Source organism: Asterias amurensis, chromosome 2 (genome assembly GCF_032118995.1).
Source record: "Asterias amurensis chromosome 2, ASM3211899v1".
NCBI lineage: Eukaryota > Metazoa > Echinodermata > Asteroidea > Forcipulatida > Asteriidae > Asterias > Asterias amurensis.
In genome coordinates, this window is record NC_092649.1 from 11,726,323 (window position 1) to 12,014,680 (window position 288,358).

The 288,358-nt window shown below is 37.5% G+C and overlaps 8 protein-coding genes across 12 annotated transcripts in view; 2 read left to right on the forward strand and 6 right to left on the reverse strand.

Annotated features, from left to right (window-relative positions):
• Window positions 1-1,434: 1,434 nt before the first annotated feature.
• Window positions 1,435-111,428, reverse strand: LOC139934047 (dynein axonemal heavy chain 3-like). Its single transcript, XM_071928329.1, has 83 exons — window positions 111,270-111,428; window positions 100,309-100,401; window positions 95,011-95,182; window positions 93,438-93,576; window positions 87,767-88,110; window positions 86,108-86,270; window positions 85,243-85,384; window positions 84,165-84,400; window positions 83,399-83,594; window positions 82,725-82,928; window positions 81,046-81,299; window positions 79,620-79,824; window positions 79,013-79,216; window positions 78,333-78,463; window positions 77,471-77,666; window positions 76,691-76,885; window positions 75,898-76,089; window positions 75,074-75,202; window positions 74,413-74,613; window positions 73,584-73,723; window positions 72,250-72,408; window positions 71,571-71,799; window positions 70,788-70,940; window positions 70,142-70,280; window positions 69,341-69,539; window positions 67,532-67,760; window positions 66,672-66,842; window positions 65,661-65,798; window positions 65,364-65,507; window positions 64,785-64,949; window positions 64,180-64,314; window positions 62,960-63,178; window positions 62,231-62,331; window positions 61,273-61,387; window positions 60,321-60,454; window positions 59,159-59,173; window positions 56,683-56,847; window positions 55,222-55,423; window positions 50,184-50,422; window positions 49,566-49,715; window positions 48,821-49,040; window positions 47,902-48,165; window positions 47,088-47,179; window positions 45,332-45,370; window positions 43,068-43,149; window positions 42,117-42,255; window positions 41,169-41,359; window positions 40,353-40,448; window positions 39,707-39,898; window positions 39,239-39,372; window positions 38,020-38,182; window positions 37,018-37,200; window positions 36,127-36,285; window positions 35,276-35,347; window positions 33,986-34,186; window positions 32,857-33,012; window positions 32,235-32,330; window positions 31,623-31,727; window positions 30,814-30,947; window positions 30,027-30,198; window positions 29,336-29,422; window positions 28,725-28,841; window positions 27,342-27,665; window positions 26,735-26,839; window positions 25,577-25,627; window positions 24,003-24,163; window positions 22,461-22,632; window positions 21,467-21,592; window positions 20,895-21,072; window positions 19,018-19,827; window positions 16,073-16,149; window positions 14,956-15,249; window positions 14,019-14,156; window positions 13,118-13,378; window positions 11,785-11,877; window positions 8,673-8,732; window positions 7,305-7,403; window positions 6,638-6,820; window positions 5,821-5,913; window positions 4,727-4,900; window positions 4,206-4,316; window positions 3,793-3,853; window positions 1,435-3,252 (listed from the first exon to the last, which is right to left on the reverse strand). Exons 1-83 carry the CDS (start codon window positions 111,282-111,284, stop codon window positions 3,107-3,109), a joined length of 13,563 nt encoding a protein of 4,520 aa, XP_071784430.1. The 5' UTR covers window positions 111,285-111,428; the 3' UTR covers window positions 1,435-3,106.
• Window positions 111,429-113,550: 2,122 nt separating this feature from the next.
• LOC139953097 (uncharacterized) lies at window positions 113,551-122,657 on the forward strand. 3 transcript variants are annotated; one of them, XM_071952525.1, is made up of 7 exons: window positions 113,588-113,710; window positions 114,238-114,431; window positions 116,288-116,383; window positions 116,721-116,805; window positions 117,246-117,581; window positions 118,382-118,570; window positions 118,665-118,783. In XM_071952525.1, exons 2-7 carry the CDS (start codon window positions 114,342-114,344, stop codon window positions 118,670-118,672), a joined length of 804 nt encoding a protein of 267 aa, XP_071808626.1. In that variant the 5' UTR covers window positions 113,588-113,710; window positions 114,238-114,341; the 3' UTR covers window positions 118,673-118,783. The 3 variants fall into 3 exon arrangements, with proteins under 3 accessions (XP_071808618.1, XP_071808626.1, XP_071808611.1); XM_071952517.1 differs by having other exon boundaries at window positions 113,551-113,617; window positions 118,382-122,657; XM_071952510.1 differs by having other exon boundaries at window positions 118,382-122,657.
• A 14-nt stretch (window positions 122,658-122,671) lies between these two features.
• Window positions 122,672-142,230, reverse strand: LOC139953088 (uncharacterized). The gene is made up of 15 exons (XM_071952499.1): window positions 142,116-142,230; window positions 140,228-140,292; window positions 139,164-139,189; window positions 138,368-138,746; window positions 137,644-138,051; window positions 136,389-136,534; window positions 135,605-135,745; window positions 134,620-134,686; window positions 133,984-134,278; window positions 133,098-133,185; window positions 131,640-131,801; window positions 130,192-130,336; window positions 128,550-128,834; window positions 127,145-127,992; window positions 122,672-126,439 (listed from the first exon to the last, which is right to left on the reverse strand). Exons 1-15 carry the CDS (start codon window positions 142,124-142,126, stop codon window positions 126,296-126,298), a joined length of 3,210 nt encoding a protein of 1,069 aa, XP_071808600.1. The 5' UTR covers window positions 142,127-142,230; the 3' UTR covers window positions 122,672-126,295.
• Window positions 142,231-145,519: 3,289 nt separating this feature from the next.
• LOC139954305 (protein Wnt-16-like) lies at window positions 145,520-165,175 on the reverse strand. Its single transcript, XM_071954046.1, has 4 exons — window positions 164,931-165,175; window positions 162,014-162,306; window positions 158,294-158,565; window positions 145,520-146,877 (listed from the first exon to the last, which is right to left on the reverse strand). The coding sequence occupies exons 1-4, from the start codon at window positions 165,029-165,031 to the stop codon at window positions 146,410-146,412; spliced, it is 1,134 nt and encodes a 377-aa protein (XP_071810147.1). The 5' UTR covers window positions 165,032-165,175; the 3' UTR covers window positions 145,520-146,409.
• Window positions 165,176-174,915: 9,740 nt separating this feature from the next.
• LOC139933948 (acid-sensing ion channel 1C-like) lies at window positions 174,916-201,146 on the reverse strand. 2 transcript variants are annotated; one of them, XM_071928194.1, is made up of 8 exons: window positions 200,471-201,146; window positions 190,229-190,395; window positions 187,003-187,132; window positions 186,060-186,250; window positions 184,789-184,999; window positions 178,947-179,106; window positions 178,232-178,323; window positions 174,916-176,736 (listed from the first exon to the last, which is right to left on the reverse strand). In XM_071928194.1, the coding sequence occupies exons 1-8, from the start codon at window positions 200,787-200,789 to the stop codon at window positions 176,492-176,494; spliced, it is 1,515 nt and encodes a 504-aa protein (XP_071784295.1). In that variant the 5' UTR covers window positions 200,790-201,146; the 3' UTR covers window positions 174,916-176,491. The 2 variants fall into 2 exon arrangements, with proteins under 2 accessions (XP_071784295.1, XP_071784296.1); XM_071928195.1 differs by lacking the exon at window positions 200,471-201,146 and adding an exon at window positions 197,126-197,515.
• Window positions 201,147-203,428: 2,282 nt separating this feature from the next.
• On the reverse strand, window positions 203,429-217,687 carry LOC139933918 (protein mono-ADP-ribosyltransferase PARP3-like). The gene is made up of 12 exons (XM_071928151.1): window positions 217,467-217,687; window positions 216,294-216,509; window positions 214,945-215,070; window positions 214,148-214,336; window positions 212,874-213,012; window positions 211,529-211,752; window positions 210,156-210,212; window positions 209,763-209,864; window positions 209,249-209,335; window positions 207,530-207,707; window positions 205,983-206,129; window positions 203,429-205,039 (listed from the first exon to the last, which is right to left on the reverse strand). Exons 2-12 carry the CDS (start codon window positions 216,495-216,497, stop codon window positions 204,867-204,869), a joined length of 1,626 nt encoding a protein of 541 aa, XP_071784252.1. The 5' UTR covers window positions 216,498-216,509; window positions 217,467-217,687; the 3' UTR covers window positions 203,429-204,866.
• A 1,911-nt stretch (window positions 217,688-219,598) lies between these two features.
• LOC139954488 (uncharacterized) lies at window positions 219,599-245,888 on the forward strand. The gene is made up of 7 exons (XM_071954304.1): window positions 219,599-220,271; window positions 222,071-222,191; window positions 232,551-232,699; window positions 233,137-233,202; window positions 238,958-239,077; window positions 240,069-240,201; window positions 240,767-245,888. Exons 1-7 carry the CDS (start codon window positions 220,017-220,019, stop codon window positions 241,798-241,800), a joined length of 1,878 nt encoding a protein of 625 aa, XP_071810405.1. The 5' UTR covers window positions 219,599-220,016; the 3' UTR covers window positions 241,801-245,888.
• Window positions 245,889-247,739: 1,851 nt separating this feature from the next.
• The window catches only part of LOC139951366 (plexin-A2-like), a 96,056-nt gene continuing 55,437 nt past the window's right edge, over window positions 247,740-288,358 (reverse strand). Inside the window, exons 11-33 of one of the 2 annotated variants that reach the window (XM_071950236.1) lie at window positions 287,018-287,111; window positions 281,717-281,889; window positions 279,343-279,491; window positions 276,614-276,740; window positions 276,110-276,246; window positions 275,154-275,315; window positions 274,051-274,144; window positions 271,095-271,418; window positions 270,466-270,624; window positions 269,415-269,634; window positions 268,692-268,828; window positions 267,784-268,049; window positions 266,284-266,352; window positions 263,443-263,656; window positions 262,900-263,056; window positions 261,276-261,376; window positions 260,808-260,883; window positions 259,912-260,099; window positions 258,796-258,968; window positions 256,851-257,063; window positions 255,636-255,789; window positions 254,910-255,003; window positions 247,740-254,602 (exon numbers count right to left, since the gene is read on the reverse strand). In XM_071950236.1, coding sequence (XP_071806337.1) covers window positions 254,917-255,003; window positions 255,636-255,789; window positions 256,851-257,063; window positions 258,796-258,968; window positions 259,912-260,099; window positions 260,808-260,883; window positions 261,276-261,376; window positions 262,900-263,056; window positions 263,443-263,656; window positions 266,284-266,352; window positions 267,784-268,049; window positions 268,692-268,828; window positions 269,415-269,634; window positions 270,466-270,624; window positions 271,095-271,418; window positions 274,051-274,144; window positions 275,154-275,315; window positions 276,110-276,246; window positions 276,614-276,740; window positions 279,343-279,491; window positions 281,717-281,889; window positions 287,018-287,111 — 3,474 coding nt within the window. In that variant the 3' untranslated portion in view covers window positions 247,740-254,602; window positions 254,910-254,916. The remainder of the gene's footprint in view (window positions 254,603-254,909; window positions 255,004-255,635; window positions 255,790-256,850; window positions 257,064-258,795; window positions 258,969-259,911; window positions 260,100-260,807; window positions 260,884-261,275; window positions 261,377-262,899; window positions 263,057-263,442; window positions 263,657-266,283; window positions 266,353-267,783; window positions 268,050-268,691; window positions 268,829-269,414; window positions 269,635-270,465; window positions 270,625-271,094; window positions 271,419-274,050; window positions 274,145-275,153; window positions 275,316-276,109; window positions 276,247-276,613; window positions 276,741-279,342; window positions 279,492-281,716; window positions 281,890-287,017; window positions 287,112-288,358) is intronic. The other variant, XM_071950244.1, reaches the window with a different exon arrangement.

Genomic DNA, 288,358 nt, shown 5'->3' on the forward strand with positions numbered 1-288,358 from the left:
TAGGGCAAAATTTGACAAGTACAGAAGGCCTTTAGTTCTTTAGGGCAAAATTTGATAAGTACACAAGGCTAGAGACCTGTTCACTCTCATTACAATCTATGGCTGGTTTCCCGTTGTAAAGGTAGTGACCAGCTAAACTCTTATGCAATATGCATTGCAATCTGTGGCTGGTTTCCCATTGTATAGGTAGAGACCAGCTAAACTCTTATGCACTATGTATTGCACTCTTTGGCTTGTTTCTCGCTTTGAATTTGTTGCTTTTTTGTGCAAAGTGTAATAAGTACACAAGGCTATAGCCTTGTTGCATTTTACGGCAAAATTTGTAGCTTTTTAGTTCAACAGGTGATATGTACACAAAGCAGTTTTATCAAATTTAAAAAAAAAATCAGTTGAAAAACAGGAAAATTGAATATAAGTGCATCTATAATAAGTTGAGCGGACTTGGGTTAAATTCAGTGCTGATGGACGGAAGAGTTATTTTATTGCAGTGTAAAAAGAATATCCATACAACAAAAAGACAAAAGTATTTAAACATATCATTACATCAAGTACTGGTGCTTATTTCAAAGAGCTGTTTTAGCACAATAAAATGATGCTTACTACAAAACATTACCAGCCAAAATACATAACATGTCACATCTGTTCTTTCTGACTGGTATTTTGCAAATTTTTGGGTAAGCAACATATTCTGCTTAAGTATCACTCTGAAATTGGGCACAGGTGCTCATTTCATACAGCTGCTAAAGCAGAGCAAGCTTTACCATTATACCTTTACTATTTTAAAAGTGGTACACCCAGTCATTTTTAATAACATAACTTGCAAAATTCTATAGCATTTGTAATGGCAAATAGCAGTTCATGGTTTGCCATCATCGATGCCCATAAATGCATTGGAATGGTATGCCCGTCTCTACATCTTAGCTTACGTGTTGCTTAGATTTCTTGTTTCTGATATTCTTTTGATGCAAGCAAGGGTAGTATTTTTTCTGATTGGCGCAAGTTTGGTGAATAACATACAGCATGTGACATGCTGTCAACCAATATTTAACAGAATCTTTGCAAGACGTTGCATTTTTTTCAGAACAGGAAAAAATTGCCTACTCATCACAACCCCAAAAAACCATGAAGGGGAACAAATAGTCATGACTCTCGACCTTACTGCATACGCAGTAAGGTCGAGCTTACGGCCTTACTGCATACGCAGCCGATTTCACGAAACCTGACGCAACTGGGAAATCCACTTTGTGAAATCCGCTGAAGGTTAGTACAAGATTTAAAGCAAGGAAAATTCAAATCACAAAGTGATGTAAATTGTTGGTGACTGGTTACCTGCTAGTTTTCAATAAGCAACAATTTTTCTGCTGACCAGCTTTACGAAAATGTACCTTGGCCACGATTAACAGGAACAAAAACTGTCCGACAAATTATGAAAAATTCATCTTCAACTTTTCTCAATCATTATTTAACATCTTCAAAAATACAAACAAAAATAAAGATTTTAGGTTTTTAAAAGTTCAAACCAGGCAATTTGAAACAACCTTTTGAACTCTCCAAAATTTACAGTAAATAGATGTCTTCAGTACAAAAGTAGAATTCAATCTTTGAAATAAATTATAACAGTATTCTCCATACATTAAGACAAGAAAACCCAAAATATGTACATTTTCATCATGATCATTATAAATTAACTAATAATCTCATCAATAAATAACCATTTTTGATTCATAATCATATATTTACATTTTGTAGAAAATCTTTGGACGGATTTACACTATCAATAAAAAACTATTTCTTACTCAAGAATCTTGACTTTGGTCTAACATCTATATTCATACAATCTTTATGGGAAACAGGACTGGAATAGTCGACCGTGTGGAACAAAAATTAAGAATTAAAACCAAAGAATTACATACAAAAACATTTTTACACTTGAAAGACAGACATTAAGTGCAATACTAGTGAGTTGCATGAGGAATCGTGATGGGTAGTGTGTGTATCATTGTGCTCGTTTCAAGTAGCCACTATGGTCGACGGAGTGAGTGAGTGCAGAATACAAAATATTATGGTTTCAACCTTTTAAGGAATTTCCACCACTTTTTCCTAAATACATGACTTCTAAATACCCTGTGTGCTTCGCTAAATATCAACAACTCTGACAAAATATCAGAGTCAAGGTCAGCCATTTAAAGAATAAAAACCTTTCTTGGAAACTGAAACCAAAATTTCTTTTCCAATTTTAGTTAATGATTTTAAATTGGCAAAAACAGAAAAGGAAAATAAAAAAGTGAAATAAAAATCTGAAGAATTGAAGTTGATTAGAGTAAAACTGATCGAAGCGTTGGGCTATACATGACCGACTCTTTTCAGAACCACCTCAGCTCACAACGAGAGAGAATTTAAGTGGAGCTGCTGCAAACTGTAGTTCAAAGATTGATTTCCTACACGATATGGTTTAAAATACTACTTAACAATCCCACAACTTTACAAGGCGACAATGGTCCCATGTCTCGTTCCATCACTTGCTGTAGCCAAGATGTGTGCAACTCAAATTAACCTCATCTCTGTATGAGGATTTTTTTTCTAAAAAGTTTGACTCTGAGCTATGCTCTGAAGAATCATATCATAATGAAAATACTTCCCAAGAAGGACACCTTTCAGAGGTACCATTAGTCCGTTGGTCTTTTACAGTTGGTTTAGTTGGGAAGAATTTGGTAACTTTTATGACAAGATGGTACAAAAGTTAACAGTGCTGGTGTTTGAATGAGAACTTCCCACCTTGTTCAGTCGTCCAGCTGACACAGCATAACGACCCCATGGTTGACCCAGTGATTCTCTGGCTGGTTAGACCATGCCTCCATGGTCAGACAGTAGATCAACAGAGATGGTTGAATGATGTTCAGTCGTCCAGCTGACACAGCATAGCGACCCCATGGTTGACCCAGTGATTCTCTGGCTGTTCAGACAGTAGATCCACAAAGAAATCAAGATGGTTGAATGATGTTCAGTCGTCCAGCTGACACAGCATAGCGACCCCACGGTTGACCCAGTGATTCTCTGGCTGTTCAGACAGTAGATCCACAAAGAAAACAAGTCGGTTGAATGAAGTTCAGTCGTCCAGCTGACATAGCATAGCGACCCCACGGTTGACCCAGTGATTCTCTGGCCGGTCAGACAGTAGATCCACGAAGAAAACAAAGTTGGTTGAATGGCCGGTGGTTGACAGTGTGCCTCTCCGTGCGCTGGTCTTGTAGACTGTTGTGGAAAACAAGAGAAAGTGAGCATAAAACTACTGGTAACTCACTTTGTGAGCATCGGCTTCTTTGTAGTGACATTCGACTCGAGAACTTATAACAAAAGGAACATCAGGTCCATGATTGCTATCACAAATAAAAAAACAAAGGGGTCACCGATGTTCGGACAATAGTGGGACAAACATGGGTCTTACAGATTGGAGGTCATTACACACTAGAGTACATGTACATTGTACGTACATCTATACACATTAAAATCGGGACCTATAACAAAAGAGGACAATATAACAAGTTATAAACAAAAGAGGGAAATAGGAGGTTGCAGGCATAACCAAGCTTGGGTGAGGGTCTGTATTTGTACCAGCCATTACAAGATTATCTCTTTAAAAAAATGCATAAAAAAAAACCTATAAAAACAAAATCATAAAAAACCCATAACTATTGGTTGAATTTCTACTATTAACAATCGGAAGGAAAAAGAAAGTAGTTTATTCAAACTTGTACCATCCCAACCAAGTTCAGAAATGGGAGAATATTTTACCTGGGCATGAATAGGTACTCTTCAGTTCAAATGAGGATCTCTCTCCAGGTTTAATCCAAATCTAATGTTGAAGTCAAGGATCAAGACAGCATTGACAAACAGAGACATCCTTAAAGACAAAATAAACTGAAACACTACAAGGCATTAATTACTCCCCAGTTACATTGTTTGCCATCAAATTGAGCCACTGACGCACCACAAAATCCCACCCAAGTTTTTCTCCACTGGCTTTAACTGTATTTAACCCCAAACTATTGCACCCACAATAATGCAGATATGTTCACTTTACCTGTTTACATTACGCTGGTGAAAGTAGTTGTGGTAGTCACTGAGTTTTTACAAAATAACATTAAACTTTAACACTTTCTATTTGCAATAAGACTGAAGTCACACATAAAAAAGTAAAAGGATACAACTGGTAACGTATCATAAAGGAGTTTAGGGAGCGATTCAGCTAAACAGTTCCCCAATCGATCCCATCTGGCGCCCTCTATGAACAAACCCTTCACATAGATACCGTCATCCTGTCAAAAGAAAAGAGATAGGCAAGTTACATTAGAAGCCTTTTACATGGTCTTGAGCTCCGGGCTCGTTTGATGATGGAAACACTGTAACAAATGAGCACGGCTTCAAAATTCATGATTGGCCCACAGCTTAGAAGACAGAATCAGGGCTTATTTGTGAGGTTTCTTTCACCTCTGTGGACCCGATTTGAATCCCGTCTCGGATTAGAGACTTGTATGTGGATCAGGTTTTCAGGCCCTACCTGATTGGATAGGTTTTTCCAATTTAGGGTTTTCCTCCCACTATCTAAAACTGAACATTTCTTCTCTTTTCTGTTCACCCTGTTGCTAGCGCAAACTATACTGTTAAAACAAATTCTTAGAAAATAAAGTAATTTGGATAACTGAACGTTGACTAACAACCCACTTACTGGTTTACAAGGCATGGATGTTTCCTGCTCCATGACTTGAAACTGGAAGCCCAGCTGGTCTATAGGGATCTTGTACTTCCTAGCATAGTTCTGCATACTTCCCGTCAAGAAGGACTGAGTGAAGTAGAAGCCAGACATCCAGAATACTGTAGGCATCCCTGTCTGAATCCAATCCTAGGAATCAAACAAAGTCAGAAGTCAGTCAAAACTGTGGAGGCAAAAACTTTTGCATTCGTGTTCGTGAAAAGTACAATATCGTTTTCTTGGAAGAGCACATTCATTCCCACCCTCTGAAAGGCAGTTGACACTTTTGGTAATTTCTCAAAATAATTGTTAACATAAAACCTTACTTGGGAACAAGTAATGGAGAGCTGTTGATAGTATAAAACATTGTGAGAAACGGCTCTCTCTGAAGTAGCGTAGTTTTCGAGAAAGAAGTAATTTTCCACTAATTTGCTTTTGAGGCCTCGGAAGTAGATTTTGAGGTCTCAAAATCAAGCATCTGAAAGCACACAACTTCGTGTGACAAGGGTGTTTTTTCTTTCATTATTATCTCACAACTTTGACGACCAATTAGCTCAAATTTTCACAGGTTTGTTATTTTATCTTGAGGTACACCAAGTGAGAAGCAGTTGGTATTTGACAATTACAAATAGTGGCCAGTGTATTTAACACAAATGCAAAGACTTCAGTGTTTGTTTTAGGGAAAGTATGTTGCTCTTTTGAAAAGTACATTCATTCACACCCCATAAGTTTGAATGCAAAGACATTTGTGCTTGTTTTAGGAAAATTACTTTTGTGCTTGTTTTAGGAAAATTACATCATCATATTTTGGAAAAGCATATTCATTTCTACTCTCTAAACTCTACAGAATATTGTAAGCAGGGGCAAAGACATAATTTATTTTATTTCATTTGTTTATTAATTTATAAATATATTAAAATTTTCCGGGAACCCAATTTAAATGTATCAAACTGTCGAATATGAATAGGGAATTTTGTTTGCTCTTCAAATGGTATTTTTCCGAGGGAATTATTTTTCTTGAGGATTGATACCATTGTGAACTTTGTCAACTATTTGTATGGAACCCTTACCTTAAAGAACTGCAGTCTTGCCATCAGGTCTGTGATGTAGCTTCCAAGAGGCTTGAGGGAAGGGTAGGACTTGGCAGCCCACATTGCTGGAACCTACACAAGCAAGAAATTACCAATCATATCAGAAGCAATAGTCAGGGCGTTGACATTTCATTCACAAAAAACTTTCAGTTATGTTGTTATTGTCATCATCTTTAACAAATTTGGTAATCAAACTGCAAAATCTTTTTAGAAGGATTTGGGTACTTTTTGTAACACAAAATACAATGTCCACAGACTTACATTAAACCTACACCGTTTGAAGATAATGATAGTAGAAAGCGCACCTTAAAATATTAAATAATGAGGTGAGCTGAGGTGCTGTAGTTATTGAGAAATGAGTAAAACAATGTCATGAAAATACGTTTTTACATGCTAAAATAATTTTTGCCTAATGATCACTGAGACGAAAATTGTTTTCATGACATAGTTTTACTAATTTTCAAAAACAAAAGCACCTCAGCAAGTAATATTTTAAGGTAAGCTTTTTACTATTATTATCTTCGAACTGTGTAAGCTTAGTGTAAATCTGTGGACATTATTTTTTTGTCCTACAAAAAGTACCCAGACCCCTTAAATGTTACATGCCAAGTAAAAAAAAAAAAAAAATTAAAAAATAATCTGTTAAGCCATCTTGGATGAACAATTATAGTTTTTCATTGATTCCTCTTGTGAACTACTTCACTACATTTAACATGCTACTCAGTCTTTAATCAACCCACAAATATACCACCCTTTTCCAACAATGGTTCATCCCATTCTCTAAAGCGGATCTCACCTTGCCCACCATCATACTACTGAAGACGTCTTCTAGATCACTAGACATGACTACAAGTCCTTTCAGTGCTCTCCTGATATCGAGTAGACTACTGCGGATGACGATGATCAGTCTGCCGAAGCGAATCAGCTCCTGCACTAATACAGTGTTCATCGATTCCTCATAGCGTACTGGGTATTTAGCCTGGTGTTAAAAGACATAGTACACTATTAGTATTTTTTTTTTAATATTTAAAATTGAGTGAAACATTTTTTATCTGAAACATCAATGATTATGACCAAACATTTTCATTTGAGGGGGGGGGGGGAGGGGGGCAAAGACATAATCTCATTTGGGTATTTGGAGAGGTGAGATGAAGGGGTTTCGAGTGTGGGGTCAGGGGGGGGGGCTTCTAAATGGGGAGTTGCTCCCCCTTCCCGCACCTCCCCCATTACATTACTGCATTTGTGTAAATATTCGTTACAATCCAGAAAAGACATCTTTACAGGACATTTTCTTATCAAGTTGAAAAAAGTTCAAGACAAAGATTCTTATTAAAAGGTTCAAACAAGCCAATCGGCATAAGACAAGGATAAATTGTTGAGAAAAAATCTCTGAAGATCCCTGAAGATGATTGTATTATAATTTTTGGCAGTCACAGAGAAGGCATGGGAAATGAGTGTTGTACCTTGACTTCATCTAAGCTGAAATTAGGAGGAATCTTGGAGAGAATGTCCGATGCTAGATCTTCAATAATCTGCTGGGAAGTTCGACCCGCTCCAGATGCCTTTACAAAAAAAAAAAAATTAATGACAGTTAAAATAAACATACAAAAAAGAATTTCATATGCATGAAAAGCCTAAAATCTTCTATTCAAATCAACTTCAAGAAAAAGCCACACTATTAACGCGTTTTCTGAAAAAAAAAAAAAACACTCCAACCAGAAACCGCTCTGCCTGATGGCAATCTTTTCAATTTGAAGCATAATTTAAGTATGAATAATCAACATCTTTAGTTATTATGTAATTCCGGAAAGAGGAAAACAAATCGAAATTGTAATAGCTAATATTTTTCTCTTTGACAACTCGATGCATACTGGCATAGCCTAACAGTCGTCCAGCTTGTACAATACCATTATCATTCAAGTCAGTAAGAAATCAAATGTACAGCACAGCATTACTTTGAACCTATAATAGCAATGACGTTGAACATGGACTTGAGCAAATTTGCCGAGTGCAGAATAAATTTGCTTCATAGCAGCCAGTTGTTAAAGACAGTGGACACTATTGGTAATTGTCAAAGATTAATCTTCACACTTGGTGTATCTCAACATATGCAAAGTATAACAAACCTGTGAAAATTTGAGCTCAATCGGTCGTTGAAGTTGCGAGGTAATAATGAAAGAAAAAACACCCTTGTCACACGAAGTTGTGTGCGTTCAGATGCTTGATTTCGAGACCTCAAGTTCTAAACTTGAGGTCTCGAAATCAAATTCGTGGAAAATTACTTCTTTCTCGAAAACTAAGTCACTTCAGAGGGAGCCGTTTCTCACAATGTTTTATACCATCAACCTCTCTCCATTACTCGTTACCAATTAAGGTTTTATGATGATAATGTTTTTGAGTAATTATCAATAGTGTCCACTGCCTTTAAAATGTGATGACATTCATTGAGAATAACCCCCACCTAGCTAAAAACCCCTTTCACACCATATTGATTTCCAGGAAAACTCTCTACTTTTTCTTTTTTCTTTTAATTTTTGTCTTCAACCTTGGCAAAGTCCGGAGTAAACAAAAAGGGAAATTTCTACCTTCACTTGGGAAAAGAGTTATGTATAACCCTGGTGTACAACTTGTTCAGTTTTGCTAATGAAAACTGCATTTTAAATATTTTAAAAACACACATGGGGTTGTGGTGGAGTTAATAATCCCCAGGAATTACCATGGGTTTTATTTTCTGGGATACAGTGTGAGAAGAGCTTTAACTAGTAACATAACAATAAAAACAGTGGTTGTATTCTCTATAACCCATCCACTGTAGTACAAACCCTGAATACCTGTTCCTTGTGTTGATTTTTAAGTACTCTCTCAATCAGATTACCACTGTCGTTTGGAGTCTAGCGGCCCACGGCAAAATGCAGTCACACAAGCACACAGAAACAGGGTGATACAAACACACACAGCATGTGAAGCAATAAAAGCATAGTGTGAATATAAAAACAAAAACCATCAGTTAGTTTGATCCACCCCAACAGAGAGAATACAGTCATGCTTATTGATAAATCTGGATCATTTTAAATTGTTAACTTGGCAGTTTGTAAGTGAAGTTAACACAGCTTTAACTACTGTTACGCAGTACCCTTGAAGAGCCATTAAAACAGTTATGTAAAAAAGAACAGTGTTATAAATCCACCAGAGGTACATACAGTATATGTTCCTTAAAACTACATAACCTAGAGGACGTTGTAAGGGCAGGCAATTTATTGTAGCCATTATTTTAGAGCATATGACATTTGTCCATCGTGCATGGTGCGTAGTTCACAATGTGTAAAATTGTAAGTCCACGCCAAGGAACACACATAATTCCATGTGTCAATATTGCGTACTGTCTTACCCATAGAAATGATGTGCGCAGCTTGGCATGTATTTTAATTTTAAACGATTACGCACAACCCATTACATAACTGATGGACCCAAGGTTTTCCAGTCTTATAAACTTTAACTTGTTCATTGACTTGATGCATGGTGCACAGAGGCTATACCTTATGAACAAAGTTTGCTGAACATTTTAGCAAATTCTTGTGAATAAAGGTGATAAAAAAAGTGCGTGTCATAAACATATTGTAAAAAAGAAGCAGCGAGATTTTGGCAGTGAGTTCACAATGGTATTATATAAAGTTATGTAATTGATTTGCAAGGAATGGCTGCTGCCAGTGCCAGATCAGCAAGTTTTTTTGCAAAGCTGTCAATAACAACTTTGTGAAAGGGCTCCCTGTGAAGCAGAAAAAGGTTTTATGAATTTACGCCCTTGGAGTTCGTGTGCCAAAAAAGCCACAGTAGACTTTAAATCAAGTCAGTAATGAAGGCTTTCCCTATAACTGCATCCTTTGTTGGTCATACTTTGGGATATCAATTCTTTAAAATGTAAAATCAACATATAAAATCATGCAAATTAGATTTAAAATCATGCAAGGAATCAATTACAAGGGCCTAAATTAGAGAGGACAGACTTTGGAGCTAGTTTAGACAAAATGAAAAGGGAAACTGGTGCAGGGAAAAGGCAATTTCAGTGGGTAATAAAAACGTAAGTGCTGAAGAAATTTGGTTCACCGATACACAATCACTGATGTCCAAGCTCTAAAATTTGTTAAGCCGGTTCATACTGCTAATGCGAATCACATTATTATGTCACGAATTCGCAATAAATAATTTGCAAAATTTGAGATGTGCTCAACTCCTTTCTGCAAAACATTCAGAGTGAAAACAGAGCTGTGACGTTAAAAATCGCTTAAAAATCGCATTTGCATTTGCAATTGCATTTGCAAGTATGAACCAGGCTTTATTGACAAATTACATGCACAGCCTACTGTATTATAAGAAAGATAGAGAGAGGAATGGCTAATGTTTTTTTCATGAAAATTTCTTTTAAAATCCAAAGAGGAAAATAGGAAATACTTGATGAGTTTGTAGTACTGAGTGTTATTTTTTCTGCTTTAAAAGCTTTTGGAAGAGCGATGACATGATAAGGGAATAAAAGGGTAGCGACGAGTTCTTAAACACGGACGTTTAAGAACGAGTCACTACTCTTTTATTACCATTCATAAATGCCCTTTTGTTAAAAAACGTTAAAAGAATACAATTATAGACACTTTGACAATCTAAAATTCAAAGTTTGAAATATTTTTTCAAAAACTTTTGAAGAATCTGTTGATGTGCATGGTTGTGTGTATGTGCACGCGCTTTCAAATAGATTACGCGCTGTTACTAATAGCTATGATAATCCACGTGATAATCTTGCGCGCCCGACACGCGGAAGTGAGCCGGTTATAAACAGCTCCAGCTGGTCATTATCAACCGTTTAAACACCCCACATGACGCGCTCTCCCCCAATAGGAGTAGAGAAGCTGTCTGGGGTATTTATGAATGTTATTTTAGTCAACTGGAATTATGTTTTACCCAGTTTTCATTATAAAAACTTGTTTAAGACCCCAAGGAAAGAATATGTTTAAAGGCAAAGTAAACAGGCATTCACAGCAAACATGAGACAATACTTAACGCACTACCTCAGCAGTCTGTACATCACAGGTTTCCATGGCAACAGAGTTGAGCAAACAATTATGACCATCACAATGCGATATGGGAGTGAATGCAATAAAAATGAGGAGAAAAACAGTTGCACATAAAAAACATTTCAACAACCTTGCATCTGCTTTGTACATACTCAAACAATCTTGACATATTTAAATGGTGGTTGACATGAAAATCCCTTACAATGTAAATGCATTACTACCGCACACCGTGAAATGCCCTGTTAATTTCCCAATGGGTTAAATTTTAATGAATTATCATGAAGCTAACTTTGCAATGAACAGCTAGACAATTTCATTCTGCAGAAATCTCCAGACTCTTTGCAGTTTTGTTCTCAATTTGTTCCTGTGCCGGGTAGTCAGGAGCTTGTTTTGGCAACAAAAGTTACTGTATCGGACAGTACAATTAGAAACTTTGCATGATGGTTATATAATTTAGGTGAGGTTTGCGGGTTACACCATTCTGAAAAGAACCAGTGGTTGATTACTCATCTTTGATCAGTTTACTCTGATCGTCTTTCTCCTGATAAAGCATATCTATTAAACCATTGATTTTTGGAGCCGGCAAAGTGCAGTGTCGGAGGCATTCGTGGGAGAGTGCTCGTGGGGGCCAGCTGTGCTCCATGCCACACGAGCATGCGGTGAAGACACAGTCTGTTATTAAAGTATGACCGAGGAGGCTGGCAGCGCTCTGGCCCGGCTGCCTGTGGAGCCTGGCATGAGGCCCTGACTTGGTGGAAAGCCTGTCTTTTCAGAACAAGCACTACTCAAAAGAGATTTATACGTGGTGCTACCACAAACCTCACCTACATGTACGGGACAGAACAAACTCAAAATACATGTTTGGAGCGAATGTTTTTACCTGTCTTGGAAGAGTAAGTAGGATACCTTCAAACAGCTGTTGGGTCTCTTTTTGATCTTTACTGATATCAGCGTTCTCATGAAGTCCAAACACCTGTACAAGGATGGTAATACATACAATCAAAACATACAGAGTTACTCAGTGTTTTATAATATAATAATAATACAATAAGCTGGCACGTTTTCCATACCAAAAAAAAAAAACACTGTCAAAGAAACATGGTGGTCCTTCAGCAGATCCTTGAATGATTCAAGAAAGTTTTCTTTTGTTTTGTTTGTTTAGCAAATACAAGTCTCTTGTGGAAGTGGTTTTTATCACAAATTGGACATAAAGGTGAAAAGGATCTTGTTATTGACAATTATTTGGGTATAGTAGTGTTAAACAAAGACTTCACAACAAATGACAACAAATGATCGATACTTGTAATAGTAGTTATTTCTTTGGGAAAAGTCTTGGAAAACAGATTGATGTGTATTGAACAACAATAGAAATTAAGAGCAAAAGGGTAGATAAAAAAAAATGGCCATTAGCAGAAGACAAAATTAACAGAAAAAAAGGTAAAAACTTGTTTTGCTCTTTTTACCACACTTGTGTTTCTGTTGAACTTACCCAATTCAAAACTTTAATGTGACTTGATTGTTTAATTTTTTTAAACCCATTTGAGAAATTGTTTCCCTCAGTAAAAAGTGCTTACAGCTGTTAAATGGGGTAGACTAAAAGTGGCTTATAAGTCAACACATAACAGTGTTATGACAAAGTGAGTATGTTAATTGGTTTGAGGATGTTAAAATTATGACAAAACCTGATAAAATAACTTTGAAAATGTGTTTCAGTAAAAATACAATGATAGGTGAATGGGGGGAGTATAGACCTTCACCATGCCTAGACCATCAGCCAGTAGCAATAATGAATACTCTCATTGTACCAGACTGTTTTTTTTCCTCCAGGCCTCGGTTTGATCACATTGATTTAAACGGAAGGAATTCAAGATGGCTCCCACCATGATAAAAGTATCTACTACAAACTATGTCAGGCATGCAACTGCCCGTTGAAAAAAAAAGAGGAAAATTTACAAAGGCACAAGGCAAGTGCGGAGCGAGGCAGCCGAAACGCCACGGGATATGATACCCACAAAGGTAGCCTAGAAAATGTTGAGGTTTATTATGCTCTTAGGTGTATTTTTAGCATGTACTAGGCTTATTTTACATGATTGTAGTTGTACACTGTTAATGCCAGGCATGTATTAGGCTAAATAAAATACTTTTTCACGTTAAAAAAAAAACAAAAACGCGGAATTCCGCGGAAACGGAAGAGTTTCATGCCTGCTATGTACCTCTGGATGTGGCAAGAGAGGCAGACTTCTGATATACTCAATGTAGCTTTGAGATGGACCTGACACCGGACATCGATAATTCCCGCTCTCAGAAAAGCTGTAATTCTCCATCTTGAGTATACTCTCATTATAGAAGTTACTCAAGAGACTCATGAGGAGACGGCGATCTCGCTCGTCAGTGACTCGTCCTCCGTAGTTACACTGTCCAGTCAGGTATGAAATGGCCTCTAGAGGGACATCCTCATAATCATTCAGGAACATCTATCACAGTAAAAATGAAGATTTATTTAGAAAAGTTTCAGCAATTAAACAGGATTTGGAATGAAACAGAAAGGATGCTGTGTCATACTGAAACTTTTCTTGCATGAAAAAAAAACATGAATCTTTTTGTCAGGAGTAATTTTTCGGGTAACAAATCAAGTGAGAAATTGGCAGTCAGGTACTGCATTTTCCCCCCATAAATTTGTAAAAAATTTAAGCAAATATAGTGAAAAATAAAAAACAATAAAGCATCAACGAGTGGTATAAAAACATATTTATCTAAGAACACCAGTAAAATCTCAACACAACAATTTTTGTATGCCCCAAAAGGTGACAATGTACTAAATTGTAAATAATAACAAACACTTCATAAGATGGAAAAGCATGCCTTACAGCAATGATAAACTTCTGTCAGACCTTGACCGAGGCAAAAACAAACGGTGGACAAGACTAAATAATAGCCTAGTACCACACGATATCTATCATTAACTCTAAATTGGCGGCTACAGCTACGGCTACGGCTGTTGCTAAGGGTGCTGCTAAGGACATCCTATACTTCAACACATGGTGATGCAGCAATCTAGCCATAGCCGTAGCAGAAGCCGCCAATTCAGACACAGGCTAAGTATTGTTTTCTTACTTGCTGTTGTCGAACGCTTATCCTGAGATCTGACTCGTTGAACTCATAAGAGATGTTCCATCCTAGAGCACCGAACTGCCTCCTTTCTTGAACCAAGGCATGGAAGAAACATAAGCTGAATAACAACTTCCTCCATAGCTGTGAAAAGAAATGGAAAGTTAAACAATACAAATATGAATATGGAGAGGATGTATAAACAACTGTTACAATTATGAATATGGAAGATATGAATATGATCAACTGCTACATTATAACTATAAAGCCTCACTCAATGACACTAAAGGTACTTGAACATTCAGTATTTTCCTGTGAGGTATTATTGAGCTTGAAGTATGAGACCAATTCATAAGGTGCTGTGGCACAATATACATGTAATGCCAATCAATTGCTACAATTGTATTGTGAATACGGGAAATATAAATACCTGCTAAAATTATGAATCTGAAAGATAGGAGTACTCAACTGCTATATTTATGAGCATGCTATTATTAATATGTATGAGTTATAATAGATGTTAAATTTGCATCAGGGATAAAGAATATTAATTTTGGTTTTTACCCATATACACCGATGTGTGTTAGCACTGTATACTCAGTACTTTCCCGAGTCCTGTGAAAAAATATCACAGGCATGTTACTCGGGTGGGATTCGAACCCACGACCCTTGCAATTCTAGAGCAGTGTCTTACCAACTAGACTACCGAGGTTGCCCGGTAGCTAGAGGCAGTTCGAATCCTATGTTTTGGCAGCGGGTACCGCAACGATATAATAGATGTTAAATTTGCATCGGGATAAAGAATATTAATTTGTATTTTAATATGTATGAGGGTTTTTTTCCCGAGGGTATGTGGGGGGACACACAAAAATATATTATGAACATTATTCAAGAACAAATATATTTGCAAATAAATAGATGAATATTCATATTTTTAACTCACCTCTGGTTTGTTGCATCCATCAAAGAACTCTGGATCAGATATAGGATCATTTAGATAGGATCTAAGGAGATTAGCCCTTAATCCCTTGGGTGGTTCATTGGTCATCTTAATCCCATTCTGTAAGATGGAGACTGGGAAGGAAGGTGATGGGTAACTGGTAAGCCAGAGTCTGAACGTAGGCTTGGTCTTCTCTGGATCAGTGATGAGCTCCTCACAGATCTTCTCTAGCGTTGGAAGCCATGAAGTAGCGAGGTGGCAGTTCTGGAGGACGACCCATGTTCCATTTTCTGCGGCCTGCATGTTGGGAAGAAATGTACAATCAGGTTAATTTCTTATAGACAGAAATAGTTTTGGTTGCACTCTAAGAATTGTTCAAAATTATTCCCAATGTAAATGGAATCATACTCTGTCACTGATAAGAGCTAAAGTTTTACAGTCCCTTATGCTAAGACCGTATCTTAGAGAAATCAACTCATAATGCCATAGCAAAAATGTTCTGAATAGCATTTACGCCATAGGCGAGTTTAAAACACAGTGATACAATTTTTTGCCATTGAGCACTTTTGTGAGAAATACAAGGTTTTTCCGAAATTGAGAAACATTTTCTTTGCACTGACATGAACAGCTGTGGTGACCACAGTCAGGAAGACATCCAACTTACAGCACCCTTAATAAAGTCAAAGAAAGAAGGACCTCTCATTGGCTGCTAGTTGTGAGTGCCACGTACCCACCTGTAATAGTACCATTGTTTCACCTCAGTGAAAGTGCATATCAAAGAGAACTGCATGTATTTAAGTAATTTTCCATCAACAAAGAATTGTTACCTGGAACTTTTGACAGCCCAGAGTACAGTTTTCTAATATCACATTGGGAAAAAAATAACATTGTTCCCTACCCAAATAAAATAAATACTTCTGAAAACATTACATGTACATTAGTTTCAAAAGTGACTGATTTCTTGAAGTAAGTTTCCAAGTTAACATTGGAAGAACAACTGTGATCAAAACATACCCTTACAACTTACAGACAACAAGAATATTGTAATGTTTGTCTTTGGCCCTTTTCAGCCAAAGTACCGTCACTGCAATAAAAGAAGAGAAAATATTTCCAGACCTACCTTGTTAATCATCTTGGTAGCAATGGGTCCTTGACCCTGACCTAGTGAGATTGTCTGTAGTCCTGAACCGCCCATTCCTGAAAGAAAATCCAATATTATTAAAGGTGTTAGAGAAAGGACATTAAATACATAATTTATTTGTCCTCATTCCTTGGATACTTTAAGAGTAAGTTTTTTTTTCTTGTGTGGGCAAATAAGTAAAAGGACAGTAAAATAAATTTGCAAAAATGGTTAGGTTTTGATGTTTAAAAGGTATTCCTTTCCGGAGCTGCAGCTGACAAAAAAAACCTCTCAAAATTTGCCAATGATTTTAAATACTTGAACTGGGTAGTTTCAGTCAGGTTTTGTTTATCATTGTATCATAACGACCGATGAGACTGTTTAATCATCCCTTAATGGTCTTGTACTTAAAAACCTGGGTCGAATTTCATGGCACTCCTCAAAATTACTTAGACGGCGACCCATAAAGCACACTACTCCATGGGCAGTAGCTGCAGAGAGCCATCAAATGCAGTTCCATGAAATCCGGCCCTGTTTTTAACTGAATAATTTGAATCTTGCAAATAAAAATCAAAATGAGTGAATTGTTGACAGAGGTTAAGTGCTTTGGTTATAAGAACAGGTAAAAAAAAAAAAAGTACAGCATAGGTTTTGTGATGAGTATACTTACTCCAATCCTCTGCTCTTGAGAGAAATATATCATCAAAACCTTTCTCAGACATTAGACTATCTACTTGATCAGCAGAAAACAAATTTGTACGCTAGCTGTTTGATAATTTTGAGATATTAAAAGGTTGGTGATACCAATACTGTACAAAATTGTTGTTAAATAACAAAACATTCGTTGAAGCACACGGCAAGCATGTTACAAGACTTGTGCTCAATTACTCCAATAAACAAATGTTAGTGGAAAAGCATTTAGCAGAAATGGCAGAGGGCAATACATCACACAAGGCACTGTTTACACCATAGAAAAAAACCCAATTTCTGTATGGTATATGCAAATAAAATATAGCAAAATAAATTTAAGTACCTGTCGGCCAATGAACAAAAACTGATAAAACAGTACTTGCATTTAAACACAAATTACTGCATTTTTAAAGACCTCGCACAAATGATATCACACCCAACTGAGCCCAATTTCATGCTTACCAGAAGCTTACTTAGGAAATCAAGAAGAATCCACGCTTAACATAAGTGTAGTTCACAGGTTAGCAAGGATTTGTGCTTGTGCTCAAGCATACTTTGGGTTAATACAAAGCAACCTTCACCTACACAGCTTGTGTAGAAACTTGGAGCTAAACCCCAATCATAAAATGGTGACAATATCAAAGCACAGAATTCCAGAGTTTGGAGATCCATGAAATAAGGCCATTGTGCCCCAATTTGAGTACATGGTCATCCAGGCAATACAATACCTTATTTGACACTCAAAATGGTGGCTGGGGTGGCTACACTGCAAGAGGTCAATACTTGAGATGTGATATGATGCAGTGTGAACAAATATAACAAGCAAATTTGTTAAAGAAATGTAGCAGATGTTAGTTTATAAGCTATGTAATATTTAGCATACTTTTAAACATGTTAGCCACTTTTGAGCGGTTAAGAAACAACATCACCAATAGCAAAACCAAGCACTATCCCATCGAAAATAAAAAAGCAAGAACAGTACTTTGGCAACAACAAGTCTCAAACCAAGCAGAGAAATCAAAAGAAATAATCAAATGTAGACTCGATCTGCAACTGTGTTAATTAAAGGAACATTACAGAATTGGTAAGAAAGAAAAATCGTGAAGATCACAGATTTACATAAAACTTACACGGTCTAATGATGATGATAGTAGAAAACATCCCTTAAAATATTTCTGTCTGAAATTTCATATTTGATGGGAAATAAATAATTTAATTTTGCGTTTGGAGTTTATCACTCAGTGAGCGTTTTATTCATTTTTGTTTTGGCATTGACGCAATGACAATTCTTTATCAGTTTTTCACTATTCTCTCGTGACCCAGATGGCCGATCAATCCCGAATTGCTACAGGTTTGTCAGTTTATGTATATGGTGGATTACATAAAGTGCTTACACTGCCGCAACTTTTTTGCTAGCAAAACCAATTCTGTAATGTTCCTTTAAATTTGTTAGCATGACCCTTTTCCAAAAACTTAAGAAAAGAAAAGCAAAGAAACTAAAGGACGGAAAGGAAGCTCTAACATACGTTTGGCTTTTTCTCAAAAATAAAAAACACTTATGTTTAGTAGCACTTTAGATTTCATTCAAAACTATGGGTTGAAAATTCAACCGAAATAGAACCGTTTCATAATCCAGGGTGTCCACACCATAGCAATGAGATTAGGCAAATGCTGTGTGACTTAAAACAATGTAACGACTTCAATATACAGGATATCTAATCAATTTTTTGACATTTTTTTCTCAAGGGCTAACAAATTATCAGAAGAGTAGGAAATTGATATAGAGCTTTCAAATCACACCTTATTTGGCCAATAAGGTGCATATTTGTCAACGTAGATTGTTTAAGACATCACATGACATTGTCATCTCGGCTTGTGTTTTAAATGTCTTCACTTGTAGTATTATTATTTATTTATTAAGAACTGCCTGATTTTGGTGTGGGGTAACACAAATCATCACTGCAAAATGAAGCGTTCAATGCTCAAAGACAAATCCAGGATGTTTAAGCAGGGTAGGGATTGGGAGATTTGTTACGGCCAGGCAGGACATGTTAAATGGAAAGGCACTTGCCAATACACAAGCATAGTCTCAGCTACACAAACTTGATTAAAGGAACATTTTTGGGGGCGAAACATTTAACGCGCATTTGTTGTGAGTGATTAATATTGCCGAAAGCATGATCCCATGTTATAAGCATAAAGTGTCAACATCGAACAATTAAAACAACAGCTTGCAATGAAACAGAACGACATACGACTGATTCGACTGATGGTTCTGGCCAGGCGAGGGCGGTATAATTTGGATGTCTTCTTCTCCCTGACGTCTTCTTCTACTGCATGGTTTCGGGCAGTCGCAGCTTTCCCTTTCGCATTTCCAAAAGATGTCTTAACAGCTTCTTGAAGTTTCTCTAACGTTACCTCCACCTGAGAGGCGACATCTTTGGTGTGATTCTCAACTTTCTGCTCTGTACTTCCTTCACAATCCAGCACAGCTTCTTGAAGCTGTTCCGTCGTTTCTTCAGGACTCACATCCTGAGATGCACCATCTTTGAGGACTGGATGAAGAGGTGTCTGCTGAAGAGACAAGGGTGTTTGTGGATCCTCTTTCTGTAAATGTGAATTCCTTGAAGGTGGGTCTTGAAAAGGTTCACTGCTTCGAGGCTGATTATCACCCCCAGCATTAGGTGCAGCTGCACCATCCAACGATTCTTTTAATGTATCATCTTTAGGAGGATTGGCAGAAGAATCAACTGCTCCAATCGTCAGAAGCATCTCATTTTCCAACATGGTTTCTTTCTCTGCAGTACTGGTTTGACTATCTACATGTAGGATGTCTTTCTCAATCTCCAGAGTGCTTTGTGTCTCAGTGACTATGAGAGGACTGTTCTGCAGAGTCTGCACTGCCTCGGTCATTTCATCCACTTCCGGCGTTGCCGTTCTCATTAAATCTGAGGATGAAGACGACATCCGATGCTCGCGTCTCAATGCGCTACTTCTGCTTCCCTTACGACTGAAGCCAGGATTAATACAGCCTAATGATTCTTGTCTGGTTTGCTTCAGAAAACCTGGAAAGTTTCAGTGTGGTGGTGATGACAAAGAAGGGGTGTAACAGCGAGAAAAATCACACAGAGAGAAAATAAAATAGGGGTGAAAAATTGCAAACTATTTCAAGAAAGGTATCTTGTCTTCAATCATGCACTGAAGAGAGAGAAAAATCGAAGCTTATTCAAAGTTTGGAAAATATAAGCAAACCTAAAGAGAGTCTCAAAGAAATGACATGCAACACTTCAATATGATTTAAGTTTTCCATGGATAAAGTGTATCTTAAAGGCAGTGGACACTATTGGTAATTACTCAAAATAATTATTAGCATAAAACCTTACTTGGTGACGAGTAATGGGGAGAGGTTGATGGTATAAAACATTGTGAGAAACGGCTCCCTCTGAAGTGCCATAGTTTTTGAGAAAGAAGTAATTTTCCACTAATTTGATTTTGAGACCTAAAATTTAGAACTTGAGGTCTCGAAATCAACCATCTAAACGCACACAATTTTGTGTAACAAGGGTGTTTTTTCTATCAGAATTATCTCGTAAGTTCAATGACCGATTGAGCTCAAATTTTCACAGGTTTGTTATTTTATGCATATGTTGAGATACAGCAACTGTGAAGGCTAGTCTTTGACAATTACCAATAGTGTCCACTGCCTTTAAGATACCGAGATTTTATAAATTTTCAAGGAATAAGCAACTATTTACTAAGTTAAAAGCAATATGTAGTTCCCGACTTCTTTTGTTCAAATGTGGTAAATAGGAAATCACAATCAAAGAGTTAAGCTTCTCAAAGCAGACACACGCCAAAGTTGCTGCGACAAGCAAATGTTTGAAAAGCAATGCGAAGGAATGTCTTCAAACTGAAATTATCACACTGAGTTTGGAGAGAAAAAAAAAACTAAATATATTTATATATACAATTTTTTTTTTAACAAACACATCACACTCAATCAAAACAATCATTCATCAGTTATATATATGACATAAGGCAACACTTCAATCTCAATAAAACCAAACCCAAAGCCCATTTTTTTTATAAATGTGATCAAAGAAATGATGTGACACATGTCTTTAGATTATACCTTTTTCAACGGCAAACTTCATCAGGCCAGCCATGGGGTCAGCACCCGGGGACAACACAAATATAAGGGGTGTAGAATGGCTAGAGTCTTGATATGACCTTGTGAGGTCAAAGGTTGGTGGTTCAATGTAGGCGTGACCCATGCGCTTCACAATGAAGTTACTGACCGCTGGGACGACCTGTGAATTTCAGAAATGTCCGATATTGAAAGTTTTGAAGAAAGTAATGAAAGACAGAGCGAGGCGTCCCTAAGCACATATAATATAACAGACCAAGTGTGTTTGTTTTTAAAAAACAGGTCGTCGACCATAATAAAATATTTTGTACAGAGAAGGTGGCTGGTACTTTGCTAATTGTAATATTTCTCTTAAAAAGAAAAAAAGGTTTTTATATTTTTCTCTATTTTTTTATTAAGAATGTTTTTCGAAGCTTAATGTCTTGTTGTTGCTGTTGTTAATGTTGTTGTATTTTGTTTTGTTGTTGTTCGTTTGGTTGTTTCGGTTTTTACAAATATTTTGTAAAATATTAATATAGAGGATGTTCTTTCAATTAGTAATTCATGTCAATATTCACCTTATCAGGTCTGATAATTCTCAGTATAATCAGTTTCTGGATGTCATTTAAGGTTATTTCCCATGGCTCTGGAATCACATCAGTGTGTGGGGAATGTGAATCATACAATACTTTCCAGTCAGTAATCTGCAAAGGGGAGAAAAGAAAACCATTATAAACATTGGTTCAAGAAAGCTAAATCTCATCAAGATCAAAGTGAAAATGTGTACACCTTTGAGAGAAGTCTTTGCAACGGTAGAATTAAGCATCATATTTTAAACTCTTTACTGTGTATTAATAAGAAAAATTCTTGTTTTCCTTTCTCTCTAAAAATAATTTAATTTTTTTTTTTTTTTCAATACAAAAGGGTCTGCCACTGAGTTGAAATAAAACAGACAATCTACAAATTGTATCTTTGTGATGTCCATTGAGCATTATTTTAGGCGGACCTTTGGCCAGTACATGATTACGTAGTTATTATTATTTGTTGTGTTGAATGTATTAAGAAACAAATTGTATGATACCATTGGTCAAAGTTACACATGGGAACAACAAATTTATTTCCCTTATAAGTTTTCATGATATAACCATTATGAATTGTGTTGCCAAGTACATATTCTCTGCTTTTAAATTAAAGAAAAACCAAGAACAATTTGCTATTGGTTCATGATTCTTTGCTATATTGTATGTTTTTATTTTAGGTATCCATATCCCTTCCCCCATGGTAAATATAGTACGGGCCGTTTTGGTAAGCATGAGCTTGTCAAAAAACAGCCAGACAGACAAGAAAACAAGACAACCAGGCAGACAGACAAACAGACAAAAGGACAGATGAACATAAGTCATGACACAACGAATTTGTAATAAAAGCGACAAGATGGCAGAACAGTTTAAGCTGAAAATAAATAAGACAAGTATTGAAGAGATGGATGTGGTTCAATTACACAGGATGGGAAGCTAGGTAACATAATGGGAGATAATGTCACGTTTGAAAGCAGACTATGTTTAAACTCACATTACTCCTGAAGTTCAACATGAAGTCATCAAAGGCAGGGAGGGTGGACACTCTGACAATCTCCGCCCATGATTTATCAGGGAGCCAATCAGGGGCTGGGTTGGGGAATGGATTCTCTAAGGCCACGCCCCCTGTCAGGAGGAACCGCCACTCATTGTCGTCGATCTCTCCTCTAAAAAACAACAACGAAAGAATTTGTAGAATTGTCATTTAAGCCTTTTGTGAATCAACTTAAAGCATTTTCACAGAAATAAATTAGTAGGGCGCTATATAAATGTAATATTATTATTATTATTAATTTTTATTAGACTGCTTAATATGGTAATCTTTAAACAAAAAACAGCACTATTTTAGGAAAACTTTTCTTGTGTCCCTCCAAAACATCTAAATAGAAAATCTTACTTGGTAGTGACAAAAAGAACTTTGTTTCTTGAAACAAGGTTTTTTTTTTTTTTCAAGAATACCAATTTTATTTATAATAATAATATAATATTCTTGAGGGACATTTCTAAAATAATGAAGGATACAGTGTACATGATGTGTTATATTCTTTTTGTGATTCTGCATCCTCAAAAGCAGTTAGGAATGGTCCTTGCATGGTAAAATGCGTCCGACTTATTACTTTTACTGAGGCACTCTCTACATCTTGTAGAAATCGACGGCAAAGTAATATACCTTCAGAAAGATGCTTGAATCATCCTAAAACAATATTTGCCTAAATGGCAAAAACAAAAATCAGATATAAAAGAAAATGCACAGGAGGGCTAAATGACACGCAGCATTTGGCCCCATTGCGAATTGAGAAAGCAAATATTGCATAACAATTGGAAAACAGCACCTAACAGATAGTTTGTATCATGTAATTCGCTTTACGTTCGTTTTTGCATAAAACAGACTTACCTATTCAAAATGTTTGTTGAAAAAAAACTAATTACTTTGGGGGTTTGTGTTACACACTGTTTACGGTTAAAGACCAATTACATACCAGCTTTATACCTGGAACGTGTAGCCGTGCAAGTACCATAAAAATGTAAAACAATTTTGACCGAGTCACAGTCGTTGTCAGTGCGCAAAAAAAAACTTTCAAGAAAACTGCATTTAATTTTTTTTGTTCACAGTTACACCTTTGCCTAGGGTGTATCCTTAAAGGGACACGTTGCCTTGAATCGATCGAGTTGGTTCATAAAAAGCTTTTGAAACCGTTTGGTATGAAATCGAAATGGTTAGAAAGATGTTTTAAAAGTAAAATATAATGATCCACACAAACATGCTTCAAAATTGCGTGGTTTTACTTTTACTTTGCGAACTAACACGGTCGGCCATTTATGGAGTCAAAAACTTAATTCCAAGAAATGGCGTGACATGTTAGTTCACGACGTATAAGAAAAACCGTGCAAGTTTGAGGCATTTTTGTGTGGATCGTTATAATTTACTTTTAAAACATTTTTCTGACCATAAAACAAACTGTTTCAAAGGCTTTTATTAGACCAAGTCGCCCGATCCAAGGCAACGTGTCCCTTTAAGTCTACCAGACATTCTTACCTGCCCTTAGCCAGCCCAATGCATAGAATGAAGGAGAAGAGTAGTTTATCTTTCTCAAAGAGAGATCGGCAGACATTCTGATAGATGCTGTATGTGAAGTGGTTATTCAGACTGTTGATTCGCTCATTCAGATCACTGGAGGCTGGACTGGAATTTATGGACTGTAAGATGAATGAAAAAAACAAACAGTTTAAAGGCACTGGACACTGTTGGTAATTACTCAAAATAATTGTTACCATACAAACTTACTTGGTAACAAGCAATGGAGAGCTGTTGATAGTATAAAACATTGTGAGAAACGGCTCCCTCTGAAGTAACAGAGTTTTTGAGAAAGAAGCAATTTTCCACTAAAATATTTGAATTTGATTTACAGACCTCAGAATTTTGAGGTCCCGAAATCAAGCATCTGAAAGCACACAAGTTTGAGCGACAAGGGTGTTTTTTCTTTCATTATTATCTCGCAACTTTGATGACCAATTGAGTTCAAATTTTCACAGGTTTGTTATTTTGTGCATATGTTGAGATACACCAAGTGAGAAGACTCGTCTTTGACAATTACCAGAGGTGCGCAGTGTCTTTAAATAAGGGATCTGCACAGTATAAAATTATACCACAAAGCTATTGACTGCATAATGTTTTGGAATCCTCCTGGGCAGAGACATGTTTATGACGTATGGATGATGGAAAATGTTTCAGTGAGTGTTCTTCTCATTTTAAAGGTGCTAGTTTCAAACAATGCATTTGAATTTGGGTAGTTTCTGTTTTACACTTTTAGTTATTATTTGATGCACATCAACTGTATGAGCATTCAAATTCGCATCATTTTGATTAAAAAAAACTGATAATGAATGCACTGCTTGCTCTTAATGCATTACGCCGATTGTTGTAAAACAGCTTTCCAAAATTTCAAACTTTCCTAAGGTTCGTACAAAAATGGATGTGACACATTGCTTCAAGATGTTTAGCCAAGTGATTATGTGCAGGTCCTTGGTTAGTATAATAACTATTTGTGCATTCACCATTTGCGTCATGTTCCCTGTATACACAAACAATAATGAATACTGATTCTCAATATACCAAAATGGAGCCAGTCTATTTTGCCCTGACAGCCTTGGTTTGGTTACATTGTGCTCCAGTCTTTAGGCTATTTGGTTGATGCATTGATAAATATAAATATATTAGAATGAAGACATTAAAACAAAAACTGTGGATAAGTAGGTGGGTATTTGTGTTAGTCAATAAGTGGGAACTTACAATTTTAAAGCATAAAACTATTTAAACAATTGCTTAGTGTTTTCAAAGAATGCTTAAAAGTGAAAGTTAATTCCAAACGAACATTTTTGTGGACATGATTAGTTGATGTTGATGTCAAAGTTTCCTAAAACGAATAGGTAAAATTTCCATTTCAACCAATGCCAAATGTGCTGTGTGCATGTTACATAAGACACACTACCTGTGGACAAAACACCATGTACATAGATGTGTCCGATGCCAAAGGTCAGTAACGGTGGGTGTGGGGGTGGGGAGGAGGGGGGGGGGGGTGTATGTGCTGATCTGGTGAACTTTTAACTTACAGGTATTTGTTGCAACATTTCCGGAGACATTGTCCTAGTGACATGGACAGACTACATGGGTATGACGAAAGTTAAACATCATTCAAATAGGTAAAAATACAACATAAAAGGTTTTAATGTGGTAAAATACATGGCAGCAAAGTGAATATAAAAAAAAATCATAAACTTTCATTCTGTATTTTTCCTTCCAATACGGGCATTATATTTTATAATAATATCATAGCAAACTTATGTTATAGAAAGAGTCATTTTCTACGAGGGCTCCATCATAAGCAAGTAATGAAAGTCTGTGCCTTCAATCAACATGATTTTTTTAAATTTGCAATAAGACCAATTCCTTAGCAGCAGAGAAGGTTCTGTCTCCAGCACAGTGAGTTTAAGTATTGTTTGAAGCTTTGCGTGGTATGGAGAAATAAGAAGGAACTGTAAATAAAAGTAAACTGGCGGGTACAACCATGTGTAAATCTCTTATGAGTGAGTGTTGGCTCTGAAAAAAGCCAGTTTGGTCTTGACGTTTCGTACAGTATACACTGCTCGTCTTCAGGAGAAAAAAGACGATCAGAGATTTACACATGGTTGTAATCGCAAGTTTACTATTTATTTCTAGTTCCTTCTTACAGTGAGTTTACTTTTTATAAGAATAAACAACTAGCTCACCAAAATTGGAATTTAAGAACAAAAATTTGTAACTGAAGTCAACATTTATTTGATATGTACTACTCTTCTCAATTTATAACGTATAAAAAGTATTGCATAGATAAGCAACAGAGGATGGAGGGAAAATAGTTAATCTATGTAGACCATAGAAATAGAACCCAGAGAACGCCGAGCTCGGCCACCCTCTGTGTCGTCTGTGGACGCTGCGTTTTGATACCGCGCAATACGCGCGTATGGCAAAATTATCATCGCGTGACACGCGCGTATGGCAAAATGGCAAGATGTCAGCGCACAAAGACCTTTTCTAGTGTTTCCATTGGTCAATGAGGATGTCATTGTGTTGCAAAATTGTATGGCAAAATATTTTGTCCATAGCGTAACAAAAATGGTGTATGTGCGTCCATAAAAATGGTCTCACAACGAAACCGCACGCACAATGAGACACTCAGCGTTCTCCGGGCTCTGTTTCTAAGATGTAGACCAAACTAAAGAGATCCTTACCTGTAAATAAAGGTTGATAAACCAAGCTAGTGAGTACTGATACATTGGCTCAATGCTAGCAAGATCCGATATCGTGAAGAACAGAATGGAAGAATGCTTAGCAACCTACGGCCAAAGAGACAAATCAATATATTGAAATAACAATCTAAGAACTTTTTAGATGATTTTTATTAAAAGTTATGGTCGCTTTTGCACTAAACAAGTTTCCCAGGAAGTTCCCAGAAAAATTTGGTTGACCTTTCCACACTTGAATTACTAAAACGCCTGGGAATAAGTTTCACCTTTTAACCCCAGCAGAGTCTTTTTCAAAGGCAAACAAATAAAATAACAAACTAAAACCGTTCTTACAAATTTAAAAACTGTAACTACTTAGTCTAGTCCTTTAATTGTATGGGTCGTGTGTGAGTGCTGACTATGTGTGGAACGTTTTTCAAGTGTTGGAGAGTTTATTGTCATGTTCTTTAAATGCATAATGACCATTAACATGAATTTCTTTCCATTCATTCTTTGTTTTGAGACATTTTCACATTTTAAAGATTAATCTTCAGAGAGCGTACACTTCCAGACTTTCGTACAAACTGCCCAGAAAACCCCCTCCCTCACTCACCGGCTTGTACCCGTCCCTCGTCTCATCAATTTCCTTCTCCGTCCTGCTAGCAATCTCCTGCTTCTCAGATATCTCCTTAGACAAGACCTTACTGGAGGACAAGATCTCGATGGCCGTTTCATCTTCTAAGATGTTCCCCTCGGAGGATGACAGCACCTCTAGGATCTTATCCTCAATCTCCTTGAGTTGACGGCGGTTATGAGCGCCCTCTATGATCAGCTGGTTCTTCTTCTCCTCTAGTTGGGGCTTCTCCTTGGCAGCGACGAGGCCAAGGAGTTGGTCTTCAAGACCTAGGGGAGTTATCATGAAGTTGAGGAGGGTGACCTGTGAAAGAGCAATTCAGTATTCAGATGATAAATAAAGTCACACCTCTTTTTGGCACATTGCGTAATTCAGATTAAAATTAGCTCAATTCATTGCAAATTTAACAAATAAAAGTTAAGTACACAATCTCCTACAAATTCACTTTCTAAACTGTTCAAATACTTGTTCAATGTAACACCTGAAAGCAAAGTTGTAAATTAGATACTTTATTCCTCTTTTTTTTTGGGGGGGGGGGGTGAAAAAATTTAAATTTTGTCCCGGTGTAGATGGGACTTAGAAAACCATGTATGATTCCAGGTGATAATTACAGACAAAAAACTGCTTTTCTACTTTTGAAAATGCATGTAGCAAAATTTATTTGCTCAAATCAAATAAATGAACACACAAATAAATAAATCAAAAGATGTTCATTTTTTCAGTTACTGTCCTTTACGTTCGTCTAATACTTAACATTTTCTTGAATGTACTCATTTGCTTTTTGTCATGTTTTAGTGTTTTTGTTTGATATGTAATATCATATTTGTTCACTGTCCTTTTAATTAGCTTCTTGTATCCTCATCGTATGTAATATATTGATCTATCAGTATCTATAAAAGATGTTTGCTCTTTGTTATCACTGGAGATGAACAAACAGACTCTAAGAGCCCCACTCTAATATATATGGAAAGGAATTGCACCCATTTTTGTTTGATATATGGGCCCTCCTTTGTACATCCAACAAAACAAATGCACGTTTTTGCACCACTTTTTTAAAATTATTTGTGTGTAAAGTTTTCTTGACTTTTCTAGCAGTTGGCTGTAGGATGGGGGGGGGGGGGGGGCCTCAACAGAATTAAACAAGGGGTAACTGGAGTTAACTAGAGGTTGAATCCAAGTCAACCCTGGAAAACACCAACAAATAACGATGGCTGTTCAGACCTAAGAAAAAAAAAAAGCAGGATTAATGCGGGAACAAACCTCAAACATTATTGAGGCTAAATTTTGCATAGCTCTGTATTCTATATCAGTAGTATAACAAAGTGAGTTCGACCATGGTGTACATATCACACCAGTACTTACCTTAACAGAGACTTCTGGCAGATAATGAGGGTTACGTTTCCTTGTGGTGATGTAGAACTTGAAGTCTTTACTAAACTCAATCACATTATCACCAAGGCGCAGGTAGTCAAGGCCATTCTAAATCAAGAAGTATCACACAAACACACACTTTATAAGTCTGCATGATAAATGTGTTAATAGTTTGCAGAAATGTTTATTGTTGAGAGCTGAATTAATTCCTGAAAATGTAAAATTTATGAAGAACACATCTAACAACAAATATTATTGCGGCCATGGAATGTTAATCTGATGAGATTTAATAATAGATGCTTACAAATAAGATTTAAATTATGGCCAGGAAATGGACCCTGATATCTAAGACACCACTGTAGTATTTAAGCGAAAGTGAAAAGGGTATAATTTCTTCCTTATGTGGTTTTGACAATTTTCAGGAATTTGTTTTCCTCCTCCATCTAAAACTTCACTCCACTCTCTTTACTTTTTGTCCACTCCTGAAAAAAACAATGCAATAAACTTTTACAAATCCATTTGCTTTATTACTAAAAAAAAACTTTAAAAAAACGATCTACTTTCACAGTTGAGGAATGAAGAAGAAGTTATTTGTACCATACCTGTTTGAAGGTTTGCCTGAGAAGTAGAGGTTCTAGTATAGGGTCTAATTCCTCTCCTACATTCTCCAGAAGACATGGCTGACCAAACTACATGTGGAAGAAGATCCAGACAAGAAAATGAGAGCACATACAAATACAAAATGTAAACACCCTTTTTAAGACAGTATAAAAACTCTTTTTTCTATAAAAAAAGCTTGTAATCATAATTTGTTTTGTATTTTTAATCACGAGAGCCAAGGCAATTTTGGTTGTATACTTTGCAGCCATTTGACACTTTCTGAACAGAACAAAAATTAAAAGTTCACAGATTTACAAATAACTTACAGGGTTTACAGAGGGTAATGGTGAAAGACTTCCCTTGAAATATTATTCCATGAAATGCTTTACTTTTTGAGAAAACATTAAAACTATTATCAATTCTCGATTTCGAGAATAACAGATTTATTTTAAACACATGTCATGCAGGGCGAATTGTGGGGAAACAAGGGTGGGTTTTCCCAATATTTTCTCCCGACTCCGATGACCAATTGAGCCTAATTTTTCACAGGTTTGTTATTTGATATATAAGTTGTGATATACGAAGTGTGGGCCTTTGGACAATACTGTTTACTGTTGTGCGATTGCTTTTAAAAACAACAATAAACCATAGCAAAAAAAAGAAGAAAGAAACAAGAAGTAAATGTTTTCCAACCTGAATGCAGTTCTCCAGAGAGCGGCAGTAGTTGGGGTCAGAGAGTTTGATGACCTGTAGCTTGTTGGGTTTCTCCATATTCTTGACCCACTTGTTGGCCTGACCCTGAGGGTCAATCATGAGTGGCCAGCGGTTGGCATTGGTCACTATTAGAGCATTGTCTGTAGAAAAACTGCAAACAGAATACAAATAAAATTGGAGATTTTGGTACATCACTATGAAGTGAAGCATCTTGAACTGAGCTTCTTTTTTCAATGTGGGTCGTGAATGAGAGTTTGTAATGGGGAGCAAGTGAGACCGAGCGTTCAAGCACACTGGGCTCAAGCTCTGGTGTTTCTGATCAGCAGAATGTGGGTTTGAATCCCGGTTTTGACACTTGTGTCCTTAAGTAAGACACTTCACCATTATTGCTTTGTCTTTCAGATGGGACTTACAGTCGTTACTTCGATGTGTTGTGTAATGCACGTTTAAAAAAATCCAGTAACACTTGCATGGGGTTAATATTAGCACTGAAAGAAAATGTGTCGATGTACTCAACAAACAACTCAACTACATGTATTAACCCCCTTTTTCTCAGTTTTGTTTTGCTAAGAGAAGGTGTTTCTGTGTTTCTGGCTGTGGCTGCTAAATGCGCCGTAGCACCTTCTCAACCCTTACAAGGTGTTGGATAAATGGCTCACATTCTTCAAAAACCTGTCTGGAAATAATGAATGAAAATTGAGAATATTAATGAAAAGTGGTATATAAAAACTATTTACTATTATTTTTGATATTACAATTGACTTACTTATCGACTGGTAAGCCAGCTAGTTGCCAATCCCTTATCTTGACAGGATCACCAAGGGTGGCTGAGAGTGAGAACACATCCGACACAGGTATGTCTTTCTCTTTACACAGTCTATACCAGTCCTTCAGACATTCCTAATGGAAGGAAAATAAATAATAATCTGAATAAAATCATCTCTAGATGAAGACACAATAGTCAAAATGTTGAGAACAGCAAAAACGATCTTTTCAAAGCCAACACCTCTACTTCTAAAAGAGAAATATTACAAGTTGTGTAAAAACAAAATACTCAGTAAAATGTTTTAAAATTGTGTCTGCTCTGCTTTCATCTATGTCATCTCTTTCCAATTGACTGCTCTTGTTATTGTTTCATTTATCCTTCAACAAAGACTGCTATGCCCATACTAAATTTTGCATTTATACCTTAGTTTCTTTTTTGTCGGTAAGCAGTTTGCAACAGCTAATTCTTATATCTTTAATTTATAAATAACATCTATATTTAAAAGGTTGTAAAGAAAAGAGATCTAATTTTTTTTTAACGGAAGATTTTCTTATAACTATGTAGTTTTGTCTCAAATTTAAGTACATCAACAAATTCCAAAGGAAATAGGCAGAATGTCTTTTTGTTGTTTAACTCCAAGATAACAGTGTCCACCGAGTGTATGTACAAACATGAGCGTGTCTGCACATTTAAATCAAGGATTTGAACAAAAGGAGTATCAGCACTTTGACTGACTCAGGACATACTTGGTTCTATTTTTAAAACTTGGTTGATGGACAATGTGTAAGGAGGGGGAGGGATGAACTTACCTGTCTAAATGATAGAGTGAATATCCCAAGGTAAGCCACTACTCCCGCTGATATCAGCACATCACCAACGATGTTAGTAAAGGTTTCACCAAGTTCCTGAGCTAGCTGCACAATCAAAACACAATAATCAAATAAATAACCATTTTCATAGAACCATTAAATTGCTGAATTTATGATGAACCCAACAAGTTGACAGCAAACTTATTATAAAATTCCCATTGTGATGAAACAGTTGTTCTGTGAGACTTTCATTGCAAGTCAGAGAGTATGAGTTAATGTACACTTCAACGTCATGTTTCTTTTAGTTTTTTATATATCCTGGTTCATAATAAATGCAATTTGCCGAAGAAAGCAAGGCAAATTTCGTGCATCACAATGATACAAAGGCACGTACTCAGTACTTTTAAAACAATTTAGCAGGTAGTTACTAAAAACATAAATGAGAACCAAAGTACTTGTTTTTCTCAATTCACTGAAAACCAAACACATTCTAACTAATGCAAATTTTAACAACAAAAACAAAATGTTGGCGAAGTGTCTGGGTCCTAAACCACTTTGTAATGGAGGATTGTATCACACAAGTTTGCTGAAGCGTTATTATATCTACATCACCTGCATCCATCTGTCTTTCTCTCCTCCCAAACCAGAGATGAGTTTCTCAGCTCGGATCAACTTCAATCTCGTCATCTCAATGTTATCTTCAAGTTGCTGATCAAAGAAATATCACAAGAAAACACATCTTAAATACATCTGAGCGCAGAATCTTTCCCAGGCAGAAACGGGGCCCAAACTCATAGAGATGTTTAAGCAGAAAAAGTAGCTTAGCACACAACAACATTTACACTTACCAGAATGAGGTACATGTATCAGCCAACTATCATGAAACTGTTAAGCAATATTTTCTAAGCAGCTCTAAGACATTGGGCCCAGGTTACATGCCACTTCTCAGCATGATGAGATTCCAAGCTAATTGGTTTGTTTTAGGATGGACCTCAACAGTTTGTGAAAGTTTTTTGAGGCGGCACAGAGAACACAACTTTTTTGTAAGGACTCCCCAATGAAACAAGATCCAGCACACTGTGCCTTGATCATAAAGGCCATGTCACAAAGAGCAAAGCTTTACAGGCAGCCAACTTAACAGCATGCAAATTGTACAACAAGTATTTCTCCCAAAGCTAACATGTAATCGTTTTCTTTCTGGGAATTGCCTGACAACTTTCCAAATCCTACCAACCTTCTTCTCCTTATTCCTCTTCTCCAATTTGTCGTTGAGTCCCTGTAACTTATCAGTGTATTCCTTCAAGACGGCTCGCTTCTCGTTCAGTTTCAACATCTGCTCACCTAGCTTGGATTCAGCTTCCTTCAGACGAGATTTCTTGGGGGCTACAATCTGAAAAGAAGGGAATATTTTGCACTTTTAATATTTTGTTGTTGTTGCACTTTTTACATTTATATCATAGTTTCTGTTGGTAGGTAAGACAGACATTTTTAACTTTGACTAAGTAACTCATGAAGTTTGCCTTGGTTTTTGCTAGCAACTGACTTCAAGGATAATCAGGGAATAGTGGTTGAAACAAACAATCAATCAATCAAACAATCAATCAATAGTTTATTGCACCAGAGGATGCAAACCACAGAAGAAGGAACAGAAGAGAGAAGCAGTGAGACTGGTAGAATTTGTAACTTGAGTTGGGAGTTTATTCCATAGCTGAGAGGAAGAGACACTTTTTATAACAGGGAACAAATTTTCACACACAGGGAAATTTTCAAATTTGTTCTTCAGGAAATTTTCTGCAGAATCAGAAAGAGTTGGCAGCTCTAGGCTTAACGCCGAGTAAAAAAAGAAACATGTTTAGCGTCCAGGTTTCTCAAAAAAAGGAAGGAGGAGGGGCTTTAAAAACAAAAATGTTTTTGTTTCAAGATGGCCACCCTTCTTTTTAAAATGTCAAATAACCATTGTTTTATCTACTGCTCAAGCACACAATACATAAATGAAACATTGGAAAAGACATTCAGACAGGACATTCAGATTGTAATCCTTTTTTCATAAAAAAACCAAAAAATAAACAAAAAACAATTAAAAAAGTGTGCATATAATTTTTTTTTTAAAAGGAGGCGGTCTCTAAAAAGGAAGCAGGCGGGGACGCTAAACATATCCCTGATTATTGAAAAAATAGGGAGACCGCCAATATAGGGCTAGATAGCTCAGTTGGTAGAGCACAGGCACGTTATTCCAGAGGTCGTTGGTTCAAATTCAGCTCTAGCTCTGTTCAAACTCAACTCATTCAAAATATACCCAGTCAGTTTCCCTTGTGGTTTGTCATTGAATGATGTTCTCTCTGTTAACCAATAGGAAATATTACCTTTGCGATTCTATCATACACCTCGATGGCTCTAACCCAGCTACACAGTCCCTCACAGGCCGAGGAAACCTTGCGGATAGTCGTAGGATCAAAGTCAGGATTAGGAATGTAGTTATCTCGGATCTTCTTCATCAGCTGGGCTGGAATGTTATCCTTGTCATACTCCTTGAGAGATTCCAAGAACTTTAAGTCTCCAAGCATCTGATATGGAATGCAACAAAAATTAAATCAAGATTTAAAGTTCTGATTTTTTAAGATATATAAATCCTTGAAAGATTTAGGGCTTGAGAATACATATGTTTGTGAGTTTTTCACACATGTGCTTTCACATTCCCCCAGAAAGGTTTATTGGTGAATATCACAAACCTCACTAGATTTATTAAAATGTTTTTTGTTTGCTTTTATTAATGGATTGGAGGATGTTCTATTTTAGTTGAGGTATTGCCAGGTGAGTTATTAATTTATACTTGGTTTGCAGTAACACCATGTGTGTATCTACCGTGTAGATTTGGCTCTTGAGAGAACATGTCTTGCTTTATATTCTACTGCTGCGGAAATTTGAGAGACTTCTCTGTTCTGAAAAGAACTGTCCTGCTTATTAACAACTACCTAGGCGGAAGGTAGGAAGTCGGCGAGGACTACTTCTTTCACTTGGTGGATCGAGGTTGACTTCTCAAAAAAAATATATAAAAGGCATTTTGTTAAGTGGTTCAAAATAGATGTTCGAGGTCCTTGAAACTGGGAAGTAACTAGGCAGGTTTGGGAGAATAATTTTTTAGTTTTCGGAAAACAAAAAAAAGAAAATAATGCATTACTTTGCAACTAGTATCTCTGATTTTAGAAAAGTTCACAGGAAGTAGTTGAACTTGTTTATCTCACAAATATATTATAACCAGTAGCCTCAAGATCAGTTTTAAAATATACATATTTCATTTCTGGTTGATTATTATCACATTAAAAATGTCAACAGGTGGATTCAACGAAAACAGTGTTTAAATTTTTTTTTTTTTTTATAGAATATTCAAAATGTTACAAACAACAAATTACAATAAACACAAGAGCCCAATGGCAATAAGCAATACACAGCAAATTTAAAAAAAGTTAAGTGAAGATAAACTGGGAGTATTCATGATGGTCATTGCTACAAGGCATTACCAGGTCCCACATTAGCATAATGTATGGCTGATTTTGTATCGGAAGCTCTCGGAAGGTATGTATAGAAGGAAAACAAAATGTAAATCAATGCTCCATGCAAATGCAGTCAAATAATTGTTTAATCTAAAACATTACCTTTTTGGCGGCAGGCCAGTATTCCTCAACGATTTTCCCTTGGTCATTTGTCTTCTTATCAGGTTTAATATTCTAAGAGAAATAAAAAAAAATACAATGTTATGGCACGGATGAAATGATGTGTAAACTAATTTCTTTAAAAAAAAAAAAAAAAAAGCGTCCGGATACATAATTTCATTCATTGTCAACAAGAAATTGGATTAGTTTTGATTAGTTGGTAGAGCCCCTGTACGTTAATCCTGAGGTTACAAATTCAAATCCCACTCATTTCCATTTTTATATGTTCAACCCCAAATGAATGATTAAGTTCGCATCAATACTGTCAAAAATGCTGCAATGTACATGTAAGTTACCCTGTCATGTGCAAGCACAACATACCAGACAGAATTGCTTCTTACAAAATTGTGACCACTGAATTTGAGGTTGGTCGTACAATGTGTTTTAACTATTCCACAAAACAATTATATTTGATTTCCCTTTTTATGAAAAAATATATTAGTATTTGTAGATTCTGAAGGTACATGTAGACCGTGTTCAAGTTGGCAGCTATGGCTACAGCTAAGACTATTTTTATGTGTGTTTATAAGGACTTCATATACTTCAACGCATGATGACGCATCAATCTAGCCATAGCAGTAGCTGTAGCTGCCAATTAAGCGCAACAGGCCTTTTTCAAACCTCAGGCTCCTAATTTTGGAACTACTGTGTGCAAAATACATGCTTCTCCAATGTACATGTACAACCCTGAAGGCCGGTTCATACTCGCTGGGTTTCCACAGTGTACGCAGCGCGCGGAGCCTAAGCCAGAGACAAAGCCCAAGCCAAGGTTTGAGAAAGGTCTAAGATCGTACCTTCATAATACAGATGGCCTCCATGACGAGCTTGACTCCTTGGGGTGGATTCTGCATGGTCCTCATAATAGATATATCCTGTTGCTTCAATGTATCCAGAGCTTTGATGGCTGCATTCAGCGCAGGCATCGCAATCTCAAGATTCTTCTCACAGTCAGCCTGGCAAACATCAAATTGCAGGAGAAAAACAGAAAAGCTTGAGCAAAGATTTGTCAATATAAAGCAGGCATGATATTTAGTTCTTTGAAAAAAAGTAGGAACATTTTATTGTGAAGGGATGACCTACATGTACATTAATAGATTTTCTGAGCTATTAAATCACAATTTTTCTCATACTTTCAAGGACAAAAAAATTGGAAATCTGACTAAAGTAGGAAGAATATCATGCCTGATAAAAACAGAGTACAAAATTGGTAATTAATATCATAATAAATGTAGTTGTTGCAGTCGCCACTGACATGCCATCACAAGCTTCTGCACTGCGCTGATATGACCTGGGGACAATTTCACAAAGGTACATACATGTACATGTATTGCTAACTTAGGACTAGTCCTATGACTCTTTAGGAGTTATTATAAACTTAAGGTTACAATCCCGGCTCCCAGCCAAAAAGCTTGGGCCACCCATTCCTAACGTTACATAAAACCATTCCCTGTACACTTCCCACTGATAACAATTGTTCTCTCCCCCGTCCCCCCCCCTCAATGTTTACTGGAACGCAGAAGACCGTGTGCAATCAGAACCAACATTGAAAGGGGGGCAGGGGGGCCCAACAGTATATGGCCGGGATCGTAATCCTCAGGACGAGTTATTCGTCCTAATGACAAATAACTAGACCTAACTGGAGATAAGACTAGTCTTAACTCTTTATGAAATCCACCCCTGATTACCTTAATAGCCTTAGCCTCCTCTGCAGCCGCATTAGAAATGGCTTCATCAACAGCGACTACTTTCCTCTTCTCATCCACCTCTGAGGTTTCCTTCTTGATGATCTCAATCAGTTCTTGAGTCTCTTTACGAGTCTGAATCAGCTGAGGCTGAAGGGCTGTCAACTCCTCTTGCATCACAGAGATCTGTTAGTGTCATAACAACAGAGAACCGTCCAATAATTTATGTTTAATTCTTGCCTAAGCCTTTAGGTATAATAATTTGCAGTTCATATATAGTGCTTTATCACACCTGGCAAAGGGGATGGGTTGGGTTGGATAAAATTGTGTTAACTTTGCAACTTAGCATTGAATATTAAAAAAACATACAAAAATCTACTTTTATAAGTAATGCACGCCCGAAAGATTTTGTCATTTGTTGGCAAAGTGAGGCCTCAAAGTGAAGGGTAATTTCAAATGCATGTTACAGCTCTACTATTGCACCCTAACCCCAACTTTCACCTGGACCACTTCAACTAATCTTAGATTAGCCAAAGATTGTCCTTAACACAATCAAGGTGTCAATAAAACCGATGGAATGACAAGGCAGCCTTCTCACTTCTACCTGAACCTAGCACCCAGTGCAATATTTGACCCTAACCACTCTATGGGACGTAAAGCCGTTGGTCCCGTGTGTTGTGTAACGCGCTATAAAAGAACCCAGAGCATTTTTTGAAAAGAAAAGGGGTACGCCCCGGTGTTCCTGGCTGTGGCTGCTATATGCGCCGTAGCACCTTGTAAACCCTTATATACATGTAATGTGCTAAATAATTGGGTCTCAGAATCCATCACTGCAATAACCTATCTTTCTGTAAGTTTGTATATATACTCAGCGCCTTGAGTACCTTGTTTGGTAGATACGTGCACTATATAAGACTTTGATGATATTATTATTATTATTATTATTATTATTATTATTATTATTATTATTATTATTATTATTATTATTATTATTATTATACTGACCTGAGAGGAAGCGAAGTCTAGTTTCTCCAGTCCCACTACGTAGCGATTCCTCAGAGTCATTATCTCCATGCGTTTTCTATTCAACAGATTCTTAAAGGTCTTAATCAGTTCTAGGTAGGAGGTGGGAGTCACATAGTTTCTTCTCCTCAGTGCTGAGAAGAACCTGAGAGACAAAGAGAGAAGATGGTACCGCATTAAGAAAAGGTAAATCAATGGTTTTTGGATGAGAACAATACAGTTCCCTTACAATGTATTTCAGTTTTTAATAGACAGCAGGTTATAGAAGAGTTTGCGGTAACACCATGTAATGACTATCTCTAAATGAGTTGGGGTGGTTCAGAAAAGAACCGTTGGTTTAAACTCTTCTATATCTTATTTCCACCATGCAAAGTTCCAAATCCTACTTAGACAGCAGGTTGTTCTTTATATTGGGCTTATTTCTATTGTTGCAGGAACAGTATTTTTAGGGATATAGAAATGTTTTTTTCTAGACCCGAATGTATTTCAAATTGATATATTTCTCTGGAGGATGGGTCTCAGGTATTTTCTTTATTATCGAGTATTGAAATTGAAACGAATCTTTCTTGAAATTTTATAAATGTGATAATGACCAATCCTGTGGTTTGTCTTTAAAGGATTTGGGTACCTTTTCAAAATGTCCATAGATTTACGTTAAACTTACAGGGTTTGAAGATAATGATAGTGGAAAGCTTCCCTTCAAATATTACTTGTTGAGGTGCTGTAGTTTTTGAGAAATGAGTAAAACAATGTCATGAAAATCAATTGTAAATGATTAAAAAAATTTTCGTCTCATGAGTCGAAAACTATTTTCATGACATTGTTTTACTCATTTCCCAAAAACTACAGCACCTCAGCACGTAATATTTTCAGGGAAGCTTTCTACTATCATTATCTTCAAACTGTGTAAGTTTAGTGTAAATCTGTGGACATTGTGTTTTTTGTCCTACAAAAGTTACATAGACCCTTTAAAGGGAAGGGAAAACAATGAGTCAACAGTCTGTTCTGGTTTGTTTATTTTTGTACGGCAGTAAACAATGAAACGAGTATTGTAGTGCAGCATAAAGCACTACATGGGCTAAGACAGAAACAGTGTTATGTACTTTGACGAATCAGGTGGATATGGCATATTCATATCGCAAGCATTCCATCATGGAAACAATAACATTTGGAAAACACTAGGATATTCGAATGTACTTACAGATCGGACATAGCTCTGACGCTTTCATGGAAGTGTTTGCACATGACCACCGTCTCCGCTCGTACCTGGTCTGACATCTCAATGTCATCCAGGAACTTGTGAGCAACCATCTCTAGGGCATCTTCAGGCCACGCCTAGCAATAAAAGATCCAAAGACATTAAAACATTACATTATCCTCTTCTATTACATCCCCTTGGGAGTCAAATTGTTGTGCAATCATGGTGTTTCTTGTGCATCATTTGTATCTGTCTGTTGTAAGTTTATAATATTTGTGGTGATTTTCAAACTTGTGCGAGCAATGTAATTTCTTCTATATTGGAGAGTATCATGTTGCACGCAGTTTTCTTATCAGTGAACAGCTAAATAAATCATGGAAAATTCCACTTATATTATTTTTTCTGACCCCAAGAAGGATGGATAAACAAAAGTATAAATGTTTTAAAATCTCATGTTACAGTGACATTTACCTTAAACCAGTCGATTGTACAGCAGTTAATGAGTGATGGGAACATACGGATGCGATTCCTGAATGCGTCACCAATGGGACTGAAGGCAAGGACCATGTGAAGGTTACGCCGAACCCTCCCAACAAACTTATTGTACATGTTGAGTGGAGTCATCTCAACCTTGGCGTTCTCTGAGATGGCAAGCTGTTGCATCTGGAAGATAATGGAATGGGATCATATAATTTTACCTGGTCCCAATGCCATAAAGCCTTGCTAAGCACAGAAAAAAACCTTACTTAGCAGATATAGGTCATCAGCTGACATTCCATTTAAGTTGTTGCTACTGGTGCCCCACTGAATTATAATAGCTGGATTTATTTGATGCCAAATTACCAAAGGATGCAAAGCACTTAAGCAAGAAAGAGAAAGACTAATGTTATGGGGACAACCAACTACAAGTTGGGGAACAAAGAAATTTACCAAGCAATATTTTCAGCAAAAAAGCTTTACGGAAACATCTCATAAGAGTAAAACTATGTGAACCTAAGGATAGCTCATGAAATGAGCCAGAGGTGCATAAACTTAAAAAGTTAACAGCTCATCTAAAATTTTGCAGCATCAAAACCCTTTAAAGAACAAAAACGCTTCAGAATTGTTGAAAATTTACCTTCTCAATGATTTCGAGTCTGTCTTCATTCTCAAAGAGGTTTGGAATGTCTCCGGTATTTAGAATCATGTTGATGTCTTCAAGGAAAGATTCATCCTGGAAAAGAAGATACAAAAATCCACATACAAAAGTGAGTTGTCTGTGTCAATTGGGATCACAGATAATTAGACAAACATAGGCTAACGCACATTAACTTTTGGTCATGCATGTACTACACTGAAGGGTTGTAAATGTTATATTTGAGCAGTATACTCTTTGGGCTAAAAGGTCCAATTAAGTTTTGTGATGCATCCCTTTCCAAGTAGATAAATTGGAGTCTCTAATCTTGTGTTTAAATGGTGTAAAATGTCAATGTATAAGATACTCATTGAACAAGATCTCATTGGACAGCCTAAACATAAAGGTCTGTAAATTCCATAAAGGAATTTGTGTGCCAGTCAAAAGGTCAAATTAGATATCATCAAAATTCCAGAATGAAGTGAAAATTCTTTGCAGAAAAAAACTTTATAATTTTAAAAGTGACGCTTTCTACAGTTTTTGGATTTTGACAAATGTTTCATTTGAAGGGTTTCAAACATAGTGGCATTTTAACGTAAAGTTAAAAGTTTTAACATTTTGTCATTATTTTCATTAGGACTCTATCAATTGGAAAATGAGTGAATCACAAAACTGAACTTGACCTTGGATCCCCTCTTTAAATAATATCTAGTGATGCGAATAAAAATGTAAGACCTGAGGTGGGTTTCCCCTTCAAAGTTTTTTATTATAGTTGTACTAAAACATTTATAAGTATATCTGTTACGGATTGAAGCGTACTTTAATCTGATGGTCCCCAAACAAGAAGACGACTGAAGCTCCTTCATCCCCAGCTTTCCTTAGCAATCTCCTCAGGTCATCCTTCCAGTCAGCTACTGTGTAATTCTTGGTAATTTCAATAGAGAAGAGATCATAGACAGCAATGAAGGCTGCTAGCCTGGCTGCACTCTGACGTCCACTACCTCCAATGCCTAGAAAAAATAAGAGGATATATCCTTGTCATAAAGACTACTGAAATAAATACAAAAACACCCTATTTCGAGAAGAAGCCTTATGCTTATACTTGAAACTTTGTACGGTGGGAATAGATAGTAAAGATAAACTCAAAAAATCTTTAACAAAAGCAACTATGCAGGGTGCCTAACTCAAAGACACAAGTGTCAAGACTGACCAGACCAGGATTCAAACCCACATTCTGTTAATTACAGAACAGGGCCCAATTTCATGGCTCTGCTTACCGCCGAATTCTGTGCTTACCAACACGATTCCCCGCTTACGTGCAAGTGCCGAATTTTTGCGCTAGCCTTGTAAGCGTAGAATGCCTAGTAACGTGGAGTACGCACGCGCAGAAGCCAAAATTCGCCGCTAACCCGTGAAATAGGCTTGCTGTAAGCACTGAATTCCCTGCTTCCGGAAGCGCCGATTCTGTGTTTACGGTAAGCAGAGCCATGAAATTGGGCCCTGGTGTCCACCACCTGCTACTGGTACTGTTAATGGTATGAACTTCAAAAATCAGTCAGCTTTAAAAAATAAAACAAATTTTTCCCCCCTTTTTAATGATTACTTGCAACTCTCTTATAGGAACAAACAGGCGATCCGAGTGATTTTTTTCTTCTTCTGCATGATAAGCAAACTTTATTGCCCTTCCTTTTATGCTGAACATAACTAGCTCAATGAAGTTTAATAAAGGTCTACAATAACTAACCGACTAGCTTTACAATAACTTACCCACTAGAAGCGCATGACCATTAGGTTGCTTGAGGACACGGCTGATTCTAGAGATGTGTTCAATGGCAAACTGGAACATGACTAGAGCCATGGGTGCCTTGCTCATCAGGTTGTACTCCTCTAAATACTTCTCTATGGACTGAGGAAGGAAACAAAGAAAATTATTGAAGAAATTTTTTTTTAAATAGCTGCATACATGAATGGGGTTTCAGGTATGATATTTGCAGATTTTTAGTTCTAGTACGAAGGCTGATCTACATGTAGGCTTTAATAAACTTTTAAGGCTATGTAATCACTACCTTTTTTTATTTTTCTCAAGGGCAACAAAGTCTGAAATCAGAAAGTGTGTGTATATGGAATACTATGCATGGGATTTATGAATACACAGAAGCTTCTTCCACCATGCAAAAATCTAACCGTGAGAAAAGAAAATACAAGTATTAAAGCCTATCAGTACAGGATTGCAAACAGGAGACAGAAAAATCTACTGCAATTCATGGCTGAAGTTCAATTTTATTCACTTGTCATGCCATTTCACTATTTCTGAGAGTTGTAAGGGGTCTCACAAACGCCTGTAGTTGAGCTACGAGTACCTGTGCATTTTATCGCAAGGTCATTTTTATATTTCTATTTAGTCGTCATCTTTTGTAGATGTACATGCATTATGTACCCCTGTATTGCGGTTTCCTATTTCATATTTTCATCCGCTAAATTTTTAACGCATCTTTCTCGTCTTGTTATGCCTTGTATGTCAGTTTTGTGCTGCCAGTTGGTTTTTTAATAAAAAAAGAAAGGAATGAAATGAATGAACGAATGAACAAACGAACGAACGAACGAACGAACGAACGAACGAACGAACGAACGAACGAACGAACGAACGAACGAACGAATGAACGAACGAACGAACAAATTAATTACATATTTAATTAATTAAGGCATAATTCTTCTTACCTCCCTCAGTGCTTCCATGTCTCTAATCTCATCGTATAATCTCTCCTCTTCACTTGATGTCAGATAATCACCAAAGAACAGGCTGAGAGGTTTAATAATTAAATATATAAAAAAGTAATAAGGGAATCTCAGAAGAATCACCGAGTACAGTGAAAATTACAACTTACAAATCAGACTAAGATATTTCAGAACAAGAACTCTTTTGGTTGAATTTTTTCTTTCTTGGTGTATTTGATTTGATTTGATTTGATTGTATAATAAAATAGCACTTGCAGCAAAAGCTAATTGTAAATTGTGGTAAAATTACAAAGAGTTTAGTGTAAAATTTGTACCAACCTTTTTACAAATTAAAACAGAAAATGTAAAGTTTGGTTTCGTTTAGTACAACCTTCATAGAAAATGTAATTTAATCAAATTTTAAAATGTTAAATATCCTCAAAAGGAATGAAAGTACTGCAGAAATTGAAAGTCGATCGTCTGACACATAATAGCAATAATCATACATGTAAGTGCAATTATATAGTGCTTTATACTGGTGTTTTTAAGCTTTTAAACTAGTCTCTAAGAGAGATTTTCAAACGCCACTTTATCGAAGAAGCCTTCCTGTGAAAAATAAATGTTAAACTCAACAAAAAATTAAATCAAAATAGGTAAAATCACTCCATAAAGGGAGACAAACCATTAAGTGCAAAACAAAAAAGGTTAGTTTTTAAATAAACAGTGCACAATCTGTGTTAGTAAGAAATAGTCTTAAGGAAAATTGAGCGTTTTTTTGAGAAACAAAAGTGCAAAAAGGGATAAAATATGGTGAATTTTAGTGCAAAAATAATTGATGGAGTGTAATGTTACAAAATTAAAAATCTTGAAAGTGTCTAATGGCCTCCTTGGTCTAGAAATATAACTTCCAGGATGTTACATTTTCAATGAATTGTAAAATCTCACTATAGTAGGCAAACTATTTAGAGGTTTGGACACAATTTGGCTAAGTAAATTCTCAACATGTTGGATGTTTGATGTGAAAGGCAAACATGTATCTTTGATAAAAGGCAAAACATTTCTGATATCACTGGCCTGTTTAAAAAAAATGCAAATGACCGTTTTCCAAGTTGAATTCAGTTGAAAAAACAAAAATTCAAACAGAAGAGAGATTGTGAAATGTCCATCTTACATCAAGTTATTAATGAGAGAAAAAAGAAACAAAATGCAGACAGTGCAGATGTAGCGTTTCTGATGTTGTTATTTGGTGATATTACTCAACCCAGTGCTTGCAAATGAAGGAAAATAAATCGTTGTTTTATATTTATTTGTGTACTAATTATTTGCATATAACTCATTTGATGAAACTCATAGAAGTACTTAGAATAGAAGTATATACTTTGTAATAATAAGTTTGAAGATTTAAGTGCACATTAGTCACTGCAAGAGTTAGGACAGTTAATACAAGATAGTGAGTGGCATGGTCATATTATGGAGATAGAAATACAGAGTTGATTTCTGACAGGCACCTTGCATAATTTGTCCAGAGCTCAAACAGCACCGTCAGGTCATAGGAACACCTATCATCACCTGAGTGATGTGCATGTTGCATACAAACAATGGCATCGTATTTGTCATTACGCGTCGCAAATACCAAATACCATAAAATTTGCCATTGCCATTTGCCCTTATTTGTACTTCCCATTATGCAAGGGGTCTGTGGAGACCCAGTCTGCTCAGTGCAACAAATAAAACTCTTGGTCTTAAATTGTTGAAAATCAGATTTACCATGAGCAAAGACTGTCATCCCATTTTTCTATTTTGAAAATTTTAATATTTACCATTGTCTATTATCACCAAATTTTTACTGCCGAATTTCTCCGAAAACAAGAAACTTCAGAGGAGTTTTATGAAGTGAAGTTTTGAAAATGACTGAGAATTACTGTCTTGGTTCGTGGGGTGGGGGGGGAGAAAGAGGGTGTGGGTAGGTAGTGCTGCATAGCAGAACAAGACTGCAAGAAGGGGTTAGTGTAGTCATATAAAATAAAAGACAATATTGTCAGATAGGTATTATCAGGAGGATGGTTAGGTAGTGAGGCTGGGAGAACCAGTCGATGCTGTTAGCAGGGGTTAGTGTAGTGTGGTCCACATAGAATCATTATAAGCCAACACTCTCCCAACTAGGGTATACTGATAGCCAGATCAGGGTATCAATGACCCCCGATTGGGAGACTCTTGGGTAACAATGACACCATCCTGTATTAGTGTGCAAGGCGTTAATAAGCTACCTTCTCATGTCCTCAGAGCGTAACTCCTTAGATTCGCCGCTACTCAATGAAAAACAGACAAACAAACAAAATGTAGGAATCAAAAAGTCAGGGGGGTGTTCCAGGAGCAGGTATGATTGAAGCATCAAAATGCGGATTAATTTTAATAGGACGTACATTGCTAGAACATTTATTTGTGATTGATAACATGCTACTGCTTTTGTTGAAGTCTACAACTAATGAAGATTTTAGGGTAAGATTTCTAAAGTAGTGGTTATTTTTTTCGGTGATGCATTTCTTACACTACTTTATTAGTGGGGCAGATAGGTGATTATTTAGGGGAGTTGTGTCTTTGATGAAACAAGCATGGAATTTGACACAGAGTCAGAGTATGTCATGAGAAATATGTTTGGCTATAGGTCCAATGCAGATATAAATTTTGAAAAATATAGTTAGTACGTACAATTTTTTAAATTGTCTAAATGGCTGCCATTGCTTGTTATTCTAACCATATTTTTTTCAAAGGACAATTTTCCAAGGCCCTATAACCAAATATCTTTCTCATGATATGAACTGACTGTGTGCCAAACTCAATGCTTGTGATATCGAATGCATAATCCCATCAATCATCAACCTACTGAACTATTAATGGATTATTAATTATTGACTACTGATATGGGACATTAACTGGTTAATTCGGAGGTGGCTGCTTCAAATCCCTCTCTAGTAAAATTTTCTATGTTCAACTCCAAATCACTTAAAATATACCCAATCAGTTTTCCTTGTGGTTTATTATTTGAAATGGGACATTAACTGCTTACATTACTGAACAACTACAGCCCGGTTCATACTTCCTGTGAATGGGAATGGGAAGCAAATGTTGACGTCAACAATTTGCAACAAATAATTTGCAGCAGTTCAACACTGCTCAACTCACTTGCGAATATTGCTGTGAAAGGAGGGTTGTGACATCAAATTCGGATTCACCAGGTAGAACAAGGCTTACAGGAACACGTTGCCTTCGATCGGTCGAGTTGGTCTTTGAAAAGTGCCATGTAACCGTTTGTTATAAAATCGGTATGGTTAGAAAGATGATGTACAAGTAGAATACAATGATCTACACAAATATGCCTCGAAATTGCGTGGTTTTCGTTTTACCCTGTCGACAAACACGGTCGGCCATTTATGGGGGTCAAAAATTTGACTCCCATAAATGGCCGGCCGTGTTAGTTCGCGACGTAAAATGAAAACCGTGCAATTTTGAGTGATATTTGTGTGGATCATTATATTCTACTTTTAAAACACCTTTCTATCCATATGCATATCATAACGAACGGTTTCAAACGCTTTTCATAAACCAACTCGTCCGATCCAAGGCAACATGTTCCTTTAAGTCCTATCATACACTGTACATACAAATGAAGTTTGCATGACAATTTAAGCTTCACTGATAGTTAATCAATTCTAATTAATGCCAGGCCACCAATAAAGCAATCCAAAAGCAAATGAGGGTTGTCATTTTATGAGGCAATGCGTTTTGTAAACACAGCAGCATTTTGCATGATAGAGTAATTTGAATAAAGGCTTATAAACAATTGTAAATAATCGCATAACTTTCACGTGAAGTACATGTAAGAACCAATCTTTAAGCCTCATTTGGCTGTAGACGAATTGACAAATGTCACAACAGCAAACTTGCAAGGTTAATAGCTGCTTGGAAGCATTTATCCTTGATAGGCGACAAATGAATTGCTCTTTTGAACAGTAAGTTTCTTACCTTCTGATGTTAGCGTCTGTGACATGCTTCCCAGTGTAGAGATGGTTGAATATCGTATTCATCTTTTCCTTGAATTGCCCTTGAACAACATTCTAAAAAAAAATCAATCAAATTATTCAGATAACTGAGTTATTTAATACATTATACAACATTACAGGTTGATGAGTAGTAAATGAGTTGTCAGTTTACCACATCAGACTCAGTTGAATGTGATTAATTGGCAGTTTAGTGACTTCAAGCCACTAGACGGTGTCCTCGTTGAGGTCTCTGAGTCCTTGCTCCCCTTTTGATGTTATGAAGCCAGGGCAGTAACGAATGATAGTTTGTTGGTTGCCACACTGACACAAATTTGAACTACATGTCGCTCCGATGTTATGGAGAAGAACAACAAAATATGGCCCCAGCCAGTTCTAAGGAATACAGATAAGGCAGTTCAGATATTTGGTTCTTTGAAAACAATATTAATTGTGTTGTGTACAAGGGCTTGCCTACATGTATTTATGGTATGGACCCCTTGCACCCACGTCACACGCGGCGACTGTGCCACCACTTTGGTGGGCACATAGGTTTTGTTTAAGTGTAAACGCTGCGTCACGCACAGTGACATTGCCTACCAGTATGGCACATCCAAGATTATATTGATGATGACGTCAGGTGAATTGGGTCAATAGGCTTGAATTGATTTTTCAGGCTATTTAATCACAGTTTTTCTGAATTATCTCAGGGCAAAAAAAATCAGAAAACAGACTCAAGTAGGAGGATTACATGTATCATGCTCTATAAGGGATCAAGAGAAATCTATGACAGTCCCCACCTTGATAATCTTAAAGAACTTCTCTCGATCCTCATCATCCACCAGTCTGTCATAGAAGACTCGATACACCTCATGGACCCACAGTCTGATCAGCTTATTCTCTGCCTCCTTGCTCTCTGGCATGGACTTGGGTTTCAACAGGAGGATGCCCTGGACCACGCGGGCAAAGTCTCGCAGGTTGAAGACGTAGTGAGACTTGGACGGGGTCGGTAGGAAGTTGGAGATGGATTGGGTATAGACGTCTGTAGTTGCACATACCATCATCTAAAACGGGATGAGGAACAGCATGCGATGGTTGTGTTGATTAAGAAGTTTGGTAATTTTGAAATGATGGACTTTGTTCATGTACATTAAAGTAGACCATGCAAGTCTTGCCTGTTTTTGAACATTTTAGGAAACATTTTAGGTTCATATCGTAGGCTCAGTGCTACAAGGTCATAAGTATCAAAAGGTTGTTACATGAAATGCATACACTTGAAAGAAGAAATAAAAATCCACAAAGAAATGTTTCAAATAAAAAGTCAACGCTTCCTTACAGTACTTGGGAGACTGCTGTAGATCAATAAACTCCATTTACCATGAGTATGCAAAACCAATTTGATCAAGTAACAAAAGAACAAACTAACGACCTTATAGTTCTGAGCCGGAGGTATCTTCATTACTTATTAATAGCATAATAACAAATTTACACAGTTAAACAGGTCCAATATTGCAATGCTGGAATATGCAAGAAACTTGCGCAGTTTATACAGAGTGCTACATTAGTTTCATGATCCCCTTGTTCTCAAGAAATCTCTTAGATCAAACTGACCAACTCATTCAAAGATGAAGCCCATTGTCTTGTGGACTCAAGCCCAGTATGGATCAAAGCACGCAAGCAACTAAATAAAAAAACACAGATTTGCCGATGAGTGCGTACCCTTGAGAACCTCTTGAGGCTGGTCTGGAATCCCTGGTCAAAATGCCAATCCATGATGGGACTGAAGATGCTGTTCATTGTCTTCTCGTCAAAGGAATCCAGAGTGATGATATTGAAGTGACGTAGGAACCGTGGGGTGATGGTGTTCCTGCCACCCCCAGGTGGACCCATGGCTGAGACCATCAGTAAGTCCACCAGACGTAGTACACTTGTGTCCTTCCTACAATTCATGATCAAAACAGTTTTTGTATTATAAGACTGAAGGCAGTGTACACTAACAATGCACAAAATTAAACTTAAAATTTGACATGGTATTCTGGTCAGCATAATTTGGGTGTGCTTAGCTACTTGTTGTGCTTAAGCAGCTCTATTCTGTTAAGGCTTCAAGAAAGACTGATTGGGTCAAAATGTCAGGCCATTAACTATTTTTTGCTTTTATACCACAGGTCCTTTTGGTTGGTAAGTTGTTTGAAACAGCTAATTTTATTTCTCATATTTTGTTGTGCTTATTAAGCAAATGCAATTTTGTTGTGCTTTGCTACTTTTTGTGCTAGCAGCACTCTGAAATTTGGTTGTGCTTAACTACTTTAGTGTGCTTATAAAAAGCAGCTTTATGAAATAAGGCCCTGCTTGAAGTTTGACTGAAAGTGTGCATTTTCAAATTTACTTACTGAGCCCAAGTCGAAACCTAAGTCAAAACTAGGGTTTAAAAATGGATCCTATGATAATTGCTGTGTCAACTCACCTGTCGAACCAGTACCCATGATCAATCCACTGTCTGAGTAGCTCTACAGGAGGTTGGGCACCATACTTCTCCTTAGCAGGCATGTTGAGGTCATCAACAAATACAATCAACTTCTTGCCGATTGCTGGACCATAAACCCCTTTCCTCCTCCTAGTAAAAGAAGTTGTTTTCATATAATAACCAACAAAAGAAACTGACTAGGTAAATTTTAAATCATTTGGGGTTGAACAAAGGAAAGATTACTAGAGCAAGATTTGAACAAACGACCTTTGTATTAATGGCCGGCACTCTACCAACTGAGCCACATGTATGTTGGCAGTCTGGCAACTTACTACTTTTTGCAATGTAGTTGTTGCTATAAGTATTTGTTTTGTGATGTTAATGTTTCCAGTTGCCAATGAAACACAATTATCTGTATTTTTAATACAGACCTCATTAAGAAACCAGTATTCATTCATGTTTAACTTTCTATACTTAATCCCATGTTTCCATGATTGATGAAAGTAAAGTAATCTTTGAGAAATGTTTATGCATTACGTTCTGCCATATTGACCATTGAATAGATTCCCACTTTCTCCAATCCCTGACAACATAATAACAAGCAAACAAAACTCTCACCTATCAAGTTTGGCCATAATGATATCTTGCGTCTGATTGGCCGAAGTCTGAGCGGAGAAGTTAATATTATTTGGGATGTAGTGTCCCTTCGCCAGCTCCAAGAGGAATGCATTGGTGATGGCCGACTTGCCCGTGCCTGTCGGTCCCACGAACAATAGAGGGCGCTCTTGGGAAACAAACTTGCGTAGGAAGTACAGTTGCCGTTCCGTCTCGACTGTTCTTATTATTAGCTCGTTAATCTAGAAAGTAAAATAGTCGGTCACAAACATTTTGCATCAAAGTTTTGTTTGGTATCTACAAAGAATGATTTGCAATATAATTAAAATCTATGAAACTAAAATTTTAAAAAGTTATTGAAATGTTGGAGTTAATGTTATTGATTAAGTTAATATAAGCTTGCCCAAATTCATGCAAACCCCAAAAGCATGCGCACAGACCCAATGTAAATAACATGCATGATGATGGACGACTTTCTGTTATAGATAGTTCCCAAATAACGCCATCTTTACGCGCAACTTTGTTTTGGGCTAACTTTTCTACGCAGCTAAGTGGTTCATTGAGCAATCACACACAGAATTTGATAAAACTCTCTCGTCTTGCGAGCGCTATTGACACAAAACATCAATTTTTGATTTGCCCGTATAGATGGCCAATTTTACACCATGTGATGACACCATAGGTAGAAACATCATGTGGGAACTATCTATAGGCACGTGAAACAGAAGTGCCAAAAGTATTCCTATTGGAGAAGTTAGTTCACCATGAAGAGATATGACACCCCTCTCTAATTGAACATCATTTAAAGTTCCAAACACACTATGATTGATAGAGAAGATGTGAACAAGAGCATGAAATAAAGGTTGGCCTAATTGTGAGTGTAATTGAAAAGCAAACCATACTACTATTCATTCAGAGATCTGACCTAAATAGTTGCAATAGTTGAGTACAGTTTAAAGACATTGGACACTATCGGTAATTGTCAAAGACCAGTCTTGGTGTATCTCAACATATGCACAAAATAACAAATCTATGAAAATTTGAGCTTAATTGGTCGTCGAGAGTTGCGAGATAATAACGAAAGAAAAAACATCATTGTCACACGAAGTTGTGTGATTTCAGATGCTTGATTTCGAGACCTCAAATTCTAAACTTGAGGTCTCGAAATCAAATTCGTGGAAAATTACTTCTTTCTCGAAAACTACGTCACTTCAGTGGGAGCAGTTCCTCACAATGTTTTAGACTATCAACCTCTCCCCATTACTCATTACCAAGTAAGGTTTTTTGCTAATAATTATTTTGAGTAATTACCAAAAGTGTCCACTGCCTTTAAGTTCCTCTATGGTCCAAGTGAGGCAGATCCTTAGCAATACATTGTTGATGCATTAAAAACAGTTAATAATCACCTTCATGCAAAATATTAACGTTAGCAAATTTTTGTGCTTTACTAATTACAAACACTTTGAGAAAACGTCCAGATGCATGTGCAAGTTGACACTGCATTTTCATTTTTCATTGTTGTGTCATTCACCTGCTAACAAGAGACACCAGCAAAGTAGCCTGCCTTTTGATTCGTCAACTAGTCAGCAATGGTAAGAACTATTTTGTACTTCCTGTATGATTTCCGTTTCATAGCACTGCTTACCGTAAGCACATGAAAAGAAGTGCTAACCTTCCGGTGCTTAATGTATGAATGCAAGATCATGGTGACATGCAAGCTGGCCCCCTAATTTTCTTGCTAACCTGTGACAGTGAAGATAGCTTACCCTTAAGCAAATATTTTCAGCTAAAGTTAGCACAAACAGTTACTTTCTGTTCAGCAGCGCTATGAAATTGGCCTCTAGTGTTATGTGTTTAGAAAAATAACCACTCTAAACAAACTACTGGAAAAGAATGTAAGACATGATAACCTTTAATGAGTGAATAATAGGCCCAGGCATGCAACTGTCAACATAAGAGGAAAGTGCCAGGCACACCAAGGCTTTAATTTTTTTTCTTCAATTTTCAAACGCACTGATGAGAAACCAAAATGATAAAATCAACTGAAAAATTGCATGCCTGCAATCCAGGTGACTAATAAATAAAATCTTTACAGAACCATATTTGAAAAAGAATTGTTTTTAAGGTTTATTTTCATTCAATAACAATCATTTTGAGGTTTGAAATGTAAACCTAATGGTGTTTGAAAAGTCTGTTTTGTCATTTTTTAATAAGTATTTTTTGTTGCCATCCGGTATCCCCTAAATTTTGCTTGGAGTTATTCAGCATTCATGCAAAGTACTTGGAAGGTCACAGTATGGTATCTGATGGTAGCCCATGAAAATGTAACCCCATAACCAAACAGAACAACGGGTGCCTGTCTATGATTGCTGCCTTACCATAACCTTGAAGTCATTATCATTCTGGTAGGTGATGATTAGTGGCGTAGAGGGCAGACGTTAAATCAAACAAATCCAAGTCAGAAGCATGCAGCAAGCAAACACAAAATTGAGCAAATCAAAGACATGATGAAATTGATGATTGCGATATGGTAAAGTAGAGGGGCTGTTTCTTAAAATCCACAGAAAGGGAAAGCAAAATACTTCAGAAAAGCTTTTTTTTAAACTAAGCTGAAACCTATATAGGATTTGAGGCATTGCATGGTGAGGTATCAATGTATATTTGGTTTGCGGTAACACCATGTGTGTATCTACTTGCCAGGTAGAGTTTGTTCTTAGAGAACTACAGCTGAGTAGATGTTTGGGTGTTCGGGAGACTTCTGTTCTGAAAAGAACTGTCCTGCTTTTTAACTATTACCCGGATGGATGGTATAGAAAATAGGCTGGGACTACTACTTTAGCTTATAGGATCGTGATTAACTGAACTACCGCGGAGTCAGTTCTTAAATTGGTCTGAAATGTTTCGACTAGCTTGCTTTAGCTGAAACCTCATCAAAAAAGAGGTGATTGAACAAACCAGGAAAATAATTGGTCATTATATCATATACTTCTGTTGTTCTTTCCTTTGTCCCCAAGTTCTTTGCAGAACACGAGAATTCTCTGAGACCAATTGTTCATATTGTGTTTCACACACACTAGGTAATTTCACACAATTCAGATCCAAAATGGCAATTATTTGTGGGCACCTTGAGCTGAACACATTGATCTTTTTTAAATTGGTAATCTTTGGTAAGACAATTCTTAAAACATAGAAGATGTGCTCAAAGACTTGCATTTTGTTTCAACTAGCTCAATGCATTCCCTATAATTACCAGTCTGTGTCAAGTGGAAACGGTTTATTTAGTGGTAGACTCATTTTAAGAAATTCAAAACTTGGAAAAAAACTTGCATAAGCCAAATTCATACTTCCTGTGAATAAGAAGTGAATTTGACGCCACAAATTCACAACTAACAACTCACAAGAGTTGGGATGTGCTCTGATTGTGCCCAACATTAACGGAGAAAACAGAGCTGTGACACACGGTTCAGTGCCGTGTTGAAATGTTGCAGTGTGAAAAGGTTTCACCAGTTAACACATGTCGGACCCGTGTTCAACACAGAGATTTTTCGTAGTGTAACAAGGCTCATAGTCATATACTCTTGACTTTGGTTATTAGAGCTCTTAAAATGTCAGAGATAACGATCATAACATTCCCTTCGCATGAAGCGCTCTCAGGAAGTATAAACTGGGCTTTGATGTTGTGTATAAAACAAAGCTCATGGTTTTTCATTGCGTGTAATGCATTTGATCAGTTAGGTGCAATATAGTGATTCAAACAAAAGTTACGAATGAGTGATTGTGCAATTACCTTACAGTGCTGTTAATAATAGGTGCAGACACACACAGCATACATACATCCATCAGTGCAGTAGAGGGGGTTGGGATGGTGGTGGGTGATGGGTGCAAAAGCATGATCAGTGCAAACACATAAAGCATGTCAAAATAGTGCGAACAAATAAATAACTTTTAACATACAGGAGATGGGCCACCTGGTGTGAACACCAACATTATTTGTAAAGAAAACCTCTACTTCCCAATAATTGAAGAATAAACTCTAAAAATTTCTCTAAAATTGCAAACTAAGTTTTTTCTTTTAAGCCAATTTAATAACAAGATAATATATTTTGGCAAAAAACACCAAAAACATCTTACAGCCTTCAAGAAGGAATCAGCTCGGGTCGAAACGTCAGGCTGTTCACTAATTTCTTTTGCATTTTTAAACCATAGATCCTTTTGGTTGGCAGTTTGCAAAAGCTAATCTAATTTCTTTTAATAATATATGCAATCTCTCATCTGGATCTCACACCAAAAAAAACTCCCAAGAGTCTGAATTTCTTCCTCCATGAATAAATAAATCAAGATGAAAAAATGCATTTGGCAATGTAAGCTGAATGATTTAAGCAGCAGCATGATAGAAAAAAATCCAAAAAACCTCGGCCCATTTATTTTAAGACACCATGCAAAGGTTAAGCACACATTAACCACCACAGCAAACACATGCTCCGTAAAATTAGCAAAGTTAAAAATAAATTGCATTGAAATAAGCAAGGAGTGATTTATAAGGAGGTACATGTCAAATCTTACAGCTAGTCCTAGGGGTCAGTATTGGGTTATACTTTCAGCTTAACTTTGGTTCTCACTGCTTTACAGTTTGTGTCCAGACATTGGTGCTTGACATGGGGCATGATGTAACCCTCCTTATGTGACTTCATCGTGTGCTTGAAATCTAAGGAATTCTTCAGAGGATTTTTTACTTGAATGTTTTTTTGTTTGTTTTTGTTTTTAGCAAGGAGGGGGGTTTACTTCTGAACAAGAGGAAAATAGTGTCGTAAAATATGAGAACAATGGAGGAGAACACCTTTGCCCCATATAGGGCATGTCATATACCCAGAGGGTAGGTACCCAGACTAAACTAGTTGTAAAAGGTCTCCTTAAAAACATTAGTAAAAGAAATAAAACTGAATCAAACTATAATTGAATGGCCATTATACTTTGTTTCGGAGAAAAGGCTTCTTTTTTTGTAACAGTGAGAAGAATTTGCTAATTCCGTTTCCTATCCTACCTTAGCCTTAGCCCCGATGTCAGTTGATGTTACCATGGTTTCCCATCGATGCCAAGATCCGTATCTCTTCCTGATGTAGACATACTCATACACAGAGCCTCGCTTTGGGATCAGGAGGTTACGAGCAAACTTCAGGTCCTTTGGTCGTGGGTGCTTGCCGCTGGTGTCCATGTCGCATAGCTGCTTGAAAAACTCACTGAAACTGTTGGTGGGAGGAGAGTTGTATAATGCAAGTGAGTATCATGGGAGTGGGAATACACCACTTCAATTCAATTCAATTCAATTCAATTCAATTCAATTCAATTCAATTCAATTGATCAACATTTATTTCCACCAAGGATAGTTACTTTAGAAAAAAACCCGAAATAATAAACTAATAATATCTGGAGGCATTACACAGGAAGCCACAGCTTATAAACGGAATGCCTTAAACACAAACAATTAATATATATTTAAATGCAATAGCCACCATCTTTGATATCAATCAGAGGAAACATGTTTGTACGCACTGCGCATCATGACACTCAGCCAACGATAGCTCTTCAATGATCACAGTGAGGAGACTGTCTTGGGCTTGTAATGCCATTGTACATGTGGTCTATAAAAAGTCCATGGAAAGTGCAACCAAGGGGTTCCTTGATGGGGTAACGCTTTTCTATCTGTGCTTTATCAACCAATTGAAAAAAGGGTTGAATTTCATAATGCCTGTTTGCACACAAACTTGCTAAGCAAGTTTCCCTATGTGAAATGGCATCGTGTGAACACAGTGTGATCTCAGTGTGTTTTCTATCGGACCAACTATGTTCAAATCACACATATTTCACACAGTTTTCATAGTGTGGGAGTGGTCACAATGTGAAATGGTCACCGTGTGAACACAGGGTGATCTCAGTGTTTTTTCTGTGTGGACCAACTATGTTCAAATCACACACATTTCACACAGTTTTCATAGTGTGGGAGTGGTCACAATGTGAAATGGTCACCGTGTGAACACAGTGTGATCTCAGTGTGTTTTCTGTGTGGACCAACTATATTCAAATGACACATATTTCACACATTTTTCATATTCCTGGAGTAGTCACTATGTGTGTTTTCTATGAAAACTGTGTGAATGATGTGTGATTTGAACATAGTTGGTCCACACAGATAACACACTGAGATCAGACTCTGTTCACACGGTGACCAATTCACATTGTGACCACTCCAGAACTCAACTCACTAAACCTGACTAAGAGAGCCGAGTGCATTTTTCTCCAGCAAAGCCAGGGCTCAAATTTATAAAGATGCTTAGCAGAAATACTTTGCTAAGCCAAAAATAAGTTTGGCACCAGCCACCATAATGCAAACTCAATTTAATTTTGGCTGTTAGCCTGTTTCTGCTAAGAAATAATATTCTGTGCCTAGACAGTTTTTGTGCTTAGAGGATTTATGAAATTGGGCCCAGGTTTTGTTTGTACTCACTTTTCCCTTGAGGAGTAGTCTACGGTGGCCCCTACAGACCACACTAATGAGAAGAGAAAGTGAGAGACCAGCATGTTGGTTCTCTCTTCCTGAACCTTCTGCTCCGTCAGGGACTGGTTTCCTGTTTCACCATCCTCCTCATCATCTTCACTACTGGAATCATCACTGTCAACAAAATCAAATCAAATCAATCAAAATCAATAGATACAGCTAGTACTTTACAAAGACCTTTACCATGAAGATCCCATCTGTATGATTCCCTGAACACACTTTAACAATGATAACTATTTTTCTCATGCCATGCACAAGAAACAGACTACTTTCCTTTCAGCCTCGGTTTGGTTAACACTTGATTTCAATAGAAGAAAACTGAGATGTCTGCACCATGTTAAAGGGCTGAGGTTTAAATTGATTCTATTTTTATATATCTGTAATTTACTAGAAACTATGGGTAAATGTAAATTTAGAAACTCAATGGTGTTTATATGTACCACAAAATGCCATGCTGCAATACCGAAAAAAAATGAATCCGTTTTAAACCATCAAAGCATTTGGAATGTAGTAATGATGCTGTAATCTAATGTTGTGGTACAAAACATTGGCGCATGGAGGATGTGCTTTTTGACATCACAACAAAACCACATTTTTTATGTTGTTTCAAAAAAATTAAAAGATACATAGAAAACACAATTGATTTGAGACTAAAATATAACTAGATGGCAGCTCAGAAAAGTATCATGCAGAGGTAGGAAGAAGAAGATGTACATCATATTTGTTTTTGCCGAATTGAGGGTTAAAAAAATTGCTTTAAATATTAGATAGCTACTTTTTTGCAGTTGTGGAAGTTACAAACTTTCATTTGGGACAATGAACAAAAAATGTCTCAACGATTAGTGAAACTTTAAGTTGAAAGATACAACTGATGAGTTACTGATGGGACCTGACACTACATGTATCTCTCTTGTTGTTTATAAGCCGTCATGTACAAACAACTTCCCAAGTATTTTGTGTGTGGCATATGTTACTTTTTGTCTGTTAATAATTGGGTGATGCAACTTTAAAAGCATAAATATGTTTTCTAATGTGGACTGGTACATGTAAACTTGTTTTAAGCTTAACAAAAACCACACGTAAAAGCAGCACAACCACAAAAAGATAACCATGGCCACTTAATGAACAGCAAATACAACATGAGATTTTGTTCATGCTTCACAGCAAAAAACAAATTCTTTATTTTTGAATACTTGTTTTTGTTAAATGATATTTTTGGGACAATTTGTATTTTTTTCTTGAAGATATAGTGCAGACTAACAGTGCTGTGACCACAAACAAGAAAAAGAGTTATATAAATTCTTACCGTTATGGTGGTTGTTATTTTGTTAGTTTGATGACAAAAGGAATAAGAAATTAGAAAAGATTACAGAGTTCATTTTGAAATTCTTTCCCCCCTAAAAGACACTTAAATTACGCAGAGTGCAGTTCTAGTTAGCATAATTTTGTTGTGCTTGCTACTTTCTATTAAAACAGCTCTATTGTAATTTAATTTGTAAACCCAGTACAATCTGGGAAATTTCTCTTAAAGCAATGTTACTATACATTTAATACCCTTAGTGATTTTCTGTTTCTTGAATGGTACCTTCAGCAAATCAACCCAATAGAAGTTATGTTTTCTTGTACAAATATGAAAATGAAATGATATGAAAAAGAAATGGAAGTTGATTCAACATACTATGAATTACACTCGTTATCTCTTCCCTTCTTTCAAACAAACAAATAAATTCTTGTAATAAAGTGTAAGAATTTGCCATCTGTCTTTTTGAGTATTTGTGATTCTGAAAGGAACTGATGGACTGAACGTTTTTGGGTACAATACTCTGTCCATGGGTCTTTTGTCTAAGAACAGAATATACTTTCCATAACATAGAGTCCATTGGTTCCCTTTCAAACCATACATCCTACAAAAATGAACTATATTGTGTCATCTGAAACTCCTAAATAATTCTCCGTCCAACATGAAACTTTCAAGACCAATTGAATAAAATTTATTGTGTGCCTTTTTTTTCCCTGCTGCTTCTCTTCTTTTGCCTTTTATAGTTTGAATGTCTACACAGTGTTATTATAATTAACTTGCCTGCTGACTTGAAACATTAGCTTTAAGGCCGAGTCACACTGCAGCGATAACAAAAACGTCAACGTTCACAACGCATAGAGAGCGCATTCTATTGGTTGAATGAGCGTGTGCGTATAGAGCAATTCAACCAATAGAATGCTATCTCTATGCATCGTGAGATCGTTATCGTTTTCGTTATCACTGCAGTGTGACTCAGCCTTTACTCTCTTACTCTGCATTCTGCTAGGCCTTGCAGATTATGCAGTACATGTTTTCATTAATATTGTTACAGGAAATGTGAATGTTCAGAATAGATAAAAATATAAAGTTAGTGCTTCAATATAAAACAAAAACAGCATCACTTACCTGTCCCTTATGGCCCTGTAATAAGAGTTGCCGTGGAGATCACAACCCGAAAGCAAAAGTGCAACCCAATATGCAGAGCAAAAAGTGCCACAAGAAGTACGGGTTAGTTTCAGTGCGTTTTTAAAGTATTGCGAGTTAATCTCAAAACCATTTCAGTGCTTGTTAATAAATCCACCATACACTGCATCAACAAATAACAATGCAACGTACATGTAAGTGTATCGTTAAATAGATCGCGCACTCTTGCACATATACAAGCCTTGGGCCTCATTAAAGTGCATGATTTTGTATCCTTTTCATGTTAAAGCTTCTTACACGGGAACCAAAGTTTTCCAGAAAGTTTTGACAGCACATGAGATTTACAGCCTGTGACCATCATTGACAGGTTACTTGTATACATAAAGTGCAGTGAAAATCAGAATCTTTGCCTTCTTAGAAGACAAAGATTTTTTCCATAAAACATAGCCTTGTCCGTCATTGAACTAGCTTTTAAGTTGTGTGAAAAAAGTTGTATAGTGAACAGTGCTTAAAGGCAGTGGACACTACTGGTAATTACTCAAAATAGTTTTTAACATAAAAACTCACTTGGTAACGAGTAATTGAGAGCTGTTGACAGTATAAACCATTGAGAGAACTGGCTCCCTCTGAAGTAACAAAGTTTTCGAGAAAGTAGTAATTTTCCACGAATTTGATTTCAAGACCTCAGAATTGGATTTTGAGGTCTCAAAATCAAGCATCTGAAAGCACACAACAACGTGTGACAAGGGTGTTTTTTCTTTCATTATTATCTCGCACTTTGACGACCAATTGAGCTCAAATTTTCACAGGTGTGTTATTTTATGCATATGTTGAGAAACACAAAGTGATCGAGAAGACTGGTCTTTGACAATTACCAATAGTGTCCAGTGTCTTTAAGGAAAAAACTTGAAAAAAAACACCATAACATTCAATTCAGACTTCAATTCTTTTTTCAAAGTGTCCTTTTTAAACTGGTAGGCTCGAGAAAAACACTGCTGGAGTCGAACATCAGGCCAGAATTGTTTTTTTCTCCTTTTTGGTTAGTAAGCAGTTTTTAACAGCTTATTCTACTTTCTTTTTTCAAACTGATACATTTTGGGTTTTTTCTTTTGTGACATGAAACAGAATTGTGGAATTGACTTACTTGACCTCATCCAGGAGGCATGAGAAGAGCTTAAGCATTGACATAGTCATGTGCATGTCAGAGACAGGGACTAACTGACGACACTGTTTGGTCACATGACCCAGACAAGCTGGTAACAACCAATCGAACAACAACTGAAGATAAAAGGAAAACATAATTATAATTTAGCAGCTTGACGTCTGGTAGTATGGCTAGTTATTTGTCATGCAAAAAAAGACACAAAGTTAGATTTGTAGGATCACTTACTGTCTTAAAGGCAGTGGACACTATTGGTGATTACTCAAAATAATTATTATCATAAAACCTTTCTTGATTACAAGTAATGGAGAGAGGTTGATGGTATAAAACATTGTGAGTTTCAAGAAAGAAGTAATTTTCGGTGGACTTGATTTCGAGACCTCAGATTTAGAATGTGAGGTCAGTCATGAAATCAAGCATTTGAAAGCACACAGCTTCGTGTGAAAAGGTGTTTTTTCCTTTCATTATTATCTCGCAAGTTCGACGACCAATTGAGCTTAAATTTTCAAAGGTTTGTTATTTTATGAATATGTTGAGATACACTAAGTGAGAAGACCAGTCTTTGAAAATAACCAATAGTGTCCAGGGTCATTGAGCTGTGTCGCATGGGGCAATTTACAGGCAACCAGTTCAAGGCAATCTCCAAAAAGAATGGCATTGACACTTTCATCTTACCGTAACTGTCTAGGGGTACAGTAAGATATGTCAATAAAATGTATGTTGTACTACCCAAGTGTTTCCTTTTGCATTGAGGAATCCCTTAATTTACTAAAACATGTCTCTCAAAAAGTTCATTTTAAGTTATTTATAATTTCACTGGTAGTTGTCATTTTTCGTCAGACTCATTCAGTACTGAATATGATAACAATTTTAAACATGACAAAAAAACACAATCAACTATTTGTCTTTATTTCTTCTTTAGATTTTTACTCACCCCTATCATTTCTTTTTGTGGTTTGGTCACAAAGTCTGGTAACTGGTGCTCCATCCATGATGTCACAAGAGGTCTCCAGCCCAGCTGTATTGGCTCCATGTAGATCATGCCACATCTGATATTTTAATATTATATAAATTTAAAGACAATTAATATTTTGAAACGCTAAAGGTAGAATCTGTAGAAAGTATTTTTCTGATTGGACTCTGATGAGATATGCGTAGGTTTGATCATATAAAAATGAAGAATCCACAGAGGCGAGAGTCATTTCTGACAAAAAGGGTCTAAAACTGGGATACAAATGTTATACATGTAATGTATATGAAATGATGGCATTTCCACCTTTTGGTAACCCACTGGAGTTGTTATGCTGAATATTCAACTCAATTCAATTTAAATCAAGAATCCATTTATTTCCACACTCTCACAAAAGAATAACAACAGTTACATGGACTAGGGAGTAAAGCAAAATATATCCTTAGGTAAGAGTAAACATAAATAAATAAATGGAGTACTGGGCCATTTTGGTAAGCATGAGGTTGTAAAAGACAGCCAGACAGACAAGAAAACAAGACAACCAGACAGAAAGACAAACAGACAAAAGGACAGATGAACATAATAATGGACTTCATGGTGATTTTGGGAACAGTATCCTGTTTAGCTAGAGTTGAGATCAAAGAGCATGGATTCTTTATGTCTGATCGCTTACAATAGAGCTGGAGTGGATTTCACAAAGATGGTCCTAACTTACGACTAGTCATAGGAATTTTTAGGAGTTATTAAAAACTTAAGGCTAGTCCGTAGTTAGGATGAGTAACTCGTCCTTACTTGAGATAAGACTAGTCTTAACTCTTAGAGAAATCTATTCCTGGTGATACTTGTGTACAGGTGATATCCTAAATTGACCTTATTATGATAGATATGACCTTTGCAAATGGTCATACCCTAACACACTTACCTGCTGACAGTGGCCGGTGATGCCTGCTCCAGATCTCTGGGTTCAAAGATCATATTTTGTTTGTTGCTCATCTGAATAATCTCACCACTCATCAGGCAAAGCTGAGAGAAGAAAAAGAGTGACATACAAATCATTGTCATCTTCAAGACTTCTTAATGGATACTTTGAGATAAGTGACTATTATGAGTAAATTTGCGATTGTTTGTGTAGTGATAAGCATGAATATGTTTTCAAGAACTAAACTTGGTAAGTCTACTGCCAACTTATGCCATAGAAATACTCTTGTTGATGACCATATTGTGTTATAATTGAGCAAGTGTTGGGTCATTAATAAAAGGCCTTCTTCATGGTAAATTTGTTTGGGTTGATCCATTTAAATTGTTGTAAACATTGGGGGAAGGATAGACCCGTCCATTATCTATAAAAAACAATAAAAAATTCAACAGGAATTTATGAGAATTTCTTTGTACTACCTAACATTGACTAAAAGATATGTCCAACACCAGAATTTGGCTGGTGAAAGTGCAGCACTTTTTAACAGTTTTCATGAAATTGGTTCCAGACCACCTAATCACTACCAATTAACTATAGATACCGTAGTTTATTTTTTGGCATGAAAAGCAGAGGAAGATTCCCAAACATCCAAATTTTGATGGCACTGTAACCCTTTAAATTGTACTTAATTTTTTTATAATTCTGCCATCCATATTTGAGGCACAGTTAACTCACCTTTTTGTTATCGTCCAGTACTGTGTTCATATTCTCAATCCACACTGCGTCCACAGGACCGTCAAAAACACACCATTTACGATCATCGCTGGTGCTCGCTGCCTGCTCACGGAATATATTGGCTAGAACACCATCTGACCACTCATGTGAGATGGGGTCAAAGCGGCCGTACAACTGACCCATGGTGATGGCCTTGGGGTTCAGGATCTGGTAGGTGACCTGAGACACAACAAAGTTACAACAAAATACAACAAAAATTACAACAAAATACAACCAAAATTACAACAAAATACACATTAGAATTCCAAAGGTTCTCTGTTCGAATCGCACCCGAATAATATGCCTGTGATTTGTTTTCACAGAGCTTGGGATAGTACTTCGAGTACATGTATACCGTGCTAACACACATCGGTGTACAAATTTCCAAACTATTCCATCACAAATTAGCACTGAAGGACACCTCTTCTCAAATAATACCTGAAGAAAACGAAACAGCAAAACTATAATAATGATAGAGTATCTTTTTAAACACAAAACGCTTTCACTATTACACCCCTTTTTCAATGGGCCTCAAGCATTTCTTAATCTACATGTATCTCTACTCCTTTGGAGTATGCAGCACTGGTAGCAACATGTGCAAGTGGGCTGTTAATTATTTATGTAATGAATCTCTACCCTTGCAGGTACCCAGTCACTCCTGGCTAATAAGAAGCAAATGTAGCTAAATAACTTGCCGAAAGACACAGGGGTCGATTTCACAGAGCAATAAGATCAATCTTAAGACAAATTGTCAGTATTACCATAGTGATTTGTATTGTGACATCACACTTTACTAAGCAACTACGATTAATTTGCAGTTATGATCAATCTTGGCTCTTTGTGAAACTGACCCCAGGTATCATGGCAGGGATTCAAACCCACATTCTAATAGCTCAGCTATCAGAACTTGTGGGTTGGGTGGGTGGAGTGGTATCTTACCCCGCCTTCTACCTCTACGACCACACCGTGACTCCATGGGTTTTCCCTGGAATAATTCTCAGGGGTTTCCCTCCCACATCTAAAAGTAAAACTTCCTTCCTTGTCTTCTTCGACTAGGTTCTTGGCTAGTACAGTGACTAAGTTCACTTTTCTGAGAGTCCTTGGCTTCACAACCAGAATAAATGAAGTGAAATGAGTCATACATGACTCAACTAGACTGGTCGACCCAGACTTCAACCCACCTTGTGTTCTTCCATCTGTTTCTTGGTATGAAGCTCTCCCAATGATTCTGCTAATACTTTAAAGGCACTGGTCTTTCCACCGATGGCATCACCCACAATCATCAAACCATGGCGTACAAGGATCATCTCATAGATCTGCAAAGAGGAAATTGAACATTTGGGAATAACACCTGTGGAACGAAGAAGGGATGCAGTGCCTTACACTGACCTGAAGTTTTGGTCGAATTTATGGCAATGCTTACTTCATTTGTATACACTTTTGTTTTCTTAGACATAGTTTGTTTACCTTTTAATGACTTGTAGCTGTTTTGCCAGTGTAAAGAGTAATACAATAATTAAAAAATATAGAAATAAAATTAAAAACAAAATTGCGCTAAAACTGTGAGTGAAGAGTGATAACCATATACATTGAAGTACACAGTAAGCATATAATTTGTTCATGTTTTACTAAGCAGAAACGGGTTCTCTGGTCTTGCAGAGTATCTCTTATCCAATAACATTTTTAGCTTCATGCTGTCTTCTTGATTTTATTTCACACACAAAATGTTAGGCCTACTGAGTTAACGAAATTGTAATTTTTGTCAATTACATGTTGCTGGAATTACCTGTATGATCTTTTCAATAAACCACGGCACACATTGGAGTTTGTTCTTGAGAATTGTATCTCTCAATGTCTTTTCTAGGACACCGTAGTCTGGTCTGGGCATCTCTAGACCGGGGAACAGATCTGAGATGATGCCTTCAAAGAGTGGAATATCATGCGACAGAAACTACAAAGGAAAAAAAATCAAATTGACAAATTTAGCATAAAATATAGATTTTGATTCTCATTCTTTCAAAGTAAAAAAAAAAATTACAATAAACATTTTGAATTATTAACGGTCAACTGTCAATCTGAAATCATAAATCATACTTCATGCGAAAGTGAATATGAAGTAAATTACATGATGCATCTTGTACGCTCAGTTTTCCGTTTGTGATTCAGGGAAATTCGCTTCACTTTCTCATCATGCGTGAACCAGGTTCAACTTTCAAAATCTCTCAACCCCAAAAAAATATTTAAATGGTTATAAATTACAACAACAAAAATTGATGGTCATGGACTCCACTCCAATTCTGGTAAGCATACAAACCATGAACAACCTTTGTATATAGGTTTTAATTAAGACTATGCATTCATCTACCTTGGGTAAGTTGACATCCTTGATTGAGCGGAGTACCAGTATGTCTTCTGCAGTCTCTGGATGTTTGAGCTTTAGGTTACCAGCTGCTGTTAGTACAGACTTAACTGCTCTCATTCCGTAGTCATAGTGATGTTGTGATGACAACTGTAAAACAAATTAACAATACACTATTGTATTAGAATTTAAGTAACATTTTACTTTTCTTCTCCAAATGAGAGACTGTGTTGGGGGAAAAAAGAGATAATTGTGTTGAAACCAATATTTGGATTATCTCAAAAATTGCTGTTTTTATCTAACCTGTTCAGAGCAGAGTTTGTAGACAGCAACAATCTTGGTAGATAGAGACCTTGCATCTACAAATCCCATGGAGTACAAGCTGATCTCAGCAATTAAAGCATAGTCTGGTACCATCATGGCAACAGTCCGGAATAAGACCTGTCCAAAAAAAAATGAAAAGTTTAAAACAAATCTAGATGAGTACACTGAGCAAATGTTAAAATCTCATGCACATTGGATCAGAAATTTAAGCGGACTCCATCATCAGGGAGTGTCCTCTCCACCAACAATGTTGATGTTCACACACAGGATTAGCTGCTCAAAAAAAAAAGGCTCCAGGTCTAAGTCTATTCCCCCATTTTGTAGCACACGAAAGAAGAAACGTCAGTTTTAGTTACCGGAGAAATCAGGTAGGGTCTGAACCTAATCAACAGGCAAGGCATTGGTCTGAAGTGAGGAATGAAACCAGCAAGCAGACCTGGTCAACACACCAATGTTTGTATGAGAGAGATTGGTTATTGCAAAGCTTGGTGTTTATATCCCCTGGTGGGAGTATGTCGAGTCCCCTTGATGGCAAATATCATCTAAACATCCTATAAGCTTAAGTACATGTAGTAGTCCCATTCAACTGCCTATACCTTTCGCTCAGGTAGTAGTTAAAAAGCAGGGACAGTTCTAGAACTGAGAAGTCTCCCGAACATCTGATAAATCTACTACGCGGAAGTAGAATAAAGTAAGACAGTTCTCTAAAGAACAACCTCTACCCGGCAAGTAAATACACACATGGTGTTACCGCAAACCAATTATATATTTAATGAATAGGGTAGGTGGCCTTAGCTTTTGATCCAAACCGGACCTTCTACAGAGGCATAAAACAAGTACAAACAAATACAAATCCAGAAAGAGAGGGGAAAGGGATTAAGGGAAGGATTCAGAAAGAAGCGGGAAAAAAACAAATATATACTGATACATCACCATGCAAAGCATCAAATCCTATATCATCTAAACAAACGGAAATCTTGACACACTAACCTTGAGATTATCAGGTAGTTCAGCCCTCCCTGCATAACCCGGGTTCATGGTGATAAACATCGTACATGAAGGATCTAAAGATATCTCTGTTCCTTCAAATACAAACGCCTGGACTTGCTCCGCTACGGCTCTCTGTATACTCTGGATCTGTTGAGCTACGACTGACAGCACCTGAAGGGAAACAAGTCAAAGAATTTAATTCTCTGGATTACTTGACACTTCCAGTTGTCAAAAATTTGAAAATTGGACCAATATTGTCTTTGTATTAGTATTTTTTAGGTTATGGTAAAGGGTACATATGCTTTAACTGAGTAGAAAAATGCTCTTAACCTAAAATAACATTGAAAGTTGCTTAGTACTTTTTCAGCATTTTTGTTTGTCAATTTGTAGAGTTCATTGTCTTGTTTGTGATCGATAGCTTGTCTGTCAATAAGGAATAAAAGTCAAGATTCACCCTCATCTAAATGTTGTCCAATAATCTATTGATCATACACCTGTCACAACTGCAGTTATCATCAAAACTGTCAGCTGGCCCCTTGCAGATATGGAGTGCACCTTTTCAAATTAACTCATTTCTACCATGTCCGCCCTTTTTTGGTGTCAATTTCTTTGAGTACATCTTGACACCCAAAATGAAGGAAAGGGCATGTGTAATACACTGCGATATGTACAAGGGGTCAAATAAATTTTATTTTAATGTTACAGTGCACTGCAGTAAATGATGCAACATATGATCAAGTTTACAAAATAATGCAGTGAGTGTGTTTTCTTAATTATATTGTTAAGACAAGATTAACTCCCAACTTCCTTGAAGCGTGCATCATTCAGATTCACATGGAGCATGTAAACAAATCTCTTACCTCCAACTCAATCCTGTTGAACTCATCAAAACACGCCCAAGCTCCAGATGATGCCAAACCCTTGAAGAACTTCCCCATAGCCTTGTAGTCCAGACCATCGGAGCAGTTAAAGACTACACACTGTTTAGCAACAGCCTTAGCCAGGTCCTTACAGGTCTCTGTCTTGCCGGTACCAGCTGGACCTTCTGGGGCTCCACCGAGGTTCAACAGCAGCGCACCTGTCAGGGTTCTGGGTAGGATAAAAATGGAGATAGAAACTATATTAGAAACTAAGTTAGATACTATATTAGATATTATTTATATTATTATGGAATGTCGTGGCCGAGCGGTCTAGTTCACCAGCAGCAGAGAGTGGGTTTGATACCTGGTCATGACACTTGTGCCCTTGAGCAAGGCACTTCACCATATAAAATTGGGTAGTGCAATCTGCTCTACCAGCCAGGCTTCTAGTGGATGATACCCAAGCCTCCATCCTTACGGACTGTAAAGGAGTGACCCTGTTTCAGCCCAAGGAGTAGGAGGCAACGTGCTCCTGGTGGCTGTTGATTTGGATCGATAGCCCAAATCAGTTCAGTGTAGCCCTAGCATTGAAATAGATTTATTTATTTTATTTATTTATTTTTTTATTTTATTTTAAATCTTTAGACATACACAATAGTTACAAGTTGTACAGGGGCTGTCAAGGTTAAAACAAAAGTATAAAAACTGTCATCAAAAGATGTGTAAAACCAGACCCCTGCCAACGATAAAAATATAATTATACAATATAAAAAGGTGATTGCTCATGATTGATCATGCTTGATCATGTGGTCTCAGCTCGATGATCATGTGGTCTCAGCTCAATATAGCCCCCCTACGATAACAACCATCATTCAGCATTACTGCATCAACCTTACCTATAGCATCTATCAGTCAACGGGGTGATGACCAGCCTGCTAGTGTTACCCAGATACTCATAGCCATAGGGTACCGTCGTAGTGATCATCCGAACAGTCACATTCTGACGATCACATTCATCCCCCTGCACCCCCCACAATCAAACCACCATTCAGCATTACTGCATCAACCTTACCTATAGCATCTATCAGTCAACAGGGTGATGACCAGCCTGCTAGTGTTACCCAGATACTCATAACCATAGGGTACCGTCGTAGTGATCATCCTGACTATCACATTCTGACGATCACATTCATCCCCCTGCACGCCCCCCCCCCCCCACAATCTAACCACCATTCAGCATTGCTGCATCAACCTTACCTATAGCATCTATCAGTCAACGGGGTGATGACCAGCCTGCTAGTGTTACCCAGATACTCATAGCCATAGGGTACCGTCGTAGTGATCATCCTGACAATCACATTCTGATGATCACATTCATCCTCCTGGCCCCTACCCCCAAGAATCACAACCATCGTTCATAACAACAATTACTGCATCAACCTTACCTATAGCATCTATCAGTCAACGGGGTGATGACCAGCCTGCTAGTGTTACCCAGATACTCATAGCCATAGGGTACCGTCGTAGTGATCATCCTGACTATCACATTCTGATGATCACATTCATCCTCCTGGCCCCTACCCCCAAGAATCACAACCATCGTTCATAACAACAATTACTGCATCAACCTTACCTATAGCATCTATCAGTCAACGGGGTGATGACCAGCCTGCTAGTGTTACCCAGATACTCATAACCATAGGGTACCGTCGTAGTGATCATCCTGACTATCACATTCTGATGATCACATTTATCCTCCTGCACCCCCCACAATCTAACCACCATTCAGCATTGCTGCATCAACCTTACCTATAGCATCTATCAGTCAACGGGGTGATGACCAGCCTGCTAGTGTTACCCAGATACTCATAGCCATAGGGTACCGTCGTAGTGATCATCCTGACTATCACATTCTTCTCTTCGTAGTAATACCTCAGCTGACTGATCCAAGAGAAACTCACAGGATCGGTGATGAGCTGGTTGCAAAGATTAGCGACAACATCACGAGCTGTGAGGCAAGTTATAAAATTACAATGAATGCTTCACATGGGTTTCAAATGAAAGTATTTGCAAAACTAGCAAAAAGTATTGGAAAGTCTTCAAATGTATTAGAAAGTATAAGAGAGTTGAGAGAATGTTGAAGAGTTTGAGAGAATATTAATGTATAAGAACTTTTTGAAAGTGTCAGAACATGTCAGAAAGTATTAGAAAAAACTCAGAAAACATTTAACAGTGTCAGAAAGATTCAGAGAGTATTATAAAGTGTTCAAGAGTTTTCAGGGGTTTTAAAAAACTACTAGAAAGTGCTTCTTTTCACACTTTACTTCCAAAATATAAGACATTGAATACCTCAGAAACCAAGTTTCAGTGCAAAGCTTTGTTTACACTTTTACAACATATAATAAGTATTTGGGATTTTTTTTTTTTAAAGATGGAAATATTTTAACGACCAATCAAAGATTCCTGAAAAATTACTTTCAGGCAAGGGCAACAAATATTTTTACCTTAACTATGGGGCAGACTTTTTTGCTCACAATACGATCTGGTCTTAGCAGTTTTGTGATACAAAAAGTACCCAAACCCTTTTAACAGTAAAGTTGATTATCTTACCATGTACATCAATCACAATGAGCGCCCCCAACGTGATGCGAGCCATCTTGGTGAGCTTCCCTCGCACCAGCTCAACTATCTCTTCAATCTGTTTATTGCACTTGTCTAGATACACTTCTAATCCATTCTCCTCTATTGCCTAATATGAAAGAAAAGAAGAAAAAACATTTTTAGCCAAATATAGACAATTTTTAATTCTGCATTTGGTAAGGCAAATAACCAAGACCAACTGACTACAGTTATTGATAAAGTTCCAAATTGTAAAAACATTTGTTTTGTACATGGAAAGCATAACATCGTGAAACTAAAGTGGTACTATTTCAGTTGTGTGTAATGTCATTTACACCAAGTAGAACCAAGAAAATTAAAGGAAAATGTAGTATTGCAACAAATTGACTTGCAGATTTATTTTGTAGAATATAATGCAGACTTTGAAATACAGGGCAGCAGACAAACTTTGTAAATTTACATTCTTTGCTTAGTCCTAAGCTTGATCAGATTTCCAAGAACAATAGGTTTACCTGGTAAAGTCTGCTACCAACTTGACATTATCTTGCTTACTTACAATGATATTTGTTTTGATTAGTTACAAAAACACAGAGATAAATTCAGAGTTGTAGATACTTTTTGGTGATTTATATTTTACCTTGGTGACTTCTGACGTCCAGTAGATGGTGCTAGCAGCAATGACCACCTGGCCAGGCCAGTTCAACACCCAGGTCTTACGTGGGGTTTCGGGGTATGCAGCTACGGCTTTGCCAGTAACCTCTTGAAGACTACGCCTCATGATATCTTCAACCTGGATGGAAGATATGAGAGGAAATCTAATCTGAAACAATCCTTCTACAGAGCCTTGATGGTTAAAATAAAATTCTGTGCTTTTACAACTTGACATTCTTGTCAGAAACTTTACTAGTATTTTTTCTGAGATTTTAACTAAGTGTGTCAGGGCTGAGCGGTCTAGGGCGGTGGAATCAAATTCTGTAACTTACAGAATGTGGGTTCGAATCCTGGCCTTATCAGACAAAACACTTGAGCAAGGCACTGTTTTATAATTGCTTCTCTAAAACCAGGAGTATACATGGCTACCCTTGAGAGCTGGGGAGTTACCTCAAAAGCACTGGACTGGCATCTTGTCAAGTGGAAATAGAAACACATTCTCAGTAGTATATTTCCAATAATGAGCAACAGGTGGATCTGTCAAACTTTACTGTTTACCACTCCATCATCACTTACTTACTTACTTACTTACATTAGCTGCGTAAGACTGGGTGTCCCTTGGCCTCCTTTAAGAACCGTCCCCATTCATCCATCATCACACACCCAAATATTATTAGGTAATGTTGTTGAGAAATCAAGTCGTAGGGTGTTTGAAGTTATGAAGTCAACTTTTCACAGATCCAAACAACCTTCTTACTAAGGTCCTTACCTGAATGAGCCATTTCTCCACTAGTCCATGAGCATCAGCCGGTATGATCCTAGAGCAGAGGTCAACAACTTCCTTCTCAGCTGACTCCATGGCCGTGATCTCCTTACGCTCTGTGAACGACAGCTTGGCAATACCCTCAAAGCATTTCTTGAGGTGAGGCTGGACTCGTAGAGGGTCCTTGGTCTCGGAGAGGATCTCCAAGAGCTCATCATTAGAGAGGAAGAAGAATCTAGGATGGACAAATTTATTTTGAAAATAGGAATTTAATCTATGCTTGGTAGAGTAGGATGAACATTTTTATTTAAGTACACCATGTAATATTTCTCTTGAGAAGAGGTGGTGGCTGTGAAAAAAGCTGCTTGGTTAATGAGGTTTATCGCAAAATGCAAAATATCAAGACAGTGCACTGTTGAACCCACACAAAGTATGAGTCATGCTTGACAACATACACCGCATAGCAAACTGCCCCATCTGCCTACCCACAACGCATTGCAGTTCTGAATCACGATAATCCTTAAATGTGTTTTGACTAGTGCACTTATGTTGTCAACAGAGGATGGGGTTACACAATAAACCCAACAAAAACATTCCACTAACAACTCAATTGCTGGTCCCCCTAGACTACAGCTTCAGTGTATTTCTTTCTCAAATCCAGACAGTTTTCCCTTGAGTTCCTTACCTTGGGAAGAAGAGTCTCTTCTTCTCCAGATAGTCATTCAGACCTCGCTGTATGGTGTCTAAGTGACCCTCTGACTTCTGTAGGTTTTCTAGCATGTTAAGTTGAGATGTGACAACCAATGCTCTTGTGTTGATTACGGCTGTTTGCATGATATCTTGCCTAAAAAGAAGTAAAATACAATTTTCACAAATTTACATATTTGTTGTCATATTTGCTAGTGCTGGAAATAAGTTGGAGCACATTAAAGACTAGACTAAGCAGACATTAATAAACTCTTCTCTATTTTTCTTCTTTTCTTTCTCTCTCTTGAGTAGAATTATAAAAATCTGTTTGATTCAAATCATCTACAAAATGCAACTTACAGTGATACAAAAACAGCAAAACAAAATTAAGTTTCATTTAAAAAAATTCTTCAGGTATGCTGTTGACGTGTTTAAAAAAAATGTTCACTTCTTTTACAAATATTTTATGTAACATTTTTGCCTTTTTGTAGTGATTATTGTATTTTTTTAATATTTGTATTTAGCTGACAAATTAACAAATGAAATGACTGTAATAAATGAACGGTGCATGTTAAGTCCTCTACCTTCTGATCGAAACGCAATTAGAATATTTTTAAAATTTTTTTATTGTCCGTATTATAAATACACAGAAATTTAGTTTCCATTGGCATATAGACCAACCCGACTAAACAAAATTGGTAGCGGCCTCTATCACCGCGCACCACTGCTGCGGTGTACATGTGCCTAGTTTTGTGCACAAAGACATGAGGAAATCATGTTCATTTTCACTTTTTATGGAAATTAAATGTTTTCCTCAACAACTTACACAATTTCCTTGCCAGGACATCATGATATAGTAATGTAGATCACTGACCACAAATTTTTGCAACTATATAGGAACCGATCATCTTGAAAATGGTGCTTTTTTTAGGTGAGTTAGGGGGAAAAGACGTGGAAACTGCATAATATTCGACATCGGCAGAGCATTTTGTCAGAATTTCAGTGTTTTACTCTGTGCTTAATTAAACAAAATTATCAAGAATGTTGTAAATCGTAATATCATGCTACCATGTCAAAGAAATCGCATAGATTGTCGAGGAAGATATTAAATTTCCATAAAAAGTGGAAAGGGAAACGATATGCTCGTGTCTTTGTGCACAAAATTAAGCACAAGTTCACCGCAGCAGTGGCGCGCGGCGCCCATGGCGGCGCCCAGGACTTGCACACCTGGATTTGTCTATACAAGAATAGTCAATACAGAGGCACAACACTTTTGACCCATATATATTCATTGTTAACATCATTTGGGAAGAGTTATATATTGAGACTCACCAGTTCTCATCAACTTCAGTGAACATAGCTCCTTCTACAGGTATTTGACGACGGATGTCTGCTGATCCAAAGATTGGCTCAAGGTACAGCCACGCTGCTTGGACTTTCAACCAGGAGTCTAAGATATCACTCATACGATGCTGCGAAATACAAAATAAAATCATTCTGTAAGGGTAATTGTGCATCAGACATTACACCCAAAATCTGAAATCTGCTTGAATAATAAATTAGAAGTTAAATGCCTCAAATTTAGATGCTAGTTAGATAACTCAGGTATAACTGAAATGAAGGGTCCAAAGCGTGACACGGTTTGCCCTATTAAGTTTTTCAGTGACTGGTCAACAGGACCAGTTAGCTTGTCATTTCACTGGTCGGTCAGCTTTTTCACTAGTCTGAATTTTTAAAAATAGGGATGCTTTCAACACTGAACTATTGCCAGGCAGAGCACTTGGTGAGAATTCTTTGGTCCTTTGGCCTTTCAACTGCGTTTGGCAAGCGGACAAGTGTTGAGGGAGAGCGTGCATGACGGAAGATGAAAGAAGATAAGGTGCTTAAAGAAGTGTGACACATTTGTTGGATTTAAATTTGTTGGATTTAAACTATTGATCACTGATCGATTTCAAGATGTACAAGGATGACAAGACTATGCAAGCTCAAGGCTTTCTAGAACAATTTTATCATTTACAAATTTGCTGACTGGTACTTACTGACAGGAGAAAAAAACAATTTAAAATCCTACAGGAAATCGTTTATACAGAAACTAACACAGCAAATAAGGAGAGACAGTCCAGAGCAAACTTCAAAACCATCAAAATTCCTAATAACTCACCAATCTAGCTTCCCAGAGTTTGACCTCTTTCTCAAAGGGAGCGATGAACGGTGACCCTCTCATGGTAGCCGTCTTAACGATGTGATCCTCCAGAAGGACTTGAACATCTTCAGGGGATGACAAGATGCTCAGACCGGTGTCTTTATACTGAGTGAAGTTAAAATGCACCGTCTCCCAATCCTCCTTCATCTTTGACAATGCCTGAAAAAATGACAACATGAACTTTTTTAGATTTTGGGTCTGATTTGAATGTAAGCTGTCTTGATGAAGAGTGGAAATGGTAAAAACCATTACATCTACCACAACAGGCAGGGCCCGATTTCATGCTTACTGCCGAATTCTACGCTCATGATGATCATTCTCTGCTTAGTAAGCAAACTAGCCCAGAAATTCTGCGCGCTACATGTAGCTGTGTATGCCTAGTATTGTGAAAAATGCACGCGCGGAAGCAAAAATTCACTGCTAACCCGTGAAATACACATTTTCATTTACCCTTTTCAACTCATGCGATGTTCACCCAGCATCTAGAAATATTCACATGTGTACACTTAGTGTACATTGTCTTGAATATTCCATTTTACGTGGCGTCCCATGTATCCTTTATGTCCATCACAGTGTACTAAAATGTCTATTTCTGTAGTTGTTATAAAATGTATTCTACCTTTTCCAGAGCAAACTCTTTGCTGGCCTGTGAGCTGATTTCCCCAAGATCTTCCAGGTACTTCTCTAGACCCATCTGCAGCATCTCTAGTAATGGTGTCTCATTGGTAGGCTGCATGTTGAAACCGACCTGTGAACCAAGAAGGAGAAAACAAAAAGCCCTTGAGAAAAAAAAATTGTTTGTTTTCTTTTTCAAAATAGAAAGAAAGCTGTATAAATAGTTTTTGTTGATTTACATATCCAACGTCACAACTAGTGTCAATAACAAGGAGACAAGTTTTAGATGTGAATGAAAACCCCAACGGAGGAAAAACCCACACATCAAGAACCACATTGTGGGGAGCATGCTTAACAAAGAAAAATGTTTGAGAGTTTTTTTTCATTGTGTTAAAGTCCCCACAGCTACAGAAGGTCTAAAAAAAAAAAAAAATAAAAATCGAAAATCAGACTAAAGTAGGAAGAATATTATACCTGTATACTCCAACAGGCCAGTTCAACACATGGTGACATGGAAATCTAGCTATAGCCAGGGCCCAACTTCATAGAGCTGCTTAAGCACAAAATTTTGCTTAAGCAAAAAGTTCATTGCTTAGTAAAATCAGATTAGCGGCCAAGACTCCACTCAATTGTTATGCCAAGTAAACAACAGCTAAATACTAGTCATAAGCAATGTATATGGCATGACATTTTGGCCAGTAACATGTGTAAAATAAGCGAGCTATTTTTGTGCCTAAGCAAATTTTTTGCTTAAGCAGCTCTATGAAATTGGCCCCAGAGCTCTAGCCACCAGTTTAGAAAAGGCCTTTCAATCATTCTAACTCTCACCTTTTCACTCATCATATCCCAGTGTCGTTTCTTGATACCAGGATTGCACAATGCTCCAATCAGAGGCATATTGAGTTTGAACTTCTCTAGCTTAGCCTTGATGGTAACTGAAGCACGCATTGGACCCATCATATCGGAGCTGCCAGCAAAGGTCTTGGTTAACTTGTAACTCGTCTTCCATAGAGATTGAACCTTAAGAAAGAGATAATTGGAACAAAATGTTTAAATTTCTTTATTTAAATGGCAGCATTTTAAATTATAATACTTCTCAGAACAAATTGTGCCAGAATTAATTTTTTTGATTTAAATTCAGTCGGTTATATTTTTCTTGACCAGAAAGTTGTTGTTTGACTGCTAACCTGAACAATTTTAGTTTGTTTTCAATATTTGTATAATTTAAGGAAAACTTGATCACCTTTTAAGTGAGAGATAATTAAGTTCCATCCTATTATTTTCAATAAATGTACAATTTTATCAAATCAGGAGTTCTTGTTTTAACATAAACAATGACAAATATTTTATAATGTTGTCAGGAATACTTGTGCACATTTGTCTGCGGCAATTGACACAAACAGCAGTTTAGGAGGTCTATAAATGCTGAATATATGACTTTGACAGGCCTAGTATTAAAGATTTCATGCCCCAAAAAGAAGCAATCCTCTGGAGAATTAAAAAAAACTGGTATGTACTTCATAATCACTATAAAGCTTTCAGACTTAAAATTATACAAATAATTCTGATTATTGTCAATCTTTTCAAAGCAAAGCCAAGAGATTTAAATTTGACCATTTACCTCTTCCTCCACCTTCTCAGCATCTACATCAAGCAGTGGGCCATTCATCCATTTATCATACTGATGATGGAACTGAACTGCAACCGACCATAGCTTATCAAACGGCTCCTTGGTATCCCGTATCTCCTCTAGGATAGAGTATGGGGTAATCTCACCGGTGTCCAACAGATTCTCTTCATAGTTGATGGATGCTTTCTGTGTGGGACAGGGGCAACAACAAAATAAAAATAAGCATAGTTTCCAGGTACTATCATAAGACATTTTATAAAAAATAGTACAAAAAATAACAGTGGCTTCTTAGTACTTAAATCCAATTAGCTCAGCTCTCATGGAAGTATACAGCCTGTGCTGCTAAATTTGTAGTGCACCAAGCTACATGTAAATCAATCACAAGAACCATCTCAGGCCTCATGTGTACCCACCTACTCCTGGGTGAAGAGAAACAACTATTGATAAGTTTCTTGCTCAACTTTGACAGTATTTCAGCAAATACGTCTCAGGACGTTTGGTAACAGTGTTAATTGTCAATGAAATTAGTTTACTATGTTTTCTATGCACTTATTGATAACAAACAGTTTTTTTTTATAAAACAAATCCTGTACTATGTCTTTGAAAATGGTTACATCACAGTTAATTTTCTTGATTTTTTTTAAACCCTGAGATAAAATGAGTTAATATGACTAAAATGTCAGCTTGACTTTACTGGATAATAACTAAACTTATTTGACAGCTAGGGGATAAAAGATGCGGAAGATGAAATAAATCCGACCATCAACTGACCTCTTTATAGAATTCTTCCAAGACTCTCTGGATATCTTTGAGTTTGAGGAGGTAATCTTGAGCCTCAGACATCCGATCCTTGGTCTTGAAGCCTTTGACCATCTCCAAGACCTCGTTGAGGCGAAGCTGAAACTTACGCTGTCTGTCAGAGAGCTTGGAAACTGCGATGTCATGCTCCTTCTGAAGTTTTGTCTCACTGAAAGAGCAAGTCAGATGTTTTTTGGTATACATGTAGATATAAAATGTAGAGACTCGACAATTTACTTTAGCCTTAACCTCAAAGGGATGATAAAATATTGCATTAAAAACAAAGTTGTTCAATTTCAATGTGAAACAGGATGGTGATACTTCTCTGCACAAAACAGTTTTCCCAAACTTGCTCAAGTGCTGTGACAGGACTGCTAACTAGAAACGCCCAGAGCCCAAGTCAGGTGCTCTTAATCGCTTAGCCACGGCAATCCATATTTCTCTTCAACCATGTAATTTTCAATACTATTCGTTAAATGATGAATTATTTTTCACTATGCCACATTTCAGATTCCTGTTGTCAATGCAATGTGACTAACAATGCAATTTCTTACAATAAGTCCAGGTAATGGATGTGTATTTTTTCCCCTTTAATTTTCTTCGTCCTATTTAAAAATGGGTGGTTTTTTTTAAGTTTATGTGTGCTTAAATCTAGTATTTTTTTTATAAATGTGCAATGTTTTTCTGTGTACATTTTTAATCTTAAGTGCACTTCTGTAGATTGTTATTAGTTGGGATCTATGGGAAATCAGTGAGTTGTTCTTACTGAATGGATTTCCCAGGATAAACAAGAAATAAATAAATAAATAACTATCAGAAAGAGGATAAAACTGACCTGTTCCTTATAATTGGTACAATCCTATCACTCCATGTGAATGTAGTATCATTTAGCATGAGGTCATCTTTAGGCAGAGTGGCATAGTCCATTAAGAAAAGTAGGTTACTTGCTGCAATCTCAAGCTTGGCCTGAAAGAGAATTGTTAGGCTAGTACATCACTAAATACCATGGATAAAAAAAGAACCTCAAAAGTACAAAAGTTCACTTGATGTTTTACTTTAAGTTTTGAATTTGCATGAGGAGTTCTCAAATGGATAGAAATCCATTGCAGAGTCGAGGCAAGCTGAGGGTGAACTGTCAGATTTGTTCTGAACTTTTAAAGGTCTTAAATGTTTTAAAGGAAACATATTTGTTATTTGGCCGCGCGATAAAGGCCCTCGCCTTTGGCCCTCGCCTATCACACTGCCACGACCCTATCACACTGCCACGACCCTGCCGGTTTTAAACGGCCATTTAAGAACTTGTCGCTACCCTTTTATTCCCTTAATTTAAAAACTTGCAGGGTTGCAGCCATGCTTTAAAGGACCTCACCATCAGCTTGATCCTTTATCACACAGCTACATGTATCACCCTGTTGGTTTTAAAAGGCCATTTATGACCCTGTTACTACTCTTTTATTCCGATATTTAAAAACTTGCAGGGTTGCAGCAATGCGTTAAAGGATCCTCTCTACCCACCTTCAGATGAAGCAACTCCCCTACCCTCAGCCCATCAGTGTAGTCTTGTAGAGCTACCAGCTGATCCGTTGACTGAGACTGTGAAGTTATCTTCCTGACGATGCCGTCGTACTGACTGCAGATCTCACGGTTAAATTTTCGACTCATCGAGAGGATCTTGTTGATCATAATATTGGCTAGGTCTTCAGCTCGAGCAATCAACCACTGAGAATAAACAAAACCATAAGATTATGGAGGTGGGTTTTTTTTGTTGCAAAAAAAGCATCTTTATGATTGCCTTATGTTTTGATAATAAAAATTGGCAGATAATTCTTCATAGGCCTTAAGCATTCAAGAAACCATCTTTAACTCCTTTAGGAGTATGCAGAACCGAAAACTTTTTGTAGTACTTTGTCCTTTCCTGCCTCCCATTGATGTTTGTCCATAGCTTAAGATACAGAAGCATGTTTTGCATCACCCAAGCCTTAATATTGTATAATATTCTACTTAAGGTATCGGTAATGATGTCATTCAAGTTTTCAAAAACATTTGCATATTTTCTTTTCTAAGGAAAGTGTTGCACTTGAATTGAAATTAATTTGAATTGATTTGATAATTCCTTGCTTACACTATTTATGTTGTTACAATCCAGCACAAATACATGCATGGGTACGTAGACAGGTAGCGAGGCTACTTCTCTGGCCATGGCTTTGATGTTCTCAATCTCTCGGACATAGTCTCGGAGATGTTGCTCTTTACTGACAAACTTCTCAACTTTGACGTCAGAGGCGTTAGTCAGGAGGTAGGAGTAGGGTTCGTAAACTGACTTGTATCTAAGGAGAGGATTCAAGAAGATGAAATAGGAGTGGAGTATGATGAAGGAAAATGAGGGTTGCGATAAAAAAAAAAACTAGATCATAAAATTAAGCCTTTTCCTATCAACATTCCCGCCTAATTAAAATTAGCTTATTTGGCAGAGTTTGATTTTTTTTTCAAATGGAGAATTCTAGACTTTCTATAACTTAATTTCTAATGTTGGTCAACGTTATACACAAATGTAACATATGCAACAAGAAATAGTGGTGTCAAAAAGAAAGAAAAAGAGTTATACCAATGGTCCAGCGTGACTTGATAATTCACATTATAATTTATATTATCTCCTCAACTCGGCGTCTAAATTCTCTAGAGTTTCCACCACATCTAAAGCTGAAACTTCTTCATTGTCTTCTCTCCATTGGGTTCTTGGCTAGTATAGTGATTAGGTTTACCTCTCTGAGAGTGCTTGGCGCCACAACCAAAATCAATAGTAATAATAATTATAATAATAATAATAATAATAATAATAATAATAATAATAAAAATAATAAAAATAACGGGAACAATAAGAATAAGAATAAGAATAAGAATAAGAATAAGAATAAGAATAAGAATAAGAATAAGAATAAGAATAAGAATAAGAATAAGAATAAGAATAAGAATAAGAATAAGAATAAGAATAAGAATAAGAATAAGAATAAGAATAAGAATAAGAATAAGAATAAGAATAAGAATAAGAATAAGAATAAGAATAAGAATAAGAATAAGAATAAGAATAAGAATAAGAATAAGAATAAGAATAAGAATAAGAATAAGAATAAGAATAAGAATAAGAATAAGAATAAGAATAAGAATAAGAATAAGAATAAGAATAAGAATAAGAATAAGAATAAGAATAAGAATAAGAATAAGAATAAGAATAAGAATAAGAATAAGAATAAGAATAAGAATAAGAATAAGAATAAGAATAAGAATAAGAATAAGAATAAGAATAAGAATAAGAATAAGAATAAGAATAAGAATAAGAATAAGAATAAGAATAAGAATAAGAATAAGAATAAGAATAAGAATAAGAATAAGAATAAGAATAAGAATAAGAATAAGAATAAGAATAAGAATAACAATAATAATAATAACAATAATAATAATAATAATAATAATAATAATAATGTTTATTTATTAAGCGCTTAATACAGGGTTTTTAAGCGCTGAAAGAATAAATTAAATCTTCATCTCACCTATTCGGTCCGTGGCTATTACTCATCACCACTCTAGCAATCCTCTCCTTAGCCGTCTCAACCAGCTCCTCCTGCTCCTGGACTGAACTGATCTTCTTCCCGATCAGGTCATCCACCTTCTCAAAGAGGCAGGTCTCGACACAAGGCAATCCCTGCGAGCTTCGGACCATGATGTAGACGGCCTCGTGGAAGAGTTTGATGGTCATGTCAAAGGACGGGGTGAATTTGCAGGATATTTGCTCCATGAGTGGACCCTGTGGGAAATTCATTCATCTCGTTCATTCGTTAAAGGTTTATTAAAAATCACATAGCATCCAGAGGCTGAATTGAGTGATACAGTGAAACATTCCACATACAATGTAAAAACTTTAAAACCAAAACAATTTGTAAAAAAGATACATTCAATAAATTACAATAGATGAATTCCAGACTGATTTTGAAAGCAGTTCCTGATCAAGTTTAGTTTTGATCCCAAAATATATATAACAGCTCTCAAATGCTAAAAGTTTGACGGCAAACATTGAATCACTAAACATTACCTAGTCAGTTTCCCTTGTGGTTTATTATTTGTTACCTGAAGTAAAAAGTTGCACCCCCTTAAAGTGATCCCTTGGCTGTCGCTTCTAAGGTTGTATCGTAATTTAGGTACAATCCCTGGCTACACGGCAGTTAACAGTTGAATGGCTTCTGATCGGCACCCCCAAACAAAGGTATTGACAAAATAGGGAGACTGCCATCATAGGGCTAGATAGCTCAGTTGGCAGAGTGTCGACACGTTAATCCAGAGGGGGCTGGTTCAGATCCCGCTCTAGAAATAGTACGAACATTTTATCGAGTACAAGGGGGGTGACCTATATGTACACATGGTGTAGGCTTTTATGGAAATTTCATAAAAAACAATCTGAAATCAGACTAAAGTAGAAGAATATCACGCAGGATAATGACAGCATTGAAGTAAATGTAAACAACTGATTATTCTTTTATATATAACACCCAAGCAGATCATTGCCATTTGATTGGAGGATTGTCCGTCACGTGATAGCAAATAAAAGTACCATTGCACGCTGAGTCACTCACCGTGCTTTTTCGTTCCATCCGAAAAGTACCATTGCACGCTACTTTTCGGATGGAACGAAAAGGCTGAGTAAAAACATCACTGCGTGCACGTGTCTTGGTAACGCAGCAGTGTTACTGCGAGGCGTATTAGTAAAATTACTAGCATTCGGCTTCTACAATTAAAAATTGTAAGCCTACGCTTTTGTTTGTTTTGAAAGTTGTATCTTTCAATCAAAATGACAAAGATCTACTTGGATGTTATATAAAACAAATAATGAATGTTTTTCATTCGTGCAATGGTGCGAATATGTTCATTCGTTGAAAGCTGGAATGTTGAATAGAACCTTCCATCTTTCAACTCATGAACATATTCGCACCATTGCACTCATAAACATTCATTATGTGTATATTACTAATCTTCCTACAAAAAATAGTAAATGGCCCTGTTTGGAACCTAGCATTAAGCCTTCGAGAAAGACTCTGCTAGCATTGATGAAACATCAGGCTATTCACTATTTTCTTTGCATTTATACCTTAGGGCCTTTTGGTTAGTAAGAGGATTGCAACAGCTAATTCTATTTTACTTTACTAATCTCCTGTGAATAGAATCTTCTAGACTTTACCATGAAGATGGTGAACGGCTGAGGCAGTACGGGTAACCTCAGCGATGATGTAACGTACTCTCCTTCATAGTTATTGCCATCGCTGTACATCTCCAGCCATTCACACAGATCAAGAATAGACTTCTTGACTCCATCTCGGAGACAGTTAGACATGAGGGTTGCCACTGAGGAGAAGAAGTGATCCATGTGCTTCATCCTGGTATCCTGAAAAAAGAAAAGAACTGAGATAAAAAAACCTTTCAAAAATCTGTTACTTATTGTATGGACTACTTTATCTATCAAGGACCCATTATATCCTACAATCCTACAATTTATTTTGCCCATAATGGTTTGCCAGACACAATGTATAGATAAAGGGCTAAACAAAATAGGTTGGATTGCCCTCACTTCTGCGGAACATTTGCAGCGAAAACAGAGCTTTGACGACAAATTCACTTTGCAAGAAGCATTCAAAGGTAGTATTAACCAGGCTTTAGTACATGACACTAATACTGATTTAACCTACAATCACATTTACAAATCCTCCTCTTTGAGAACTTTGATGATTATAAATTACCTCGGGAAAAAAAAAATGTCTTCTTGCGTGTTTCTCTCATTGTTCTCATTAAATGAAGCATTTAAAAACAAAATTAATAATTAAATAAATAAATTAATTGTGCTTTGACTGTTTTTACCTCATCAACAGGCATCCATCTCTCTATCTCATCTTGATTGCGTCCAACGATTGCAGTACATTCAGACATCCATTCCTTGTCTAAGATCTCTCGTCCTTTCTTACTGGATGACTCAACGTGGTCAAGGAATGCCTCCATGGTTAACGGCATCACCTTCTTCAGACCAGGGATGTCTATTAGCCTGAAGGTAGAGTACCTAGGAGTGGAGAAAGAAACAAAGTTGCGATTTAAAGATGGATATTAAAATTCCAAATTGTTCTTAAATTAATCATCAACTTGTAACAGACCATTACCAGTTTCAATAATGCAATCATTAAATTCACTGCTTAAATTCCAAAATCACTCGTGAAAAATCACAAGTGGTTTAAAACACAGTTTTATTTGAGGATAAGAGAGCCTCTCCACTATTATGAGGAAACTGCCAATGCAAACAATACTGTTTTTTGCAATCTCAAAACAAAAACCCCAAATGTAATAATCATAATAACTGTCTTTCTAATCGTTGGTGCCTTTATTGTTTCGTTTTTTGTTTGTTTAATTTTGTGTAAAGCGCTGTGGTAACCGGTGTAAAAGCACTCTATAAATGCCCGTTATCAGTATTATTCTTACACGTGAGCTGCTCCTATTTCACTAAAATTTTAATATTTCCACCCAAAGTATCAACACTCATAAAGGCTTCAAGTAGGTATTGTATTTCTTGGATACTTGAAAATGTAAACAAAGATATCTGCAAAAAACAAAAGATGGGACGCAATATAAATCTTACTTAGTTTCCCAGAGATACAGAATACTAGTCATGACGGGGTGTGTGATGTACAGCTGAGTTGCCATGTAACCCCTTGCATCGCGTACCGCCTGTTGCCATGGAAACCACAGCCTGCCCGCAGAGTGAGATATTTTCTCCGGGAGCGGGACGCCGAGTCTGTTTCGTTCCGAGGCGTCCTTCAGGATGTAGTCCATGATGGCCTGTTGGATGCTGCTGGCATGGCAGGACCGCACTTCCTACTCGGCGATTATTAGAAGAAAAAAAAACGGGGAATTGGTGAACGTTATTAACAATCATCATGAAGCTGAAAGTTGCAAATGTTTTTCTAAGCACAGGAGAATCTTGGTTAACAGAAATGGGTTACCAGTCAATTGCAACAAAGTTTATACTCTTGTGACTGGTGCTCTGGTAGCAATATTTTCTGCTTAGCAGCTTTATGAAATATGGTCTAGGTTACCGGAACTGCTAACCACATATTTTGCACTTTGCAGGGTTGTCACTATGCGAATAAACACACACACACAAGCAGAGTATTTCTTGCTTTGATGAGCAAAAGTTCTAAGCAAGCAATATTATGATTTTTGGGGTTGAACAAAGAATTGACTAGAGTGGGATTCTAACCACCGACCTCCGGCACGTTTCGAATCCCACTTAAGTCAATTCTTTGTTCAACCCCAAAAATCATTTAAAAGATTACCCAATCAGTTTCCCTTGTGGTTAATTTTGATACAAGTAATATTATGTTACAGTAATGATTTTTTGCACTATGAAACTGATCAGTTTGATAATTAAGCCAAATGAAGGGGGAAAAAATGATTATTAAATACAGCACCACTTGTGGTTTAAATATTATATACCATACAAAAATAGTTTTTTCAAAAAGTAGACCTACAGCAAGTCATGGAAATTAACAATTTGTCTAATTGTGTTTCCACACAACATACATGTAGCTTATTAGAAATGATGAGTTTTATTAAAATAACTTTAAGCCGTATGAGTTTTAAAAATCTCAACTTGTTACTAAATTTTATTTGTTATAATATTCACACATATTTAACCCCCAAAAAGTTGTTTCTACCTCAGTAACTTCCTTGAGGCAGGTGTTGAGATGTTCTTGTTTGAGGTGCTTTGGGATGAAGCTATGGATGCCCTTAATCCAGTCTTTACTGAGAGGTGCGACCATGAACGGACTGATGGCCTCTTCAATAAGATTGTAATATCTGGTGGTGAAATAAGAAAAAAGAGACACTCTGATGAAACCTTTTAACTGACGATAAAACATACAACACAGTAACTCTTCTTTTGTGGATTTTGAGACACTGCATTGTGAGGTATCAATGTTTTTTGGGTTTATATCTACTTTGCTGTGTAGATTTTGTTTATTTCGTACTTGTCTTACTATTTATGTAACGGCTGCTGAGTAGATTTTGGAAAGTCATGAGACTAATTAGTTCTAAAAAGAACTGTTCTGCTTATTAACTACTACCTTTGCAGAAGGTAGGATGAATTTCACTGCTGAAAAGTGAGTTCTTTATTGGTCTCAACTCTTTTATTATCAACAGTTTCCCTCCTTAATCTCCCCCTCCCCTAACCTGAAGAATTTCATAATCTCATAATTTCCTATGGGAACCTAGCGCAAAATTCCACTGAAGCAGCAGCATGAATTTCAGCTTTGTTGCCTTGTGCACCTCCTGCCTTTCTAGTCTGCATCAATCAATCCTTTTTCTTTTTGTTCCTTTTCTTTTTATGCAATAAGCATGACAACTTTTTATCTACTGATTTTAAGGGGGAACTTCAGTTTGCAATACTGTAGGTCTCATAATTTCAATGCAGTTCCACATACCTTGGAGGAAATACTGTATGTTACAGCGCCACTGAGTGACAGTTATGCGAGCTTAATAAGATCCCACTATTATAATCAACTAATAATAGTATTACAGTACCTGGGTAAGTCTTGCGCTTCAGGTGTGGGGGGTCTGGACAGGCCATGAGTGGATGCAGTGTAAGGTGGGAATACCACTCGTAAGACACTTTGGGTTTCTTCATCATGTTCACGATGTGGGGTTTTGGAAACCTTGTGGCCATTCGTCAGTTTGCTAGATCTCCCTACAAGTAAAAAAGAAACATTGGTGAGATAAAATTGTGTTATTTGACAACAAAAATATGTAATGTAAATTTTGTGAACTATAAAGCAGTAATCTACATTTTTAAAATTCATGCTTTTATTTTCTGTATTTTTGTAACATGTATGTTTTTTGTTGGAGGGGTCTGGGAGGGCACATCGCTTTGATGACAGATTTTAAAAACTTTTGCCTTACCCTGGACGGCCCCTGCCAACAAAGAATTATGTCCAAAGATTGAAAATAAAATAAATAATAATTTTCTGGTCATTTTGGTCTTGCTGTAAATTACTGTACATGCCTTTGAATTGCATTATACCACAATTTAGAACAGGGTTGTGAACTACCACACTAAAAAGTAAATACTAGTTTCAATCTGAAAAGGTCACTGATTATAAAGTTCATACCTGTAGAAATATTTCCCTCTAAAATACTGTCAAAACAAAAACCACTGTTTCTGGTTTAAAATGCATGCTATCGAAATAAAGCCCAAAACTGAAAGTGCACAATAACCCTGACAATATATTAAGCATTTCTCATAGTTTGCAAACAAAAATAACCACCAAAATCAAGGAAAACTCACAGCTTGGTTGGAAGGTGTGTTCAATGAAAACTATATACAGGTATTAATTTACTCTTCCAAAACACAATGAGGTACTTTCCCTTTCAATAGATGTTACCTGGCACCCACAAAAGGAACTGGACTCTATATTAATTGCCAAATGGCTGGACGTTTATTTAGTTAAATACATACAGTGTGTCATGCAAATTGTACACAATTGGCAATTAGTTTTTCATTAAATGTCAGTCTTGACTGAAAGGGCTCATACTTCAAGAGAATCTTGAAAACCACAAGTTCCATAAGACTTAAGCCAAATAAATGAAACATATCAGTTGATCATCCTCGTTTAAACAAAAAAGTTGGATGAGGGCCTTTTTATTTTGTGAAAACTATCTTTTTCAACTGGGAAAGAGCAAGACTAAAATATTGCAGGCCCGTGGAACTTAGAAATCTGAAACTAAATGATGCCAAGATAAAGCAAAATCACATGGAAAATTTAGCCTTTTTGGTTACACTAAGCCAAAGAAGAAAAAACATGATGGGGCTTAAAAGAAGCTGAGGGGCAGGGTTGATCAAGCGATGTTTTTTTTTCTCTTGGCCTAAAGAACTTTCTCCTTTGTACATCTGCTGATTTTTAGGAGGAGGTTTGGAATTAAGTATAAACTACTCGAGTAGAAATTTAAGGTGAATCTTCAGGGGTCGATTTCACAAAGAGTTTGACTAGTACTAGGATATATTTAACACTTCAGGCTAGTCCTAAATTAGGCAATTAGGGCGAGTAACTCGTCTTAACTCGAGACATGACTAGTCTTAACTCTTTGTGAGTTTAGTTTTGGGATTAATCGCCCAATAATAGATTTACTGGCAAGTGATCCAATAGGTATTTCAAGTGCTGTGGAAATTCAGAAAGCCATAATTACCATTTAGCTGTGCCGGCTTGATTTGGATTGGTGGTATGACTTGAGGGACCGGGCCCAGACTTGATGGCGGTGTACCCTGTATTTCATTCAGGCTGCCCCTTCCACTGTCAAATGGGGCGCTGACTAAACGGTCTGGTCCAGATAATGAGGAGTCATCCCTCCCATTTAATGGTACGCTCCTATCAATGCTTGTGACAGAGTGACGCGGGCTGGAAGGTGGGGTTGCACCATTAATGGGAGGGAGGGGATGAGTTGTGGAGATTGGAGACTGAGTTGTTCTCGCACTTGCCGGGCGTGGACTTCGTGGGTCACTTTTTCTTTGCCTTGGCGACTCTCTTGGGCTGCTGTTGTGTGATTGAAAAACATAATATTTTAGATTTGAAAGAGTATAGAATGGTTTAAAGTTGTTCATGCAGTACTAAAATCCATCAGGCTATAAATCGATTAGGTATTTGGATGAGTGTTATATTTCTAGAAAGTTTAATTGTTAATGTAGTCTCCAGTATCGCAACACTAAATACTGTACACCACAAGAATCAATGGAGAAGAGATAGCGTCACAAAAACATTTGATCACTGCCCTCTACTGATGGCTATCTCAAAAAACAGCGTCACCAATCAAGGCAACCAATTGGCTGAAAGTTTGCGCATTGTGTACAAACACGCTTGTTTCCATTGTTCGACCCTCACGATGGCAGCCAATGCAAGGATATCTGTACCACACATAATCAATATTTTTACTTTCTCTCCAAACACAACCAAAAGTTTTTTCTTTGCCCAAACAAACCAAACCGCTCCCTTCTTAATGAAATAGTTCCCTTTGCACTTTCTAAGGTGTCGCTTATAATAGTTGGACAAACATTTGATGTGATGGCTGGTGCAGAAATAACAATGGCAGGGTGTTGGTAGAGGCTTCTTTAAGGACCCTCGAGACCCCTCTCTCTGGGGTAAATTTAGTAACCCCTTGGGCCGGATGCCTGACAAAGTATACTCAACTGATAATAGACACTTAGGTGTTTCTTTGTTAAACACCGATTGGAATATAACTGTTCAGTTATAAGGTGAATGGTAAAGGACCAGCCGTCGGTTTCACAAAGAGTTAGGACTCGTCTTATCTTGAGTTAGGACGAGTAACTCGTCTTAACTTAGGATTAATCTTAAGGTCCGCATGCTACAGTACAGGCTTGGGACTCGTCCTAAGTCCTAAGATTAGTCTTAAGTTAGGAAGAGTTTTGGGTAGGTCAACAATTGTTGGTCAACAATTGTTGTGCCCGTTTTTTCTGTAAAACTTAAACTTTAATACATGATAAACCTCCTTAGCTAGGGACCACAACAACTACCATTCAAACTCATGCATCAGGCAGTGAGTCAACATCCTAACCATAAAGTGCCCCCCTCCCAATTTATCAATGTTGGCTGTCAATAGCAATACTGAATCTGTTGAACTTCAACTTATTCAAAACACTTAAGTGCATGGAATTTTTTCGATTTCATTTGATTTGTAAAGTCTTTCTCATTTAGCCTTTGAGAAAAACTCTGCTAGGGTTGAAACGTCAGGCCATCAACAATCTTTTTGCATTTATACCATAGGTCCTTTTGGTTGGTATGCAGTTTGTCACAGCTAAATCTATTTTCTCATTTAATCAGATTTGATAAGACTCTATGGCCGCGTCCTACTTGGTGGCTGTGGCTGTTGCTGTTGCTAAGAGTGGTACTAAAGACATGTTGACATGGTGATCCAGCTGTAGCCGTAGCCGCAACTGGACACAGTCTGCCTGGCATTTTGCAAGGAACAAGATCCACTAAACCTATCCCAAGGGTAAACATCAGGTTGGTCATCCAAGTGACAAAAGAGATAATGTGTGTTTTGACAATCCAGCCGATCCCTCTATGGCCTGAACACGTACATTCAATATTGACTGAGCTAGGACAATTATGTAATCTCTGGTCTTGCAATGAACCCCTTGAGCAGTCTTAAGAAGGGGGATGGTTTGACTGCTTGAGCACTAAGTACACACACAAACAGAGTTATAAATAGAGAATGATCAGGGCTGTCACGTTCTATCATAGATCAATGGTCCTTGCTCATTTGGTCCTAACATGGAGGAAGGAAATTGTCCTACCATAGCAAATCTTGTCTTTGCTCTATGGTCCTGCAATACCTTAACTTTGTTTCTTTGAGGGCCTTTTAAAGAAAACTTCCATCCACCCACCTCCCCGAAACAAAAATAACCGAATGAAACCAGATTTAATCCCTGCTATATTTGCTTCATAATTCTTTTTTTACTTTTGTGTTTTTCATCTGCTAAATAAAATTGAACGGTAGAAATATCAAAGGCTCATACAATTCTATTACTAATGTCATATACAGTCTCTGTAAACACCTACTGCAACTTCCCTCCCCCAAAAATAAAGTTAACGTTTAATCCTTTGTAATCAAATGCACATGTTTAATTTTTGTAAAGCATGCATACAAAATATATATGATGTATGTCACCGCTGGACAATTGATTTTGAAATTACATTGGCAACTACAAATAAAGAGGCTGTATATACACTTTCCTGCAAGAATAAAAATTGTTTTCTGTAAACTTGCTGTACATGTACGTCCTAGAGGGGGTTCTAGAACAATATTGCCCAGGGTCCTAAACCCAATAAGCCAATTACAAAGGTCCACTCTGTTAGAATAATATTGACAGTTGCTATTTGATTGACCACCAGTAACTACCCGCTGTGGCGTGAGCACACAGATCAATAGATGAGGTTTGACCGTTATGTTGACTTCATAGCTTGGGCTAGTTCTGTGGTGCCGAAAAGTAATCACTGAACAAAACATTGAACCATAGAGAAAGGACAAACGTCAAGAAAAATATCTTAATTTTCCCCAGTGCATGTGAAATACCAGGAAGTTTTTTGTCAAAGACTGTTTATTACACTTTTGTGTGGAAACACATGTAGGGAACAAGCAGTTTTAAATTGACACTGAAGAATGAACTATTTTAACCCCTTTTTAGAGAAGTTATAAAAAAATTGCTCAAGTGTTTTTCTGTAATGGCTGTATAGGAAGGGTTGAAAATGGTTGATTTTTGTATGGCCGATTTTTTTAACCACAGTTGTAACTAAGGCTCCGCCTTGGGTTCAATCAGTATTTTTGAAAAAATTTACTCTTTCACTACGGGACTTCAAACAGAATGACAGTGCCTAAGACCATAGACAGAGCCAAAGCATGAGCCTAATGGTTTCAGAATTGGCCTATTTTCTGTGGTTCACCTTTAGAAGTTTAAATTCAGTGATATAAGTATCAGCATGGAGTAAGGAAACAGGGTGCCTAATGCTAATACATAACTCCTGGGGAACTTTTAGTCTATTCGAACTCCTTGAATGTTCGGTCTACATGTATACGAACAATAATCTTACTCTTTCGATCTCTTCCACGATGTTATTGTGTAAATCCAAAACAGGTACTATTTGACTTGTACTCATAAATATCACTTTTGAATTTTACACATTTCAATGAAAACCATCAAAATTCTGTGCTTTTCTACACAAGATGAACCCCAGCCTGCAGCCAAGGTCAAAGTTGTCTGGCCTGACTAGGTCAACCCTACTCCCACTAGAGAACTCCAGGGAGTCAGGGAACTAAGGAAAATACCTGGAGGCAGGCTAAAGCAGTCACATTCTTGGAGTTTACTCAGGTGCAGTTTGAGGTGAAAAGGCAAACACTTCAACTATTTCAAGACATGTTGCTGCATAAGATATAACTTTAAGGGTTGTCCTCTGTGGTGAAATGGTGTACTCATTACCATTTAGGCCTATCGCTCCATGCAAAAAATAACAACTGTAGTCATATCTCCCACATCCCAAACACCCACTGGGCTTTGCTCAAGTTGGGTTACCCATTCTTACACTGCAACATTTCCAGAAATAAAAGATTATAAAGGCCCCTGTTTTACACTACTGTATACGTTTTACTATGAATTTATGAAAATATTTTCAGATTGTTTTATCTGCAGATCGAGGAGAGTTTCTGTTTGAAGGAAATAATGCGAGAGGAACAAACTATTGAAAACTAAAGTAACCAACAATATATCTGCATGGGGGAAATAAAAACAGTATAGAAAAGTAGGTATACTTCTGGTACATCCTGAATATATTATCCCCACTGGTTGGTTTTTCTCAGTTGGCATTTTGAGCATCAGTTGGCAATATTGAGCACTAAATAAAGTATAACGAGGGCATCCAGACTAAAAGAAATTCACTTTGCCGACCAAATATTATTATTTTTCTTAAGCACACGTTTTTGCAAAGAAAGTTTTTGTCGCTTCGAACAATATTAAATAAGTGTGGGGTTCTGTGCTAGGCACGTTAGGCTTTCATGAAAAACTTAAGTACATGTAGCAGCGGGCGTATGCATAAACTGTCTTCCATACGACCCCTGATTTCATCTCTGAGAGGGCAAGGCCTTTTTTATTTTGCAAAGAGAACTTCGACTTGAAAATCGTAAATTCTAATGGGAAACGAGCACCAAGGCCAAAGCAGAGAGCCAACAGAGCCCTGTTGCTTCATGGTCGGATGTTGTTTGCTAAAAATTGCTTTCAGTTTTGAAAAAAAGAAACTGCTGCTAAAAAATCAAATAAAAATTAAAAAAAACTAGACATAATTGCAGAGCTGTTTCGTTAATAAAATTTTCAAATTGTCCCTCTCAATTTGAAATTCTCTTTGCATCAAAGCAGTTATGACAGTCCAGCCTATTTAAAAAAATAATTTGGCTTATACCAAGTTCAGATAGCAATTTATGAATTGAAGGTGCAAAAATTTAAAAAATCATAAAAAATTATGTGATGACGTCATCATGACGTCGTTTCACAATTCACAAGAACTTGTCAATATCCAACAACCTACCAAGTTTCAACATAATCGCATAATTACTTCGGGAGTTATATTAGTTCAAAAAGTGCACCTTTAAGGCCGCGTCACGTGACCCCCAATGACGTCATTGATCTGAAACTTCACACATATGATGGCTGCCTGACAGTTAACGTGTGTGTAAAATTTGAAGTGATTACAAAAAACTTCACCACACACATCTTCAAAAAGTTCATTTTGACGAATTTTCAACCTGCCGCTAGAGGCCGCTGTTGCATTTTGTGACGTCATTGGTATTTTTTTTGAACTGCCCACCCTTGCCAGGCACTAACATCGGTAAAAGCAACTTCATGTCTTTTGCCAATTTTGAATTAGAGGGCCACTTCCGGTTTCGACCGGAAGTAGAGGTCATGGGAGGTCACGCACACGAAACAAAATGAAGACCTAATTTATCCCTACCCAATCCCGCAAACAGAAACCTACGGTCTCTTGTGGCTGATTTGTTATAAATTTTCAAACATTTAAAACACAACACCTTTAAGATGTCGTCACGTGACTTGTGATGATGTCATAATGACATCCTTGTTTTGCAATGATCATTGCCCCAATACCTTTCATCCCTGAAAGTTTCATTGCAATTGCTCTTTGGGAACCTTGCAAATCAGCACTTATATGAAATTTTTCTGAAGATGACAAATAAAAAAAAAAATAATAATAAAAAAAACTTTAACAAAAACAAGAGCTGTTTCGCTGCGCTTCGCTACGAAACAGCTAAAAAAAAACCTAACTACCCCAGACTACACTACCTCTTCCTTGGTGAGTCTCCACTGGTTCTGACATTTCTCTCTGCGGTCACACCATCTAGGAATATTGACATGCCATGTTGAGTGGATGTCGCTCTACGCTGGGGTGACACACGGCGATAATCACTTGAATGTCTTCGTTCTAAACAAATAAAAAATAGTTTTCAAAGTTCTTAAGAAAGTATCATTGGTTTTTTCTATACGTGTATGGTTACAAAAATCAGCAAAACTTGCACACATCTGAGATCTAGTAAATTTGTCGATGTTCAACCCCAAATTATTTACAATTGAGCCAGTTAGTTTCCCTTGTGGTTTACTACTTGATATTTTAAATAAGAAAGTTGCATCCCCTTGATAAGGTGAACCCTCTAGTTTTATGGCTTTGCTTACCGCGGAATTCTGCGATTTACTGCATATATAGAATCATTCATTAAAGGAACACGTTGCCTTGGATCGGTCGAGTTGGCCTTTGAAAAGCGTTTGTAACCATTTGTAATAAAATGCATATAGTTAGAAAGATGTTTTAAAAGTAAAATACAATGATCCATACACATTTGCCTCAAAATTGCATAGTTTTCCTTTTAGTTTGCGAACTAACACGGTCGGCCATTTATGGAAGTCAAAAATTTGACTCCCATAAATGGCCGACCAAGTTTGTCGACGAGGTAAAAGGAAAACCACGCAATTTTGAGTGATACATGTGTGGATCATTATATTCTACTTTTAAAATATCTTTCTAATCATATGCATTTTATAATAAACGGTTACAAACGCTTTTCAAAGACCAACTCGACCGATCCAAGGCAACGTGTTCCTTTATACGCCATTGAGTCCATTATCACTTTTTTTTTTTTAACTAGATACAAAAGGGAATTTTCGGTTGGTAAGCTTATTTTTGTCTTCTTTTAAAAGCAATTTGAAAGTAAGCTTGGGCGATATCGATTTATTTTATTCACGATATATCGCCGACAATATATCGTGATATTCGATATAATCGCGATTAATGAAATTTGACATCATCAGTCTTAAAACTCCAAGTGAAAGTTGTAGAAGAGACAGTCCTAGCATAAGAGAGGTGTTCTAATGACCTATTATTCTGGTTTTACTCCAAACCTATGGGGTGCAAGATGTCTCAGCTAGCAAATACATCGCGATATTTAATCGATATATCGATATATCGCGATATATCACGATATATCGTGATATATCGATATTTCGATTAAAACCAAATCCATCCGATATCGAAATCGTGTCCAAATTAATATCGCGATATTCGATAATATCGTGATATCGCCCATAAGCTTATTTGAAAGTGTTCCCGACAGTGTTCCTGGGTACCTGGGTATCTGCATCTTGCTGAGGAAAGCTACTACAATTATCAGTTTCTACTATGTATGCCTTGTTATTGTGGGTATTCATAGTATGTTCAGAAACAAACTATGACCCCACCTTACAGACCCCTGTTGTTAGCATTTAACCTACCACTATATCAGACATTTTAGATTCCTGCTGCTTTGATCCAAAGATCAAAAATTCACTCTTGCAATCATTAATTTAAAATTGTCTTAAAGCTTACCATGTTTTCTTGTGACCTCATAAATGATGGATGTAGTGAGGTTCCTTGCTGATGGGGTGTAGTTATTAGCAATGGAATCACTGACATTACGGCTATGCTTCTGCTCTTTGGTTGGCACTGCCTGGGTGAAAGCCCCTGGTTGGACTATCTTAGGCTTCTCACTGAATGCCGGCTGGAAAACAAAAATGCATCAAATGTGGAGTTAAAGAAACTGGGTGAGGGGATTTAAAGCCATTATACACTTTCGGTAAACAATATTGTCCATGTCCCACACTTCGGTATCACAACTTATATATAAAATAACAAACCTGTGAAAATTTAGGCTCAATCTTTATCGGAGTCGGGAGAAAATAACGGGAAAACCCACTCCTGTTTTCGTGCGTTTCGCCATGTCATGACATGTGTTTTTAATAAATCCGTAATTCTCGCTATCGAGAATCGATATTGTTTTAATGTTTTCTCACAAAGTAAAGCATTTCATGGAACAATATTTCAAGAGAAGTCTTTCACCATTACCTTCTGTAAACCCTGTAAATTATTTGTAAATCTGTGAACCTTTTTTTTTTTTCTGTACTGAAAGTGTATAGGCCTATTGGCTTTAATAGATTGAAATTTGCATCGGGATAAAGAATATTAATTTCTTGTTTCACACATACACACTGATGTGTGTTAGCACTGTATACTCGGTACTTTCCCAGAGCTCTGTGAAAAAAATTTCACGTAGGCATATAACTCAGGTGGGATTCAAACCCACGACCTTTGCAATTCTAGTTCACTTTCTTACCAACTGGACCAACAAGATTGCCCAGTAGCTAGAGGCAGTTCGAATTCTATTTTTTAGCAGCGTGTACCGCAACGATTTAATACATGGAAATTTGCATGGACGAGGTGAATAAAACCGACTGCTCATTGCAAGAAACTTTCCTGTCATTACCATAGACGGAGATTCACAATCTTTTAATTTATTGAACGGCTCTTGAACTATGAAATATCCTGACTGTAAATTATTTATTTTATAATCTTCACCAAAAATTACTTTGATTTTAGACATATGGAGTCAGCAGAAGTACCTGTATAACACACATTGTGATTGATAAGAACAAACATATTGGCATATTATAGAAGCATATATTGACACTAGCAAGTGATGCATTGTTTTTAAAAGCAAAGTTTAAAAAATCTACTCCAACGAATGGCAAAAGTCATAGATTCAAATCTCATCCGAGTAATATGCCAGTGGATTTTGCTATACACACATCGATGTATGGGTAAAATAAACTAATATTCTTTATCCCTTGTATCCCTGGTTGCACTTCTACAGTACACAACCTGTTCATTCCAACATCAAACCCAGCATTCCACTCCTTATTTATAAAATATTTCGTTTTGCAGAAGGTTCATCTCTGCATATCTCCTTTCAAATAAAACAAACACAAATTTGCGACAATAAAATAAAACCAATCCAAGAAATACATCTCTCTAAGCCCCAGCCATCACAAAGCGTCTCTGTAGCCATAACAATACATGATTGATAGGCAATGTCACACTACAGGCATTAATGGTATCCGTTCTAACGCTTCTTCTCATGACGCAGGGTAAACGCTTCCTCCTCCTAGCCATACGGACCATTTCCTGGCTTTACAATTCGCTCTCAGCTGGCTGTATTCTGTCTTGGTGTGTCTGTCCAGGCAATTTTATAACATTTCTTTTGCTTTTGTGGCAATCGAGTGGAAAATGAAATGCGATTTGCATTTTTTTATTTTTTTATTTTTTTTATTATTATTATTCATTCGTCCAATACAAACAAACCAAAGTTACAATAGCACTAAGCAAAAAAATTTGTTTATATTCCCAAAATGGCTTTTCTGAATTTGAAGACTTGTATTATTTAAACACACAAAAAATGCATTTTTTGTTTTTCAATTGTTTTGACCTTTGAACAGGTTATTTTAAAATCTGTGTTTTTACAGATTTAAAATATATTTGCTTTAAATTCTCAAAATGTGTGTTTAAGTATGTTTGTACCATAAAGACAAAACATTTGTTGGTTAAAAGGCAATTTAAACAATTACCATGGTGACCCATGATGTAAATTTACAATTAACTTGGGTTAAATATTAGCCTAAATCATTTTGCTTTAAACGGCACAAGTACTATTTATATTCCTTTTTTACCCCAGAAAGTCCCTTTCTGAAATTCACATAATTATGCTAAACATAAATGCAAGATCCAGCATACATCATCTGACATCCATATATGCACACTTAATAATTCAAACAACTCAACCATGATGCTGGAAGCCCAGGTATGAAATTGAAAGAAAAACTACCAAGCTTGCAAAGCAAGTAGGAAAATAAATGTTCACCCCTCACACAAAATAATTGTAATAACACGTCCATGTAGTATACAGTTACTGTTTTCTTTTCTATAGACAACACACATGAGCTATTTCTAAAGATCCTTACTGTACAATCCCAGGGAGTTTAAAGTCCAAAGCAAAATCTTGTGATACACAGTCACAATTTTACACAAACGAAACGTAATGCAATACTATGGTCAGCTATCTCTTTACACCGTGTTAAAATCTACTTGTTATAATTTTCTGATCCATTTTTTTATCTCCATATTTCATGTAGTGTAAGCCCCTTTGTCAACTTTAGTATTTAGGCTTTTACAGATATCTATTTTAAAAATGTAAATTTGCAAACTTACATAATGTATGTTATGTCTGTATCATGTCTCACAGTATCATGTTTCACATTTGACCGTTTTGATAACATTTACAAAACCTAACATTTACAAAACCGTCTTTAAAGACACTGGACACTATTGGTAAATGTCAAAGACCAGTCTTCTCACTTGCTGTATCTCAACATATGCATAACATAACAAACCTGTGAAAATTTGAGCTCAATCGGTCATCAAAATTGGGTGATAATAATGAAAGAAAAAACACCCTTTTCACACAAAGTTGTGTGCTTTCATCCAGATGCTGGATTTCAAGACTAAGGTCTTGAAATCAAATTCGATGAAAATTACTTCTTTCTCGAAAACTACATCACTTCAGAGGGAGCTGTTTCTCACAATGTTTTATATTATTAACCTCTCCCCATTACTTCATTACCATTCTACATCCATGTCGTTACCAAGAAAGGTTTTGTGCAAATAATTATTTTGAGAAAGTACCAATAGTGTCCACTGCCTTTAAACACGTAAAACGCTTCCACAAATCAGAACAATTGGTTTTTGAATACTTTGACTTATGTTGGAACACTTCTTTAACACTTGAATCCTGCCGCAATTATGTTCATTCAAATGACTGTCTGCATCAAGTGGACAATTCCTGAGAGCAAACTACCAGTTCCTATCAAACGATTATTTGTTACAATAATAAACTGCACTTATATCAAGCGCCTCACACAAATGTCCCAAAGAGCCTGACCAATAACTCTGGCCCTTGGATCTATAATCCCGGCCAAAATGCTTGGGCCACCCATTCCTAACGTTATATACACAACAATTCCATGTGCACTTCCCATTCCCCCCCCCCCCCCCCCCCCGGCTCAATGTTGACTGTAACTCAGAACACAATCTGCAATTGGAACCAACATTGAAAGGGGGCAGGGGGGCCCAACGAGATATGGCCGGGATTGTAGCTCAAAGGAGGCAGGCATATTGAAATGATGGCATGGCCACTTTTTGATAACCCATGGAGTAATCCCCTCAGTGCTAAAGATAATAGTAGATCAAAGACCATGACTTATTTTGTTTGGAATTTATTTTTATGTTTCATTTTTTACCAGAGATCCAAGTCTGAAATTTGCTCATCTCGCTACATGTAATCTCAATCAAGACCAAGCATAAAACCAGACAACTTAAAAAACAAAGGGGGGAAAAAAGAGTTAAAAGTCCGGTTCATACTTCCTCCAAATGCGAATGCGATACAAATTTTGACATCACAAACTCACATAAAATTAATTTGCAACAGTTGAGCTATGTTCAACTCCTGCAAAACATTTGCTGCGAAAACAATCAAATGCTGTCAAAATCCGCTTTCCACTCACATTCATGGGAAAGATTAACCAAACTTTACAGTCAACATTAGGCAAAGACAAATTTGTATAATTTACTAGGAAATAATACAGACATAAATACCACAAAGGTCAAAAGCTCAAGATAAGGTGATAACTTACCCTTATGAAAACTGTATTTTAAATACAAAGTTAAAAATAAATTGCTAGGTTCATTGTATACTACTGTACTTACATGTACTCCTGGTTATTTAAATAAATAACCAAGAGTAAGTACAATAAATATATACAATATTGTATTTACTTTTGGTTTTCAGATGTGTCAGGAAAAACCCTTCATATTTTTGACAGATCTTGACTCTCATTTGGGACTGACCAACTTTCCTCTCTATAACAGAATGTTGTAATATCAAGCAAACAAAGAAACATGCCGAGGTAGAAAACGAGATCCAAGACTTCAGAACATACTCTGTATTAAGCAGAACCTCTTTAACAGTGCTCTTTGAAGCAAGAGCAGACTGTACTGTGTTTTATTTTCAAAATGCAGTTAAATAATAATTAGGTCCAATGTACAATTGTGTGTACTTTTTGATAACCAGGTGTTTTTCTGGAGAACAATGTCATATATTTTTGTCTTGTACATGTTCTAAAACACTTGAGAGCCTAAACAAACCACTGGTACTTGACACAAAAGGGAGCCTCCTTCATTCACAAAAAACATACACAAGCTCAAAACTAGATTTATGTGGTCATCAAGTAGGGCCCTACATATAAGAAGAGCTTTCAAATAAGATTTAACAGCAGCAGGGCCTGTCCACATTTTCTTAAGACATCCCACCAAACTGATCTCAGTGTTTCCAATGTTCTCGTTGCGAGAACAATAGCAAAAGGACCAGTGAGTGGGATGCCTGCTAACGTCTCAAAAGTTTCCTGATTGGCCATTTAGAGAGAATTTCAAATTCTATCCATTGATGTCTAAACTGGAATTTACCAAGCAAGGTATGGAGTTTCATTTTAAAAGGGGAAAAGCCATTTCCATTTTGCCAAAGTGCACTTCCATCGTAAAACTACGAGATCATTTATGAAGGGAGGGCACCAAGGCTATGCCAAATCTGCAGCAACAGATAGCAGCCTGCACGGCCTTCATGTTATTCCAGGCCTGCTCCATGTTATTCCAGGCCTGCCCAGAAGACAGTTATGAAAGGCTAAATCATACTTTTACAAGCAAAGATAGCCAAATTGAGCTAATTGACGATTGAGTAATTACCTGAGGTGCACTGAGTGGAGGCAGGTGAGATATGAAGTCAGGTCGATACAGAACCTCAAACTCATTGGGCTGGCAGATCTGGTGACGAACACCCTGATATAAAAAATAGGAAAATAACAGGTTACCATCAAGTAAGATTATGAGATTTAAAAAGAGCCAGCAGGTTGAAACCATCCAGGAATTGTAAGTGTTTATCAAAGTTGACGACATTCTTCAAATACTGGTGGTGGTGGTTGGGGGGGGGGGGGGTCTGCTGGATTTTTCTTTAAGTGGCACTGACTATAAAACGTTAACAAATTGCACTGGCAACATTTCAATAATTCTCTGATGGGGTATTTTTTGTGGAATTTCTTATGGATAACTATTATATGGAGCAAATTGAACCAGTGAGATTCTATTGACTGATGAACTACTAATATCGTTTTAAATGTCACTGCTGGGACAGGAAAAAAATGTGCTGCGGCAAAAATTTACAAATTCTTTGATTCAAAATTATTAATAATAATAATAATATTAAACATTTATATAGCACTCTACGGAGAACAGAGCGCTTTACATGAGACTATGACAACAAAACAAAAGAAAAACAAACAAACTAGGATGGGTGGGGAAAAAGAAATGTCTTGAGGAGGCTTTTGAATACAGGCAACGAGATCGCCTCTCTCAGACCCGCGGGGAGCTCATTCCATAGGCGAGGGGCAGCTATGGAGAATGAGCTATCCCCAGCTTTTCTGGTTGATTTTGTTTGAACTCTGATCAATAGTTATAAATAACAGTCTTGATGACTTAACAAATTCTTTAATTGGTATATATGCAATCAAACAGTAATTAGTATTGGCTGATTAATGATTGACTTCATCACACTATATTGGTTCAGGGTAGTCTAATTAACAAATCAGAAGCCTGGCAAATTACACTGAGGGCAATTATTAACATCGCTTTGTATAAAATCAATCGGTCAACACAATGTTGCTCACACTGTGTGCCACAAAAAAAACATGCAGTGTGTTGAATGTAATCGGTTTGGACCAAGGTTCTAGTTAAAAGACTGGACTGGTAATTATCAACTACAAAAACTAATTAGTTTCAATGTGATAGCTCACTCATTAACTTAGTTCATACCAGCATAATGCAGTATACATTTCCACTGTAATTGTCAAAAATAGCATTTTAGAGGCGAAGTATACCTTAGTTTTTTTTAACCATTCGGTTGTTTTAATTTAAAACTAACCTTTGACAATTAAATTTTAAAAAGTGGTAGCGTTTTTGCGACTTCACCAAAAAACCTGAGCAAATATGTTTACAATGGGAAGAATAATCCCTCGTAGGAATACAATATGCTTCTCACATCACATTCAAATTATTTAAAAGTGAATTGTTTCTCAAAATGCTTTATTTATACTATCGAAAGTTGCTGTAGGCTTCGAACCCAAAGTTGTAAACTATTACCATTAATTTTAAGAGTGGAATTTTTTCCTGGCAGGGCTGAGCATTGCATAATAATAATAACCATCCTAACTAGTAGCTGAGAAGCTGAGTTGCGGAGAACGCAGCTACAAAGTGTTCAAGAAGCTGGCATGCCATGGGCAACCAGCCACATCAACACATGACCACAACACAGCCAGAGAGCAAAAGTGTCAGATTTTTCAATAGGAAGGAAAACTGGAGAGCACAAAGAAAAACTATTGTGGCATATGAAAGAACCAATAGCGCTTCATCACGCATTGGTGTAGGCCAAAAACTAATACCATATAATTTAATTTGTTCCTTAAAACAATGTACAACTCACTGCTTTCTCAGTCCTCTGCAGGGGGGGGGGGGGTGGAATCCACAGAATTTATTTTAAGTATGGAAACAGGGGACATTTATATTAAAAATTAAAACCTGTCAAACCATAACTGTTAATTTTTGACACCCTGTCTGAAAAACTTAATTCAAGCAGCCGTCATGAGTGAAACATATCCAATGCGATCATTACATAGTACCTGTTAATCCATGTACAAATGACCATCTGTGGGTGCACTTCAATTTTACAAGCGCTGAATCATTCAAGAACTTGTGCAAACAGAAACTATGGGGATGAGTGTCGGCCATGAGTATTTTTGCGTGATGAACGAGAGTTTGATGGGCGAGGGTTTGGGTCTGGAGTGTAATAGATTCAACAAAAATATCCAAAATAGTCAGCTGTAATTGAAAATTTAGGTACTTCAAAATGTGTGAAGTCTACAAATAAATAAAAATTTGTGGGAGATTCGTTCACTTCCCGCTCTGGTTATAAACCAAAGTATATTTTTACCACTCTTGGTGGCTGCATTTCACAAACAACCCAACGATTTCTTGAACATATTCATGTATCCTCACGTCAGCGCAAAAATGTTGATTTTACAAAAACGTTGTTAACTCTCACGAAAATGCTCTGTGAGAATCTTGGAGTGTACTTGTTTTGTGTGTACATCAGGGCTATTTTAAAGGCAGTGTACACTATTGGTAATTACTCAAAATAATTATTAGCGTAAAACCTGACTTGGTAACGACTAATGGGGAGAGGTTGATAGTATAAAACATTGTGAGAAACGGCTCCCTCTGAAGTAACGTAGTTTTCGAGTGAAGTGAGAAGACTGGTCTTTGACAATTACCAGTAGTGTCCAGTGTCTTTAAGTGAGATGCAATGGTTTGACAATTTCAAACTCGCACGTAAGGCAAGTGCTGTTTGAGGAGACATTATCTCCTTTCCCATAGAAGCAGAGGATATAATTGTGTTTTTTAAAACGATGTAGTTCTGCATGGAAAAACAACTGTTTTTTTTCTTCTATACATTATAATTAGGTTATTCTATACCATCATTCAGGGTTACACTGACATGATACTTCCTTTAATATTATCAAAAGTTATAATAACGTTATTGTATTTAACTGTTCTACTCATCCCCCCAACTCCCCCAATTAAACAAACAGATGAACTTTCATGAGTACTTTCATTTCTTATAAAAACATTCATATCTCGTAACAAGAGTTGGGTGAAACTGTTGAGATAAAACAAAGATAATGTTTTGTGAGGCAAGACCAAGGGTAATGCCATTACAAACCAGTCCTCATCAGTGACCAACATTTAAAGAAATGGCGGTCCTTATTTTGTGATCTTCATTTATAGACTGATCCTTATGTTAGTGGTCAACCTATTTTTTGGCTTCATGACTGGCACCCCCAATCAAAGATATTTACAAAATAAGGAGATCGCTTTACATTAGAACTACATTGTAAATAGCTCACTTGGTAAACGTGCTGGCACGACAACCCAGGGGTCGGTGGTTCAAATCCTGCTTTGTAAATTTTCATTTGTTCAACCCATGAAATCCAGACTTGTCCCTGTTCTTTTGACTTCACTCATACTTAACACTGTTGAACATGCTTGTGCAAATTAAAACATGTAATGTATTGTAAGTGAACAATTTGGACACCCATTTTTTTAATTTCCAGAAAATGTTGACACCCTTTTACAAAATCCTGGCTGATACCTTGGTTCAACCCATAGTTATTGGAAAATTACCAAGTCAGATCCTTTTTGGTTTTATTACTTGAGAAATACGAGGACTGTAGTGAATTGTCAATGTTCATAGTGTGCTGAGGATGCACTGCTTGTTTCAATGATAAATCAGATTGATGAATCAACACACTGGAGTTGGACTGTTATTAATCTTTAGGCTTGGGGTTCATCTCTGTCTGTTTGCTCACTACTCTTGTTATATATCCCTTATGCAAACATGATTCAACATTAACAAGTGAGTTATTATCTGATCAGCAACGCTCACTCCCCACGTATACCTATGGCTACAGTTGCTATGCATTTTCGGCAATCGTAAACAATGACTCCCTGGCTTGCACACTCAGCCGCCACATTCTGGCATCATGTGCCCTAATTATTTCTGTTTAGACTCCATGTGCATTTTTCAATTTAACCCTCCTACAGTCTGATCCTTCAATATCATCCTCTGTGGTTTATAATGATAGAAAAACCATGAAAATTAGCCTGCAATATTATATAATATGGTGAACACATTTACACATGATGTGATTCTGTGCACAGTTGTGCCACCAGACACGTACACTTTTAATGAACTCGCTGCCAGAAAATGTTATAAAGGAGGACACATTCATGTCAATCAGTAAAATTTTTTGATGTATTGACAACCTTGGTTGCTAATTATTCTCGTCATGTTTGCAAGCAGTCTGCTGCATCGAGTGTTCGATTTGAATCCCAGTTGTGACACTTGTGTCCTTGAGCAAGGCACTTAGCCATAATTGCTTATCTTAACCCAGGTGTATAAAAAAACCAATGGAACCTGGAGAGGGCTGGACAATATACGTGTCAGATTAACCCCTCAGTGCTAATTTATGAAGCTTGGGTTTGTATGCTCCTGGTTGAGAAAGTTTTTAAAAAGTATGCCCGATGAACACAAAATGTTGTAAAGCACTTGATCTAGCTACTAGGATTATTTAAGAACCAATACTTTGTAATATCATTAAAAAACAAACTTAATCATTGCTACTCAAAAGAAAATGTTGCTTGATAAGAACTACAATGGCAGGGTTATTATCCCCCAAGACGTGTGCATGCATCTACGCAGAACAACTTTCACAATCAGACTTCTGAACACAAGATGTACCCGGGACAACTCAGCATTGAAGTTGACTACACTTTCAAACATATTCCATTTCATTACAAACAATTAAACTCCCAGCCTCAATGGTTACGAAAACCATGATCCATTAAGGACTGTGTAGTGTATCATTACATGTATTGCAAGTTGTCAACAGTTCCAAAAATAAACAGTCGTTAAGAAAACCAACAAAAGAGGTGATTCAAAAGAATCCGCAACAAAATGTGAATAACCTTAAATATCAAGCTTTAAACATCCGTTCACCCAAAACACTCGGAGAGTTCAAAGAGAATTCATGAAATAAAATAGCCAGGACTATAAGGTTTACATGAAATATGATAACAGAGGAAGAGAAAAGTACAGAGTACAGGTGACTCAAAAGTATCCGTGACAACAGAATGTGAATATAACCTTTCCAAAATCAAAAGATGCTATAAAACATCTATTACCAAAAAAAACACTGTATTTTCAAATACAATTTATGTGTGGAATGGTGTGGAGTCAACCTTACATGATTGCAAATTCTCACTGTGTTAAATAGAGCTACACTAAGACTTGGTTTACTTTTCAATAAACTGATTTGTTTTAAAGGGAACACAACAACAAATGTTTTTGTAAATCAATCATTTTTGCTATTTTTTTGCATGTGAATGAAACTCAACCCATTTAGAGCTTATTGAATGTATGTTTGCCATGGGGCTTTTCCCAAACCTCAGCTAAGGCTCCATCTCTGGGCTTCGTTTGATGATGCTGGTATAACTGTACAAAATGTATACACCTCAAAAATGATGACAGACCCGAGCTGGAGCAACAGTTGAGGTTTGGGAAAAGCTCAAGTCTTGCTTCCTCTGCTGAGTAGGCCTACCACACTTGCTTTAAAAAAAACATTTCTGGACATATGGTTTTCTGCACACACAAAAAAACAATAATTGGTGACCTGCAACTGCATAAGTCCACTTGGGCAGCGTTTATGGCGCAACTTGCCCCAACTTTTGTTTTTACCCTAGCAGAGTCTTTCTGTATTTTGTTATAATGCTATGAAGAAAAACATTAACCATGACCCATGAACTGTGTTTAGAAATAATGAATAAAGCAACAACAGTTCAACTCCATGCACCAAAGCAAGCAAGCCAAACTTTGCCTGCAGCAAGCTCACTATAAACCACTAGACTGTAGTCCTGGTAACACAGTAAATAAAAGCGGTGCTTCCTTTGAAACACCACCATGAAATAGTCCCATTGACAATAAAACTCTCTATGAATTACACAGAGGGAAAATCCCCCTGACTTTTCTGAAAACAGTTTTGTGCCCACAGAAAATCAGTGACTAAGCTTCATTCATTCAATGTTGCTAGTTGAGTTTAGGAATCGGCCTTTGCTGGGCCATAGTTATTCTTTCACTCACGGACGCTTTCATGCACAGCATGCAGTGCATGGAAGATTAACTCAGAAATCAATTTTGACTGTTTGGGCAAACTCTGGACATGCTTTGTGTGAAGAGAAGTAAAAAGTAGATAAAAATAAACCTGAAGATTGACAACTTATAGATCAATGACTTCCTGGCATTAAATTATCATTGTATTAATTCTAAATTCAAGTAACAACGGTCAGTTTTATTTGCTCCATGGTTTTATTTGGTAGTTTCCCTAGATCAGTCAAGCATTGCAGTCTTTTTCCAGCTCATTAAACAATACACTAAGCTCCAACAGGGAAGTCAAGCAGAAATATCAGAACAGGGCACTGATGTGCTATGCAGTAAGAACATCTGAATGGCAGGAAGACTGACTGAATAAAACCAAGAAACATTTGCAACTATCGGTCTCCTGAAATGTTGAACTTGTATAAACCACTAGTTCTATTCAGAAAAACCTCAACTCAAGAGAGTTAGGTACATGTTGTCTCCACAAGCCTCACTAGATTTAAAGTTTTTAAAACAAAATTGTACACTGTAGGCAACACTACAAATTCAATTTCTAAACCAAATTATAGAGCCCAAAATACAAATTTCTTTCCTAAAAAGCTTCAGAGTACATGTAACCTTATATGATGCCATACTTTTGTGTCTTAAATTTAAATTGTCACAAGGGTCACATATTTGTTTGATTGGTGTACATTTGTTGCATTAGTACTGCTGGGTAGCATGTTTGCAGTGTGGTGGTGTGTGTGTATTTGTAACCCTGATAAATTTTCCTCAGTTGGCATTTTGAGCCTTGGTTGATGTATCAAGCACTGCAAGACAGAGAAGGGCGTGTTCTCACTGAATGTTCCAAATGAAACTCCATTGTATTTCTACTGAGCCAAGTGCTTTAAAAGTTGCTAAAAATAAGTTTGTGACCTTGTATTTGGTCTAAGCATTATTGGCTTCCAAAAACCTACTTTCACCAGGAACAATTAGGGTCCTTGCAAAATGTTAGCATGGTTGCAATTTTTCTTTCAAAATACACTTTGTGTAATAGGAGAACACATTTTTGTAAGTTGTCCAAGGTCCCTTGGGCCTGGTAAAATCCTCTCAAACATTGTTAAGTTTGTCATCTGGACCTATGACAAAATCTTCCGTTAGCAGAAGTTTTGACCAAAGACGTGAGCGAAACCATCATGTGAAGGGAATCGTTATTTAGATAAAAAATCATTAGATAAAAAAGACAAACAAGTATATCCAATTTCAATCCATACCACATGAAACAAAGAACTACACTGAACTAAAGCAAACATCCCAACCCAAGGACAAGATGCACTGGAAACACTGCAACAGTATATTTCCCTCATTTAACAAAATCACAATAGTGCTTTCAATTTCTGTTCTTTGTTGTTTTTAATCGAGTAACCGTATTTCTTTTGTGAAGTAAAAAGTGCAGCCTCAGTTTACACGCATTCAACCTTGAATAAATTATTAATGCACTCCCCAATATATGTTTTTTTATTTTCACAACAGAACCTTCAATTTCTGTTTTTATGCATACAAGTAGGACTTTCCAAATAATGAGAGTGCACTGGGAAATGGCACAGTGCGACTTTCAGCTCATTTCATCGTGACAGTTCACTACTGCACTACTGCGCAAAGAGCATTGTATCATTTTTTGGTGCATATTCTTCTTAAACACTGGAAAGTTTAAAGCTTAGATATTTTGAAGGTGCATTTCTCAGTCCTCAGCCCAACATTGAAACAAAAATATTCAAATTCTGCCTGAAATTGTTTGTCAAGATTTAAAACAGGTTAATAATCTTCATTTTGGGGAAAAATACAACTTTGCTTAATTTGTTAACTTAAACCTCTACAGAGGGTAACCCATCCATTTCAACTGATCATTATGTCCACATTGTGTGTATTTAAAATGATAAATATAAGTAAACACCACAAGATACACAACAGAAAGAGAAAACAAAACAAGGGAAAAAACAGGTAATTGAACTATCATGCTCGATGCTTCACATAGACAACACTGTATATTAGACAGAGAAAGACATTACACAATTAACAAAAGTACAAAAAAGAGTTATTAAATTTGCAAAGTTTAGGGCATTTAAGCCTAGAGAAAGACATTTAACACCCTGTACAGATGGTCAACAAACAATTTCCTCTTGATGTAAAATATGTGTGATACTTCTGAGTATTTTAGAAGTATTTTAGACATGTTTTGAATGTTTATCATTTTGCACAGAAGCGTTTTCTAATGGGGTGCACCCCTAAACTGGGTACACTAGGGGTCAATCGGGGGGCATCAAACTTTGCACCTCAATCAAGTCAATGGTACTCTGTGGTCTAAGACCCTTCAGGGCTCAAATTTGGGGTAAAATACCACAAGACAGCAGGGCCTGTAGCTCAAGATTTTTACTGGACCCGAATTTATTTTACAAGACCTTCACAAAGAGACTAGATTTATCTTGAGTTAGGAAGAGTTACTCTTCCTAACTTGGGACTAGCTATATGTTTGTGATATCTCCTAGGATTAGTCTTAAGTTAGGACTATCAACCCCAGAATCTAAATGACTGAGAAAGAACTTTCAACAAAGTTTACCATGTTTACTGTTTGGACTTATCTCATTTGTCTTAAAAATGGGTTAATATGTTTTGATATCCAATCAGAATAAAAGAACACTTATCAGACTCAGTCAACGTTTGAATTTCAAAATGTTTTTAAATTGTACAGTTACTTATTATTGTATAATCCAATATTATTGTTCAATCCAAATACGCAAGACCGCCGAACTTGTCCAGTCATGAGTTTAACTGGCCCAGGGCTAAAATCACTGGCCTCGGGTGGTCCAGCGCAAAATTTTAGCCATGTCCTTTAATCCTAGAGGAGTGTAATATTAGGCTACAGGCTCATGGGGGAACCAAATCAATCCTCCCTCATCAAGGTCACGCCTTGCCCAAAGGACTCCAGGGCACAGCCATACAACTTCCTATAAGCAGATCAATATGATGTCACTCATTTACAATGGGATCTGACCCATGAATGGCTACCATAGACACTATCAGTGGCTGGTGAAAATAATGCATCCAGAATGGTTTATTGATGACAGTGTGAGATTAGACAGGGATATATGAAGGTTCAAAGGTTGCTCACTCAAACTCAAAATTGCAAGAACTTACATTGACATAAAATAGTTCTGTTTATAAACGTTGAATTTTCAGGTGTTGATATTGGCAGAATATTGGAAATTTTAACAAACTGGAAATTTTAACAAACTGTCAATCACCAGTTCTGGTTGTTTTTGGGGAGTTTGACCGATGACCTACAAAGTATTATTTATGAATGCCACAGCCACAGTCTAAACACTTTGGTAGAGTTGGACAATGGACATCCCTGCAGATCATGTATGTAGGTCATTTATTCTTTTGGGAAGATTGACAGATGACCTACTTACATCACTACTGATAGAGTAGAGAAAACACAAGGATTCCTTCATTTCAGTTACACTACAAAATTGTAGAGTTTGAGAAAAACCTTTAAATCTACTGCAGTTACTTTAGCTAATGTGTGGGCCAGACCACGTACTCCTGTCCTTGTTCCGAAGTACTGTTTTCCATCCAATTCCAAGGCCCCAACATCATACCTGAATCATTAATATTCTAGGATGAGTACTGAGTTTTTTAAGCGAGATTATACAATTTAAAAAAACATTGTTATTTACGGGCCTACTTCACAGAGTATTGGACAAATCCTTTTTTTTTCATGGTACATGTAGCCCTACCAATGAGGTTAGTTTGAAAAGCCATCGGATTTAAGGCTTCTTGTAGGCTGAAGTGTAGTTGGCACATAAAAAGCATTCTTCATCGTGAATAGGTACTTGTGAAAGGCCACTTTTGTACCTCACATTGTCCGACAATCCTCTCTTTGGAAATGGGTAGAATTAGAGGGCATCGAGTAAAAGTCTAGTTCTGATGTAGGCCTAGGGTAGTATAAACCCTATGGTAAGAATCACTTTGCTGTGATGCTGGGAACAACTTTTCCGAAATCTTTGCTGAATTTTTTTTAAATTTCAACAAAGTTATTGCCCGGGAATTTCTTTTCACATTTAAGTAGTTTTTTACGAGGGTAATCGGTTTAAAATCATTGCCATTACTATAATTATATTATTGACAGCTCTTTTTCAATTGCAGCAATCCAAGTCAGCAATTTTTAGTAAAACTTATACAGCATTTAGGAGAAAAATATTCTCCAGGACTAATGTAGCCCTAGAGGATTGGCTCAGGTTACAGGTTAGAGAGACTGAGAGCTTTCAGATTGAAACCTTGTAATTGTGTCTATAATAAATAAACACACACGGTACAATAAAAATGTCCTGTTTCTAGTATAGTATGTGGAACACTTGTTCATATTGTAGCCATACATGTATCATTTCTAATTCTACCTCCATGCAGTTTCAGCTAAATTGCCAGTTTCAGCTGACCTTCATCATCATTCGTCTTGTCACAAGATAAAAGAAAGAAAGGGCAACAAAACAACTCCTTTTAATTAGTATATTACTACAATCAAACATCAAAACACAGCCAGGATGAATGTTCCTGTATTTAGAATATGAAGTTTTGGTGAAATGCTTAATTCATAGAAGGCTTTTAAAACAAAGAGCGAACTAGCACCCCATACAGCAAGGACAGAGACCCCCTTCCGGGCCCTCGTGGACAGTTCGTCACTGTCACACTGTGTACTGGCACCGTAGTAACCACGGAAGTACAGGGCCGGGGACGTGTGGTGGTTGCCCGGTCAATGTGTAAAAAGCAGTAGGCTGCCTGGAGTGTAGGGACGTATTTATGAAACTGAAAACGATAATGCACCAACAGAAAAGGAAGCTTTACTTACCTCTTTACTACCCATGGCAGCACGTTTATCATCCGGTCATAGTTATACTATCCTTTCCTCGTTTACAATCAAAACAAGTGTGTTTTCCTTCAAGTGTACTTTGCTGAGAAGCGGTAGTACGTAAGAGAGAACACACACTAAAAAGTTAGTGTTACAGACGACACGACATACTACAACAATGTGGAGAGGTGTGCATGTCAAAATCCTTGTGTTGCTATTTTGATGAGAATAGAGGGCGCTGTTCAGAAATAAACACACGGCCCTCGCGTAGAACCCTAGAAAAAAATAACAACAATTGATTGGTTTAAAGTTAAAGTCAGGGTTAAGATATGCTTTCGATCTGTCTTTTTTTAGTTAAAAAAAGGTCCGTATGTAAATGCGAAAACATTACAAAAACATACAATCTTTTTGTAGGAACGGTTATTGTCTATGTTTAGCTACCTGATGTCAAATGAAGGAATTTTCTTTTAAGTTTGGAAAGTGGAAGCATCAAGAGGAACAATGTGGGTGAATGATAAATCATCTAATCCCGTTCATATAGGTACAATAATTATTATTTTCATAATTAGTGAACTTTTTGACTGAAAATTTGTGTTGTTTTTCAGAAAGTTGTATGGCCATTAGCGAATTCTTCTAAACATTCTCATTGTACGAAATGATGTTGATGCAATTGAATGCCTTGACCTCATATCATTTAACTCGTTTCAATAATATTATGTATAAATAATCTATGAAACAAGATACATAGGCCTACGCAAGGCTGTGCAAAAACAATGCATCCTATTTTAAGTTTTGCTGCGAATGACAGTTTCATTGTGTAGCTATAATATTAACTTTGAGTTAATATCAGTTTTGTCACAATTGCCTGAGATACAGAAGGAAGTGGTTGTATGAAACGAATGCGCTGGAATGATAACACTAAAACTTCTTTCCTTTTAGAGTTGTTACTTTCTGTTGTGAGCAACATAATCTTCGTGGACATGACTAGCAGTGTTGGTTACAGACGGTCACCAGCGTGTTACATGCTGCAACTAGTTGTTATAATGGCAGAGGCAAGTAGGCTACCATGTTTTCACATTGTTTGATTATAGTCGTTTACTATATATAGGCTTAATCCACGGTATGGGGTAGGATCTACCCAACCCCAACTGCCTCATGTAGATTCGAACCGCATGTAATCTCCGTTGTCCTCTCACAGCCAGTGCTGTCCAACCAGGGTGAACTTTTACATCAGTCAAAATCACCCTTTTTAAAGACCAGTGGTATGTGATCTTTGTTCTTGTGAATATCGTGGTAAGAACAGCAACACTTTATTTGCCAAACAAATGGTCTACAAATGGTTTATCGGTTTTTTTTCGACGTTATATACTGTTAAACCCATTAAATTGTTTAAAAAATTAATAAATAAATTTAATTGATATTCACCACTGCGACCACACGCACCACCAACAAGAACAAAAAAAAAACATTGCAGCACAGTGTAGTCGATTACATTCCTGGAAGTTGTCAAATTGAAACTTTCGAGAATCTTGCAAACTTCAGTTTCAAAAGGGAAGTTCAATATCCAACCACTTACCGTGGGAACACGTGGCGGTGCCATAAAACACGGCCCAACATGCATCCACAAATTTTCAGTTTCAAGCATTCTATATAAAATACAGGTGCAAGCTGTATTTCTGTGCGCGAGGTGATCTAAAGTTCGATATAAGTTAATTTTAAAGGGGGAATGGTTGGCATTTTGTTTGACACAAAATAGTTTTTGTACATTGGCTTTGCATTTTCCCAAAACAAAATTAATTTAATAAAAGTATTTCCTCTCCGAAAGTAATGAAAACGCCCTGTCCCAATAGTTATGAATCTCGCCCATTTTTTTTTTTAGGGGGGACGGGGACTTGGACCCCGTGTAAAAACACGTTGGTCTGGTCCCACGTTTCCAATAGCAGTAAAGAACATTGATAAATGAACGCTACCCATAGAGTTATATATAAGAACTAGAGGGCGCACGAGTGATGCTTCGTGCACAAAAAACGCCACGGGACCGCAAGATGACAAGCGCGTCATTCTGCACGCGCGTTGAATATGAAATACACGTTTGAGGTTTTTTTTATTGAACGCTCATGCGATGCGGTTTGTTCAACTTACAAAATGGCCGCACAAACACACGCTGTGAGATAGCTGTTTTGTCAACTTAGAAAATGGCCGCCTGCTCGCATACCGGGGCGCGTATATAGGCCAGTGCGCGCTCTAGTTCTTATATATAACTCTATGACGCTACCCTACCCAGGAAGCCACACTATACTGCACGTTCAGGATCGTGTTTTTGTTTTAATCACTAATACATGATGAAGGTATTATTAAAATAAAATAAAACGTTTTTTAATTGTTACAGATCTCGTTGCTACAGTGTGTTCACATTTCTTCCGCTCAAACTTACATCTACGGTAAATACATTATTCTCTTGAAATTCCTCAAAACATTGACCGGTAAACTAGTACTTGTTTTGTGCTTTTTAAATAAAATCAAAATCTCATATTATTCATGAAACCGTTGTTACCGTAATTTTGTTGTTTATCCGTTGTTATTTACGTTATTTACGTTGTTGTTTACGTTGTTATAAGAAAGACAGTTCTCTAAGAACAAGTTTGACCTACCAAGTAGACACACACAATGATGTTACCGCAAACCAAATACATACGTATTTATTGTTTGTTGAGTGAGTTGAGTTTAGTAGATTAGAATTGTTCACAGTAATTCCAAACTGCAAATAATGTTCTGAAAGATTTGAAGGAAATTTGCCCCTTACGGATATTTAAGGATATAACGTGTCTTTTCTTACTTTTAACTCATTCTTAACTCGCCCACAATTGCCGTGTAAGGCTTTTCCTTCTAAACGTACAGTATGTATGTGTTTAAATTAATAATTACATTACTTCACCGTGTATTCCGATTTTCTTTTTTGCAACCTCAGCCTCCCCCTCAAGACGTTCCATCACCGTTTCGACGGGACAATGGTTACCAACTAATGTCACCACCATAGTAATCGGCAATGACAGCGTACGGGTCACGTTTGACATGGCTGAACCAAATCTTAACATTAACCGATATCGTGTGATTATCAACCGAACTGATCCATGGACTGAGCGTTGGAATGACGTGCACTTTGTACGTATTCGGTTTTCAATTCAATTCAATTCAAGTTTTATTTTTTCCACCACAATTACGATATTCCCCCGTGTGCACTTAAACTTTTTTTTTTAAATAAACAAATAACTAAGTCCCCCATACTTTCCACCACTTATTAAAAAGAGCAAACAAAGTCTGAGTTACTTTATGAAACGTGAGCTAAAAAAATAAAATGTTACGACAGATGATCCTTAAAATCTTCACATAATCCTGGCATCTTCATTTTTGATAAATGATATTGTCTTAAAAATTACATGCATTAGACTACGTTACAAGATCAACAAGCATGACTTATGTAAACTTTGGCTTATAAGGCTCCAGCTTGGACCCATTGCACCGGCCCAAGCCGGAGCCAGGGACCGATTTAGCTTCGGAAAATGCCTCTTGCAAGAAGGGGAGCCATCATTCTGTCCATGTTCAGGTTTGTGTCCCCTTTTAAAAATTAATTCTAACGAAAAACATGAACATAGGCCTATCATACTATATTGAAAACTCACAAAACCAACAATTGAGCTGAAAATTTACTTGTTGGTTGTAGGAGCAAGGTCATCATTGCCAACATCAACAATGATGTAAGCCTACTCACAACTCATGTTAATAATGATACCAACATCAAGCCAGCGTGCAGGCCATATAGTCAATGCCGAAGCTATAATTCGGATCCGGCTACAGTTTTAATTGTCTCTATTGTCTCAGTCTCGATTGGCATACTGCAGGTGCCCTTGGAGGTGAGCTCCATGCGTGACCAAAACCACTTTCTTACTTTCATTTACGGTCCTATAAAAACAAAACGCGTTCTGTAGGCCCCTATCCAGTACAGATTACCTTTGTTTTGGGGTCCTATTTCGATACAGTTGTTATCTTACATTTATTATATTCAGTGACGAGATCTAGCAAATAAATTAAGCTGTTTGTCAACCTAAGTAAAGAACATAAACCCCATAATTATTGATATAATATTGATATAACAACTTTGGTCCATTGTTCATTGAATGACTTCAGGTTGACTCACTGCTTTCGTTTCCCGCCTTTTACTTTTATGGACACCAGTTTGAATCCAGTGCCCGATTGCGTGGATTCCCTGTAAATATTATTGGGTGTGGGGAGGGTGGGGATTCTTCTAAGCTGATACAGGTATCTTTTCTGTGATCTTCAAGGGCCTACAGGTCCCAACGGTCGAATTTGGATTCGGTTCCATTAGTTTCATCATTAGAAAGACCCTAAAGTTTACAAATTTATGTTCGTTTTTAAAACTGGACCCATTTTACCGAGATTATAATCATTAGGACCATGATGGCATTATTTATTTCACGTATACCTGTATGCAACATTTAAAAAGCTCATGTATAAAATGTGTCCTGACTATTAAATTTTGTTCTCCAAAATTCAATCTGGATAAAATAGACTGCACTCCTATGAAGGCTGATCCCGCACAGGAAAGTTGCTAGAGCAATTGGATTTTACTTGGATTCCGGGTAATTTTGACAAAATGAGTCAAGCCATTGGACCTCGAATCCAGGTCAATTATTCTGACCACGAAAAGTCCTCTTGAGTTGTCGCTATATATGTAGCCAACGACCACGGCCATATCCGATAGATAGATTTGAACACATTATTGTGTAGCCCTTCTCGAAACTATAGGTAGGCCTATTTTCACACATACATTTTTAGACTTCAACCAGGTGGACGGTCCTAGAAGTCACACAACGAAGCCATAGCCGTGATTTAGAAGAGAGCCATTTGTAAAGAGAAGAATATAAGTAAAAGTTAATGAAGTTCTTCTTAAAAAAATGTAAATCCATTGAGTTTTCAGTACGTTTTATTATGGTACACAGAATCCAAACGGCCTTTCGCATGAACGGAATTCGGAGGGGATGTTGATTGGTGAGACGGAGTTTTCAGGTCTGGTAGAAGGAACATATAGTTTGAAGGTAACAACATGCATGTGAAGTCAAAAAGATCTATCATTGGCAGAGTTTTTTTTTTTTGGGGGGGGGGGCGAGTAGTTTCATTGTTTGACCTCAGAAAATGATGACAGTAAATGAAAGGTGTTCAAATATTGTAAAAGCCTTGGTGTGACATGTTTGTATGTGCAACTTTTAATTTTCTAAAGATGAAGTGATTTTATAGATGTTATTATTACCTCTCTCAACCCAGTCAGCCCGTTTTTCAAGCATGTTTATGTTTAAGTGTTTGCATAATAAACTTCTTTGATGACAGTCGGGCAGGTCTGCAACTCACTTAATTTCATTTTGTTTGTTTCCGAAGCTAGTCGTAAAACCCACCAATCCAGAAGTGTGCGGTGAAAACAACTGTCGTCAAACTAGATATCAAGATTTTACTATACCGGGAGGTAAGTATAACATTATGGGATGTCGTGAGTGTAAGTCTATTTGACAGTGTGCCAATCACCTTGCAAGTTGAATACAATCTATTTCAAATACTGTTATAGGAGTCATGCTTACGCCATGTTCGATATGGGACATGGTGGTAAACACACCACCCGCCCCTCTAGTTTGTATTCATTTTGTGCTTGGAATCCCAAGAAAAAATAGGGGGAGAAAAAATAGTGGAACAGAAGGGTGTACCCTCATTGGACATGGTATCATATTGAGCACGAAATGGTATTTGTTTGATAAGAATACCTAGACAGGTAACAAGAAGTTGATGTTGTTGTCACTGTAATGCAATGTGGTATAACATTACGTTAATGCGTTATGGCAGCGAGTTCTCAAAAACATTATACCTGTAATCCTTTCAATTTCAACAATTCTTTTAAACATTACTTTGCAGTGACCACTCAACCTCAAGCAACTCGCCTGCTGGCAAACAAAGACACCACATCACTGGCCACAGCGTCTTCAGTCCCAATATCCTCGACAGTAACTCCACCACAGACCCAACAATTCCTCCACTCGGTCCCCGGACAGAACGAGATGGAGAGTGCCACTTGGCGTGTGGCCGTCATTGCGGGCCCAGTGGCCGTCGTTGGGTTGCTGGCGGCCACTGCCTACTGCATCCTGTCATGGAAGAAACGAGGGCGAGCTGGGTTGACGGGACTAAACATGGGCGACGTGGAACTGGACGAGATGAAGAATAACAGAAGAAATAAAGGGGGACATGACAAAAGTATATAGAACAAGAACATCGTACAACATACTAAGAACACGTTACTCTAGACGAATTACACGCAGACTGATTACACGCGCATTGGTATTGTTTTAGTTTATACACTTTTGATGTGATTATGATACATAAAAATTTGAGGTTTTCCGTTTATACCTCAAAAACATGTTAGTATTTTCAAACAACTGAATAGATTGCCCTCGGTAATGGGCTCTTAAACTGTTTGTATCAAAGGCATTTCATTTGGTCTTTAGCATTCATGAAACAAACTCCTAAAACGCTTTAAAGGAACACGTTGCCTTGGATCGGACGAGTTGGTCTATAAAAAGCGTTTTGTAACCGTTTGTTATAAAATGCATATGGTTCGAAATATGTTGTAAAAGTAGAATACAATGATCTACACAAATATGCCTCGAAATCGCGTGGTTTTCTTTTTAGCTCGTCCAACAACACGGTCGGCCATTTATGGGAGTCAAAGTTTTGACTCCCATAAATGGCCGACCGTGATAGTTCGCGACGTAAAAAGAAAACCGTACAGTTTTGAGTGATACCTGTGTGGATCATTATATTCTACTTTTAAAAAATCTTTCTAACCATATCCATTTCATAACAAACGGTTTCAAACGCTTTGTATAGACCAACTCGTCCGATCCAAGGCAACGTTTCCTTTAATAGAAAGACATCTTTGGAGTATACAACACCACAATATAACCAAGTGCGCGCACGTCGAGAATCTTTGCCCTCTTCGCATGCCATTTAGGCTCCATTGTCAATAATCGTTCTTGCTTTCTGAAACTCTTTAGGTGTGATGACTGCTCCCACATTACAAGATCATCCTGAATTGTGGAAGCGACCGATGCAAGACCTATCTTTAGAAGAAATCTGTCAGCCCAGCACATCTACAATATCTACTGCAGAAGGACCAACACCACCACAGCACATCGTTTGCCATCTCCATGACATACCCGAAGTGATTCCCCATCAATGGCAAGGTTCGTACCCGAAGACACCAATTGAGCAACTGCAAACCAATCCGAGGCAACAGTTTCCTCATTCTGATGTCTACCCCGTTGATCATTTTCACAGGGGTGTAGACGTGGGAGCGGATGTGGGCAAGGCTTGTAGGAGTTGTGGAGCAGCAGGTAGAATGCAAGTTCCACCCGTTTGGAAGCAAGGGTGTCCACACGCGGCTCTAAACTGTGTCTCTGGAGGGTGTATGGACATGGGAGGGGATCATGTGATAAGTGAATGGGATGACGGATTGGATAATCACTGTGGAGTCCTTTGTTCGCAAGAAGCCTTGTATCTGGAGTCTCAGTCCCACCTTGATCTGTTCAAGAAGCTCATGGCATACCCTTCCAGGTTTAGTGTAGCCTCCTCTCAATTCACCGAGATGTGTGACTACATCAACAGCAGCTCCATCTCACCGCAGCCACCGTACGATCGCAGCACCTCTCAGCCGAACCATCGCCCAAAGCAGAGACTAGAGCCTCTCTTCTCCGGACGTGACTCAAACCTAGCACCATCGCTGAAAACTAACCTTTCATGGAGAAATGAAGTCTTCATGAGGTCATGCCCAGCACTGCCGGAGCATCCATGAAGTCGAAAATGACTGGGACCCACCCACCAGGGCTCGATTTCACAGAACACTTTAAAGATGGGTCACCAATTATAGTCCCACACTTCGACCCAGGCATGATTCTTTCTCAATTTTTTAAATACATCACCAAATAAAAAATCACAGACTAAAATAATTTGTATATAGGATTTGAAAGAATTTGGTTTGTAATAAAATTACATTAAAAAAAATATATATATACATAGGCCCTACACCATCAAAGAAGAAAGTAAATTTACAACAATCTGCTCACACAATATATTGGACAGTATAGATACGCGGTGTGATTTTGGCCCATGGGAAAAAAGTTGGAAAAATGTATCGAGCATGCACAGAGGCTGACGAGCATGTACATTGGTCGAGGCTTTCTTTATATTATTATTGTTTACACTTTTCAGGCCGTAGAAAAGTATTTAGCTGATTTTTCTGAAGGTTAAAAATTCGGAAATCAGATAAAAGTAGGAAAAATAAGGTGCCTGGATACACTGTAAAAAAAAAGTCGCTTGTGGAACCGAAGTATTCAATATTTTTGAATGCAGATATAGTGATTGCCTCCCAGTTGTTTTCACATGTTTGGATTCTACAATAATTCAAATCAATCCGGTGGTTTTGTTTTAAGTAAGTGTACCAGTCGTTTTATTTATTTTGAAGGACCCACAGAATTACAGAATTACCGAGTGTTTCGGCGACCCTGACCAAAAAGAGGTTTCTGACGTCACAATTTCAGAGGGTTGCGCACAAATTGGTCGATAACCAGCTGAGGAGACATTGCTTGAAAAAAAAATATTTTCAAAATGTAGTACACCTTTTTTACTTCTCAGATAATGGAACTTAGTTTTTATAGTGTTGTCCACATTACTGGATAATGTATGCTTCAAGGTTTTTCATTTTATGACAGAATTTCGTTGAATTTGTTTCGTTGATTTTTGTTATTGTACACCATCTTCAAGCCAAGGCTAAAATCGAACAAACAACTCAGTTACGAATTGGTTGGAACGGCTACGTCACCGCGGTGGAACCGAACACGTATTAAAAGAACACGTATTAAAACACACCCTTGAAATATCAAAATAGGGCAGTGAAATCGTCGCAAAATTATTTTCCCCACCTGAATACCAAACAACTTCAGAAACAAATCTCAATAGCTTCCTGTTGCAGCACACTTCAATAAGTAACTGAACATTTCATCTGTACTGGGAAAAGTCCCAAACCCTTCCTGTATATTATGGTTTCATTTCCCTTTTCGAACCAATACTCACGTTTATTATGAATTAAATGAAGCAAAAGGTTGTTTGAAGGCTAATTTCACTTTCATCGATACTTTCAGTTGTAAAAATAACGCACAGATATGAGATTATTGTTTGCTTGTGATCGGTACAGTGAGACCTTTAGGGAAAAGTACCTTTGGTGAGTAAGAACAATATCAATTTGACCTTTCCCCAAGAATACACAGACCAATCACAATGTTGTTTTTTGTTCACATAACACGACCACCTGATCATGCAAATAGTTATTAACCAGTCACAGCATGATGTGTAATACATTAAAAACCCTGTTGGTAAGAGTGATCTAAGTTTCCACCTTAAGCCACTTTACCTCAACCGTTTGTCTTTAAGGGTTTGAGTATGGAAAAGACACACATTTCACATGATCGGGTAAAGACTCAACATTTTTGTCATGAAGATCATTTTTTGCTTTAAAAAAACCCCACCATAAATACATTGTTCCATACATCTTCAACTGGGAATGTAAATAGCTAATAATAGCTCTGTTAGCAATATTGGAAAAATTGTTCACTTTTCTGTCTACTGAAATAATATGTTTAGGGCCTATCTTGTTGACATTCTCTAATATGAATAATGAGCAATGGGTGGATTCTTATTTTTAAGTCAACATTTTTTAGAACTGTGATTTTACATAAGAGCTTTTTTATATATATTTCTGAGTAGCTATTTTTAATTTCCGTGTGTTTGTAATATACTGCTAATGTTTGTAATAACCGGGTATCTGTTTTCGAAAACTCTACTTTTGGCCGCTGTATTGCAGTGTTTCTAATAAACCATTAACACTATTAAATAGTACCAATTTGGCCAAACTTCCCCCAGGTACAGTCCAAACACAACCCCCGACAGATATACTGGGCTGTCACCAAACTTCCCCCAGGTACAGTCCAAACACAACCCCGACAGATATACTGGGCTGTCACAAATGTACCCGTTCCAAATGCAAAACGTGTCTGCACATTAAGCCCTCACTTAAGGTGAAGAGTCATACCACTGGCTCTTCATACAACATCAAGACCGACTCTGAATGTAGCACGTCTAATGTAGTCTATGTCATATCATGTAAGAGATGTGGGCTACAATATGTGGGAGAGACTAAGACCAAACTTAGTCTTCGCTTTGCGAATCATGTCTCTTCCATAAAGACTAAGAAACCGTACCCAGTCTCTATCCACTTCAACAGCCCCAATCATAGTGTCATTGATGTTGAACTTCTGGTGATTGAAGCTTGCAATGGTGATGACACACACCGCAAGAATAGAGAATCACACTGGATTCACCAACTCAAGACAGTCAAACCCTTTGGACTTAACATAAACACTGGTGTTAAATAACTTCTCATTACCCTCCACTTCACTTCCGCCTTAGAACTTATATGTTGTATATATTCTGTACATAAAGTATAAATTTATCTTGTTTAAAGTTGTTTTTATAAATTCATCACTGTAACTATCTCATGTAAGTAAACCCCCCCCCTTTTTTTTCACAGGTCCCTCATACCCATTTTTAAAATCATCATACCTTTGATCTTGCTATTCTTATTAATTGACCATTGTTAGTTGCTTCATGATGCAACTTGCTCTCTAATCCTACCCTTTCATGTCTCCCTGCATTGTTGTCGAACAATACATTTACCACTTCTATGGTCAAGTAACCCATCCTTTCATTCTAAACATCCTTTGTCCTCGCCACTTCACTCCTATTGGTTCATAGCCACCTATATTGTCTCTGAAATAGAAACTTTGATTGGCTGTTTTTTTCCCGCTTCTTTCTGGATCCTTTCCTTAACCCCTTTCCCCCTCTCTTTTTCTATAAATGGATATGTATTTGTTTTATGCCTCTGAAGAAGGTCCGGATTGGATCGAAAGCTAAGGCCATCTACCCTATTCATTATATTAAATAGTACCAATAATATAGTATTTTGTACCATGACACCCACCACATTAAATGCCCAATCTCCATGCGTATCACAAACATTCAGTGACCCGTTTCACAAAGAGTTAAAATTCATCTCAACTTTACAGCAATCTTCGTTGCTATAATAAATTAAAGTGTAATGCCACAGTACCAATCACTTAAAGGAACACGTTGCTTTGGATCGGTCGAGTTGGTCTTTGTAACCGTTTGTTATAAAATTGATATGGTTAGAAAGATGTTGTAAAAGTAGAATACAATGATCTACACAAATATGCCTCAAAATTGCGTGGTTTTCGTTTTACCTCGTCGACTAACACGGTCGGCCCATTTATGGGAGTCAAAAAGTTGACTCCCATAAATGGCTGACCGTTAATTCGCGACGTAAAATAAAAACCGTGCAACTTTGAGGCATATTTGTGTAGATCATTATGTTCTGCTTTTAAAACATCTTTCCAACCATATACATTTCATAACAAACGGTTTCAAACGTTTTTTTTGTACGCCAACTCGTCCGATCCAAGGCGACGTGTTCCTTTAAGTGATACTTAAGGCGACGTGTTCCTTTAAGATTAATCTTAATGCTATGTAATAAAACCGAGCCCTGAAAAGAAAGTAGAAAGGGAGTAGAAAGTAGAAACCTTCCGATCCTTGTCAAAAAACACCATCTATTTGTGAAAAGTTCATGAAATTTATACGCAAAGTTTAGAAGATATAAGTGTGGGTCTGGGGTAGTGTTTTGTCACATATTTTGTGCAGGTGCTTACCAGCCAAATAATGACCATCGAATTAATGTGTATAATGGCTTTCAAATGCTGTTTCGTTAATTTTGACAGCACTTCAAATGGAAACATATACTTGAAAGATAAGGGGTGTAGGACTGGTATGAACTCTACAAACACTCTGGCTTTGTAGATTGAAAATATCAGTGTTTTGTTTCAATAATAATCTTGTACTTTGTCTTAAAAGAAACGAAGGAGTTAACCCTTACTTATGTATCAATGTAACCAAAGTAAACAAAGGAAAATATTTTTTGAAGATGGCGAAAAAGATGCCACATGGCAGGGTTGTAGGATTGAGGGCAGAATTTAAGCAGACCATCCAAAGATTTTAAATTGACTGTAAAGAGGTTATGCCAAATTAGATGTGAACTCATCATTTTTTTTATTGAATGATATGTACACGTTCCACAGCTACAAATTTGTTTGTAATAGAGTATGATACATATTTAAACATACATGTAATCTTTATTAAACCAAATTGTTTATACACTCATTCCTTGGCATGTGTAAATTCTGTTGAAAATAATGTCAGATAACCATTCTGAAAACATTCAAGTTATTTAAATATTACCTATAAAATTGTTCTCTAAGCCATTTTAACAAAACCCATTTAAAAGAAGAGATAACACAAGGTCCAAACAAATTCCTAAGAAATTGCTTACAACTTGTTCTTCATTGGTACGCTAAACAACGGTTTAAGATTTAGCCCAACAATTTTATGATAAAGTACCGCAGTAGTTTAATTCATACAATGGTGTTGAAACGTACTCTAAAATCCCTGAAATCGTAGTGATTCAGCTACGCACCATTTTTTTCAGCACGTGAGTTTTTAACACTTTTATGAAACAATAATTGTTCCCTATATTGAACCACCCTTTATAGAACAACACAAAACACATTCACTTATTTCAGATTCTATAACAAAAACTGCATAAAATCTATCCATATCACAACAATTCCTTTACATATAATACAGTTTATGTACACTCATGTATAAATAGAACAAGGCCTGCAATTTCAGTTATTCCAAGAAAGTTGTTACCAATGTTGGCCAGAAAAATGGCCTTAGGGATAAAACAAGGACAGTTTCTTTGGGAGGATGTACAGAAGCAAATGTGCTGGCTGGCGCTCACATGAAGAAGTGTGTATAAAAGCCAGTATCCTGACTTCCTTACACTACCATGAGTGGCTAGTGAGTAAAGAGCCCGCCTCTCACAAATGTGGCCCCAGTTTGATTCCAGCATTGGGCCATAGTTATGTTATGCAGCAGTTCTATGCCGCACAAGGTTTTTTTCCCTGGGCCATCAGGTTTTCCTCCCTCTTGAAAAATAAAGCACTTTATCTGTTGCTGTGCTCTGTGGTCATAGATGGGTTGATGTGCCTGGCTGCAAAGAGACACTCTTGAATGCCTGCAGTTCAAACACTGTGAGGGTTTAATACATCTTTTGCAAATCAGCTTCTCAGCTGTGAGTAAGGATGACTAAGGGCCTTGTCACACGCGGCAACTTTTCCCGGCAACTTGGTGGCAACCAACTAAAGTGTATGTTACAGAACCACTTTGGTAGCACATGAGTTATTTTTCAAACAATGTCTTACTACATGTATTTTCAAGAAAATTATGAGAACATTCAAATGAGAGTGGTTTTCTTCTTTAGGATTGCCTTGAACTAGTTACATGTAAATTGCCATGTGTGACATGGGTCTTTGCCTCCCAGATTATCATTATTATTATCATCGATTTTATCCACACTATTTCAAATCTTAAAATGGTCTGGGGCTGAAAAAACCTGCACCCCCACCACGCAACCGCAGCCCCACTGTATTCAAAAAGTAAAATGGAGAACAGCCTTGCAAATCAGTGTGCTTAAAGGAAAACCAGGAACTGTTATTGGAAAAATGGCTTTACTTAAACTTGGATGTCCTTGTTCTAGAGTGATTCATTCGGTGACCGAGGCTAAAAATATTGAGTCAGAAAATCATTGTTTTGGGTGTGAGGGGGTCACATCCCTTACACCTGCCTGGTCTCTATACCCTTGAAAGGCATTTCCAAATGTCTTTTTAGACATTCTGGCTCTTACTGATTGAAATTCCAGGCCTTTAGAGTTTGAATACTAGTTTTTAAATAATTTTTTAGAAGTCATGGCGGTACTATAATAGTTCAAGCTATATACAGTAAGATCAAGCGATTATCCAAATTTTGTTCAAACTTTTTGGGGGGTCAAGTTTTAAAAAGCCGTAAGATCTGTAATAGCAATCGGCGAGCCCATGAATCAATAACAATGTTATGCAAAATGTGATGTCACACTACAACCTTCTACAAAAAAGTACCATTACAATTGAATCTCATCTCTTTGTACAACTAGGCACTGGTTTAAACAAATCTTTGGGTTTTTTTTCACCATAAGACCATGGCCCAAATTCAAATAGCTACTAAAGCAGAATTTTTTTTTTTTTTTTACATTTCTGCTTAACAAATATGAGCAGATTACCAGTCACAGATGGTAATGTTACATGTGTTTTGGCTGGTAACCTTATTCTGGTAAGCATTAAACTTTGTTGGGCTTAAGTAGCTCTATGAACTTGAGCACATGTCTAAGGTGGAATAGCTGTAGGAGGTGGGATGTCGCTCCTCAGATTAAGAGAGGGGTGGGAGTAGTTGAGGGTGTCTATATCTCACATCGTTACAGGGCTGCTAAGACTCAGTTCCATCTCACGTTGTTTCATCATTAAACCCTGTCTGAGGTGGGATAGCTGTTGTAAGATTCTCTCCTGCTTCTATTCAGTGTGTATGTAGGGGGTGAGGGGAGTTGAGGGTGTCTATCTCACATCGTTACAGGGCTGCTAAAACCCAGTTCCATCTCACGTTGTTTCGTCATTAAACCCTGTCCGAGGTGGGATAGCTGTTGTAAGATTCTCTCCTGCTTCTATTCAGTGTGTATGTAGGGGGTGAGGGGAGTTGAGGGTGTCTATCTCACATCGTTACAGGGCTGCTAAGACCCAGTTCCATCTCACGTTGTTTCATCATTAAACCCTGTCTGAGGTGGGATAGCTGTTGGTAGATTCTCTCCTGCTTCTATTCAGTGTGTATGTAGGGGGTGAGGGGAGTTGAGGGTGTCTATCTCACATCGTTACAGGGCTGCTAAGACCCAGTTCCATCTCACGTTGTTTCATCATTAAACCCTGTCTGAGGTGGGATAGCTGTTGTAAGATTCTCTCTTGTCTCTGTTCAGAGTCTTTCAATCTCTCTGGATTCAAGAGTGGATCCTGTGAATCAAAGAGAATCATTATCCAAGATGGTAAGTAGTGAATATTTCATGCATAACAGATTATTGCTGAAATGTATGGGTGACTTTAAGGACGCCTGGGGAAATCAGAAAAATCAGGTGAAATCTCTATCCTTGGATGTGTGCGCCTGGTAAAAATGACCAGAAATGACAATCAGCTGTTGCAAACAATGGAGGCCAAGTAACAACACCATTTCTTTTTCAACATCTTATGGAAAACACAACCCCAAACTGAGCAATTGTGACGATTTCTGTGCATTCCAAAAGCTTGTCATATACAGCCATATAAAAAAGGAGTTACAGGAAGGACAAGTTCTTATTGCCATAACAGGGGACTAATTTTACCACACTAATTTTACTGCAAGGGCTTTTGCGCTTACGTTAGTGTGTTTCATAGGCTGGCAAGGTATTTTTACTTGTGTGCGAGCGGACTTCACATCAATAGGCATTCTTCGCCTACACAGCCAGCGCAGAAATTCAGATGGGATGTCGTATTAACAAATATTAACGATAATAAAAGATACTTATTTAGTGCTTTAAGAAGAGCCTCAAAGCGCTTTACAAAAAAGTTAGCATCAAATTAAAAGAAGGCACACCCAGAATTCAAAACAACAAGAAAATAAAGAAGTACAAGTAAAAAAAGTCCACAAAAAAAGACACACTGAAAGCAGTGAATTTAACTTACTTTCTCAGTCTGTACAGATATCTTCCTGATTTCCTCCCTCCCCTGATGATGTCTTGGAGCATCATCAGCAACAATCGTCTTGACAATCTTCCTTTGTCTCTGCATCTGTCTAGATTCTGGGGTTACAGGTACGCTATCCTCACTCATCACAGGTTCATCTGTACGCATAAATGGAACAAAGTCACCATTTTTCAGGGGTGGTGTGTCAGGGAGATAGCTTCTCCTGTCTGTCCGTGGCTGTGAGTCCGCCCTGTCTCTCACCGAGTCCGTCCGACCCTCGTGGTTCCGACCCTCGTTGGTTGTAGCACTACTGACCGCTCTGGATGTGGCTGGCTTAGTCCCGCGTATTGGTTTTTCCCTTCTAGTATCTTCCACGGGTGATTTTGGCCTCTTTGTCTTGGTAAGTCTGACCGGTGCGTTCCGTTCCTGCTCGGCAAGAAGATCTGCTGCCCGCTGTTTCCGTCGCTCGTCCCTCTTTTTCTTGCTGACAGTCAAGTCTTTGTCTGAATTCCGCTGTAATTTTTTATTCTTGGTACTGGCCCCCCATACGGGCCTCTCAACTACTTCCACTGGTTTATTTCGCGTGTAATCCTGCTCAGAACCTGGGGATGAGGCGCGTGATGTTCGCTGAGTTTGCCGTTTATTCTTAACCTGTTGTGGTTCTTCTCTGACAGTTCTGGTTCTCCTCTCCTTGGTTTTCTCCACTTGAGTTCGATCTGATTTCTTGCCCTTTCCTGGTTCCCCTTTAGCCTGTTTTCTTCCTGGCTTGTATTCAATACCAGCACTTCGTTCTCGGCCCATTTGAACAGTCTGAAGTGAGATATCTCCATTTGGTGGGAAATGAAATTCTGAAGAAAAGAAAAAAATAAATAACTTGATTGTTTATCACAAGGAAGAATGTACATAGTACCATATGTCATGATTTTCACAAAAAATTACCACATACATTCAAGAGCAATCCTGGCAGGCAAGTTTAAAACTTGTCACATAATCTGAGAAATTTCACATTTTGTGTTATTTTGTATAAGCAATCGTGAAAAATGTTTTATTATGAGATGAGCCCCTCCCCCCTTCCATGTAGATATGTAGATTTTGTTCCTCAATAAAGCTGTGTACAAAGTCCAGACTTTGTGAATCTCTAAAATTACCATTTCACAAGTTACATGTTCAATCAAATGCAACAAAACAATGCTGCAAACCTTTGCATTTATGAACAAAATGCAGCATAAGACAACTTTAAACATAGAAGGTAAAACCATATTAAGTAAATACAATTGTCATTTTCATCAGACTAAATCTCACTTAAAGTGCTTGTATGCACAATTACTTTTATTAATATATGAACTGGGACCATGTTTTGTAGTCTCAAGAGTAATAGCTTCCAATGCAGCTGGATCTATCATACCTGTTTGAACAGCCTGGTCATACACAGGCGATGTAAACGCATCTACCATTACTGGAGCCTCTGTCACCTGATGCGCCACCTGGTGCGCTACCTGGTGCCCCACCTGATGCGTCACATGATGTGTCACCTGATCATTCACATGATAGGCAGCTGGAGCTGGAGGAGAGTGCCTGACAGGCTGGGGTTCTGTGGGCTGCTGCATCCTTGGGGAGGCCTGGTAGGCAGTCTTGTAGGCAGCCTGGGGAATATGCTGTTGAGGATGACCCTCCGGACTGCCATTCTGGTCTGAGTATTATAACAACAACAAAACAACGTGAAAGCAAATCTGAGGGTTGGCTACAGGGTATGTGTTGATTGATTCAAAGATTTAAAAAAATAGAAATTATGAAATAATTTGCCCACACAATCTCAAAGTGTGAAAAGTTATAAAAGATAATTTATCTCAGACTAGGCCAACAAACAGGTAACACAATTGTGTATAAGAACACAAAATAAGACAAATAATAATAAAAGCATTTATGCACCATTTATCTAGTATTTAAACAAAACCTATTCTGAGGTGCAGCACATTAAATACATAAGCAACATTATAAAATAAATACATTAGCAACAATAGAGAATAAATAATAAAGTTATCATGGACACCACCAGCAACATTAGAGAAATACATAATACAAAGATACAAATCATGAAGTGTATAAAACCAATGTAAAAATAAGAGAAGTCTTTAAATCGTTGCATTAACAAACATAAGAGTATGTGTGTGTGGTACACTTGAGGCTCTTAGGTTGTTAATTAAGTTAAAGACACTGGACACTATTGGTAATTGTCAAAGACCAGTCTTCTTACTTGGTGTATCTCAACATATACATAAAATAACAAACCTGTGAAAATTTGAGCTCAATCGGTCGTTGAAGTTGCGAGATAATAATGAAAGAAAAAACACCCTTGTCACTCAAAGATGTGTGCTTTCATATGCTTGATTTCGAGACCTCAAATTCTAAATCTGAGGTCTCGAAATCAAATTTGTGGAAAATTACTTCTTTCTCGAAAACTATACGTTACTTCAGAGGGAGCCGTTTCTCACAGTGTATTATACTATCAACAGCTCCCCATTACTCGTTACCAAGTGAGTTTTATGCTAATAATTATTTTGAGTAATTACCAATAGTGTCCACTGCCTTTAAGGTAGAGTCCTGTTGTGGGTTAGATTATAGACCATTACAAGCCGGACACCACCATTTGGGAATGCACAGTCACAAAGTGATTATTATTATTCAGAAATGTGAGTATAAACAGTGTAAAACATCAACTGAGTACAAAATGTGTGGGCTACAAAAGTCAACAAACTTGAAAATATGCCCCAAAGATTATCGGGTGCAGAGTTGACACTATATCTTGATTGTGCCGCATTACTCTAACAAGACGCTATTTAAATGGGTCTCATAATTTAAACATAGCTCAGTATACCTGCCACAAAAATAATGAGTGTTTTCGATACACCAGTTTGGCTTTATAAGAACTGCGCATTATTATTATTTGTTTACTATTGTTAAAGCGCCTTGAGCATAACTGAGTGATGGATATGAGTGCTACATAAAAAGCCACAGTTATTATTAATTAATTTAAGAGAATGACTTACTATCCCAGCTTCGTCTGAGGTTAGAAGTATCGTGTCCCATCCTGCCCAGTTTATCCATTCTCTTCTGATGCTTCTCCTGCTGAGCTTCTTGGTAAGCTGTCTGCATGCTATCTGCTAAGGCTTTCTGTCTGGCTGCTTCTTCTTCCTGTAAACAACAACAGCATTTTCGAAAAAAGTCAACAATAAGCTTCAATTAAAGCTAATTAACATGTTATCGAGTTATCAGAATCGAGTCACTTATTTTTTTGACTTGTGACTTGACTTTCAGCATTGACTTGTGACTTGACTTTCAGCATTGACTTGTGACTTGACTTTCAGCATTGACTTGTGACTTGACTTTCAGCATTGACTTGTGACTTGACTTTCAGCATTGACTTGTGACTTGACTTTCAGCATTGACTTGTGACTTGACTTTCAGCATTGACTTGTGACTTGACTTTCAGCATTGACTTATGACTTGACTTTCAGCATTGACTTGTGACTTGAACTTGCAAAAAGATGATTTGTGACTTGCCTTGGCAAAAGATGACTTGCTGCCGAACTATGCATGTTATAACACAAACACTTCACATACAACAAGTTATGTTTTAGTGTTTTTAGACGAGGCAGAAAAATACATGAAACTCCTGATAAAATTCTTTTAAAATAACCCAGCAGTTTAAGAAATTTTGCCTGTTGAACAAATTCACCTGATATCATTGCCACACAGTGGTCTTGGTCGCACCATTTTGGGGAGTCAGTGTGTCATACAGTGTAGTGCACATGTTATAGACGACACACCATTTACATGGTCATTTTTACATAGACCTTTTCGCAAATACTGGGGTGCGCACGTAAAGCTTGGAATTAGATGCATTGTGGTCTAGCTGGTAGCAAAATTTGATTCATATATATCCCACAATGCACCTCATTCAACAGTCTGCACTTGCGCATTGGTATTTGCGATAAGGTCTATGCAAATTTACTCACAAAATGGCAAGCAGGGCAGACAATTGTCAGGTGTGACGCTGGTGCAAGGGGTCAATAGTTGGAGAATAATTTTTTTCCAAACAAAAAAATGAGCAATGAATGAATTTTGTAATGTTCCAAACATAACTCTACAATCACCTTCAAGGCGTAGCTAAGACATTTGAAACTGTGTCTACAATCGCAGCCAAAATGCTTGGGCAACATGCAAATGAACATACCCTTCCTTCTTCCCTATTCAATAGATGGATTGCAATAAACGTATCATCGACCGCCATCTTTGATATCTGAACAAGGAAAAAGTGCACACGTGTACGTGCTGCGCTGCACTTAACCATTTTTAATATATCAAAGATGCGGTCAATGAAGCGTATTGCAATCCATCTATGCTGTAAGGAGCACAAACTGTGCACTGAGAGCAAACATTGAACAGGGGCTGGGGACGAGGACCAACGAGATATGGCAAGGACTTTAGCTGTCACCTCTTTCTTCCTCTTCTTGTTTTTGTCCAAGTCAAATTGATGTTGGAGGTTTTCCCTCTGCTGGATGATCCTCATTTCTTGCTCAGCCTCCTCCCGGCGTCTCCTCTCATCTGCCTCTCTCTTTAATCTCTGCTTCTCCTCCACTTGGGCTTTGACTGCAAGCTGAACAACGATAAAGAAAATTGGAATTAAGCTTGGGCGATATTGCTATAATTGTCCCACGATGTATCGTCCAAAAATATTGCAATATTCAATCATATCGCGATTTAAATTTGAAGTCTAAAATAACTGGCATCTATCGATCTCAAATTTTCACACTTCAACAAAAAACATAAATCGGGGTATAGATCTGTCGGATGTACTGTTTACCAATGGTGTGAAAACCTTGGCCTTTTAGTTACACACAAATAATATGTCTTTTAAAGTGTCTACTGTGCATGACTGTTCTTACATGTGTGCATATTTAGCTAGATCCCGTGATAAACCAAAATAATGTGAATTTAGATGAATTCCCACTACAAGCTGAATAATTCAGATACACTGACAGTGATACATTCATAGAAATGTAACCCAACTCTGGCTTTCACTGCAAACAAAACAATTTATGAAAGAATATGAAAATTTAAAGTCACCTGGAAGTGGTATTTTTTTCAAAATAAAGCTTTTGTCACTAATATATGTGTTTTGATGAGTGGAATGCGAATAAACAGTTAACTGAGGTTTTAAAAAATCAGTTCTTATGTCATTTACAAATTTAAGATATAGACCCCGACCCGAGAGGGCGCTGTTCGTGACGTAAATCGAGGCAGACTTTGCCTGTAATGCGTAGAGTAAACACAATTGCAAAGCACATGTACGGACCAAGTCGTGAGTTTGTACGTTTAAAAAAAAAAATGAAATGTACCATCTCACGACTTGGACGTACATGTACTTTGCACGTGGTTTTACTATACGCATTGCAGGCATTGATGTCACAAAAGGGGTAGGCGGAGTCAGCCCCCAAACAACTTTATATATTTTTTAAACATATAAATCGTGACAAACAATTACTAAAAAAATTGTTTTATTGTTCGTAAGCAGGTACTCTTATGTTTGAAAGAATTTTTTTTAATTTCCAGGTGACTTTAAAGGTAAGCTGTAGGACTGCAATCGTCAGGGGAACAAATGATTAGTTTCAATCTGGAAGGTCACTGATTATATAAAGTTCAGACCAGTGCCAATCCTCCAGGATAATATTCTTCTCTGAAATAGTCAGAGTCAAGAATATAGCGATGGCACACCCCCAACCATCAACACTACTTATTTAATTGCAGCAATTGAATCAAGAAAGTGCACAAAACCCCCACCAAAAACATAAATCTTCACAGGTTTGTTGTATATTATGTTTAGTAACAAATGAGAGGATGTTAAACGTATCTACATTTTCCAAAAAACAATGATGAGTTTTCTGCCACTTACCATGTGCTCCATGTGCTTCTGTTTCTTAATTTCCCGTCTCTCCATTTCAGCAGGATCTACGAGCATATTGTTAGCTCTGATGTGACTCCTAAAAGAAACAAACAAAATGTGTCATGTTAGTTTCAAAATACTTGAATTTTTTTTTTTTAACCAACGGAAAGAAGAAAACATGTTCCACAATTTAAACTATAGTTAAAGGGATGCTGCAGTGAATTAAAATAAAACAGTTAATTTTGCTGTCATTTATTTCTGATATATGTGGATTGTTACCGCCCCTACCATCGACGTCACGTCGGGAATTCAAACATATCGTCGGCAAAAAGAGTCTGGTCCCTAACTACACGCGCCTAAGTACCAGGCAACACAGTGCACACGTCTCTATATGCACACAGCCAGGGGGCCCCCGACGGCTCGGGTTACCGACATGACGTCACGTTTATGCAAACGTTTAATCTCTTGAAAACCATTTTTAAAATACTTGCGCATTTAATAAAAAATATAAACAAATATTTCAGGTTTAAAATGTCATGTTTAATCGTTTAAATGAAGAAAAAAAAAAAACTGCAGCCACCCTTTAAAGTGTTTTAATGGAACCATCTCAGTGATAGCGTAAGGCAAACAATTTCTGTGAATGCGTTGACACCTTGGCACAATTCCACAAAACTTGCTCAGCACAGAAAAATCTTGAATGAATCCTCACTCTTACATAACACCTTGCCAACTAACCCATGATACTTCACTCAAGTTAACCAATGGCGACCCCCCACCCCCTGAAAAAAAAAACAGGACGCAATAGCACCCTCAAGAGTCCTGTTTCCATTTCTGAAAACTGTGTGGCTCTGCTGTCTAGCGATCGGTCGGCCCATGAAAGAGTGAATTTTCTCACCTTTCCTCTGAGCGGTTTGTAAGTGACCCGCTCTCCCCCGGGGCGTCCCCGCCCTGTGGGGGTGCACTCCGGGGTTGTTCCACCACCTCCTGCCTCTCAGACACTGCTTCTCGCTCAGACCCTCTTCCAATCAGGGCAGTGTCATCCCTCACTCTTCCCTGGTGGCCCTGGGTGGTTTGCTGCGTCTTCGGTGGGTTCACAGGCTCGGCCCACTGATGGGTTAGATCTGAGTCTGACTCTCGCTGACGTTGTTTATCATTTCGCTTGCGTTGTTCTGCCTCGATGCGCTGTTGTTCTGCACAATAGAAAAAATGTCCACTATAAGACAGTAGAGACATGGGAAGGAGGCCTAGGTCCTCTATTTAAAAAGGACGCGCATTCACCACATTTACAAAAGCAGAATCCAGATAATGTCCAATCGAAGGTGAAAGGTCAACACAACATCAGGCCGGCCATACACAAGTTTACAATGGTACACTTAGCTCTAAAAATAACAATATTTCTCTTATAAAGTGACGAGTAAAACAAATTTTTACTATTCTGTATTTCCAGTTAGTTTAAAAGAACATGTGTAGAAACAAATGAAGGGGCGAGTGGGACTAAAACTATGTTTTTTTTAAAGATAATTGTTTATACCTAATTCTTGAAGCCATTCCTGTTGTTGTCTTTTCTTCAACTGAGCATTATAGTCGCTTACTGACCCCTGTATCAAACAAACAATGAACAAAGATACAGGTGTCATTGTGACAGATGAACAATGACTGTCTTTTTTCTTTTTCATTGATGTACAATTGCAGTTAATTAAAAATAAGATTATTTAGTTTTGTTTAACAACAATAAACAATAAAACTGTTTGGGTGCAATGGAAACAAATCCACCTCAGATGGGATTCAAATCTACTACCTTTCCACTTTAACATTGGGACCACTAAACTTGCCTGGTGACATAAGGAGAGTTTAAATTCAATATTATTTTACCAAGAATAAAGAACAATATGATTTAGTATTTCTTGTACCTATGTACTAATAATACAAATATTCACTGTTCGGAGTGCTATGGTAAATAAGACTCCCAAGGTGATCCTTGGAACAATTTATTTATTGATTATTTATTCCAGCCACTATCAATCCTCCCTGCTTATGTCACTTCACGCCAACATGTTCTGACTTAGATAAGATGGGTATGCCTTTTTTTATTGTTTTATTTTTATTTATGCAAGTCGCCAGACACACAAGGCCTGAAGGCCACTTCAAGGTGTGGGCTACAATTATTTTTGTCTAGAGGCCGTTGCAACCTACTCCTAGGACTGAAACAGGGTGACCCCTTTTACAGTCCATACGGATGTAGGCTTGGGTATCGTCAATTTTATGTAGCAAGTGTCATGACCGGAATTCGAACCCACACTCTGCTGATCAAACAGCAGAGCTTGACGCCAATGCCTGGCCCAGTGATAGGCTAATGTTGGGCATAATGTAGTTTTTAATCCGCCAACTTCCTGAAGAGGATTTTGGAGGGTTTTTAGGGGATTAAGGCAATGTTGTAACCCAAGGTTCCTTTAAAATGCAGGACCTGCATGGTCTATCCATGTGAGTTGTGATCAAGTTAAAGGGTAAGATCTTACCTGACCCCCGATAAGGAAGGATGCTCGCATGGCAGCAGGTACAGCTCTCTGCGTTGCAATCACACCAAGACTTGATGGAGCGACACCCCGAGGTGACGAGTCTGGTGAGAAATTCTCAGTAGATTTTCTCAGCTCGTCATTCTGTAATAGAAATGCATACTATTATTTAAAGACCCTCCTACATTCAGTAAAAACTTTTGTGACGGGTTGACCCAACCAATGAAACCATTCAATCGAACACAACTGTTAAAGGCAGTGGACACTATTGGTAGTTGTCAAAGACTAGCCTTCACAGTTGGTGTATCTCAACATATCAACATATGCATAAAATAACAAACCTGTGAAAATTTGAGCTCAATCCGTCATCAAACTTGTGAGATAATAATGAAAGAAAAAACACCTTTGTCACACGAAGTTGTGTGCGCTTAGATGGTTGATTTCGAGACCTCAAGTTCCAAATCTGAGGTCTCGAAATCAAATTTGTGGAAAATTACTTCTTTCTCGAAAACTATGGCACTTCAGAGGGAGCCGTTTCTCAAAATGTTTTATACCATCAACCTCTACCCATTACTCGTCACCATGAAAGGCTTTATGCTAATAATTATTTTGAGTAATTACCAATAGTGTCCACTGCCTTTAAGCCTTTAGAGACCATGGCAGCAAATGGCTGCAATATTTTTTCGCAAACAATGCCCGTGTCAAAGACTGCAATGACAATGTCCAACGTTTCTCTGTTAAAAGACAGACATAGTGCATTAAGAATATACACTACTTTTATTATTACCTGAATAGCTTGTCTTGATGGTGCAGCATGTCCTTCATACTGACTGCGTGTTGCAGCCCCGTACTGTGGTCCACCCATCCGACTTGCTACATCCCTGACATATTTCTCCTGCTCTACCTGTTGTCTCTTCAGTGCCACTTGCTCATCTACGGAGGAGAGATAACAACAGTTACCAATGTGGGAATGTTTCGTCCTTCGGATGGGACGTGAAGCCGTTGGTCCCATGTGTTGTGTAATGCATGTAAAAGAACCCAGTGCACTTATCGAAAAGAGAAGGGGTTCGCCCCGGTGTTCCTGGTTGCGGCTGCTTAATGCGCCGTAGCACCTTGTAAACCCTTATAAGGTGCTAAATAATTGGGTCTCAGAATTCATCACTGCAATAACCTATCATTCTGAAAGTTTGTATATACTCAGCGCCTTGAGTACCTTGTTAGGTAGATACGTGCGCTATATAAGACTTCGATATTATTATTATATTATCTTACAGGAAAAACCAAAGTCCTTATACTACCATGGAAAAAGACAAAAGATGCTGAGGGCAAATAATATGAAGGATGTGTCTTAGGCTGGCTTGTAAAGATCTATAAGGACAAAATATTACATACTCATACAGCAAGAGGCATATAATTGCATCTTGTGTTTTCATGAAGAGCCACACATCCCCAAAGATGCATGTAATACATAACAATAGAAGAGCGTAGATGTAGGTCAAATCATTTTACAGGTTTCACGACGAGCCACATCGAATACAGCAGTGTGCATGTCATCATGTGACATGCACGTTCCTTTCCTGTATCCAAACACGTTAATCAGATGAGCAAGTAGGCCATTTGATTTTTGAGGTTTCACAAAGAGACACACACATGCGACTAATTACTTTAGTATGCACATCCGAACTAAGCACACTATCAAATGTCATTCTGAATCACACCTTTTGACATTTGTTGCTCTTCATAAAAACGGTGACGATAGGTAAATTAAACATGGGATGGGTAAATCTTGCATACAAATGTAATAACAACCCTTGAGGAATATTAATTTTGGTTTTTACCCTTGTTTTACATACTCAGTACTTTCCCCGAGTTCTGTGAAAAAAAATCACAGGCATATTAATCGGGTGGGATTAAAAGCCACGACCTTTGCAATTCTAGAGAGGTGTCATACTTAACTAGACCACCAAGTTTGCCCGGTAGCTAGTGGTAGTTCGATTCCTATGTTTTAGCAGCGGGTACTGTAATGATTTGATAGGACTTACCCAGTTCTTGCTTCCATATCCTCCTCTTCCTTTCAGCTAAGCTAAGGTTAGCAAACTCCAACTCCTTAAAGTCTGTCTGGTGACTATCTTTCTTGTTCTCTCCTGTAGTTTCCTCCTCCTTCCTCGGAGCTTTCTCCTTGGCATCCTCTTTGGGCAATGTTGTGGTGTTAGTGATGCTGGCTGGTGTCTTGCTCGGCGTTGGAGGTTTACTGCTGGGGGTGGAGGTGGGGAATTTCTCATTCTTCTTGTTGGATTTCGCCAACAGTGACAGGATGTTCTCAGAGGCTGCAGCACTAGTGACTCTGTTTTCATTTGTTGTAGTCGAGTCCTCTTCTTTCTGCTTTGCCTCATCCCCCTTCTCTGGAGGTGTGTCTTTCTCTGCAGTGTTCACTTTGACATCTCCATTTTCTGAGAATGAAAACCGATTATTTTGTTTTAATTGGGCACATAGAGTAACAATGACAATCATGCACCAGCCAGACTTTAAAGATTTTCAACTTTTTGTGCACCGGTTAATTGTCCCAACACTTACTTTGGCTCCTGACGGCAGACAGAGTTTACTGTGTGAATTGTTACTCAAAGGGAGAATCATTTATGGTGTCACAGCCAAATATTTCTTACTAACTTTGTTACAGATAAAAAAGTGTTTAGTCTATGCAAAATATCGACAATGCAAATTTAACCACAGAAACTGAGGAGAAAAACAAAAAAATCAGTCACTCACCTATTGCAATACTGGCAACATTATCACGGCCAGCGACTTGTCCGATAGATTTCAGGATTGCATTCAGTTGGTCTTGAGTCAAAGTAACAGTGTTTCTATCAATGGCTCCTTCATCTTTGGCTTTCCCGGTCACCCTCTGAACGTTCTTCCTCACAAAGTCTTTTCCCTGTTTCCTGGTTTCTTGCTCTGCGCCCGGGTTGTTGGTTTTCCTTCCTGGCTTGGGCTCTGCATCTCGGGGGTTGGTTGAACGGTTCTTCTGGGAGCCTGATCTGTCTGGGACGACCTTCTTCTGGGTTGCTGGTTTATTCTCCGCCTCAGAGTCCTGGGCAGCACCGACTTTGCGAACAGGAAAGGACTGTGCTCTTTTCTTGTACCCGAACTGCTTAAACAAAATATTTCAAAAATGATTTGTGAAAAATACAACATTGTCACAAGGTCAGTTTTCAACTTTTTAATGTCCGGCTTCCCAGCTACATGTAGGCGACAAATTCAATTTATTGTTTAGTGAATTTGAAATAAAGAATTTTAACATTTGGTTCTGTTAGCTTGAAGAGAATACACTCCTAAGCAAACTCTTTGTGGATGGGATTGAGTAGCTGTCCACAAAATAATCTGTATACAGTTCAGGATAGAAACGGCAGTAAATGAATGGGATGCATTTTCTTTTTCAAACACAGTTAAACATGCATTAATGAGCTTTGTGTAAAATGCACTCATCTCTTTAAATTGCAATATTTCATATCAATATTATTTTTTTAAAGGCAAACAAGCAAACAACTTGAAAAAATCAACCCACCTTTTTGTTTTTGTTTGGCTTTGGATCTGCAAAAGATTAAAAAATAAAAAAATAATTAAGTACAACTGTAATCAGCAAAGACACAAAATAAGTGACACATAAATATTGAGTAACTCTTTGCAGATCTTGTATTCATCATTGCAACAGCGATTGTTAATTGATATAATAACCTTGACATAGCTGCTATCAGTGGTGTTCATATTATGTGACCCGCTACGTAAAAATCAGTCAGATGTCGCCCAATGCATTATTAAGTAATGAACAGTTTAATGTGGACAAAAATAGGTCTATATTTGCATGGTTAACCTTTAGAACACTTACTTGTAGGCAATAAAACTATGAATACAACATTTTTTGATCATACGTACTTATGTCTAATTTGTATCCTTTTGCGCGAAACGATAGTTTAAAACATCACTTTACTTGTAGTTCATTTTCCAGAAAAAATGATGTATTGGCTAATTTCAAACGGAAGTACATATAACTCTGCAACGCGATACATTCCAAAGCTAAGACATTTACCAAACTACAGCTGTTAGTGTGTTCTTTCCAGCCATGCAAATAACTCAATCCTTGAAATATTGTCAAAATCTGACTCACTTTCACGTAGCGGGTCACATATTGTTTATACATAAAATGGACAAACAAAAAGTTTTAACCATGTTTGTGGCTACTCTAAAGACACTGGACACTATTGGTAATTACTCAAAATAATTGTTAGCATAACAACGTTCTTGGTAACAAGCAATGGCGAGCTGTTGAAGTATAAAACATTGTGAGAAACGGCTCCCTCTGAAGTAACATCGTTTTTCGAGAAGGAAGTAATTTTCCACTAAAATGTTTGAATTTAATTTTGAGCATCTGAAAGCACACAACTTCAGGTGACAAGGGTGTTTTTTGTTTCCATTATTCTCTCGCATTTTTGACGACCAATTGAACTCAAATTTTCACAGGTTTGTTATTTTGTGCATACGTTGAGATACATCAAGTGAGAAGACTCGTCTTTGACAATTACCAAAGGTGTCCAGTGTCTTTAATCAATACTATGGAATGCACAGTATTACCTTTAAAAAGCAGATTCCCGACTTGTTGGCCAGACTTGTTTTTGGCAGCAAACTTTAACCCTTCTCTGTGGAAAAGAACAGTAATTGAACAAAAAGATTAACACTAACAGTTAGATTTATGTCACGAGGTAGTATTTTTAATTTATTGTTAGTATGTATGTTATTATTATTTCTAAAGCAATAACAGCGTGAATACTGGTCATTTCTTACCCAAGTCACTTCAAAATCGTACCCATCATAGGGTAACACGTCCTATGTCTTTAGTAAGGGTTGAACAATTCAGCAAAAATAACAACAACTGGACACTTTAAAGCCATTGGACACTTTCAGTAAACAGTATAATCCAAGGCCCACACTTCATTTATCACAACTTCTATATAAAATAACAAACCTGTGAAAATTTAGGCTCAATCGGTCATCGGAGTAGGGAGAAAATAACAGGAAAACTTACCCTTGTTTCTGCACGTTTCGCCGTGTTATGACATGTGTTTAAAAATAAATCCGTAATTCTCGATATCGAGAATTGGTATTGTTTTAATGTTTTCTCAAAAAGTAAAGCATTTCATGGAATAATATTTCAAGAGAAGTCTTTCACCATTACGTTCTGTAAACCCTGTCAGTTACTTGTAAATCTGTGAACTTTTAATTTTGTTTCTGTTCCAAAAGTGTCCAATGGCTTTAACAAAGGATGAGGAAATTTCAAGTTTATTCTGATCTTCCTGTACATGTTCATCGTCTTTTTTAAAATTACAGTTAAAATATAATTGGTATCAGTGTCCACATGAAAGAAAATAAGGAACATACAAATCAGGCAGGGAATGATTGACACACAGATAATCATGGCGACAGTATGAAGTGACTTGGGTTCGAAATGACTTGGGTACGAAGTAAATTTGATACAAAGCAACTTGGGTCCGAAGTGACCTGGGTATGATATTTGGGGTTCGAAGTGACCTGAGTACGAATGACCAACATCGATTACTGTGATTGGATGTTAGAATTGCTGTCCCATGTCAAATCATGTTAAATACAGAACATACGTAAGTACAGTAAAATTTAGAAAACAAATAAAATCAATGAAACAGTAATAATAATATCACAACGAATAATAAAAACAGACCCCCCCCCAAAAAAAAAAAAAAAAAAAAATGTAGCATTGAATCATTAGTTTGTTGTTAAAAAAAAATAAGAAAATCAATATACAAAGAAAAAAAAATACATCATTACAATCAGCACTGATTACAATACCCAACACATCACAAGTGAAGAACTGAACACTGCGCGTTCCATAGAGTAATGCTATGGCGTGGTCACACCACGCGATTTATAAAAAGAACAATTTCAAAGATTGCGCCCATTACATGCCCTTGTTGGTGGTCAATCATTGGTTTTACATGCATGGTTTTACCACGAAGAATCGATAGTCTTGCATCTGTTTGCTTTAATTGAAGATTCATGGCATTACATAGACCCAGTAACTGGGGCGCTGTACTCCTTTTCAACAATTTTTGACTTTATCTGTCGACAGATAAAGTCAAAAATTGTTGAAAAGGAGTACAGCGCCCCAGTTACTGGGTCTAGGCATTACAATACATTACTTACAGCATCGAGAAATAGATAGAGGTTAGCATTATCAAAGGGCAAACCTATGGGCCAAGCGTCAGTTGCCATTTTATGATTATTGACATTGAATCAATGATAATCAACTTTATCCAGTCATTGCAGAGATGATGATGATTCATAAAATTAAATTAACTCCACTCCACTGAGTCAGTCACCGAGTCTAACTGAACGTTTTAACTTTTTAATTTACCAAGAATAATACAGGAATATAACCCAATTTTATTTACTATCAGACATCTACATATTGTCTCTGTTGTTGCCTTACCCACTGTTCATGCTTCTGATGAAAACGCTTGCCGATAATAGTACATTTTCTGTCAGAAATATGACATTTTCATAACATTGCAGCGTCTACATCACATCTTCGTTGTCAGGCATTTGGTTTTTAGAAAGGTTATGGATTTCGTATGGTGCAGATACAATTTTTGGGAAATGTACTGATTAGACGATATTGGAGTGTCTGGGTGTAAGACGCAATGTTGCTGTTCGTTTTCCGGAGGGTTTTAACTTGAAAGTTCGATGCCGGTGTGTGTGCTGAGAGAATCCATGCACTCAGTAGGGCGGTGGGGGGGGGGGGGGGGGGGGGCAACACCACTTGAATCGGAATAAATAAATACATGTAAAAAAAAATAAGCATAAAGCAAAATTTTCCTCGTTTCCCTGCAATTATTATGCATGAAGAGAGAATAATCTTGATGATGTTTGATGGCTTGCGGGGGGGGGGGGGGGGCGGGGCGGGCGTCCGTTATGGTGTCCGGGAGGTCAGAGTTGTATTCGTGAGTTTGAAGCGCATATACAATTTGTTTTATTCACTTTGAGTTGGGGTAATTTCGGGGTCGTTTTTGTTTTATAGAAACATATTCCTGGGGGGTCCTGCACTACGAATGTATACAAACTACTTCTGATATAGCGCCCTCTTTTGAATCATCCCCCTTTCTCCCAATATGGGTGACAGATTTCCCTCCTGGACATCGGCAACAATGTCTAACTCTTCCCCGTCATTTTTGCAAAAGGCAGTAAACATTTCGGCCCTTGACAAATTTAGTTGTTGCCTTGGATCGTTCGAGTTGGTCTTTGAAAAGCGTTTGAAACCGTTTTATGATGAGAAAGATGATTTAAAAGTAGAATACAATGATCCACACAAATTTGCCTCGAAATTGCGTGGTTTTCCTTTTACTTTGCGAACTAACACGGTCGGCCATTTATGGGAGTCAACAATTTGACTGGACTCCCATAAATGGCCGACAGTGTTAGTCGACGAGGTAGAAGGAAAACCACGTGGTTCATTATATTCTACTTTAAAAATATCTTTATAATCATATGCATTTTATAACAAATGTTACAAACGCTTTTCAAAGACCAACTCGACCGATCAAAGGCAACGTGTTCCTTTAAAGAAGTGAACAAGAAATTGCTCATATGAAAGATTGTTTTTGTGAAGTATGGTACAGCCTGAACATCTGACGTCACACATCGAGGCTCGTGAAACCGCCAGAGAGTGGCCTCGTCTCAGGCTCCAGCGTAGGTTACTCCCCGTCCATCTTCACCTTTCACCTACATTCGATTCACATATGGTGCGTTCGATTAGCTTCCGATCCCTGGGTCAATCCCGGTCTGTCTCCGTCTGTTCGAATAGCTTTGACGTAATTCCAGGGGCTCACCCGGGTCAGTCCCAAGTGCCGCTCTACTTGTGAAGCAGGTCACTTGGGGCTAGCTCTTGTCAGTGGCTCACCCGAATGAGCACCGCGGGGTCGACACAGGGAAGCTAATTGAACGCACCCATGGAGATATGCAGTCAAATTATACACCAACATTACATGCAAGTATGCAATGCACGGTACACACCCTGACACAGCATGCAGACGACCGAAAGTAAGCTTTCCATATTTCTGTGTTTTATTGGTCCGTGGTGATGTTTATCAGCTGCACAATATTACCTCGGACCAATCAAACCACCGGCACTGAAGCTTTTAGTCAATGCATCCAATGATATCATTGTATCCAACTGCTTTTATACCCTACCAGTGCTTCAGAAGCGCTTCATTGTGTGCCTCATCAAGAATGTTATAGAGGGCGCTCTCTTACTCACCCCCCCCCCCCCACTTAGTTAAAAGTCTCTCTTGGTAGGTCTACAGGTTAGAAGCCATTCGGCTTTTGAGCTATAGGGTCATCCCTGAACGGTTACACTGGCCAGACTCCGTCTAAGGGGGTAAATTACCTAACACCTTTTGGGCAAAGTTTTGCCATTTTAAGAGGGCCAGTCTACCCAAAATGCTCCAGGACGGTTGGAAAGTCATCAACCAAGGGGCGCGATACTGGACCATATTTTTTACAATCAATAAAAGCCAAGACTTCACATTTTTGACAAAAGCGTGGGTTCACATTTTATTGAGGAGACTCCACATGAGTGTCTCTCTTCTTCATTGTACATGTACACTCATCATGTATCATGAACAGTACAATGGTGGATTTTGATTTGCGCTACAGTAAAGTTACACTTTTTTTAATCGGATGCCAAAAACGAAACACAAAGATCCTCGTTCATGTATATTTTAAGCAGTCAATTTTTATTAAAGCATCTACAATTTCAATACAGTTTATTCGTATAATAAAAAGAATAATTTACACGTTTCTTTGTACAATAACTTCCTGCTACAATGCTGCCAATACAAACTACACGACCCCCACCCCTCGCACCCGTTGTCAAACTCTCATTGATGAACGTCTTAATAATTAGTTAGACTTCAAACCAGCCTATCTGCGCTCAATTGTGAAATATACCCATGCTCCAATACCCGGATCAAGATAAGCTGGAATATGAAATATATAATAAGTTCTGACCAAGATCCATGGCCAGTGACACCTTGACATTATTCCGACCCGAAGTTAAAGGCACTGTACACTATTGGCAATTGCTTTAAAAAAATATTATTACCATAAAACATTACTTGGTAACGAGTAACGGAGAGCTGTTGATAGTATAAAACATTGTGAGAAACGGCTCCCTCTGAAGTAAAGCAGTTTTCGAGAAAGAAGTAGTTGTCCACGAATTTGATTTCGAGACAGGTCTTTGACAACTACCAAAAGTGTCCACTGCCTTTACGTCTTGAGATTAAATACACTTGTCCATGGTCCGTTCTTTGTCATCCAAAATGGCGGTCAGTGACACTTTTACGGGAAAATCTATCAAACGTAAGTAAAAGCGGATTCTACCTTCTTATACTGACCAAGTCTAATAAATAAAAGGTAAAAGTTGATTTTATTTTTTAAAATACTGGATAATACTAGTTACATGTTGTAATATAAATACTCATTGATTGGGGAACTGGAAGGAATAGCGTTTGACCCGACACAGTTCATACTTGCACCGATCCTTTCTATAGTTATTTTGGCAATTTGATTATTTTTTTTTTAATATAAAGTTTTTCTGATACAAAGTTGAAGGAATGAACTGCACATCATTAGGTTCATACTTAAATGGTTACCTCTGTCATACTGCCCTCAATCAGTGCTCAGTAATAAGTTTATCCAGAAGTTCTAGAGTTGAAAAACAGTAAAACCCACACTGAAGGGCCACCATTACGTCTTTTTACAAAGTAAGAATTCACTATAAATGACCAACAGAATCACTCAACCCCCCCCCCGTAAGGAAACTAATCCCGCCCCACCCACACTGATTAAAAATAGTTTATTACTGCTGCAATATCATGTTCCCTTTGTGCAGTATTTCATATATTTTTTATGAGTAGCCGCTCGCGTAAAAATTAAAATGCTTGTTCACGGTTTTTATTGTTTAAAATTGACTATGCAGTCAGTCAGTTTCCCGGGTGCTCAAGACCAACCAGTTTCCTGGCGTTGTTCACGAGCCTAAAAGAGGGACATCATATTTTTATGGTGAGGCAAACCGTTCGTATAAATTTGTGAGGGCGCCCTACAAAGTCACCGCGGAATAGAACAGTAACGTTGTTTTGGATTCAATAAGCCTTTTTGATGGTCGACACAATACTAAGACACTAGTTTCGGTAAACTTGTCTGTATACACCCAAACCAAACAGTGCACTCCTAGGCTATGGTTTCAATATGTATGTGGCCGTGCAAGGGTGTCAGCAAATAGAACTGCTGATCAGAGTTTACCGTTGCTAAATAATAGGCACTAACGTCATGTTATATCGTTATTACTGTATTATTGTCAATGGAACATTTTATTTGAATACACATTGTTATAATAGAAAAGTTACAATCAATAAATCATCACCTTTTTATACAATAATTTTAATAATTATTTTGGTTTAACGTGGTACCGCAAACTACCATATGAATAGCACTCCTCGTGGTAAACCTTCCTCACACAGAAAATGTCTCTGTCTTTTTCTGTCTCTTGGGGCAAGGTCTTGCAGGAAGAGACTGTGGAATATGATTTCTCATAATATACACGTATCGACGTTGGGCGTGGTCTTGTAATAGGTAGTTGGTGAGATCTCAATATCACTACAGCATGGATGCTTACAGTTTCTACGTTGGACGTGGTCCTCAGAGGCGTTCTGGTAAAACATCAATTCTCACTTGCAAGTGAATACGTCCGTAACAGTTTCACAAACCCTACATTTGACTTCACAGCACCAGATGAATTTGCAATCGCATCTCTCCACCAGTCTCACCTCTTGTGTGTTATAACCTCTCCCACAACACAACAGATCGCAACTATCACCACCACTCGATGTCCGGTTGCACTCTCTACCGGATGTTCCCATAATGCCTTTGGAAAGGTCACGCACGCAATAATTTGGCGACCTCTCCAGATGAACCAGTTCTTCCATGGTGATGGGTACTTTGCGCATACTCCTTTCTTTTCTTCGTAGTCTCTTCTTCGTGGGGCGGTTGAGGACCTCTACTGACTGGATGTATTTCCTCTTGAGGTAGTCTCCAACAACTAGAAAGTCTGGTACGGTGTTCCAGCATGATTTGACGGTGCAAGATCCAGACACGCCGTGGCAGCGGCATTGCCTCGTCATGAATTGTTGGATGATCTGCAAAGAGGAAGTAACATTTTATTAAGTTTATGGTTTGTATCCAGACTTTACTGCGGTGGCAAACACTAAGTTTGAGATTGGTCGAGCATTTTTTGCATGCCGGTACATTGGAGCCTTATCGTTACCATTGCGGATGTTCCTACATGTACATAATATCTCATAAAAATACAATCTGGAAGGGTTTGATGAAACGCGCTTAAATTTTATGACCACTAAGAGATTCTCAATTAGTGTGCGACGCGCATAAATCATTAAAAGTAGTGTTAGATTTATCTCTATTATTTTCAGTTCCGCGAATACTAAAACATTGATTTATAGTCTTCCGTTTTGGTGAGATTGCCCAAGGAAATAATCTTAAAACAAACTAAACAAAGTCATTAACTGCGGACTCATCCAAAGAGGGCGCTATGTAAAGGTACCCATCTGATGAGTCACTCCATTAGCAAAGCGGTAGTGATCATTCAAAATCGATTGACAATGACCAAGAACATCAGCCCAGTCGTCGAGTCATGTTATTATACATAATTTGAGGAGCCGTCATAAACTGAGGCTATACATTAATTCCAGACCTGGTTGATTCCTGACCTCCAGATGACTGTCCTGTCCGATCTGACCAAATCTAATAACATATCGACGCCGGTATCTATGGGTGAAGCCTAGATTTGGTTCCACACTCCACACTCCGTGCAGACATTTTAAGAAACAGAATGTCCTACTTCTTTAGTATTTAAACCGTACTTACAAAACTGGTAACTTCTGAAAACCCCTCACTTTTGGTTTACGATTTTGGTCTTATATAAACATTGTGTAAAAGTGAATCCACTGAAGATGCCGATTTGGATAGGAGGGAGACGGTTCAACGATGAAGCTGTGCGGAATGTTCACGCAAACAAAATAAACTTAACGTATTTATAAACAGTCATTATATACGTACAACTTTTAGTGTTATTGACAAGCTTCCAAAAATAGGGCCATGGCTCAGAAACGACACAAGCATTATTTATAAGCAGTAGCCTACCACAGAAATAGTGACGGCGAAAAAAAAAAAATGACTTGAGAGCTGTGGCACCAACCATACTTGTGCTTTTACAATTACAATGAATTCATCAATAATAAAAAGTTTTCGGTAATTTGCACGGTATGTGGTTCAGTTATGCAGTCCCGGATGAAAGGACCATAGGAAGGACACCTGTCATTACAACGCTAATGGGTGTCAGTGTGTAGTGTAAAATAGACCGGGTTCAATTAAAGCGACTTCGGCTACGACTAATCATTTTGGCTGCAGTGACAACGTTGGAGAATAGGTATTTTCAGCGAGCCGGCCAAAGCCACTCCCGAAGCCATCAATGTGGATTCGGCCTCATTTATTGTGTATCTCTGATAAAGAAAAACCCATGTGGCCACTCAGCCTTCTGACTGCAATTCCAGTCACCAGTATATCAAATTGACAAGGCAATTGTCAATACATTTGTCTGAGTGTTTGACAGCCAATTAATCCCAATTACATGAATAGGTATGGGTTGACAAAGAGGGACCACACCAATGACTTCATGACGTGTTATGGCAATTACCAAACCAGTCTCTTTGTACGACGGTACAACCTGTCACGACATTTGGGTATCATCTATTCTAAACACACGTCAGGGCACCATGATACTAGACTACACGGTCCGTAAGGTGAGGGTCAACTTATCAACAACTCTGTCCCATTCAGACCAATTGTTAACAACTTGTTGTCATCGTAATTGTACCGAGGAACATGGATCGAGTTTATCCCATTTCCACGTACGCCATTTTGAATCATATCTGCAGTTATGTACGGCTTGGGACATCTGCGTCTGCAAAAAAGCACAAAACTTTGCCAATGTGCCAATAAATGGCGCCAAAACCAAGTAGTTTGACTGAAAGGTAATGCTTATCCCATGTCCGATGAGATCGGCAGATAAGTCTACTCCAACAAGACTTCCATTAGTCACTGGAGATCATACGCCCACCGTTGACATATAATGCTACGGGTTTGACAGTCGAATTCTGAGTGTCGCAGGCCGATATTGGTATATCCTGAATGTGGAACTGTCTGTGATGATTTCCAAACAATAATTATTGACACAGGTTAAATAAGCTATCAGCTGTCGTTCGCTTTTAGATTTATTACTAAATTTTTCCAAATATTAGTTACCAAAACTGAACTTTGTCTTTAAGGCATGGTACTTTTGATCAATATAAATCCTCACTCGGTATGTCCCATGGAAACAAACAAACTTTAGAGCTCAATTGGTCATCAATTTTTAAATGCATGAGAAAGGCTTCATGACTCAAGCCTTTCTCAGACTCAAATGTTTCGGGGAATTACTACCACTTTCTCTATTTCTCCAACGTGCCATACTGTCGTTTCTAACAATCAAAAGCCTTTTACAAATCTGAAGTTTTTACTATTTATACCATCCCTTTAAAAACTTCAGTTCGTCGGTGTATTTACAGGAAGTAACTGACTGTAGTCTCATGCAACTGTGCCAGCTTTAACGAATACTGAGAAGTTGAAAATGTTGATCTTTCATTTTCAAGTTGGCATTGACAGCTGACAATATTGACCAATCACAAAGCTTAGCATACATCTGGTTGTGATTGGTCGGCTAGCAGACCCACAGATGTCCTTAAATGTCAGAGGTTCATACTGAATATACAATACCAAAGCCTCTGGCTGGAAACAAATGCGACCTCACTCTCTAAAAGAGTTGGACCATAAAATGGCCACCGAAAAGCTAGCCCCAAAGCGTATACATGGTATCACTTTACTTATAAAACACCCCAGTATACCGACAGTAAATTACCCCATTAATTCTACAAATAACACGGATATTCAATCAATTAACGGACAAAGATCTGGTTCCCAAAACGAACGTGATTTCAGCCAAGGAAAGGTGATTAGGCTACAACCCAATAGAGAAAGGCGATACACTGTTACAAGTTCAGACACATTGCTTGTGTCGCAGATTAGGTTCTACCGTACAGACATGTTTTAAAGATGGCTTCAATTTAAGAGGCAGGAAACTCATCCCTGAGGTGGAATTACCGAAAGAGAAGAAGGTTTTTTTTCTTACTTGGGTTGATTAATTAGTACAGGATACAGCATTGTTTATGTAAGTTCTCATATCACAGTGGCCGCACCCAAGGGGGAGGGCTTAAGGCTCCAGACCCTCAAGGGACGGCCGATTTTAGTTGAGAGGAAAATAAAATAAAATCCTTACAAAGGAGCACTTGTAGAGCATTGGAAAAAGGGCGGCACACCCCGAAAATCTTACGTTCTGTATTAGTAGCGTTTTATTTGTATTTACAAGAGCCCCCCCCCCCCCTCTTCACTCCCCAAGCTCACTCCCTCCATCCATTCCCACACACGCTAAAAGCAGAGTTTAGTTTACAATCTCTTCAAAAAATTGCTGGGTGCATCACATCAGTACCAATCAGTCATCCATTTCTCAATACCTACAGACAGGAGGTTGCCTAAAGGTAACGTGGGATCGCTGAAAACGATTTTCATTCCCTGTATTAATCCGAGATGTGTTGGACTCCATTTAGTTTGAATGAATGTGTAACATTCAACAATAATGTTATTCATTACCAAACAAAAGAGTCCATTTCACCGTGCCCATTTTTACTCTGTAGAATTGACTATACGTCACATTCTTTGAACCCCCCCCCCCCCGAACAAAACACGGATGACAGACATTAGTCAAGCTGGAAAAATTAAGATGAGAAAGGTTTTGACTAACATAATTGCCAATATAGATTGAGAAAATAGAATTAGATGTTGCAAACTGCCTACCAACCAAAATAACCTATGAAATATAAATGCAACAAATAGTTAGCCTTCGAGAAAAACTCTACTATAGGGTTGAAACGTCAGGCCATTAACTATTTTTTTGCAGTTGTTTTTCGTCACAGTTAGATCACGTATAAAGAACAGACCACTCTGGTTACACGAATGAAAAACAGTATCAGAAAAAAAATCAAACACTTGTCATTGTAATCCTTCACTGTAAAACATAAGCCGTTTTGACAGCTTGAAAGCCGAGAGTTCACATTCACAAACTGCACGAGGGACCAAGCCATGTTGCAATATTTCCAATTTCAAGGTGTTGTTTCAGCACCCTTGAAGACCCGGCGTGCCTCGGTATCCAATGTGGGGACAACACGCTGGCAGAAAATTGGCCGAACATCGCGGGCAGTGGTAAGTATCGGATTAGTTATCAAGCTACGGGGTCGATCTAATTTATCAGAAATGTGTGTAAATACAGAACATTTGAAACGCTTAAAGGCTAATAATTTTGGATGTCATTTTCTCTCCTTCATGGGCAAGCTATGGAGAACTAAGCCCACAGCAAAATACTTCTTTTTATTACTTTATTGATTATTGGTTTTTTTAATTTTATTTTTTACTTTATTTGTTATATGAATAGCTTTTATTCATTGCCCGATAGATTGTTCGTTAATCATAGACCGTGCATTGTCTCCCATAAATAAATAAAAAACCTTGCGACTACTTGATTATTGGAGCAAAACAGAACCGACCACAGATAAATAATTAACGTTAGTGTACATGAATCTTCGAGACTCGCGAAAACGTAGGCCTAACTGTGCAACACATGAAATACACAATTTCATTTCTAAAGGCGGTGGCGTTTAATTTTTTTTTTTAACAATGGAGCGGTTATGGCCACGTAGAAAGAATAATCCATAATTGGAACACACAATCTGAGAAAAGATTTATGCATGAAGCATTGCTTAGATTGGAATGTCTTTGAATCACTCTCTCTAAAACCACATTCCTATAAAAGGGAATTGTTCTCAAAATGTTAGACTTTATCAACAGCTGAAGTGCCTCTTATCAAGTTAGTTTTTTTTTTTTTTTCTTTTTTTTTTGGGGGGGGGGGGCAATAATGTTTAGAGTAATTACCAATGATATTCATTCCCTTTAATGATACCCTCTTTTTCGTATAAACAAAGTTACAGTAGTGACTGAAGTTTTTAAGGATTGAATAATGGAAATGCCTCCATACAGAAGGCCTGAAAAGTAATAACTTTAAGACACCTGCCTCCTTGCCAATGTTACTAAGATGTCATGCCAGGAAGAAAGTATAACGACATAATGAATTAATGTAATTGGGTTTGCTCCACTTTTCCAGACTTAATCTGACGTCTATCTTAGCATGCTCCATGAAAGTTAATATTCCCTGGATTATGATTCAATTTGCACTTGATCAATACTTAGAGTTCGTCGATCTGTATAAGTAGGTTCATTGGTCTATAGGTCATTTAAGTAGCCTCCAAATCAAGTCGTTTTTACATGAGCTGATTAGAAACAGTTTTCTTGGGGTACAGACGTGTTATGGCCCCGTTTATGACAAACCTTACAATATTGGGATTAAGGTACGTACATTGTAACTTCGCACACTTTAAAGGAACACGTTGCCTTGGATCGGACGAGTTGGTCTATGAGGCGTTTGAAACCGTTTGTTATGAAATGCATATGGTTAGAAAGATGTTTTAAAAGTAGAATATCATGATCCACACAAGTATCACTCGAAACTGCACGGTTTTCCTTTGACGTGGCGAACTATCACGGTCGGCCATTTATGGGAGTCAAAATTTTGCCTCCCATAAATGGCCGACCGTGTTAGTCGACAGGGTAAAAAGAAAACCACGCAATTTCGATGCATATTTGTGTAGATCATTGCATTCTACTTTTACAATATCTTTCTAACCGTATACATTTTACAACAAACGGTTACAGAACGATTTTCAAAGACCAACTCGACCGATCCAAGTTCAGACTTCTTCAATTCAGTTGATAACTTCTACAGTTTGAGTTCACACCAAAAATAATTTACTCCTTCAAATGTACATGAAATCTTCAGTCTGCTGCAAAACCTATATTTGTTTTGAAATTATGTCAGAAGAAAACGCATGTGGACAGTTTCTTTGGCTTGTATGCTTGGTCCAGGGATCGAAAAGCGAAGAAGACGACAAAGATGGTAATAGCAAAGTGATTAGTATTGTTTTCAAATCAAATCACTCTTTATGTGCATTCTCTTTAAGAAATGTTTACAGCCCGAAATTCTGATATATATATTATCAAAACACTAAGACCGCATACATTCTTATTTTCAAATTTTGAAACAGATAGGCTACCCCGGCTACGTTTTCTTTAAAAACTTGCCCAATACCAAACCCTCCATGAAAATAGTCCATTTTATAAGTGAAATGCAGTATTTTTCGACATGCCCATCCATGCATGGAAACATGAAAGCCTCACAGTCACATAGCTGCGGTGTTGTCCTTTGAAGTATCCATTCCAAATCTGGGAGCTTACTATGGACAGCCCCATACTCCCACATGGATCTACATAGTTCGCTTTATTGTCAGAGTTTGATTTTCCTGATATTTGGGGTTTGCCCTTGTAGTTAAAATCCCCTTCATGTCTAGTCTAGCCCTCTATTCTCCGGATAATTACACTGACTACAGCCGACCCTCTTCAGACTAGCTCATCCCCATTTTATTGGAATTATGCCATCAAACACCTACTCCTTACAGGGGAACAAAGCCCAGCTCTCCAAATCATTATCTCTATAAGCCGGGATATTTGCAACAATGGCATGTCGGGCGCACACAAACGCCGGTGTCCTTTCCCGAACAACGGCATCCGTTTTATGGCTGAGGACAACAAGAGAGAAAAACATTGCATGACCTTCTTCTTGTGCTCGTCGGATAATTTATGGCCAGATTGTGTTTTTTTTTCGAGATACGATTTACGTATATATATATACATATATAAACATAGTATCCATTTCGTAACTTGTGAAATTGATAAGTAAAATCCCCTTTTGGAAGGAGCGAGATGGTTTTCAAAATATTTTCTTTCAAAAGTTTGGGCAGATAAAACCACCATCGTTATCGTGATGTCACATAAAACTAAACAATTTGACACAAACGCACATGTGTGGTGGTGATTGGTTTGCCGACTGGTAGTTTGTGGAAAATCCAAACAATAGAATCACAGTTGACAAAACCAATAAAAAGCTTCGCATTAAAGCTGTTTTAACAGTTATTGCCAGTAATAAAGATACTGTTATGTGTATGTTGACTTAGGTCACAGGTCATTCACAGGTTATTCACAGTTCACACAGTTCACAGTAGGTAACTTGCATGACAAGAAGTTCGAATCCGTGTGAATGCTTGTTTTTTGCTGTATTGGGTGTGACCATACACTAATTAACTGACTAATTATCTTGAGCTGATGGTAAAGATAATGTGTGAGTCATCGAGTGGTAATTAGCACATCAGACAGCAATACGTAAAGGTGTTAAAGGCAGTGGACACTATTGGTAATTACTCAAAATAATTATTGTCATCAAACCTTTCTTGGTAACGAGTAATGGGGAGAGGTTGATAGTATAAAACATTGTCAGAAACAGCTCCCTCTGAAGTGCCATAGTTTTGAGAAAGAAGTAATTTTCCATGAATTTGATTTCGAGACCTCAAGTTTAGAACTTGAGGTCTCGAAATCAACCATCTAAACACACACAACTTCGTGTGACAAGGGTGTTTTTTTCTTTCATTGTTATCTCGCAAGTTCGATGACCGATTGAGCTCAAATTTTCACAGGTTTGTTATTTTATGCATATGTTGAGATACAGCAACTGTGAAGGCTATTCTTTGACATTTAGCAATAGTGTCCACTGCTTTTAAAGTAATTGGTTTTGCAAAGTAAATTCATTTCGTTCTCGAACACGAGTGCAGATGATACACAGTGAACCTGTGAAAACTGCATCAACATAATAGGGCGGACAAAACAAAGGGAAACGGTTCATGTGTCAGTGAACAGTGTCATTTTTTCTTCTTCGCGATTCAGTGTTTTTAACAAATAATGTCCAAAAACTTTTGGAGTAGTTAACCTTGCCCACATACTGCTCTGGCCAAGTATTACAGAATTAAACCAATCAACAATTTTTTCCATTTTGATTAATAATAATTTCGAAACGCTGTCGACGTTTCAGCGCATGTAAAGCCATAGAGCAAGTGTACAGCTTACGACATCTATGAATGACAAGTCAATGGACATCTGTTTTCCCTGAGGCATGTTTAATTCTAGCCAAATCCATCATCATCCTTTTTAAGATGACATTCTTGAAGGAGGTACTTGACAATGTAGGTTTTAAAAAGTAAAAGGTCCTTTGCGCAACCATGGAGGTAGAAAACTAAGGATCTGTTACTTACTGCTCTGTGCTTATTTAGACAGGAATGACTAATTTGAAAGCTTATGATTGCCGAATTAAGAAAATAATCCACCAGTAAAATAGAAGTATGTTAATCTGAAATAGTAATATAGTGATTGTCAAGAAAATAAAACGTTCAACATTTTCAAAATTGTCGAAACTTTGACCAATGGTGTGTTATTTATTAACTAGAGAATATAAATGAAATTACTCTTTCATCAATAAAACCCTTATTTCTTTCGAAACATAAATAGACTAATGATGACATCATCTTCCCCTGAGGTGAGAATCTACTGTTTGCCAAAGTGTTACCAACAAGCCTCAACACTTTTAATTCCATGTTAAGTAGGTGTTAATCCGACCTGATCCGGCGAATACATACAGTTATCTTGAGATTCCTGGCCGGATTAAACGATGAAGATATCTCACAACAAGGTGTGATTTCTCTCATGTGGTCACATACCTCCCGAATAATACACTGATACAATAAGGTGGGAAGTGTGGCATTCACACGGCCGACCACTACAATGAAATCTATACCTAGTTCCGGGAGAAGTTGGGTTTGCAGAAGCAACATGATTGGAGGAATGTCCGCGAGAAACAACACACTGACTTGACTGGTTTCTAAGAATGAGTCATGGGCACTATCTCGAATGAAGTTTCTTGTAAGAAAACAGAGTGAGAGATAAAGGTACCTGTGTAATTCTTTGGAATGAGGAAGACACGAGAATCTCAACGGCCAAGTGTACCAAAATCAATTGTCAAACTTTTGTGCACATGCCCAACAATATTTTCTGAGAAGAAATTCACAGCGAATGGTAGTTATTCCGTTGTCAGCCATTTTGGAATTTCATTAGAAAGTATGATCCGGAAATGATGAAACAACAATTTCAATGATATTGAAAACTATAGGCAATTGTAAAAACAAAAATAAAATTATATTGCTAATTTGCAGCTGTAAAGGCCCCATTTTATTGCAGTGTCTGATAAAGCGGACAAGAATTCCCATCAGAAAAGACAAAAGAAAGCACAAAGTTGATTGAAATTCAACGCACAAACAGAATGTAAACACCAAGTTAAAATCCACCTGTCCACCCCTCAGTCCTCTTCAGCCGAAACAGGTATGCAAATTGGAGTGATTATACTGGTAACAGTCTAGTCACCTCATACCAAAACGTGGCAGCAATGATATTAGCAAACATGGACGAGCCCTTAATGAGGGTTTTACAATGTTGACACAAATCATAAAATAAATGCCGAATCGTAAAACGTGCACGTTGTCAATAGCGAAGAAACTATTCACAACACAGACCCAGAATAGACGGTCATTACAGAGATACAAGACATAATAATAATGTAAGAATATTTGCAAATACAAGCAATAGATTCGGGCATGAGTGCTCCGTTTTTGAAAGGGCGAGGAAGGGCACCAAGACATGTTCTCCTTTGTAAAGGGCACCCCTACATGAGGAATGTAAATTTCTATTGGAGCATTTCAAGGCCACCTGGGCTTGAGACAATCGCCTCCGTTGTCTTCATATAAATATGCCAGGCCTGCAGATACACAATCTCGGTCCCTTTATATCAGTTTCCATTCCACTAGAGTGCCAACATGAACATATGAGGCAAATTGCCGATGTTTTTCGTACAGGCTCGGTCAATCAATTCAAACTGACAGTCAACGACAAAAGATCGATTGTTGCAATCGGTAAAAAAGCCCTTTCACAAACGCCAACAGTAAAACGTTGTCGACTGTCGTTGTTTATATTTTCAAATGTCAGTTTCGTTAGCTGCTTTCTCCCACGTTTTGTCCCTTACCTATTTGGTTTCATATAGTTTTGACGATGTTTTATGAAGTGTGGTTTGAATGAACAATTCTATACAAACAAGTTGAGTACCAGCCAACATAGCTTTAACGTGCCATGACATGGTATGAAACCATTCTTGGAATTCAAGGTTTATGATTTTATGACATCATAGTTTATCAACGCATATAACGTCCATATCTGTTTGTTGATAAGTTGTTGGAGTTAGGACAACCATATATCCAGTTTGTGTGGCTGTTCAGTATGCCTTGAACAATAAAACCTGACCAAATGGAAATTGTCATAAGATCCATGTGAAACACCAACAACCAGTCATAAGTTTACACATTAAGTCATAATGTTAACATAACAATGGGGACCAAGGCCATGCAAGTTGGAAGAAAATAACGATAATCTGAATCAAGATGCAATGTCAGTATTGTTTTGTTTGAGAACATACTTTTTTAGCTTCTGATCCAAATGCAATTCATGTTTGGTGTTAAATAATTACTTTAGGGATAACAAATTACCTAAAATCCAAAGGTTTTTGATAAAATTTCAAATTGCCGAAAACTCCTTTCAAATTATAACAAGTCAGACTTTTAAATTGGAACAATTTCAGAGGAAGCTTAAAAACACCTTAACACAATTTCATGGAGCAGCTTACGCAGAATCTATTGCTTAAAAATGTGCTGATCCGATGGTAAGCATAAGTTTGAAACGAACATAAAAAGACAAGAACCCATTTGCGAAAAAAACATCTTACATCTTCAAAAGTGATAAACTAAGAACACCTTAGTTAAACCACAGTGAATGTCACTACCTCAATCTTGATGGTTGACTATAAGAAATTTAAACACAAAGACTGAAGAAGCAACAAACCTTTCCAGTAAAATACGTAAATTGCATCTTTTAAGGGCATAAAAGGAACATCGCGCCTTTTTGTATGGGGCTGATGGTGGCGTGATCTGCGTGTGTGCGTCTGCTGGTGCACAACTTTATGGTGTTTGCCAACAAATAGTGTCTCTACGCATGCGTGAATGGAATTCGCATGTATTTCACGGAAATGCTAATTAATGCAGAAGGCAATAAAAGATTAAGATAAACAAGGTCTTGGGAGTACGATCCGAAATCGAAATCTCCAACCTCGGTGGTTGGAGAACAACCAAAGTTGAAGACAACCAAAGTTACCTTCCACGTTTTAGAAACTTTGGACTCCATATTCAGGCATCGTCTTTGTGCAAGGTCAAAATCGAAAGCTCGAGGACCCAAAGTCATGCTTTCGAAAATACCTATATGTACTACTACTGATACCAACAAATGACAAAATATTACCTGTCTTCCAACCTCATTGTTGTGTAAGTTCATGGCATTGCGGACTTTGCTGTCGGTATCCTCAGCAGCGTCGACAAACTGCTTGCCAATCTTGACTCCATAGGCCACATTATCGCTACATCCTCCCCACTGCCAACCCTCCTCATTGAAGACACCATTACGGGACACATCGCATGAACAGTCGGTCAAGTTACCCATGCTGCATGTCTTCGTCACGGCATGAACTACTCCAGCACTGGTAATTGCATACACAAATGCTGTCTCTCTGCTAGCTGTTTAGTGATAGAACAAAAGATACAAGATTAGAAATTCGAAAGCTTGCATGTACATAAACAATGAGAATGTTCATACCTTGAACCTTATTCCAAAGGTCTGTCAACAATGAAAATGTAATAACAATGTGGGTTAATGCTACTTACTCTCTTTCATAAGTAAAACGAAATAACACCAAACGGTTGGGGTTTCACTATCTAAGATTCTCGATCAATTGTGCATGTGATCAGCCATCATGGCCCCAAATAATAATTACAACATTTATAGAGCGCTAAATACGAATGTTTCTAAGCGCTATGACCAGATTAACAGAACAGATGGGTTTTAAGTAGAGATTTAAAAGTGTCAAATGAAGGAGTTGCTTGAATGTGGGTGGGTAGCTTATTCCAAAGTGTTGGAGCTATGACTGAAAAAGTGAAGCTGTTACAAAGAAAATACTGCTTGACAAATTCACAACAATGCAAACTTAATGTAATTTTAGCTGGTTTAGCTGTTTCTGTTAAGCAAAACTTGTTAAGCTAACAGGCTTTATGAAATTGTGCCCTGGGCCTTAACGCCGAATATGGGTTTGCGATCACCATTTTCCGCTTACTGCGCCGTTCAAGCGCCGAATGTACTCGCACAAGCAAACATTTACTCATAACTCGTGAAATACGCTTGACGTTAGACGGTAAGATAGCCATGAAAATGGGCCCCGATGGACATACGAACAGGTTCAAGAAAACATAAGAGAACAAAACCACAGATGATGAAAGTTTCTGCCCAAACCAACAGTGTTTGTTTTATATAATTGAGTTGTTTTTATTCGCCGGAATATTCATGGTAATATATAACAAGATGGCATAACAGGTCAGAAAGTGTCAAACTCATTTAATGCTTTTCTATCCTGATGGACAGAGCCCGTGGGTCGTGACCTTTTATCGTATTCCCAGATAACCATGGTAGACATCAATATCTCCTTGGAATTTAAAACGTGTTCGTGTTCTCAAAAATCCCACTGCCTTCTTGGGCCTCAAACAAGATGTAATTACACCACTAATTGGTAGCATTACACCCATGTTATGTTGCTAGCGGACTGATGGACACACTACCCGGAGATTTAGTCCAGATTATACCCCAAAACAGAGCCCAAACCTAGAATGGGTAGGATTGTGTGAACCGAAAACGTGTTCGATTAGCTCGTCACTAGATGCCATGAGTAACCCGCGGCAATGTTTTCATACGAAGCGGGGGTTCTAATTGAAAGCAATCATTCAGCGTGTTGTTTTTGTTTCAATTTATAACAAGGAGACGGAGCAGATTTAAAGAATGATTTGAGAAATCTGTGGCGATTTGGGATTGGGACAAACATTTGTACAACGGCCATGACGCTTCAAGTGTTAAAGGCAAATGTGTTTTAATAAAAAAGGGCGGTTATATAGTAATAATTACTCCAAACATTAATGACCATAAAAACTCATATTGATTGGTAAGAAGCACTGCAGCTGTTGATAATGTATACCATTTTAAGAAACTTCAAAGTTATGATTTAAAGGCAGTGGACACTATTGGTAATTACTCAACAAAATTATAATCATAAAACCTTTCTTGATTGCGAGTAATGAGGAGAGGTTGATAGTATAAAACATTGTGAGAAACGGCTTCCTCTGAAGTGACGTAGCTTTTGAGAAAGTAATCGGATTTCGGATTTAGAATTTGAGTTCTCGAAATCAAGCATCTGAAAGCACACAACTTCGTGCGACAAGGGTGTTGTTTCTTTCATTAATATCTCGCAACTTCGACGACCGATTGAGCTCAAACTTTCACAGGTTTGTTATTTTATGCACATGTTGAAATACACCAGCTGTGAAGACTAGTCTTTGACAATTACCAATAGTGTCCAGTGTGAGAACTATGGATTTTCAATCTGAGAAACGTTTCTGTATAAATCGTTTTTGAGTCAGATTGTTTATTTCAATGGGACAACCATGAAAAGATAAAGCAAAAACATCAATACCCAAAAGTATTTGACAACAAAAACAAGCATTCAAATACAAGTGACAAATTTACTTTCCAGGAATGTATGCTTGTTTTTGAAACGGGGCAAGGGCACCCTATGAGAAAATTGCAAATTTCTACCGGAGCATTTCAAGGGTCAAGGCAATGACCAGGGGCATGGAGGCAATCGCCTTCGTTGCCTCCAAGAAGTTCCAGGCTGGACTTTCGTCACATTGATGGGGAGGTAAGTTTAATTTGATCTCTACTGTAGTCTATAGAGCAAGGATCAACCGAGTCGACAGGGGTCCCAGGCGGTCAAAAGCATTAGAATTCCCAGGGCTCTGTGTTAGAGCTGGGATTATCCGCAATGTGTACAATAGCTCATGTGGACGATATAGGGTTACTTGCGTTTACAACATGAAGGAGGACATACATACACGATCGGGCTTCCTCCATGGTTATAGAGAATCGAAGTCATGAGCAGTACATTATAGTGTAATGCTGGAACATCTTGATTACCCCCCCCCCCCCCACCTACCCCTTTGCGGCTTCGCGTATACAATGCATATGATTATTAACAATCCATTTAATTAGCGTTCGAACGAGCGAAGTAGGGTGCGGTTCAACAAAACGGAGGGTGTGGCTGTCACACAATGCTGACTGGTGTAACTGATAGCCTAATAACTATCCTAATTATCACACCATGGATTGGCATGTATCATTAGGCTCAGTAGCGTAACTGGGGGGAGTGGGGGGGCACACGTGCAAACCATAAATCCAAACTAAAAACTAATGTTTGAGTGATAAAACACGCTGTTTGTGTACGCCACTCATGGATGGCACTGATTGAGTGTGGGTGTTCGGGCTAGACCTTCGGATACCTTGTTGAAAATTCTGCACATCCGGAAGCAATGCTTCTAAAACGAATACAGCATTTGGGGTTTATTAAGCCAATGTAGAAGAAAAACACAGCACAATGATGACCGCACACAGCCTTTTTATGAAGGGTGTAATGGGGCGAGCGGATTGTGGTGTCGATACCAAAAGATCGGGTGTTGCGGCGGGCCTTTGAAATGGCAGCAGTGACACCATGAGTGTCCTTGTGGGAGTCTTCCCTATTAATTCCCTGACTAGACAGGGCACGTGTGTGTACAGGGGTTGGACTTTATAGTACGAGAAAATGAAGCAAGGTAAATAATGGTTATTCACAGTTAAGCCATTAGCCTGTAAAATTTACAACTTAATAATAGAACTTCAATGGACGATGGCTTTATTCGCCACATCAATATCTATATCAGTTACAATGAAGTTTCAAGGCCTTTATTAAAATAACTCTAACCATAGGCACACTTAACACTAGTGTATATGTGTGTTAAATCTCATTGTAGTAATGCTTCATGCACCTGTGATGTTTCAGTACAAATTTATTGGCTGAAGTATTGTGGTTGTTTTTGCAATATATATATTTACCTGTTTTCAACACTTTTCCGAAGGCATTCTGCTCCTGATCATGGATTGTACAGTTCCATCTCTCCTCACGGAATTGCCTCTGACACTCGACGATACCAAGCCGTGCTCCCGCTCCGATCACCGGTATAGTGTCTGGTCTCTGCTCGCAGACGACCCGCTGCTCGTTGGCCAAGTCCGGTACGAGGGAACAAACGGATTGGCCGGTGGGTGGTTGGACCGCTGGGTCTGGGTCCATGCTTGCCGGGATGTCATTTGGTTGGTTGGCGGTACCGAGGGATGCTATTCCGAGCCACCTGGGGAATATAAAATACAATAAGTCAAAGGTATTTATATAAACAAACAAAATAAACAAACAAACCCCCAAAATGGGAAAACTCTGTATAGCCGCACACCCTTTGTAGGCTTTACTGCCCCTTGTTATTTTGGTTAAACTTCAAATCAAAAGCTTACATCATTCACTTTATAGGAATCACTCTATAGTGTTTACAGAAAAATCTAAAGCTTTACAAAATCTCTTTACGGATCATGCATCAAGTCAATCCAACTGGATTTTCTTCCTTAAAGGCAGTGGACACTATTGGTTACTACTCAAAATTATTATTAGCGTAAAACCTCACATGGTAACGAGTAATGGGGAGAGGTTGATGGTATAAAATATTGTGAGAAATGGCTCCTTCTGAAGTGACATAGTTTTCGAGAAAGAAGTAATTTTCCACGAATTTGATTTCGAGACCTCAGGTTTAGAATTTGCGGTCTCTAAATCAGCCATCTAAACGCACACAGCATCGTGTGACCACGGTGTTTTTGCTTTCACTATTATCTCGCAACTTTGTCGACCAATTGAGCTCAAATTTTCACAGGTTTGTTATTTTATGTATATGTTGAGATACACCAAGTGAGAAGACTGGTTTTTGACAATTACCAAAAGTGTCCACTGTCTTTAAATATATAGGTCGTTTCTGACAATGTTTTATGTCATCGGCAACTCCACAGTGCCCTTTCTACAAGGTAAGTTGTTATGGTCATTAATTTTTGGAGTAATTACCAAAGGTAGGCCTATATACCCTCCTTTAATAAGACATTTATCAACTATGTAGGCCTAAATGATTCACGTATCAGTAACATTGAACTTCAACATGATGATGATTCACTGATGGGGATGGGCTGGACCAAACTTAGGAAGAACTTTGGGTGAAACTTAATCACTTCTTATCAGTAAATTTGATTATGACCAACAACATGAATTTACTGGAATAATAGTTCCCAGATTCAAATTGCATTACCAGGATCCGTTCTGGGTTAACCTAAAATGTAAAGCCATTTCCTTGACAGAGCTTTAGTTAACGGAGATGAACCTTAAAATATTCTAGAATAAACAGTAGGCCCTAATGATTCTTGTTCATTGGTTAACCACATCCATGTGATCTGCAGTGCAGAATTAATGTGTAGGTCTACACTACTTAGCGAATTAACGAAATGCTTGAACTTTGTTAGGTTCCGTTTGTGCGTGTGAGACCACGCATGCAAGAAAAATGACACTTTATCATGGTGTGACCATGGAGCTAGAATTCTACCTACATGGTGTGACAGATGATTTTGGTTGAAAACTGAATGCCATGCCATGGGTCAGTCTCACAGAACAATTTAGAAGAATTCCGTCTATAACTGCATTATATATACAGCAGACAGAAAGAAATTTAGATTTGTTGTTGAAGTTTCATTTAATTGTGTGTTTAATATTGACTTTTAATGTCACTGCTCACTGCCCACAAGTTCGGGCTTAACTTTATCAAATTTAGTCAAAATTTACCTTAAATCTGGTATCCGGAAATTTCATTTCCCTTGAGAAAATTCAGTTTATGTCGCGGTTATAAAATATGACAAATAAAGCCAAAGACGTTGAACACTCGGTCAAAAAATGAGCTACAATCAGTAACTGTGTATAGTCCAATGTAATTGGAAGTGACGCGTAGAACAAGAAGTCTGATGCCTTGAAGAGGGTTTAGAGAAAGCCGCACTGCGGGCGATGTGTTGTGGGTTAACCATGGCCCCGGACTACGGTAAGGATTGACCCACAACAAGACCTAGATTGAAGAGGGTTGTTGTGCGGAGTCACTCCAGGGCATGGATTTACTATTATGAGACAATAAATACCTGATCTTCTTTGCCTTAAGGGGACATGACACCACCAGACTAGTGGTAGACACTTCACAGGCGGAAGCATCATGTATTTTGTGTCAGTTACAATATGCTATTTAGCAACACAAAGTAGCCTAAAGTCCTGTGCTTAGTCTAAGAAGAAACTATATTATAGGGCAAGGAAGGGCTAAGACTAATTAAGAGCCATTAATTCAAGAGCCAACAGACATAGTTAATATCTTCTTTTCGTGGCGTTGATTACAGTTTGACAACAATAATTTATTTTGTGTGTGCGCAAGTTTGTTTGCTGGATAAGTTTTGGATAAGTTTGATGGAATTTTGATGCAATATTTTACATCTTTTAAAAAAGTAGACCTATATATCATCGTAAAGCATAGGCCTACAGTTCCTCTGAATTATATTATTCGGTGATAGTCGTAGAAAGTTTAATAGGCCTATACTTCAATCATCAAATGTGACAATTCTCACCTATCTTCCAGGTATCGATACAATTATTGTACACAAACAAGTCAGATTGACAGAGCAATATCCGTCGGTCTAACCTTCGGCCGGACCCTACCCAACAAATAAAGCCAATCCCCTGCCATTAAAATGCCATTACACCAATCCCCCCACGCAAGAACAGTTACACACAAAATGGTCGTAGAGTTATGAAATAAGATGGACGTGTGTTTTGTTGTATTTCTGTCTACGTGACTTTATAATAAATCAACAGTGACAATGTTATTATAACAAATGAACGTATTATTATACTCACATCCATGATGCTTTCGAGGTAGCTGGGACCACACAAAGAAACACCAGACACGAAAACGTCAATCTCCATAATTCACACTTCGCTAACTTTTTGGAATCCATCCCCAACTTCAAACCCTTGTCCTCAAAAAATCACCTCTAGTTTTTGAATTCTGCCGTTCAAAGTTTCCTCAAATGATGGAAGAAAACTACAAGTTATCAGTATAAATCCTGAGAACATGGAAGAATTTTCTCCATCAACCAACCTCCTTGCACGAACTCAAATTTGTATATACAGTGTGTGATAGAATTCTTCGCAGGGCAAGAATGCACGCATGCTGTCGTTCCACGCCATTGAACAAACTCATCAAAGACACCGATAGGCGGTGACCCTTTGACTTCCCCATCCGATTGGTTGAGATGAAACGTAGCCGCTGACTTAGCGGCCAATCAGTGGCGGCGCCTTATGAACATGGGCTGTCAATCATTGCGGTCGCTCTGAGAGGGTGGAGCCGAGCTCAAGTGGAAAAGACATTCCGCCGTTGCGCTAAAGTAATGAGTTTATTTGCAAGGCGGACACCGACTGTTAGTAACTCTGTGGGCACTATGGAAACATTATTAGAGTTAAAGTATAGAGGGTCCATACAAGCATTGTGAAGATGGTGGAAGTATTGCACCTAAACATCTGAGTAATAGAAAAAGTTACCGTCCGAAGTTAATTGTAATATCTGTTTACTGTAATGTTTCAATGAACAGAACATAGAAACATTTAGATTTAAGTGATGGGTCTATTTCTTTCTTCTCCATGGTAAAGACGGGCGGGTGTGATTTGTCGCTGATGATGATGATTGAGGTTGTAATCATGTTTATGGTGACGGTGTCAATAATGACGACGAAGATGCCCGTTTGAACGAAGAAAATTAGAACGACCAGGGTGGGGGGGGGGGGGGGGTGATGACACTGGTGATGATGAGGTCACACCTTTATAGTAAACAAGGAACATGAAATTCGGTTATAATTAATGTAAAAGCTCATACCAGCATCAATCAATCCTTTTGAGAAATAAGTACGGTTGTCTACAATACAGTTAATGCGTGAGGCTCGCGCCTACGCGACCCTGTGGAACCCCGTTTTCACACCAAATTGAAACCTCAAAATAGTCCAACGTAATATTGCAAATTAAAATAAATCGATATGTGATCATTGACCCTAATTGTTTATCCAAAACTTATAATAAATCTGCCGCATGCACACATGAAACTGATGGTGTAATTGACAAAATCAAAATACAGCTACAGGCAAAAGAACTAACGATCTCCAAGCATTATATGATGAATGTGGGTCTCAGAGACCGGGACCAGGCTGGTCGTGGAGGCGGGGATAAATGCTTTATTCACCCCGTACAATCACTCTAGTTGACAGCGACATGTGTCCACCTCAAGCGGTCTCTCGGGTGACGGTCTAAAATAGTAACGTTGACTTTTTTGTTAACTTCAAACTCTTTTTCAGTGAGGATCAAGATAGCGGTTGTAAGTGTATCACATGCGGTCTTTAGAATCACAAGACGCCCTCAAGCGGTTCTTTGTGTCACAATCAATTAAACTTTGGATAATGTTAGCCGTTCGGGGGGGGGGGGGGCACACAGTCACACACACTGTTAGAATTTAAGTTCAAATTTTACACACAGTCCACGATCTTTTTAAGGCCTTCTTTAAGTAGAGACGGAAATGGCAATAATTCATTCAGCTCAGATCAGGGATCGTGTGGGTTCAAGATGAAAATGCAGGTTAGGGAACTTCTGCTTATTATGAGTTCACTTTTCAATTCAACGGGATACATTTGTATTAAAGGCAGTGGACACTATTGGTAATTACTCAAAATAATTGTTAGCATAAAACCTTTCTTGGTGACGAGTAATGGGGAGAGGTTGTTGGTATGAAACATTGTGAGAAACGGCTCCCTCTGAAGTGCCATAGCTTTCGAGATAGAAATAATTTTCCACGAATTTGATTTCGAGACCTCAGATTTCGAACTTGAGGTCTCTAAATCAACCATCTAATACTTCGTGTGACATGGTTTTTTTTCTCTTTCATTATTATCTCGCAAGTTCGATGACCGATTGAGCTCCAATGTTCACAGGTTTGTTATTTTATGCATATGTTGAGATACACCAACTGTGAAGACTAGTCTTTGCAATTACCAATAGTGTCCGCTGCCTTTAAGACTGCAGAAACCTGGGGGGGGGGGGGGGGGTATCGGCCTATAACGATCCACTAACAATGGTATGGAAACCAAACACCGGAGCCAAATTGCTTCATGGGCGTTTATAGAAATAAAGTTCCACTCGCTTTGCCGTCCGTAGGCGAAATCAGACATTAGGCCTTTTCTACGAAAATAAAGGTGTTATCAGGGCGCTAAAATGTAAATTCCTTATCAAAATGGTCGGGGCTCACTATCCCAATTTGTGCACAGAAGACAAAATATTACACGTATTTAAATTTTATTTGATATTACCCATGATTCGACGGTATAGAGTGCAGGCCTTCGTCCGCATGGTTTGTAAAATGTTTTCAACAGAGGGCGCCAAACAGCTGAAACTTTTATTACGTGTGCTGGCTGGTTGGCATAATAACAACCAATAGCAACCCTAAAACAAATTAAAAGTGTCTCTATTTGTTCGCAGGTCCTGAAAATAACCAAAACTGATCGTCTACTCAGTGGTTTCTGTAAAAATAAATTCATGTTCATCCTTAACACACCGTTCATCCAAACCAGGCAATGATTTCATCAAACCATGATCAAACTAAGTGATTCATCTTTTTATCACGTTCTAATTAAACAATCGAAGTAAAAAAAATCAGGTCTTCAGATGAGTTTTCTCTCAACAGTATTTCAGACATAAACTCTAGAGATTTTAATCTGAACTTACTAAGCAGCAGTGAGCTTTCGGAATAAAACTGTTGTTCTTTTTGGACAGTCAAGCGATACATACGTTGTAGTTATTACAGCATTAAACATCTATGCAAACCTGTACTTTGGGCTATTTCAAGGCCCATCTCATCGTAGTCACTATATTGATGAATTATGACAATATTATCGTCGGCAAAGATTAAATCTCGGTCTATAATGACCTAACTGGTAAGAGCCTACCACCTCTGCCAAAGTATCCCATCGTGAACCCAAGACAAATATGAGGCAATCACTACCACAGGAAGAACCAACTACGTGTCGATCACAACTTATCAATGATGAGCAACTGCTACTCAAATGCTGTTCAAATATATGAGTTAACTGCGACTCATAATTTGAAGACTAAGTCTAGTTTTGGTTTAAAGAGGTATCGGTAGTATAGGTTATTGATCTTTGAATTCAAAATGGCGTGTCAGCATGGGGTAACTTCACCTCCATGAAACAAATTAATTAAATGATAGTATAGACCTTTATCATGGTGCAGCCATCTTGAACTTCTCCCGTTGATATTAATGCTACCAAACAGAGGTTGGAAGAACAAACTAGCCTGGTTCCTATTTGCAAAAGTATATTTAGCAATCATTATTGTTGTTCGATTCCAGGTACATGACCAAGATGGCGGCAACACGATAAAGGTCTATAGAAATGCAAACATTCATTAATATATCAAGTATATGGTGTTATAGGAATCGAAACTGATCATTGATATGTGATCAATCCACAACGCATAACCAACTGAAATATTTTAGGTGTACATAATTCTTGGCGACCCCCGTTGCAGCGACTAATTCTTCCAATCAGTGTCTTCGCGTGATGCTAATTCACAACACTGCAACTGTTTCTGTTATGGATGTCACTGTTTACTTATCTGGTATTGGATAGTTAGAGTATGCACAGCATGCAATGGTGACGGGTAGGGTTCTGAGGGGGTGCAAGGCTAACGAAATAAAGACGTTTTCAATAATCAGATATGATGAAGTTTTGTTTTGAAGTTCCCCGCCACACAACGTGTATAATCATCAATTGGGTTTTATGGATGTTTCATGCCATAGTTTATACGAATTGATCAACAAAGACTGTATGATTAAGTACTATGATCAACAGTCACTGACACTGTCCTCTGCGGAGTAACATACTTTGGTGTGAACAAAATTGTTATCAATCATTTTTCATTACGGTGACAAAATTACAGTGCGTTGACCGGGATTTAGGCTGTAGCCCCGAGACTATATAGCCATGTAGTCTAGGTGCAAGACCTCCTCGTTTTGATTATACAGCACGTGCTAAGAGACAATGCGAGTTATCTGAGGATACCCTTTCGAATCCGGTTTTGTTTCCATTTTTATTATCAGCATTTCGAAAAGTTATAACCATCAGTTTGTAAGGTTAAATGTCAAGTAAGTCACACATTTTCGTACACATTTTCGTACTCAAAATATGGCATGAAACTGCCTATAGAGGGCCTCTGTTACGCCAGAGGTTAGTAGATGATGTTAGTGTAATTTGCTCTGCGAGTTATATGCATAGACTTATATATTCTTATATAGACTTATGACATTCGTCATGACAAGTCTATAACCCACACGCACACAAACCTGTTGGGAAACCATTCACTGCGCGTGTATGGTGTTTCTCCGGTTTAAAGTAGCTTTTCTTTAGTTTTGCAGAAGATTCTCATACTATTTATTTCCATTAATTGGTTGTTGATGTCGGGACTTGAAAGTCTAAGCCTATTCGGCCATTGACGTACGTTGCATGTAGTCTGCCGGTAGAGCATTCACATTTCACCCTAAATTATATCGTCTGTGTTGAATGTCACATCAAAAGGCTGCGAGATGTTTATCAACAGTCTAGATTAAACATATTTTATGCATAAATTGTAGCGACGGAGACGGGACAGCAAACTCTGGAAGGCAACGTTTATATGCCACAATGACACTTTCTTTTGCATTTGTTCTTGTTGGGGTCGTTGTAGTTATGTTTGATTAGTCATTTTTGCAGAGACAGCAACTTAATTGTAAATATTGGGGGAAAGTCTGTATAACACACAATTGAAGACCCGAGGGCCCGAATACATGTGGCGTAAATATTTCCTACACTACATTAGTACATTTACAATTTTTGTTCAAAATAAAAATCCAATAAAATTAAACCATCTTTTAGATAAAAATCAATACTTTTACACGACTTAATCCAGAATATGTCTTTTAAAACAAACCAGGAATTATTTAGTTGGTTTCCCCAACTACTAGGCTAATGGGTTTGTTTTGGTTTTCCTTACTATACTAGCCTAATGGGTTCTAAATTATACATTAAAAAGATTCTGATTTTGTGTACTTTTCCATAGTTTAAATTTTAGTAAATGAATGAAACATGCACAAGTATAGTATCAAGCTGCCTCACTTCAAAAACGATTTTCGAAAGTCCCTTCTATAAAGGCTTGGATGTATCTCAGACACATTAACGCTGTACATTAGGCCTACCCACTACCGTGACACAGTAATTGTACAAATGACCGACACCGCACCGACTGCAATCTAAAAGACGTAAACGTAGACATGTCAGTCATACACAAAAAATATAAACCCCATTTATTACATTCATCCCAGTCTTGCTGGCCCCTGGTCCTAAATTTACACATTCCCTCGTTTGAACTGGAATAGTGACTGTACCCAAAGACCTACTTCTTGAGAATAATACTAAGCAGCGTATGACACATCTGCCCATTTATTGGCATCAGTTTTGCCATGCGTATCAACCCGCACTATATTTTGACGCAATTACAACATTCTGTGAATAACTGCAATAAACACAGTGTAATGAACTTCAGAGCATAGCCGCACCATAAATCAGCATCTCAAAAAGAAAGCCGTGTGCTTGTTACTTCAGGATGTGTATCGTTGTACACGGAGATTCAATAACGAGATTCATTTGTCTCCCCAAGAACGAATACTGGGTGCGTTGGTTTAGCTTCCCCGGGTCGACCCCGGTGTGCGGCGTTTTGTTTTTCCTGGACAAACGTGCGGTCCAGGGGGGGGGGGGGGGGAGCCACACACCGGGGTCGACCCAGGGAAGCTAAGCGAACGCACCCACTGAAGTCGGCTCGTGGTCTTAGTTTGTTAGTCTTTTTTCGGCATGACGATTAGACAGATTCGAGAGCCCCCAAAAAGGTTTCAAGTGAAAACATTTAGGTTGGTTGATAAATGAAGAGCCACCTAATATGCCATAAACCTGCTGCATACAGACAACAGAAGGCTCCACTTATCAGAGGGTAAGATTTTGGTAGGTTTAATTTTTACATGGGGTATTTATGTTCTAACTACATTAAGTGCAAAGAGTTTTCTGCCCCCTCAAAAACATCTCTGAGACATGACACCCTTTGTGGATGGTCCATAGTTTAGGACATCAATGAATATGACCCCGTCATTAAAGTTTGGAGAAATTGCTTAGTTAGCCATTTGAGGATCTGTGGTACTCCACATCTCTTGAAGGTTTTTAAAACGAATTGAATAATGATACAAGAAACTTCTTCTTGAAGAGAAGTATTCTATAGTAACAATAAAAGGACAAACAGATTTGAGGGTTCTTTGCATATGCAAACGTACTGCAATAATATCAACGACTAAGAATCCGTCCGATATCGAAATCACTTGTAAGCAAGCAGTTCACGGAAACTTACATCAGGGTCAAAGTTCACGTTTGACCAAAATGCGTTTTGAAGCTGAGGAATAACATAGAGAATTTAATTTTCCAACATTTAACTGATTTCATTAAACTCAATGGACTTTTACTGAAAGATCCCGAGGCATTCGGTTTGTAGGTTTGTATATAGGAGGCCACAACCGGTAAGGTCAGTGCCCGCTTTGCAAAAAAAAGTTAATTGCTTTGTCTGATCAAAAAAATTAAGAAAGCATTCGTCTTCGAGGTGACTTTAGAGTTCATTTTAAGACGTTAAAAATAAAACGATCGTTCTCAAAGCAATTGTAAAGTAAACAAAGCGTTGAATCGTTCAGGCAGTCTGCTTTGGTGAACAATGTATTTGCTTCAAAGTTGTGGGGACAGAAAAGGTCGGCCTTTCTGTTTGCCAGTCTCCTTTTCACAATAAGTAACAAAGACACAATTACTGTCAGTCGTTTAGAGTTTATAATGTGTAATCGATTTCATGGGCTTAAAAGAGTTATTTTTATATCATTGTCAAATGGTGAGAAGTAACCCGTATAAAAATTCTATCGTGTGTGAGAAAAAACAGTCACCAAGAATTCAAACTCACTTTGATCAGCCGATTCGACAATAAGCGCCAAAAAACAGCACCTTCCGCAACATATCATTATCTCTATTCGTTATTTTCTCAAAATAAATTCAAGTCATGACCAAAACAAATTTGGAGAAACAAAATACACAGTTTAAAGTGAAGGTTTAAGTTTGGTAATCACAAATTAATTGGAAAAACAAAATTGGTGAGAAGTACAGCAGTTTTTGATATTATAAAGCAATATGAGTATGGAATAGACCTAATATATAATGTAATTATGGAACAAGATAGAGTTTTGTTTTCCCCACACCTTTTTGAATCAGAGAAGCGTTTCTGCCAGAAAAGTATATTCCAATTGCGGATTATTCTTTCACAGGTTAGCTTTAAGTATATAATATGTACAATAAACATAGGATTCATACCAATCGAACGGTTCTAAAAACCTAAGGTACGTTTCTAAAAAGATAAAGTTTTTTAATACTCTCCCCCCAAAATAAGTGCGGTTGTTAAGGGTGGGCTGAAGCTGCGGGTGCACTATATTTTTCACTTTTTTGGCAAACATAATTTATAATAAATTTTGGAGACAATTAGGCTGACCAATATTCCAATGATATACGAGCCAGCTGGATGGACGGACAGCCAGTGTATTTATGAGGCGTTTCCGATTTGGCTGATAATCCCAAACCACTGGCAAACTCATATCATACCCCTCATAAATCCAGCGAAATATCTGAGGGTGGTGGAAGCCACAGCTATACGTCACCCTGACTCAGGACAACAAGGACGACGATTGTGTTCATTTAGACTACTCAAGCTTCCTTCTCAGTTTTTCCTCTTCTTCTTATTGTTTTATTTCCATTTTTGTTCCACTATGGTGGCTTTGAAGCTAAGTGGTGATTTGTTTGCTTCCTTATCGGTTCATATACAATGCTAGAACCCAACATGGTAGGGGTTGGGGGTTGTTCCGAAAAACATTGTTCTGAAATTGGTTGTGTTGGAATCCAATCACAATTTTAAAAACTTGATTATCGGTAGAAGTCTGTGAATTTCGAGACAATTAGTATTGGACAACATATTTATTGATATTTATCAGGGCCTATCGAAAATTAATATATTATAAGATACAATAGCGACAATTTAACAATATATAATAATATTATGTATATCAAGTCATAACGTCGTTGCAATAAGGAGTTATGACCATTAAAGTTTTTTTTTATTGTTTTAGCTCATTCAACTGGAACCAGTGATACACTCCTTGAGTTTCATTTTTCGTATGAATTTACATGTACGAAGCAATATTTTATTTAAGTTTCAAGTCAGTACATCATAGCAAAAAGGAGTAATGACCATAAGATTTTCATTGTTCAGCTCATTCAACTAGAACCAGTGATGCACTCTTACCATATATATATATGTATCTTTAAATGTTATCTTTTCGTATGACGCTACATACAAGAAGCAATACTTGATTTAAGTTTCAAGTCAGAATATCTTGGCATTAAGGAGTTATAACCATTTAAGGTTTTCATTGTTTCAGCTCATTCAACTGAAACCAGTGATATACTCTTTGGGTTTTATATTTTCATATGCATCTATATGTAGGAAACAATATTTGATTTAATTTTTAAGTCAATACATCATTTCAATAAGGAGTTATGACCATTTAAGGTTTTCATTGTTTCAGCTCATTCAACTGGAACCAGTGATGCATTCTTTGAGTTTGTTCTTTTCATATGCATATATATGTAGGGAGCAATGTTTGATTTACGTTTCAAGTCAATACATCTTGGCAATAAGGAGTTATAACCATTTAGGGTTTTCATTGTTTCAGCTCATTCAACTGAAACCAGTGATATACTCTTTGGGTTTTATATTTTCATATGCATCTATATGTAGGAAACAATATTTGATTTAAGTTTTAAGTCAATACATCATTTCAATAAGGAGTTATGACCATTTTAAAGGTTTTTATTGTTTCAGCTCATTCAACTGAAACCAGTGACAGCGAGAATGATTTTTGTTTAAACAAATTATTTCAAAACTTTAAGATTTAAGTTTGAGTTTGGTTCTTTAAAACCCAGATGTCAATGTTCGAGCCTGAAAAAAAAAAACTTAATTTGTTTTTTTTACTCCAACGACTTTAACATATTTTTTGTTCCAAAATCGTTGACATTTTTAAATTCCCAAACTTCAACATTTTCGGAAAACATAGCTGAAAATTACAAACAATACTAGCAAGTATAAATAACAATCTCACTTGAGCTTGTACATACCAAAAAACAACTCAACTCAAAGACTGAAACTTAAACCAAAAACTTTAACATTTCCACTGAGCGCGGACGGGCGGACGGACGGACGGACGGACGGACAGACAGACAGACGTCAAAATCGGTCTAACATAGGCTCGCATTCTGCTAAAGCAGCTCGCCAAAAAACAACAGAAAACATACAAAAAACATTCGCCCCCTCAAAGAAAATGTCCCCCCCTCCCCCCCCCCAAAAAAAAAAAAAAAATGAAAAAAAGGCTGCGCCCTCAAACAAAACCCACAACAATCTGCCCCCTAAAAAAAATAAACCCAAAACGCCCCCTAAAAAAAGAAAAACACCCCCCCCCCCAAAAAAAAAAATAAAAATAATAATAACGTTCTCACTATAATGCTGTTACAGCAATTATATGGAAATTTACATCTATTAATGTATATCTTGTTCATCCAAATACGTAATACACAAACAGCGAGGGAGAAATTATGGCATAATTTGAGCCCAAATTTTTTCACTTTCGTAGGGGTACTATTGGAATAAATGTTTTTGTTTTTCTTGTACCTTTTATTTGTTTTCTTGGGTGGGTTAATGGGAGTTTTGTTGCACAAATCTCTTGACTTTACGTGTTTCATTCGCAACTTGTATTTGCTCGATTGCAAGTAGATTTGTATTTAAGTATCAGTATCTTAATTTATGAAAAGATAAGGGTTAAAATAAAAATATCATGTAAATAAACTGTTTGTTAAATACTAAGTTTTAAAGTATATTATTTTAAAAATCTAAATACATTGCATGTCATCATGTCAATACCTTTGCTTTATAAACCTAAAACCATTCCATTTCAGAAATTTTAAGAAGGTTTTTCTCGAACATCGTATATAAAAATATATGTAAGCCTATAATGCAATAATTAATTTTATTTGTTTTCTTCAGACAATATACAGAAAAATCTGATAACACTAAACACTTTTTATTTATTATACCAGCACTACTAAATATACACGACTCAAAAAGTCAATTAATGAGTCAGTGTCATAAGGTGTTTTGCCCCTGGTGTGTGTGTCCCCAATGCAGATAATGGACCAAAGAAAGACATTTCAAAAGAGGGCGCTATCAGACGAAATTCCTGCACAAAGGTGCACCACCACACACTAAATAAACCTCCATAATTGTAGCAACCAATGCAAAATGCTAAAAATATAAAAAAATATACCAATATTTAAAGTCTCTCAGCCTCTTCTTAAAAACTTATTACATATATTTTTTCGGCCAGCTAAACTTCAGATTTTTTTTTTCAATATTTGGCAGGTCAGTCGTGTGCGGAATTTTTGTTAATTGCCCCAGAAAAACCTAGCCCGAAAATACGCTTTCCCCCCAAACAAGCTTGCTTCCAGTTGTCATTAAGCACTTCTCCACTCGCCATAGACCGTATTGCAAATACTCGATACGCGCATGTTAGGCGTGGGGTGCATGCTGGTCTAGCTAGTGATCAAGTTTGATCGCTAGCTAGACCAGCATGCACCTCATTTAACAGTAAGCGCTTGCGCAATGGGTATTTGCGAAAAGGTCTATGTGCATGGGGACAGAGTCTCCTGCCACAACGGATACAAAACAGCTTGTCGAATATCAGACAAAAGAGGGCGTTCTCACCACCACCATTATCCTTACTATGTCAAGATCAACGTACATGATGTAAAACATTCTCACATTATAGGCCTATAATAGTTTACTAATAAAAAATGTTCAAACATTTGAATTTAGAATTCAAAGGCATGTACAACATTCCTGTATGTTTGTGTAAGCCTGGCTACATGTCTGTGGGATTTTCGTCACAACAATCTGTTTTCATGTTGATGATTGATTTGTCATCATCGGTAGTCTTGTAGACATATAATAATTTACTAAGAATAAATGTTTAAACAGTTGAATTAAGAATTCAAACGCAATAAGCTCACTCGAAAAACTGCAAAGTTAAAAGCCTTGGGTAAAACACATCACCAACAATTATTGTTTCTTAAAGCAAACCGGTATTCCTCGTCTTTTCTATATGATATAGTATAATATGTACAATATTCCGTGTTCGTAAAATTCACTGGCTACCTTTCCGTATAGTTTTCGTTCCAAGAATCTTTTTTAATATCGATAATTGATATGTCATCATCGGTAGTCTTGGTGACCTCGTCTTTAACCGCTGGTTTGGCCCGAGAACTTCCAACTCGGTTAGTAGGAGAGGATTTACAAGAACATGTAGCTGTTACTTCATCGAAGATGTACTCAAGAAGTTGCAAAATGGTGAGCACACTAGCGCCAAGGAACAGTCCAAAGTTACCGCCCAGGGTTGCTGTAGCGAGTGCAAAAAAAAAAAAAAGGAAATCAAGGTTTTTAGTGGTTCGACTGGGAATCAGTGAAAAACAGTTCAGGCTGAGCTTTTTACCCAGTATTATGAAAATAAGAAAAGAAGTATTTGTGTTGGTCTGTGGTTTATTCATATTTCACTCGTTGCCCATAGGTCAAATTACTAAGAATGTTAATGGTGTTTGAAGTTTTGCCTGGTGTAAAACATAAGAGGTAGGCCTAATTATAAAGAGGAGACGAGCAGAGTAGGCCTATACTATTTGAAACATCGAGACCACATCGGTTCTTTTCAGAGCCAACACTCCCTCAAAAGAGATACATAATTGTACCGGCAAGTTTACTATTTAGTATCTATAGTTACTTCTAAGAAAGTTATGTTATAAAAACATTGAAATTAAAAGACAAGTCAAACACTAAAACGTTACTTAATAACCTGAACATGAGAATGTTAGAATGCTAAATGGTCCTTCAACAACAAATGACCACATTGAAATGAATTAAACCAAAAGGGAAAAGGTTTGCACAATAACGCTGTAAAATGAAGGAAAGTGCTGCTAACAAGGGAAAATTCAGGCATCACAAAAGAATTATACACAAATATTTGAAAAAATTACTACACCAAAATACACGGTATTGCAAATATAGACATATTAAGAGTTAAATAAATCAATGAAATATGAAGTCGAGCTCTTCGGAATCAACGTGTCCTATAGATGACAACAATTGGCACAAAAAAAGTAAAAAGTAGGAGAAAATGTGGATAACAAGAAAGCCGATAAAGGTTGGCACATTACAGTTGTAAAGAAAACATTGATGGTAGAATGAGATAGTTCAGCCATCATACAAAATGTATACAAATTATATGACAACACACAAATGTGCAAAATTGCAAATGCACACAAATATCAAAAGTTAAATAAATCAATGGCATCGGGCACTTTCTGAATCATTTTCTTTCCTACAGGGAAGTAGTGGGAAAGCAAACAAATGTTGGCGAAACAAAGATGTCAAAAGAAAACACTGATGCTAAAAAGGGATAGTTCATATATCACAAAAGATATAAATATATATTATAAATACAGTAATGCCAAAAATAAGAGTTAATAGATCGATGAACGAAGGAATCTGGTTCTTTCTGAATCGATTTATCCCACAGGGAAGCCATGAGAAAGACAACAACGGTTGGCAAAGTCAGTAAAAAGGAGTAAGAAAGGTTGAAGCAATGAGAAAAACAAAATATGTTGCCACAACAAAGTTATAAAAAGTTAACACTGGTGCTATCATATATACTACATATAAATGATTATACACAAAAATACAGTGTTGAAAATACACATAGAATGTTATGGTTGCTGCAGTAGAGGGTGATGCAGTAACGGGGTGCACCATCATGGCGAACACCCAGTCTTATGTTCAGCAGATTTTTGTTGTTGAAAAGGATATCAAAATATGAATGATTTGCTTTTATTATCCAATCTTACCCAGTAGCGAAGGTACAGTCATCTCGGGTAGCTGTTCGACCACCTCGGAGTTTAAGGCTTCGTAGTAAACAGATAGCAGAACCAGATTGTCCCTGAAGTAGAGAAAAGAATACATCAATTTGCATTATTTATCCGACCTCTAATTGCTATAGGGAAGCTGTTTTAATTTAAGCCGCGAGCTTCCATTGTGCCACTTTCGGGCGGAAGCACTCGACGTGTTTTATTGCTTAAACACTCGCGCCCTCTCGTGTTGTTTCCATAGCCATGTTGAGTGGACATTAGACTGGCCCCTATCCGTATCCGCAACAATTCACAAGCCTTGAAGTGTGACGTCAGATGCTCAGGCTAAGTGGGCGACGATGGAACAACCATTGGGTGGAACTGCGAGCGCATTTCAACCCTGTAGAAATGTTTACTTCGGAAAAAAGGAGGGGCGGAGGAGGGCGGTGCCCAATTATTCGATTCGGGTGCACTCCATTTTGAAACGAAGAATAACATAGATACGTTTCAATGCTCTCTCTCCATCAATACTTCTATATAGTATTAATTTTACGAGCAATTTCAATTGTTAACGATGGTTAATTAGTATTAAGTATTAAAAAAGTATAACCACACATTTTTAAAATAATTTATTGTGATTTCCAACGTAGGTGGCGCGTTGGTGGCATACCCCCCCCCCCCAACCCACCCACCAATCTTGGTAAACTATACTTACTCGATATAGTCGGCAGTAAAGTTGTGCTCTGTCTCGCTGTATATCTGCTGCATGTACTTAGCACGGAGTTTGACGTTGGTGGCAGTGAATGGGTAGTTCTCTACATTACACGGGGATTCACAGTCACAGAGATTTTCTATGTCACCTGTCACCGCTTGTACTATGAAAGAGAAACAATATTTGTGATAATGACCGGATACTTTGAGATGTGTGATTTTATCTGAGCCCATCTAGCTCCTCATTTATGACAAGGATACAACCGCTTCAATGAATTATTCATAATAAGTAATTAGCCAAGTAATTACTTGGGAAATCCCACACTTCAATAACGACGTATATTTTGACTAGTCACAGTTCGCAATAAACATAGACATTTCTGATGCAACGTCACATCACGGGTTTTCGTCATTGAGGCTGGAAAACTATGGAAAGCCATTAATGCAACTCAAAAACAGAAAGGTTATAATATATTTAAAAACATGTTGAATTTGTTGGAAACAAATCATAAAAGATATTCCAGCTGGTGAATCTTTACAGAAAATATAACTTGGTCCCGATTTGTTTCAACAATAATATTGTTGTTTTGCTTACATACGGGTGGTTTGGCAGATATTCTGTACCTGAGATTCGTTGCCCCCCCCCCCCCACCGCCATGACTTAGTGTGTACAAACTTCTTCCGATAGCGCCCTCCTTTGAATCATCCTCCTACAGCCCAGCTTTCCCACGAGGGGGATCGAATCTCCGGCAGACTGAATTCTCTGGGACACCGGCCATGCCAACTGGCCCACTTTGTTTATCAACAATTGAAAGGTATAGAGTGACGTCAAAGGCGTACAATATTGATGTCAATATTTGAGACTAATGCCAAACTTTGTGACACTATAATGAAGTATAAGTCAATATTGCTGATGTTAATGTTTGTACTGCAGGTGTGGCAGGGTAATCTGTCCACACATATTATGGCGAACTGTGTACAAACTTCCTCGGCAAGCCTGAGATTAAACCTTTGAAAGGGCAAGGCCTTTTGTCATTTTTGCATAGGGCACTTCCATTCGGAAATCTATGGGACACTTTTGAAGGAGCACCAGAGGCCTCCGGGTGGCGCATCCTTTTGAATTCTTCTCCTCCAGCCTTTATGTTAATTTTCCATAAGGGGAACAGAATCTTCGGTGGGCAGAATTCCCTAGAAGGAGCAGAGCCATATTTGGGCAGAAGTTTAGGCGCCTAATAATGTGCTGTCTTGGAAAATCGTCTATTATTATTATTATTAAAATTAGATTTAAAATAATGAGAGACTTTTGCGGACTCTGGGTCGCTGCAGAAATGTATTCATTTTGGGCAGCTTCGGCTACAGCTACGACTTTTACCACTGTTGATTTTAAAGACGTCTTATACTTCAACCATATGATTCAACGCATGATGAAGTGGAAATCTAGCCGTGGCCGTAGCCGTAGCGGCCAGTGGGAGACTTTTTGGGACGCTTGGTGGCAGCAGACTTACCAGGTAAAATCCATTGTTCTCGGTCATGTGCGCACGCTCAGAACTACGTAAACAATGGACATTTACCTGGTAAGTCTGCTGCCCTAGCGTCCCAAAAACTCCCATTCGGACACGGTCTCTGCATGCACAGAAACGACGTAAACAATAATTTGAAGTTCAAAAGTATTACATCTCATCGTTTTATAGCAACGACACAGAAACTGATGTCGAAATATGGAGTTAACAAGGTAGTGTTTTTAACAGAATGACAATTTTTAGTTTTGCCAGGCATAAATCTAACATAATGCCCAATTTCATAATAAATAATAATAATAATAATAAGACTTGTAATGCGCACATATCCACCCTGCTGGGTGTTCAAGGCGCAGTAAACCAAAACAAAACAAAACAAAAACACAACACAAAGAAAAACAGACACAACAAAATTAGTCATTGAAAACCTGTGACATAAGATAAGTTTTGAGAAGAGACTTGAATTTTGCGGTACAAAGACAAGATCGAAGATTAAGTGGTAGAGAGTTCCAGATGCGTGGTGCGGCTACAGAAAAAGACCTGTCACCCCATGAGTGTCGAGACTTGGGTTCAATGAGGAGAAGCATGGAACTTGATCGAAGATTCCTTGATGGAGTGTAAACTTGAAGCAGTTCAGAAATATAGTGGGGAGCCTTGCCATTTAGAGCTTTGTGGACAATGAGCATCAGCTTGAAGATGATTCGTTGAGAGATAGGGAGCCAGTGTAGTTGTTTCAGAATGGGGGTGATAGAACAGGATTTTCTAGACAGTGTCACAATGCGGGCAGCAGTATTTTGGAGCCGTTGAAGTCGAGAAATCTGGTTGTTTGGAAGACTGTAGAGAAGAGCATTGCCGTTGTCAAGACGAGAAGTAACAAATGCGTGAATGACCTTTTCAGTGGCACTTTTGTCCAAGTACTTGCGAATCTTACCTATATTCCTGATGTGATATGATGATAAACGAACAATGTTGTTGATGTGTGGCTGAAGTGTCATCGATGAATCAAAAATAACCCCTAAGTTCCGAGCTTTCAGCGAGGGAGCTATCCGAGCATCACCGATGGAGATGTATGGCACTGAAACCTTAGTTAACTGTTGACGTGACCCAAATAAAAGGAACTCTGTCTTATCATCATTTAACTTCAGGAAGTTTTGTTGTGTCCAACGTCGAATCTCTTGGATGCATTTCTCAAGTCTTGCAATAGATGCATTGGCGTTTTCTTGAGAAGATTTAAACGTGATGTATAGCTGAGTGTCGTCTGCGTACACATGGTAATTCAGATTAAATTTGAGGATGATGTCACGAATCGGTAAAGTGTACAGCGTAAACCACTGCGGGCCGAGTACCGACCCCTGTGGCACAGAGTAGTTCAAAACAACAGGGTCGGATATCGCAGTGCCAATACATACATGCTGAGTTCTGTTGTGGAGATACGATTTGCACCATGCTAGGGCTGTGTCCTCTATGCCAAGGTGATTCTGGAGCCGAGAGAGAAGGATGTTATGATCAACAGTGTCAAAAGCAGCACTCAAGTCTAGCAGGACTAGTGCTGTAAGGTTACCATTGTCCATAGAAGAGAGAATATCGTTGCTCACACGGACTAGTGCAGCCTCGGTCCCATGGAAAGGCTTGTATGCTGACTGGAACATGTCGGACAGGTTGAAAGTATGAATGTGATCAGAAATACGTGATGACACTACTCGTTCGATGACTTTTCCAAGATATTTTAAGTTTGCAACCGGTCTGTAGTTTTTGAATATCTCCTTGTCCAGGTTTGGTTTCTTGATGAGCGGCCTGATGTAGGAAACTTTGAGGCTATCGGGGAAGCAACCGGAACTGAGAGATTCGTTTACAAGCTCAGTGATGTAGGGTACAAATATATCAATGTTTTGCTTTATCATGGATGTTGATACTGGATCCAGCTCACAGGATTTTGAAGGAGATTTCATAATAACCCTTTGAATCTCAGCAACAGTGGCAGGCTCAAACACAGATAGTCTACACTCTGGTTGAAGATGTGGCAATGTCTGCGGTACGTTGTAAGGGACTGATGAAAATGATGAGCGGATGTCTGAAATCTTGGTGACAAAGAATTTCTGGAACTCATTTGCTAAGTCCTGGTCATTGTAGGTAGATGGAAGGACAGGGGTTTTGGGTTTGAGCAACAACTTACCAATTATCTTGAAGAGCTTCTTTTGATCTCCTGAGGATTCTTGTACTTGAGATGAATAATGGATGATCTTTGCCTGGTTGATCAAATTCCTAACTACTTTACATTGGTTGCGATATTCTTGTCGTTGTATTGCCAATTTGCCATTTTTCCGCCACTTCCGCTCCAGTTGACGACAGATCTTTCTCGCTGTACGAATATCATCATTGAACCAGGAGACTTCAGTTCGGACCTTGACTGATCTCGTTTTCCAAGGTGCGTATTTATCTAAGATGTCACTGACTGTACTCTCATATTGGCTAACATAGGAATCCAAGCAGTCATGATCAACTTCTAGATTTGCTAAATGAGTGCCTATGTCGCGGAACACTTCGGGAGGATTCACATGTTTCCATTGTCGGCTCTTTATAGTGACGGTTGGGACTTTGGGCTTGCACAGACTCAAGTTACACATGACTGCATAATGGTCAGATAATCCAGGTAGAATAACAAAGTTTGAGACAATTGGTGGGGAGATTTCACGAGTTATGACAAGGTCCAGGCAATGACCGAGACGATGAGTCGGCTCCTGGATATGCTGGGTGAGACCAAAAGCTTGTAGTAGATGCTTAAACTGGTTTGCATTGGTGTTATGGATGTCATCAACATGAATGTTAAAGTCGCCGGTGATGATGATTTCCGATGGATGAAGCAGATATTCCAAAATCAAATTCTCAAACTCCCTTAGAAAACTTGAGAAAGTTACATGTTGGCCGTTTGAATCCCTCTCAGGTCTGTATACAATGACAAGGCGAACAGATTTAGAGTTTCCAGAAACTTCAGCATGAAGAGATTCAAAAGTTGTGTACTGGACGTCATTATTTTTCACAGAGACAGATAAAGTAGATCTGTACACTATTGCAACTCCTCCACCAGTCTTGTGAGGTCTTGGGATGTGATGAAAGTAGTAGCCAGCAGGGGTACACTGACGAGTTGTTAAGTTGTCGTCTGGTCTCAGCCATGTTTCTGAAACGGCAACAAGGTCCAGATCTTTTTGCAGAACAAAATCAGCAAAATCGTCATACTTGTTACAGATGGACTGTGTGTTTAGAACACAAAGGCTGAGTTGAGATTTGGCAGTAGTCACTGGTACTGGAACAGAAGGGAGTGTAACTTCGGGTACAGGGGGATTATGAACAGTTCTACGGCGACCAGCTTTTTTACCACGATGTGTAGGTCGATAAACAGTGCTGGGATTTACAAAAAGGCCAAGGTTCTGTAATGATAATATACAGGAAGGCAGCAGAGTTGTGGCACGTGTGGATGGGGCATAGCGGAGACTGAGAAGCTTGTTCCGTGAGTAGGAATTTGCAGAGTTTGGACTAGCTTCTGCTGAGTTTGAGTTATTTACACCTTCAGGGCCGGGATTTACAGCAATGTCACCAAAAATCACAATTTCCAAATGAAAAGTGGCTGGGGAGTTGTCATAGTAAGAAACAGGGCATTTCAGATATCTTCGATGGTGGATGAGGCCTAGATGTGTCTTTGGCAGGATGCAAGCACCAGACACAATTGATGCTGATGGAACAAAGCTGACCACAGATGAGTCAGTACAGTACAATGGTCTAGCAAGCAGGGAGAGAATGAAAAGGATACTTACCTCCATTGTCCCCAGATGGGAGAACAATGTCCATGGACTAGGTGGATGACTGCACAGGATGCAGCCACCTAAGTGTGTGTAAGCTTTATACACCAGAATTCTCAGCTGAGACAGTGAAAATTTCTAACAGAAAAACACTATTTTCACAATTCAGATGACTCCAGGATACACAGAAAAAGTCCTGTAGATTCCAGGTGTAGTAACAAATCCAGTTGTATAAGAATAAAAACACAAATTGAGCAATATACTAAGAAATTAGCAAACAAACACAGAGCTGATTTGAGTGGCCGCTGTCAGGCGCTCAGTCAAACATATTTCATAGAACTGATTGAGCATAGAGTAATGCTTTTAAGCATGTTAAAACAAGCAAAACAAGTAGTATACCAGTCACATAGTACACGTAACTTGATATTTTAGCTGTTAACCACAATCTGGTAAACATAATTTTGTTTGTGCTAAGCTTACAGCTGTGCTTAAGCAGCTCCATGAAATTGGATGAATGAAAAGGTAAAACTCATACCCAGGACGACGTGTCCACACTCATGCGACTCTGCCGGGTTACAGACTGGATAGGGCCCTGGTTGTTCCACCAGCTTGCATCCACACTCTGCATATACAAGTTCAGTCTCACATTCAATACGGCATGCTTGGATTGAGTAGTGTTCGTAGTATGATAACTTCCCGCTGGTATCTTCTACGCAGGTGGTGTAGGGTGAAGGGAGGCTGGTTATCTGAAAAACATCGAGAATATTTTGGAACTCCTAATAAATTTATCAAGAGTGGTCTTCTTGCACTTTTGGCAAAAAGAATCATTAATTTTTTGAGTAAAGCATTCATTAATTTGATAATTTTTTTCAAATAACTTACTCGCATTTTCATTTCTCGAACTTTTTTTTGATATCATTACGTAATGACCATAGGTCTCTAGTTATGCAGACGAATTTTAATTTCAAATGAAACCCTTAGGCCTATCTCAAAATGCTTCTTTTGATTCAAAAGGAATTAGATTTGTTTCTAATCACACGAATAAGAATGTTTCTATTCACACGAATAAGAATGTGCAATGTATTACGAATGACTTGTTTTCGCGTTGTAATACAAATCTGCAAATGACACACTAACAACAACGACAACGACAACGAAAATAGACAACGACAACGACAACGACAACGAAAACGTCAACGACAACAACACCGACAACGACAACGGCAGCGGCGGCTGCGGCGGCGGCGGCGGAGCTGCAGCAGCTGCAGCAGCAGCAACAACAACAATTCCTGTAACCGGACGAGTTTAAACATAATGCAAATACAAAAGCTAGCTAGATTACCTTCAAACAAATTTAATTAATTTGTTTAGCTGCATATACGCGCTTAGGGCATGTATTCGTATCTGGGTCCCCCTTACGACTCTTTGGAACGTTGTGACGTCACTAATAATGTGACTGGCTCACATAGTCACATTTTAATGATAATAATATGTATTATTTAAATAACATGTCATACAGACATCTCAAAGTGCTGTACAATAAAAAATCACAAGTTAAAAAATAAATTTACGGATGAACTGATAAGTAATAATAACATTAACAATAGCAATATAAAGTAAGAACAACAAGTGATTTTGAAAAAGGAGGGTGTTCAAAGAAGTTTAAACAACTTCAAGGGTAGCAGCAGATCTAATACCTATCGGTAGCCCATTCCATAAGCGGGGGTAATAATTGATCGCCATTTAGTTTTACCGAGTGACTGCTGTAAAGATACCGGACCCAAAACCACCCACACACCAACTTACCGTCTCGTGACGTACAGCAACGAATGTGTGATGTCCAGGCCCAGCACCATGTCCCAACTCCTTTACATAAGGAGGAACAGTGGGATGATGCAACATCCATTTAATTCCCGCATCTTCGGCTGCTCCGTCAAGGTCATTGGTTGGTGTATACTCATTCTCTTCAATATTCAAGGTGATCTTTAAACCATTGGCTGCAAGAAACATGAAAATAATGGAATCATTAGATCGAGCATTAAAGGGTCCATGTACTTTTTCTTAACACAAAACACAATGTCCACAGATTTACATTAAACTTACACAGTTTGAAGATTAAGATAGTAGAAAGCTTCCCTTGAAATTTAACTTACTGAGGTGCTGTAGTCTTTGAAATATGAGTAAAACAAATAATTTTCGTCACAGTTTTAGCATGTAAAAACGTATTAACAAGTTATGCTATGGTTTTGGTATAGTATCATAACTGGTTAATGGGATTTTAGATGCAAAATGAATGTTATGACTTGTTTTACTAATTTCTCAAAAATTACACAACCTCAGTTAGTAATATTTGAAGGGAAGCTTTCCACTATCATTATCTTCAAACCCTGTAAGTTTAATGAAGTCTGTGGACATTTTGAAAAGGTACCCGAATTCTCTAAACGCACTTGACACTAGTGGTATTTACTCAAAATAAACGTTGGCATAAAAACTTGCTGACGAGCAATGGAGAGATGTGAACAGTAACAAAACATTGTGAGAAACGGCTCCCTCTGAAGAAAACGTAGTTTTTGAGAAAGAGGTGGTTTCTCACTCAAAATGTTAAAAGGACTTCAGGCCTATAAAAGCACAGACATTTGTGCAGCAAGGATGTTGGTTCTTCCATTATTCTATTGCAACTTCGATGACCAATAATGTTTTGTGTTCACATTTTCACAGATTAGATTTTGTATTCATAATTGAGTTTTACCTGCACCAGCCGATATTGTTGAATGAGTGGTCATGTTGAGATCAACGTGGTTGAATGTGTAGCAGTTACCAAGATGGGAGAACACATGATGGAAGTCGTCTGCCGTGCAATTCTGTCCCTGCCAGTAACACTGTCATCACACACAAAAACATAATCCCATTAGCAAGAATTATTATAACATCCGATTACAACTATCTATGAATGGCAAATATCAATTTAACACCCCGGTTTTTGCAGCGTAGGGGATTTTGAATAGATTAACATGAATCTATAGATGTAAAGAAACAGTATCCAAATTGAAGTTAATCCCATCATGTTAACTGAAGTACTGTGAAGACAATTTAATAGGAAAGGCAATGGACACTATTAGTCATTACTCAAAATAATTGTTAGCGTAAAAACTTACTTGGTAACGAGCAACGGAGCGCTGTCGATAGTGTAAAACATTGTGAGAAACGGCTCCCTCTGAAGTATCTTAGTTTTTGAGAAAAAAGTAATTTCTCACTAAAACATTTTAATTGAACTCGAGACCTCAGCTGAGGTATCGAAATCAAGCACCTGCAAGGACACAACTTCGTGCGACAAGGGTGTTTTTTTCTTCATTCTCTCGCAACTTCGACGACCAAAATAAATTGAGTTCAAATGTTCACAGGGTTGTCAGTCTATGCATATGTTGAGATACAAAAAGTGAGAAGACTGGTCTTTGATGATTACCAAAAGTGTCCAATGCCTTTAATGGTAAAGCACAATCTTTAAGACAACTCCCTGATGTGGTCATAAGTGTTTTAATGTCGTATCTCAGTTTGCATGATGACATTTTTACAGCTCTGCACTTAACGAAGATCAGTAGGCCTACAAAAGGTTCACTTAATTTAGTTGTTTGTTTTCGTAGTGCCTTTTTGGAAATATTTTTTTTTATACCTGCTCTCTTGTGTAAAATGTGTATGTTTAACTTTAATGCTATTTTTCTCAAATTTTAATATATTATTTATAGTAATAATAGACCCAATAGTATTTTTACGCTTTGTATGTATGCATCCGCAATTCAGCATTTGGGCGCCATGTTTTCATTTTTAATAAACCAATAATAATAATAATACAAAACAAGCAATGAATGCATATTTATAAACTGTAAAGAAAAATGAGCCAGAAAATGTGCGCCGCATTTCATCGTGGGACGTTTATTTATTTAACAATTAATCTGAAGGTTAGATAAAAAGTTAGATAAAAAGTTGATACTTGAAAGCATAAGTGTCAAATAAACGGATCGTCTTCTCGGAAATATAAGGTCCCCGTGCAATTTGTATGGATTTTGCAAAACTGCTTTTGCACATTTTGGAGCTCCTGGTAAATGGGTTTATTGATGATGAGGATTCTACAAAATATTTATTTGGCAAAAAGAATTTCCAAGTACAAAATAATAATTTGATTTATTGTTTTAAATCTATACAAATTTGTCTTGTAAGGACCTTTTGATCATCAGGTGGGCCTATTTGATAATTGCTATTAATTACCTTATTGTTCGGAACAGAAGAATTGTTGTATTATTACCGTTGCTAAAATTCTTGTTCTTTTAGAAGAGTAAGAATGAGCACACTCTTCTTCAATGTCATACATTTATGATCATTTCCTCGACGCGAGAATAATATGAACTCGCCAAGCTAAAATAGCATCTGTGTTTTGTTTTTTAAGACACTGGACACTATTGGTAATTGTCAAAGACTAGCCTTCACAGTTGGTGTATCTCAACATATGCATAAAACAACAAACCTGTGAAAATTTGAGCTCAATCGGTCGACGAAGTTGCGATATAATAATGAAAGAGAAAACACCTTTGTCACACGAAGTTGTGTGCTTTCAGATGCTTGGTTTCGATACCTCAAATTCTTAATCTGATGTCTCGAAATCAAGTTCGTGAAAAATTACTTCTTTCTCGAAAACTACATTACTTCAGAGGGGGCCGTTTCCCACAATGTTTTATACTATCAACCTCTCCCCATTACTCATTACCAAGTAAGGTTTTATGCTGATAACTATTTTGAGTAACTACCAATAGTGTCCACTGCCTTTACTTTAATGGACATCATGGCGTGTTAAAAATAACACTGTCTGCTAACACAATTACGTTGGTGTTATTTTTAAAAACATTATGATATAAATTTTGGTTATTAATAATAAGGTGACAGCAACCATGATTAACAGCTCGTGCAGTGTATGCATGTACATAATTGTTGCATGGCTGAAACATTTTGACGCTAAGCTCTGTGAAATTGGGTTCATTTCTGCACCGTCAAAATTGAAAACATGTATCGTCTTATCTTTACAGAGGCTGTGACTTGGCTCTTTACTTCTTTAAAAAAAACTCTTTTATTCATTTTACCATTATACAAGACACATAGATGCCATACAGATGGATATGGATAACTAGAACGCTCAATTCACAACGTGAATTATTAATGAGATTTCAATGTCATTGTTCTACCGGAGATGGATGTTTACATAAACGCAATATTAGTGTAGATGAATAATTTGGTTGTATTTTATGTCCTCTATATATAGTTTAAATCCCTTCTCTTTGATGAGTAAAACATAAGTGAGTGACGGCCCACACGTAAACGAAATTGGCTCTTCTTAAAAACTTAATTGGAGCTCAAAGGTGTAGCAATTAAAACATATCGCAAAATGTTCTTTTAATAGGTTTTGACGAGCCCGGCCCTTCTAACCCTTCTAACCTTTTAACGCCATAAGTCTTCGCTCGTTTGTCCATTTCAGGCTGCGTTCGTTTAGCTTCCACGGGTCGGCCCCGGTACGTTAAAGCAATCGCACAACATCGGTAAACATAATGTCCAAAGGCCAGCACTTCGTGTATCACATTTTATATATATAAAATAACAAACCTGTGAAAATTTAGGCTCAATTTAACCGGTCATCGGAGTCGGGAGAAATTAATTTTTTATTTATTTATTTATTTCTTGTTTATCCTGGGAAATCCATTCAGTAAGAAAAACTCACTGATATCCCATGGATATATAATAACAATCTACAGAAGTGAAATTAAGATAAAATATTTAACATTTACACAGAAAAACATTGCACATTCATCGTTCGATTAGCTCTCCCCAGGTGCTCACCCGAATGAGCATCGCCAGATCGACCGGGGATGCTAACCGAAAGCACCCATAGATGTTTGAACTGTGATAAAGGTCTATACAGATCTGATTCTTACCTCTACTATCATGTCTTCCAGCTGATGTCCAGTTCGATTGGTGAAATCAGTCATGTCGTAGTCATCATCGATATCAAGACTTGACCAATCAACGGCGGCCAATCTATTCTTGAATTCATCGTTGTACAAATGAGGATTGAGGAGATTATGATCCTCGTCGATAATCCCTGTATGAGGAGATAAAAAAATTACAACAAATGTTGAATTCGACGACGATGATTTAATGTGAACTATTTTGAACTGGCCAAGGATGTTATGTAATGACAGATGTATTCGAAGAACAGTCGTTCCCTAGCAACCTCGCTCCCAAGCAACCTCGCTCCCAACAATTCCGCCCGAAGCCTCACAACTTGAAGTATGGATAGTAACAATCTCGTCCCAGACAATGCCGCCCTGGCATATAGTCGCCCCAAATAAAATATAGATACTCTCCACAATTATTGACAAATGATTATATCTATTTGATGATTCAACTTATAAATATGGATGATTCCAAAGTCAACAAATTATAAATATATAGACCAATCCATATGCGAAAGTGCTGCACGGCGCCCCACCATTTTGTTTGTTAATTTATTGGTAACCAGCAGCGGTTAACTGCACAGGTATCATCAAACAAGAAAGAAAAAAATTATGATTACACGAAGAAAAAAAATAGATATATATACATTAAAAAAAAAAAAAGTAAAAGATTAAATAACGACGTAAACAATTATTTTGAATTAAACAAAAACAAATAAAAAAAAGATGTAAAAATTTCAACAAAAGGCAATTAAAAAAAAAAACAATTAAAATGACCTTTCCTAAATACAAGGAGATCAAGGTAAACGACCCATTTGAAATAAGCTGAAACGCTGGCAGCACAAGATTTTGAAAACAAAGACGATACGAAAAAAAATCTCCTTTAAAGATTATTTAGTGTGAATTTCTCCTTTAGTGTTTTGCTCAACAATTCAATAGCTTAAAAGTATCTTTAATAATTTTAATGACTACATGGGGAGGTGAATGACTTAAATGCTAACGGAACCATCTCATCATTGAGTCTTAACTTTGCAAGAAACGTTCGTTGGGTCCTGGGGGTTAATGACCTAACCTTCGTAATAATTGAATAATTGAAGTTTAATAACAATTTTAAATAATCGATAGGTGCCGTCAAGAGCTCTCAAGTCATGCTAAATTATGTATTGAAATTGATTTTCTGATTAAAGGAACACGTTGCCTTGGATCGGACGAGTTGGTCAAAACAAAAGCGTTTGTAACCGTTTTTTATAAAATGCATATGGTTGGAAAGATGTTGTAAAAGTAGAATGCAATGATCCACACAAGTTTGCCTCGAAATTGCGTGGTTTTCCTTCTACTGTGCGAACTAACATGGTTGGCCATTTATGGGAGTCAAAATTTTGACCCCCATAAATGGCCGACGTGTTAGTCGACAAGGTAAAAGGAAAACCACGCAATTTCGAGGCATGTTTGTGTGGATCATTGTATTCTACTTTTACAACATCTTTCTACCCATATGCATTTTATAAAAAACGGTTACAAACGCTTTTCAAAGACCAACTCGACCGATCCAAGGCAACGTGTTCCTTTAACGCTTCATACGATAAGGACAATTAATTTTCTTCTGTTCATTTTAGCTCTAAACTTGCCGCCAAAATGAGGTCACATGTGAAGATTAAAAGTTGTTCTGCAGGGCGAGCATCACTAAAACAAAAAACAATTTGAAGTTGATTGAACAGACAGACTAGGGAGGTTTAGTTGCACGGTCTGCGTGAACGTGAACGTGAAAATGAACGTGAACGTCAGAAAATAGTGTGTCGTTCGTGTCGTTGAAATTTCACATGTTTATTTAGCATACGTGAAGTTTATATCATTTTTTCACGTAAGGTACGAACGTTCGTTAATTACTTAGAGTTCATTCATGACTGTGACTATCATTTACACCCATGACTTGCTATAGGAGGTAACTTTTATAGTAACATCGTGAATTGAAAAAGAAGAATTGACTTTAGACAGGGATTTGAAAAAACGACCTCTGGATTAACGTGCCGGCACTCCACTAACTGATGAGCGTGATGAGTTGTTGGCCAATAAGAAGACGCAATACCGTAGATCACACGCCGCGTGCGAGCCCCGTGACCCACGCACCAAAAAAAGTCATGTGCTGAGGGCAACACAAACGAGTTGCTAAAAGCGCTTCGCGGCTTCGCCGCTCGCGCTGGTCTTTTTTCGTGCGTGATACCTGGAGGTGCCGCCGCCGCGTGCGCCTTGATTAGAGGCTAGGGAAATTCGTACTAAAGAGCTCACTCCGTTGTTAGGTTTTATATCAGTACAAACTCTATAAAGACATATTTTCAGTCATATAATGGCGAAAATAGAAACAAAACCATCTCTAAAGAACTCAAACATTTTGGTTATTTATTTTTTTGTGACAACAATCGAAGATCACATATCGTGCCAATATTTTTTTTTTCAGTTTTTGTTTACCTAATCATGTAAACCACATTATGAATGAAACACTATATTAATTATATATTTTTTTATCCCTTTCATGAGTTATCACCGACTGGTTCATGATGGTTTGTTTGATAGAAAAGGGAAAAAGAACGAAGAACAAATAATTACTATCTAACAAATTCCTTGTCTGTAATTTGCTGCCAGCATTTATTTTAAACTTGCACCCGAAACACATACAAACTCACCCAACTGAACTCCCACATTTTTGATATCGCGATCAGTAAGAAATGACTCTCGATATTTGTTGAAGTTGCAGAAGGTGAAAGCTGGAAATGGTAACTTGTCGGTGTAATTAATGTCCACTTTATTAACATGGTGCCACTCATTATAACGGATAAAAGTAAGTACAGCCTGTTGCATGAATAGCGTCGTGGCAGTTACGGTAGCCACTAACCATATCAAGCGGCGAAGGACCCCGCCATCACCAGCGACGTGTTTTACACCGTGAAGATCGGATACATCCCGGGCCCATTGTCGGAGGTAACATCGCTTGTAACAAGTCATCATCTTGTTTTCAAATCTGATCCTCCCTAAGACGTCGACAGATCCATACGTGATGTGTCCCTCTTCTTTTTGAGTTCAGTTTAAGAGTATCAAAGTATATGCAGCTCTTAACTACGTATCACTTATGTGCGGGAATAGTCAGTGAGCCCTGCCTCTAACCTTGCTTAAAGAGTTGGTCTCACACTTTCATTGGGTTAATCGTGATTCAATCTATGGCTTAATTGTGATTCGGTCTCTGGATTTTTTGATGACAACTGGTACATCATGTTCTTAAATCTGATCCTCCCTGAGACGTCGACAGATCTTAACGAGTATCCTCCGTGATGTGACTATACTTCGCACGAGTATACAGTGTAAACATCAGCGAGCAAATCTCGACAGCGCAGTGTTTATTGGCGGCACCTATAATCAGTGAGTTGGCCTCTCACCTTCAACTGGCTTAATTGTTATTTTAGTCTCTGGCTTAATTGTGATACATCGTGTTCTCAAATCCGATCCTCCCTGAGGACGTCGACAGATCATACGAGTGATATCTTCCGGGATGTGTCCCTCTTCTTCGCACGATTACAGTTTATAAATATCAGAGTATATCAGCTCTTGACAGCACAGTATCCATTGATAATCAGTTAGCCAACCTCTCGCCTTCCAATGGCATTATGAGTTGGTTTCTCACTTTCAACTCTCCTAATAGTGATTCGGTCTCTGGTTTTAATGCTAACAAATTGCACAACGAAAAAAAATCCACATGTCGTGTTTGTCAACGTGATGGATGCTCTTTCATTACATATTGTTTAATCAGGAAGTCTTACGCCTGATCGATTAAGTGCACTGTCAGTTAGTGAAATTAATCCAAACAGATCACCCTGAACGTCGACTTGGTTGTTTCAATATTAAACTCATAAAAAAACCACGACCCACTGGAGCCAATAGAACTCTGATTATTAATAATTTAAAAGGTACCTGCAGTATGGATATGAGAAAGAGCACCTGCTTTGGGTTTACCTTGAATTTCGCCTAGTCTTTTTTTGTTTTTGTTTTAAAATTAAAACAAAACCAAAATGCCCAAAACGCCCTAATGTACACTAATTAAAAACCGGAGACCATTAGCTAAAAGCTTTGATAAATACATCCCGTAGGCCCCTCTTTACTTAAGCCTTTGTTTGAAGTGTTAAATGCCAAAGTTGACCGACTGCGGCCAAAAAAGGAAGAGATGATGACAAAACGATTCGAGCGATGAGAACGGGTCACATGACTCTCTGGTGTTAAATGGAAAGTGTAAAGTAAAACTTATTACAGGATATAAGCCAAATATTGTAACAAGCTTTATGGTTAATTACGTGATATTTTAACTAAAGGCACTTCCCTTTCCCCGATGGACACTGTTGTCAACTTGGGTGTGGTCCCTGGGGCTGATTTCACAAAGATCTAAAATTGATCGTAACTGCAAATCAATCGCAGTTGCTTACTAAAGTGTGATGTCACAATACAAATCACTATATGGTGATACTGAAAATTTGTCTTGCGATGAATTTTATTGCTTTGTGAAATCGGCCCCTGGCTACGGCAGCAGGTTATATAGTGGCTTCTGACTGGCACCCCAAACAAAGATATTGACAAAATAGGGAGACCATGTATCGACCAGTTATAGCTTGGTGGTGGGAGTGTTTGACGTCACTGGTTCGACCCCCGCTTTAGGGAATTTATCTGTGTTCAACCCATAATTATGTGAGAATTATTTCATATTATACACTCTTTAAAATTGCTCACTTTTGTCCTAAACAGAGACTTTTCACTCTGAACTATAATCAAAACTACAAACCAAAGTCTTCAAAACTGACAGTTTCAAACAATCATGATCTTTTAGTGAATGATTGTATATTTCTATATTTCAGTAAATCCTTCGAATCATATGCATTCTTGAAATTTTGTTTCTTTTGGCTTTTGTGCAATTTTCGCGAAAAGGATTTTTTTCTCGGGAAGAATTTTCGACACATGTTTAAAAAGAAGAAGTAATACTTGCAATTATTCAACCACCCTGACTTGTGTATTCATTAATGCCATGCATACTGTCGTCATGTAAATCATTTAATTAATCATAGTGCCCTTTAGACAACATGGACACACGGTTTGTGGATGTGTTCTATTTGAACAAACCCATTTTGTGTCGAGTTGTGTACTAACACAATTAAAGCCATACTGACGATGCTGTCATGTTGAGTTAATGTATCAATTAGTGAGTGACCAGTGACGAACTTCTACTTTGTTGGCAGCACGAGATTCATCATGTTTTTGATAAGCAACAACTGTCATACAAAAAGCAGAATTAGCTTTTCCCGAAAGCGCCACCTTAACTGCAACAAATCTATAAAGTGACAATTGTCACTGGAAATGGTTGTAAAAGTAGCCGAGTGGTAAGTAAACAAAGTCGGTTATAAATTAACGGAGACATTTTTGATTCTGATTCCAGGTTTGAAGGAATATCTTGCACTGGTTTTAAGTCATATCCAAATTTTTTGTTGTGATTGACAGGATAAAGTATTCATTACCCGTTTATTGCTTTATGAGGCTCTCTACAAAAGACCAAGCATTTCAAGGTATTATGCAATAGATGGTTACAGATTGGTGCGACTTGGGTTCAGTTTCACAAAAACTGTATTGACTAATAGTCTTTACCAAGGTCGCGTCAAAGTTGTTGTTAGAGTCTTGCGTTTCAATATATCACAAATCTGTGTCCTCTGAAATGGGGAAGCCATTTGTTGCATATTCCGAGTATAAACTAATATTATTTCGTGTCTAGTATTGTTGTTGGTTTACAGTTCTTTGAATATTATAACAAGGTTAAGTCCACACTGTTCTTTCTATCTTTAAGGGGGAATGCCTGTCTACTCGATGCAAAGTATATCTTAGGTTTGCTTTGACCGTTAGATAGTTTCAGTCCTATTGTAAACAGATGTAAAAAATAAAACTAACATGGGACAATTTCATTTCTAAAGGTGGTCGAGATTGATATCGCATAAAATCCAGAGCGAACACATCCACGTCCCACAATCTGAGACGTGTTATCTCTCGGATTCATATTTTAGGTAAACAAAAATGATATATTTTGACATACCCGCATTACTTCGAAGTAAAATGCTCATAGAGGAAATTCACTACCTTTCTTATATACCACAGAAAGGTAGTGTATGCTTCTAGTAAAAGATTTGTAGTGTCATTAGAATGATCACATTCGTTCAATAATGAGAACAACACTTTAGTTTGCGAAACTATAGGTTTTCTCGGTCAATTTAGGCAAATGAACAGCCAATTTAACCACCAAGCTATTCTATTTCGCGCGAAATCGAATGCTACTGCAAAGGGTAATTCGATTTCATTTTATGATTAGTCAAATGTAATGTTGCATCATTCGAATTAACAAAATAATCATTCAATTAAAAAAGTTATCAAAGCAGCATTCAAATTCGCAGACGCTTCTTGAGGCGTGTGTGTCACGAAAAAGAATGTCGATACGCTAAATTGAACAGAGTGCTAAAGGAATTTGACTCGACTCAAAACGAAATTGAATGGCCGAATTCTGAATTTGGAACAACAGTAACAACTGGAGAGGCCAAACAGCTTTAATTCGAACGCATGAAAATGAAATTGCATGCTCATTTACTGAATTTGACCGAGAAAACCTATATTAAAATAGTGTGTTTACAAAAAAGTCTTGATTTATTTGATCATACAATCAGCCTAAATGCACGAAAACGTTCGGGAAAAAATACAAATAAAATACAATTAATCAAATAAACCAATCAATAACTGCGTTACTAAAAAGAGGTGGAGTCTCTATAGAAATATTTTGATTTTGAGATCCCATGACCTGGAACTTACCCAAATGAGTTCCAGTATTTTTGAGGTCGAGTGGTGTTATGGCCAACTCGCGGTATTTGTTGAAGTTACACACCGTGAACGCCGGGAAATCGAGCCGAGTAGTATAATTAACATCAACCCTCACGATGTAGTTCCAGTTGAAATATGAAATTAACGTGAGAGTAACCTGGATAAGGAACACTGTGGTAGCAGCTAGGGTAGCCACAGACCATATCAGACGGCGTACGATTCCACCGTCGCCCGCTGCGTGTTTCACTCCGTGGATATCGGTCACTTTCTGCGCCCAGTGCCGAAAGTAACAGCGTTTGTAACAATTCATCTTTGGGGTTTTTCACCTTTGTTTATCATAGAGAGAATCTCAGCGTGATCGGCAAGTCCGAGGTTGCTGAAGGCTGGGGCAAAGGTGCGGTGTTGACTGTTAACGATGGTCAGTTTCCCAAGAAGTAATAGATGTTGGCGGTTTCGTGTTTGGTTATGCATGGTTATGTCATCGCTAATTGCATGAAAGGCTTTGAAGTCGATGGTTGCATCATGGAGGAAGAAAATTAGCATCATGCAGCGAAGAGGAAGGACCAGCAGAATCACGTCGAATAATTAACGCTAATGAAAAATAATGGTTGTTTGTCCACCCCGCACTGCCAATATCAAACACCCGAGGGGTAAGCACAGCAAACATAAACCACTACACGTCACCCCATACAAGGTTAAAAATGGAAAAACCAAGGCCAGAGATTGACAATCAAAGTTACCGCCCCAAATCAATGTGGGCCCAAGTTCATAAAACTTGTAAGCACAAAAAACTAACTAAGCACAGAAAAGAACAGATACCACGCACGGCCTTTCAGATCACATTCGACAGCAGGGGCAACAGCAGTGCGACACCCATATGCTGAGACATGTAGCGTATCAAGGGCGGATCCGGGGGGGGGGGCTTATAATTATGATTGCACCACAGAGCATCTAGAACGCAAATTTTTGCCTACCCCACGCCGTAAAGTATTATTTCCCTCAAAATATCCCTCATTCTTTTATTATGAATGTTCATAATAAGGAAAAGGAATTGTCCCTCGAACACTGATACACCCTATACAATAATTTCTCTCCACTCTTTTTGGAAATCAAAAACATCCTCCCCTTCGTAAAATGTCAGATTGTGACAGTTGGATTTTGCAAAGTCCTAAGGACTAGTCATAGACCTACTATAAGATCAGGGCCCCATGGAGCTGCTCATAAGCAGCAAACAATATACGTTTTTGCTAAGCATTATTGGGCAGGACACCAGTCACAAATCGTACATGCAGCATGTTATTTTGGCTAGTAACCTCACACATAAGCATAAGTTGTTTGTGCTTAGTAGCTATTTTTTGGCGCTCAAAGGAACACATTCCTTGGATCGGTCGAGTTGGTCTTGGAAAAGCGTTTTTTATACAATGCATATGGGTAGAAAGACGTTGTAAAAGTATAATACAATGATCCACACAAACATGCCTCGAAATTGCACGGTTTTCCTTTTACCTCGTCGACTAATAACACGGTCGGCCATTTATGGGAGTCAAATTTTTGACTCCCATAATGGCCGACCGCGTTAGCTCGCACATTAAAAGGAAAACCACACAATTTCGAGGCAAATATGTGTGAATCATTGTATTCTACTTTTAAAACATCTTTCCAACCATATGCATTTTATAAAAAAGGTTTTTTTTAAACGCTTTTTATATACCAACTCGTCCGATCCAAGGCAACGTGTCCCTTTAAAGCCATTGGACCTTTTTGCTACATAAAAAAAAAAAAAAGTTCACAGATTTACAAACAGGGTTTACAGAAGGTAGTGGCGAAAGACTTCTTTTGAAATATTATTCAATGAAATGCTTTACTTTTTGAGAAAACAGTAAAACAATATCAATTCTCTATATCGAGAATTACGGATTTATTTTAAACACATGTCATGACACGACGAAACGTGCGGAAACAAGGGTGGGTTTTCCCGTTATTTTCTCCCGACTCCGATGACCGATTGAGCCTAAATTTTCACAGGTTTGTTATTTTATATATAAGTTGTGATACACGAAGTATGGGCCTTGGACAATACCGAAAGGGTCCAATGGCTTTAAGCGGCTCTATGAAATTGGGCCCAGATTGGCTTCGTGCTTTCCAATGTTAGGATTGCCAGTCCACTACCTCATTGTTAAGATATCATCCCACCCCGCGAAGGAATGTCAGCACTACACTGAACTTCTCTGTATATTGACTTGTGAATAATTTGGTCTGCGGTAACACCGTGTGTAAACTTGTCAGGTATGGATTATGTACGTATACTGCTGAGAATTGTCTTGCTTTACAACCGCGGAGTAGATTTTCGGTTCTGAAAATAAAAAATCCGCCGAGAGTACTGCTTTTATAGCTTTGACGAATCGAGGGGAATTTCTGGTTATCAACTTTACTACCGCGGAGTGAGTTTTTAATTGGTCTCAACGTTTCGACTAGCTTGCTCCAGTCATCGTCATTGCTTGCAGACATTTCATTATACGTATTTGTTTCACCATCAGTATAAATTGGCCAGACGTAAAAGCTTTTACTTCCCGTAGTAGGGACCTAATGTCCTCAGAGTTTCCTGATATATTATTTTACCTGAAAGATTTTCTTTTTCTGATTGTAGACGACTGAAATACAACTAAAGGTTGAAGTGCTTACTTCTTCTGATATACCCCCCCCCCCCTCCCCGCATTTTGGAATGTTGACTTTGTATGTTTTACATGCTCCCAATATCTTTATATTTGTATAGCCTTATCTTGTATTAATATTGTTGTTCTCTAAATTATGTCATTTAAATAACCTTTTCAAAATGTTGTATCATAGCTGCAATTCGGTTTTTATGCTGCGATGGCTATTGTCAATAAACATTTTTTCTATCTATCTATATGATATGTAAATTGTAACTTTACTCTTGTTGTCTGTTGTTGCTATATGCCTGTCTTACACAGAGAAGACAAATTTAATGTGTTTTTTTTATCATGACAAAAAATATTGTTAATCTTTTTAATCTTTTAATTATGAGATTAAAAATGACCAGAGTGAAATACTACATTTTAATTCATAAGCCTTATGTGATCTTTCCAATGTGTTTAAATTGTAAAAAGATATTTCCATTTCCCAGGCACATGCAGATCGTTTCTTTGTTTAACACTCAGTTCACAATATCGTAATGGCATTACAAGACGGCGGAAAAGGGGATTGTTTAATAATGCAAACGGAAACTACATAGGCCCAAAGTAAAACCTTAGAAGAAGAAAAGAAAAACCAATTACAACCAAAAGTGAATAAAAAAACAAACATTAAAACACTCACCAAGATGAGTTCCAACATTCTTGATGTCATGTTCAGTTATAGCTGCCTCACGATACTTGTTGAAATTGCAGACGGTAAATGCCGGGAAACTTATCTCGCTTTTTGACTCCACGTCTGTTTTCGTAACGTGGTTGGACTCAGCGAAAGAAATTAAGGAAAGTATGGCCAGATAGAGGAAGTACCCGAAGGCACCGAGGGTAGCTATAGTCCATATTAAACGGCGTATGTTCCCACCGTCGCCCGCAATGTGCTTCAACCCGTGTATATCAGCTGTATCACGGGCCCATTCCTTCAGATAACAACGTTTGTAACATCCCATGATCAAAATGGAAACTTCTCTCGTCTGTTTTCCCCCTGAAGATACCCTTCCTCCTCCACCAAGTTGTCCACTTGTTAATGAATTCAGTGGGGCTGCCTTTGCTCTATGGCGGGGGAGTAACTAACTTGTTAGCGGCTTCTTTGTTGCTCTTTGTGTCTCAACGATTGGAGGTACATGTACATAACCCCTGTGTTCATCATGGTATAACAGTCGAGACATCGATAGTGATCGATTGTGGGGAGGATTAGTGAAGTAATAAGCTCATAATAATCTGAGCTAGGTTACCGTTATAAATATAATCATAACTTTACAGAAACCGTTATAAATATAATCATAACTTTACAGAAACAGAAAACATCAGAGAAGAACAGCAACATCAAACCATAATGTCACTTAGGATAGGAACTTAAGCAAATTCCTTATTTTATCAAGGTGGACAATATGCATTGTAGTTACCTGTTCAACCATGGAGACAACCCACCAAAGAAGCGATAAGCACAAAACAAAGTCATCTACGTTACAACCTTTATACCCGCTGCGCATGCGTGGTGCATTGCGACTAAGCCAGTACAAAAGATAAACCTTTCTGCAAACTTGAAATGTTGAAACAAGGATATAACATTTGTCATGTTTGCAAACAAAGTAACTATTTCTAAAGCATTTTACGAATTGGAAATTAGAAAGCCTTTTTTTCAGAGGCTCACAAACAGGTTTATTTGAAATAGTTTTGTAACTATATCGAACGTCTGATTTTCAGATTCCGATAAGGCCAAATAAAAAATAAAAACAGTCGATCGTCCCCTCCCTGATCCTTTTTTGAGGCCGCATCCTTTTTTTTAAAGCTACTTTGTATTTTATATATTTTTTCAAAAAGAAAAAATTTCAGTGTATTTTTCATTAAACTTTTAAATCTTTTAAATGTGGACACTATATTAGTAATTGTCAAAGACTAGCCTTCAGAGTTGGTGTATCTCAACATATGCATAACATAACAAACCTGTGAAAATTTGAGCTCAATCGGTCATCGAACTTGCGAGATAATAATGAAAGAAAAAAACACCGATGTCACACGAAGTTGTGTGCGTTTAGATGGTTGATTTCGAGACCTCAAGTTCTAAATCTGAGGTCTCGAAATCAAATTCGTGGAAAATGTCTTCTTTCTCGAAAACTACGTCACTTCAGAGGGAGCTGTTTCTCACAATGTTTTATACCACCAACCTCTCCCCATTAACCATTTCCCTCGTCACCAAGAAAGGTTTTATACTAATAATTATTTTGGGTAATTACCAATAGTGTCCACTGCCTTTAAGAACTTGTTAACATAAAGTAAGTATAGACTTTAAACTAAAGAATTGGTTGCTAGTTTGAATGAAAACACTTGGTGGCCACCTTTGAAAAAACAACAAATTGAAAATAAAAAGGACCTCAAAACCCAGTTGATCAATTGGTGTTTTTGTTTACTTAGCGTAACTCCTCTCTGAAAGAAATCCTCGTCTACCTGCCTTCAGGCGTTTACGGACTCCTAGACGCAACTGACGTCGTTATTTATTGTGAATAGCCATTACTTTGATTTGAATGAGGTTTACTCGAAACCTCATTCAAATCAAAGTAGTGGATATTCACATTAAATAATTTGATAATCTTTCATGCTGAACAATTTTCTATAACTAAAATGGGTTCCATTCCTAAGACAAATAACTGCACATCAGTACACCAGTAGCCATTTTCTAGTCGTTGTAGTAGCAGCTTATGAAACCAAGCTTTTATTGGAAGTCATCCCTTCAACTTCAGTGGTTCATTTATTATTATTTAAGATTTGTTTTATATCTTTCTGGTTATGCAGCATTAAATGTCTCTCATCCCGTTACCTTTTACCCGCAGGCTTGAACAAACCCGTCAGAAGACCCCCCCCCCCGAGAAAAACACATAACAAAAAAAATAACAACCCCAAACAACTTGGTGAGAAGAAAAATGCCAAGTGGTGAACCCCCACTCAATGGGAAAAGAACCCTAACACTTAATGAAGTCCAAAGCGGGATTCGAACCGGAGATCCACACCAGAAACCATTAACCTGGTCCCATGATTTGGGAGACGTCGAATCAAGTCGTAAATGGTTTAAACCGGGCCCAAAGAATCGATTGCCATTGTACGTTTACAAGCAACCACGCCCGGGGCACTTATGTTATTACCAAGTACTAAATAATTCACGGTTACATAAATCAATAATGCTGGCTGGGTGTACCTTTAGATGGTCAGTGCATCGAGAAAAACCAGCAGATTTCGGAAAGAAATATTTATCTTTTCTTGTAGTTTTAAAAACTGTTTTGGCAATTTGTTTTAACGATCACAACGTTTTTCTTGAATGGGATTGAATTAACCTCAACAAAAATAGACGGAAAACCTTTTTTTTTTGGGGGGGGGAATTTTCTGTTTTAACTTCTACAAACTTGTAGCCCTTGATGTGCTTCCTCAGTGTTTTACAGGATCAGAAATAGATTGATAGGAAACTATCTCAAAAACAGTTCAGGTTTTTATGAGGTGAAGGAAGTTTTCTGGTACATAAAATTTTCGATTCGGAGAGTTGAAACAACTTTAAATTTAGACCAGGCAATTCAACAAGACAAACAATCCGTAAAGTTAAAACATCTTATGATTTAAATTTATTGTAAAACCGCTGGTAATATCTGCTAGATTTAAGAACTCTCACCTAGCTTCATTATAGTCAACGAAATATACTATTTTACAAGCATTGGCACTTAGCTAGTAATATTTCAGAAAATATCAATAGTTCAAATCAACAAAATCTAGTTTAACGACAAAATTAAAAATATCTTTTCAGAAGATAAACTTAAATCAATACTCATAGTAAAGGCTTACCTGGTAAATGTGTCTTCAAAGTTATATAACTCGTTCTCATTTATATTTGCATAAAACTTTTATATTAAAAGTATAAACATTTTAAAGCTTTCCTAAAACTTTAACTGAAAAATATGTAAAAGAAAATAAACCATTCTAAATGATAGCTGCATGGTTAGATGATTGCAAAAACAACTATTGGTTGTTAACAAAGTAACATTATTTTAGCATATTTTGTGTTGTTTATAAAGAAAGCAGATCCAATTATCACAATATTTTTTAATATAATAAATTGTATGAATACAGAGCGTTTAAAATGTTTATATATATTTTTTTCTTTTTCTTGTGAAAGCACAAAGGCCAAACAGCTCTTTCTTGTGATGATTTGCTGTTCATCGCCAAGCTTTTCATCATTTAAGCAAACAATCTAAAATGTTGCGTGCGCAGTTTGTTTACGTGCTTAAGCTAGCAACCGCTAGTGAAATAGGTCTACCCTTAAGCAAATTCTGCTACGTTAAACAAACAAAATTGCAAAGGCACTAGACACATTTGGTAATTGTTTAAGACCAGCATTCTTACTTGGTGTAACCCAACATAATATGCATAAAATTACTGATCTGTCAAAATTTGGACTGAACTGGTCATCGAAATTGAATTGAATCGAAGGGAATAATGAAAAAACCTTGTTGCACAAGTTAGTGTGTTTTCAGGAGCCTAATATAAGGCTTCAGGCCTGAAGTCTTCTAAAACTTGAGTGAGAAATTACCTCTTTCTCAAAAACTATGTTACTTCAGAGGCAGCCGTTTTCTCAAATGGTTTTACACTATCAACAGTTCTTCATTTCTTTTTACCAAGGAAGTTATGCTAACAATTACGTTGAGTAGTTACCAATAGTGTCCAGAGCCTTTCGGCAGAATATTCTGCTCAGTAAATTCCCTTGTTAAGCAAGAAATGAGTGTGATACCAGTCATAGAATAGGTAACTGGGTGGTATTTCAGATGGTAGCCTATTTTTTGCTTAAAGCAAGAGTTTTCTGTGAAATTGGGCCCTGTCGGTAAAAAGATTTACATCTTAAAATAAAAGGTGTAATATTTGCATAAATCCCTAGCTAATCAGCAGTCAACATTGGCTTCTGACTAGCACCCCCCCCCCCCAATAAAATATATTGACAAATCAGGGATTAATTTTTCCCTTCTGAAGTAATTTTGAAGATCTCCCCCTCAATGAAACTTAAACTCCAGCAGGTAGCGAATTCTGTTCTGACTCTCTTTATACACGAGATACTCACTCTGTGAGAAGCTGCTGCTGTTGTATTTGGGTTGTCCAACTGGCTTACCCTGTGGCACAAACACCTTCTTACCATCAAGCATTAGGTGGGCATCAACTTTAGGATCTGAAGAGAAAACAAAAAAGAAGTCATGTATTGGGTCTGGTCGGGTTGGCGGAGAGGTATCTTTCATTGCCTTCCACCTCTAGGACCTCAGTTTATATCACACTGGGACACCATTTGGATAAGGTTTTCAACCCCGGCCTGATTGCGTGGGTTTTCCCTGTAAATAATTCTCTGGGGATTTCATCCAAAATCTAAAACTGAAACTTCCTTCATATAAGTTTTGTTTTCTGGTATGGCAGATGCGATAGGAGTGTACTGTTTGATTTGGGTGTATACAGACAATCTTACCCAAACCTTATCGTTGTAGCATTGTTACCACCATATCTCAAAAAGGCTTATGGTCTTCTCTCCAAGAAAAGAAGATCTATCTTATTTGTTTTATGTCTTTATATTTTTATGTTCAACAGAATTGTACAAAATCAAAGTCAACATTTGAACATCATTTCTTCTAATATTACACAGTGACCATTAAAGGATTTGGGTACCTTTTCAAAATGTCCATAGATTTACATTAAACTTACAGGGTTTGAAGATAATGATAGTGGAAAGCTTCCCTTCAAATAATACTTACTGGGGTGCTGTAGTTTTTGAGAAATGAGTAAAACAATGTCATGAAAATACGTTTGTAAATGCTTTAAAAAATTTTCGTCTCATGAGACGAAAATTATTTTCATGACTTTGTCTTACTCATTTCCCAAAAACTACAGCACCTCAGCACGTACTATTTTCAGGGAAGCTTTCTACTATCATTATCTTCAAACTGTGTAAGTTAAGTGTAAATCTGTGGACATTGTGTTTTTTGTCCAACAAAAGTTACATACACATTTTAAGCAATTAAAAAAACACAAGACCGTCAGGTCATGAGTTTACTGACTGAAAGTAAAAATTATTGGCCTATGGCCTGCGCTTCAGTGACAAATATGAGCCCTTAATAGATCCTTACCTGGTTCCGTCCGACCTTTAGCAATGACACAATCGTATCCAGAAGGAGCTTTCCTGAGACTACTATCATCCATAGTAATATGATGCTCCTTACCAAGCGCTACTTCATTCAGGAACATAATACCAGTGCCACTGTGTGTACTCGATACTGAAAATAAACAATACAGAATAACAGTGTGAGCACCAGACATCATTGGCTACCGTCATCAAACGGATGTTTTTTAGAGTTTGGTAAATAGAACATAATATTTGAAGTGAATACATTTCATTTTTAATAATTAAAGGCAGTGGACACTATTGGTAATTACTCAAAATAATTTTTACCATAAAACCTTTCTTGATTATGAGTAATGGGGAGAGGTTGATGGTATTAAACATTGTGAGAAACGACTCCCTCTGAAGTGCCATAGTTTTCGAGAAAGAAGTAATTTTCCATGAATTTGATTTCGAGACCTCAGATTTAGAACTTGAGGTCTCGAAATCAACCATCTAAACGCACACAACTTCGTGTTACAAGGGTATTTTTTTCTAAAAAAAAAGCTCAAATTTTCACAGGTTAGTTATTTTATGCATATGTTGCCAACTGTGAAGGCTAGTCTTTGACAATTACCAATAGTGTCCACTGCCTTTAACAAAAATAAAAACCTACCTAAAAAACAAAAAAAATTCACACAAATATAAACATACAACTTCACATTTACCTCTGACTCAAACTACTTTGTTTTCAAATCAATTGGTCCCTTTCATGCTAACCTACATAATTAAACAGCTAATTGACCGGAATGTTTTTTAACAGAAATGCTATTTTAGCTTGTTTATAATGAGTTTATTCACCATTTAAATGTAATTTTGATATGTGTACACATTCTGAGTTTTTCTTAATTATCGATTAAAAAATCAGGCCCCAACCTCAAGGTTTTGAAAAAATAAAAACAATTCTGCCATTGACGGTGTGCCTCAAAATTACAATGCTTTGACGTCATGTCTGGGAGTTTGCTTTGTTGTACCTCCACGCTGCAACAAAGCGGCTATACAAATTGGAGCTCCCATGATGTAACATGAGTGATAATGTAACAGAGCTTATCACAAATCTTTCAGAAAAAAGCTGGATAAGGGTATTCGAAATGATTGTCTTTTTAACAATTAAAATCTATTTTTAGTCATATGACTCAATTTCCTTATTTATTGAAAAGATTTTAAATGAAACTCAGCGAAATTCACGACTTGACATTTTTCGCTAAAGCAGGTCTTTAAAGATAAAGTTAAATGTGTATTGTCTCTTCATTTTTTAGGGAATATGTTCCAAAGCCGTTCAATGTTAAAATGACAGTTGCGGAGAACAAATGGACATTCTATACAGTTTTTACACAAACAAGTTTGCAAAGAGCCATAAATGTTTGGTTTCATTTCATGAAACACTGAGATAACTCAACTATACACTGTCTTTGTTGTTTGTGTTTTGGTAGTTTCTGGCTCTTTTTTTGAGGAATTTGTATTTGTCTATTGTTTTAAGAACCAATGTTCAGACAGAGTTGGATGTATTCTCACCATATCCTGCTGATTTGCTATGCTCAGAGGCAAAGTAGATCCCACGGCCAACACGACCACCAGAATGAGGCATGATACGTAGACCAGTCTTCAAAATGGCTGCCACTACAGCTACATTGGTGCCATGCCACAGCAGACGACGGTTATCAATTTCGTCATGCTCCGCATATCGCTCACTCTGTAATAAATGGGTCAAACAAATACATAAAGTAATCTCTTCATAGCTATACTGCTGTACAAAATTTCATTGGCTATCGTTCATTTGACTGAATTTCAAAGTTGCCTAAATTCCATGGTATAATATTATATATTTGATGTATTTTTGTATAAATGGTACATTTTTTAGTGTGTATTTTTATATAACATATTTTAAGACACGCAAAACCAAAACGCATTTCACTGTACTACTACATTTTACAAGTGACAATAAAACATTAATAATTAACATTAAAGGAACACGTTGCCTTGGATCGGACGAGTTGGTCAAAACAAAAGCGTTTGTAACCGTTTTTTATAAAATGCATATGGTTGGAAAGATGTTTTAAAAGTAGAATACAATGATCCACACAAGTTTGCCTCGAAATTGCGTGGTTTTCCTTCTACTGTGCGAACTAACATGGTCGGCCATTTATGGGAGTCAAAATTTTGACCCCCATAAATGGCCGACGTGTTAGTCGACGAGGTAAAAGGAAAACCACGCAATTTCGAGGCATGTTTGTGTGGATCATTGTATTCTACTTTTACAACATCTTTCTACCATATGCATTTTATAAAAAACGGTTACAAACGCTTTCAAAGACCAACTCGACCGATCCAAGGCAACGTGTTCCTTTAAGTGGCCTTTTGTTTCTACCCTAGCAGAGTTTTTCTGGAAAACTAAATGATAACATAAAGAGCAAGACTCTGCTACGAAAGAAACAACAGACCACTTCTTAATATTTGCATCTATACCATAGGTCCTTTTGGTTGGTAAGCAGTTTGCAACAGCTAATTCTATTTTCTACTTTAAATTTCCTGGTCCCGAATGTTTCCATATTTTTCCATGTCGTTTTAAAGCAATACAGCACTTCCATCCTTTTAAGAAAAAAATTTACTCATTTTGTTCTTAGTCACAACATTTACTATCTATAAACCAACAATCAAAGGCCTTAAGAAAGATCTTCAAGTTTCTATGTCCAGATTTTGTTCTACGTCTCAGACTTTCATGTCATAAAATAACATTGAGAAATAGCAGCTCTTGATACAAATCTGCAAATAATCTGCTTTGTCTCATCTGAATCTGAGTAATAAAGTCGGCAAAAAATACTTATGGAGAGAAGACAATGAAGAAGTATTAGTTTGAGACATGGGAGGAAACTCCCTTAAGGGAAAACCCAAGCAGCCAGGTAAGCTCCGGTCCAGACTCGAACCGGGGTCCACAGAGGTGAAAGGCATGGAGAGAAACCACTGAGCCAATCTCATTGCCCTGCCTCATAACTTGATTTGCAGGGGGAAAAAACATTGGTTTTAAATTTGACATCTGGTTATTTGAAGAAAAAAATGTAAAGCCTGTTAAGGCGGAGTCACACTGCTGCGATAACAACGCAATGAGAAAGCTTTCTTTTGGTTGAATTGCTCCACGCAGAACACGCCCACACTTATTCAACCAATCGAGGGCGTGCATTTTTATTGTCTCGTTTGCGAGGCCTGTGTGACCGGGGCTTTAGTGTGAATGTTTACCTCTCCATGTCTGGACACAGTCCATACATTAAGTAACTTCTCCTTGCGCCAGCTGTTCTTAGTATTCTCTATGTAGGTGGAAATAATCTAAAGAAGAAAAATTTAAAAAATCATCATTAATCACCAAAGATACTGCTGATACCTTCAAATTATTTTTTACAAAATACATTAACTTTCAAGGCAAAGTATACATTTGGTTTTTGAAACGGTTGGATTCTTTTTATCCTATATAAATATTGATATATTACTCACAAAACTGTTATTTCAAAAGGTGGTCAGGAGAAATATTGCAGAGAATCTGGAGCGATTATGTCCAAGCAGGCAGGAAGAATAATCTATAATTGGAATACACAATCTAAGACATGTTCTCAGTGTCAGAAAACTTACAGGAGATCAATTCATATATTTCTATTTTATATTACCCTCAACATTTTAGGGGTTTGGCTTCAACCCTATGATTTTTCCCCCTCCACCCCTCCCCAATAAAAACCTCTCATTGATGATCTACATGTACCTTGTGCTCTTCAGACTTGGGATTCACATGTTCCAGCTTGCATTTCAGAAGGTCATAGTTCACATCCAGAGGATTCGGTGCAACATCAGCCTGGGATTGAGACTGTAATGGTGAATAAAACCATTCAACAGAGTTATAATGAGGTCAGACAAACGAAACAAATGGAGATTAATTTTGAACACCAAATACATGTATTTTCATCTTCATCTTCAATTTCAAAAACTTAATTATAAGGAAGTTTCTGACCACTAGCCAAGTATAAATAAAAAAGCGTAAATTTAAATATAAACATTCATAGCATAATTAGTGGTGGTGGTTTTAAAATGTTATGGAGCTAATAAATGCAAGATTATAATCATGAAAGCACCTCGATTCATTGGGTTTAAAACTCACCATTGTCTCGTCTTGTTCCCTCTTAATATCCTGGGCAATAACTATATCACCCAGTACCTGAATAAACAAACAGAAATAGATGGGTTAAGACCAATTAAGAACTCACTCTGCGGCAGAGAATTAAATGAGCAGAAGTCTCTTTGACCCACTTAGCAAGAGTAGTAGTGATACCTTCTGCCCGGGCAGCAGTTAATAAGCAGGGCACTGGAAATCGCCCTAACATCACAAGGCTGCATGGCCACTTCAAGATTAGGGCTTTACTTAACTGACTTGGGCTATCGACTCAAATCAACTGCTACCAGGGGCACGTTGCCACCTACCGGTATACTCCCGGGGCTGAAACAGGGTTACACCCTTCACAGTCTGTATGGATGTAGGCGTTGGTATCATCCACTAGGAGCCTGGAGGGTAGGGACACATTGTCACCTACACCCAGGGCTGAAACAGGGCTACGCCACTTCACACTCCTTAAGGATGTACCCATGTAGGCATGGGTATCATCCACTAGGAGCCTGGAGGGTAGGGACACATTGTCGCCCATACCAGGGGCTGAAACAGGGCTACGCCACTTCACAGTCCTTAAGGATGTACCCATGTAGGCATGGGTATCATCCAGTTGGAGCCTGGTTGGTAGAGCAGAATGCACTACCTTCCCAACTTTTTGCAAAGCACCTATGGTTTTAAGGCTCGCCCTTGAAAAAGGTACCTAAAAGATCCGTTTTCAAAGGCGTTACTTGCTCAAGGGCACCAGTGCTATGACCAGAATTCAAATCTCACACTCTACTTCTGACAACTCCAGGGGTCGATTTCACAAAGAGTTAGGACTTGCTTATCAGGAGTTAGGACGAGTTACTCGTCCTAACTTACATGTAGGATTAATCTTAAGGTCTGCATGCTACAGTGCAGGGTTGGAACTCGTCCTAAGTCCTAATATTAGTCTTAAGTTAGGAAGAGTTTTGTGAAATCGACAGCTGAGCTTTGGTCCTGTGAACTAGGCCGCTTAGCCATAACACACCACACTGCCTCTGATGCTTAACGTTATCAGCAGTGGGTCCAGTGTATGGAATAGTACCTATGGAACAATACAGTAATAGCATTTTTAGATTTGTTATTTGCTTTTAAATAAGTTTGGTTCGTGCTTGCTTTGGTTGTAGCTGAAATCTATAATAAAGTATTTGTTTTATTAGGTTGTGTTGGGAATGATTATTGTTAAATCTTAGTAATTATTGTCCATTTCGACTGTAAATCAGCATATGGCTGCAGAGGTCTTTTTTGTGTGTGTGCAATAAACCATTTGAAATTGAAATTGAAATTCAAATATAATACTTTATAGAATTGGTCTGCAGTAATGCAGACATTTCCAATATCCTTACCAGCAACATGTCTTTCTTCATCTGTACTGTTTCAGCCTGGCTGATAGTAGGAGGAAGTTTCCTCCCAAAGGAGTGAGGAATAAGAGTGTAGAATTTAGAGGACAGCTCCTGTAGTTTGGGTCTTGATGCTTTGTTATTGATGGCTGTTTCTATCTCTTCTAGAGCATCAAAGCCCTTAGCGAGCTGGGCTTTGCTCAGCTTTCCAAGGGGCATCTTCTTCACATCTTGAAGCATTTTTAAGAACAAATGAAATAATTTGGTGTTTTGTATAATGTTATAGCAATAACTTGAAGCGAACAAAGATGTTATCTTTACTTGTGCAAGATGAGTCATGTATAATAAATCTCAGGTCTGTATGCTTAATTTTTAAAAGGGCATGGGCACCGAGGCTTTTTCTCCTTGGTAAAGGGCACCCTATGATGAAATTGTAAATTTCTACTTGAGTATTTCAAGGGCACCAAGGCAATGACCAGGGGGGAATGGAAATCACCTTTGTTGCCTCCATGAAGTATCAGGCCTAAAATCTACTCACCTGTCAATTCAGAAACAAGAATCAAGAAGAACAAGACGTCAACTGTCACGTCATTCGGTGATTCAAAATTTGGTCATTAAAACATATGGAAGTGTCGTGGCCGAGCGGTTAAGAGCATCAAATTCAAACTCTGGTGTTTCTGTGTGGGTTCGAATCCCCAGCCGTGACACTTGTGTCCTTAAGCAAGACACTCAACCATTGCTTCGTCCTTCGGATGAGACGTAAACCTGTTGGTCCCATTTGTTGTGTAACGCATGTAAAAGAACCCAGTGCACTTATCGAAAAAAGAGAAGGGGTTTGCCCCGGTGTTCCTGGCTGTGGCTGCTGTATGTGCCATAGCACCTTGTTAAACCCTTATAAGGTGGTAAATAGTTGGGTCTCAGAATTCATCACTGCAAAACCTATCTTTCTGAAAGTTTGTATATACTCAGCGCCTTGAGTACCTTGTTTGGTAGAAGGCTTCGATATTATTTTTATTATATTGTTATTATCATATCCTGTCATACATCCGATGACGTCATCCGACGTTACATCAGATGACGTCTTCAGATGTTAACAATTTTTAAACAGATTTACCACAGGATGTTTCTTAACGACCAAATTTTTAATGACCGAATGACGTGATGATTCTCATCTTGCGCTTCTCATTTCTGGTTTCTGAATTGACAGTTAAGTCAGGTCGGGGGGTTTACGCGCAGTGGGTTATTATGTAATCAGTAAATTTATAACAAATAAGTACGGGGTGTGTGTTGCTTCAAACCGTAACAGAGGTATTGAAAAGAAAGAAAAAATGGCAAACTGATCTTAACTCACCAAGGTCAAAGTCTTCCATCTGCTCTTTGAACATGTTGTTATCAAAGATGAGGTTCATCAGACCCTGGGTAGGTTTATCTAGTTTACATGCAGCAACACTTGAAGAAGATTTCTTGCTGGTACCATCAAGAACAGTTAACTATATAATACAAAGTAATAAATTCTTCAAACATGATTTACCGTTAAACATATCTGCAGGCACTTTGAATTTAACTGAACTTTATCTTGATGATTAATAAACAAGTAAAGAAATTTTGAAGAAGATCACCCCTAAAACAAGTAACTAATACTACCCCATTATCCCACTTCATTTAAGAAAGCAGCTTCTATACAGCACCCTTAACCCCAAAAGGGTCCCGAGGTGCTTTACAGAGGTTAATATTTAAGCAAGTTAAGAAAAATACTGAACAATTTAAGATAAAGAGATTGAAAAAGCTTAAGAAAATTAAAAACGTCATAACAATGGTTAATATTTTAGCAAGTTAAGAAAAATACCGAACAATTTAAAAAACAGCTTTTATATAGCGCCCTTAAGCCCAAAAGGGGCCAGAGGTGCTTTACAGAGGTTAAAAATTTAAGCAAGTTAAAGGAACATGTTGCCTTGGATCGGTCTAGTTGGTCTTTGAAAGCGTTTGTAACCGCTTGCTATAAAATGCATAAATGATTAGAAAGATATTTTAAAAGTAGAATATAACGATCCACACAAGTATCACTCGAAATTGCGTGGTTTTTCTTTTACAAACACAGTCGCCATTTATGGGAGTCAAATTTTGTACTCCCATAAATGGCCGACCGTGTTAGTTTGCAAAGTAAAAGGAAAGTAAAAGGAAAACCACACAATTTCGAGGCAAATGTGTGTGGATCATTGTGTATTACTTTTAAAACAACTTTTTAATCATGCATTTTATAACAAACGGTCAAATGCTTTTCACAGACCAACTCGACCGATCCAAGGCAACGTGTTCCACTAAGAAAAATACAGTACAGTACAAAAATACAGTACAGATTAAGAAAATTACAACATCCAATAGCAGTTTCAACACACCGATCCATTAGACGCCGCCCACGGCGCACGTGTGATCAACAACACGTGAGCCTTTCCAATGCAAGTGCTGAGGGCGCTAAGCATAGTGTCAGACTTATTGCTGTGCAACGGGTTGTGATTGGTCAATACGCAATGGGGCGGAGCTTAATGGGTCGGTCTATTGACATCAAACAGGCAGATTGAGAAACTTTAAAAGGAAAAATTAAAGACAATCTGTTAAACAAGTTACCTTCTTCACATCCTCTTCAACGTCTGCACTCTGATCTACCTCAATCAAGGTGTACTTGCCAGGCACCGGATTGAAGTTAGCTCGATCGGCCCACTTGTTGCGAGTCTTATCCTGATATTTCTTCTCAAAGGCCTTGGTGCCCTGGTTGACATCAGTGAAACTAATACTCTGATTAGCACCAGGCTCTCCCTGTACATTAATATTGATATCAAGCAACTGGTCAGGGCGGCCCAATTTCATAGCTTTTAAATTCAAGATACAAAAAGGAAAGGCGCTCCTTTCCAAACCGATAATTGGCTTGGTCTAAAGGGAGGGTAAAGACCTTTGGTAATTGACCGTAAAAAGTTACTTGGTAGAGAGCACTAGAGAGATTTTGCTATTCTAAAAGAATTGCTAAAAAATAATTTCAGTACCCTTACCTAGTGCTTTTCTAAAAGATTCACGAATAGCTCTGTTATGTCATCACTCGTGTTATGTCATAGTTGGGAGCTCCAATTTGTATGGCCGCTTTGTTGAAGCAAAGAGGTATAACAAAGCAAACTCACAAGCATGACAACAAAGTATTGTCATTTTGACGACACTGTCAAAAGGCAGAAGTGTTTTTAGTCTATCAAAACCATGAGGTTGGGGCCTGATTTTTTTATCAATAATTTTGAAAAATTCAGATGTCTATAAATATCAAAATTTCATGGTAATAAGACCTGTTATAAACAAGATTAAACAGCATTCCCGTCAAAAACAAGTTCACTCAAGTACTTGTCTAAGATTGATCTGTGTGAATGTCTAGAGTAACTTACCACACGTCCCCATCTGGTCCACAGTGTGTATCTACCTCCATCCTGAATCAGTTGAATCACATAAAACTTGTTGTTGTTCTGAGATATGTTGGTTTGATTTAACATACAGTCAAAGTCTTCATACACCTGCGAGAAATAAAAATCAAAACGTAACATTGAATGACTAGCTGATGGGAAAGATTGCACTGAAGGTCCTTCAAGACAATCTAGTTCTTTTTACAGACATCAAGCAGCACCTTTAATGACAGCCAATCGTCATAAAAGAAATAGGCTATTGAAGACGGTATGCTCCAGCAGGAGCGATGCCACAGAGTAAGTGAATACAATATGCTAGGCACAAGTAAACAAGGGAATAAAGGGGTAGCGACAAGTTCTTTTCACGGCCAGTTAAAACAGACAGGGTCGTTGCCGTGTGATAAAGGCCTGCGCCGAAGGCAAGGGCCTTTATCACATGGCAACGGCCCTGCAAGGTTTTAAACGGCTGTTAAAGAACGAGTCACTTCTCTTTAATTCCCATAAATGCCTTTTCGATTAAAAGGCGTAATAATGTAAGAAACTCTGTAAAACTTATCCCTTTTCTACGTGCTTGAGCTCTGTATGTACATGTACGACATCTGTGTCTTGCATTGTTATGACTTAGACGCCTACTTCCGACAGTTTCCGGATTCTTTTGTGCGCATACAGTGTGTATAGTCTTGGTGCAACACGTTCTTGTTTTCCTTTCACACACAGCGCGGCCAACTCACCGACAGCGCCTGCATCGCCCGTAACAAGAAACGTCTTGCAACAAGACTAGCGCGTAGTATCCGCTCGCAAACGATTATAAACACTGGTCATTATCAAAGGTTTAAACACCCCCACCTGATGTAGGAATAGCAAAACTGTCTGAGGTATTTATGAATGGTAATTTAACATATAATGCCTTTTTTTTCAGCTTCATCTACAGGCGTTTCAAAGCGCTTATCATCATTCATTTCCAGAAAGTTTTCTTTATTAGTTTTTGAATCATTAGATCCATATTGTAACACCTTAACAGGGTTTACAGTGCCACGAAACACAAAGGTAAACCCTTTCTCTTGGCAATAAGTGTAACTGGCAGTCTGGTAACTGGGTTCTATCAAACGGGATCAACTGATTTATCCCATTCAAAGGATGAAGCAAAAATGGTCAAGTGTCTTACTTAAGGACGCAAGTGTCAAGACCAGAACTCAAACACACACTCTGTTGGCCAGAAACAAAAGAGCTTGAGTCCAGTAAACTTGACCCCTTGGCTATGACACGTGCCACAGTTGTTTAAGACCGTTCGGCTGAAGCATGTTTGACATGTTAAAACAAAATGTTAAGCTTACCGCACCACCTCTGCCATAGTTTGAGTCGACAACGTACTTCTTACTCTTGCCCTTCTCTACCGTCTTCAATGCCTCTACTGCTTTCTTGAGGTCTGCCTCCTTTTGGTCTATTGGCTCCTCCTCTAAGACCTCTACCTTGACTTTTTTTCCTTTGGCCGCAGTCTTGGCTGCAGTCTTGGCAGCAGCTTTCCTCTTAGGTGGCATGATGTGTCAAGTCTACAAAGAATTTGTAAAAATACCCCTTGAGGGTTTATGGTCATCAAATGTGTCTGAACTACAGGCTTCAGCTATGGCTTTGGCTGGCACAACAAAGAATCCTATTCTTCATTGTTGTCATTCAAGCCAACGGGCAAAGCCCTAGCAATTAGTAACTTACAGCTATAGACTCCTAAAATCGACACCCACTACATACCGACTCGGCCTAGTCCTAAATCTAATTCACTGAAATAGGCCTACACTTTTGTTACAGAAGTCAAAAAGTGGCGGCACAGGGGAGCCCAGGAGGGTCAGCCTAGTTGGGAAGCTAACAAATTTTCTTTATAGGCCTATAAGCCTACCACGTGACAAATTGTTGAAAATTATTTTTGGTTGAGAAGCAATCATGTGATGTGAAACAGCCGCAGTAAAAGTAACGGACCGCCAAACGGTGTGGATTGGATCTGCTCATATTATATAAAGTAAGAATTTATAACTCTTATCTTACCAATTTTGAGTTTGCGGAGTGGATTTTCTTGCCCCCACCCCTCCCCATATAATTTTTGAGAGTTGACCAAAGATCATAGTTCCATATGGCATAATTTTGGCTAGATCTGATTGTTGTGAGATCACCCTCTTCATGTTCGTGGAGACGATAGCTGAACGAACCTCATAGTTCTAGGAGTAACTCGTACCATGGAGGAAAATGCTCCTACATAGAACTTCGAACTATCTCCTCGATTAAAGGTCTTCCTTCATGGTAGGAAGGAAGGAAAACTGTAGGATGGTATTGGTATACTCAAATTGGTACAGTACAGAGGAGGGTGGGTGCACGTGTAAAAAGCGTGATTATAAAAAATGTTCACCGTTGACCGTTGTGCGAAATCAACCAGGAACTGACAAGTGACAGTAAAGTATTCAGCGACAGGACCATATTACCCCATATTATCATTATGAAAATGACAGAAGAATAAATACCTTTTTTAATTGTGAAAATAACAGCAAAATTGCACCAAACACAGGCACGCCCACGTTCCTCCTTCAAACTTAACACCTCGACGACGATACGCGGATCCGATAAACAACTCTGGAAAAAATGTGTTTACAAAATTGCTGCCCTCAACGTCAAGGCCCGTTCAAGTGGTCCGCTTGCCTCCTTCTATGCGCAAATGAACAGCACACTGGCACGGGATACTCGTCGTAACCTCGTTTTTATACTCGGTTTTCCCAACATGCTGAAACATGTTATTTCATATCCTTCTAGCTCCACGATAATCCACCTTCATTCTCGATTATGAACCCAAAGACTTTACGTCATCAACACAGTATGAAATCCATGCAGCCCGTGAAATCTTGTGGCAACAAGTCCACTTACTCGACGGCTTTTTGCTGTCTCTAGGCTCTCTAGAAACAGAACAGTCGTTCTCTTTGTATGACAAGCCCAAACGAGTTTGCCGTGATGATTATTCATCCAACAGTGGCTTTATGATCATTCCGGAATTCCTCATGCGGTGACAAAAGTTTGGCATATAAACTACGGCTAATTAATGATAAACAAATCAGCAATATTCTTTACGGTAAAGAGTGTAGGTAGATATCGCAATTGATTTGTGTGCACCACCACTCGTTTATTGTAGTACATGCACTGTACAATTTGTACAGTGCATGTGTGGGTTTCTGCTAGTTTTGCGAATCACATTATTTTCCCAAGGCAATGTATGGCACGACAGCTTTTGAACTAAAGCATGGGGCATGATAAAACATTGTGGGAAACGACTCCCTTTGAATGAATGTATTTTTTGAGAAAGAGGTCATTTCTCACTAAAATAATAAAAGATTCCTATTACTAAGTGAAAGCACACAAAATTCGTCCAACAAGGGTGTTTTTTCTTTCATAATTTTCTCGCAACGTCGATGACCAATGGAGTCCAAATTTTCACAGGCTTCTTGTCTTATGCCAAACAAAAAAATACCAGTTGATCGTCCGGATTTTTCTAAAAGAGGAGGATGAGGGCCTTTTTTTTGTTTTTCTTAGGGTTTTTTTCCAAGATGGCCGTTAGTATTTCAAATCAAACAGGCCACAAATCCATCAGTTTAAAACACCGCAAACTTATTTTATATATATTTGCATGAGAACCCGTGTCAGGGTTGGATTATTACACTAAAAAGATTTGCTAGTATCTGGTTGGCATTCACTCATGTTTTATGAAACAGACGGTTACAAACGTTAGATTCAGGAAAAGCTCCTAGGCCAGAAAAATAAAAATGAATCGAAAAATAAAAACTAGTAAAAAAAGGATGCGCCCCCGAAAAAGGATGCGGGCGGGGACGATCAATTGGTATTTTGTTAACATATTATTTGGCCTTATGATACACCAATGTGATAAGACTGGTATTTGACAGTTACCAAAGGTGTACCTCTAAATCACTTTCTTTATATAAACTTGAAATAAACATGAAAGCTCTCCATCGTGCCAAACTCGTTTACAAGTGCGGATATGATTAAAATGTTGGTACACTTTGAAATGAAGTGAAAAAAACGAATAGCAAAGTGTTTATAAATATTTCAAGACATTAAAAAAGTGTTTAAGTACGGTAAAGGGGCCGGTAGTCATACCGCACGCGGCGCGAACACCGGAGGTTGCCGTCCCCAGTCTCCCCTCTCCGTATAAATAACAATATATTTCCCCATTTACATTTTCAAGCCGACTGCCGACATCTGGCCGACAATGTCTGCAAAAATACAAATAAAGCAGTCGGCAGTCAACGGGGAGGTGCAGAGTATGCTACAAAATCTTTGTCGAAGTCTAGAAAAAACGGTTTTATGCCCAACTGCAATAAAAAATACTTTTGATGATAAAGTTCTGATGAGAGTGAAAAGTTAAAAGTGTGAATCTGTTGAGCCTTGAAGCGCCCTCTGCTGCTAGTCCTTTTATTCCCTTAATCTCGTCACCGACATTGCTGGTGGTGGTGTGTGCGCAGCCAATCACCATACCGGAAGTACAGACTACCTAGTAGCTGGCATCTACAACACAGCCGGACCCGCCGCATGCATAAATCTTTGTTTACTTTATTGATGTTTAGGCGGGGCCGTTCAGTCAGCAGCAGACGACACTCTCACACACAGAAAGAGATTTGCCACATACCGGATCAGCAACGTGGTGACGGATTATAAGCTGGTGATGTTCAAATGATTGCTCATGCTACTGAATTCCTCAGTTACGTCCATGCGAAACCTGGCGACTAGACGCCACTAACTAGCCAAACGAGCCTGGTCAACCACTAAGCCTGAGTGATACACACAGCGCGATTATGAATTTAATTTTGAATAATTCGATAGTGTGAAATAGATATACAATTCATCGCTTCGTGTGGACTCGACACCTAGATCACATGTGATTGGATTGGAGGACCAGTTTTGAATTTTCACGATTTGTTGGAGAACAACAATAATTGTCGGCTATCAGAATAATTTGTTGTCTTATTTTTGACCGAGCTTTAAATTGAAGCTAAAACATTCTATAAACAATGGCCGGGTCGGATGGATGTGCATCTTCTGACGTCTCCTCGGGGTCCGATGGAGAACACTCATCCCCAAGAACTGCATCTTCATCATCTCCTGCATCAACGACTCGCTGTAAGAAGCGGGATAGCGTCTCATCAGCAGCAGTCAGGCATCGACACAGACACAAACTCAGCCACCGGTTTGAGTTTATTAGAACACTTGGATGTGGCACTTACGGGAAAGTAAAACTGGCTGTGCAGCTGGACACAAGGGAAGAGGTAATATCGTATTTTTTTGTAAAAAACATTGCAGTTGGAAATAATTATTTTGTGTTTTTATTTCCGTAGTGTTGCACTGAAACTTTAAGCTACATCAAGATGTACTATGAAACACTGGATGATCGCAACTGGAAATGTTTTCATTTTGTTCATCTGTTTATATATAGGCCTAAAGAAAATTCCATCAAATTAACCATAATTCCAAAACTATCATTTTGGTGCTGATATTAAATTATAAAAATTTCATATTTATAAAGGGCCAGTTAAAGTAAAACAGTTCAATGTGCATGTATTTTGAACTAAAAAAAGTTGTGACAGTGAAATAATCCTTTGTTGGAAAATTGCATTGAAAATAACTAGAGCTTTTTTTTTTTTTTTTTTGCAACTTCAGTCCCCCTGCCCCCTGTTCCTGTTTTAAATTGTTTACAAATCATTGACAAACACAGTCGTTGGTAAGGATTTTTCCAGTCTGTGTAGAGTCTTGCTCAATCATGAATAGGCACTTTTTAAATTATTAGCAAGATTAATATTCTGACATCATACTTTCAAAATGTTCTCATCCTCTTATTCTCAACTATGTCTTCTAACTACAACGCCCTTCTGCCTCTTAGGGCACCATGGAGACACTGTTGATGCGACCATGATGCAATAAATACATTATGAAGCATTTTTCACTAACCATGGAAGAGGAAAAGCAAACATCTAATTATGCAATGCTCCTTCCCAAGTATTTGTTAATTCATCAAGTGTGATAAATCACTTGTGATGACCCTACACCAAAAATCCTCCTCTTCAAACCTCCTTCATTTCCATCATTAAACAGGATGTTATGAATGCTTTATTGGGTTCTGTCCCTCAGCCTGTCAATTATGGTCCTACTACAGACATTCCAGCCATACCTGGGTCCATTGTTAAAACCCAAGACTCCAGACAGCAACCTGTGCTGAGAGAAATTTGCATTATTAAGACAGGTGGGCCAACGGGATAAACACACAATTCACCAAAGCTGGCCTTCCAAATGGCCTCATGCACAACAATGGAAGTCTAAACCACATACACTCCCATACAGCAAACATAGCACTGAAGGTTATGTGCCACTATAGTATATTGATTACTTTTATTCAGTAGTTTTTGCTGAAATAAAAATCAATGGATTTTTGTGTGTAAATCAATCCAGTTTTCTGTGATCAGTTTGAAATTGATATTGTTTGAAATTTCACAAATCCATAATTTATAGAAAAAAGGCTCCTTGAATAGCATTTGTTAAACAAATACTGACTGTGACGAAATAATCCTGTGTTTTCACTATCAAGGTTATGTTCAATGTGAGGGTTAATTTTGAATGTATTTATATTTTATGGGGGTTTGTCAATTGGTGTGATTATTTAGATATTTTTGATTTCATTTTCAAATGGGGAAAATCTTGTTGATATTGAAGTTAATTTTTATCAAGTTAAATCTAAACTTAATAATTCACTTTCCAGAATTTGTTGGCAACATTTTTGTGAATGCTCAGCATGTGCCTTTTGTAAAGAGGAAATATAAAATGAGATGAAATCGTATGAAGAGGAAATATGAAATGAAATGAAAATGAATATGAAACTTGATAAGTTAAAACCAAACAAATAATCATATTTCACTTTCCAGAATTTGTGGGGAACATTTTCGCGATTGCTTAGTTTGTGCCTTTTGGTGGTATTGAGAGAAAATATGGAATGAAATGAAAATAAATATGAAATATGATAAATTAATATGAGGTAGACATTTGTTAAGTTTTGGTTGTCTTTTTTCTATAATAGGTTGCTGTCAAGTGTATACCCAAGAGTAAGGTTGACAATGCAGCTGATCTACGACGTCTTAGACATGAGATTGAAGTCATGTCCCTATTGCATCATCCTCACATCATCAAAGTCACAGAAGGTGAGTTTTACAAACCTTTGATGAAATTATGTCAAAATTTTCTGGAATTTTTAAAGCTGGGTGTCAAAATTTAATAACAGGGTGTCTTAAGGACACACCCATGCACCCCTCTTGCTAACACTATTGCTCCAGGCATGGCTTTACAACTTTTTCCTGCTTTTTTTTGGAACTTGAAGAAATAATTATCAGCTGATAATTGTCACTTGGGTCAAGTTAAATTTGTTTTTAAGTAAATGTTGATTCATTTCCTATGAACCAGCAGTTAAAAACAAATAAAAGAGTTGTATTCCTCTTCTAAGAGTGTTCACATTTCTCAAATCTCTGCTTTTTTAGCAATCTGTGTAGTTTTGAGCCAACAGTTCACAATAGTCTTCTGGTTTTCTTTTGAGAGTGTTCAAATTTCTGATATATATCTGCTTTTTTAAAAGCATGGTTTGGTGTAGTACTGAATAACAGCTTAACAAATTTTATGAAAGAGTTTTCTGGTTCCACAAATTTTATGAAAGAGTTTCCTGGTCTTCTTTTGAGAGTGTTTAAGTTTCTCAAAACTCTGGCTATATATAAAAGAGGTTTCTGACTGTCTTGTTTTGAGAGAGTTAACATTTCTCAAAACTAAGAAATTTTGACCTATACAATTAAAGCCAACGGTTGAATTGAAGTGAACTATTTGTGAAAGTTGTTGACAAATCGTACAATGTGTGTGACGCATGTTCCTGCATGGGGGAGTACAGTTGCCGCGAGGCTTTAAGGTTTGTTGGGATTTCATTCAATGCTTTATTGAAATAAAATAGCGTTTTTTTTTTTACCAGATTGGAAAGGGCATGGTAAGAGGAATTCCATCAACCTGGTATGTCAATAGAGTTGTTGGTGTTTTGGGACAAAGTATGCCATGAGTGATGAAGTGCTTTACTGTTCTCAAAATAAACTGCTCTTTGATGAAATCATTTTACATGCATTACTGGTGTCCATGGGCATTGCATTATTTATGGGAGTTGAAAGGTTTAACATGGCTTCAGTTATACGTGGAGATGTTTTCTTTTCTTGCCTTTTCCTGCATGTCTGTACGTATGTCCAGATCCTGTAATTTAAATGAACTACAATTGAAGTGAATGCATTTGATAATCAGGAATTATCATTATTTGCGATTACTGCACAGTGCAATTCCCCCCTGAAAAGTCCCTGTTAGATTTCACAATCGGTCTTTATTTACATCAAGGCTTAAAATACATCTTTCCATAACCTTATCAGTATTGGGTATTTTCATGTAAGTTTAACGAATGATTTCATAGGGAAATTCTCCTAGAAGGATGTGGATTAAACTGTTGCATGCATTCTTCTGTTAATCCCTACTAATCATTAATTATGCAACCCCACCCGACAAAAAAATGAAGTATCAATTATTTTCTTTGCAGTGTGTCACACATCATCCCTGGTATTTCATCAAAATCAAATTTGATTTTGAAAGAGTAAAATATATTTTGTTTTTTAAAAACATTTTTTTTTTGGTAGTTGCTCATGATCTTGGGGCATATTTTTTGTACCTTAATATAATAAATGAATGAAAGAAGGAATCAATACATAGGCATTGACTGATTAAACTTTGGTTTGGTAAAATTAAGGTCCCACTTCTTCCACACTGCAGTGGCTGCTTTGTTAAATGATATTTCATCTAGAATAAATGTTATATGAATAGAACATAACTGATCAATTTTAAATTTTAAAAATTTATGCAGTCAGTAAGTTCATACAGCTTTATCAAAATGAAAGTAGTCATTTTGAATGGCAGGACGCATAATGGAAGAATTTATTATTCCAGCAGACACAAAACAAACATTCTTGAGCTAGCTGCAAACACAAAAATGTGTTTGTGTACAATAATAGAATAGGGTTTTCCCCGTTCATTGTATCATGCGAATAGTATGTATACACCTTGACAATAGCCTGACCAGTTTTTTGTGAAACATGGCACCCAGAAACCCTATTAAATGATGCTGGACTTTGAAATGAAAAAATAACAACACCTTTTATGAACAAATCTAAACTTAACAAACATTCCAACAATGGTACTGCCGCAGTGTATACAGCACGGGACCAAAGTGGCACATTGTGCTGTCATGTCTGCAATAATATGAAAGAAAAATGGTACCTTGATAAATGATGATGGTATCAATACAAAATCATGTGTAAATAAACTCTGAAGGACAGCTAGGTAAGAATGAATTGTTTGAAGCCATGCACTGGTCCTTGCACGTTGTACCTGACAGACATACACCTTAAGTACACAACACAACCGTCGCTTTTAACAAGAAAATATTTGAATATGAGAAAGAATTCTATTTAGGCCTGAAGCCTTTTTAGGCATCTGAAAGCACACAAATGTGCAACAACAAGGTGTTTTTCTTTCATTATTTTCTTGCAATTTCAATGACCAATTAGGCCCCTCAGCCCAAATTTTCACAGATTTATTATTTTATGCATATGTTGGGATACACCAAGTGAGCATACTGGTCTTTGACAATATTACCAAACTTGTCCACTGTCCTTAAATATTCTGGAATTTCAAAGATTTCAATCAGATCATAGAGAAGAGGAAAGAATTCTCATTAAAGCAGAAGAAGAAGTAAGACCAAGCAGTTCTTCATTTCAAGAATCTTATATATTTTTTACTGTGCAATAAGATACAGTTACACTGTTACTAAACACTTGGAAGGAGTCTTGAGGCCACTTGTCTCGAATGATGAATCACCATTTTTTTTAAGGAACCCACATTTTTGGTCTGCAACCTCATTCCTCAGGGACATGTAGCCAGTTGGTGGTTTGTGCCTCTTGACTACCTTCTACTAGTACTTAGAGGTGACATTGGGTTCATCTAATCATAGCTCTGGAATGTTGTTATTATAGCGGGGTCCCCACAAACATAGAGGAAATAGCTGTTTAGTGTTTAGGTGGTCCTTTAGGAAGCTATTATATTATTTATTATTGCCTTGAAGATTGATGAACATCGTGTCGAGAAATCAAGTTTTTAAGAAGTAGTCCTGAGCTGTTATAGAAATGGACATGTTCGTAAAATGCTGACAGGAAATTGTTATTTCAGAATCATTTCTTAAGTTGAAAGTTTGTGAGCAGATGGTTGAATTAGGGTTGAATTTGTACCATTATGATTTATAATATAATAATAACTTTGCGTCACTATTAATCAGAACAATATATACCACCTACTGCTTTAGATTTCCCATTGAGCATGCAGGTCCAGCTTCAATCCTTAATCTTTAAGTTCCCCCAATAAAAGCAAATTGCGCATGTGGTTTTGTTATAATTAATCCAGTAATTCCCACATGCAGTTTTTTTCACATGTGGTGGCCATAATTTGTGCCAGCTGTTGTTCTGGAAAGCGCATTTTATTGGAAGTTTTTATCCATTCAGGACAGATTGTAGTATTCATGGCAGTAATAGAGGGTGACCACGGACAATTACCTTATTAAATAATAATGATGTAATAATGGACAGTGTAGGCCTAGGTGTTTTTTTAAAAGATGACAATATATTTGAGCATCATGGGCAGGGTTCATGCACTTTTTATCTGCCAGGATCTTCTGCCTAAATTTGCTGAGGAAAAATTGAAGGAAAGAATGAAAAAGATCTCGAGGCTGATATTGTTTGCTTTCAATACTTAAAAACGACAGAATAGTGAGGGTTTCTACATAAGAACTTGGTGTCCAATAATGCCCAGACATCCCTCTAGCTAACAGTTGTATAAAATCAAGTGATTTGTAAAGTAAAAAGGCTCTTTTTGACCAAGGAAAAGTATTTTGTTTAATAGTGTGCAATAATGATGATGAGAACATAGAAGCAGCTGTTGCATAATTTATTAATGTATTGTTACATTAATGTATGCAGTCATCATGGCAGCATTTCTGAGCAAGAATATCACATTCACTTGATTTTGTTATAACTCTGACTCAAATTTAAGGAGTATCACTATTTCCCTGCCAGATTGAAACTTTCAACAATAAGGAAATACAAGGCCACTGGATTATGTGCCAATATTGCTGCTTGGCATTTAACCAGAATTTATGGCTCTTCCCTGGAGCTATGAGCACTCCCCTGACAGTCCTTACTTCCTTTCTTGATATCCCCATTTGTTGTTCTTGCGGTTTTTGGGATCCCACTCAAGGAAGTTATGCAGAGTCTACCACCAGAACACTGGTTCCATTTAGTGGAAGTTTGAGGGCATATTTTTGGTCACACTGGTTCTTTGTTGGGAGGGATTTATCTTGGGATGAGGGAGGAAATGGGAATGTCTAAATGATAAATCTATGACTGAAAATGCCAGCTTTCTTAGTTCTTGCCCACAGGGGCTGTTAAATTTATTACAGGTGGTGGTTAAATGTGGGGTTCACAGAGTCAGCAAGAATTGGAAGGACAAGAGTTTTATTTTAATTCAATGGAACTGTCTTGTAAAACAACCGAAAGCAACAGAACTGCCACAATCATTCTGTTTTAAGGGATGCATTTAGACAGTACCCTATCAATTTTAAAAAGAAAATCATCATAGTTTTTTTTTTACATCCAAATACAGCTATGCAATGCTTTGCTAATCCACAGTGCCTTACCAAAGGACAGCACTTTTTAGGACCTTTCATGTAGTTTCGTTCACCCTGTAATAGAGGAAGCTTAGGACACAGATTAGGATAAATATATCCAGCTAGCTAAGCTGACAGTCAGAACTGACATGTTCTATGGGTAAGGGAGTCAACATGGTGGTTCCCATTTATTTAGGCCTAGTTGCAGGATGAACTTACAGATTACAGTTGTAAGACAATACATGTACTTCATGCATCATTGCATGCTGTATGTATAGGCCTATCAAACAACCACAACGGTCACGCTTTGAAAAAGACCGTGTGAAAGATTTTAAACTCAGATCACCTGATTTCCCACTCACTATTTCATCACCCCCGTCCACCGACACATACCATGCATTCATTATTCTAAAAGAGCAAGATCCAACCACTCCCCACACAAAGAGTTTTGCGGTTGTTGAACATACCATCTATTCTAAAAGTTAGTATTTTTAGTATAACTTTTACAACACTGACTGAACATGGCAAGTCCCTTTTGGCTACATTTGCAAGAAGGCATGGTGACTTCACCAACCCCTAATTACATCAGTTTCAAAAGGCTTTGTTGATGTTCTGTTGTATAGAAGTATGCTAGTCTCCACCACACCAGTCTGCCATGCCAACAGAAGCAGTGTTGACTTGTAAAGAGAAACACTGTGTTAATCTTTGGGGAACAGGATCTATGGTATTTGTAACTGTCCTGTGTAATGGATCCTGTATTGTTAGCTGATTTAAACAGCTTTACAAGCACAACTTCCTTTCTACTTTGGAACGTACACAATTTACTCAAACAACAAAGTTGTTTTCAAGAACTTCTTAAGATGTGTCCTCTGTGGTATCTATAGTAGGTACCTGTGACAACAATCAAAGAATTAACGTCAGATAACGTCATCAATATCAAATAACATCCACAAGTGTGTCATCATGGTGTAACCATGGAGGAAGGAAAATACATCCTCCATGGTGTGACTATCTTCAAACATCCAGAACTCCAAGAACTAAAAGTGGCAGATTTATAATACAAAGACCCTGAATTTTGGTCTACTCGAAAAAAGGACTTTGAGTTATAAGACAAAAAAAAAGTGGGCTAAAATCTGGACTGCTTACGGCCTGACACCCCAAAAATCACTTGCATTTCCGGTCCAGATAATCAGAGTCAAGAGATTTCCGGTTTGTCATTAATATAAATCCCATTGTTGAGTCTGCCCAGTCATTGAATCTTCTTGTCCAGTGAACCACATCAACTTTGGTTAAAATTACCAAAATATAATCCATTCATTTCAAAATCATTGTGAAAAAAAGCAACACCTGGGTTCCTCCCGTATTTGTGGTTTGATGTCACAGCAAAGACAACCACTGCAAACCTGTAAACAACATCATCATGTCATACTTAATAATAAAAATAAAAAAACATCTCATGCAAACATTTTTCTTCTGCAAGTTTTGTTTTCTGACAATAACTTTGGAAATGAGAAGCCACATCAACCTTGACAATATCTAAATCAGTACACACAGACACTAACAAACAACTCCCTCCATTGTACAAAAAACTCTCAGCTAATAAAAGAAGATCAAAAGAGAAGAATGAATTTCATGGGCGTTTGGGCGTTGTATCGTGTGTCTTTCCTCATTGTTAGTTTGGAGTGTATTGATGCGTGTTATTATTGTTTTGGCTGAGCTGGCTGGGCAGATAACCCAATAAAGTAAAAGTTCAAGTTTTAAACGCATTATTACGTGTAGGTATGACTTTCCTTTGTCTCACATTTTATTATATAATTGTAATTGTAGTATGACACACTTTGAATCTATGCACATGGGTTTCCTGTTGTGTACACAATCCCCTATGTGTCAATAGCAGGTATCAATTGTTACCTTTGGGGACTTGTTTTGAGGGAAATGATCTGAGTTATTTTGGTTTGGAATGAGATGTCCTCAATGAACCAGAGAATCAGAAACTAGGTCGAGAAGGTATGGCCAGACCTGTTCCATCGAGTCAACTCCCAAAACATATGCCAACTACAACTTAAAAGTAAAACAAATCATAAGGCCACTATCTATCATCATGGATAGTATAAATAGTTTTCAGATGTCAGAACAGAGTCATCTTTAGCACCCCTAGTTTCGTTTTCTTGCTACTCGTATCGGTATTTCTATGAAATGCTATTTATATTTTTCTAAGGATCAATTAGGAACCTTTGAAAAGTATCTGGGTTGAAACCTACATGGATGGAACAAATACCCAAGGCAACTACCCAATTCCAAAGCCTAGTCTAAAAATACACGGTTCTTGCAAACCTGAGAAATGTAAAAGAACGACTCGGAAGATAAACCTGGTTGAGGCATGTCTTGTCATCATGATGATACCATGGCACGGAGGAAGGAAAATTCCATGATTATTTATAGCTCTACTATGGGAAGAATCTTTCTTCGAAGAGAGAGCCACAGATGTGACTGCACTCCTTGCTCTATGGTAACCAACATCACATCTGGGAAAGAGCTGTGGTCTGCACTCCTTGCTCTATGGTAACGCACACCACATCTTGGAAAGAGCTGTGGTTTGTTCCTTTACAACAATTTGGACCATTCTTTTTTTAAAGATGTTTGAATATCTGGGCACAATTTCATGGAACTGTGTTAAACTTAAAGCAGAGAAATTAGCAGGATTCCAGTAACAGATTATGTATGTGACAAAGTACTTTGGCTCAGGTTACCTAAGTTATTTTTGTATAGGCTTCCTTATGTTGCTGTGCTCAGCTACTTGAATGACAAATATGAATTATAGATATATTAAATTATAGATATATTAAGATATATTAAGATATTTACATTGAAATAAGATAATAGTTTTAAAGGCAGTGGACATTATTGGTATTAACTCAACATAATTTTTATCACAAGCCCTTACTTGGTAATAAGTAATGGGGAGAAGCTGATATTATAAAACATTGTGAGAAACAGCCCTTTCTGAAATAATGTATTTTTTTGAGAAAGAAGTAATTTTCCACAAATTTGATTTCAAGACCTCATATTTAGAATTTGAGGTCTCGAAATCAAGCATCTGAAAGCACACGACTTCGTGTGACAAGGGTGTTTTTTCTTTCATTATTATCTCGTAACTTCGATGACCGAGTGAGCTCAAATTTTGAGATACATCAACTGTGAAGGCCAGTCTTTGGCAATTACCAATTGTGTCCAGTGTTTTTAAATTTAGTCTTCAGTTAAAACATATGTAGCCCCCCTCCCCCATGATCATAATATTTACTCGTCCTGGAAAAATTTGTCTGTTTACCAAAAAGATAATTCTCCTATTTATAAAGTTAATCCTTTCAAGCTATCAATTTTGATTGGTTAATTTTCCTTTGGAATTCAGATTAAAATAGTTGGGTTGATATAAATACAAAGTGATTAAAAACCTTATCAATTTGCTACTGATTCAGAATTCCAGATCCGGAATTAAAAAAAGATTAGAATGTTGGCTGGGATCTTGTTTAGTATCTTGACCAGATGTCATCGGAACCAGAAGAATGAATATATTACCGAGAATTATTTGTTTGGTTGGTTGTTTGTTTTTATTTTGAGTCTACAGTAAACATGAACAATACATTAATTGACGAATTCTTGCTTGTGTGTGTGTTTGATCCTTGCTTGTGTGTGTGTTTGTAACGGTATTTCCATGAACTCACAATAACTATAAGGGGGTCTATGAGTGGCAATTTACGTGGAAAAAGAAGTTAAGCCCATCAGATCATGTCATTTCCCTTTAAACCCTGATTAAATACAATGCTACATTCTTTGTGTATGGGGTGACAATGGTCAATAGTGGCTGAGATTTAATCTGTACTAATCTGTTGTACTATCAGGGCTTTCTTGGGAATCGTTAATGTAAGGAATACATACATTGATATTAATTATAATGAACATCCTGTTGAAGATCTATGTGAACATCCTGTTGAAGATCTATGTGGACATCGTCTTTCTTAGTGATACAACATTGGTAAAGCCTCGTTTCAAACGGTATATCCTACATGTTATGCTTTAGGTAAACACTTCTGAGAGCAAGGATAGTTGGCTATTGTTGGTGGCTTAGCCAAATCGACCATACAACATTGTTACAGAAGTCGAAGGGGGATGTAGCAGAAATGTAGCAATGGAATAATAAGAGTGGTAAGAATGTCTTAAACGGATGTTTGAGACAAGCTTGACTTGTGATCATAGGGAAAGGACCATGGTGTGATAAAGGAGTGAACCAGAATTGTTGTTTTAAAAAAGACATTTTAAGAGAATCAGACTCTTTTGAGGAAGTGAACTTTGACTTTTGTGTGAAAAAGTGTGGTGCCTTTAGTAAAGTTTTTACTGTACTAATTTCATAAGGGTGATAGAGAGAGAGTTTAAAAGGTTAAATTTCCAGACCCTTGTTCAAATATGACTTGAAATTGTAAGTTTATATTAAAGTTATTATGTTTTCAAAAGATTTCTGTGTCGAAAGCACAAAGCATGTTTCTGCTCTTAAGGTTACCTATGAAATTAAAATTTCAAACAAAGTTTAAGGTCGTGCATACTGCTGGGTTGTTTATTAACAACTCAAACTAACACGCTCCCAATGGACTATGTATACAATAATATTTGAACTGGGACTTTGTGTACACATATTATTAACACGCAAGACAGTACAAGGAATCGCGCCATGTGTGGGTTGGCGTCATTGTGGGACCCTGGCGGTTTACGGCACATGGGGACCATGGACCCACAACAGAGAAACTCCAGGAAAGGTCTTACACGAACGTCACGTCTTTCTAAGAATAACAAAATGTTGTTGTGTATATCCTACAAGGACATCTGAATAGTCTTAAGGCATTTTCAGGGGGGGGGGAACCTGTAGATCAAAACAACAACCCCTGGATTGATGTTCAAATAGTCACTATGTACACATGAGTATTGTTTACCTCTTGGTTAACCAGCCAACTCATTTGGTAAATTATACCACTGCAATTGAACTGTCTGGGTCTGTTGCTATGTTACTATCAAGTAGTACTTCTATAGAGAGCAAGAACTTTATGAATGCCAGATTGTGTAGTGGTCCGTTTTTTTCCAAAGATGTTTAATCCCTGTTCCAGTACAACACAGTCTAATCTTTAGAAAAACAATTGTTGGTCAGACAAAATTAACCAAGGTAGTCATCTGACACAATTTTCACAACAAAACTGTACTGTAGGTATAGGCTATTCATGAAAAACAAACAAAATAGCATTCAGCATTTCAGTTTATTTGGAAAGCGTTTACCTGACATAAACAGATAATCAAATTTCATCTGTTGATAATTCTGACAGCTTTCCCCTAAACTTTGGCTCATCAGTTAAAGTTAGGCGCACTCTTTAAAGACACTGGACACTATTGGTAATTGATTGGTCGTCGCAGTTGAAAGATAACTATGAAAGAAAACACCCTTGTCACACAAAGTTGTGTGCTTTCAGATACTTGATTTCGACTTTCGACACCTCAAATTTGAGATCTGAGGTCTCGAAATCAAATTCGAGGAAAATTACTTCTTTCTCGAAAACTATGTCACTTCAGAGGGAAATGTTTCTCTCAATGTTTTATACTATCAACCTCTCCCATTACTCGTTACCAAGAATGGTTTATAATTATTTTGAGTAATTACCAATTGTGTCCACTGCCTTTAATACATTAAAATATGTCGCCATAGCAGTCAATTTTGTTTATTTCTTCTTGTTTACAGTCTTTGAGAGCAGAGAGAAGATAGTGATGGTGATGGAACATGCTAGCGGTGGAGAACTTTACGATTTCATCAACGATTCCAAACTGACTGTACAGCAAACTAAAGAGCTATTCCAACAGATTGTATCTGCTGTACGTTACATACATAAGGTGAGGACGATGGTAAAATGATCTTAAACTCAGACTGTGGCTTCTGAGTCAAAATCAATAATTCAAATAATAAATCACAAGGGAAACTGAAACTGACTGGGTAAATTTTATATGATTAAGGGTTGAACAATGACAATATTACTGGCACCCCTAACAAAGATATTGACAAAATAGGGAGACTGCCAACATTGGGGCTAGAAATCTCAGGTGGTAGAGCGCCAGCACGCCAATCAAAGGGTAGGAAAGGTTAAAATTAATAAACATACAGAGAGGTTTGAAATTGAAGAAAACAAATCTTGTTGATGATACATACTTGTAAAAGAAGCATTTATGAATAGCAATCTCATTCTTGATTATGTCAAACAGCAACCTCTGTAGAGAAAATAATGCTCAAAATGTAATGTGCTTTTATCCTTTTTCATGGTTTATTTTTACAGAACAACATCGTGCACAGAGACTTGAAGTTGGAGAATATCTTACTCGATAGCGACTTTAAAGTCAAGGTCAGTATTAAACATGGTATTACTATTAAATGTACATGTACACTGTTTCCCTTAGCAGTGTCTTTGAAGAAAGAGCCACATTGGTGTTAAAATTGAGGGGTTTCATAAGGGCCTTGCTTTATGATGTAGGCAAGTTATATGTGTTCATAGCGTGCATGTACATGCACTGCATGCATATTTTGGGTGTAGTTGGTATTAATACAGAACGAACAGTCAAAGGTGCGTGTTCATTAATCTCTGGTAGTTGTATGGTGGTTAAGGCTAAGCTAGACTGGTCACCTATCTTTATCCGCAAGACAGGCACTGGTCTTACAGGCCCAATGTCATGAACATATGTCATGTACTTTGATTGACTACTGCATCCGTGTAACGTTATAATGTTGTTTTATTCACAATGTATGCGTGTGTACATAGTGTATGAATGCAAGGCCAAAGGTACATCTGGAAGGTTGGTGTCTTGCATTATTCACAAGCCTCGAAGTGTGACGTCAGATGTTCAGGCTAAGGCTAAGCTCGGAATTTCAATAGTTGAGGGCGCTGTGCTAATGAAAAGAACTACAATAACGTATAGCTCATTGTTTATCGTTCATTTGCAATGCACACTCTCTATTGAAGCAATGAACAAAGATACCACTTGATATGCAAGAATGGAAAATTTATCTAAGTGACAGATTGGGAAGCTAAATTTAAAACTTGCCTCACGGCTGACTCTTGATGTTTTGGTGTTCTCTGTATTCTGTTACTACGTGTAATAAAGAATACATGGTTGATGTGCCACCAAAAACCATGACTTCATTATCTTTATGTACACCCAAGCGTGCAGTGCCAACATGCTCAACAATCAAACATGAGACTTAAAGGCAGTGGACACTATTGGTAATTACTCAAAATAATTATTGGCATAAAACCTTTCTTGATGACGAGTAACGGGGAGAGGTTGGTGGTATAAAACACTGTGAGAAACGGCTCCCTCTGAAGTGCCATAGTTTTCGAGATAGAAGTAATTTTCCACGAATTTGATTTCGAGACCTCAGGTTTAGAACTTGAGGTCTCGAAATCAACCATCTAAACGCACACAACTTCGTGTGACAAGGGTATTTTTTTCTTTCATTTTTATCTCGCAACATCGATGACCGATTGAGCTCAAATTTTCACAGGTTAGTTATTTTATGCATACGTTGAGATACACCAAATGTGAAGGCTAGTCTTTGACAATTACCAATAGTGTCCACTGCCTTTAATATTTACACAAGTCAAGCATTGCCAATATACTTGCTGAAAGTGTGTGATGTTTCCATATATAGTCAAACCCTATCGAAAGATCAGGAAAGGCTAATTCATACACATGGTGTTTTATAAATTGGTTGACATTTCACTAGGGACACTCAGGTATGATTGAACTGGTGTTGCTCTTACCCCAGTTATACTTCATACATATTAACCTCTTTAATTGGACATGCATTCCTGCATCTACCGCAGATACCTGATTCTTGTCTCACGATGCTAGGTCCATGATGCTAGGTCATGGACCGTGTCAGGAAGCTCTTAAGGTTGAGGGGTTTTCTATGGTTGCAAGTCAACCACAATGTCTCAAACTTTGTCATTGAAATCAGGAAGTGCAGCCTTTTCATGTGGATAGTTTATGGCTGCCCTTAATAAATATGTATGTTGTACGGACATCGTGTTGACACCAGTACTTTCTGACAAAGCATCGCAATTGCAAGGTCGGAATTTTGTGTGGTTTGTCTGGGTTTTTTTTCTGTTATCATGTAAAACATTTCCTTTTGGTAATTCTTCTTGCGTAACTTGTATTGTATAATCCACTTTATGGCAAGAGGATATGGCCTTTCCTTTGATGACTTTCTGCAGACACATTAAAAAAAAAGGTATATAAAAATGTTAAAAATTTATGTTGGCGCTGAAGCATTTAATCAAGGTAATGTGATTTTGACTGGAAATCCTGACAAAATATTTCTTTGAAAATGCATCGTCATTCATCAGGTTTGTTCAGAAGTTTGTTTTACTGGAATAAGCCCTAAAATGGTTTCTTGCAACTTTTTAGTCTGCTGTCAGGTCAGCTTCCCCAGTAGTGTACAGATCTCTTGTAGAAAGAGCTTGTATTTCATACATGATTTTTACCAAAGAGGGCCCACTTCATAGTCTCCTGTCAAGTCAGTTTCCCCCAGAGTAAAGGTCTCCTGCAGACAGCTTGTATTTCATAATATAGGATTTTAACCCTATCATCAATGGACCCACTTCATAGTCTCCTGTCAAGTCAGTTTCCCCTAGAGTAGGGGTCTACTGCAGAAAGATCAATAACCTCATAGGATTGTCACCCTACATCAAAAGACCTACTTCATAGTCTCCTGTCAAGTCAGTTTTCCCCAGAGTAAAGGGTTTCTACCAACCTTACTGCCAACAGAACTTTTATCTCATATAGGATTGTAACAGTAGACCCACTTTATAGTCTCCTGTCAAGTCAGTTTCCCCTAAAGGCAGAAAGATCCATACCTCATAGGATTGTAACCCTATTATCAAAGGGCCTACTTCATAGTCTACCTGAGCCTGTCAATCCATATTATCTATGAGTGGAAGAGGTCTTAACTTCTGTCAACTTTTTATCCGCTGGAATGTGTGATGTCAGCGGTTCAGATGGTTTATGGTTTTGACGAATACAAATATTCTGCCTGAAGGACATTATTAAATGATTAGATTGTCCAGTGGGGGTGGGGTGGGGTGCGGTGCGGGGGGGGGGGGGGGGTACTGGAAGTAAACTTTGTATGTCACGATTATAAAATAATAAATCAAAGGGTAGTTGTCTTGTTGTTGAGCCAACTCTCTTTGGTTGTGTACATGCTTAGCTGTATATCCAGTGATGACTTCATCCATGTATACCCCCACCCCTAAATCATGTGATTATCACATTAAAACAAACTTGGAGCTCTTTTAATATATTTGTACGAAATTGGAAGAGACTGCTCAGTGACAAGTTTGCATATCTAGTAGTACTAGGTCTTTGTGAAGGTCCTACACTAACCAATGTACGCCTATGCTGTTGATGGTCATTTCTGCAGTATTTTTGTTGTAAACCACATCTGACAAAACAAACAAAATTCCAACCCACAAATATATTATGTCAGTTTTGATTATTACATGTTTTGTCCTATGAAGGTATTTCCAATCAACAATCACCACATTTTCCTGGTATGGTATTAAAGAATGAACATGCTGAGTGCAAATTCAACCACAAATCACAACTGAAGGGATGATATCAAATTATTTTAGCACAGTATTTTTCATTAGTTTCTGTTTTCCTATTTTGACACTTCTGCTGGTATTTTCATCTAACCTCAATTGCCACAAACTCCTGGGGCTGGTATGTCCTTGGACTCCAGAGCCCCTCAAACCTGACTCCATCTTGAATTGTAACTCTGTGTTTTGACACCAGCATGGCGCTGTAACTCAGTGTTTTGACAACGCCATGGCGCTGTCGACCCTGACTGTGAACGTCTGCAATGCAAAACTGATTTACACCTGCAGGTAGCCAGCTGTATATGTTAAAGGCAGGCCGCTCGGAGAGACCAGATTGGATTAAGGTTCAAATGAGAAACGTGTTGGCGCAACCACCCTGTGTGAACATGAAGCCTAGAACTGTTTTAAGAAACCAAAAGGTAGACATAAGTCAACACACTGTCTAATTATACAGCCAGGGCCTGTCCTTTGCATGCTCTATGGTCTAGTAAAGCGTGGTACACATGTACGCCATCGGTAACAACTTTATCTAGTTGACTTAAGAACTATTACTACTGTGTTTGTTTACTTGATGTAAGTTGACAAAAGTTCACATTTTGGTCATCAATCAATCTTCAAGAGAATAAGGACAGGGTCTGTAGATGGTCAGGCGGTAAAAAGCATATTGGTACCTGATGGGTTCAGCAATCAAAGCCAACTCAACATCTGAGAGACATTGCCTGCTCTGTGCATGATTTCTATAATGGAAGTGGTTTTCATTCATCTTGTATGTATGTGACTTTTGATTTTGTGACCAGGCCACAATTTCCAAACAGCTTGTACCAATTTTCTGCTGATGAAAACATTTCAAAGCTGACCAGTATAGACAGTAAATGCCTAGTCAAGTAACCATTACAGGCAAGCAGAATTGTTAAGTGCTTAGCAGTATGTGTTTGCTTTAGAAACTCTTCAAAACTAAGTCCTATTTTCATTACAATTTTTGATCATTCATGAAGTGTAAGTTGCCATAGTTGTTGACTTCATCCTGTGTCTCCCCCAGTCATGTCAAATCTTATTATGTGGCTGTGAAGGAGATGAGATGTGACAATATAAGGGCTTCTTATTAAACCTTCCTGGGTCTGATATCAGTTACAGAACAGTCATCAATGGCTGTGCATTCTTGGATGGTGTGAGTGGCACACAAAACCCCAGGGGGTCAGTCTACCTCATAAATAGTCAAAAATATCTCTTGCCAGAAGTTCAGTGGCAACAACAGGAGAGGGAAAGGTAGCTGTATTGTGGTTACACTGGGAGGTTCGCGTGTCTTCAGTGTTGTATTTAGTTACGCTGTGAATGTCCCCTCCCACCAACTTTCAAACGAAAATATTCTGTGGTTTTTTTAGATCTGTGCTGGGATCAAAGAAATGCCATAGTTTTGGTACTTTTGACTGTTGGTGGGGGGTAGGTGTTGTTGGAATAAATTTATAGTTTTCGATCTTTTCAAAGATCGAAAACTGCAAAAATAGTTGATGGTGTTGGTGTTATTGCGTAATGAAATGCTTGCATCTTTAAGAAGAAAAAATTGTGTTTCCAATCCAAGATTCTCTCCGTCCGATAGGAGAATTGTTGAAATTAAACTTACATTCAGAATAACAGATTTTTTTTATTTATATATATTATTTTTATTGTGGTAATACCATGTGTTGTATCTACATTTGCCAAGTAGGAATAGTTTTTTTTCAAGTTCAGTGTGTCTTTCTTGAAGATGCAATGACCTATTCACGATAGCTGAATCATGTGATTAAAAATGACCATCTTGTGTATTCACTGTGGTAATTCTTCAAATTGACTCATGTCTAAATTTTCGAAACCGGGCTTGGGAAGGAAATGTGTTTTTTTTCTTGGTCTGGTTTTCTTGGACTAGAGGATACTCAATCATTTATTAGGACGAGGAAAGCTTGAGTCAGTTTCCTCTTTGATCCCCAGGTACCATCGGAAGTTGGACACTCATTCTTGTTGTTGTCCTTCCTGTATTGGCTTTCCTTGTGGTAGCAGGGGCAGTACTGACAACATCCCAGCCTTGAGCAAACGTTGTCAACTTCAGAAAGTTAGACCTCAAACCACAAACAAAATGGCAGACAATTCACTTAAACATCATGTGTAGCGATTTGAAACTATACAGTGAAGGTTCCATGTTTGTTTGTCCCTTTAAAAAAGAAAACAAGTTTTATGCTTTATCAGAAATTGTGTGCACATTTCAAATGGAGGTTTATTGTTATTGTATAAGCAATGGTGATTTTTGATATTTCCAAAGTTGATGGAAAGTTCGGACAGAAATATTTCTTTTTTAAAGGATTGGTATTAGTATGCACTTAAGAATTAATAGGCTTTCAATTTCTCTTGAGAATTGGTTCTGGTGTTAACCAGTAACCTTTCAGATGGAAATATTCCTTTGCAGGATTTATAAAATCAGTGAGTTTTCAGACTGAAATTAATTGGACCCCCAATCTTTGTATCATTTCAGATTGCTGACTTTGGCCTGTCTAGTAAGTTCGATCACAGCAGGTTGCTGGACACCTTCTGTGGAAGCCCACTCTACGCATCGCCAGAGATCATCAATGGATCCCCTTACCATGGACCAGAGGTAAGGAGTTAGCCTTTATTGTCTCCACATATCTGTAGAGCTGCTATCATGCATTCCTCTTAACACCAGAACACTCAGCCTACAGATCACAAAGCACAGTGTTGCCCCTTGTGGTAACTATGGGTGCTATTTACTCAGTCTCAACACGATACAATGTGCTTTATTTAATATGCCAATCTAAAAAGCAAACTTGGTAACAGAGAAACAGAGAAATCAAGTATCAAAACCATACTAGATTTCTGAAAATTTGCCTCTGCATTGCAGCATTGCAGGATTTTGTAACCATTTTGTGACTAAAGAAATTGTTGTTTCTCGTTTGCAATGAAAGTTTGCAAAGTGTTGTCAAAGAACAGATCCAGGTCCAGTAGGGTGACTTCACAGAATCCTCTTTGTGTTTGTGTGGTCATTCAATCTAGGTATTGTACACCACCACCTCCAAGCACAACAATACAATCTGTCAGTCAAGCTGTCACTTTACCTCAACGCAACCTGTAGCTGTAAACAGACCTAGTGTTAGCTAAAGGAAGACCTATCATTGGTTGAGAGTTTAACCTTAGAGACGGTAGTCTATGGAAGGGGTCAATTCTGTTTTATCATCTTGTCATCTTGTTTAAAGGGTTATGATACCTTTTTGTAGATCAGGTTTTTTGTCCATGACATGAATCCCTACTCACTGTGAATGAAGATGTATGTATTAGAAGTTTCAGCCTCATTAGTCGGCAAGTTTTTGAGAGAGAAAAAAAGTGAACAATGATTTCAGGAGGGTCGCATAAATCCGTTGTACATGCTTAAAATATTTTTGTGAAATTGTTTTACTCATTTCTAAAAAAGATACAGCACCTCAGTCTGTAAGATAAATTTTAAGAGAAGCTTTCTACCATCATTATCTTTAAACCGTAGTTGAATGTAAATCTGTGGACATTTTGTGTTATGTGTTGTGCAAAAAGTACACAAACCCTTTATTTGCATTCTTCTTTTTTTTGCCACTCAGGTTGATTGCTGGAGTCTGGGTGTGATTCTATACGCCATGGTATACAGGACAATGCCATTCCATGGAGCTGATTTCAATCAACTCAAGAAACAGATCGCCAAGGGCGACTTTGTTGAGCCTCCAGAATTATCAGGTAAGAAACGTAAACATCTCATGTCCATGTATTCTTGGAGACTAGCTTTTTAAAATGAAAAGATTATGATGTTGGAAAGAAAAAAAAGTTTAAATGAAAAATTCTCTCAGTTCATGTGTCAAGGATTTCCTGTTTCAGTATTGACATGCACTTGTAAAAAAGCATCACTCTATCCTCTATATCAGACCACATCTTCCTCCTGTTAAACTATAAGAGACCATACATTTCTGTATAATCATCACCATTTATATGCCAGACATTGCTAATCTTGTTGATTGCTAATCTTGTTGATTTTTTTGTATCAATATTTGCAGTTAAAATGCCAGGAAAATTAAAAAAGAAACAGAAATACATGGTTTTGTTTTGAGATGTATGCCTACACGGGGAAAAAATAAGAAAATGTCAATTCAGTCCCAAACCTTTTCTTTGACCCCAACGCTTGAGCAAAAGTTTGTCAAATAATGCTGCGGCTGTTCGTGGCCGCTCTGGGCATTTTGATATAAGCTGCTTGTGGTCGCTATGATCTCAGGGTTAGTTGTTTCACCTTATTTTTTCTTTTTCTTAGATGCATCTGATTTGATTCATCGCATGTTGACCGTCGACCCAAAGAAGCGGATCCCGATTGAGGGGATCATAAACCACCCCTGGGTCAGGGACAGAGGTTCACATCCACGCAGGAAAAGCCAAGATGTCGTCCGCCTCAGACAAACAGAGATCCTCTCACAATCTGTGAAGTCATCAGTGGAATACACCCGTCCTGTGGTCTCAACCACATCACAAGAAACAGCTAAGAAGCCACTTGCTAGCATCCTTAAGAAAACTCAGAGAAGATCCTCACATAGTCCTCGTAGAGAGAATGCATCTTCTGAATCTACTTGTCTGCTTGAGGAAAAGAAAGCAACCAGTGGACCAAAGAAAGAGCAGAATGAAACAACGGAGCCAGTCAAGAAGGGGATCTTGAAGAGACGGGCTAAGGATAGTGGTGGAGATAGTGGATTAGAGATCAACGAGTCTGGACAGAATAAGAGTGGTGGCAGCTTAGATTCAACCACTGGGGATCAGGATAAAGATGTGATATTAAGAGAGAAGAATAAAAGAGATTCAGGGATCGATCAGGACTTGTCTTGCTGCGTCAGTGAAACTTCTTCTACTCAGTATGAAACATGTAAACTCAGAGTCAAACCAAGACTCCACTTCAGCAATATCAGCAAACGTCACTCACGGGGAAAATACTCAAGAGTCACGCAGGTCTGGGAGTCTATCTACACCGCTTCTCAGTCACAAGAAACGGCCATCCAAATACCCCCGCCACAAAATGGCACAACCCTGGCAACTCTCAAACATGATAACTCAACTTCTAGCAACGAGGACATTTTAGAAATCTTAGACTCGCCCGCTCTCCGGACGCCCACAGTCAAGAAACAGTTTCAATATCTTGTGGAGGAGACAAAGTCATTGACGGTGGATGTTGAACATTCTTTGAGTGTCGATGTAGCCGAGGATGACAACTATACAAGGGATGAACTTGTGAGTGCAATGGATGATGAACTCTTGGAGGTTTATCAAAAAGCTCTTAAAATATCACAGGCTTTCAAGTGAGCAGTGATAACCTATTTTTTTAAATGACAACTTTCCCTTTAATTATCTCAATTTGTGCTGCCGTTAAGAAACACATTTTGTACTCGGACATGTTTTTGTAAGACTTTTTCTGGGACAATGTACTTTGCAACTCAAATCTAGAACTAGTTATCAAATAATATAATTGTTTTTACCCAGAAAATTATTTGGAAAAGAAATTAAACAACATCAAAAGAAAGATGTTGAAAAATGTTTTTATTTATTAAGTATTTAACACTCCTTCACTGCCCAATTTGTTTGACTTCCAATAAAAAGATTTTGGAATAAAAATAAGAAAGGATGAAGCGTAGAATAAAATATTGAAGCTCTATACAGAGGAGTAATATTAATTTGGATAAATTGGAATTATCTGTAGTTAGAATTTATCTCAACAGTCTGTTTGAAAAATAAAATCAGGATTGTAGAAACATAAATTATTCAGTAAAACCAAGGAAACAGGACATGGATAAATGTCAGCCATGATCATAAAGCCATCAATCTCTCACCCATTTGGGAATCAGGTAAACACATAACAACATTCCTTCTAATGCTGTGATTTAAAGAGACAAGGTATGCACTCGGCATTACACCAACCTTCTTTCTATTTCACTTAGAGGTATATCACCATAGTCAAATCTTCCTTCCCTCCAAACCATGGATGTGCTTGTACAGCATTATAATTCAAACTCAGTATTTAACAAACCCTCCTATATTCCCCACCCATATTTAAAATATCAGTATAATAATTTAAACAATGTCATAATTATTTTCCTTACGTCGTATAAGCTCCCCCCCCCCCCCATATTTAAATCAGCAGTAAAATTATTTAAAGGCAGTGGACACTATTGGTAATTACTCAAAATATTTATTAGCATTAAAAACTTACTTGATAGCGAGTAATGGGGAAAGGTTGATAGTAAAAAACAGTGTGAGAAACGGCTCCCTCTGAAGTGCCATAGTTTTCGAGAAAGAAGTAATTTTCCACGAATTTGATTTCGAGACCTCAGATTTTGAACTTGAGGTCTCGAAATCAACCATCTAAAATCACACAACTTCATGTGACAAGGGTTATAGTTCTTTTATTATTATCTCGCAACTTTGATGACCGATTGAGCTCAAATTTTACAGGTTTGTTATTTTATGCATATGTTGAGATACACCAACTGTGTAGGCTAGTCTTTGACAATTACCAATAGTGTCCACTGCCTTTAAACAATGTCATATTGTACTCTTTAATCGAAACTCCTGATGGTTAATTGACATCTGTAGTCAAGGATGGCATAATAAGACATGAATGTTCTCTTTAAGGTGATGTAAGATTCCATGGGTCTGACCATGGCTCTTGGCAGGCTCTAGGTGTGATGTTGTCGTGAGTAGGTTTTAACCTTGTGAGGAATTATATGCACATGTCATAAAGCCACCAATCTAGCAGATGCGTAGATAGGGAGTGCAGACATATTAGTAGAAAAGACAACCATCTATCATTTGGGGGAGGGGGGATAAACTTCATGGTACTGCATGTTTACAGTAGATCTAGATGGCAAATCAATGATTCCTTAACAGCTTGTTCCACTGGTTAGAAAGGAAAATTTATATGAGATGCATTCAAGCTAAATGAATCCTTTGTTTGAAACACCATTATGGATAAACAAGATCTACATATAGGCCAACAATTCAATTTTGTCAGTTTGTTTATTATTTTTATTTGCTGCCAAAATGTTTCTTATTCAATAATGCCAACTTCCTTACTGATGAGTAACATTAAGCACTGGGTTAAATCTAGTATTGAAGGAAATTTGTGCCGTAGTACCCTTTTCTCAAAAGACAACTCAACTTTAAACCACTTTATAATCTCAGTTTCATTGGCTCGCATCTCTCGGTGTTTCTTCTGTCACAACTTTTGAACCAAAAGTGGTATTAACATGGGTCTTAATAGCATTTAAGCATAGATAATGCTCTTTTCAAATGAATAAAAATGGTCGCATCCACAAATGACTAATTTTGCTTGAGGAAATCACATAATGGTAAACAGTTCAATTTGATCAAGATTGCTACCAACTGTTTTCCGTCAACTTGAATAGACTTCCATAGGTTTTTTACAGAACATTGTGTATGATATTTGCATGTATGTCAGGTTGAATTCGATAGCATGTAAACATTATTAGCACTACATTGTAGTTCATTTCATCTCAATTTATCCAAATGAACTCCTTGATGACAAAACCTCCTGTGCAATTCTAGTGGATTATTTACCCGATGTCTGATATGGAATTAGTGCATTGTTCGTGTACCCAAAACAGTCCAGGCATATCAATTTTTTTTCTTTTAAAGGTAGTTGTGTTTTATTTTTTATTATAGCTTTTAGATAAGGTATTGTCATATTGTTTACATATAATAATTATGTATAAGTTTGAATAATTATATGTAAATTGTATCAGTACAAAATTCTTTAACTTTAGTTATTTATTTTTGTCCAAGTTCTGTTTCATTGGTTATTACTGATGGCCCATAATTAACTACACTGCAATAATAGACCAATCACACAAAATTACGCACACTGTACAAATTGATTATTGTGGGGTTTTTTTTGCCACAGAACAACTAGCTCTCAGTGGTCTCTCTAAAATTATTGCATTATTTACTATTTTGATATAGTATTTTCTTTTAATATTGTGGCTCAACTATTAGAAAATAAATTATTAGCTACCTATTGAATGCCAATGCTACAAATTTTGCAAGTCTTTAAACAACTACATGTATGTACCATAACGAACATCTCAGTTTTTTTTTCTTCTATATTTCTTTTTTCACTTTGCAATTGGTTTATGACAAATCTCTTTTTTTTATTAGAAGAGAGCAATGGGAAATATTACTTTTTCAAGATTCTTATGAAAACCTTTTTCTTAAGTTCCACAATCTGTGTGTAATGTTTGGTATTTAGAGCTCAACTTTCTTAGATTAGTGCTGAACTATTTGCTTTATTTGCAATAAAACTAGTGTCTCTAAAAGTCTTGTATAGCAAGATCTTTCCAGAACATACTTAAAAATAACAGCTTTGTGAGTTGCATGATCAAATATTCCAAACTGTCCACGTCTGGAGTTTGAAATACGTAATGCCGAGTTGGAATAATAAACTGTGCTTGTTAGAGCCAGTTGGCATAAAAAGGTTTCAATTGGTATCATGAAGACGTCATGCTGCCTTGTGACATTTGAAAAGTATACAAGTAACCGTTGATCATGTGAAGATGGGATGAGGGTGCGAGGGCATAAAAATGTCATGGACAGTTATTGATATGAAACTATTTACATTGCCTCAGCAGACTGTAATGAATCAAGGCTAGTGTACATTGCGCTGGGTTGGTCGAAAACGAGATCTGTGGCACACAACAGCTGTTATTGAAGCGTGTCTAGTAAAACTATTTCTGTAACATTCAAAGACTTCCACATTTGGGCAAAACTAACTAAAAAAACAGTTATTTATTTTCTTGCCATTTGTATAAAAGGGAAAATGTTTTAGTGATCATGTGGCATCGGTTAGGCTATGTGGCACAATGTTGAATTGCATTCCTTGTATAAATTAACATGCATATTTCTTAAGTCTGGTTATAATTACTCAACTAAAACTGTGGCTGCTTAGTGCACAGCATACTTTAGTTTTCTTGTCCTGTATGTGTGAACTTAGTCTGACCTCTCGACGTAACAACAACTTGAGGAAAGACAATCGCATGACCCGTGTCATGGAATACAAGTGTAAATTATGGAAAGTATTTATTTTAAAAGAAATCTTGGTCAAACCTTTTTTAATCCCTCCATGTAGCTTAAACAATCTAGTCTTCATTTAGATCCATTATAATACAAGTACAGTCGCCATTTAAAATGATACTCTTTTTCTTTTAAATCTTTGGCTGGTTTCCAAAGACTTATACTCGGTAACCATGTACATGTATGTAGTTTTCACTATTCATTTACTTTATTCCGATTGGAACTGGAACAGAATGTTTCAGTTTTGTGTTATTTAAATAACTGAATATGCAAGTGTTGTATTTCTTTGAATAAATAATTCCTATTTAATGAGATCAACATTGTATGAGTGATTGTCTTTTCATTGGTTCAACATTTATTGTATTATGGTAGTTAGAGCAAGAAACGATCAATTTTCATTTCAGTTGTCAGTATGTGGGTTCGAATCCCGGTCATGACACTGGTGCCCTTGATACATAACCATTATTGCTTCGTAAAAAAGTTGGGAAGGTAGCGCATACCCATACGTACATCCTTGCAGACTGTAAAGGAGTAACCCTACATCGGCCCCAGGAGTAGGTGACTTTAGGGACTTATCGTTTTCGACGACGGATTGGTTCTGCGACGGTAAAGATGACATTTGGCGTCATCTGCGCATGCGTCGGCTTTGAGGACGGTGGTCCCTCAATTTCTACGACAGTACTTGGGATGAATCTTCGTTGTGCTGAAAACGACAACGTTTAGCTGAACAACCGTTGCAGAACCATCTGTCGTCGAAAACAAAAAGTCCCTAATATGCCCCTTGTGACAGTCGATTTGGGTTGGTAGCCCAAATCCGTTACATGTTTAAGTGTAGCCCTCACCTTAAAGTCTTAAAGTGGCTGTCTGGCCATGTCATGCTAGACATAATCTCATATAAAAATAACCCCCAAACAACCCCAAAACACAAACTATTAACTTCAAAGGAACAGTTTCATCGGGTCATGAACCAATTACAGCCAAGGTAAAGGCTGCCATAGACGAGGTCAAACACAACTCCCAGCAAAGGATGGGTCTTGTTCTAAGTTTGGTTTGAACTTGTGAATGAATGAGAGATGTATCTCTGAAGTCTTGTTGAAATAATAATCTAATGGATCTTTTTATTCAAGTAATTTTTTAATCACAGAACTCCAGATTTCAAATGGGGGCTTCGGTGGAGAACGGACATCAAGGGGGGGGGGGGCACGTGCCCCCTGTATGTAGTAACGCTACTGAACCATTGACTCTACAATTGGAATGCACAGATATGTAGGCATTGTGACACGGTAAACTAGTCTGGCCTGAACATCTGACGTCACACTTTGAGGCTCGTGAATTATGCTCGACAACTGCCTTGAGTAAGCATAGGGATCCTTACGGATGTATATTTGACCTTGCATTCATTTCACATGGCAATTCGCAGTCAAATCCTCAGTACAGTATTCTTTTAAAAGACAACATGCATGTACAACATGTGCATGTACAATACGTACAAAGATTATGTGCGCTGCATGCAGAAGACAGAACGTGCAGCTGACAAAATCACCTCTAACAAATCGAAACACATATATGGAAAGCTTACGTCACATCACGTTTAAACAATGAAATCATTGTATCAAATGAAATCATTGGGTCTGTAACACCAGTTCCTGTCTTTATCCTTGGAGATAAAAGATAGGGGACCAGTCTAAGACTTGTCATGCACCCTCATGTGCATTTAAGGCACTGGACACTATTGGTAATTACTCAAAATAATTGTTAGCATAAAAACTTACTTGGTAACAAGCAATGGAGAGCTGTTGATAGTATAAAACATAATGTAAAAACGGCTCCCTCTGAAGTAACATAGTTTCAAGAAAAAAAAACAAATTTTCCACTAAAATATTTGAATCTAATTTCGAGACCTCAGGCATCTGAAAGATTTCAAGCATCTGAAAGCACACAACTTCGTGTGACAAGGTTTTTTTTTCTTCCATTATTATCTCTGAACTTCAACGACCAATTGAGTTCAAATTTTCACAGGTTTGTTATTTTATGCATATGATGAGATACACCAAGTGAGAAGACTGGTCTATGACAATTACCAATAGTGTCCAGTGTCTTTAAGCCCCAGATGTCTAAACTTGTTTCATCAATAACCAGATTCAAACACACTACAGAGCTGCATATAGAAGCTTACACTTTATTAGTCACCCAAATCATGACTCAATTAAACTTTTTGTTTTTTGTAATTATTTTTTACATAAAAATCATAACATATTTTTTAATATATCAAATAATTCATGGTGACCATTCAATCTTTACTCATTGCCCTAGCAACACACACCCCAGATTATAACAAACCAACCTGACCACCAAACTACAAAGCCAGTCAAATAAAAAAAAAACATGCATTATCAACAAAACCCTATATTATTGATTTGTATTTACAAAATAGAGTTCAAATAAGTTTGGCATTCGAAGATGAATATTAAGAAGTCAGTCACAATTTACACTTAAATGTTACCACTACCACAAAGTTATAAAGTAAGATTAAAAACACATACATACAGACAGGTCATGTCACATGAGACAATTAACAGGCGACAAGACGAAGTCAATCTTCACAAAGAAAAAAAACCCTGAATTAAATCGTTCACATAATTTACATGGAGCTAGTAAGACACTAGTCACAAATTTCATCTTATGCAGCCAAAAATGTTCATATTTGCCTTATTTCATACAGCTAATATCAGCACAAAAAACTATAGCTATGCACAGGCAATATTTCTTAGCAGAAACTGGTTACCAGCCAAAAGTCCATACAGTTTACATTGTTGTGACTGGTGCCATACCCATTTTCTGCTTAGCAAAGACATTTGCTAAGCAGTATTTTCTGCTTAACAGCTTTATGAAATTGGACCCAGAGCAGTTAGTAAACCCCACACAATTTGCCTGTACAAATTGTCCTGGTGTAACAAGACCTTAACAGAATGGGCAACAGCCACACTAACAGCTGACGAACCTTTAAAGCACATTTGATCGTTAAACATTATTTGGTTGATCAAATTGGGGTCACAAATTCACATTAATTTAATGCTTGTTAACATTTAATTTTAATTAGTGATTATGTCCTATGTACATCTAGCAATCAAGGAGATTTTCAAATTAATCACTTCTTAATGAAAGCTTTCTTCTTGTTGTTGTTGTTTTTTTGTGTGTTTCTTTTTTGCAATCCACAACCAAGCAGAGCGTTGCCACATTTTATTACAACCAACCAGGGTTTCCAACCAAACTTTATTTATATAAAGCCCATTGCAGCGGCACACACTGGAGGCCCACTAGACAAGACTAGTTTTTGAGAAGGTAAAGTCGTTTTCTTCTTGAACCGCCTACAAGTTTAACTTGTTGACACTCCTTGTTATTGCATGTAACAATTACCCAGTAATCACCAACACATAGATACATCTACAGCATCCCCCCTAAACAAACAACGTTAAAATATGGATGCCAACAAGTTTAAAAGCCAACATGTCTTCCCAAACACAATAGGAATACATCAACTCCTCGATTATGTTACGAAGTCTAGACAGCAACCCAATATAAACTCGTTACAGCACAGATTTGAGCAATCATAAAATACATAGTTGCTTCTCGTTAATTCTTCACTTCAAACTATGTATTTTATGATTGCTCAATGCAGCATGAATGAAAAGTGTTACTGTTTACCAATTTCAAACACACAAATGATTTTACAAAGTATAAAACTTCCTAGCCGGAAGCTCAATGCAGCCGGCTTTTATCTCTATGTCTCTAAATTACGTTACTCTCGGATTGGTTAAACAGTCCTGGCAGGACCCACAGACACTCTGAGATGAGTCAGCAGCCACAGGCGAAGGAGACTCGCTGGAAGCGAAGACTCAGGCACCATCAGGGCATAATTTCATAGAGCTGCTAAAGCAGAAAAATGTGATGTACATTTTTCTACTAAGAACAAATATGCAGGATACCTGTTGAATTTTTTTTACATGTGACATGGTATTTTAGCTTTTAACCTTATCCTGGTAAGCATAATTATGTTGTGCTTAGCAACTATTTATGCTTTAGCAGCTCTATGAAATTTGGCCCCAATTGTAAAACGAATTGTTCTGAGTTCTCACACCATAAAATGTTATCATTGTGATTTACAGCTGTAACTGAATTCCACATTTGATTGTGGATTGTTGAAAGTGGCAACAGTAAATTTAAAATGTGTCTTTTTCACAAAAATACATTTTAAATATCAAAATCATACGTCTTTCTGTGATAATTTAGGTCAGAACAAATAAAATGTTAATGATCATATCAAGCTTCTGTCAAAACCAGAAGTCCCATTAAATGATTTTTTTTTTTTAAATTATTAAGTGTGGAAGCCCAGTAAGGAGAAAAAACCAATGTGTATTGACACTTATCAGACGATAATTGCAATGGGTATAATCGTTGTGAATTCCTTGGGGTGAAACTAAGCATCCACCATTTTTACACAACATGAGGGACAAGGCTTCAAATATCTACTGGGGTATTATGATCAATCTGTCTTATTCTCTGGTTTATTAATGGGGGCTACTGCCTGACCTGGGCGTTCATCACCAACTCATCTTTTTGAGATGCATGCTCTCTCTCGCAAGCTCCTTCAGACTCGGTGTCAATAGGAGACTTTGGAATGTTAGGTGGCAGCAGACTTACCAGGTTAATTTCCATTGTTTACTTCATTCAGAGCATTCGCGCATTACCGAGAACAATGGATTTTACCTGGTAAGTCTGCTGCCATCTAGCGTCCCCAAAACGCCCCACTGAAAACCTTCATAACTGATCTTTTTCCAAGATGTTAAGTTTTAAAAAGATGCCAACATAAAGCTTTTGAGTTCAGATCTTCTTCATCATTGAACGTGCAGTAATTGTTTCATGTTAAGATTAAAGGCTTTGCCAATACTGATGACTAAATCATGGTGTGACAAGGTAACTCAACACCCACATGATCTAATCTTACGTCATAAAGTACATGATGTCACAGTCATTTTGATTTTTGCCTTTGCATGAAGCATGAACAAGCTCGACACCAATGTCTTTATCAGAAGATATTCAAACCATGGCCTGTTTATTCAACTTAGTCAATATAACAATATACCATTCCGTTTATATGAACATTACAAGGTAAAATAGCCTTTAAAACAAAATGCATACTTATTGATCGGGCCCCCTTTCAAGTGTTACAGCATCAAATTTTGTTTACTAAAATTAATATTATTGCTTACTGATATCATCTTAACAAGAAACCACACAACTGAAAGACAATTAACTCTGGATTCTAACTCTACATTACATTTTATCTCGCAAACAGAAAAGGAGATAACACGACGAAGATTAAAAAGAAAACCACAGAGAGCGAAGTCAGACTTGGTCTGTATATGCAACATAAGTGACAAAAACAAGAAATTTACATCTTTTTTGGGGGGAATATACAGCCAAATTAGTAAAAATTATTGTTGTTTTTTTGCTTTTTTTTTTACAATCGGTGGTTGCTACATGACTACATGACTACAAGCTAAATTGTCGCAACATAATTATAATTCTTGTCAAAATACACTCATTACAAAGCCGGTATACACCTAGGGTAAACTTCCAACAAGTATTTATACAATTTTAAGAACACAATTCATTTACTTGTGATTTTAACAACTTTGAAAACGCATTGATTCAAAAAATTGCTCTTTGGTTTCAAGAAGCTAAACATTGGCGCCTGTTGTGAACCATGAAACCATATGTCCATAGAAGTTATTTAACATAAAATAAAAATATTTAGTAGTCGGACGCTTCCGCCCTAGCAGACTCTTTCTCGAAAGAGACTTTGAGAACGACTCTGCTAGGGTCGAAACATCAGGCCGTTAACTATTTATTTTATACACCATAGGTTCTGCTTGTTCAGTATGCAGTTTGCAACGGCTAATTCAATTTTTCTCACGATTACCCAGTTTTAGTTTGAATTGAAGAATCCCACTAATGTATACAGGCTTTATGATGACATGAAGGTTAAGATCAATCCATCATTAAGCATCAGCTACAACCACCTTATCAAACTTGATTTACTTCACATGTGAAATCACAGCTTGAGTTCAATTAGCTAGTAGGCAAACTACTCTAGTATCTAACACAGCATAAAACACTGTCTTCATATTAATATATAACAATTGCATCATCTCTGTAGAACTTTCAGAAAACGCCAACATCTTAGAGAAACCTCCTGAAAAAAACACCCCCAAACCCCTTTAAATCACACAATTAACTCTGTACATTGTTCCTATACGTATATATCAAGTACATATTTAATAATCGTCTTACTCTAATGATACAATAATGATTTCATTCCGTAAAGTTAAGGCCTAGTTTATTTATTTATTTATTAGATTTGTTTAAAACTCTGCACGTTTGATATGCGGCTAAAACATTTTAATACAATACAAGGAATCAGGGAATGTCTATACACTGAAAGCTGTTTACCTAAAATGCAACTATTCACTTTTAAAATCTCTCTTATCTTTACTATTCACAGACTACAACTTTTTGATTTGAATTTATCCACTACTTAAGCACATTCAAATTTTCCAAAAATAAATTCAGCAAAATTTAACTCTGAAAATGTTCATGTACTCAAAAAATAAAGGCCCAAAAATATCTTGGATAGAAAATTTCGCATGAGCTTTGTGAAAACAAAAGTGTGCATTAGTGAAAACTATATATTAATTGAGAGAGAAAAATGACGGATGTTCAAGAACTTATAAGCCGACTGAGAGACTTTGCTTAAGTCAAAATCCCTGAACCCTGAGGGTGGTCGATGGATTCGATGAAGCTTCAATGAAAAGTATTTCTGTAGTGTATGTCAGTTTAAACGCTATTTTGAAGCTATGAATTAGTCTAAGAATTCAACTAGATATTAACACAGGTTTATAGTGTAAAAATAATGAATGGATCAATATTTTAATGCTAGAAGAGTTAACCCTAGCAGAGGCTTCCTTCAAGAAATACTCTGCTAGGGTTGAAGCGTCAGGTCATTCCACTATTTCTTACATTTATACCATTGGGTAATTTTGGTTGGTGAGCAGTTTGAAACAGCTAATTCTGTTTATCTTCCAGTACGCGCATATCCACCAATCAGATGCTCGAACTACTAAGGGGATAAAAACATATATCACTACTTCCTCTGTTTTTATCACACAGTGTGTATTGTGAGTGTCAATGCGTCCCGCTCCGTATACGGACAGTGCAAAAATTACATTTATAAACTTTAGTGCATGCATGCTGTTCGTCGCGAAACAACGTTCTGAAATTTTAAACTATGCGCCTTGCATGTGAGACTGGAAGATAAATTTGTTATATGTAGAATACGAAAAAATATAGCCCGTCTGCGTCCCATATCAAACAAGGGTTGGATTTGGGACGCAGAAGCGCTATATTTTTCCGTATTCCACTCGCCCTTGTGTGATCACTTATATTATAGCATTGGCTTACTGTATCAATCCATTGTTATATATTTTTATTTTGTTCTACAATAGATTGTAGCATCAACACAGCATCCCGTACCAAGTTTATATTTTGTGAGAAGTGTTGCTTGTTATGTTCTTATTTTGTCAATACTTCTATGCCATGGATTATGCAGATATCAGTATACTAGTTTTACAGTTTTTTAAACCATTTGGGGAAAAAATCAAACAAGCAGATATGATGGAAATACAATAAGTCTCAAAATGGAGAGATATTGCATTGTCTTTAGAAAGATTTCCAACGATTTGGGGGTTAACGAAGAAGCATTAATCAAACCGGGATATGAACCTGCTACCTCTAGGTTTTCACCCTATTATGTAGTATGTTACTAACGATTCTAAACATACAAGTCAAGAAATAACATGACCGTTGATCGTCGAGCCTATACCTACATCACAAGTCTTCTAGTGCTATAAGTTCATGTCAACCTACAGAAATAGACCACCATTTAGAAAATGCAACCATTCTAACATTTCAGATTGACTTCTTGGATATAAAAATTATGTAACACTCTGAGCAAACACTGTGAGATGTAAGTCTGACATTAAACTGAATTTACACAATCACTCCATTTTATAAATTGTAGCGTTTTCTAATCCAAACCAGCACCATCACGACAGACTACTTCTGCACTGCCTTGAACTGATTATGTCATCATTTTTCAGCATAAAAGTAAATTACAAGTCGTTATTCAGAATTTGTTCACCAAATAAACCATTGAGTCACAAAAACACTGAGAGAAATTGACTGAATTATTAAATACAATGACACAGACTATGACAATTCAAATAAGTGACACAGTCACCAACTAACCATAACACTAAACAGAAATTCACAGTCATTACATGGCCGACACTGAATAACAGTGTCACTGAACGACTATTCCAATAGGTGACACTATCACCAACTAACACCGTCACCAAGAAGTCATTAAATGGCTCTGACACTAAGTGACAGTAGGTGACTAAACTTACACATGGATGTTTGATTATGGAGAAAAATACAACTAAACCTACTGGGACTTCAGTCCTATTCACCGTCCGTCCGTCATAACCGTAGAATGTTTCTGTGTAGTCCACTGTCATCGTAGCAGAATGTGGTTGTCCTAATCCAAGCTGCCATTCTACACCAATGCCTGTACATCAACCCTTCTTGATCAAACAAGAGTCCACTGAGAGTTTCCAACTGACTCCCTCTTAGTTGATTCCAGTTGCAACCAGTTAATTCCAGTTGCAACCAGTTGATTCCAGTAGTACCCAGATGATTCCAGTTGCAACCAGTTGATTCCAATTGCAACCAGGTTTTTTTCCCAGTTGCAACCAGTTGATTCCAGTTGCAACCAGTTGATTCCAGTTGCAGGTTGTTGTAAACTGAATATAGATACATGGACTTGAAGAACATTCTAGTCTAGTTTCAGTTTGTTCCATGATGATTCATCCCTCCTTTGGCATGATTAGGGTCAAAATATCTATCAGATATAGAACAATAAAAGTATCAACAATTGACCTAAAACTTCAATATTTTGAAAATTAAGCCTTAAAAGCTTTGACATTTTTTTTTTTCATTTTTTTTCTTTTCACAAAGTTATATAAATTAGTTTATTTAACAAAACGTTTGGAAACACAATTTGAAGAAAAGAAAAAAAAATCAATAAAAAAACTATGGTGAACAAATTAATAATGTGATGAAACGAAATGATTAAAGTTGCATTTAGCTTGATGAAATTGGAGACCAGACTGCTTGGTTCATTCACTGATACATAATATAAAACCTACCTATTTCTTATAAGGTGTTGTTGAGATCTTCACACAGCTTGTCAAACTTTTCAGCAAGATTGTTGTACTCATTCTCCTCTAGGGCCTCCACAATCTAAGAAAACAAACACCAAGAAATCAATCTTAATCAATTCAATTCTATTAATTAAATTAACATTTCTTTAAAGGAAGTGGACACTATTGGTAACAACTCAATATAATTTTTAGCATAAAAACTTACTTGGTAACGAGTAATGGGGAGAGGTTGATAGTATAAAACATTGTGAGAAATGGCTCTCTCTGAAGTGACTTAGTTTTCAAGAAAGAAGCAATTTTCCAAGAAATTTGATTTAGAGACCTCGGATTTAGAATTTGAGGTCTCGAAACCAACCATCTGAAAGCACACAACTTCGTGTGACCAGGGTGCGACAAGGGTGTTTTTTCTTTTCATTAATATCTCGCAACTTTGAAGACCAATTGAGCTCAAATTTTCACAGGTTTATCATTTTATGCATATGTTGAGATACACCAAGTGAGAAGACTGGTCTTAGACAATTACCAAAGGTGTCCACTGTCCAGTGTCTTCAACACAAGATATTTAAAATACAAATTCATTTACTAAGACGGATGTACAAAACAATCTTTGGTCTAATGCCCCAAAACTTATTACTAAAAACAAATTGCTACACTTTCAAGATGTTTAAATTTCAGAAGCACTGACTGGCTACACATTGAATGGAAACTTACCGGTCTCTTGTACGGTTGTGCATAGTTGAAGTATAACTCATTGAGGGCGCTCTTTGAGTGGAAGTCGTACTGATGCCTAACGGAATGTTCAGCTAGCATTGCACTCATGTCTTGATCACTGACAGCCGGATAGTTCTTGATATCATTGTAATAGCTGTCACAAAAAAAAAAGGCAAACAAAATAGAATTAGCTGTTACCAACCAAAATAAATTTTGGGCTTACGTTTAGACCCTAGCAGAGTCTTTCAAGCAGGGGCAATGTTTACAGGCAATTTGCAGGCAACCATCTGCACTGCATGTAAAAGGATTTGGGTACTTTTCAAAATGTCTACAGATTTATATTAAACTCACAGGATTTGACGATAATGATAGTAGAAAGCTTCCCTTCAAATATTTCTAACTAAGGTTTTGTAGTTTTTGAGAAATGAGTAAAACTAGTCACAAAATAATTTTAACATGTAAAATCCCATTAACCAGTTATGATATTATACCATAATCATAGCATAACTGGTTAATACAGTTTTACATGCTAAAACTGAGACAATTTTGTTTTAAACTCATTTCTCAAAAACTACAGCACCTCAGTAAGTAAAATTTCAAGGGAAGCTTTCTACTATCATTATCTTCAAACTGTGAAAGTTTTATATAAATCTGTGGACATTGTGTTTTGTGTTAGGAACAAATACATAGACCCTTCGGTAGTATACAGCAGACATTTTTCTAATACTACCTTACTGTCCCCAAGACAATTATGTGGAAATTAACACGTGAATGTTTTTTTTCTTCTCTTTTTTTGAGATTTCCTGGAACTTATTGCCTGTGCAGTGCCTTAAGGCCAAGTAAAAAAGATACATGTTTAGCGTCCCCGCCCGCTTCCTTTTTAGAGGCCGCCTCCTTTTATAGTTTATTTTTTATGTACATTTTTTTTTAATGAAAAAGGTTATTTTAAACGATCCCAGCTAAAACAATATGAATGTCTGGTCTGAATGTCTTGTTCAAAATATTTCATTTATGTATTGTGTGTTTGAGCAGTAGAAAAAAAACAATGGATATTTGACATTTTAAAAAGAATGGAGGCCATCTTGAAATAAAAAATGTAAAGCCCCTCCTCCTTCCCTTTTTTGGAGAAACCCGGACGCTAAACATGTTTCTTTTTTTACTGGGCCTAACACTGATATAAAGTGATAGTACATTTTCAATGAATGTTGTAATTACCTAGAGACCCATGCCTTGTAGCGAGGTATGTCTTTGGCATACAGTAGTCTACTGGAGGGAGAATCCTTAGTCAAAGGGTGGTCAGAGACTGAACATGAGTCCATTAGAGTCTGACCAATGATTGACAGGCAGGCATCCACCGTCTCCGACTTGTAGATATCAAAGATGATATCGGGATTCTTGATGAGATTCACCCAGAAACGCAATGGAAGACTACAAGGGAAGAAAAGTCAATCAGAACAGATTAGTATCACAATTCAGTACAAAAGCGTGTTATACATGAGATAGTTAGATGTAGATAGCTTAGTTTATGGCCAAATTACCGTAAAAATTACAATTTATACAAAAAAAAATAGTTTACATAAAAAAAATATACCAACTATACATGACTTAATGAGTAGGCCTATCAGGCAGAGTGTTCTAGTGATTCTGGCATTGTAAGATAAGGGGTTTGGCTTCCACTCCTGGCACCTCTGGGCCCAATTTCGTGGGGCTGCTTAATGCTTAGCAATTTTCTGCTAAGCAGAAATAAGCAGCATACCAGTCCCAAATTGCACATGTGACTTGGCTGCTTGGCTGGTAACCTTCTTCTGCTGAGCATAATTTTGTTGTGCTTAGCTAACTTGTTTGTGCTTCAGCAGCTCTATGAAATTGGGCCCTGTTTATAAGTAAGACACTTAAAAATCATTGCTTTGTCATTTTGACAAGGACATAAAGCTACGGGTCATGTATGTTGTTTAATGCCCAATAAAGAACCTAGTGCACTTGTTTTTAAGAGAAGGGGCTTGCTCCTGTGTTACTGCTATGGTCTTTCAGCAATATGTGCCTCCTCACATTGTAGGCCTATTCCCTTTCTTAATTAATTAAATAATATATCTTTTTAAATCTAAAAACACAAAACATGATCATAGTATCACATTGTTTATACTCAAAATGACAAAATAGAACACCAAGTATTACAAAGACAATAAATTAACAAAAATCTGGATCAGCCAGATTAAAAAAAAACAATCCAATATTATCACTCTGATAAAAACACAAAATAGAAAAAGTATCTCATACAGCACTGATCTCATAGAAATATAAACTAGCAAAAGCATATGATAAAAATATATACCAACAAAGGTATAGGATAGAAATATAAAATAGCAAAAGTGTCTGCTAAAATATAAAGTAGCAAAGGTAAAAGTTACCATAATGAAGAATTACAAGATATGTAATATGCAATAAAAAATGAAAAAAAAAAAAAAAAAAACATACATTAATACAAATTTATAAATACACCGAAAACTGGAATTGATTGAGATTGAAAACTAAGACAAAACAAATTAAGATACAATGAAATCAGCGAGCTGCCAACATTTGCATCTTGTAATCATGGAGATCTTGTACAACAATCAGGAAAATATTTAGCATTCATCCAACAAGATTCAATAATCAGGGAGATTTTAAATTTTGATCATCAGAACGTGGACAGATTTTTGTTGTTGGTGGGGACTGTCTGCAGAATCAGGGAGAGTTAAGAGCTCTGTATACATGTAAATGCACATTCATGATTCATCAGATTATACAATAATGTACAATAATGCACATTGGTTAATTTATGCACATTGGTAAAACCATTAAAAGATAACAGCAAGAGCAATAAAAATACAGAGGAAGAAAAGAGAACCAGCTGAAGCCCGAAGGATTGCCTAAAAAGAATCAAAGCTCCTGTCAATATGCTCTCCTCTCCAGCATGTCGAATAACAAACTTAACAGCAATAAAAAGTATTAGAAATGACTATTTAAACACACAAGATCAAAACAAGATTGAAACATACATGACAAATTCTGTTAAAATTAGATGATGGGGAAGAAGAAAAAAAAAAGAAAGAAAAAAAAACACCCCAAAACAAATTGTGTCATCTAATGTGGGAATGGGGGGAGGGGTGTCATAGATTACCTGTTGCTCTTCCATGAATGCACAACTTCTTCTTGGTTTGGGATGCAATGATGTCTTGCTTGGTCATCTAAGAAATCAAATAAGTACTTGATGCAGAGGGGGAGTGTATTACTACGGTGATTGACACTGAAGATCATCTCAAACAACTCATCTATATAGGACTGCAACACACCCTGTGGAGAAACAAAAACACAAAATGCTCAATGTTTGTTATTTTTTTTAATTTCTTATATAAGAGCCACTGTGTATAATAGATGGATTGCAGATGACGTCATTGACCACCATCTTTGATGTAAAACATCGGAAAAGTGCACGGGTGTATGCGCTGCGCACGACTCTCAGCCAATGGTAGCCTTTCACGCGTGCACATTTCATCAACAAAAGGCAGCCAATGCAAGGGTTTATAGCCAAATCAGAAAATAACACATGTGGTCATGTTGTAGGCAAATCAACAGGGCCCAATTTCATGGCTCTGCTTACCGCCCAATTCTGCGCTTACGATCACGATTCCCCGCTTACGTGCAAGTGCCGAATTTCTGCGCTAGCCTTGTAAGCGTAGAATGTCTAGTAACGTGGAGTACGCAAATTCGTCGCTAACCCCTGAAATACGCTTGCCGTAAGCACAGAATTCCCTGCTTCCGTAAGCGCCGATTCTGTGCTTACAGTAAGCAGAGCCATGAAATCAGGCCCATGTGCACTGCTGTTCATAATAGAAAAAGTTCCTATACATGTGTATACGCAGAAGGAATACAAATTGAAAAACTGTGCAGATGTTTAACTATACATGAACTACAAAAGATACATAGAAATATCAGTCTAAAGTAGTTTCAGTAACGTTTACCATTTAGAAGAGTCGATTTCACAAAGCACTTAAGATTCATCTAAAGATGAGTTGTCAGCATTATCATAGTGATTTGTATTGGAACATAAAAGATCTTGTTTAACTTTTTGTGAAATCATGCCCAAATTCTTCTTGATTTGTTAAACCTTTTTAGCAAACATTTTCATTTAAAAAACAACTATTTTACACTCTCTGTAATAAATGCTCAATGAGGTTGTTCAATAAGACGAATGAATGAATAAAAAACCAAAATACATAAAAATTGCTGAACTAACCTTGGTGGTTAATAATCGGGGCAGATAGATCTCAGCCAACATCTTGTGGTCTTTGTCACCAGATTTATGATATTCCGAATCTGATTGTTTGACTAAATGCCAGAGTTTAGCGCCATTTATATCCGTGTCTGCTGCCAGCATGGGTGTTGTCATCGAGCGGGCAGGGCTATTGGCTGCAGGCAAGCTCACTAAAGAAGAAATGTAAAAACACAAATATAGGATATCACAAATACTTCAACAATAAAGACCAGCATGAATGATAACAGCAACACTTGTGTGAGTTAAAAAGGAAAATAAATAACAACAAAAAATGTACAATATATGTTAATTGTAAAGATAATTTAACATACCATATTTGCTATGTACGTATGCAAGATGGTAAAAGAGAAAAATTCTATACCCCAAATTACAGGTCACTAGTGAGGAAGTGTTCATGGAGGCCAATATGAGAAATCATTTACAAACCTCTGAGGTCAGAAGGAACTTCGCTCCAGGAGTCATAAATGTGATTACAAAATGTGTGCCATAAAATGTCAGTATTACATGTACACTTATTGGGAATGAGGGTAAGGGAATCAAAAAAATTTAAAAATGTGGAGATCAGTGTTACGGAAATTGACCATAGCATTTAATAAAGTCAGACATGCGTGCGCGTATGTTTGGCGTGCGCGGCAGAGTTGTGCAGAAAGGCATTAGGGAGAGGCTCACGTGTTCCTGCTCACACGTGCGTCGTGGGTGGAGCCTAATGGATCCGTCAATTGCTGTCACAGAGGAAATCATTAGGGTCTTAAGACAAGGAGTCGAACAAAGGAGGATTCAAAACTTGAGGTCATTACACACTTGTGTGTATGTGTTGGTTCATAGGAGGAGGAGGGGGGGGGGGCTTTATAACTTACTGCCTCTAGAGTTTGAGAAAGCTGACATGGTGAAGCCCTGTTTTGGAACCAATGCTATTGTTGCACCATCTTTAATCTGTCAAATGAAGGAAATAATCAAGCTTATTAGTAATACAAACATTTGACCATGGAACTGAAACGTCAGAAAATGTTACGCTTGCAGTTACTGAAAGAGGTAATACACCAAGTGACGGAACCTTCGCTTGAATGGCCAAGTTTTTATCTTTCTGTTCATTTTATTAATTGTATTGTGTTGTAATTTATTCCGAAACTGGGACAAACCACTCTGGGATAATAATTAACAACAAATAGGGAAGAAGTCTAACAAAAAGCTAGGAGTATTAACTTGGTGGAAAAAAGGGGGGGGGGGAGGGAAAAAACTGGTTAAACCTAATCACACAGTTTGATTTCCTAAATAAAAAGATATATTTTTAGCACTGCAATTAGTAAGGTGCTTTGACAACTTACCCCAGAGTAATTCCGAAGCATATTGAGTCTTTTCCATTCTCCTTCTGTCTTGTCATCATCATCTTGAAGTAACATACGACCATCTTCTCCACTTCTCCACTCTGTTCAAACCATCAAAAAAAATACTTAGTCATTAAAAGCAATCATTGGTGAAGCATCTTCTAACCACACGGTCTCACTCAGCAAAGAAAACTTTGCAAAGTTAAACAAAGCAGAGCTGCCAACACTTGCATCTTGGAGATTTTGTACAACAATAGATAGATACAACTGTAGATGGATAGATACATGTACATATCATTTATGACCCACATTTAAAATAAAAAAAACGCAATACAATTTCCACGGTCAAATGGGTGGAAAACCAACGATATAATTTTATACAATATATAGGCATAGAGTACAACGAACAGTAAAAGTCTAACATTCAAATACAAAAAACCCCAATATGTTCAATGAAGATCAAAATACTACAAGTACCATAAAAAAATATAAGATACAGCACATCATAAGATAAAAAGACACAAACAAAGGATAAAAAGTACAGGAGATCTGGGGTTGACCGGCGAGCTCAGTAGGCTAGGGGAGGCAAAAAACACACTATAAATTAATGCCCCTCTGAGCGGTAACTTTAAAAGCATGAATACTGTTGGGAACCAATGATTGTCTGGAGCGACAAATGGAGGTCCGTGAGACACGGAGACGGATACCTGTGACCTATTGAGTAAAAAACAACTGTGTGAAGGAAGGGTATGAGAGGTTATGCATTTATTTATGAAATTTGAACAAAACCTGTTCATCATGGAGAAAACTTATACAGGAAAGATTTTTATGAATCGGGGAGACATTAAGAAATACATTAAACATAATAAATTAAAAGTCCCCACAATCAGGGAGATTTTCAACTTGTTCATCAGAACATGGAAAGATTGGTTTTAATTTCAGGGAAACTTTCTGCAGAATTATGGAGAGTAGGTAAATGTAAAACACATTCCAACCGGGGACCTTTAACAAACAATAGGGTCCAGGGTGCGGGAAAGGTCCACAGTTGGAAAACTTATACAAAACCAATGGTAGCTGTTGCAAAAAAAGTTAGAGGAACAATATGAGGTCCAAGGAAGAGGAACCACACGAGGTCCAAGGTTGCAGGCATAATGCTTTTATATACATGCTTGCATGAGTGGGTAGCTGTAACATGCTTACTATACAACATATCATGTAAAAAATAGTTAATGGCCTGACGTTTCGACCCTAGCAGAGTCTTTCTCGAAGGCTAATTACACATTTGTAACTATCATGTAATTACACATTTGTTCCTGAGTTGCAGTTTCTGTCTGGTTTCTGTCAGGGAACTTCATTTCTCAAGCAAATATCTCTGTTCGATTCTGGTCCAGGTCAAGTCTAGACTTCACAAGATATGACTAGAACTCAGAAGGTTTTTTTTCAATGTGTATGTACACGTAACAGTGTCATATATTTTTGACTTCTTAAATCGTTCTTGTATCTTGTTAATCTTGTTGATTTCCTTTTTTAAAATATTTTTGCACACTACGAGACTAAGAATCTCATTGTGTTTTAAACCAATGTGACCAATAAATAACGGAATAAACTGGACTTGAGAACCTACCTAGATCTAATTCATCTTTAGGCGGTCGGAGACTGTAGGGTGTCGTCTTGCACAAGGCATCTAGAATCTTCTCTTTGACTTGGAAGATTGTATCGTAGTCCAGCACCTTGACCTGCACCATCTGAGGATCCTTCCCCAGTCCGACGGCATTGATCATCTAAAGATTCAAACAGGAAAAACTCCACTCAAATAAAAAATATCATTAAAAGTATGCTATGCAGTAATACACACCAGTAGGACTTGAAACTGTGCATTGTGGAAGCATAACTGGGGTAAGACCATGTGAATTTCTCTTTCAAGTAATGATGGTTCTGAAAAGTATATTTTTCAGAACCACCACTCAAAAGAGATATTCACATGGTGTTACGGCAAACCTCTCTTAGTTAAAAGTGGAGTGTTTTCTCGAAACGCTTTATACTATCGAAAGCTGCAATAGTTTTTACTGCCATCAATTCTAAGAGTGATTATCAAATGTATATCACTCAATTTAATACCAACAGGTCAGAAACAAAGGAGGATGCAATGGTCTATAATGTGACTCACCATAACAGTGTAATTGATCTGTTGCCTGATGACCTTGACCTCACTCAAACCATAACGAGCTTCCCCAGTGATTGCATCTACGGGTCCCTTCTCCATCTGCTGTTTGATTGCAATGAAGAGCTTGAAGAGTGGTTCCCCCGCTGTATCCTTGATGAAGTTATACAGGAGGAACGTCAACCAGTTACTCACCATCTTCTCAGCAACAGACTCATTCCTAAAATAAAATAAAAAATGGTCAGTTAGTTTTTAAGGTATTAAACAAAAACAACAACAATCAGTTAACGGTAAATTTCAGCAAATGTTGCAAAGACAATTTTCGTAAGCAGTGGTAAGCAATTTGAAAAGTGTGGCTGAGCATTGGCAACATTTCGTTAGCTATTCGTAAGGCATCTGCAAGCATTTGGCAAGTGCAGGTAAGCATTTGTAAAATATTCAAAAGATATTAGTAAGGAGAGATCGAGGGATGACCAAGGACAACCCCAAAAAATATGTCCCAACCAATCGCAATTCATTCCGAAATTCAAATATTCATATTTTCCACATTATGAGGGCAGCATATTATTGGTTGCACTCGCACCTCCACCCTACACTGGATAATAATTAAGCCATAAATATATGTGCTTTTGGGGGCTTTAACCAACCTACAATGAAACGTCATTGCTCCATACATGTAAGTGCGTACATTTTGGTTGCACTATGGTTATTGATATTAATATACACGAGAAATAAGAATATTGATTACAGCATATAAACCAGGAGTTAATTATCTTTCTTTGGTCATGTTTGATCACTCATACATGTATCTGCTTTATAGAACAGCTTACAAATCAGCATGCATTAATAGAGCAATGCTTACTGTTAACAGTAGTTATGAAACTGTGCCAAGGCCTATAAGTAAAGCTTAAAGGCCCTAGACACTATTGGTAATTGTCAAAAACCAGCCTTCTCACTTGGTATATTTCAACTTATGCATAAAATAACAAACCTTTGAAAATTTGAGCTCAATTGGTCGTCGAAGTTGTGAGATAATAATGAAAGAAAAAAAACACCCTTGCTTGTCACACGAAGTTGTGTGCTTTCAGATGCTTGATTTCGAGACCTCATTTTTATTCTAAATCTGAGGTTTTGAATCAAATTCATGCAAAATTACTTTTATCTCGAAAACTACATTACTTCAGAGGGAGCACATTTACATGCTATGATTTGATGACGTCGGTTATTTCATTAAATGCTATAATAAAGTTTAAGTAGGATTTGAAACTTTGCATGGTGGAAATAGGATATGGAAAGGTTTGCAGTAACACCATGTAAATAATTTATGCTTTCTCCAGAAGATCAGAGCATACTGATCAAAACGTTGAGTTGAAACCAACGGTTCTTTTCAGAACCACCCCAACTCATTTAGAATCATTGCATGGTTTTACCGCAAACCTTTCCATGATAAAGTTTTTAAAATGCAGAGTTAAGAAGCTTCATCAAAGGTTTGCTCAGTCTCCTGTAAGTAATTATAACCAAACTTAAAAAGAACTTTATTAAAATAATAATAAAATAACAATTTTAAGATTTGCAGGATTGTGTTATTAAAAATGACTCGTACAGGTTTTTGTTGACTTTTATTGCTTCATGTACATGTAGCTCAGATGTCTTAGCACTAGACCATCGAGCTAGCTCACTGGCTAAAGACAGTTATCCGCTGCTAAAACATGGGATTTTTACTGACTCTAGCCAACGGGCTAGCTCCGTGGTCTAGAGGTAAGACATCTGTTCTAGCAATACAAAGGTTGTGGGTTCTAACCCCACCGGAGTGATGTTCATGTGAATTTTGTTCTACAGAACTCAAGAAAGTATATAATGTTTAATACACATCGGTGTGATGGTAAATAAAATAAAAAATTAATAAATAAATTAATAAAAATAATTATTTCCTTCTCAAGGAATCATCACCAAATTTCCTCGTTTCCTTACACGAACGGCAAGGAAACAGTTATACACTCTAGTCTTCCTCACAGTATTTTTTATATATTATTTTGGGGCAAGGTTTATTGACTTCCCAAAGTTTCAGAAGAAATAAAAGACAAAATCACAAGAGTACAGAGTCACAAACTATAAAGAAAGAAGCATCACTTTTGAGTGATACAGCAAAGGCATTACATGCATTGAGGTGACATGTTACATGTACTTGTACATCCAAATGTGACAGCGACACAGACAACAATTTGCACAGACAATGAGAAGTACAAATCCACTTTGACATGTGTAATACGTTTTAGATATAATAGATGTTTCACAGGACTCGGGGAAGTACTGAGTATACAGTGCTAACACACATCGGTGTATGGGTAAAAATCAAAATTAATATTCTTTATCCCCGATGCAAATTTAACATCTAGTTTATCGTTGCGGTACCCGCTGCCAAAACATAGGATTCAAACTTCCTCTAGCTACCGGGCAATTTCGGTAGTCTAGTTGGTAAGACACTGCTCTAGAATTGCAAGGATCGTGGGTTCGCCTGTGATATTTTTTCACAGGACTCGGGGAAGTACTGAGTATACAGTGCTAACTCACACCGGTGTATGGGTTAATATTTGACATGTGTGTCCAAAAAATATGTTTCTAAACTTTGATCTTGAACACAAACACATCATCATCTTTACGATTTCAGTTCATAAATCGTCAAATTAATTAACACAAAAACTAAGAAGAACAGAAATACAAAGATTTGAAACAGAACATTGCAGATCTAGTCAGAGGTTGGTGCTGTTTGAATAATAATAATAATAATAATAATAATAATAATAATAATAAGACTTGTAATGAGATGTTAAGGCTGACAATACTTACCATGGACATTTCAAACAGCCGTGAAGTCCTTGTCTTTTGACCCTCAAAAAACTGTGGTTTTCATAATCACTGTAGATTTTTGTAATATTATAGCCAGCATGATCACAAAACTTGTTTTGGTTTGTCTATGATTATTAAGGGTTTTTTTTTTTTCAAGGTTTATATGATGGCAAGTGCTATAAATGAATCTATATGGTGGTACATGTATGCCTGATCCCATGTAAAAGCATAAAAAGTTTTCAAGTGCAGTTCTCGGTCTAACACGATACAGTAATTAATAATAATAATAATAATAATATAACCTATTTGCAAATGTATAAAGCGTTTTTTTACAAAATCGATACAAAGCGCTGAAGAAAACAAAAGCAACTACACAAAAAGGGTAAAAAACTACACATTAGACAAACAATAACAATGCAACGTGTGTCACTTAGGATAGAGGTGGGTTTTTAATTGGGATTTGAAGGAACTCAGGGAACTGGTTAAACAAACAGATTGAGGAAGACAGTTCCAGCATTTTGGCCCAGTTGCTGCAAAAGCTTTAGACCCTACATTTGTACGTCCAAATACCGTCAACATTCCAACTAAATCAAACAAACCATGCAGTTGGATATCAGATGGATTAGTGATGTTTCTCAGTGGGTTATACAACTTTGTGTCCGGTCTGAACAACACCAACCACCATGAGACTAAGGAAACCTATGCTGGACAAGAAATCCAACCATGCTAATCAGCGTCTCCCATTGTACGTGTAAGTACTAACACAGTCAATAGTACTTTGTCATAGTTGCAAAGGGGTTCACCCCAGTGTTCCTGGTTTGATTGGCAGCATATTGTGCCATGGCACTTTGTAAACCATTACTTTGTGCGACATATACGTAAAGGAATAGGTCTAATACTCAAAATCTCAGGGAAATACTGAATGTTTAAACCGATTGACTGTCACTGAGTGGCGGACATAAGCGCTATTGACCTCTTGCACGCACGTCACACGCGACGACTGTGCCACGCTCACCCTTTTGGTGGTCAATAGGTAAACGCTGAGTCGCCTAAGACGCGCTCTTGACTGAATAATGCACAGTGATATTGACCGACAAAATGGCGCATCCAAGATTATTCTGGGCCCAATTTCATGGCTCTGCTTACCGTAAGCACAGAATCGGCGCTCACGGAAGCAGGGAATTCTGTTTTTATGGCAAGCGTATTTCATGGATTAGCGGCGAATTTTGGCTTCTGCACATGCGTGCTCCACGTTACTAGGCATTCTTTACTTACAAAGGCAGAAATTAGGCGCTTGCACGTAAGCGGGGAATCGTGATCGTAAGCGTAGAATTCGGCGGTAAGCAGAGCCGTGAAATTGGGCCCAGATGATGACGTCAGGTAAATAGGGTCAATATAAGAAGCCACTATTGTTATTATTCTTAGGAACAGGTTTAGGATGGGAGTCAGGGCTATAGCACCAAATACAATATTAACAAATTTAGCAAGGAATGACATTACCTCCTCATGAGCAACCTCTCTCTTCCTTTCTGTACATGTTTCTCAATCAGATCAGCCAATAGGACCTTGAGAATGGTGGTACAGTAGTCCATCTTGCCCTGCAGTGCCACCATCATCAGAGACGCCACGTTACTCTTATCTTTCTGAGTGAAGCTCTTCTGCTCTTCCAGGGTGCGGATGAAGGTCAGCAAGAACTGCTTGTTGTTGACCAGCAGTTCAAACTGTACGAGGCCCTTCTCTATGTTGGTCTGGCTAACGCCTGCAAGCTGCATTCATAACAATCACAATACAAACAAAATGTTTAGTCGGTTGTGAATGGAGAGATAGCCCAAAGTTAGAGAATAGGGCCTACTTGTAACAAAATCAATCAATCAAAAAGATGTTGATTGAACAAATTTTGAAAGGTGAATAAAAATAAAACACCAATACATTTTTTCTCAGCAAATGAAGGTTTATTTATGCCAAACAGGTACACTTGCTGACAATTTTTAGTCAAATAACATCATTTACAAGGAGCTCCAAAATATGCAAAACAAATTTCATGAAACCATACTAGCTGCAACAACGGCCTTAATTGTCCTGAGCCGATGACATAACATGCTGAGAAATACCTAGATGAATGCTTGGCATGTTGAGACAATGCAACTGCTGGCTTGTGTTGCCGTTGGAAAGTTATCGTCAGTAAAATAATTAACATTTAAAACAATGTTTTATTCCTTTGTAACTTTCTATGCGTTTGTAAATCATCTTAATATACCTGTGGATTTTAATATTCCTGTTCAAGCTTTTTGTGAATCGCTTTAGAGCATTTCACAAGAACAATTTAGGTCCTTAATAAATGCATGTAATATTTTTTTTATTATTATTATTATTAAAAGCCTTTGAAAGCAATCACTGAGATGACTTACCGATAGTTCTTTGAGCACGCTATGGTTAGGCTGGTCAGGGAATAATGTTTTGATGCAGTACATATGATACTCTCGGAATGGGATGGCGACTAAATCTCTGGTCAACACGGTCACGGCTGTCTGTAGTTCTGCAAATGCTGCAGAAATCAAACATGGACATTGGTTAATCTTAGTAACATCCTGTAATAATATCACTCAAAACTTTAACACAGGGTAATTTAAATTGCACAACATCAAACTTTGAGCAGAGTACTTCATGAAAAAAGGTAAAACAAAAAATTCTCCCCTCAAACATTCAAAGCTTAAAAATTACTTTAAACCCATTCGACACTTTCAGAACAGAAAAAGAAAAAAAAAGTTCACAAATTTACCAATAACTTACAGGGTTTACAGAAGGTACTTGTGAAAGACTTCTCTTGAAATATTATTCCATAAAATGCTTTTCTTTTTTAGAAAACATAAAAAAAATATAAGTTCTCGATAACAAGAATTACAGATTTGGTTAAAACACATGTCATGACACGGCGAAATGTGCGGAACAAGGGTGGGTTTTCCCAATATTTTCTCCCGACTCCGATGACCGTTTGAGCCTAAATTTTCACAGGTCTATTATTTTATATAGAAGTTGTGATACACGAAGTGTGGGCCTCAGACAATACTGTTTACCGAAAGTGTCCAATGGCTTTAAGAAAGTAGAGCAACCAGGGTTTTGAATCTGTTTACCTTCTTTGCATTCTTTGGCCACCTGCATTTCATACAAGGCAATCTGATCTCTGATGCGTCTGTCGGTTGTATCGCTCGGGAATGTTTTACGATACACAATGATGCAAATGATGAGGAGGCAAATCAGACCACCGGCACACCCAACGATGATGTACACCGTGTAATATTCTCCAATGTACTGCAGCTGACCAACGGTGAAATTCAGGTTACCTTGGTAAACCTGGAACAAATTAAATTTCAACAAAATTGTCAGGGTTAACACTACAAAAAGTTTTTTTTTTTTTTTTTTTTTGGGTATGTCTGCATTGTAATACTAAGATACTTGATTAAAGGATACTGAAATCAAGGCCCAATTTCATAGAGCTGCTTAAGCAATAAGTATAGCTTAACTTTTGTCTGCTAAGCATAAATAAGCAGGATACAGTCACAAATTGTACATGTGACATGGTAGTTTAGCTGTAACCTCATTCTTGTAACAATATAAACCACAAGGGAAACTGACTGGGTAAATTTTTGAAACGATTTTGGGGTTGAACAAAGAATTGACTAGAGTGGGATTCGAACCAACGGAGGTCACTGGTTCGAATCCCACTCTAGTCAATTCTTTGTTCAACCCCAAAATCAACTCATTCTTGTAACTATAATTTTATTGTGCTTGGCTACTTTTTTTTGCTTTAGCAGCTCTATGAAAATTGGCACAGGTCTTGAAATCAAATAAGAACTCACGGAAAACAGCAGCCTGTGAATATTTCAGCTTATGACCCTAATTATCAGCTATGTACACCCATTCCCCTGCTGTTGTTTTCCTTAATACATGCCTTGCACTGTCCTTTCCAGGGCAAGAGTCTGCCCATGGTCCAATTACACGTATTAAAGATTTGAGTGTAAAATACTCACTAACACAAGAGGAAACTGACTGCCAAAAAATGGCACAACCAAGAAATATTGTGATAATGACGTCAGGTGAGCTGGGTTTCTATGGAAATCAACGGCAAACATTTGTCAAATACACCAATGTAATGCCATCTTTAGATGGCAGAGAATGACATACCACAACTTCAGGGAATTTAGTTCCTGTGATGCTAGCGGGCTGCTCATACGGTGGTGAACACGTCAGCAGTGTTACTATCAATGTCACTTCATCACAGAAAGCATCTCCGATTGCAACTCGTACATCACCTTCCTTGTATGCTGGGGTTAGATTCTGACCCTGAGCAGAACAAATCAATTAGGAAGAAAACAATTAAGGCACGGGACTTGTTTTGGTAATTACTCAAAATAAATATTAGCATAAAAACTTACTTGGAAACGAGCAATGGGGAGCCGTTGATAGTATAAAACATTGTGAGAAGCGGCTCCCTCTAAAGGTAAGTCCAGTGTTTATGCTAAAATACTTTTATTTTTGTGAAATTGTTTGACTCATTTCTTAAAAACTACAGCACCTCAGCAAGTAATATTTTAAGGAAAGCTTTCTACCATCATTATCTATAAACTGTGTAAGTTTAAGGTAAACTTTGCGTTTAGTGTACCCAAACCATTTAACAACCGCACAGATGCATCATGTTACATTTGTTTTAGATTATAACTGAAAAAACTGCAAATCAAGGCTTCAAATAATCAACTCTGTCAAAAACTGACACTTTAAAAACTTGTTTAATGAAAACGCAATGTTTTTCCTACCGCAATTTCCAAGATGTTATTCTTGTTAAACTTCAACTTGCGAATGTGATTCTCCTCCTTGAATTTGAAGTACACCGGGTCCGGGTAGAACTTGAACGCCTGTATGCCAGGAATGCCCTCCAAGGTGGTGTAGTTCTTGACCCCATCTAAGATGAATCCATACTGTGACTGTGACAGGCTGAAGATGTTATCTTGACCTGTCTCCCGAACAACTCGCCTCTTCTGTGTCTCTGCTCCGTTCTCGACAGAGTAGTCAGCTGCAAGGAAAGCCCCTATGTCCGGGGTGGGACAGGACATGCTGTTTGGCTTGGGTGGGTTACAATCCTGTTGAAGAAGAGAAAAAAAACCAAGACATAAGAATATATTATTTAGCAAATCTGAAGTACATGTACTCCTGAGGGCCAATGTCCCAATTGATGCAACCAGTTCTATACCATCTAAGACAAGAAAAATATTTCTTATATCGTTGCGGTACCCGCTGCCAAAACATAGGATTCGAACTGCCTCTAGCTACCGGGCAACCTCGGTAGTCTAGTTGGTAACACACTGCTCTAGAATTGCAACGGTCGTGGGTTCGAATTCCACCCGAGTAACATGCCTGTGATATTTGTTCACAGGACTCGGGAAAGTACTGAGTATACAGTGCTAACGCATATCGGTGTATAGGTATAACAAACAAAAAAATATTCACCTTTGTATTATGTAGTCCTATAGAGCGCCTGTATCCACCAATAAGGTGCAATTATGAATTATGAGATCGATTCTTGTGGCACCTTATAAATGTTTATAAGGTGCTGCAGCGCACTCAGCAGCTACAGGCAGAAACACCGGGGCGAACCCTTTCCTTTCAATATAAGTGTACTAAGACAACAGCTTAACGTCCCATCCGAAGGATGTTTAAATAGTGGTGAAGCCTGGCTCAAGGACTCTGTCATAACCAGAACTCGAAACCACACTCTGCAGACCAGAAACACCCGAGCATGAGACCCGGTGCGCTTGACCGCTCTGACACAACACACCTTTAATTATTTGCATCAGTTTCTTGGGGATAGAAACGCGCAGCGCACTAAAACACTGTCCGCCATTTTGTTCAGTGTTGTGCGAGATCATTATAATAATAATAATAATAATCAAGGTTGTAGCTAGGGCAAATTGGATGCTGGCTAATTTTGTCGAGAGCATGGTCGAGAGGGTGGGTGTACATGTAGGGGCAGCGTAGCGCCTCACAACCCGGTGGGATCAACAGGGGCAGCGTCTTTGGAAGCTGAAGATTTTTAGGTTTTGTTTAAGCTTTGATGGGTTCCCCAGGCTCTCTCTTGCCTATTGTGCCTTGACATAGCCATTGTCAAAGGAAAAAACATGTCCAGGGAGCCATAGAAAATAAATACTTATTAAGTTTTAAAGTAAAATGTTAGGGTAAAATAAATAAAATTAATATTCTGTTTACGATTTAAATCCCATCTCAAAATAGGGTAGGTAGACTACCACTACTAGGCAGAATTTTTGAGTGTTGAATTTATCAATTGAAAAGCTTGCAGTTGCATATATTCATCAGAAGGCAATGCAGAGTGGAGAGACAAGTTCAGAAACACAGGATGACGGGACACATGTCCGATCACTGCCGCAAAATCTAGACTATTCCATTTCAAAAAGGAGCACATTAGTAAAATAGACAAGCCATGTTTCACTGAGTTGTATTCATTGACAATTTCTCAACGAAGTGCATTCAATAAACTCAAAAATTGATTCTTCTCATTTCATTTTTTTTTTCAACAAGTATTAATAGACAGGAAAATCATCTAAATAAAATTCTAAATAAAAATTTAATGCAACTTCGACGACTCCACCAACATTGTCCGCCCATCAGAATAACTTTCTTTTCAACCGCCCGCCGGGCGAGTCAACCAAAATTCTTGATCGCCCGCAGGTTTTTTCACTAGCCTGCTGCATGGTTACACAAAAAAATTGAAACTAAAAAAAAATATAAAAAAAAACACGGAAGTGAAGTCCCTAAAATTGGACGACTTTATCTCTTAATTTATGCCCTAAATTATCAACAACCATTGGAATGAACTTGTTGTTTGAGAATTGTTTGTTTTGAACATGTTCTGATCTCCGTTTGCAACAAAATCTTCGTGAATCAACGATCGGTCAACCACACACATTGAGAAATAACTCAATGAACTTTGGCCCGCAACGCCCTCTGTTGGCAGAAGTTGTCCATGTTACTAGAATTCCTCCAAGGCTGTGCATTGTGCATACAGTCTGCAGGCGAGATGCACAACGTTCGCCAATTCTTCGCAAATTCTCCGTTCGTGAGCGTGTGTTGTGAAGAAGGCTAGCCAAGAAGATCATGAATATGGATTTATTAACAGCCATCAATGGCCAATCACAGCGTGCAGAATCTTGGTTAAGACTGTGTGTTATGTGCTGTGCATGCTGCATGAACCAGTGGGTGACTGTGTGAGTATTACCATGTGGTTTTGTGCATCATGGATACTACACGCACGCCGGAGATTGTGCATGCTTTTTTTTAGTACTCCATGAACTCGCAGCATTCAAGCGGCTTATTTTTAAGCAACAATCACGGAGAAGATCGCGGTTTATGAGAGAAAATTGTTTTGATTGTTTTTACAGAAATACACATCTAATTAGGAGTTTTACATGATTGTTTTCTTTATTTTTCACTTATTTCAATGGCATTTAAAACAGTTTTACATAAATTTATGCCGGTCGGAGTTTGATATTTTTGTTGGATCCTGGTCGGCAAAAGCTGGGGCCGGTGATAGCCGACCGGCTCCGACCGTGGTAGCTACAACCTTGCTAATAATAATAACAATAATTTATTTTTAACATAGCGTCTTACATAAAAAATCTCAAAACGCTGTACAGTGTTTTACATATTATAAACATTCAGCTATTCAGTGGTATAATGTGCAACATGTTTAAGTCTCACCTGTATTAGTTTAGTGCCATCCACAATGAACTGTATCTTAGGTTGTTGAATCACATCCAAGTTGGTTCCACTAGCCTCAATCATCAAACCACCACTATAAACATGAGACAATCATAACATGACTTTATATCTACATACACCATGTTTGTTTTTACTTGGATTTGTAATAGTTCTATAATGAAGACTCTTAAAAAGCGCAATTCAAAGGAACGATCATTGCGCTTCAAACATTATTACCCCTGGTCACTGTGCCATTTATTTCATTCCTTAAAACCATTGCAGCTCCCTTGGGATTATACAGACTTTTTCCTCACCAAAAAAAAAAAAAAAAAAAATCTCACCTTTCAAATTTAAATATCTGGCTTGTATCTTATGAGAGAATAACTATAATATTAAAAAAACGTTGCTGCTTACCAAACAAAAACTACCTATAGTATAAATTTTAAAAATAGTTCATGGTCTTTCTTGGAAGCTAAATGACAACACATGTAAAGGGTGTACAAGGGTCGATTTCACAAAGCAATAAGATCAATCTTAAGACAAATATAACCATCAGTATAACCATAGTGATTTGCATTAAGACATCACATTGTACTAAGCAACTACGTTTGATTTGCAGACACAATCAATCTTGGCTCTTTGTGAAATCGACCCCAGGTGTAACAGAAGCAGTCAAGTGAGAAGAAATGAAAAGAGAGAGAGGGGGGGGGGCAGAAACCACACAGAAAAAGAAATGGATGAACATTCAAGAAAAAGGGGAAAAGGGGTAGAGAGAATGGGCTGGTTGAACATATACACATTTCGCAAAAATAGTTAATGGCCCGACATTTTGACAGTAGCAGAGTCTTTCTCAAAGGGTAAATGACAACACAACGTCATGAATCGGTATATAAGTTTAATATGATTAAAATTTATGATGGAAAATTTCATCGGGGACAAAGAATATTAATTTTGGTATATAAGACAACATAAGCTGTCAAGACGAAATACATGAACAGAGAGAGAGATTCAGAAAGCACACAGAAAAAAAACCAAGGGATTACACATTTTAGTAAACTGTACAGCATTGTGACTTAATGACTGGTGGGTGAATGTATCTCTACCTTTTAATGGTGTCATAGCGATTTAGTCCAGTAATAACAGGATCCTGCTTGTAATGATATCGTACAGTAGCGTCCAACAGAGTCTCATCATCAAATGCCATTGTAACTGAACTGTTCCCAAAGCCTGCTGGCGTAGTGCATAATAACTCATTCGAAGAACGACTATATATATAGAGAAAGAAAAAGGTATTCTTATGAATTATGCAACTCATTCATATATATAGCGCCTAGCTATATCACTACGCTTTACATTATACCCTGGTTATTGGGCCAACAACATTCCTTCAATCTTTCTCAGCTCCCTGGAGAGTATACATCCCGAGCTGCTGTGGCCCTCTGATGGCTTTTTCATTCACAATATCACCCTCTATACCCTTGCAGGTACCCATTTATACCCCTGGGTGAAGAGAAGCATTTATCTTGCACAAGAACACAGGTGTCATGACAGGGATTCGAACCCACATCCCAATGAATTAGCCCCCAGATCATGATTTTGATACTCTGAACCGCTCGGCCATGATACCCTACAACCATACACGGCCAATTAATTAGTCTGTAAGAGCAGAATCCGCCATTTTTGTTAATGCATTAGGGCGCTCTGAAAAAGATTTTTACCTCTTCCGGGAGTATACGCCTGTTATCCTCTGCACAATTTTTATCATCAGCGTTCTGTCACTTCTATGCGCGGTTTTAGTTTTAGTTGCTTCTGGGGTGGATTAAAAAGGCTCCTTTAAAAGTCTTAGTTAAGCAACTAAAAACTATACTGCGTACAGAAGTGAAACTGACGGAGCGCCAATGTTAAATCTGAAAAGACTATAATCGCATAAACCCCAGAAGTGCTACAAATGTTTTTAAGAGCTGTAAAAAATACGGTGGGTTCCACGATTAGCAGGGCCATATTATTCTAGACTGCAATGATAATTTAGCTTTATCTGGTAATCCTTTCTCAGGCTTACCTTATTTGTTGACAAGGAAGTCCCTCGATGACCGTGTCAACCGTCTTACCAGCATCGAGATTTTGACCAGTGATAGTGATGTTGGTGCCCCCTGACCGTGGTCCAAGTTTAGGTTCCACTCCAATCAATATGGGTATCTGATTTGGAGGAGGGGGGAACACATTAGTCATTATTACAAGAATTTCAGCTCCGAAGTACTTGTATTTGCCACCACGACAACCCCATGTAATTCAATGTAGTAAAAAAAAAATGGCAAGTCAAAACTGTAAATTTTGTGAAATCGTCCTCGTGCTAATTAGTGTAATGATAACAACGCTTTATTTTTCTCAAGATAAAACTAAGGGACAACTTGCCCAAATTCATGATACTATTAGTTCACCTTGTTCCCTTTTGTTACCTTGTTCTGTTACCTTTTTGAAGTTTGGCCCTGTTCCTGGCCCTTCTGGTTAGTCACCAACAAAAAGTGAAGGGCATAACCCCTGTGTATGTGTTTGATGCACTTACCACATATTTGAAGTGTGTGGTAGATACTGCAGTAACTGTATCCGTTCCATTACCTCCTTGGATTACAACTTCAATCGGTCCCTCGGCTGGTGTCTCCGTCTCCGTCGGAAGAGTGTAACACACCACTCTGCAAAGGGCAAAATCAGAAATTCTCATCAACATTTGGGGGAAACAACAAGTTTTAAGATGAGGTACAGAAACTGGAAATTCCAATATACAGTGAGCTTTGAGAAATTTTTGGCAAACCTCAAAACACATTCACCAAATAGATGAAAAGAGCTTTTAAGTAACACCTTGTTTGACCTACATATATATATATAAGGTGTTAAGTATTTCTCAACATACTGCAGCTAGGATTAATGAAAGTTTGTATATATACTCAGTGCCTTGAGTACCTTGTTTGGTAGATACATGCGCTATATAAGACTTCGATATTATTATTATAATTAATCCTATCTCGAGTTAGGACGAGTAACTCGTCCTAACTTAGGATTAGTCTTAAGGTCTGCATGCTACAGTGCAGGGATGGGACTCGTTCTAAGTCCTAAGATTAATCTTAAGTTAGGAAGAGTTTGGTGAAATCGACTGCTGGTTCATCAAGGTTTATTTCATGGGAACTTGTTGTCTTTATATGGTTAACTCATGGATTCATTGTAGCCCTGGCGGCCTTACACTTTTGTATTGTACTACAGTGACTTCCTGGACATCAGGGTACATTTCTGGGGCGGAAAAGTTTCACAGCTTCATAACTCAAATCTTACCTGCAAGAAAGCACCAATTTCAACAGGTTCACATTCCATGGCAGCATATGTTTTTCTGCAGTGGGTTTTGATCGTAAGTTATTCTTCACAAATCCGTCATTTTCATGAAATAATGCAGCTCCCAACATTAAGGAATTCCCATTTTTGTTCGTACTCTCACAGTGAATTGTGTTGCGTGTTAATGCTGTGCAGTCACGATACGGTGACCAAGAATTCATGCGTCTAAGCTTGCATCATGCGTTTTGCACGCGAATGTATACGCGTACGCACGACAACAGACAACACTGTGAGAAAACGTTGGGAGCTGCATTAAGAGGAAAATATGAGGACCAAAACCCACCACAAAAAAATGTATGCCGCCATGGAATGTGAATCTGTTGAAATTAGTGGCTTGTTGCAGGTAAGATTTTTTCCGCCCCAGAAACGGGCCTTAATAGTTAGGACTCTGCATCTGTGTACAGAGGAAGAGTCCAATATACAGGGCTAGTAACAATGGTATTTAAAATAATTATAAAAATTGATTCCAGTAACAAGTGGTTAAAGGGAAGGTACACGTTTGGTAATTGTCAAAGACCAGTCTTCTCACTTGGTGTATCCCATCATAACCACAAAATAACACGCCTGTGAAAATTTGGGCTCAATTGGTCATCGAAGTTGCGAGAAAATGATGAAAGAAAAAACACCCTTGTTGGATGAATTTGTGTGCTTTCAGATAGGAATAACTGACTTCTAGCTAGAAGTCTTTTATTATTTTAACGAGAAATTACCTCTTTCTAAAAAACTACATAACTTCAGAGGGAGTCATTCCCCACAATGTTTTATACTATCAACAGCTCTCCAATGCTCATTTCCAAGTCAGTTTTTAAGGTAAAATTTGTTTTGAGTTATTACCAAACGTGTACCTTCCCTTTAAACAAGATCCAATTTAAGGGAACGATGTACTACTTATGGTGTGTCTTGGCCGAGTGTGTAATAACACCTGACTCAAGCTCTGGTGTTTCTGATCAGCAGAGTGTGGATTTGAGTCCCGGTCATGACACTTGTGTCCTTCAGCAAGACACTGTAAACCATTATTGCTGCGTCCTTTGAATGGGATGTAAGGCAGTAGGTACTGCGTATTGTGTAATGCACGTAAAGGAACCCAGTGTCCTTATCTTAAAGAGAAGGGGTTTGCCCCGGTGTATTTGGCTGGATTGGCAGCATATTGCGCCACAGCACCTTGTAAACTATTACATGGTGCTATGTAAAGGAATAGGTCTCGTACTTCAAAACATAGCTTCGCTTTGAGATGCCCATTGGGTGTGACAAAACACTATAACTTATGAGTTTTTTTTTTTCTCTGGCTAAAGTTTTGAACCTCTGTAAAGCACCTTCGGGACCATTTTGGGGTTAAGTGCCCTATATAAAAGCCGTGTTATTATTAAGGGAATCAATGTGTGGTGAAGAGGTTTTCAACTAGGGGTTTAATCCCAACGAGGCCTGGTTCTTGATAATTTTACCAAGACGAAGTCGAGGTAAATTATCAAGAACCAGGCCACGGCGGATTTAAACCACTTGATTCCCATTCATAAATACCTTTTCGGTCAAAAACATCATCACTTTTTGGTCAAAAAGTAAAATAAATGCAAAAATTATAATTTTTCAATGATTTCTTTCAACACAACATTTCTATGAAATGGTAAAGCCCTCCGCCGCCCTCGGGTAAACAACTCCTTATAAGGGAATGCTGTGCGCGTATCGCGTGATGTGGCACAACCGTTTCAGCCGTTGCTCTCGACCAATAGGAATGAAGAAACTGTCTTAAAAGAACGGGGGCAAGGTCGCGTGTCACGCCCATGAATTAACACTTTTTACCGGTCATAAACAAAAGTTTATACACACCCAAGTGACGCACTCTCCACCAATAGGAATAGCGAAACTGTCCGAGGTGTTTATTATTAAGTAAGAAGTTATATTACTTTGACTTACTGTGTAGCTATTATGTAGTCATTTGACACTTTTCCACATTCAACACCAGCTACCATGATACTGACAATATTCTCCACCCTCAAGCCCAGGTTGATGCCAGTGATAGTCAGAGCAGTCCTGCCTCTGATGTACCCACTCATTGGATCAAACTACATCAACAAACATATCAAGAATATATATCAGTATCTGTACTGCGTACTGAATAAATGCATCTACATGGCTCAAAATATACATTGAACCACACGCCAGAGGCTAGTATTGTTAGTGTTGGGCTAGTAACATCAAGAACAAACAAGTTGCACAAATGAATAACCATCTGGAACTGTACAAATCTTGAAGAAAAAAAACCTGTGTTTCAATATTGACTCTTGAGTCACTTCAATCGAGTGATAAAGTTTATCCATATAGACAATAAGATAAATCTTCTCTTACATCTCTCGGTACTTGTTCAAAAATTAGCAGTTAAATGCATGTTAAATTGTCATGTCATGACATGTGTTTAAAATAAATTCTCGCTATCGAGATTTGAAATTGTTTTAATGTTTTCTCAAAAAGTAACGCATTTCATGGACTAATATTTCAAGAGAAGTCTTTCACCATTACCTTCTGTAAACCCTGTAAATAATTTGTAAATCTGTGAACTTAAAAAAAAGTTCTGTACCGAAAGTGTCCAATGGCTTTAACTGGTCCGCTGGCATGTAAAACACCTCAGGACCAGTTTAACTTCACTCCAAGCGGTCCGGCTGGAGCGCTCAGTGTTAAGAAGCATCCCAATTTAATATAAAGTATGGTCCAGTGAAGAAGCTGATGGACCAGTGAAGTGACAAACTAACTGGTCCTGCTGGCCAGTCACTGAACAAGTTCAGGGTTAAACCCTGGCTGTAGATGTACATGTATACAAGGGAAATCGTTCACTGTGTTCATCCTTGATGTCACATCTCATTAATTAGATAAAAAGTATTTGTCATCAACTGGTACCAAATATGCACCGGTACATCTTTAACATTCCATATTTTTTTTTTAAACTCTCTTTAAAGGTTTCCATCTGTTAGTAATTAACCTTAAGACAACACAAGCATTGGCAAAAGGATCTAAACTATTAGGTAACTGCCCCTTCCCTTCCCTTCCTCCCTCCCTCCCTCCTCAATTAGTTTGATTGATTAAATACTGCACAGCTCTGCAAAATCTTATCAGTGAAGAAGTACAAGTGCTGAGTAATCCTAGGAGACCAGATGTCCTAAGATATGGTAAAAATACAGTCAGGGCAAAAATGGAATGTCAATGCAGTACCAATGCAGATGAATGGTTGTATCACTACAAATGGCCTGGAGAAAAAAAAGGTTTTATAACAATTTTTACACAACACAAGTGCTTCACAGTACAAAAAGGTTGAATCTCATTAAAACTGTGTGGATGCTACACACAAACAAATTAATGCCAAGACACTAAAACAAATTAGGCGAAATTCAGAATAGTCAATGTGACAGAATTTCCAAATTCATTTTTTCTTGCATTTTTTTTTTAGCAAAGTAACATGCGGTGTTTTGGCTGGTTACTAAGCTTGGGCGATATCGATTTATTTTATTCACAATATATCGCCGACAATATATCGCGATATTCGATATAATCGCGATTAATGAAATTTGACATCATCAGTCTTAAAACTCCAAGTGAAAGTTGTAGAAGAGACAGTCCTAGTATAAGAGAGGTGTTCTAATAACCTATTCTTCTGGTTTTACTCCAAACCTATGGGGTATCGCGATATTTAATCGATATATCGATATATCGCAATTATCGCGATTATCGCGATATATCGCGATATATCGCGATATATCGATATTTCGATTAAAACCAAATCCATCCGATATCGAAATCGTGTCCAAATTAATATCGCGATATTCGATAATATCGTGATATCGCCCAAGCTTCCTGGTTACCTAATTTTGCTAAGCAAGAGTTTTCTGTGCTCAGCAACTTTGTGTGCTTATATGTACATGCTTTATGAAATTGGACCCTAGTAAGAGTACTAAGAATGCAAGTGATGCAGATTGGATGTGAACCACTTCATGGTTGCAGATTTCTCAAAAGTTAATTTGATCAGTTTGGCCATTAAGTCGTACATGTACATTGTACCACACCAAAACTAACTTTATTTGTTCATAGATTGAACTACATGTGCATTGGAAAAGGAATAACATGGAAATAACATGTGTGAGTTGACAGAGGAAAGCGATGTTTAATTCTGGAGTTTTCCGATAATGAGCTTTCCATTAACACTATTATTGTTATCATTAATATATATTAGGGGAATGCAAATTTTGTGTAACCACCCATCTCAACATCATTTCATTGCCGTTTAAATAGTAACTCTTACATTGGTAATGCTCGGGTCTATACACAGTGCGTCTCCATTCAGCCATTCCCCACCACACTGCGACTGCAAGCTGCACACACCACCATCGCTGCACCATCCACACTGATACTTATCATTCCCGGCCAGGCAAATGCCACAGTTGGGGCGTTTCACATCGCACTTGTACAAATTAACTGTCGACAGAAATAAACCAGAAATTAGTCAGTGGCTATCTCTACATAGCAATCTCTATCAATCAATGCCAATAGAATGGCTACATTGAAGAAATATCTGCTGTGGACAATACATCAAATTAATATCCATGGAATAGACAAGTGAGACTAGAATGCAGAAAAAGACTGTTAATAAGGGGGTATGGATAGCAGTGATTTAAGTTCTGCTTCAATACAAAAAATACACCATCTTCAAATCTGCTACCAGAATCGTCAGCTTTTTCTAAGAAAGGAAAACTTGCATTGGGATTTTCTTACTAAAAAGCTACTGCAGACAACCTATGTATCGTAACTTCACTTTTCTACCTGATATAATTTTAAAAAGCAAGAGAGATGTCATTGAATTGGATTGATTGATTTCTTTCTCTTGATGACCAAGTTCCTCCTTCTCAGGGGGAGGATTCCTCTCAGGAAACAAGCCGTTCAAACCATAGGAGGGTAAAGCTGACTAACTTTTATTCGTTAGAACCGGTTGTTGGTGTTCATCGGAAAGTAATCTATTATCAAAACCATCTCTACTTAGAAGCTTTCACAGTTTGGGAAAATAAGTTGAATGTACAGCATTTTGCTATCAAATTGTAAACAAAGTTAGTTAGCTCTATGGTTTGGAGAATATTGTTATATTGAATATTGTTTTGTTTGGAACCAAAATACTTACGTTTACTTTAGGCAAACAAATCAACATCCAAAACCCTTGATGTTAGTTTGTGAAAAACCTCTGGCTGGTCAGGAAGTGGGATCAATGAATGAGACAAGAAGAAAATTTACCGCCAGGGAGTAAAGGTCAGAGAGTCAGAGAATAAAGGTCAAATAATGAGTCAGAGGGTAAAGGTCAATGAACAAGAAATGAAGAAAATGGCAGAGGGGACTACCAGCTAGAAAGTAAAGGGCAGAGTCAAAGAGCACAGTTCAGAGAGTCTGAGGGTAAAGGTCAATGAACAAGAAATGAAGAGAAAAAAAAGAGGATGGACAGCCAGAGAGTAAAGGTCATATCCAGTAAGACTATTTCTTAAGACCACACATCAACAGTCCAATATTTCTAATTAGACCTTCTCAGCAGTCAATTATAATATCAGTCCAATATGCACTTTACGTCTAGCTGTCCCCCTTCTACTCCCCCAATGCCTAATCTAGGATTTCCTTCCCAAACTGTTGCTCCGCTTCAAGTTACACTACATTAATCAATTTCTGACACTTAGTGCAAGGAGCCAAATTTAAAGGGGAACAAGAAGTAAATCATGAAAGAGAAAACATGTTTCAAGTTTGCAAACAAATCTTTGGAAAAAGATGCAACGCAAATCATGAAAGAAAATAATGCAAACAAACCTTTGGAAAAATTTGAAAAGCAAACCATGAAAGAGAAAACATGTTTCTTTACAAAAGAATGACTGGTTATAAATGTAGCATACTCTAATAGTAATCACTCGTTTTACAATTAAGCAGTATCTACCCCTGAAACAAAAAAAAGTTATTTATACAACTGAAATGTCTATTTGCGTCACGCATAAACTACAAAGACGAGAACTGTGTGAGAATGTTAAAAATAACTTTTGACAATTGATTTAATAGCCACTTGCACAAAATTAATTGTACCGTGCATTGCTCATGAGTCATCCAGAAATAGATATATATCCAGATATTGAATACTACAATTTTGATCACGTATGTTATACATCTGTCTTTTTATTTCTAGATTCTTTCACTTTGACAATAACTGCACTGGATAAGTCATTGGTCTAACAGAATTTCTTTTTTGTGTTTTCAAATGATTTCTTATTTTTAGCCAGGACTTTATAGGATTATTGTTGGCATTAGTATTTAGACGCATACATGTACTTTCATTTGAGCACAAATTTATTTACCATTGTGCAAAAAATGTCCTGCATGTCAGTGGAGATGGCCCAATGTGGATTTTCAATCACTTTTGTTTTTCTTAAAGAATGGGAAAACCTGTTTTGGTAATCACTGACAAAATTAATGGCAAAAACGACTTTTGTTAAGAATTTTTTTAATAGTTAAACGGATTTTAAAGGCACTGGACACCAGTGGTAATTACTCAAAATAATTGTTAGCATAAAAACTAATTTGGTTTACGTGCACTAGAGAGCTGTTGGTAGTATAAAACATGGAGAGAAATGACTTCCTCTGAAACAACAGAGTTTTTGAGAAAGAGGTAAATTCTCACTCAAATATTAAAACGCTTCAGGCCTGAAGCTTTTTATTAGGCATCTGGAAGCACACATGGGTGTTTCTTCTTTCATTAAATTCTCTTGCCTTCGATGACGAATTGAGTCAAAGTTTTCACAGATTTGTTATTTTTGGCATACGTTGGGATACGTGAAAATACTGGTCTTTCACATTCACCAAAGGTGTCCACCAATGCCTTTAAGAAACATTTCACTTCAAAGTAATGAAAATATATCTTTCTTTTTTTTTAACCCCCAAAAATTGAATCTATGAGGCATCACTGCTGTATGCACCAAACATCTGGAGGTGTTTCCACTGCCTTGTATTAGCAATAACCAGATGGCATTGACCTAGTTTACAAGGGAGTTTATTAAGCCCAATACAAGGCAATGTACAGCACTGTCATTGGGTAATAACAAGCGCTGATTGGTCATGATTCACTGGTATCAAGACCACATCTGCTGTGTCTATTCCCAACCCAAAGAGGAAGTCATCATACAATGACCTGTTATTTTAATCAAAATGTCATATTGTTTCCTTTTTATGTAAGCCCAAGTATTAGTATAGGCCTTGTTTGTGTCTCTTAAAGGGAAGGTGTCCGTTTGGTAAACACTCTAAAAATTAACGGCAATAAAAACTGTTGGTTAGAAGCGTACGGCAGTGTTTGATAGTATAGAGCATTTTGAGAAACATTTTACGTATTTGATTTGTATTTTCAGCAGTATCCCAAAACTGTGAACGTTTGAAATGCAATTTTCAGATGTTAGTTTGATTGTATATGTCTACCAGACAGTTCCAAAAACCAAAGGTACTGTATTGACGATGTGACCTCTGACGTCACACGAAAACTATAACATGATTCGTGCGCATGCCGCCGGGCAAAACCTTTGTGTTTTGGCAGCCAGCTAGAAAGTGTATGCAATCTTACCATGACTACGCGTCTTTTTGCCTGGAGAAACATGACGTATATAGTGTTTCGTCAACAGAGGGCGGTTTGAATGTACACATAGGTCACATCGTCTATACTTTTCCTTTAAATAAGTCTCTTGTACGATATGCAACAGAACTGCTCAAAAATCATGTGTGTCGTTGATACTGACGTCATTAGAACTTTATCATTTAGGCCTGAACACACAGTTCATCACAGAGCAGCACTGTTTAGGATTTATTGAAGATTTATTGAGAAGAAGGTTGCAGCAGTCTAGCCAGGATAAACCCTTTTTCTTAATAAAAAAAATAAAGGAAAGAAAGAAAGAAAAAAAGTTTGTGCGGAGGTAGAGTTTCTCAAACTTCACACTTGAATTTCCTTCAAACACAGGATGTTTCCAGTCAGTAATGTGCCGCTTGCGAACAACTCTTGTCTCAATCCCACGCAACTACATGAAGCTATGAGGTAGCAGAGGAAATTACCAATTTGAACCTCGTTTCAAAACTAAAATATAAACCAAGGCCAACCTGTCAAGAAAATAATCAGGTCAGATCGAATCAAAAGCAAACAAGGTGATGTACACCTTCGGTAAAGTCCTCATAAATTTGTCCACCGATAATTCAAGGGATTCATTTGTTGAAATTTTACCTGTAATTGAAGTTCAAGTAAATGTTTCGTTTTATCTTTTTTTCTAAATTCAAACCTGTATGACAATATTCAGCACTCGAGTTCAATTTTCAAGAAGTTTTGGTTTTTCTAGAAAATAGAAATCAATCAGAGCATACTGATAAAAAAACGCTGAGTTTGAAACCAACGGTTCTTCTCAGAACCAACACTACTCAAAAGAAAGATCTTCACATGGTGCTACCGCAAACCTCAACTGATCCTAGGAAACTGTTCAATGGTGTGGAAGATCAGACACAAGAAAATTATGTGGTTTTTCTAACCAGCTTCAGAAATCAGGCCATGAACACTACTAGACCCCACCTTCCTTCACAAAGAACAGCACTCTGGAGACCTCGATAAGCTTGACCTGTCTCCTTAATACAATAATTAACTACGACCCACAAACATCGACGTTGCATCCTCGATACTGCAAACAATTTCCCCGTCCCATCTCAAAATGAGAACACCCTTCCTTGAGCAGCCGCCAAAAGCTCTTAAGAAAAATACCTCTGAGCATACAGAAAGCTTCCCTCATAAATCGGAACCAACTGCCTGACATTTTGAGGCCCTTTAGATATATCCGTAATATTTCAACAGCCCTAGTGTCTGCAGAGGTTCAAAATTGCCCGAGTTGGAATCAGACCCAAATGTATCCATTCACACCTAGGCTGTTAACTGTCAAGGGATGGGTATTTCTCACAGTTGACATCTAGCACATGCTAGTTCAGGAACATGCTCTGGAAGTGGTATTGCCTTAAGTACTTCCATCCTTTATAATGTGTAATGATTTGATGTGGAATAATCACTTTCCAACACGTAGGTGACGACAGGCTGGTTCTATAAAAAAAAAAATGTGGAAACTGTCCATCCAGCACTGAACACTTTCTGCTGTTATCAATTAGGAGGTACATGATTGTTAGTGTTTTATGCACACAAATGTTGGCTGTGACAGTCTATATATTTTGTATAGACCTTTCCATTGCAATGCACTGCCCAAGTTTTCTGCCAACCAAGTTTGAAAACCTTTGGGAGGCCATTCATGCAAAAGCAAAAACAGATTCTAAATAATTTTACACAAAATATTAAAAAAATAGTGTTGAGTCTGTTGGAAACAAAGCAACCAATCATGGGATGTATTTTCTGTTATGCAAAAATTTGCAGAACAACACGATTGAATGTTTTGCTAGCACTTGGTCGTCCATGCCAACCAGCGCGTTTTATCAACAAAAGAAAGGTCTACACTGAGTGTACCATTATTAAACTATTACTACATCTATCATAGTTTAAAGGTCAACTACCACTACTTACCAATAAGGTTGTCCGGATTATCTATTTCGAAGTTATTGTTCCAAAGCACAGTTAGAGAGACTGGTAAGTTGTTCACATCAGTTGAATATTCATACTGAGGGGAGACAAAACAAATTAACAATCATAATAATATAGCGCATTTTACAATAATCGTGTCACTGCCTTTACATTAGTATTTCTCAACTCCCTGGGAAGTAAACAGACCTGAGCTGCTGTTGCTCCAAATGCTTGTTCATACATGTGTTGTACTTACTACATGTATATCAACCTCTACCCTCACAGGTACCCATTTACACCCCTGGGTGGAGAGCAGCAAACATTGTAAAGTATCTTGCTCAAGGACATGAAGTGTCATGACGGGGATTCAAACCCACACTCTGATGACTTAACCACCAGAATGTGAATTTGATGCTGTTAACCACTCGGCCATGACAACCTAATTGATGTGTACAACAAATTAGGTGCCAAATTCCGTACACCTTTCTGTGCTAAAACACTATAATGCGCCAATTGCTGGGTGTCTAATCCAGAGACCCAGAATATGTTTCTGCTAAGCAAGTTTTGTTCTATGTTTAACAGGTTTTAGTGCTAACAGGCTAAATGAAATTGGGCCCAGGTAACATGAAGATATTGAGCACCATTTGCATCATGCATAGTGTACAACCTACATTATTAGCAAACTCATTGATTGTAACAAATGTAAGAGATCATTAACACATCACGACCAACAACTAATCAAGACGTGACAACCATGTGAAATTAATATCCTCTAGGAAGAAATGTCGGAGGTGAGGAGAAATTGTTGTCTTCATCATGTCTGTCTTTGTTCTAATTAACTGTCCGTACGTTCTTGTCCCCGTTTATTGTCTGTCCCCAGGCATCCCTACATAAACCTCGCCTTCCAGATGATGCCTCCATACTCTAATTATTTGTTTTTCTCTCCCTCAATAAAAAGCTTTGTGTATTGGTTATTCCTTTAAAAGAATTGTTTGTTCTGTTTTCATGATGTATGGAATAAATGCAAGTTTGAATCAATGAATGGTGATATAATGTTGGGTCTTGAGGTTTTGAAGAGTATCTGCTCATCTTCAAGTGAAATCGTTCAATCTTAAGATATTCTCAATCCTAATTCCAACATTAGGAACAGCCTTGATTGTTTCTCTGTTCAATGTTTTACAATGACTATGTACTGGATTACACAATGCAACATTTGTTCTAACTATCTCCTAAAAAAACTTTTAACGTTACTCTTCATCGCACACTGCTATCTGCTGTGTCATGTTCAAGGTTATCAAAAATCCTAGGGATAGACAGCGATCTTGATGAAACTTGCAAAGATAA

What these genes read in the sequence shown, in the direction of transcription:
- LOC139934047 (XM_071928329.1), bottom strand. An exon ending in CACAAAAAGAAATGATAGGG is followed by an intron (nt 60,455 to 61,272) that starts GTGAGTAAAAAT and finishes TTTTATCTTCAG; the next exon opens with TTGTTGTTCGATTGGTTGTT. An exon ending in TGTATGATAGAATCGCAAAG is followed by an intron (nt 33,013 to 33,985) that starts GTAATATTTCCT and finishes CCTTCTTTTCAG; the next exon opens with ATTGTAGCCCCCAAGAAATC.
- LOC139953097 (XM_071952517.1), top strand. Translation starts at nt 114,342, where the DNA reads ATGGCTGAACCAAATCTTAACATTAACCGATATCGTGTGATTATCAAC. An exon ending in GTTGGAATGACGTGCACTTT is followed by an intron (nt 114,432 to 116,287) that starts GTACGTATTCGG and finishes TATGGTACACAG; the next exon opens with AATCCAAACGGCCTTTCGCA. An exon ending in AGATTTTACTATACCGGGAG is followed by an intron (nt 116,806 to 117,245) that starts GTAAGTATAACA and finishes ATTACTTTGCAG; the next exon opens with TGACCACTCAACCTCAAGCA.
- LOC139953088 (XM_071952499.1), bottom strand. An exon ending in ACAAGAAGAGGAAGAAAGAG is followed by an intron (nt 130,337 to 131,639) that starts GTGACAGCTAAA and finishes TGTTGTTTACAG; the next exon opens with GAAGAAGAAGCAGCCAGACA. An exon ending in CCTCAGACGAAGCTGGGATA is followed by an intron (nt 128,835 to 130,191) that starts GTAAGTCATTCT and finishes TATAATACTCAG; the next exon opens with ACCAGAATGGCAGTCCGGAG.
- LOC139954305 (XM_071954046.1), bottom strand. Translation starts at nt 165,031, where the DNA reads ATGGATTCCAAAAAGTTAGCGAAGTGTGAATTATGGAGATTGACGTTT. An exon ending in ACCTCGAAAGCATCATGGAT is followed by an intron (nt 162,307 to 164,930) that starts GTGAGTATAATA and finishes TATATTCCCCAG; the next exon opens with GTGGCTCGGAATAGCATCCC. An exon ending in CGGAAAAGTGTTGAAAACAG is followed by an intron (nt 158,566 to 162,013) that starts GTAAATATATAT and finishes ATCACTAAACAG; the next exon opens with CTAGCAGAGAGACAGCATTT.
- LOC139933948 (XM_071928194.1), bottom strand. Translation starts at nt 200,789, where the DNA reads ATGGGATGTTACAAACGTTGTTATCTGAAGGAATGGGCCCGTGATACA. An exon ending in TGGAAGACATGATAGTAGAG is followed by an intron (nt 187,133 to 190,228) that starts GTAAGAATCAGA and finishes GTGTGATGACAG; the next exon opens with TGTTACTGGCAGGGACAGAA. An exon ending in GTGTGGACACGTCGTCCTGG is followed by an intron (nt 179,107 to 184,788) that starts GTATGAGTTTTA and finishes TCTCTTTCATAG; the next exon opens with TACAAGCGGTGACAGGTGAC.
- LOC139933918 (XM_071928151.1), bottom strand. Translation starts at nt 216,497, where the DNA reads ATGCCACCTAAGAGGAAAGCTGCTGCCAAGACTGCAGCCAAGACTGCG. An exon ending in GGACCAGATGGGGACGTGTG is followed by an intron (nt 214,337 to 214,944) that starts GTAAGTTACTCT and finishes ATTAATGTACAG; the next exon opens with GGAGAGCCTGGTGCTAATCA. An exon ending in TAGCAAATCAGCAGGATATG is followed by an intron (nt 206,130 to 207,529) that starts GTGAGAATACAT and finishes GTTTATTTTCAG; the next exon opens with TATCGAGTACACACAGTGGC.
- LOC139954488 (XM_071954304.1), top strand. Translation starts at nt 220,017, where the DNA reads ATGGCCGGGTCGGATGGATGTGCATCTTCTGACGTCTCCTCGGGGTCC. An exon ending in CATCATCAAAGTCACAGAAG is followed by an intron (nt 222,192 to 232,550) that starts GTGAGTTTTACA and finishes TCTTGTTTACAG; the next exon opens with TCTTTGAGAGCAGAGAGAAG. An exon ending in ATAGCGACTTTAAAGTCAAG is followed by an intron (nt 233,203 to 238,957) that starts GTCAGTATTAAA and finishes GTATCATTTCAG; the next exon opens with ATTGCTGACTTTGGCCTGTC.